The 286,934-nt window shown below is 43.4% G+C and overlaps 3 protein-coding genes across 7 annotated transcripts; 1 reads left to right on the top strand and 2 right to left on the bottom strand.

Annotated features, from left to right (window-relative positions):
* Positions 1 to 86,724: 86,724 nt before the first annotated feature.
* LOC142647501 (uncharacterized) lies at positions 86,725 to 122,194 on the bottom strand. Of its 5 annotated transcripts, XR_012847583.1 has the most exons (10): positions 121,955 to 122,187; positions 120,255 to 120,344; positions 114,911 to 115,205; positions 107,779 to 107,861; positions 106,639 to 106,870; positions 105,435 to 105,530; positions 104,855 to 104,952; positions 103,438 to 103,716; positions 94,096 to 94,197; positions 87,387 to 87,459 (listed from the first exon to the last, which is right to left on the bottom strand). XR_012847583.1 is itself a non-coding variant. In XM_075825369.1 (8 exons), the coding sequence occupies exons 2-8, from the start codon at positions 120,323 to 120,325 to the stop codon at positions 86,982 to 86,984; spliced, it is 1,353 nt and encodes a 450-aa protein (XP_075681484.1). In that variant the 5' UTR covers positions 120,326 to 120,344; positions 121,955 to 122,194; the 3' UTR covers positions 86,725 to 86,981. The 5 variants fall into 5 exon arrangements, 2 of the variants coding, with proteins under 2 accessions (XP_075681484.1, XP_075681485.1); XR_012847584.1 differs by lacking the exon at positions 94,096 to 94,197 and having other exon boundaries at positions 87,410 to 87,459; XR_012847582.1 differs by lacking the exon at positions 87,387 to 87,459 and having other exon boundaries at positions 93,997 to 94,197.
* Positions 122,111 to 146,082, top strand: POLR2E (RNA polymerase II, I and III subunit E). The gene is made up of 7 exons (XM_075825371.1): positions 122,111 to 122,275; positions 123,660 to 123,834; positions 123,924 to 124,039; positions 124,180 to 124,260; positions 133,246 to 133,304; positions 133,448 to 133,526; positions 145,762 to 146,082. The coding sequence occupies exons 1-7, from the start codon at positions 122,219 to 122,221 to the stop codon at positions 145,825 to 145,827; spliced, it is 633 nt and encodes a 210-aa protein (XP_075681486.1). The 5' UTR covers positions 122,111 to 122,218; the 3' UTR covers positions 145,828 to 146,082.
* A 177-nt stretch (positions 146,083 to 146,259) lies between these two features.
* On the bottom strand, positions 146,260 to 262,254 carry ARHGAP45 (Rho GTPase activating protein 45). The gene is made up of 23 exons (XM_075851019.1): positions 262,017 to 262,254; positions 260,255 to 260,555; positions 209,929 to 210,072; positions 208,283 to 208,367; positions 208,104 to 208,176; positions 202,496 to 202,568; positions 201,910 to 202,047; positions 199,585 to 199,649; positions 198,408 to 198,518; positions 198,219 to 198,299; positions 197,902 to 198,069; positions 197,583 to 197,720; positions 197,214 to 197,404; positions 197,001 to 197,104; positions 192,929 to 193,009; positions 192,723 to 192,797; positions 188,421 to 188,590; positions 186,855 to 187,043; positions 186,101 to 186,238; positions 167,195 to 167,418; positions 153,064 to 153,286; positions 150,695 to 150,785; positions 146,260 to 146,725 (listed from the first exon to the last, which is right to left on the bottom strand). The coding sequence occupies exons 1-23, from the start codon at positions 262,098 to 262,100 to the stop codon at positions 146,373 to 146,375; spliced, it is 3,300 nt and encodes a 1,099-aa protein (XP_075707134.1). The 5' UTR covers positions 262,101 to 262,254; the 3' UTR covers positions 146,260 to 146,372.
* Positions 262,255 to 286,934: the final 24,680 nt, after the last annotated feature.

The following is a 286,934-nucleotide window of genomic DNA, read 5'->3' as shown; positions in this document are numbered from 1 at the left end:
GTATTCGTAGTGCCCGTCCCGGGTGTTAAATGCCGTCTTCCATTCATCACCCCGGCGAATCCGGACTAGATTGTAGGCCCCTCGTATGCAATCAAATAGTTCAGAGATGAGTGGCAACGTGTTAGGGATCTGCCAGGTACTACGTCTAGGTATACTCCTGGGATTAATCAATCCACACCTGAGGCCAGACCTGTTCGACTGACACCATCTCCCACCAACCAGGGTGGCAGGCTCAGGAGTGGGAGAGCCTATCGCGGCCTGGTCAGTCGGAGTTAGCTCCGCCCCCTGTCCTTTATTACCTGCCGTGTTCTCCTCCTCAGTGCTTGTAATTCTTCTGGATTCCTGGCCCCACTGCTGCTTGCTCCAGCCTGCTTCTGCCGTGCTTCTGCCTTGCTGCAGTTCCGCTTAACCTGCTTTGCTTTGCCTCTGGCTTGCTTCCTCCTCCGTGCTCACTTGGGTATACTCCACTTCATCCTGGTCCGGACTACTCATTCCCCGATCCGTTTCCTCGCGGCGTTCCGTGGGCTACTGCCCCTTCCCTTGCGTGTTCCCTGTTTGTTCTCCCGTGCACTTAGACAGCGTAGGGACCACCGCCCAGTTGTACCCCGTCGCCTAGGGCGGGTCGTTGCAAGTAGGCAGGGACAGGGCGGTGGGTAGATTAGGGCTCACTTTCCCTTCACCTCCTTCCTGCCATTACATAATTACAAGCCCATACCTAGTCTACCATTTCTCCTACACTGACGCTATCATGGACCCCCTTGAGACCCTGACCCAGCAGATGCAGGGCCTCTCCCTACAGGTCCAGGCCCTGGCCCAGAGGGTCAACCAGGATGACGCTGCCTTAGTAGTTCCCCTCACCTCACCTCTAGAACCCGACCTCAAGTTACCTGACCGGTTCTCAGGGGACCGTAAGACGTTTCTCTCCTTCCGGGAGAGTTGCAGACTGTATTTCCGCCTAAAACCCCACTCCTCAGGTTCCGAGAACCAGCGAGTGGGTATCATCATATCCCGACTCCAGGAAGGGCCCCAAGAGTGGGCCTTCTCCTTGGCTCCTGACGCCCCTGAACTTTCCTCTGTTGATCATTTTTTCTCTGCCCTCAGACTCATTTACGATGAGACTGACAGGACTGCTTTAGCCGAGAGTCAGCTGGTGACCTTACGTCAGGGTAGGAGACCGGTGGAGGAATACTGTTCTGATTTTAGAAAGTGGTGCGTAGCTTCTCGGTGGAACGATCCGGCCCTAAGGTGCCAGTTTAGGCTAGGATTATCTGACGCCCTGAAGGATCTGCTGGTTAGCTACCCCTCTTCTGACTCCCTTGACCAGGTTATGGCCCTAGCAGTACGACTTGACCGACGTCTCAGGGAACGTCAGCTTGAACGCTTCAATGTGCTCCCCTCTGACTTTTCTGCGATCCCCCCCGAGGTTCCGTCTCCTCGCCCCTCCACGGAGGACTCGGAGGTACCTATGCAACTCGGGGCCTCCATGTCCCCTCGACAACGTAGGGAGTTTCGCAGAATGAATGGTCTCTGCTTCTACTGTGGGGACGACAAGCATCTTCTGAACACCTGTCCCAGGCGCAAGAATAAAAAGCCGGAAAACTTCCGCGCCTAAGTGATCATCGGGGAGGTCACTTGGGCGCACAGGTATTTCCCGTTAATGTGAAACGCAATAAAATTTTGCTTCCCTTTCAGGTCTCGTTTGCTGGCCGGTCTGCCACGGGCAGTGCTTTCGTGGATTCTGGCTCATCTGCTAATATCATGTCTGTGGAATTTGCTATGTCTCTAAAGATGCCATTTATTGATTTACCTTATCCTATCCCTGTAGTAGGTATCGACTCAACTCCCCTTGCTAATGGTTATTTTACTCAGCATACTCCTGTTTTTGAACTCCTGGTTGGCTCCATGCATTTGGAGCAGTGCTCTGTACTGGTGATGCAGGGATTATCGTCTGATCTGGTATTAGGTCTTCCCTGGTTGCAGTTGCATAATCCCACGTTTGATTGGAATACTGGGGATCTCACCAAATGGGGTAGTGAATGTCTTATGTCATGTCTTTCTGTTAACTCTATTTCTCCCCGGGAGGAGGTAAACACGCTTCCTGAGTTTGTTCAGGACTTCGCCGATGTGTTTTCTAAGGATGCCTCCGAGGTGTTGCCCCCCCATAGAGATTACGATTGCGCCATCGATTTGGTGCCTGGTGCCAAGCTTCCTAAGGGTAGGATATTTAATCTTTCATGTCCTGAACGTGAAGCTATGAGGGTGTATATCCAAGAATGCTTGGCCAAGGGTTTCATTCGCCCCTCAACTTCTCCTGTAGGTGCTGGTTTCTTCTTCATGGGGAAGAATGATGGTGGTCTTAGGCCGTGCATTGATTATCGTAACCTGAATAAGGTCACCGTAAGGAACCAGTACCCACTTCCTTTGATTCCGGATCTTTTTAATCAGGTTCAGGGAGCCCAATGGTTTTCTAAGTTCGATCTACGGGGGGCATATAACCTTATCCGCATCAAAGAGGGGGATGAGTGGAAAACTGCGTTCAACACACCCGAGGGTCATTTCGAATACCTGGTCATGCCCTTTGGGTTGTGTAATGCCCCTGCTGTCTTCCAGAATTTTATTAATGAAATCCTGAGAGATTACCTGGGTAATTTTCTTGTTGTGTACCTTGATGACATACTGGTGTTTTCCAAGGACTGGTCCTCCCACGTGGAGCATGTCAGGAAGGTGCTCCAGGTCCTTCGGGAGAATAATCTGTTTGCTAAGACTGAAAAATGTGTCTTTGGGGTACAGGAGATACCATTTTTAGGGCAAATCCTCACTCCTCATGAATTCCGTATGGACCCTGCCAAGGTTCAGGCTGTGGCGGAATGGGTCCAACCTGCCTCCCTTAAGGCGTTACAGTGTTTTTTAGGGTTGGCCAACTATTACAGGAGATTTATTGCCAACTTCTCGGTCATCGCTAAGCCTCTTACGGACCTTACTCGCAAGGGTGCTGATGTCCTCCATTGGCCCCCTGAGGCCGTCCAGGCCTTTGAGACCCTCAAGAAGTGCTTTATCTCGGCCCCCGTGCTGATTCAGCCCAACCAAGAGGAGCCATTTATTGTGGAGGTTGACGCATCCGAGGTGGGAGTGGGGGCCGTCTTGTCCCAGGGTACCAGCTCCCTCACCCATCTCCGCCCCTGTGCTTACTTCTCTAGGAAGTTTTCGCCCACGGAGAGTAACTATGATATTGGCAACCGCGAACTTCTAGCCATTAAATGGGCTTTTGAAGAGTGGCGGCACTTCCTGGAGGGGGCCAGACACCAGGTAACGGTCCTTACGGATCACAAGAATCTGGTTTTCCTAGAATCGGCCCGGAGGCTTAATCCTAGACAAGCTCGGTGGGCACTATTCTTTACCAGATTTAATTTCTTGGTTACCTATGGGGCTGGGTCCAAGAATATTAAGGCTGATTCCCTGTCACGTAGTTTCATGGCCAATCCTCCTTCCGAGAAGGATCCTGCTTGTATTTTACCCCCTGGTATAATCGTTTCTGCCACGGATTCTGATTTCGCTTCTGATATCGCGGCTGATCAGGGTGCAGCTCCCGGGAACGTCCCTGGGGACAAACTGTTTGTTCCCCTGCAATACCGGCTAAGGGTACTCAGGGAAAACCATGACTCCGCTCTATCTGGTCATCCTGGCATCTTGGGCAACAAACACCTCATTACCAGAAACTATTGGTGGCCTGGGTTGCCTAAAGACGTTAGGGCTTACGTCGCCGCTTGTGAGGTTTGCGCTAGGTCCAAAACCCCTAGGTCCCGACCTGCGGGCCTACTACGTTCCTTGCCCATTCCCCAGAGACCTTGGACCCATATCTCCATGGATTTTATCACCGATTTGCCTCCATCTCAGGGCAAGTCGGTGGTGTGGGTGGTAGTAGACCGCTTCAGCAAGATGTGCCACTTTGTGCCCCTTAAGAAGCTACCTAACGCCAAGACGTTAGCTTCTTTGTTTGTGAAACACATCCTGCGTCTCCATGGGGCCCCAGTCAATATAGTTTCTGACAGGGGGGTACAATTTGTTTCCTTATTTTGGAGAGCTTTTTGTAAAAAGTTGGAGATTGATCTGTCCTTCTCCTCCGCCTTCCATCCCGAAACTAATGGCCAAACGGAAAGGACTAACCAATCCCTGGAACAATATTTAAGGTGTTTCATCTCTGACTGTCAATTCGATTGGGTCTCATTCCTTCCCCTTGCTGAATTTTCCCTGAATAACCGGGTCAGTAACTCGTCAGGGGTCTCCCCGTTTTTCTGTAATTTCGGGTTTAACCCAAGGTTCTCCTCCGTTTCCCCTGGTTGTTCCAATAATCCTGAGGTAGAGGATGTTCATCGGGAACTGTGCACTGTCTGGGCCCAGGTTCAGAAGAACCTAGAGGCGTCCCAGAGCGCACAAAAGATTCAGGCGGATAGTAGACGTTCTGCTAACCCCCGGTTTGTCGTCGGGGATTTGGTCTGGTTGTCGTCCAGGAACTTGCGCCTTAAGGTCCCGTCCAGGAAGTTTGCTCCCCGATTTATTGGATCTTATAAGATCAGTGAAGTCCTCAACCCTGTATCCTTCCGTCTGGAGCTGCCCCCATCCTTTCGCATACATGACGTCTTCCATGCCTCCCTCCTTAAACGCTGCTCCCCGTCCTGGTTCCCCTCGAGGAAACCTCCTGTTCCCGTTCTCACCCCTGAGGGGGTGGAATTCGAGGTGGCCAAGATTATGGACAGTAGGATGGTCCAGGGCTCCCTCCAGTACCTGGTCCATTGGAGAGGATACGGGCCGGAGGAGAGGACTTGGGTACCTGCCCGTGATGTTCACGCTGGGGTATTGATCAGGAGGTTCCACCTTCTCTTCCCTACTAAACCGGGTCCTCTTAGTAAGGGTCCGGTGGCCCCTCATAAAAGGGGGAGTACTGTTAGGGATCTGCCAGGTACTACGTCTAGGTATACTTCTGGGATTAATCAATCCACACCTGAGGCCAGACCTGTTCGACTGACACCATCTCCCACCAACCAGGGTGGCAGGCTCAGGAGTGGGAGAGCCTATCGCGGCCTGGTCAGTCGGAGTTAGCTCCGCCCCCTGTCCTTTATTACCTGCCGTGTTCTCCTCCTCAGTGCTTGTAATTCTTCTGGATTCCTGGCCCCACTGCTGCTTGCTCCAGCCTGCTTCTGCCATGCTTCTGCCTTGCTGCAGTTCCGCTTAACCTGCTTTGCTTTGCCTCTGGCTTGCTTCCTCCTCCGTGCTCACTTGGGTATACTCCACTTCATCCTGGTCCGGACTACTCATTCCCCGCTCCGTTTCCTCGTGGCGTTCCGTGGGCTACTGCCCCTTCCCTTGCGTGTTCCATGTTTGTTCTCCCGTGCACTTAGACAGCGTAGGGACCGCCGCCCAGTTGTACCCCGTCGCCTAGGGCGGGTCGTTGCAAGTAGGCAGGGACAGGGCGGTGGGTAGATTAGGGCTCACTTTCCCTTCACCTCCTTCCTGCCATTACACAACGGGTATTTGTTCTTGACTGTGATGAGGTTGAGGCCCCGGTAGTCAATGCAGGGACGAAGGGATCCATCCTTCTTTTTAACAAAGAAGAATCCAGCCTCGGTCGTGGAAGAAGATTTTCGTATGAAACCCCTCTCCAGATTCTGCTTGATATAGGCTGACATGGATAGAGACTTAGGCAAGGAGAGAGGATATACCTGTCCACGGGGGAGAGAGGCATTAGGAACCAGTTCATAGGTCCGATGTAGAGGCAGCGTCTCAGCCTCCTTTTTGCTGAAAACATCTGCATACTGAGCAAAATGGGGAGGCAGTCCCGCCAACGACTGAGGCAGAGGAGGCTTGACGGGATGGATCTGCAACAGACAACGACCATGGCACTTGGAGCCCAATTGGAGAACCTCTCCAGAATTCCAGTCCAGGACTGGGGCATATAGTCGAAGCCAAGGCAGGCCCAGCAGAACAGGATTGATGGCCTTGGGCAAAACAAGGAAAGAAATAAATTCAGAATGAAGTACTCCAACCTGGAGCTTCAACGGCTTGGTTTTAGAGATGATGGGATCAGGCAGAGGCAGTCCATTAACTGAGGCAACAGCCAAAGATGTCTCCAGGGGAACTGTGGGCAACTGAAGATGATCCACCAGCTCTTTCTGGATGAAGTTTGCAGCAGAGCCAGAGTCAAGATAGGCAGAAACTTGATGCGTCCTGTCGCCGGATACCAGGGTCACAGGAATAGTCAATTTGGAAGCGAATGCTCTGTTAGCTTCCGTTCCACCTAGGGTTGTCTCTCCAACCAATCCTAGGCAATGGGGTCTCTCCGGCCTCTGGGGACACAGACGCACAATCTGGCCTCCATGGCCGCAATACAGACAAAGTCCAGAAGTGCGTCTTCGTTGTTTCTCCTGGGTAGACAATTTGACATAATTACCTTGCATCGGACCCTCTGGTGGGACGACTGAGGAGGATTGCGAGACAGCAGAATCCAGCCTGGGAAGGCGCATTCGGAAAAGTTGTATCAGTCAGGGAGATGTCACTCAAACATTGAAAGGTGGGTTTGGAGGCAGGACTATGTGACTCTTCAGGATAGCGGCACCGCCCCATGACCCTCTAATGAGTAATTAGCATATAGTGTGCGTCGTTTTAAAAGTGGATTTTAAGGATTTTGCTGCATCTGAATAAAAGATACAAGGGAATGTTTGGAAATATTGACAGGTCATGTATTACCGCATGGTGGCGGTTCAAGGGGTTAAAACTACCAGACAGGTTCCCATGAAATATACAATGAATTGAGAACAATTCCATCTGCAATTTTGTTATTATAAATATATCCTATATAATTACAGATCCAGAACCAAGCTCTGACATATATACAGCACCAGAACCAACCTCAGTACATATATACAGCACTAGAACAAAGCTCAGTACATAAATACAGCACTAGAACCAAGCCCATACATATATACAGCACCAGAACCAACCTCAGTACATAAATACAGCACCAGAACCTACCTCAGTACATAAATACAGCACCAGAACCTACCTCAGTACATAAATACAGCACCAGAACCAACCTCAGTACATATATACATCCCCAGAACCAAACTAATTACATATATACAGCACCAAAACCAATCTCATACGTATATACAGCACCAGAACCAAGCTCAGTTCTTACATACAGCATCAGAACCAAGATCAGTACGTATATGCAACACCAGAACAAATACAGCTCAATTTAGTGCAACCCCTGCCGTATAGGTTTGTACGGCGTAAAACTACAGCTCCCAGCATGGCCCAAATAATGATGAGGATATGCTGGGAGATGCTGTTTCACAAAAAAAATCATATCCTAATTATACCACCATCATCTCACTGCAGATCATACAGTGACTACAGTACTGATTAGAGTCAGAATAAGCATTTGCATTAAGTGACTCACCGGTGACGTCTCAGATTCTAGTTCTTTTCTTTTCCCTCCGGTCCAGACATCTATGATGGATCTCTACCGGTCATGACCCATTTCTGCAGTTTTCCGCTCAGATGTCTTCAGCTTCTCACTTTTAAAACATTTCTGCACCTATAAACGAAGTTAAAATTCTCAACACCTCTAAATATAATAAAGCGCCATACACTGTGTCCCTGATTATAATAGTACTATGCACACACACACACACACACACACACACACACACACACACACACCGTGCCCCCTGTTGATAGTGCCCCCATAGCCCCCTGTAGATAGTGACCCCATAGAGCCTCTGTAGATAGTGACCTACATAGAAGCCCCTGTAGATAGTGTCCCACATACAGCCCTCTGTAGATCGTGCCCACAAATGGACTCCAGAGCTGCAAGGCAATAGTGCTAACCACTGAGCCACCGTGCTGCCCTACATATGGCTTCCCTTATAGCTAGTGCTCCACGTATAGCCCACCTCTGTACATAGTCTCACATATAGCTCCCCCTGTATATAGTGTCCCACATATAGCCCACACCTGTAGACAGTGCCCTACATATAGCCGCCCTGTAGCTAGTGCCCCATAGGTAACCCACCACTGTATATAGTGTACCACATATAGCCCACCCTATAGATAGTGCCCTACCAATAGCTCCCTTATAGATAGTGCCCTACATATAGCCCACCCCTGTATATAGTGTCCCACATATAGCTCCCCCTGTATATAGTGCCCCACATTCCCACATATAGACCCCCCCTCTAGATAGTGCCCCACATCCCCACATATAGACCCCCCTGTATATAGTGCCCCACATATAGACCCGCCCCCTGTATATAGTGACCCACATCCCCACATATGGACCCCCCTGTAAATAGTGGCCCACATCCCCACATATAGACGCCCCCCTGTATATAGTTTCCCCCCCTGTAGATAGAGCCCCCACTGTAGATAACGCCACTCAGTTTTAGTAGAAAAAATATAATAAACTTACATACTCACCCTGATCCCGTTCCCGCGCGGTCCGGTGGCAATTCAGATCTGCCCTCTTCTGAGCAGGTCTGCTGAGGCTGAACGACGCAAGTGGTGCGTCGTTGAAAGGCGCTGATTGGCAGGGCAGAATGACTTGCCCTGTCAATCAGCGCCATTCAAGCATGGAAGCAGCGCGATGACATCATCGAGTCATTGAAAGGCGCTGATTGGTGGGGCAAGTCATTTTGCCCCGCCAATCAGCATCATTGTAAGGCGCTGAATGTTCGGGCACAGAACGTGCCCTACCATTCAGTGCTAATGCATTGATTTGTACCTGCGTGCTATAGACGCAGGTACAATTATTGCAAGAGGGGATGACTGTCGCTAGCATCGGGGCCCCCTCGAGTGCTAGCGACACCCCCGTGTATGAGAGTCGGTGTCGCCCGGCCCATACATGTTAGAGGCTCGGTGGCGCGGCCCCCGTATTAGCGTCGCTACCGCTGTAGCAGCCATAATGGCTGCTAGCGGCGCCACAGTGCATATGGGGGGGGGGGCATGTCGGCTGGCAGGATGTGCCCCCTCAAGCCGCGGGCCCCGTAGCAGGCTGAACCGCGGTAGTTACGCCACTGCACTGCATGTAAACTGTTACTAAAATGTTGCCTTTAAAAAATACGACTTGTCCCGCAATAAACAAGCCCTCATACAGCTACATGGATGGAAAACTAAAAATGGTATGGCTCTTGGAATGTGGATTTTCTTATTTTTTAATATTGTGCAAAAGTAGTAAATTTAAAAAAAAACTATATAAATTTGGTATTGCCGTTTTCGTACTGACCCGCAGAGTAAAGTTAAAGAGAACCTTTCACCTGCCCATACATGTGCAGCATGTAATTAGCAGGGCTGCACAAACCCTGGGGCACTTTACACTTTTTCCCTACCCTCTTCCGTTATTTAGATATCGGTGCTGTTATATTTGGCGCCCGATATTTAAATAACCCCCTGAAATGTCAATGGGGCGTGTAATGGCAAGGGGGCGTGTTACTATGGCTGTGACACTGTCCGATCAGCTATGGACAGTGCCACAGCAAGAGCTGGAGAGAGGAGAGCGTGTGTACGCGCACGCTCTCACTCTTCAGCTTTAGGCAGACAAGGACAAGACTAATCTCTTGCGAGAGATCACACAGTCTTGTACTTGTCTGCCGAACTGGCAAGGGGGCGTGTAACTGCTACAGACAGTGCAAGAGCTTGAGAGAAGGGAGCGTGTGCGCACACGCTCTCACTCACTCTTCAGCTCTCGGCAGACAAGGACAAGAGCAGTGACACGCCCCCTTGCCAGTTCGGCAGACAAGTACAAGACTGTGTGATCTCTCGTGAGAGATCACAGTCTTGTCCTTTTCTGCCGAGAGCTGAAGCGTGAGAGCATGCGCGCGCACACGCTCTCCTCTCTCCAGCTCTTGGTGTGGCACTGTCCGCAGCTGATTGGACAGTGTCACAGCCAGGGGCGTAGCTAAAGGCTCATGGGCCCCGATGCAAAAGTTCTTATTGGGCCCCCCCCCCGCAAACTTCTCATGGCCGATGGTCTACAGCTTTCAGCTGCATCGCTGGGTCTCCTAAATGACCCAACAATGCAGCACTAGCAGCCAGGGGCGTCACTAAGGGGAAATAGCCCCAATACATATACCCCCCCCAAAAAATGTGTGTGTATAGGAGACAGCATATCTATAGCACTACGACCCTATCAACTATGGATAGGATTAGATACATTGGCTAGGCAGACAATATCACACATGATAGGATTAGATACAGTGGCCCAGCAGACCGTATGGGTATGTTCACACGCAAACGTACAATACGTCTGAAATTATGGAGCTGTTTTCAGGTGAAAACAGCTACTGAATTTCAGACGTTTTGTGCAGGCGTTTTTCGCGGCGTCCATTACGGACGTAATTGGAGCTATTTTTCTATGGAGTCAATGGAAAACGGCTCCAATTACGTCCCAAGAAGTCACATGCACTTCTTTGACGCGGACGTCTTTTTTACGCTCCGTCTTTTGACAGCGGCGCGTAAAAAAAAATACCGTCTGCACAGTACATCGTAAAGCCCATTCAAATGGGCAGATGTTTGCCGACGCTTTGGAGCCGTATTTTTGGGCGTAATTCCAGGCGTAAAACGCCTGAATTCGGTCCGTAAATAGGGCGTGTGAACATACCCTAACACACATGATAGGATTAGATACAGTGGCTCAGAAGACAGTATCACACATGATAGGATTAGATACACTGGCTCAGCAGACAGTATCACACATGATAGGATTAGATACAGTAGCTCAGCAGACAGTATCACACATGATAGGATTAGATATAGGGTCCAGCAGACAGTATCACACATGATTGGATTAGATACAGTGGCTCAGCAGACAGTATCACACATGATAGGATTAGATATAGGGCCCAGCAGACAGTATCACACATGATTAGATACATTGGCTCAGCAGACAGTATCACACATGATAGGATTAGATACAGTGGCTCAGCAGACAGTATCACACATGATAGGATTAGATACAGTGGCTCAGCAGACAGTATCACACATAGGATTAGATACAGTGGCTCAGCAGACAGTATCACACATGATTGGATTAGATATAGGGCCCAGCACGCTGACATTGCGGCTCCAGCGCTGGATCCAGGAAAGGTAAGAATAATAATTTTGCTTATTTATGTGTTACTAATTATTTTTGTGTGTTTGTTTTTTTTTTACAAGTTCAGTTGTTGGACGACTTCAATGACAGCGTTTTTTTATTCTCAATAAAATATTTTTTCTATGTGCTTGTATTTTTTTAAACTTTATTATTACCGCCTTAGTAATGGCCGCTGGCTGATTGACAACTTCTATTACTAAGGCGGGGCTTAATGTTAGCAGGTGCAGAGGCGAACACTAACCCCCATTATTACCCCGGTACCCACCGCCACCAGGGGTACTGGGAAGAGCCGGGTACGAACCAGTACCCGACCATCTGTAGTGACGGGCAGGCAACGGGGCGGCCGCAGGCTTGTAGTATTAGGCTGGGGAAGGCCAGAAACAGTGGCCCTTCCCACCCTGGTAATGCTAGGCTGCTGCTGCTATGTTGTATCTGGCTGGTTATGAAAATTGGGGGGGACCCCTCATCGTTCTTTCCAATTATTTTGTATTTTTTTTTTTTTTAAATGACGTGGGGTCCCCCCATTTTTCATAACCAGCCAGATACAATAAAGCAGCAGCAGGCAGCATTACCAGGGTGGGAAGGGCCACTGTTTCTGGCCTGTCCCTGCCTGATAATACCAGCTTGCGGCCGCCCCGGTGGCCGACTATCACTACAGATGGTCAGGTACTGGATCGTACCCGGCTCTTCCCAGCACCCCTGGTGACGGTGGGTACAGGGGTAATAATGGGGGTTAGTGTTAGCCTCTGCACCTGCTAACATTAAGCCCCGTCTTAGCAATGGATGCTGTTAACCCGCCGGTGGCCATTACTAAGGCGGTAGTAATATAGTTTAAAAAAAAAAACCACAAAGACATAGAAAAAATATTTTAGTGAAATAAAAAAAAAACACACAACCCTCATTAACCATTTTATTGATAATAAAAAAAGCCGGCATCGAAGTAGTCCTGGAATCCGACGTAGTCCAACGGCCGAACCTGTAAGAAAACACATAAAAAACGATTAGTAACACATGTGTTAGGCTTAGATACAGGGCCCATGTGTGATACTGTCTGTGGGACCCTGTATCTAAGCCTACCACAAGGTAAGCTTAGATACAGGGTCCAGCAGACAGTAATCTTATACAGTATAAGATTACTGTGTACTGGGGCCCTGTATCTAAACCTACCGTGTGGTAGGCTTATATACAGGGCCCATCAGACAGGATCACACATGGGCCATGTATCTAAGCCTACCATGTGATTGGCTTAGATACAGGGCCCAGCAGACCGCATCACACAATCTGTGATCCTGTCTCATGGGCCCTCTAAGACTGCTACATCGTAAGCTTAAAGGGGTTGTCAAGTCCGTAAACATTGATGGCCTATCCTCAGGATAGGCTATCAATAGCTGATGTGTCAGGGTTCGTCTCCCGGGAGCACGCCAATCAGCTGTTTTCAAGGGGCCGCAGAACTCATACGAGAGCTGCTTCCCCTTCATTTCCCTTACTCACTCACACTGTGAATCGCCGACACGGACTCACAGTGTGAGCAAGTGACCGCAATGAAGGGGAAGCAGCTCTCGTACGAGTGCTGAGGCCCCTTCAAAACAGATGATTGGCCGGCTCCCGGGAGACGGACCCCACCAATCAACTTCAGCAGACAGGGATATTAATCTTACCCTCCTCTTCAGCAGCGGCGGAAGTCCTGTCCTGACTCTATCCAGGATCACGATGTTGTGCGCGGCGCATAGCTTTGTGATGTCATGCGCTGGCACAACGCTGTGACGTCAGGACCTCTGCTGCACTCCGGAACCAGGAAGGTAAGTACTGTCAGTTACTATAGTAAAAGGGGCCCGCGGGTTTCGGGGCCCGGTTGCAATTGCGACCGCTGCGACCCCTATAGCTACGCCACTGGTCACAGACATAGTAACATGCCCCCTTACCATTACATGCCCCATTGACAGTTCAGGGGGTTATTTAAATATCGGGCGCAAAATATAACGGCACTGATATCTAAATGACGGAGGAGGGTAGGGAAAAAATGTAAAGTGCCTCGGGGTTTGTGCTGCCCTCCCCATTACATGCTGCACTCAGCTGCACATGTATGGGGAGGTGAAAGGTTCTCTTTAACATGTACTGCATAGTGAATGAAAAAAAGGAAAAGATAAAATGAAAACCCAAAAAACAACAGCTAATTGCTGTTTTTTTTCTACCCCCAAAAATTTCATAAATGTTATACAATACATTATGTATACCCCAAAATGGTGCAATTAAAAAAAAATAGGATTTTTGTGCTCACCATAAAATCTTTTTCTAATTGAATTAATTTGAGGACACAGCACGATAAGTATAAGCCCTTGCCACTGGGAGGCTGATACTAGGATGGAAAAGTCTTGGCTCCGATCCAGACAGGGCATATCTGTCCCACAGACACTGGCTAAATCAGTTTGTACAGAAGCAGCAGGAGAGACAAAAAAACAAATACCATGTCCATGCTCCTGGGAGAAAAGCAACCAAACATCCAGAACAACAGGTCCTGGGCCTGGAACAATCCAAAATAGAGGGCGGGATCTGTGTCCCCCCCTCCACCCCAATGAATTCAACGAGAAAAATATTTTAATGTCAAAGAATGAATCTGGTAAATCCTTGATGCCTGCCACTCAGGAGGCACCAACAGCCCTTGTAGAATGAGCAGTGACCAAAAGGGGAGGAACTAGGCTTCCGAACTCAAAGAACGCATTCAACGCGCAATGTTAAACTTTGACCATGCCAATCCCTTGCGTGGCCCTTCAGGAAGAACAAAAAGAGATTCAGAGCGCCGAAACAACTCTGTCGCAGCCAGATAGACGCCGACTGCTCTTATCACGTCAAGACAGTGCAAAGCCCACTCCCTTTCATGAGACAGGGAGGGACAAAAAAAGAGGACAAACTTTTTATTAATATGGAAGGCAAAGACCACCTTCGGTAGAGAGGACGGGACAAGTCGGAAAAAAACTACTTTATCCCTATGGATGACCAAAAATGGGGACTTGCAGGACAATGCAGACAGTTCTGAAACCCTTCTGGTGGAGGTGACGACCACCACAAATGCAACCTTCGAAGAAACGAGACAAAATTAAATGTTTCTCAAGGGTTCAAAAGAAGTCACATGTAGAGGCCCAGTGGGATGTCTGAAGACAAGGGACCGCATGAGCCACCCCTTGCAAAAAAGTCTTCATCAGAGAACTAAAGGCCAAAGTTTGCTGAAAGATGAGAGCAGATACCAGACCCCTTACCGCACCAGGACGCACCGGTACGTCCTGTATTGCAGTGCTTTAAGGCACCGGGACGTACCGGTGCGTCCTGGCTAAAAACTGTCACCCTGTCAAAGGACAAGGTGACAGAACTGTGCCGTCAACTGTTTATGACAGTTGATTGGCACAGTAAGACGGCAGGGGACCAATCACAGTGGTCTCCTGCCGGCGATCGCTGTGATTCGTCAGTCAAAGCAGACTGACCAATCACAGCTCCATGACGTGGTGTATGTGATGGCGCTGGCTCAGAAGCTGAGCCAGCGCTATCACCGCTGGTTATCAGCTGTCCGACACCCCTCTGCAACGGCCAGGACCGGAGCTAGGCTCCGATCCGGCCGATTAACTCCTTTGATGCATCGATCAACGCGATCGATGCATCGAAGTGTCTTGTAGCCTGTCGGCAACCACGATGGTTGACGCGGGTGTCAGCTGTTTATCACAGCTGACATCGTGCCCTAACGGCCAGGACCGGAGCTAGGCTCCGATCCGGCCGATTAACCCCTTAGATCATACCCTATGTTCCGATGGTTGCTATGGCAACCATAGCCTAACAATCACTTCCAAGTACGGAAGCCTATTAGGCCCCGCCGAGAGGCGAAACCTAATAGGCTTGCTGTCAGTGAATAAGTGACAGCTCTAATACACTGCACTATGTAGGTAGTGTAGTGTATTAGAATAGCGATCAGGGCTTCATGCCTTCAAGTTCCCTAGTGGGACACAAAAAAAGTTAAAACAAGTTAATAAAAATGTTGTAAAAAAGTTTAAAAAAAATACGTTTCATTTTAAAAAACACTATAACAACCTTTTTTCCTACAATAAGACTTTTAATATAGGAAAAACAAAAAAACATTAAAGAAGTACACATATGTGGTATCCCCGCGTCCGTAACGACCCAATCTATAAAAATATCATGCTATTTTACCCGTACGGTGAACACTGTAAACAAATTAAATAAAAAACTATTCCAGAATCGCTGTTTGTTAGTCACTACCCCTCGCAAAACAGAATAAAAAAAGGGATCTAAAAGTTGCATGTACCCCAAAATTATACCATTACAAACTGCAGCCCGTCCCGCAAAAAACAAGCCCTCCCACAGCTTTTTTACGGAAAAATAAAAAAGTTATGGCTCTCAGAATATGGTGACACAAAAAATAAATTATTTGAAACAAAAGTGATTTTATCGTGCAGACGCTGCAAAGCATAAGAAAAATTATATACATCTGGTATCGCCGTAATCGTACCGACCCGCAGAATAAAGTAAAATTGTCATTCATAGCGCATGGCGAACGCCGTAAAAAAAAATAAATAAAAAACATCAGAATTGCAGGTTTTTGGTCACCTTGCTTGCCAAAAAAATTCAATACAAAGTCATCAAAAAATCGCATGTACCGCAAAATGGTACCAATGAAATCTACAGATTGTCCCGCAACAAATAAGCTCTCACCCAGCTCCGGTGGAGAAATAATAAAGAAGTTTTGGCTCTCAGAATATGGCGATGCAAAATGTGCAGAGCACTGGCGTAGCTATAGGGGTCGCAGCGGTCGCAATTGCGACCGGGCCCCGAAGCCAGGGGGGCCCACGGCCCCCCGCACCACATAAATAAAAAGTTACTATAGTAACTCGGGCCGCGGGCCCCTGTTACTATAGTAACATACTTTACTTACCTTCCTGGTTCCGGATCGCAGCGGAGGTCCTGACGTCAAGCGCTGTGCGCAGCGCATGACGTCACAGCGCTATGCGCCGCGCACAGCATCGAGACGACAGAACTCCCGCCGCGGCCGAAGAGGAAGGTAAGGTTAGTCCTGACTGGCGGGGTCCGACTCCCGGGACCCGCCAATCAGCTGTTTTGAAGGGGCCGCAGCACTCGTACGAGAGCTGCTCCCCTTCATTCCTGTCACTTAATTCCGGTCACACTGTGAATCCGTGTTGGCGATTCACAGTGTGAGCAAGTAGTGAAATGAAGGGGAAGCAGCTCTCGTACGAGTGCTGCGGCCCCTTCAAAACAGCTGATTTGCGGGTCCCGAGAGACACATCAGCTATTGATGGCCTATCCTGAGGATAGGCCATAAATATTTAGGGACTGTACAACCCCTAAGCCTACGATGTAGCAGGCTTAGGGGGCCCATGAGACAGGATCACAGATTGTGTGATCCTGTCTGCTGGGCCCTGTATCTAAGCCAATCACATGGTAGGCTTAGATACATGGCCCATGCGTGATCCTGTCTGCTGGGTCCTGTATCTAAGCCAATCACATGGTAGGCTTAGATACATGGCCCATGCGTGATCCTGTCTGCTGGGCCCTGTATCTAAGCCAATCACATGGTAGGCTTAGATACATGGCCCATGTGTGATCCTGTCTGATGGGCCCTGTATATAAGCCTACCACACTGTAGGTTTAGATACAGGGCCCCAGCACACAGTAATCTTATACTGTATAAGATTACTGTTTGCTGGACCCTGTATATAAGCCTACGTTGTGGTAGGCTTAGATACAGGGTCCCACAGACAGTATCACACATGGGCCCTGTATCTAAGCCTAACACACGTGTTACTAATAATTTTTTGTGTCTTTTCTTACAAGTTCGGTCGTTGGACTACGTCGGATTCCAGGACTACTTCGATGACAGCTTTTTTTTTATTATCAATAAAATGGTTAACGAGGGTTGTGTGGGGGTTTTTTATTTCAATAAAATATTTTTTCTATGTCTTTGTGTTTTTTTTAAAACTATATTACTACCGCCTTAGTAATGGCCGCCGGCTGATTGACAGCATCCATTGCTAAGGCGGAGCTTAGTGTTAGCTGGTGCAGAGGCGAACACTAACCCCCTTTATTACCCCGGTACCCACCGCCACCAGGGGTGCTGGGAAGAGCCGGGTACGATCCAGTACCTGACCATCTGTAGTGATGGTTGGCCACTGGGGTGGCCGCAGGCTGGTATTATCAGGAGGGGAAAGGCCAAAAACAGTGGCCCTTCCTACCCTGGTGATGCTAGGCTGCTGCTGCTTTATTGTATCTGGCTGGTTATGAAAAATGGGGGGGACCCCACGTCATTTACTTAAAAAAAAGAAAAAAAAATAATTGGAAAGAATGATGTGGGGTCCCCCCCAATTTTCATAACCAGCCAGATACAACACAGCAGCAGCAGGCAGCATTACAAGGGTGGGAAGGGCCACTGTTTTTGGCCTTCCCCAGCCTAATACTACCAGCCTGCGGCCGCCCCGGTGCCTGCCCGTCACTACAGATGGACGGGTACTGGTTCGTACCCGGCTCTTCCCAGTACTCCTGGTGGTGGTGGGTACCGGGGTAATAATGGGGGTTAGTGTAGCCTCTGCACCGGCTAACATTAAGCCTCGCCTTAGTAATGGAGGTTTTCAATCAGCCAGTGGCCATTACTAAGGCGGTGATAATAAAGTTTAAAAAGATACAAGCACATAGAAAAAATATTTTATTGAAATAAAAAAACACAACCCTCATTAACCATTTTATTGAGAATAAAAAAAACGCCGTCATTGAAGTCCTCGAATCTGAAGTCCAACAACCGAACCTGTAAAAAGCACAAACACGCAAAAATAAACAGTAACACATAAAAAAGCAAAATTATTATTCTTACCTATCCTGGGTCCAGTTCTGGAGCCGCAATGTCAGCGAGCCGAGTCCTGTATCTAATCCAATCATGTGTGATACTGTCTGCTGAGCTGTGTATCTAATCCAATCATGTGTGATACTGTCTGCTGGGCCCTGTAACTAATCGTATCCTGTGTGATACTGTCTGCTGGGCCCTATATCTAATCCGATCATGTGTGATACTGTCTGCTGAGCCACTGTATCTAATCCTATCATGTGTGATACTGCCTTCTGAGCCACTGTATCTAATCCTATCATGTGTGATACTGCCTTCTGAGCCACTGTATCTAATCCTATCATGTGTGGTACTGTCTGCTGAGCCACTGTATCTAATCCTATCATGTGTGGTACTGTCTGCTGAGCCACTGTATCTAATCCTATCATGTGTGATACTGTCTGCTGAGCCACTGTATCTAATCCTATCATGTGTGATACTGTCTGCTGGGCCACTGTATCTAATCCTATCATGTGTGATACTGCCTTCTGAGCCACTGTATCTAATCCTATCATGTGTGATACTGTCTGCTGAGCCACTGTATCTAATCCTATCATGTGTGATACTGTCTGCTGGGCCACTGTATCTAATCCTATCATGTGTGATACTGCCTTCTGAGCCACTGTATCTAATCCTATCATGTGTGATACTGTCTGCTGAGCCACTGTATCTAATCCTATCCATAGTTTATAGGGTCGTTGTGCTATAGATGTGCTATGCTGTTTCCTATACACACACTTTTTTTTGGGCGGACACATATGTATTGGGGCTATTTCCCTGACATTTTAAGCCCTGAGGGTATGTTCACACAGCAGCGTCTGTTACGGCTGAAATTACGGTGCTAATTTCAGGAGAAAACAGCACCGTAATTTCAGCCGTAATGGCATGTGCAGGCGTCTTTCGCTGCGTCCATTACGGACGTAATTGGAGCTGTTTTTCTATGGAGACCATGGAAAACGGCTCCATTTATGTCTGAAAAAGTGACAGGCACTTCTTTGACGCGGGCGTCTTTTTTACGCGCCGCTGTCAAAAGACAGCGGCGCGTAAAAAAAAAAGACCGTTGGCACAGAACATCGTAAGACCCACTCAAATGAATGGGCAGATGTTTGCCAACACTTTTGAGCCCGATTTTCAGACGTAATTCAATGCTAAAACGCCCGAATTACGTCCGTAAATAGTGTGTGTGAACCCAGCCTTAGTGACGCCCCCTTCTGCTAATGCTCCATTGTTGGGTCACTTAGGAGACCCAGCGATGCAGCTAAAAGCTGCGGACCGTCGGCCATGAGAAGTTTGCGGGGGGGGGGGCCCAGTAAGAATTTTTGCATCGGGGCCCATCAGCCTTTAGCTACGCCCCTGGTGCAGAGTGTCCAAAAGCAGATAGGATCTGGCACCATTTATCAGTGCTACACTGGCCACACATCTGTGGATATTTATTTATTTACCCAATTATTATACCCTCTTATTATACCCTGATGTACTCCGCACAGTTTAGATATGCCCCCACATCATAACTGAAATACCAGCAAAACCCCAAACAAAACAACTAGCGAGCAAAATCCAAGCTCCAAAAGCCAAATGGCGCTCCCTCCCTTCTGAGCCCTGCAGTGTGCCCAAGCAGCAGTGTACGTCCACATATATGGCATCGCCATACCCGGGAGAACCCGCTTAACAGTTTGAGGTATTTGTCTTCAGTGGCACGAACAGTGAAGGAAATAAGTATTTGATCCCTTGTTGATTTTGTAAGTTTGCCCACTGTCAAAGTCATGAACAGTCTAGAATTTTTAGGCTAGGTTAATTTTACCAGTGAGAGATAGATTATATTTAAAAAAAAAAGAAAATCACATAGTCAAAATTATATATATTTATTTGCATTGTGCACAGAGAAATAAGTATCTGATCCCCTACCAACCATTAAGAGTTCAGCCTCCTCCACACCAGTTACACGCTCCAAATCAACTTGGTGCCTGCATTAAAGACAGCTGTCTTAAATGGTCACCTGTATAAAAGACTCCTGTCCACAGACTCAATGAATCAGTCTGACTCTAACCTCTACAACATGGGCAAGACCAAAGAGCTTTCTAAGGATGTCAGGGACAAGATCATAGACCTGCACAAGGCTGGAATGGGCTACAAAACCATAAGTAAGACGCTGGGTGAGAAGGAGACAACTGTTGGTGCAATAGTAAGAAAATGGAAGACATACAAAATGACTGTCAATCGACTTCGATCTGAGGCTCCATGCAAAATCTCACCTCGTGGGGTATCCTTGATCCTGAGGAAGGTGAGAGCTCAGCTGAAAACTACACGGGGGGAACTTGTTAATGATCTCAAGGCAGCTGGGACCACAGTCACCAAGAAAACCATTGGTAACACATTACGCCGTAATGGATTAAAATCCTGCAGTGCCCGCAAGGTCCCCCTGCTCAAGAAGGCACATGTACAGGCCCGTCTGAAGTTTGCAAATTAACATCTGGATGATTCTGAGAGTGATTGGGAGAAGGTGCTGTGGTCAGATGAGACTAAAATTGAGCTCTTTGGCATTAACTCAACTCGCTGTGTTTGGAGGAAGAGAAATGCTGCCTATGATCCAAAGAACACCATCCCCACTGTCAAGCATGGAGGTGGAAACATTATGTTTTGGGGCAGTGGCGGATTAAGAAGACCATGGGCCCTGGGCTGTTACCCAAACTTGGGCCCCCCTTCTCCACCACCACCCTGCCGCGCCGTAACTATTGCTAACACTACCTAAACACTAGTACACAAAGTAGGCACATTATGCACAAAGTACACACAGTACACAAAGTACGCACATTATGCACAAAGTACGCACATTATGCACAAAGTACGCACATTATGCACAAAGTAGGCACATTATGCACAAAGTAGGCACATTATGCACAAAGTAGGCACATTATGCACAAAGTAGGCACATTATGCACAAAGTAGGCACATTATGCACAAAGTAGGCACATTATGCACAAAGTAGGCACATAATGCACAAAGTAGGCACATAATGCACAAAGTAGGCACATTATGCACATTATGCACAAAGTACGCACATTATGCACAAAGTACGCACATTATGCACAAAGTACGCACATTATGCACAAAGTACACAAAGTAGGCACATTATGCACAAAGTACGCACATTATGCACAAAGTACGCACATTATGCACAAAGTACGCACATTATGCACAAAGTACGCACATTATGCACAAAGTACACAAAGTAGGCACATTATGCACAAAGTACGCACATTATGCACAAAGTACACAAAGTAGGCACATTATGCACAAAGTACGCACATTATGCACAAAGTACACACAGTACACAAAGTACGCACATTATGCACAAAGTACGCACATTATGCACAAAGTACGCACATTATGCACAAAGTACGCACATTATGCACAAAGTACGCACATTATGCACAAAGTACACAAAGTAGGCACATTATGCACAAAGTAGGCACATTATGCACAAAGTACGCACATTATGCACAAAGTAGGCACATTATGCACAAAGTATGCACATTATGCACAAAGTACGCACATTATGCACAAAGTACGCACAGTACACAAAGTACGCACATTATGCACAAAGTACGCACATTATGCACAAAGTAGGCACATTATGCACAGTACACAAAGTACGCACATTATGCACAAAGTACACACAGTACACAAAGTACGCACATTATGCACAAAGTACGCACATTATGCACAAAGTACGCACATTATGCACAAAGTACGCACATTATGCACAAAGTACGCACATTATGCACATTATGCACAAAGTACGCACATTATGCACAAAGTACACAAAGTACGCACATTATGCACAAAGTACGCACATTATGCACAAAGTACGCACCTTATGCACATTATGCACAAAGTACGCACATTATGCACAAAGTACACAAAGTACGCACATTATGCACAAAGTAGGCACATTATGCACAAAGTAGGCACATTATGCACAAAGTAGGCACATTATGCACAAAGTAGGCACATTATGCACAAAGTACCACATTATGCACAAAGTACCACATTATGCACAAAGTACCACATTATGCACAAAGTACGCACATTATGCACAAAGTACGCACAGTACACAAAGTACCACATTATGCACAAAGTACGCACAGTACGCACATTATGCACAAAGTACACAAAGTAGGCACATTATACACAAAGTATGCATAGTACATAAAGTACACACGAGTATGCACATTATACACTAAGTAGGCACATTATACACGAGTATGCACATTATACACAAAGTACACCTTGTAAACACATGAATATGGACATTAAACATACATGAATATGGACATTAAACATACATTAATATGGACATTAAACACACATGAATATGGACATTAAACATACATGAATATGGACATTAAACATACATTAATATGGACATTAAACACACATGAATATGGATATTAAACACACATGCACTTACCTTTTATGTCTTCACTGCAGCTCTTCTCCTGCTCACAGCACAGAGCCCGCCGACAGTCTCCCCTCCCCCATGTCCCGACAGCTAGCAGCAGAGATGTTTAGAGCAGGGAAGGGGGGCTGGAGGGGGAGCTTCTAAAGCAGCACAGACCACGGCTGCTAAGTAGAAGCAAAGCTCCCCTCGCCTGACAGGTGCGGTCCTGGCACCGGGGCTCCCTCCGGTGCTAGCGACGCCACTGGGCATGAGGGGGTTCGGGCGGTCATAGGCTCCCTGGGAGCCTTGGGCCCCCTGGCAGTCTTGGGCCCCGGGCGACCGCCCGAAACGCCCTAATGATGATCCGCCACTGTTTTGGGGGTGTTTCTCTGCTAAGGGCACAGGACTACTTCACCGCATCAATGGGAGAATGGATGGAGCCATGTACCGTCAAATCCTGAGTGACAACCTCCTTCCCTCCACCAGGACATTAAAAATGGCTCGTGGCTGGGTCTTCCAGCACGACAATGACCCGAAACATACAGCCAAGGCAACAAAGGAGTGGCTCAAAAAGAAGCACATTAAGGTCATGGAGTGGCCTAGCCAGTCTCCAGACCTTAATCCCATCGAAAACTTATGGAGGGAGCTGAAGATCCGAGTTGCCAAGCGACAGCCTCGAAATCTTAATGATTTACCGATGATCTGCAAAGAGGAGTGGGCCAAAATTCCATCTAACATGTGTGCAAACCTCATCATCAACTACAAAAAACGTCTGACTGCTGTGCTTGCCAACAAGGGTTTTGCCACCAAGTATTAAGTCTTGTTTGCCAAAGGGATCAAATACTTATTTCTCTGTGCACAATGCAAATAAATATATATAATTTTGACAATGTGATTTTCTGTTTTTTTTTTATATAATCTATCTCTCAATGGTAAAATTAAGCTAGCCTAAAAATTCTAGACTGTTCATGTCTTTGACAGTGGGCAAACTTACAAAATCAGCAAGGGATCAAATACTTATTTCCTTCACTGTACCTGTGGAAATTTGCAATTTTCACTTTGCACCATCCACTGAGCATTCATTTCTAATAGAAAAAAAAAACCTGTGTGGTCAAAATGCCTTCAGGGGTGAAGTTTCCAAAATGGGGGTCACTACTTGGGGGTTTGTTTTACTATTTGACCCCAGAGCTCTGCCATTGTGGGCTAATGCTACGAAAATCACCAAAATAGGTCTCACATGCGCCTTTCACTCCTAAGCCCTGTCATATGTCCAGGCAAATGATAAATGCCTTGAAGGGTGTAGTTTACAAAATGGGGTCACTTCTCATGGTTTTACACTCTACTCTGGTACCTAAGGGAGCTCTGCAAATGCGACATGGCGCCCGTACACCTGTCCAGATAAATCTTCGCTCTAAAAAGCCAAATGGCACTCCTTCCATTTTGAGCTCTGCCATGTGCCCAAACAGCCGTTTAGGGCCACACATGGGGTATTGCCGTACTCGGGAGAAATTGGGTAACAAATTATGTGTTGTTTTTTCTCCTATTACCCCTTGTGGGGAAAAAAATTGGGTGCAAAAAGACATATTTTTGGGAAAAAGGTTTTTTTTTTCATTTTCACTGTCTTATTCTAATACAATCTATGAAACACCTGTGGGATCAAAATGCTCAGTACACCCCTAGATGATTACCCTGAGGGGTAAAGTTTCCAAAATTGAGTCACTTCTCAGGGGTTTCTACTGTACGGGTACCTCAGGGGCTCTGCAAATGCGACATGGCGCCCAAAAAACAATCAACCAAAATCTACATGCCAAGTAGCACTCCTGCCATTCTGAGCTCCTCGGTGTATCCAAGCAGCAGTTTATGACCACATATGGGGTATTGCCGTATTTGGGAGAAATTGCTTTACAATTGTTGGGGCGCTTTTTCTCCTTTATTCCTTGTGAAAATGAAAACAATTCAACATTTTAGTGGAAAGAATGTAGATTTTCATTTTGACTGCATAATCCCAATAATTCAGCAAAAAAACTGTAGGGTCAAAATGCTCACTATACCACTAGATAAATTCCACGAGGGGTATAGTTTCCCAAATGGGGTCACTTTTGCCGGGTTTGCACTATTTTGGCCCCTCAGTGGCTTTGCAAATGTGACATGGGGCCACAAACCATTCCACCAAAACTTGAGCTCCAAAAGTCAAATGGCGCTCTGTCCTTTCTAACTTCCGCCATGTGTCCAAACAGCAGTTTATTACCACATATGGGCTATTGCTGTGCTCAGAAGAGTTTGCTTTACAAATATTGGGGTGTTTTTTCTCCTTTATCTGTTGTAAAAATGAAAAAATCTGAGCTAAAACTAAATTTTATTAGAAAAAATTTAGATTTTCAATTTCACGGCATAATTCCCATAAATTCAGAAAAAAACGAGTAGGGTCAAAATGCAAACTATACCCCTAGAAAAATTCCTTGAGGGGTGTAGTTTCCAAAATGGGGTCACTTTTGGGGAGTTTCCACTGTTATGGTCCCTCCAGGGCTTTGCAAACACGACATGGCACCGAAAACCATTCCAGCAAAATCTGCGCTCCAAAATCCAAATGGCCTTCGTTCCCTTCTGAGCCCTGCCGTGGGTCCAAACAGCAGTTTATTACCACATATAGGGTTTTGCCGTAATCGGGAGACATTGCTTTACAAATGTTGGGGTGCTTTTTCTCTTTTATTCCTTGTAAAAACTAAAACATCGTAAGTTTTTTCAGAAAAAAAGTCGATTTTCATTTTCACAGTCCAGTTCCAATAAATTTAGGAAAAAACCTGTGGGCTAAAAATGCTAACTATACCTCTTGAAAAATTCCTTGAGGGGTGTAGTTTCCAAAATGGGTTCACTTTTGGGGGATTTCCACTGTTTTGGTACCACAAGACCTCTTCAAACCTGACATGGTGCCTAAAATATATTCTAATAAAATAGAGGCCCCAAAATCCACCAGTTGCTCCTTTGCTTCTGAGGCCGGTGTTTCAGTCCATTACCACACTAGGGCCACATGTGGGATATTTCTATTAAAACCTTCTTTGTTACAGAAAAAACTGTATTACAAATGTATTTCGTAAAAAAAAATTGAAATTTGTAAATTTCACCTCTACATTGCTTTATTTCCTGTGAAATGCCTAAAGGGTTAAAATAATTTCTGAATGCTGTTTTGAATACTTTGAGGTGTGCAGTTTTTAAAATGGGGTGATTTATAGGGGGTTTCTAATATATAAGGCCCTCAAAGCCACTTCAGCACTAAACTAGCCCCTGAAAAAATAGCCTTTTGAAATCTTCTTGAAAATGCGAGAAATTGCAGCTTAAGTTCTAAGCCTTGCAACATGCTAGAAAAATAAAAGCACGTTCAAAAAACAAAGCAAACATAAAGTAGACATATAGGAAATGTTAACTAGTAAATGTTTTGTGTGGTATTACGATCTGTTTTACAAGCAGATACATTACAATTTAGAAAAATGCAGATTTGTGCAAATTTTCTCTAAATTGTGGTGATTTTTACAAATAAATATTGAATTTAACGACGAAATTTTTTCAGTATCATAAAGTACAACATGTCACGAGAAAACAATCTCAGAATCGCTTGGATAGGCAAAAGCATTCTGGAGTTATTACCACATAAAGTGACACATGTCAGATTTGCAAAAATTGGCTGTGTCCACAAGGCCAAAACAGGCTTAGACACTAAGAGGTTAAAGGGGTACCCTCATTATGATAATTTATTACTTGCCCACCGGATAGTATATAAAGAAAGAAGCAGCACTCAACAGAGAAAGTAGAAAAGCGGGTGCCAGCAAGTCATCTAGATCAAAGGGTTATTTAAATAAAAGAAAAAATATCTCGCAGCACTCCAGATAAAGAAATTAAAAACGTGTTGATTTATTCAGCCGTCATAGTGCAACATTTCAACCCCACACTGGGATCTTTTTCAAGCTTAGTAATACATAGTCATTGGAGGTATATATACCATGTGTCTCATTATAATAATAAACTTCATTATAAAATACATATAAACAAATATGTGTTACAATATATAAAACAGTGTTTCCAATAATCACAATAATGCATAAGTGACAATGATACATATTATCATCAACGTGAGAAAATCTTAAATAGCCATAATAAGTAATTCCACAGATGCGGAGAAGATGGGACTCCAGGAACACTCAACAATCCCAGGTAAGTAGTTGTATGCATATTCAAGAAGTCGGTTTAAACTCAAAAGAGCTTCATCATGCCTGTTTGGCGTCTACATGTCACCAATGCGCATGTCAAAGCCGAAGCCCTACGTGAGCGGAGTAAGGCACGTTGCTTAGCAGCGTGTTAGCATCTACATGTCTCCTAATGCGCATGTCAGAGCCAAAGTGCATAATTACATGGCATGATAACATGTTTAATATGCACTGATGTCATGCACACAGTAAAATTCAGCACTATAATAATGATCACTGCTGTTAGCTCACTATCAGTAAGTCCACAATAGCTCCCTATCAATGTTTAAAAGGCATTGATACGTATATATCTTTGTGCATTGAAATCATCAACTATCGGAACCATTAAGTCCCAGAGAGACAAAAAGTATATATATTAAATTAGCACATATCGGAAGCAAAAGTTTAGGGAACATTACCCTGTGCAAGGGATAAGGAATACTTGGACAAACAACTTTATAGAACAATATATTCATCCACACGTGGTCCATGTATCCCCATCCCACACTTCTGTAGTCAGCGGTATACTAGGTTCACATAGTAGCCCACAGCCCACTTTCGTGTCAATGGGTCACCATGTGTAAACCAACATTCGTGTATCAGACAAAAAAGGGGCCAGCTGTATAGCAGCTCAACTTTATATACATTAATGTTGAAATTCTCATCCTTTTAGTTACTCTTTTGCTTCCCCAATGTGACCACAGAAAAAACGACTTAAGAAGTTACATAAGAGTCTCATATGGTAACCGGACCAGAAGAAATACTGGAGTGCTGTAGAAGTAGACTAATATATAAACACATGATGATGTAGGAAACTTTGTATTTATAATATAGAAAAAAATGTAGAGGACATTTTTTTATCATCTTGGTGGTGTGTGGCCCCGAAGTCCCATCATTTGTATAATCTATAAAAAATTAAATATATGTTACATATCACTAATAATGATTCTGACGAGGACATTGTAAGAACCCAAACAGGAGGGCAAGTACTAACCCAAAGTGCCTCTGGATACATTAATCTCTACATTTAACCCTTGGGTTTCAATAAATCACGAAGAAAAATCCATTTTAATTCACATTTATTTAATAGTGCATGTCTGTCGCCACCCCTTTTTAGAGGGGGGAATATGGTCCAAAATCATGAACCTGAGGTCCCGTTCAAAGTGTCCCAAGTCTAAGAAATGCTTAGAGACTGGCAGATCACGTTTCTTTTTCCGGATCGTGTATCTATGATAATTACACGTAGTCTCACCTATATATAATAGAGAGCATGGACACCATAGTACATAGACTACCCAGTCTGTATCACATGTACGATAATGTTTAAATTCAAGCTCTCAAAATGTCGTAATGTATTGGGGTCTGTTTCTGTAGTATATAATTAAGTTTGCAAGATGTCATTAGAGAGTTTAACAGTCACATCCAAAAATTGGATGCTCTCCTTGAATACACAGTAGTAAATAGTATATCTGGATCTATCAAATTCAAATATTCATGAAACGCAATCAATGAGTGTTCAGTATTTGTCCAGATGAAGGAGATGTCGTCTATGCATCACCGCCACCACCTCAAAACATGAGAGAAGTTGTGATACACATAGACGAACATCTACTCCATCACGGCCACCAAGATATTGGCATTTGTAGGGGCCATGTTTGATCCCATAGCTGTGCCCCTTTTTTGAATAAAATATTTATCTTAATAAAGAAAATAATTTGAGGTCAGAATCAGTTCAAGTAAAGAAATGATAAATGCACAACAGGGCGGTTTATAGTCTGATTTTTCCAACATACTAAGAAGGATCCCTGAGGAGGTGTCACTTGGTTAAATTTATTTAGAAAATCAGTCATATCCCTGATGTATGATTTTGTATCATTTGCAAACTGTCTTTTTGATATCATTTGTGATAAATGTTAGATCGGTAAATGTTAGATCGGTGGGATCCGACCGCTGGGACCCCCACCGATTCAGAGAACGGGGGTCTCAGAATGCCCTATGTAAATAGAGCGCCACTGCGCATGCTCAGCCAACGCTCCATTCACTTTCTAAGAGGCTGCCGTAAATAGCCAGGGATAGCAGAGTTACTGGAGAAAGAACTTAGAGTGACCCTTGGAGTGACCAGGGCGTCAAATGCGATGGCCCTGGGATCCCACGCCCTGGCAACTTAGTTTATAAACTTTTGGTTGAGAAAAGGCACAAAGAAAATAAAAATCAAAACATAAACAAAATTAGATTCGCTGCGTCCATAAAAGTCTGAACTATTACACTATACCATTATTTAACTCGCACGGTGAATACGTTAAAAAATAAAAAATGTTATTGCCAAAATAGCTGGTACCAATAAATCCTACAGCTCGTCTGGCAAAAAATAAGCCCTCACACCGCTCAAGAGAACAAAAAATAAAAAAGCTATGGCTCTCAGAATGTGGAGATCCTAAACAATCTTTTTATTTTAAACAAATAGTTTTAAAAGTAAAAGTTGTAAAAGTCGTAAGATATAAAAAAAAAACTATATATATTTGGTGTCGCCATAATCGTATTGAGCCACAGAATAAAGTTAAGTTGTCGTTTTTACTGCATGGTGAAAGTCGTAAAAACGAAACCCAAAAAACAATGAAGGAATCACAATTTTTTCCAATTTCAGCCCGCAAAGAATTTATTTTCAGTTTCCCAGTAAATTATATGGTACTTTAAATGGTGCCAATAGAAACTACAACTCCTCCTGCAAAAATAAGCCCTCACCCCACTCTATTAACTGAAAATTAAAAAAGTTATGGCTCTTGGAATGCAGGGAGTAAAAAACAAAATTGAAAAAGCAAAAAATGAATCAGTCCTGAAAGGTTTAATTCATTTCTAAAACCCACCTATGGGGTAAAAATGCTCACTACACACCTTATTATTTATATTAGAAAAAACTTAGATTTTCATTTTCGGTGCCTAATTCCACAAAATTCAGCAAAAAACCTGTGGGTTTAAAATGCTCACTATACCCCTCTATAAATTCCTTGAGGGCTGTAGTTTCCCAAATGGGGTCACTTTTGTGTGGTTTCCACTGATTTGGTCCCGCAGGGGCTTCGCAAATGCAACATGACGCCCGAAAACCATTCCAGCTAAATTTAAGTTCCAAAAGCCAAATGGCGCGCCTTCCCTTATGAGCACTGCCGTGTGTCCATACAGCAGTTTATTACCACATATGGGGTATTGCCATAATCGTGAGAAATTTATTTTCAAATGTTGGGGTGCTTTTTCTCCTTTTATGTCCTGTAAAAATTGATTATTTCTATGTTTCATTTTAAAAAATTTAGATTTTCATTTTCACGGTCTAATTCCACTATATTCAGCAAAAATCCGGTGAGGTCAAAATGCGATAAATTCATTGAGAGGTGTGGTTTTCCAAATGGTGTATTTTTGGGGGTGTTTCTGCTGTTTTGGCCTTACAAGACCTCTTCAAACCTGACACGGTACCTAAGTATTTTCTAATAAAAAGGAGGCCCCAAAATTCACTAGGTGCTCCTTTGTTTCAGTCCATTACCACACTAGAGCCACATGTGGGATATTTCTAAAAACTGCAAAATCTGGGCATTTCTCTGGTTAAAAACTACAGTGTTACAGAAAAAAATGGATTACAATGGGTTTTCTAAAAAAAAATAAAAAATAACTTTGCTTTAATTCCTGTGAGAAACCTAAAGGGTTAAGAAACTTTCTAAATACTTTGAGTGGTGCAGTTTTTAAAATAGAGTGACTTATGGGGGGTTTCTAATATATAAGGCCCTCAAAGCCACTTCAGAACTGAACTGGTCCCTAAGGCCCCTTGCACATGACCATAGATTTTATCCATAATTACGGACCCATTCATTTCCATGACCGACGGACACCTTCCCGTATATTTAAGGGTAGGTGTCCGTGCCGTAGAAACCTTCCATAAAAAATACGGACTTTATAATGGGAGCACGGTTTGCAAATGCGGATGTCTGTCGCCGGCCGTGCCTGTAATCACGGACCGTGATTACGGGCAAGGTCGCATGCATGGGGCCTAAAAAAATAGGTTTTGGGAAAAAAAATTAAAATGTGAGAAATTGCTGCTTAAGTTCTAAGCTTCGTAACATCCTAGAAAAATAAAAGGATGATCAAAAAACTATGCCAACGCAAAGTAGACATATGGGAAATGTTAACTAGTAACTCTTTTGTGTGGTATTACTATCTGTTTTACAAGCAGATACATTTAAATTTAGAAAAATGCAAATTGTTGCAAATTTTCTCCAAATTTTGGTGTTTTTCACGAATAAATTCTGAATTTATCGACCAAATTTTTCCACTAACATAAAGTACAATATGTCACGAGAAAACAATCTCAGAATCGCAATGCATAGGTAAAAGCTTTCCAAAGTTATTACCACATAAAGTGACACGTCAGATTTGACCACAAGGTCAAAACAGGCTGTGTCTTGAAGGGGTTAAGTGAACCTGTCAACAGCATTTTGACCACTAAACCCACAGCACTCTCGGGTAGGGCATGAAATATCCTTGTTATCTTTCCCTATTTTATGTTAAAAATAGGTAAAGGGGTGATTTTGAACATAAAAGAGGAAAAGCTAAAAAAAGATATTCCATTCCCTTCCTGAGGGTGCTGTGGGTTTAGTGGTGAAAATGTTGGTGACAGGTTCCCTTTAGAAAAGTCAATCAAGGGAGAGGAGAGACAAGCTGAGACTCCGTGCCTTAGCGGTAACACTTAGAACTATGTATGTCTGCTTCAACCTGCCACTGGTTGGCTGAACTCGTTACACCATGTGACCGCTGCCGCCAATCAGAGAAGAAGTGAGTCACTGGCAACACGACTTGCCTTTTACATATTAGTATGATTTATTGGACTGCGGTGGCCCACCCCTTTTGTTAAGCCACACCCCTTCCCCAAAAGTGCCAAAGCAGCATAAAGTGCCCAAAAGTAAAATTTTGTGCACAAATTGTGACTTTGGGCCTTTTGCGACTTTTTAACTTCAGAAAACAGATGTAGAAAGGTTGATCAACTCCCCCCATAGACTTTATTTTAACCAGGTTACCATCAGTATGATGCTTGTGTGGTCTATACAGAGCACATTGACAAACTACTTGATAAATTTGCTGCCATGAATTTGGAAATGTGTGTAGTTAGAAATTCCTTTATAAGCGCCACTCACACAGGGGACCGTGGTGAATGCGCTTGTTCTAAATAGAGAAGTTTAAAAACACAAAAAAAGGCCAAACTCACAAATTGGGCAGGTATAATCCCAGGAGGACGCAGCCAGGTCAAAAATGCTGCCGAAGGAAAGTGCTCAGGTGTGTTAAATAATAATAGCCAATCCCACTAGCATTGAGGGGAGTGGCGTGTGGTGCATGGGATGTGTAATAAAAAAGAAATGAATTGTGTGTAATGTGCAAGTGTGAAATATGGGGGGCAGTACTGAGTATAGTGCATAAATGAAAATAAATGAATTGTGAATAACATACAAGTGATGAATAACATGTGTAAAATATATAAAATATAGGGGGCAGTACTGAGTATAGTGCACAATTCATTTATTTTTTACTACACATCCCATGCACCACACGCCACTCCCCTCAATGCTAGTGGGAGTGGCTATTATGCTATTATTATTTAACACACCTGAGCACTTTCCTTCAGCAGCATTTTTGACCTGGCTGCGTCCTGCTGGGATTATACCTGCCCAATTTGTGAGTTTGGCCTTTTTTTGTGTTTTTAATCTTATTTTATCTCCCACTTTTTTCTGTGGCGTAGTAAATAGAGAAGTGTAAATGTTTCTATGTAACGGTAATAATTAACACGCGATGCCAATACATTGCTATTTTCTGAATAGATCTCCGCCCTAATCAAAAAGTGTATTACGTGATTTACCCCCAATTATCGCATTAGTGGCGATATAATCAATGTAAAACATCATGGAGTTAGTATATTTCAATACATACCTGGTTTGCGATATGACAATGGCCTTAAAGTGTTATAGTATAAAGAGGCAATACATATTTTTTTAATGTCCGCACACATCATGCATGTCAACGTCTTTTGAGTGGAATTCATAGGTTTGCAGACGCCAATTCCTCGACTGGCGTGTCTCCATATATAATTCTAACATATAAACCTTGGTGAATTGTATGTAAATACAGGAGGTGATAAAGCGCTACATATGGAACATTATGTTAATTATTGTTGACCCTGCTTTCCCTGCAGAGTTTCTGAGCAAGAGCAAATCAATAAGATGAGCCCCAGCAACCTCGGCATCGTTTTTGGGCCTGCACTGATGCGACCACGTCCCACGGATGCCACCGTTTCTCTATAATCTCTTGTGGATTATCCTCATCAAGCACGTATTGTGGAGGCACTAATCGTTTTCTTTGATTATATCTTCCAGGAGCCTCCTTTAGCTATGGATAAGATATCGAGGACCAATGATGTAAGCTTTTTATATAAATCTATCAGATCTATTGCCTCAAAATGTCAGTTCCCCTTTGATGAACTTACAGTTATATATAGTTATATATGTAGATCTGTTATTAGAATCCCACATGGTGTCCGTTTTCCTAACTGTAAAGTGCTGCAGAAGTTGTCGGTACTCTATAAATTATCAGCAGCATATAGGTGACTCTCAGAACTTTTCAATTTTTTTCCCATGAATTTTCCTTTTTTCTTAGCCTGTGCAGTATATGTCTTGTTGGAGCAGTAGTTTGTGCAGATTGTCTTCCTTTTGTCACTGAGGGCAAAAAGAACGGAAACCATATCTGTCGCTAGAGGCTATTGAGAACTGTCTTTGGTCAGCAGCCTGAATTATCATTTATTTGTATAGCGCTAACATATTCCACAGCACTGTACAGAAGTGGTCATCCTTGCTCTCTCCCTCCACCTTTCTTCCCTATATCTGTCATTCTTGTGGATACTTCCATAGAAAGACTTCCGTAATTTAGTTCATTTTTGGATAGTGCACTAAGCAAAGCCACTCCCAGCTTGAGGTATTAATTCACACATGACAACCACCGTCTCTGTGGTACGGAGCTATAGGCACTCTATGCACCGCCATATAGTGCCTCTGTACCTCACTATATTTCTCCCTAAAAGCAATTATCCGTATAGTATAGCTCCGTAAGGGTATGTTCATGGGAGTAACTAGGAAAGACTGGGCCCCATACCATAGCAAACTCTTTACCGGCCCCCCCCCCCCGGGTACCACAAGCAGCCCCCCTTATAAATAGTGTCCCCTGTAGAATGTGCCATACAGCCCCCCTGTAGACAGTGTCTCACCCCATTTGTAGATAGCGTCCCCGCACCTGCCCCTTGTAGATAGTGCCATACAGCCGCCCTCTAGATATCGCCATAAAGCCCCCACTGTATATAGCGCTATACAGCTTACACTGTATATAGTGCCACACAGCCCCCTCCCTTGTATATAGTGCCACACAGTCCCCACTTTGTAGATAGAGCCACAGCCCTCCCCCTTGTAAATCGGGCCATACAGTTCCCCCATGTGTATAGTGCCACACAGCTCCCGCTTGTGTATGGTGCCAAACAGCTCCCCCTTGTGTAAAGTTCCACACAGCCCCCCCTTGTGTATAGTGGCACAAGGCAATGTCGCATCCGAGAAAGTTGTATCAGCCAGGGAGATATCAATGAAACATGGAAAGGTGGGTTTGGAGGCAGGACTATGTGACTCTTCAGGATTGGGGCACCGCCGCATGACCCTTTAATGAGTAATTAGCATATAGTCTTCGCCGTTTTAAAAGTGTTTTTTAACGATTTTGCTGCATGTGAAAAAAACATACAAGGCAATGTTTGGAAATATTGTTGGGTCATGTATTACCGCAGGGTGGCGGTTCAAGGGGTTAAAACTACCAGACAAGTTCTCATGAAATATACAATGAATTGAGAATAATTCCATCTGCCCTGCAATTTTGTTATTATAAATATATCCTATATAATTACAGATCCAGAACAACATATATACAGCACCATAACCAACCTCTGTACATAAATACAGCACTAGAACCAAGCTCAGTACATATATATACATCCCCAGAACCAAGCTCAGTACATATATATAGCACCAAAACCAATCTCATACGTACACTAGCGTTCAAAAGTTTGGGGTCACCCAGACAATTTAGTGTTTTCCATGAAAACTCACACTTATATTGATCAAATGAGTTGCAAAATGACTAGAAAATATAGTCAAGACATTGACAAGGTTAGAAATAATGATTTTTATTTGAAATAATAATTTTCTCCTTCAAACTTTGCTTTCGTCAAAGAATGCTCCATTTGCAGCAATTACAGCATTGCAGACCTTTGGCATTCTAGCTGTTAATTTGCTGAGGTAATCGGGAGAAATTTCACCCCATTCTTCCAGAAGCCCCTCCCACAAGTTGGATTGGCTTAATGGGCACTTCTTGCGTACCATACGGTCAAGCTGCTCCCAAAACAGCTCTATGGGGTTGAGATCTGGTGACTGCGCTGGCCACTCCATTACAGATAGAATACCAGCTGCCTGCTTCTTCCCTAAATAGTTCTTGCATAATTTGGAGGTGTGCTTTGGGTCATTGTCCTGTTGTAGGATGAAATTGGCTCCAATCAAGCGCTGTCCACAGGGTATGGCATGGCGTTGCAAAATGGAGTGATAGCCTTCCTTATTCAAAATCCCTTTTACCTTGTACAAATCTCCCACTTTACCAGCACCAAAGCAACCCCAGACCATCACATTACCTCCACCATGCTTGACAGATGGCGTCAGGCACTCTTCCAGCATCTTTTCAGTTGTTCTGCGTCTCACAAATTGTTCTTCTGTGTGATCCAAACACCTCAAACTTCGATTCGTCTTTCCATAACACTTTTTTCCAATCTTCCTCTGTCCAATGTCTGTGTGCTTTTGCCCATATTAATCTTTTCCTTTTATTAACCAGTCTCAGATATGGCCTTTTCTTTGCCACTCTGCCCTGAAGGCCAGCATCCCGGAGTCGCCTCTTCACTGTAGACGTTGACACTGGCGTTTTGCGAGTACTATTTAATGAAGCTGCCAGTTGAGGACCTGTGAGGCGTCTATTTCTCAAACTAGAGACTCTAATGTACTTGTCTTGTTGCTCAGTTGTGCAGCGGGGCCTCCCACTTCTCTTTCTACTCTGGTTAGAGCCTGTTTGTGCTGTCCTCTGAAGGGAGTAGTACACACCGTTGTAGGAAATCTTCAGTTTCTTGGCAATTTCTCGCATGGAATAGCCTTCATTTCTAAGAACAAGAATAGACTGTCGAGTTTCACATGAAAGCTCTCTTTTTCTAGCCATTTGGAGAGTTTAATCAAACCTACAAATGCTCCAGATTCTCAACTAGCTCAAAGGAAGGTCAGTTTTATAGCTCCTCTAAACAGCAAAACTGTTTACAGCGGTGCTAACATAATTGCACAAGGGTTTTCAAGTGTTTTCTAATCATCCATTAGCCTTCTAACACAGTTAGCAAACACAATGTACCATTAGAACACTGGAGTGATGGTTGCTGGAAATGGGCCTCTATACACCTATGTAGATATTGCATTAACCCCTTCTCGCTCCTGGACGTACTATTAGGTCATGGCAGCTGTATCGTTCGCGCTCCATGACCTAATAGTATGTCTCGGGAATAACGGCCGTTTCGGCCGTCCTCCCGACACATACAGGAGCTGTGACAGCTGCTGTCTCGTACAGCAGCTGTCACAGCTCCTACAGCGGAGACCGATCGCTGTGTCCCCACTGATTAACCCCTTAAAGGAACAGTGTCACCCCAAAAAATTTTTTAATATGTTAAAGATGTTAGTGCTTTATTAACCCCTTCCCGCACCTTGACGTTAATAAACGTCAATGTGTGCAGTAACTTTGCGCACCTTGACGTTCATTAACGTCAGTGCTTTGACAGTTAACCGCCGCGCGGCGCTACACCGCAGCGGCGGTTAACTGTGCAGGGTGTCAGCCCTGCTCTCCCTGTTGCCGATCAGCGGCCTGTCGCCGCTGAAATCGGCAATTAACCCCTTCGATGCGGTGGTCGATTGCGATCCCCACATTGAAGAGGTTTACAGCGGATCGGCAGCCCCCCACATGTATTTGCGGGGGCTGGCGATCCTTCTCACGGCAACCAGAGGCCAGACAATGACCTCCGGGTTGCCATGTACGGAAGCCTCGGAGGATCAGCCTCCGGCCGTTCCTCCTCTGCTTCCTGTCAGTGTGACAGTTACGTCACAATGACAGTTACAACACATTACACTACGTGTGTAGTGTAATGTGTTCCAGCAGCGATCAGAGCTGCAAGTCTAAGTGTCCCCTAGTGGGACAAGTAAAAAAAGTAAAAAAAAGATAATAAAAATGTTTTGAAAAAGTGTAAAAATAAAAGTTAGAAGTGACATAAACAAAGAATGCTTTTTTTCCTATAATAAGTCTTTTATTATAGGAAAAAAATTAACACGATAAAAAAAGTACACATATTTGGTATCACCGCGTTCGTAACGACCCCGACTATAAAACTGTAATATTATTTTTCCCGCACGGTGAACACCGCGAAAAAAATAAACGAAAAACAGTGCCCGAATCACAATTTTTTGGTTACCACCCCTCCCAAAATCTACAATAAAAAGTGATCAAAAAGTCGCATGTACGCCAAAATGGTACCAATACAAACTACAACCCGTCCCGCAAAAAACAAGCCCTTACACCGCATTTTTGACTGAAAAATAAAAAAGTTATCGCTCTCAGAATATGGTGACACAAAAAAGAATTTATTTTATAAATAAGTGATTTTATTGCACAAACGCTGCAAAACATCAAAAAGTTATATACGTATGGTATCGCCGTAATCGTATCGACCCGCAGTATAAAATATAATGGTAATTTATAGCCCAGGGTGAACGCCATAAAAAACAGTTTCAGAATTGATGGTTTTTGGTCACCTTGCTTGCCAAAAAATTTAATAAAACGTGATCAAAAAAATTTCTAGTACCCCAAAATGGTACCAATGAAAACTACAGATTGTCCCGCAAAGAATAAACCCTCACCCAGCTCCGGTGGAAAAAAAATAAAACCGTTCTGGCTCTCAGAATATGGCGATGCAAAATGTGCAGTGTTCCAAAAGCAGATAAGATCGGGCGCCTTTTATCAGTGCGACACCGGCCACATATCTGCCGATTATTATTTATTTACTGCATTATTATACCCTCTTATTATACCCTGATGTACCCCGCACAGATAACATGTACCCTGATGTACTCCGCACAGATAACATGTACCCTGATGTACCCCGCACAGATTACATATGCCCCCACATTATATATTGAGACACCAGTAAAACCCCAAACAGAACTACTACCAAGCTACATCTGCGCCCCAAAAGCCAAATGCTGCTCCCTCCCTTCTGAGCCCTGCAGCGTGCCCAAACACCAGTTTACGCCCATAGATATGGCATCGCCATACCCAGGAGAACCCCCTTAATATTTTATGAGGTATTCGTCTTCAGTGGCACAAACTGGGCATAACATGTAGTGCACTAAAATGGCATATGAGTGGAAAATTGTAATTTTTACTCTGCACCATCCGCTGCACATTAACCCCTGCGCGCACCACAACATAGCATGTCGTAGTGTGGGGGGGGGGGTGATGTATGGAGCGTCTCACGTGAAAAATAAAGCATTTAAAACGGCAAAATCACTGTTTTTTGGTCACCTTGGCTCTACCTAAAAATGTAATAAAAAGTGCTCAAAAAGTTGTATGTACCAAAAAATGGTACCAATAAAAACGACCGCTCGTCCCTCAATAAATAAGCCCTCATACCGCTCTATTGACTGAAAAATAAAAAAGTTGTGGCTCTTGGAACGCGGGGAGGAAAAAACTAAAAAGGAAAAGAAAAAAATGGATCAGTCCAGAAAGGGTTAATTACTTTCTAATGAAAAACCATTTATGACCACACGTGGGGTATTGCCGTACTCGGGAGAAATTGCTTTACAAATGTTGGGCAGCATTTTCTCCTTTATCCTTTGTGAAATTGAAAAAATACAACATTTTAGTGGAAGAAATGTTGATATTCATTTTCACGGCCTAATTCTAATAAATCCTGCAAAAGACTTGTGGGGTCTAAATGCCCACTATATCCCTAGATAGATTCTTTAAGTGGTGTAATTTCCACTTTTGGGGGGTTCCACTGTTTTGGCCTCTCAGGGGCTTTGCAAATGCAACATGGCACCCAAAAACCATTTCAGCTAAATTTGATCTCCAAAAGACAAATAGCGCTCCTTCCCTTCTAAGCTCTGCTGTGGGTCCAAACAGCCGTTTATTACCACATATGGCATATTTCCGTAATCGGGAGAAATTGTTTTACAAATGTTGGGGTGCTTTTTCTCCTTTATTCCTTGTAAAAATTAAAAATGGCTACCTTTTTTCAGAAAAAAAGTAGATTTTTACCTTTACAGAATAATTCCAATGAATTCAGCAAAACAACTGTGGCATCAAAATGCTAACTTTACCCCTAGAAAAATTCCTTGATGAGTGTAGTTTCCAAAATGGGGTCACTTTCTGGGGGTTTCCACTATTTTGTTCCCTCCAGTGCAATTCAAACGCGACACGGCACTGAAAACTATTCCAGCAAAATCAGAATTTCAAAATCCAAATGGTGCTCCTTTCCTTCTGAGTCCTGCTGTGGGTCCAAACTGCAGTTTATTACCACATATGGGGTATTGCTGTAATCGGGAGAAATTGCTTTACATATGTTGGGGTGTTTTTTCTCTTTTATTCCTTGAAAAAATAAAAAAATTCTACGTTTTTTTCAGAAAAAAAGTAGATTTTCATCTTCACATACTAATTCAAATACATTTTGCAAAAAAACTGTGGGTTCAAAATGCTAACTATACCCATAGATAAATTCCTTGAGGGGTGTAGTTTCCAAAATGAGGTCACTTTTGGGGGTTTTTATTGTTTTGGCCCCACAAGACCTCTTCAAACCTGACATGATACCTAAAATATATGCTAAAAAAAAGGAGGCCCCAAAATCCACTAGGTGCTTCTTTGCTTCTGAGGCCTGTATTTCAGTAAATTAGCGCACTAGGGCCACATGTGGGATATTTCTAAAAACTGCAGAATCTGGGCAATAAATAATAAGTTCCATTTCTCGGGTAAAAACTTCTGTGGTATAGAATTTTTTTTATTACAAATGAATTTTGTAAAAAAAAAATGACATTTGTAACTTTCACCTCTACTTTGCTTTAATTCCTGTGAAACGCCTAAAGGGTTAAAACACTTTCTGAATGCTGTTTTGAATACTTTGAGGGGTGCAGTTTTCAAAATGGGGTGATTTATGGGGACTTTCTAATAAATAAGACCCTCAAAGCCACTTCAGAACTGAACTGGCCCCTGTAAAAATCGGCTTTTGAAATTTTCTTCAAAATATGAGAAATCGCTGCTAAAGTTCTAAGTCTTGTAACGTCCTAGAAAAATAAAATAATGTTCAAAAAACGATGCCAAACTAAAGTAGACATATGGGGGATGTTAACTAGTAACTATTTTGTGTGGTATTACTATCTGTTTTACAAGCAGATACATTTAAATTTAGAAAAATGCTAATTTTTGCAAATTTTCTTCAAATTTTGGTGTTCTTTACAAATAAATATTGAATTTATCGACCAAATTTTTTCCGTAACATAAAGTACAATATGTCACGAGAAAACAATCTCAGAATCACTTTGATAGGCAAAAGCATTCCGGAGTTATCACCACATAAAGGGACACATGTCAGATTTGAAAAATCGGCTTCGTCCTGAAGGCCAAAACAGGCTCAGTCCTGAAGGGGTTAAAAACGTTTGGATTAATTTGTGTGTTTGTGTGTTACTTTTTTTGATTTTTACACTTTTTCTTCCCTATGGGGGCTGCCATTTTTTTCCATTTCTGTATGTGTCGATTAATGACACATACAGACATGGAATACGGCAGCTCCAGTCCGATAGGGACTGCAAACGGGGCCCGTTCCATCCACTATCGTGTACGCCGCTGTGTGGGAACGGCGCATGCGCCGCTCCCACACAGTTCAATTTGAAATGCGCGCCGTCCGGCGGCATTTTCCTGTGGACCGGAAGTCGCGGCCGGACAGTAAGATTACTACTTCCGGTCGCGGCTTCCGGACTTGTGCACATGGAGCAGCGACAGCAGACGGAGCGGATGGACCGGAGGGAGCGGCGGCGACTGTAGCAGGTAAGTTATTTCTATGTATGTTCGTGTTTCAGTGTGTTTACTACTGTATGTTAACCTTCTACACTGTGTGTTAGCTCAAAAAATGGCGACACACAGTGTAGGAGGTTAGACCGTTCAAACCCCTCGTTTCTCCCGGCACTAGCCAGGATAAAGGAGGGTGGGATTCTGAGAGCTCACTAGAGCGAGGGATTTTTACCCAATTTTGCAGCATAAAGCAATGTGGTTGCTTTACCACATGCAATGCTGCAATTTTGGGAATGGCTCCATCTAGTGACCAGTGCTGGGAAATATTATAAATTGAATCCAATTTATAATATTTCCTGACTCGTGAAAAAAAAATTAAAAAAATTAGAACAATGTTTAATCACCTATACACTAACTGTTTAACTAACAAAAAAAAAACATGTTTTGCTGGCAACACATGTCCTTTAAAAGCTGCGTTCTATAGAGATCGCGACTTTTTAGGGGTTAAGCTGCCATCGCCGGCCTGCTACACGATAGCGGCCGGCGATGGTGACTATGGCAACCGGACACCAAACAATGGCGTCCGGCTATGCCATAGACGGAAGCCTAGTGGGTCCTGACAACTTCAGGCAGAGGCGTAGCTAGGCTCTCCAGCACCCGGGGCAAAGATTCAGATTGGCGCCCCCCCCCAACTTATTTCCCGACATCTCCTTCCCCCTCGCCATATTTTCTTTCCCTACCAATCAATGAGATGTCATTTTTTGTTCACAATTTTTTTAATATAACTTGAGTATAAAAGCATTTCTACATTTTACAAGTTCTATAATGTAATTAACATAAAAATAAATTAAAAGAAAATAAATTAAAGAGGCCACACAGCCCCCTGTAGATAGAGCCACACAGCCCCCCTCTTGTAGATAGCGCCACACAGCCCCCCTCTTGTAGATAGTGCCACACACAGCCCCATGTAGATAGTGCCACACACAGCCCCCAGTAAATAGTGCCACACAAAGCCCCCAGTAAATAGTGCCACACACAGCCCCCCTCTTGTAGATAGCGCCACACAGCCCCCCTCTTGTAGATAGCGCCACACAGCCCCCCTCTTGTAGATAGTGCCACACACAGCCCCATGTAGATAGTGCCACACACAGCCCCCAGTAAATAGTGCCACACACAGCCCCCCTTGTAGATAGTGCCACATTACAAACAGATAGTGCCCATTTACAAAGGGGCAGCGTCCTGCTGCCTCTTTGTAAATAGCGCCACACTCCCCCCCTTTTAAATAGCGCCACACTGTGAACAGACCGGTGAGCGGTAGCCTACCGATATCACTCTCCGCTCTGCCTGGTGTGACTTACCGGAGGAGCTGAGGAGGTCATTCGGCGCAGGCAGCGGCGGAGTTCCTTCTGACTAGGGTTGGTGACAGCCAGGGCCGGCCTTAGCTTGGATGGCGCCCTGTGCGGGACTCTCTATTGCAGCCCCCTACACAAACCAAAAATTAACCACATATATGGACACGCTGGAACATATATACTGTACATACATAAAGACAGATATTTAGACATACAGGCAACTATACATACACACATTCTGGAATATATACAAACAGGTAAATATATAGACGTACAGACACATATACACACACAGACTGGCAGATAAATACACAGACAGGAACATATGCAAATACATAAAAGGCACAAAGACACATTCACAAACAGACCCATATATACGCACACAGGCACATATGTACACAGCACAGATAATGTAGTAGTGTTACCTGCAGTCCTATGTAACAACACAGATAACACAGTGATATCTCTCTGAGTACAGATAATGTAGTAGATGTTACCTGCAGTCCTATGTAACACCACAGATAACACAGTGATAACTCTCTGAGTACAGATAATGTAGTAGTGTTACCTGCAGTCCTATGTAACACCACAGATAACACAGTGATAACTCTCTGAGTGCAGATAATGTAGTAGCTGTTGCCTGCAGTCCTATGTAACACCACAGATAACACATTGTAGCAGAGCTGAGATTGTAATTTAGCACTATGTGTTATCTGTGGTGTTACATAGGACTGCAGGCAACAGCTACTACATTATCTGCACTCAGAGAGTTATCACTGTGTTATCTGTGCTGTTACATAGGACTGCAGGTAACACTACTACATTATCTGTACTCAAGAGAGTTATCACTGTGTTATCTGTGGAGTTACATAGGACTGCAGGCAACATCTACTACATTATCTGTAATCAGAGTTATCACTGTGTTATCTGTGCTGTTACATAGGACTGCAGGTAACACTACTACATTATCTGTACTCAGAGAGATATGACTGTGTTATCTGTGGTGTTACATAGGACTGCAGGTAACATCTACTACATTATCTGTACTCAGAGAGTTATCACTGTGTTATCTGTGGTGTTACATAGGACTGCAGGTAACATCTACTACATTATCTGTACTGTGTAGCAGAGCTGAGATTGTAATTTAGCACACAGTACAGATAATGTAGTAGATGTTCCCTGCAGTCCTATGTAACATCACAGATAACAGTCATATCTCTCTGAGTACAGATAATGTAGTAGATGTAAGAGACAAACACATGCAGAGACACAGACAGACACACACACACACTGTAACATATACACATACAAACACAGAGACACACATTACACACAGACACTCGCCATGTCTCCTTGCTGACAGGTCAGGACGGGCTGTGTGTGGGCGGAGCTTCCTCTTCTGCTTCTCGGCAGAGCACAGAGCACAGGCAGATGCAGGAAGGCTGCAGCACGGGAGTGGACCTGTCCCCTGACCTGAGTCATCTGACCTCATGTCACTGACGTGAGGTCAGGTGACTGGACTGGTCCACTCCCTGGCCGTCACAGACCCCAGTCAGAACGCCGTAATGTCCTGGCTCTTCCTAAGCTGCTGCAGGTGTCCCACATACGGGGCACCTGTCAGCAGCGATCAGCTGCTCTTCGGCGCCCCCCTATCAGTATCCTCCAGGCTGCGCCCGCCCCGCCTGCCCCCCCCTAGCTACGCCCCTGACTTCAGGACCCACTATGCTTGCTGTCAGTGAGTAGCTGACAGTTCTAAAACACTGCACTACGCATATAGTGCAGTGTATTAGAATAGCGATCAGGGCCTCCTGCCCTCAAGTCCCCTAGTGGGACAAAGTAATAAAGTAAAAAAAAAGTTTAAAAAAGATGGGTAAAAATAAGAAAATAAAAGTTTTAAAAGTATTAAAAGTAAAAATCCCCCTTTTTACCTTATCAGTCATTTATTATTAATAAAAATATATAAACATACAAATAAACTATACATAATTGGTATCGCCATGTCCGTAACGGCCTGAACTACAAAATTATTTCGTTATTTATCCCGCATGGTGAACGCCGTAAAAGAAAATAATAATAAACCGTACCACAATCACAATTGTTTGGTCACTTCACCTCCCAAAAAATGGAATAAAAAGAGATCAAAAAGTCGCATGTACCGAAATATGGTACTGATCGAAACTACAGTTCGTTATGCAAAAAATAAGTCCTCGCACGGCTTTATTGATTCAAAAATAAAAACGTTCTGGCTCTTAGAATAAGGGAACACAAAAAGTGAATGATTTTTTACAAAACGTATTTTATTGTGCAAACGCCATAAGACATAAAAAAAAACTATAAACATCTGGTATCGCCGTGATCGTATCGCCCCGCAGAATAAAGTGAATATGTTATTTATAGCGCACGGTGAACGCTGTAAAAAAAATAGAATAAAAAAACAATAGTAGAATTGCTGTTTTTTAGTCACCACAGCACCTAAAATAGAATAAAAACTGATCAAAAAGCCGCATGCACCCCAAGAAAACTACAATGGATTCCTCAAGGGGTCTAGTTTCCAAATTGGGGTAACTTTTGGGGGGTTTCCAATGTTTTGGCACCACAAGACCTCTTCAAACCGGACATGGTGCCTAATAAAAAAGTGGCTTCAAAATCCACTAGGTGCTCCTTTGCTTCGGAGGCCGGTGCTTCAGTCCATTACCGCACTAGGGCCACATGTGGGATATTTCTCAAAACTGCAGAATCTGGGCAATAAGTACTAAGTTGCAATTCTCTGATAAATCCTTTTGTGTTATCAAAAAAATGGTATAAAGAGGATAAAAAAAATGTAAATTTCACCTCTCCATTGCTCTAAATTTCTGTGAAACACCTAAAGGGTTCATAAACTTTGTAAATGCTGTTGTGAATACTTTGAGGGGTCTAGTTTCTAAAATGGGGTGTTTGATAGGGGTTTCTAATATATGGGCCCCTCAAAGCAACTTCAGAACTGAACTGTAACCTAAAAAAATAAATAAATGAGGCAATACTTCGCTTCTTACATTATACTGATAATGAGGCGTGCCCACCCCGAGATGACCCCAGTTTAGACCCCTAATAGACCGTTTCAGTGCCCAGTTTTCCCAAGCATACACCCCCGAGAAGTGTATTTCTATTGATGAGTCCCTGGTACATTTTAAAGGGAGGGTTCAATTCCGCCAGTACCTGCCGGGTAAGAGGGCAAAGTATGGCGTGAAGATGTATAAGCTGTGCGAGAGTGCATCAGGGTATACCTACAGATTTAGGATATATGAAGGAAAGGCCACCCCCAAACCAGACTGCATCCTGGACTACAATAGGTACATGGGAGGGATAGACTTGTCAGATCAAATCCTGAAGCCCTACAGCGCCATGCGGTGTGGTATAAGAAGCTGCCCGGGCACATCATACAGATGGCTTTGTACAATGCGTACGTGCTACGTCGATGTGCAGGCCAGACGGGAACTTTCCTGGAATTTCAAGAGGTCATTATCAAGAACCTAATCTTTAGGGACCAAGAAGGGGGGGCACCCAGTACTTCTGGAAGCGAGGCCACATGCATCGACCAGGGCGGCAACACTTTCCAGGAGAAGTTCCCCAAACTGGCAAGAAGGGAAAAAGTCAAAAGAGGTGCAAAGTCTGCTATAAGAGGGCGATAAGGGATGACACAATATATCAATGTGACACGTGTCCCGAATAACCAGAGCTCTGTATGAAAGAGTGTTTTAAAATGTATCATACATCCCTTGGTTTATAATTTACTCCAATTTTACTTACCCTGATGCACTCCGCACAGCTTATCCCCCCTCGTCTTTCCCCTCTGAGCCCTGCTGTGTGCCCAGGCAGCTGATAACAGCCACATGTAGGGTATTGCCATACCCGGGAGAACCCACATTACAGTTTATGGGGTGTAGGTCTCCGGTCAAAATGCTCACTACACCTCTAGATGAATGCCTTAAGGGTGTAGTTTTTAAAACGGGGTCACTTCTTGCGGGTTTCAACTGTACTGGTACCTCAGGGGCTTCTGCATACATGACTTCGCACTAGAAAATCCCCAGTAGGCCAAATGGTGGTCCTTTCCTTCTGAGCCCTCCCATGGGCCCAAACGGCAGTTTATCACCACAAATGGGGTATTGCGGCACTCAGAACAAATTGCGCAACAGAATGGGGTATTTTGTTTCTTGTGAAAATAAGAAATTTTCAGCCAAAACTACATATTATTTGAAAAAAATAATAATGTTTTCATTCCCAGCCCAATTCAAATAAGTTCTGTGAAAAAACTATGGGGTCAAAATGGTCACAACACCCATAAATGAATTCCTTGAGGGGTGTAGTTTCCAAAATGGGGTCATTTGTGGTTGGTTTCTATTGCTTTGATACCTCTGGGGCTCTGCAAATGTGACATGGTACCCGAAAACCAATCCAGCAAAATCTGGACTCCAACAAACACATAGCGCTCCTTTCCTTCTGAGCCCTCCCATGAGCCCAAACGGCAGTTTATCACCACAAATGAGGTATTGCCACACTAAGGACAAATTGGGCAACAAAATGGGGTATTTTGTTCCCTGTGAAAATAAGAAATTTTGATCACAAATGACATTTTATTGGAAAAAATGACATTTTTTTCATTTCACAGCCTAATTCAAATACGTGCTGTGAAAAAACTGTGCGGTCAAAATGGTAACAACAACCATAAATGAATTCCTTGAGGGGTGTAGTTTCCAAAATAGGGTCAATATTGGGGGATTCCTACTGTTTTGGCACCTCAAAACCTCTTCAAACCTGTTATGCTGGCAAAAATATATTCTAATAAAAAAAGAGGCCTCAAAATGCACTAGGTGTTTCTTTGCTTCTAGGGCTTGTGTTTTATTCCACGAGCGCAGTAGAGCCACATGTGGGACATTTCTAAAAACTGAAGAATCTGGACAATACATATTTAGTAGTGTTTCTCTGGTAAAACCATCTGTGTTACAGAAAAAAAAAATGAATAAAATTGAAATTCAGCAAGAAAAATTAAATTTGCAAATTTCACCTCCACTTTGCTTTAATTCCTGTGAAATGCCTGAAGGGTTAAAAAACTTTCTAAATGCTGTTTTGAATACTTTGAGGGGTCTAGTTTTTAAAATGGGGTGTTTTATCAGGGTTTCTAATACATAGGCCCCTCAAAGCCACTTCAGAACTCAAGAGGTAAGTAAAAAAAAAGGCTTTTGAAATTTTCTTAAAAATATGAGAAATTGCTGTTTATGTTCTAAGCCTTGTAACGTCCAAGAAAAATAAAAGAATGTTCAAAAAATGATGCAATTCTTAAGTAGACATATGGAAAATGTGAACTAGTAACTATTTTGGGTGGTATAACCGTCTGTTTTACAAGCAGATGCATTTAAATTCTGAAAAATGCTATTTTTTCCAAATTTTCTCTACATTTCGCAATTTTTCACCAATAAACACTGAATATATCGACCAAATTTTACCACGAACATGAAGCCCAATGTGTCACGAGAAAACAATCTCAGAATCGCTTGGGTAGGTTTAAGCATTCCGATGTTATTACCACATAAAGTGAAATATGTCAGATTTGAAAAATGGGCTCTGAGCCTTATGGCCAAAACTAGGCTGCGTCCTTAAGGGGTTAAAAACCAGACGTTTGCAGCTAGAATAGTCATTTAGCACATTAACAATGTATAGAGTGTATTTCTGATTAATTTAATGTTATCTTCATTGAAAAAAACTGTGCTTTTCTTACAAAAATAAGGACATTTCTAAGTGACCCTAAACTTTTGAACGGTAGTGTATATACAGCACCAGAACAAAGCTCAGTACTTAACCCCTTCCCGACATTTGACGTACATGTACGTCATGGAAAGCATTGACTTCCCGCAAAATGCTGTACATGTACGTCAAACGTTTGGCACCGGCTCAGAAGCTGAGTCGGTGCCATCATCGTCGGATCTCAGCTGTATCTTACAGCTGACATCCGACTGTAACGGCGGGGACCGAAATTAGCTTCGATCTCCGCCATTAACCCCTTAAGTGCAGCGCTCAAACGCGATCGCTGCACTTAAGGTGTTTGCAGCTCATCGGAGCCCCAGCAATAAAATTGCCGGGGTTCCGGTGGCTGCAATGGCAACCGGAGGCCTAATACTGGCCTCCCGGTCTGCCTAGCACCGAAGCCGGTCAAGATCTGCCCGGCGGCGGAGCCTGATCGGCTTCCGTAGCTGCCGGCAAGATGGCGCAGGGTCAGGAGCTGATCCGGCGTCATCAGCGGTGGAGGTCAGCTGTACTGTACAGCTGACATCCACCTGTAACGGCAGGAACCGGAGCTAGCTCCGATCCCTGCCATTAACCCCTTCGATGCAGCAATCGAAAGCGATTGCTGCATCGTAGCGGTTACTAGCAGATCGCCAGCCCTGACAGGCAATCGGGACTGGCGACTGCTGTTATGGCAACAGGAGACACAATGGTCTCCTGCTCTGCCATTACGGAAGCCGATTTAGGCCCCGCCGGGAGGCGAAGCCTAAACGGCTTGCTGTCAGTGAATGACTGACAGATCTTATACATTGCACTACATAGGTAGTGCAATGTATTAGAAAAAAAAAAATCTGACCGTTGGACCTTCAAGTCCCCTAGTGGGACTTGAGAAAAAGTGTAAAAAAAAGTGCAAAAAATAAAAGTTTGAAAACAATAAAAGTTTCAAGTAATCAAATAAAACACAATCCCCCTTTTACTCTTATCAAGTCCTTTATTATTGAAAAATAATAATAAACCATATGTATTTGGTATCGCCACGACCGTAACGACCGGAGGTATCAAAATATTATATTATTTATTGCACGCGGTGAACAGCGTAAAAAAAAACCGTAAAAAACGTTACCAGAGTTTCTGTTTTTTGGTCACTTTGCCCTACAAATATTACAATAAAAAGTGATCAAAAAGTCGCACGTATCCAAAAATGGTACCTATAAAAACTATAGCTCGTCCCGCAAAAAACAAGCCCTCATACACCTCCGTCGACAAAAAAATTAAAAAGTTATGGTTCTCACAACTTGGCGACAGAAAAAATACATTCTTTTTACAAAAGTAATTTTATTGTGCAAAAAGTTGTAAAACATAAAAAAGTGCTATAAATTAGGTATCGCCGGAATCGTACTGACCCGCAGAATAAAGTTAACATGTAGTTTATAATGCGTGGTGAACGCTGTATAAAAAAACCGAAAAAAGCTGTGCCAGAATTGCGTTTTTTTGTTTACCTGGCATCCCAAAAAATAGGATAAAAGGTGATCAAAAAGTCGCATGTACCCCAAAATGGTACCAATAATAACTACAGCTCGTCCCGGAACAAACCAGCCCTCATACCGCTACGTCTATGAAAAATAAAATTAGTTATGGCTCCAATAAGTCAGGAAATAAAAAAATATGCAGTTGTGCCCGAGGGGAACATTTCTTCAGTTTCAAGAGGCGATTTATCAAGGACCTAAAATTAGGGAACCAGGAAGGGGAGGGCCCAAACATATCCGCTGGAAGCGACGGTGCCCGTATTATACCAGGATAATACTTTCCCAGCAAAATTCCCCAAACTACAAAGGCGCGGAGTGTGGACCAAAAGGGGGATAAGAAATGACACCATTTATCAGTGCGACACCGGCCTGTGCAGAAAGGATTGCTTCACAGCGTAACACACATCTATGGATTATTTTTATTTTTTTATACCACCTGACTATGCCCCTTATATACTCCGCCCCGCTTACATGTACCCCCACATTATAAAACACCAGCAATACTCAAACAAATATAGTGCCAAGCAAAATCCGCTCTCCAAAAGCCAAATGGTGCTCCCTCGGCCCTGAACCCTGCAGCGTCCCCAAACAGCAGTTTCCTTCAACATATATGGCATAGTCATACCCGGGAGAACCCTTTTAACAATTTTTGGGGTGTGTGTCTCCAGCGTCATAAGCTGGGCATGACATATTTGCCACTGAATGGCATATCTAGGGAAAAATATACATTTTTAATTTGCACCATCCACAGCGCATTCATTTATGGAAAAGACCTGTGGGGTGAAAATGTTCACTACACCCCTTAATAAATGCCTTGAGGGGTGCAGTTCCATAGTGGGGGTCACTTATCAGGGGTTTCTTTTTATTATTTCACATCTGAGCGTCTGCAGTTGTGAACCAATACTTTGTAAATCGCCAAATTAGGCCTCCACTCCGCATGGTACTCTTCACTTCTGAGCCCTGTCATATGTCCAGACAAAAGATTAGTGCCCCATTTAGGGTGTTTCTAAAACCGGGAAACACCGCATAATAATTAGAGAGCTGTCTTGTTATGGTGGCACAAGCCGGGCACCACATATTGTCATATCTATGGAAAAAAATCCCATTTTCACTCTGCAACATTGAGCGCACACTAATTTCTACAAAACACCTGCAGGGTTAAAATGCTTACTACACCCCTTGGTAAATGCATTGAGGGGTGTAGTTTCCAAAATGGGGTCACTTCTGGGGGGTTTCCACTGTTTTGGGCCCACAGGTGCCCAGAAACCAATCCAGCAACATCTGCACTCCAAATGGCGGTCCTTCCCATCTGAGCCCTGCGGTTTGCCCAAACAGCAGTTTATGACCACATATGGGGTATTGCCGTACTCGGGAGAAATAGCTTTACAAATGTTGGGTTCTTTTTTTCCTTTATTTGTTGAGAAAATGAAAAAATTTGCGCTAAAGCTACGTCTTATTGAAGAAAAAGGACTGTTTTTATTTTCACTGCCTAATTCTAATAAATTCTATGAAACATCTGTGGGGTCAAAATGCTCACTACACCCCTAGATGCATTCCTCAAGAGGTGTAGTTTCCTAAATGGAGTCCCTTTTTGGGCGTTTTCATTGTTTTGTCCCCTCAGGGGCTTTGCAAATGTGACCTGGCCTCCGCAAATCATTCCTGCTAAATGTGATCTCAAAAAGCCAAATAGTGCTCTTTCCCTTCAAAGCCCTGCCGTGTGTCTAAACAGCCGTTTATTACCACATGTGGGGTATTGTTTTACTCGGGAGAAATTGCATTACAAATTTTGTGGTGCTTTTTCTCCTTCAGTCCTTCTGGAAATGAGAAAAAATTAGCTAAACCTACATTTTATTTGAAAAAATGTAGATTTTCATTTTCACAGTCTACTTGCAAAAATTTCTGCAAAAAACCTGTGGGGTCAAAATGCTCACTATACCCCTAGATAATTTCCTCAAGGGGTATAGTTTCCAAAATGGGGTCACTTGTTTGGGGTTTCCACTGTTTTGTCACCTCAGGGGCTTTGTAAATGTGACATGGCCTCCGCAAACCATTCCTGCTAAATGTGAACTCCAAAAGCCAAATAGCGCTCTTTCCCTTCTCAGCCACGCCGTGTCTCCAAACAACCATTTATTACCACATGTGAGGTATTGTTTTACTCGGGAGAAATTGCTTTACAAATTTTGCGGTGCTTTTTCTCCTTTAGTCCTTGTGGAAATGAGAAAAAAAATCGCTAAACCTACATTTTCTTTGAAGAAATGTTGATTTTAATTTTCACGGCCTACTTCCAATAATTTCTGTAAAACACCTGTGCGGTCAAAATGCTCACTACACCTCTAGATAATTTCCTTGAGGTGTCTAGTTTCCCAGATGGGGTCACTTTTGGTTGATTTTGACTGTTTTGGCACCGCAAGAGCCCTTCAAACCTGACATGGTGCCTAAAATATATTCTAACAAAAATAAGGCCCCAAAATCCACTAGGTGCTCCTTTGCTTCTGAGGCCGGTGCTTCAGTCCAGTAGCACGCTACGGCCACATGTGGGATATTTCCTAAAACTGCAGAAACTGGGCAACAAATATTGAGTTGCATTTCTCTGGTAAAACCTTCTGTTTTATAAAAAAAATTGTATTAAAAATGTATTTCTGCAGAAAAATATGAAATTTGTAAATTTCACCTCTACTTTGCTTTAATTCCTGTGAAATGTGTAAAGAGTTAAGACATTTTCTAAATGCTGTTTTGAATACTTTGAGGGGTGAAGTTTTTAAAATGGGGTGACTTTTTTGGGGTTTCTAATATATAAGGCCCTCAAAACCACTTCACAACTGAACTGGCCCCTGTAAAAATAGCCTTTTGACATTTTCTTGAAAATGTGAGAAATTGCTGCTAAAGTTCTAAGCCTTGTGAGGTCATAGAAAAATAAAAGGATGTTCAAAAAACGATGCCAATCTAAAGTAGACATATGGGTGATGTTAATTAGCAACAATTTTGTGTGGTATAACTGCCTGTCTTACAAGCAGATACATTTAAATTGAGAAAAATGCTAATTTTTGCAATTTTTCGCTAATTTTTGGTGTTTTTCACAATTAAATACTGAACATATCGAGCAAATTTTGCCAGTAACATAAAGTCCAATGTGTCACGAGAAAACAATCTCAGAATCGCTTGGATAGGTGAAAGCATTCCGGAGTTATTACCACATAAAGTGACACATATCAGATTTGAAAAATGAGGCTCTGTCAGGAAGGTCAAAAGTGGCTAAAGAGGGAAGGGGTTAAATACAGCACCAGAACAAAGCTCAGTACTTAAATACAGCACTAGAACAAAGCCCATACATAAATACAGCACCAGAACCAACCTCAGTACATATATACATCCCCAGAACCAAACTAATTACATATATACACCACCAGAACCAAGCTCAGTACTTACATACAGCATCAGAACCAAGATCAGTACATACAGTGAAGGAAATAAGTATTTGATCCCTTGCAGATTTTGTAAGTTTGCCCAATGTCAAAGACATGAACAGTCTAGAATTTTTAGGCTAGGTTAATTTTACCAGTGAGAGATAGATTATATATAAAAAAAAACAGAAAATCACATTGTCAAAATTATATATATTTATTTGCATTGTGCACAGAGAAATAAGTATTTGATCCCTTTGGCAAACAAGACTTAATACTTGGTGGCAAAACCCTTGTTGGTAAGCACAGCAGTCAGACGTTTTTTTGGAGTTGATGATGAGGTTTGCACACATGTTAGATGGAATTTTGGCCCACTCCTCTTTGGAGATCATCTGTAAATCATTAAGATTTCGAGGCGGTCGCTTGGCAACTCGGATCTTCAGCTCCCTCCATAAGTTTTCGATGGGATTAAGGTCTGGAGACTGGCTAGGCCACTCCATGACCTTAATGTGCTTCTTTTTGAGTCACTCCTTTGTTGCCTTGGCTGTATGTTTCGGGTCATTGTTGTGCTGGAAGACCCAGCCACGAGCCATTTTTAATGTCCTGGTGGAGGGAAGGAGGCTGTCACTCAGGATTTGACGGTACATGGCTCCATCCATTCTCCCATTGATGCGGGGAAGTAGTCTTGTGCCCTTAGCAGAGAAACACCCCCAAAACATAATGTTTCCACCTCCATGCTTGACAGTGGGGACAGTGTTCTTTGGGTCATAGGCAGCATTTCTCTTCCTCCAAACACGGCGAGTTGAGTTAATACCAAAGAGCTCAATTTTAGTCTCATCTGACCACAGCACCTTCTCCCAATCACTCTCAGAATCATCCAGATGTTCATTTGCAAACTTCAGACGGGCCTGTACATGTGCCTTCTTGAGCAGGGGGACCTTGCGGGCACTGCAGGATTTTAATCCATTACGGCGTAATGTGTTACCAATGGTTTTCTTGGTGACTGTGGTCCCAGCTGCCTTGAGAACATTAACAAGTTCCCCCCGTGTAGTTTTCGGCTGAGCTCTCACCTTCCTCAGGATAAAGGATACCCCACGAGGTGAGATTTTGCATGGAGCCCCAGATCGATGTCGATTGACAGTCATTTTGTATGTCTTCCATTTTCTTACTATTGCACCAACAGTTGTCTCCTTCTCACCCAGCATCTTACTTATGGTTTTGTAGCCCATTCCAGCCTTGTGCAGGTCTATGATCTTGTCCCTGACATCCTTAGAAAGCTCTTTGGTCTTGCCCATGTTGTAGAGGTTAGAGTCAGACTGATTAATTGAGTCTGTGGACAGGAGTCTTTTATACAGGTGACCATTTAAGACAGCTGTCTTTAATGCAGGCACCAAGTTGATTTGGAGCATGTAACTGGTCTGGAGGAGGCTGAACTCTTAATGGTTGGTAGGGGATCAAATACTTATTTCCCTGTGCACAATGCAAATAAATATATATAATTTTGACTATGTGATTTTTTTTATTTTTTTTAATATATAATGTATCTCTCACTGGTAAAATTAACCTAGCCTAAAAATTCTAGACTGTTCATGACTTTGACAGTGGGCAAACTTACAAAATCAGCAAGGGATCAAATACTTATTTCCTTCACTGTATATACAACACCAGAACAAATTCAGCTCAATTTAGTGCAACCCCTGCCATATAGGTTTGTATGGCGTAAAACTACAGCTCCCCGCATGGCCCGAACGATAGTAAGGATATGCTGGGAGATGCTGTTTTACAAAAAAAAAAATCATACCACCATCATCTCACTGCAGATCACACAGTGACTACAATACTGATTAGAGGCAGAATAAACATTTACATTAAGTGACGCATCGGTGACGTCTCAGATTCTAGTTTGTTTCTTCTCCCTCCGGTCCAGACCTCTATGATGGATTTCTACCGGCCATGACCCATTTCTGTAGTTTTCCGCTCAGATGTCTTCAGCTTCTCACTTTTAAAACATTTCTGCACCTATAAACAAAGTTAAAATTCTCAACACCTCTAAATATAATAAAGCACCATACACTGCACCTCTAACTATAATAGCGCCATACACTGTGTCCCTGATTATAATAGTGCATACACTGTCACACACACACACACACACACACACACACACACACACACACACACACCGTGCCCCCTGTAGATAGTGCCCCCATAGCCCCCAGTAGATAGTGACCCCATAGAGCCTCTGTAGATAGTGACCTACATAGAAGCCCCTGTAGATAGTGCCCACAGATGGACTCCAGAGCTGCAAGGCAATAGTGCTAACCACTGAGCCACCGTGCTGCCCTTCATATAGCTTCCCCTATAGATAGTGCTCCACGTATAGCCCACCTCTGTAGATAGTGTCTCACATATAGCTACCTCTGTATATAGTGTCCCAAATATAGCCCACCCCTGTAGACTGTGCACTACATATAGCCACCCTGTTGCTAGTGTCCCACAGGTAACCCACCCCTGTATATAGTGTCCCACATATAGCCCACCCCTATAGAAAGTACCCTAAAAAATAGCTCCCCTATAGATAGTGCTCTACATATAGCCCACCCCTGTATAGTGTCTCACATATAGTGCCCCACATATATACACATATAGACTCCCCTGTAGATAGTGCCCCACATATAGACCCCCTGTAGATAGTGGCCCACATATAGACCCCCCTGTATATAATGGCCCACATATAGAGGCCCCTGTATATAGTTGCCAATATCCCCACATATAGACCCCCCTGTAGATTGTGCCCCACATCCCCACATACAGACCTCCCCTGTAGCTAGTGCCCCACATATAGACCCCCCCCTGAATATAATGGCCCACATATAGACCCCCTGTATATAATGGTCCACATAAAGACAACCCCCGCTGTAGATAGACCCCCCACTATAGATAATGCCACTCACATTTTTATGAGAAAAATATATATAAACTTGACATACTCACATGATCCCGTTCCCACGATGTTCACTGGTGATGCAGACATGCTCTCTTCTGAGCATGTCTGCTGGAGCTGAACGAGCGTCGTCCAATGCCGCTGATTGGCGGGGCAGAATGACTTGCCCCGTCAATCAGCACCTTCCAAGCATGGAAGCGGCGCGATTATGTCATCGCGCCGCTAGCCAATCAGTGTCATTGTAAGGCACTGGATGGTTGGGCATGGAACATGCCCGGCCATTCAATCATATATTTGGCTTCCGCTAGCACCGGGGCCCCCTCCGGTGCTAGCGACACCGACAGGCATGAGAGGGCCTGTGTCGCCCAGCCCATACTTGGAGGCTCGGCGCCGCGGGCCCCATAGTAGCAGTGCTACCGCTGTAGCAGCCATAACGGAGCATCTGAGGGGTTTTTACCCGACTAGCAACCCAGCAAATAATGGCCTTAGTGTCTGCCTCTGGCGGGTCCTCATAGGCTTGCTGTCAGTTAACTGACAGCTCTAATACACTGCACTACGTATGTAGTGCAGTCTATTAGAGTAGCAATCGGAGCATCAGGCCTTTAAGTCCCCTAGTGGGATAAGTAAAAAAAAAAAAGTTTATAAAAAGTGTTGTCAAAAAACTAAAAACACACAAGTTTCAAGTTAAAAAAAAAAAGCCACAATGCCTTTTTCCCCATAATAAGTCTTTTATTATTGGAAAAAACATTAAAAAACCTATACATGGGGGGCGTGGCTGGACGAGCTGGAGAGCAGACGTGCTTGAGAGAGCTCTCCTCAGGCCTGTGCTAGAAAGGGACAGTTCGGGCACCTAAATGGGGAAAACCCGATCAAAAAATGCCCCACGGGGTACCCAGACACAAGGGGGTGCAGATACCCCCATTTCAAAATTTTTTTGCCGCTGGCAGCCGGGGTTTCAAGCTCTGAAGGAGCCGCGACGCCGCCATTGATGGAGCCGCCGGCGGGAAACGTGGAGTGCAACCCCACACGGGTAGCTCTCAGCCTGGAAGAGCTGCTGTCCCCGGAGGCAGAGCGAGCAGAGTCACAGGCCCCGGGTACCCTGACAGGGGGTGACGGCCGGGAGAGGAGGTCGGTTACCCGAGTTTGTAGGGGCCTCGAGGAGGATCCAAGATGGCGGCGGCCAGGACCGGGGTGAGCCACCGCACGAGAGGGCGGATGCCGAGTCTTCCCTCAGGCGCGGACAGGCCCAGGCTGCGGTGAGGCAGAGGAGGACGCTGACACAGGAGTCGGTGGAGCAAGATGAGAGGGGCCCGGGAGAGGAAAGCAACGGCAGGGGATGTCGCTTAGCCACATCTGCCGACACCTCGTGGCGGAGCCAAGATGGCGGCCGGGACCGGAACTTTGCAGTGGCGCAGGAGAAGGTCTCTGGGGAGGTGAGAAGCAGTGCGTCAGCCGGCTCTCATGTGCAGGACCCCGGGAGGGATCTGGGAGCAGTGGCCCTGATGGCAGACTCGGAGACTATGTCGGACCAGAGGTCTGACCGGGCTCAGGCCGAGCCCGGGGAAGAGGAGGAAGAGGAGTACTCCTCGGTAGAAGGGGGGATAACCCCAGAAACCTGCAGGCGGCAGAGACGAAAGGGGACTGTGGGAGAGAGGTCCTCCCCACTTTCCTCTGGTGGTGGGAGTCTGATGGGTGATCTACCGCCGCCGGACCGGGCGGTCCAGACGCTCAGGGGCCACCGGAATTACAAGCCCTGCTGGCGCTTCTCCCCTCTAAGAGGGACATGGAGGTGATGGCTGCCGATCTGAAAGTAGCATGGCGCCGGGATTTACACGTGGTCCAATCTGTAGTATCTGCCCTGCGAGCTAAAGTGGGTGCATTGGACTCATGGAAGGACTCTGTGTCTGCAACTATACAACAGCTTACTGAGGCGCAGAGAGTTTCAGGCTCACGGCAGCGACAACTGCAAGGGCAGCTGGACGACCTGGAAAACAGGAACAGGAGGAATAATATACGTCTGAGAGGTCTGCTGGAAGAAACTAGAACCACTGACTTAATGCCGACGTTGACGGGTATCTTCAACACCTTACTGAATCGCCCCGTGGATACCTATATTCAAATAGATAGAGCTCACAGGTCATTGCGTCCGAAAAGTGCCGATGCTGCTAGACCATGTGATGTCATTTGCCGTATCCACTATTATGGTCTAAAAGTGAAGATTCTGCAGAAGGCGAGATTGAAGGCCGAGATTGATTTAGATGGGGCAAAACTGCTCCTGTTTCCGGATCTGGCGAGACGCACCTTGAGGCAGCGTGGGCTGATGCGCCCTTTGCTTTCCGTGTTGCAACAACGGGGGATATCGTATCGATGGGGATTCCCCTTTGCCCTGCATGCGCGACTGGAGGACAGGACTGTCTCATTGTATACACACACGCGGAACTTCCGGTTTTTCTGAGGGCCCTTGGATTGCCTGTCATCTCCTTGCCAGACTGGGAGACTTTCCATCTGGATACTTTGCAGGGGCCGGGAGACCCGCCGCTTGGGATGCCCGCGTCTGGGAGGTGGGAGAGATCTGGATCACCGTTACCGCAGAGACCGAGATGGCGTCAGAGAGCGTCCCCGTCAAGATTTCGGGAGTGTTGATGTGATTTATATGCTTTCTCTTTTACCCCGTTGCCTTACAGGTGTTTACCCATGCAGGGAAGCCTGAGCCCGTCATTTTCGTGAGTCTGTGAAAAGCAATGTTATTATTCCCTGTTGGGCGGATGTAGGGCTCTGATTTAGATATATTATGCGAAGTTAGGCTCTTGGGCGGATAGACACGTCCTGTCGTGGGCTTATGTCAGGCATTTTCAATCCCTATATGTTGTTTGCATTAGCATAAGAGAGGTCTGTCCCTTTAATAATAATAATAATAATAATAATAATAATCTTTATTTATATAGCGCCAACATATTACGCAGCACTTTACAATTTAGAGGGAACATGAAACAAACAATATCAGACATTACATAGTGACAAAGTTCATTTACAATTCAAACCTGGGGAGTGAGGACCCTGCTCGCAAGAGCTTACAATCTATGAGGACATAAGGGAGACACAAAGTGTAATAGTGTTTGTTCTGTACAATGGTCCGGCCATTTTTATACACATGCGGTGGTAACATAAAGCTGCATGAGCCGGTCACCAGCCAGTATCCGTGTATGACGGACATGAAGAGAAGGAGTGTGAGGGAATCTTATTCTGATGACTAATCTAAATGGAGGGCCATGGAAAGGAGTCAGATTAGGGAATGTTATAGGCCTGTCTAAATAGATGTGTTTTAAGGGCACGTTTAAAACTGTGGATATTGGGAATTAATCTGATTGTCTGGGGTAGCACATTCCAGAGGACGGGTGCAGCACAAGAGAAATCCTGGAGACGGTAGTGGGAGGTTCGGATTATGGAGGATTTTAATCTAAGGTCGTTGGCAGAACGTAGAGCCTGAGTAGGGTGGTAGACAGAGATGAGGGAGGAGATGTAAGGAGGTGCAGCACTGTGGAGAGCTTTGTGGGTGAGAGTAATAAGTTTGAATTTTATTCGGAGGGGATGGGCAACCAGTGCAGTGACTGGCACAGATTAGAGGCGTTGGTGTAGCGGTTGGTCATAAAGATGAGCCTGGCTGCTGCATTGAGGATAGATTGGAGAGGGGAGAGTTTAGTGAGGGGAAGACCGACTAGTAATGAGTTACAGTAGTCAAGACGAGAGTGAATCAGAGCAACAATGAGAGTTTTGGCAGTTTCCTCCGTAAGAAAAGAGCGGATTCTGGAGATGTTTTTGAGGTGAAAATGACAGGAGCGTGAAAGTGATTGTATGTGAGGAGTAAAGGAAAGATCTGAGTCAAAAATAACCCAGAGACAGCGGGCGTGCTGCTTAGGAGTTATGATAGTGCCACACACAGAGATGGAGACATCAGGTTTAGGGAGGTTGGTAGATGGTGGGAACACAAGGAGCTCAGTTTTAGAAAGATTCAGTTTCAGATAGAGAGAGGACATGATGTTAGAGACAGCGGACAGACAATCACTGGTGTTCTGTATTAGAGCAGGGGTGATGTCACGGGAAGAGGTATATAATTGGGTGTCATCAGCGTAGAGATGGTACTGGAAGCCAAATCTGCTGATGGTTTGTCCAATAGGAGCTGTGTAGAGAGAAAAGAGGAGTGGACCTAGGACTGATCCCTGAGGAACCCCGATATCAAGGGGAAGAGGAGAAGAAGTGGAACCAGCAAATGACACACTGAATGAGCGGTCAGAGAGATAGGAGGAAAACCAAGAGAGAGCCGCGTCCTTGAGGCCAATAGAGTGGAGCATGTTAAGTAGGAGTTTGTGGTCTACAGTGTCAAAGGCTGCAGAGAGATCCAAAAGAATCAGGAGAGAGGATTTACCGTCCGATTTAGCCGCCAAGAGATCATTTGAGACTTTAGTAAGGGCAGTTTCTGTGGAGTGTAGAGTGCGGAAACCAGATTGTAAGGGGTCAAGAATGGAGTTAGCAGAGAGATAGCGGATAAGGCGAGAGTAGACCAAGCGTTCCAGGAGTTTGGAGATGAAGGGCAGATTAGAGACTGGTTGGCAGCGCTGGATGGGTCAAGTGTTGGTTTTTTCAATAATGGGTTTATAATGGCATGTTTAAAAGCGGAGGGAAAGATACCAGAGGAAAGAGAGAGGTTAAATATTTTAGTGAGGTGACTAGTGACAGCTGGGGAGAGGGACTGGAGGAGGTGTGAGGGGACAGGATCACTAGGGCAGGTAGTAGGACGAGAAGAAGAGAGGAGCCTCGAGACTTCTTCTTCAGTTATTGGGTCAAATGCTGAGAGTGAAGAAGAGGGAGTGCGGGGGGGAAGGGGATCGATGTTACTAGGGGACTGGGAGATAATATCATGTCGGATGTTGTCAATTTTAACTTTAAAATAATTGGCCAGGTCTTCAGCACTGAGATCTGTGATTGGTGTCTGCACTTTAGGACTAAGGAGGGAGTGAAAAGTATCAAAGAGGCGTTTTGGATTATTAGATAGTGTGGAGATGAGAGAAGTGAAGTAGACTTGTTTGGCGCGGTGAAGGGCAGAGTTGTAAGTTTTGAGCATACATTTGTAATGGAGGAAATCTGCATCCAAATGCGATTTTCTCCACAGTCGTTCGGCACATCTCAAGCACCGCTAAAGAAAGCGGGATTGAGGCGTGTGCCAGGGTTGTCGTCGTCTTTGTCGGGTGGTTCGGAGTGTAGTGGGGGCTGCTTCATCCAATGCATTTTTGAGAGTGTTATTATAAAGTTTGGCAGCCAGATTGGGACAGGAGAGGGAAGAGATAGGGGACAATGAGGACTGTAGACTGTCTATGAGTTTCACAGTGTTAATGGCATGTAGATTTCTGTATGTCTGATACGTAGGGATGACCTGAGGAGGCAGAGAATATTTGATAGTAAAGCAGAGAAGATTGTGGTCAGAAAGTGGGAGAGGAGAGTTAATAAAGTCAGAAACTGAGCACAGCCGGAAGAAGACCAGGTCAAGTGAATGCCCGTCTTCATGTGTAGGAGAGTTAGTAAGTTGTGACAGACCGAGGGACGAGGTTAAAGATAGAAACTGGGAGGCAGATGAGGAGATTGGGTTATCAATGGGGATGTTGAAGTCACCCATGATGAGAGTGGGTGTTTCAGAGGATAGAAATTGTGGAAGCCAGGCAGCAAAATGGTCCAGGAATTGGCGGGGTGAGCCCGGTGGGCGGTAGACAACTGCCACTCGGAGGGGAAAAGGGTGAAAGAGTCTGAGGGTGTGGACTTCAAAAGAGGGAAATGTGAGTGAGGGGACCGGGGGAATGACCTGGAAAGTGCAGTGTGGGGAAAGAAGTATACCTACTCCTCCACCCTGCCTGTTCTCAGGTCTGGGGGCATGAGAGAACTGGAGACCACCATAAGATAGAGCAGCAGGGGAAGCAGTGTCAGACAGGTGTAGCCATGTTTCTGTAAGAGCCAGAAGGTTGAGAGAGTTAGAAAGGAATAAGTCATGAATAAAGGTGAGTTTGTTGCACACGGACCGAGAGTTCCAGAGAGCACAGTTAAAAGAGACAGGAGAATACATACAAGGAATGGCAAGAAGATTTGCAGGGTTTCTATGTGTGGCAGGTAAGTGGTTGAGCTTGGCAGAAGAAAAGGGAGGCCCAGGGTTGGGAGAGATGTCCCCTGCAGCTAATAGCAGGAGAATGGAGAGAGACAGCAGATGGTTCTGTGATTTATGAGAGCGTTTTTTATGTTGGGCAGTGGGATGAGATGGGTTAAGTTGACTGAGGAAAGTGAATAGTGAATGGGAGCTGTACATGGGTGAGGCCAGGAGAGAAGGACTGATGCGGACTGTTTTTGGGCAAGTCTTAAATGGGCGATAGGATTGCAAACCAAGAGCAGCTATAATGATGAGAGCGGTGGCAAACATGTTTGTTTACAGATAGTTAGAAATCTAATATTGAGAGCGTGGGCTAGTTTGTCTGGTTTGGTAATGCAGCTTACCTGTCACTGACCCTGTGCAACTGCCATGTATAACTGCCAGGACACTTTGACAGTATGACACTTAGACAGAGATGACTTCTGCCGTCGTGCCCCCCTGCACGAGTGCCTTCCCCATATACTACATCTAAATTTATAGGGAAGTAGATGCTCAGATCTAGGCCTAATTAACTGGTTCAGAAGACGTTGATATTAGAGGCTGTGGAGTTTAGGTTGGTATATATACTTTCTGTTATCAGGAAGCAGTGTACTGTTTGAAGATAGTTCTCTGTGACCCCCACATAGGAATATCGCTGTGACTGGACTGGTTCTAACCAGTGATACAGGTGCTGAGTGGCACAAAGTAGTATATTGTTGTGACAGGATGTTTCACTTGTCATCTGTTTGTTTTTTCTTTCCTCTTATTATCCATTTTATGCTCTTTATGCTATGCTTTGGTAATGCAATGTATACATGGCAGGTTCGTAATGTACTTGATGTCTTTGACGGGATGGTGGGCATGGCGGAAGTGTCTGGCGAACACAGGTCTTTTGTGACTAGATGCATCTTGGTTCTCATTGAATTCATGGATAATGGCCGATTTCACCATCTCATCCCTGAACGTGAAGGGATTTAATGTTCCGGAGAAGAGGTCTCAGATCTTGTATGCTTCACATAAACAGAGGATCCAGCTACTTTGTGTTCAGGAAACCCACTTCAGGGCGGATCAGGTTCCAATCATTCGTAATAAATATTACCCGGTGGGATACCACTGCAGTAATCCGAATGGCAAGACTAGGGGGTGTCTATTTTCCTGCACAAGTCTTTTCAGGGTAGGGTGATGGATACCTATGTGGACTCTGAGGCACGATTTATTTTTCTGAAATGTGAGGTAGGGGTCTGCACGGTCACGATAGCCAATATTTATGCCCCTAACACTAACCAAGTTCCTTTTTTCCTGAAGATGTTGGAAGAGTTGAGTACTTTTTCTTCGGGCGCGCCTATCCTATGTGGGGACTTTAATCTGGCCATTAATCCTTTGCTTGACACGTCCTCTGGGCGGACTTCCCTGGCATATAATAAATTGAACAAATTGAGGAAGAGGCTCAGAGATATGCGGCTTTGTGATGCGTGGAGGTTGACCCATCCAGACGATAGGGACTTCACTTTCTATTTGTTTGCCCATAACTCTTACAGCAGGATAGATTACGTTATGGTTCACCATAGTCTATTGTCTTTTGTGAAAGAGACTTCTATTGGCAGTATGCTTCTCTCTGACCACGCTCCGGTGTCTTGTGTACTGCACTTTTCAAGGCAGCGTCGCAGAGATTTTACCTGGCGCCTCAATGAATCTTTGCTGAAAGACCCATTGTGTATGACAGAGTTGAAACAAACGGTGGAGAATTTTAGGGGGGATCATGCTAGAGATGACACAGCCCCGGGTGTGAAATGGGAGGCTCTTAAATGTGTGCTTCGGGGAGTACTCATCAAGCATGGAGCTCGCCTCAAGAGGGAGAGGAGGGCGAAGCTGCAGGCGCTTTTAGTTAGGGTACAGTCCCTAGAATCCCAGCATAAACAGACGTTGCAAGAACACACTCTTAGGGAACTAACTAAGACTCACCATGAGATTCAACTTCTGCTGGACAAGCATAATGCCAGGCTCCGTCAGGTGTGCTCCCGCTATTATTATGAGTGGGGAATTAAGGCGGGGGTAGGCGTTGGCGAGGGCACTGCGGGTGCGGGGGGTGTCTTCCTTTATACCCTCGATACGAACTGTGGCGGGGGATTTGGCGTTTATGACGGAAGATATAGCATCGGCCTTCTGCGAGTACTATTCCTTGCTTTATAACCTGCCCTCCCCCACTCTGGGTAATGCTCCTCCCGAAACACTGCTCTCTTTATGTGAGTATATTAGGGAAACGGCGTTGCCTCAGTTGTCTTCAGAAGAGGCTGTGGGCCTGGATTTACCGTTCACCAGAGAGGAATTACTTCAGGTTATTAAAGCGTTACCGGCGGGGAAGAGCCCGGGGGCCCGATGAGTATACGGCGGGATTTTACAAATCCCTGGCAGAGGACTTGGTAACGCCTTTGCAAGAGTCGTTTAATTCCATTTCGGAACAGGTGAAGTTCCCTGATTCGTTTTTGAAGGCACGGTCATCCCAAAAGGGGGTAGGGATCCGCAACATTGTGCAAACTATAGGCCAATCTCTCTCATTAACACAGACGCTAAGATGTATGCTAAGTTGATAGCGAATAGATTGGCCGGGTTTCTGGGATCCCTGATTCACCCGGATCAAGTGGGATTTGTCCGAAGGCGCGAAGCCAGAGATAATACGCTGAAGACCTTCTCTCTGATTCATCACGTGACGAAGAGTAGCGTTCCATGTATGCTTTTGTCGCTGGATGCGGAGAAGGCCTTTGACCGGGTGGATTGGGGGTTTCTGGAGGCGGCTCTGAGCCAGATGGGAGTAGGTTGTCTAATGTTGACGAGTATAATGTCCCTTTACAATCATCCCCAGGCGAGTATTAGGGTCAATGGATCTCTATCTGCTCCATTTAGAATTGGTAATGGGACTAGACAGGGCTGCCCACTGTCTCCCCTGCTGTTTGCGGTGGTGATGGAACATCTTTTGATAGCAGTTCGGAATAATGCTGACATTCGGGGGGTGCAGGTTGGGGAGATGCATTTTAAGGTGTCGGCGTTTGCTGACGATTTATTGTTTTATATTACAAGCCCACACCTCACATTGCCGCCTTTGATGAAAGCCATCCGAACGTATAGCTATTATAGTAACTACAAGATGAATATGTCTAAGAGCGAGGCTATGAACATATCTTTGTCAGGGGAGGAAGCCCAGCAGGTGCGTAGTAACTATCCTTTTTCATGGCAGACGTTGAAATATTTAGGGGTGCGGATACCTGTGGCTCTTGCGGACTCCTACTCTCTTAATTTTCTGCCTATTCTTCAGACTCTCAGAGCTGATCTAGACAAATGGGGTACCAAGGATTTTTCGTGGTTGGGTAGAATAAACGTGATAAAGATGAATATCCTGTCCCATTTAATGTATATTTATCAGACGGTCCCGTGTGTCTTGGCTAGGGGTTTTTTTCTTCAGTTAAACAAAGCTCTGGCTAAGTTTGTTTGGCGGGGCAGACCGCCGCGAATAGTGAAAACTACCCTGTTCAAGAGTAAGCGGAGTGGGGGGCTAGGGTTGCCTGACTGTCTGGCCTATTACTTTGCGGCGGTGAGCGCTAGGATCTTGGATTGGTTCCATCATGCAGACTCTAAATTGTGGGTGAGATTGGAAAATCTTTTCGCGCCGGTCTCTCTCACTGTCCTTCCATGTTTCCGGGTGAGGTACTTGAAAGGGCGGGAGAATGCTTTATTCCCTTTGGTTGCGGGACAGGTGGTACTCATATATAAACCCCTCCCGATGGACCATTGGTGGCGATATCTCATAATGTGGACTTCCCGTCTGGGAAGCAGCCCACCTTCTTGACCTTTGCGTCCAGACCTTCGCCACTGACCTTTCGTCATGTTTTGACGGGTCGGGGCTTGAAGTCCTTTGAGGCACTTGTTTGTCCCGGAGCCAGAGAGATCATCGGTTGGACGTTGGGACTTTTTAAGGCTACAACATTTCTATACTGCTAATAGGGTGAGGCTGTCTTTGACCAAGGATCTAACACCAATAGAACAGCTATGTGTTGCTGCTTCCCCTCCGGAGAGAACTATTTCCCTAATCTATAAGTGTTTGCAGGAGTTATATAGCGAGGTTCCACCTTCCTTTGTGAAAGGGTGGGAGAGGGAGCTTACGTCGCCTCCATCGTCTGCGGACTGGTCAAAAGCTTTTGCCCTGTGCCATAGCTTCTCCATCTCCTGCAAGGCCCAGGAAACAAACTATAAGATCTTGTCACGCTGGTATAGGGTTCCCGCATTGCTTCACTCCTTCTACCCGGCGGTACCAGATGAATGTTGGCGGTGTGGCAGAGCTGGTGGTACAATGCTGCACATTTGGTGGGAGTGCCCGTTACTCCACTCATTCTGGGCGACAGTGGTGGACCTTATGCAGAAAATCACGGGCCAAGTGCTTCCCAATACCCCGGAGGTGTTGCTCCTCTCCATGCTCCCTGAAGCAATCAAAAAATACTCGAAAACCCTGATTAGTGATCTGTTGATAGCAGCCCGCACAGTTATTCCACGGTTGTGGAAGACCAGTAGCGTGCCAACCATCACTGAATGGTTCCAGGAGATTTTACATCTGCAGAGAATGGAGGAGGCAACACAGGCCCAGCAAGTATCTCCAAGATCGGGGAGATTGGTCTGGCAGGCGTGGCAAGAGTTCAGTGAGTCGGACGAATACTTACTTTATGCGTAGACCTCATAGGACATAGCAGGGGGAGATGTTGGCCTGATCTGCCTTGTTGTTGATAGTGGGAGTCCGGGATCTCTGGTTCTGTCTGCTTGCTTTATCCTCTATCCGATGCGGAGTATGACATTGATGCCTTATCACATGTAATGGTACTGATGCAGCCTGCCGTGGTGCCCACTGTCCTGGATGCATTGTCAGTATCGCCTGTAATGTATTACTATGTATCCTTGATATCCATGAATCTGGTCCATCGTATTAATCTCGCCTCTGCTGGTACAGAGGACTGTGTTGCATTATATGGAAGTGTCATATGCATAATACGGTCTGTTTATTTTCTTTTGACTTGTTTTTTGCTCTCTTTATGCTTTTTCTGGCCTACTATGTAAAATGGATGCGTATGTTTTTTGTATTGCTGTGCATTTCTGGCTTGTTTTGATTTCTATGTGTTGAAAAATACCCGAAAATAAAGAATGTTAATAAAAAAACCTATACATAATTGGTATCGCCGCATCCGTAACTACCCAACCCTTAGAACTATTATGTCATTTATCCCACACGGTGAAGGCTATGAAAAAAAACAAAAAAAAAACAAACGCCAGAATCTTTGTTTTTAGGTCACATCCCCTCCCAGAAAAAAGGTATAAAAAGTGATCAAAAAGTCACATTTACTCCTAAATAAGCAACCCGTCCCGTAAAAAATAATCCCTGATACAGCTTTGTCCACGCAAATATAAAAAAGTTATGGGTCTTAGAATATGGCGACGCAGAAAATAAATGATTTAAAAAAAAAAAAAAGTTTTTCATTTTCATGGCCTACTTCCAATAATTTCTGCAAAACACCTGTGGGGTCAAAATGCTCACTATATCCCTAGATAATTTCTTTCAGGGGTGTAGTTTCCCAAACGGGGTAACTTTTGGGGGATTTCCACTGTTTCGGCACCGCAAGAGCTCTATGATGCTAGGAGCCCGGCTCCCTGCAGTGTGTTCGGTCCGGGACTTGAGGCCGAAATACGTTCTGTCCTTTACGGACCGAACATGCTTGTGTGAATCAAGCCTTATAAATAAGGCCCTCAAAGCCACTTCGCAACTGAACTCTTCTAAGCCTTGTAACGTCCAAGAAAAATAGGATGTTCAAAAAACGATGCCAATCTAAAGTGGACATATGGGGGATGTTAACTAGCACTTATTTTGTGTGGTATAACTACCTCTCTTACAAGCAGATACATTTAAATTTAGAAAAACGGTGAAGTTTTTCACAATTACATACTGAATGTATCGAGCAAATTTTGCCAGTAACATAAAGTCCAATGTGTCACGAGAAAACAATCTCAGAATCACTTGGATAAGTAAAAGCCTTCTGAAGTTATTACTCCATAAAGTGAAACATGTCAGATTTGAAAAATGGGGCTCTGTCAGGAAGGTCAAAAGTGGCCACAACGGGAAGGGGTTAAGAACCCACAGGGGTTAAGAACCCACAGAAGATAACATGTAATTTATACCGCACAGGGAACGCAGTAAACACAAAACCCAAATAAACAATGACAGTTTGTTTCTTTTCTATGTCACCCAAAAATATAGTTTTTCAATACAATGAGGGGGAACAATATTTCTACGCCAGAAAGTGTCACAAAAATCTGCCACATCTTACTCCAGCGGAGCACATGTCTACGAGACTGGTGTATGAAAAAAGTCTGAGTAAATCTGCCCCTACATCTAATTCACGTGGCATTATAAAAAAAAATACTTGTCCTGCAAAAAAACAAGCCCTTATGAGGCTACGTCGACGGAAAAATAAAATAACATTATGGCTCTTGGCTCAAGGCTCTAAATAGTGTCCTTGAGGGGTTAAAGTGAAGCATCACATTAGAGTAAACTCGGTCATAGAAAGGCTTTAAAAAAAATAAATTCATATGGACTTTATTTTTTCACATGGTGTTTTTTTTTATTAATACTTTTTTCCTTTACTGGGGGCTGCCATGTTTTATTTAATCTGTGTATGTGTCTCTTAACGACAAATACAGATGGAATATGGCAGCTATAGGGCATTAGACACAATGAACGGGACCCGCTCGTTACAGCCTCTGCCGTCTCGCTCTGTATTGTATGTCTCTGTGTGTGGTGCGGTTGCAAGTTTAGGAAGGGGTTTGTGTGTGCGGGGGGGGGGGGGGGGAGGCACTCGCGGGAGCAGCGCTGCTTTCCCCTGCACATTTGGGAGGGGGGGTCAACGGAGCAGCGGTTATCGCCGCTGTTCCTTCAAAACAGCCGATTGGCTGCTAAGAAGGATCAACGGCACACGGGCACCACTGATCCTTCACAGCCGCTTATCAGTTGTTTTGAAGCATCAGTGGCGAGCACCGCTGCTCTATCGACCTCCCCCCCACACATAAACATCCCCAAACATGCAGGTAAGTTGTGTGTGTGTGGGGGGGGGGGGGGGGTTTGTGTGTGTGGGGGTCTGTGTGTGGCACTGTTGCATGTTTGGGGAGCACTCACCGCTGCTCGATGGAGCAGCGGTGCTCGCCGCTGTTCCTTCAAAACAGCTGATTGGCGGCTATGAAGGATCTGAGGCACACAAGCCTCTAATTAGCGGCGAGCACCGCTGCTTCGTCTAGTGCCCCCCACACACACACAAAGCCCCCCAAACGTGCAGGTAAGATGTGTGCGTGCATGGTTTTGTGTGTGGAGGTCTGTGTGTGGCGCGGTTGCATATTTGGGGGAGTTAGTGTGTGGGAGGACCGAGCAGCGGTACTCGCCTCTGTTCCTTCAAAACAGCTGATTGGTGGCTGTTTTGAACTACATGGCGATTCACAGTAGGAGCAAGGAATGAAGAAGCAGTGGCATATTAATAACTTTCCCATTATTACCCCGGTACCCACCGCCACCAGGGGTATCGGGGAGAGCCAGGTACGATCCAGTACACGACCATCTGTAGTGATGGACGGGCATTGGGGCGGCCACAAGCTGGTATTATTAGGCTGGGAAGGGACAAAAACTGGTAATGCTAGGCTGCTTCTGTTTTATTGTATCTGGCTGGTTATGAAAATGTGGGGGACCCCACGTCGTTTTTTTAAAAAAAAATGAATAAACTGACGAAAACGACATGGGGTCCCCATTTTCATAACCAGCCAGACACAATAAAACAGCCACATCCTAGCATTAAAAGGGTGGGAAGGGGCACCGTTTTTGGCTCTTCCCAGCCTGCAGCTGCCCCAGTGCCCGACCATCGCTACAGATGGTGAGGTACTGGATCGTACCCGGCTCTTCCCCGATACCCCTGGTGGCGGTGGATACCGGGGTAATAATGGGGGGCTAGTTGCAGCCTTTTTACTGGCTAGCACTAAGCCCCACCTTAGTAATGGATGTGGTCAAATAGACAACTGCCATTACTAAGGCGCTAATAAAGTATTTAAAAACAGAGAAATAACTCCCTGTCCACACAGAGCTAGCTGGCGCTGATTTTGATGCGGAAATCAGGTCGGAATCACCCCCATAAAACTCACGAAATCTCCCCGAATTGATTTCAACGAGAGGCAGGGGCGTTCTTTTCCTGGGTGGCTTTTGGCCTCTCACAGGGAAAAAATGCGGCGTTTCCTTTCTTGCGGCTTCTGCCTCTGATCTCCTATAGAAATCTTTTCGGAGGCGTTTTTTGTGGCATTTTTGCCCATGGTTCTTGCATTAGCTTCAATGGCCGCGGACAAAAACAGCGGAAAAAAAGTGCAGGCAGTTTAAAATGGTCTAATTTTTTTTTCTGCTTGCCAAAAACTCTCCGTGAACAGGGCCTGTATTCACACAATGCAGTTTTGCCGTGTCTTTCTCGTGCGACCGAAAACCACATCGAATAGCGCATGCGTTTTTTACCACAATTTTTTCGATGTGGTTTTTCGGCTGGGTGGCGAAACCGTGGCAAAACTGCACTGTTTGAATACACACTAAGAATTTTTTTATTCAAATAAAAACTCCCTCGCATAACCCTTGTTAACTATGTTTTTTTAAAAAAACGTAGATCATCTAAGTAGTCCAGCGTATCTACGACATAGTCCAAATGGTCGAGCAGAACCTGCAAAATAAAAAAATAAAGTTAGTAATATAAAAAATAAAAATCTTCTCACCTACAGCGACTTCTGTCTTCTCCCTGCACCGCAATATAAACTACAGGCCGATGAAAAATAATTCCCTTAGGGCATGTTCACACGATGCTCAAAAAAAATAAAAACAACGTGTAGAGGTGTAAAATACACCGGCATTTCTTGTGAAGCACCTTTTAAAATATAGGCGGTTTTTACGTGTTTGACGCATTTTGCGTTATTAGGAGTCCCATTGACTATAGGAACATTTGGCGCGCTTTACGTGCCAAAGAATTGACAAGAGGCTTGTTTCTTTCCGCAACGAGTATTTTACAACGCTCACGTAAAAAAATATAGTGTTGTATGTACTAACGGCGCACTTTCCCAATGATATAATGGGAAGCTTAATCAAGCGTTTGACGCGTTTCTCGGCACGTAAAATGCGGCGAAAACAGTCAAATACACGCCGTGTGAACCCGTGAACTGAAAAGTCATTCACCACAGGGGCTTCCTCTTGACTCATCATTCTTAGCCTTTTGGCGTGTCCTATAGCTTCTGCCAGATGCCATTGTAGAATCACTCCCAAAATGGGAGCCGGACAACGCGTAGCAATTTGAAGACACCTTTTCCTGGCTTGTAACCAAAAATAGGTAGGGGGTGAGTCTCCCTCCCACATTTACAGCAGCTACTGTAGGTCAGGCTGATCTACCTGATTCACCTTGCTCTAATTTTGGGAAGTGCTCCCTCTGGTGACCAACATAGGAAAATATGTAAAATTATCATTTAATTCTTAATACTTTCCACCATGTGGAAAAAAAAAAATATACAGCAAAAAAACGTAAAAAAATAATAAAAATAAGTAACTTACTTAAAAAAATTATTATTTGGCGACACATTGCCTTTAAGGGGTGTCCACACCAGTCTGGCCCAGGTACCACAGGGAATTGCAGCCAAAAACTGCACCAAATCGTGTTTAATATGATGCAGACTTTTGGCCAGAAAGGGGTTGCAAACTCCAAGATCCTCCTCACTGCTGAACCGCAGTTAGGAGGACAGATTTCAGTACTCGGCTGTTTCCATCACTCCCATAGACTTTGAATGGAGCGGCAGTACACATTCTCGACCACCGCTCCATTCAATGTCCTCCTAATTGCGGTCCAGCAGTGAGGAGTATCTGGAAGTTTGCGAGCCCGTTTTGACAATCGGTGGGTATCCCAGCGATCAGAAAATTATGACCTATCCTGTGGATAATTTATGATCGTTGGAAAAAACCCTTTTAGGCCCTGTTCACACAGAGTATTTTGACAAGCTTTTTGGCGCGGAAACCGCTCCGCAAAACTCGTCAAAAGCTAGCCGAAATGCCTCCCATTGATTTCAAAAGAAGGGTCATGCCCTATCTTCGCGCGTTTACACCTCTCACCTCCCATTGACTTCAATGGGAGACAGAGAGAGCGTATTTCGCTGAGTTTTTTGCCCGTAGCACTCAATGGGCGCAAGCAAAAAACGCGGCGAAAATCATGGCAAACGACGTGCAGGAAGAACAAAATCTGTCTCAAAATCCCAAACGGAATTTTGAGGCAGAATTTTCCTCCTGCAAAAAACTCTGTGTGAACAAGCCCTTAAGTTTCAGCGGCTCTGGGGGCCCTCGACCCTTACAGTACATAGACGACTATTTATTTTAATATTACATTGTAGTATGTTTGTACACAACTTTTTCCGCCGGGGGTTTCTGAAGCTGGACCTGTGGCAAACCTTGGATACAGCAGCACTCATCTGATCCCATATATCACTAGACTTGACATATGCATATATACATTGAACACACAAACACACACACACACTACATATACACACTGTACACATAATACATGTACACACTGCACACATACTACATACGCACACACTGCACACATATACACACACTAGACACATTTTACATATACACTGCACACGGACTACACATACACTGCACACGGACTACACATACACTGCACACGGACTACATATACACTGCACACAGACTACACATACACTGCACACAGACTACACATACACTGCACACAGATTAGATATACACTGCACAGACTACATATACACTGCAGACTATAACTAGATGACTTTCTTCTGGTAGCAGATAACCCCGTACATCTTAAAGAACCATCAAACCCAGGTCCATCTTAAAGAACCATCAAACCCAAGTCCTTTCCTTTGTTACAAGATTTGAGTTGGATAATAAACTTCGAAAAATCAAATCTTCCTCCCCAAAAGCAAAAGATCTTCCTAGAAATACTATTAGACTCCTCCCTTCAATATTCCTTCATACCAAGGGAAAAACAACTTCACCTACAGACCGAGGTGAGAAAATTTTTGGGGAAAGGGAGCTGTTTGCTAAGAGATGGGAAGCGGATTTTAGGATTAATGATGTCCTGCATCCAGTCCATTTCGGGGAGTCAATTCCACTCTCGACCTTTACAGAATCTAATCCTATCCCAGTGGGATCGCAAACAAGATTCCTTAAATTCAAAAATGTTGATTCCCGAAACAGTAAAAACATCTCTTCTCTGGTGGCTTTCCCCCAAACAACCTAAACAAAGGAGTCCCATGGAAACCTTCTCCATTACTACATATTACTACATAATTACCACAGGTGCAAGCAAGCAAGGTTGGGGGTCTGTAGTTCAAGACAAACATTTCCAAGGCACCTGGCCTCCTCAGATGAAGAGAATGTCTTCAAACTACAGGGGACAGAGAGCTGTATGGGAAACTTTCAGAGAAGCTCTTCCCCCCAAAAGGGATGCATCTAAGAATCCTGTCCGACAACACCACAGCAGCGTCCTTTCTTCGCCATCAAGGGGGAACAAGACATACTCCTCTTCAAGTCCTTTCCGCTCAAATCTTCGGTTGGGCAGAAGAAAATATTCGGTCAATATCAGCAGTCCACTTAAAAAGGCACAGAGAATATATCAGCTGACTTTCTGAGCTGGAAGAAGATGGATCCAGAGGAATGGACCCTGAACAAAGAAGTTTCTCAGTCCCTAACCAAAAAAAGGGGTTATCCTGAAGTAGATCTATGTGCCACAAAACAAAACTCCCAAGTGAATGCATTCTTTTCCTTAAATTTCAGGGACAATCCAATCAGAGTATATGCATTGTCCTAAAATTGGGGCATGAATCTGGCCTATGCGTTGCCGCCATTCCCACTAATTCCTGTGGTGCTAAGGAAAGTTCAGGAAGAGAGATAACAAAGGTGATCATAATCCTACTTTCCTTGACGTCCTCAGCAACAGCACCCATGGGGATATTCTATCCTCGTAGAAGATAGGACAGGTAGTATCAATTTACTTGAATTAATTGGCTACCTTATAAGAGCTAGTCTCACAGTGGTCACATCGTGGTTTTTTTCCGTCCTTTCTCCGAAAGGACAGGTGGTGTCTGCAGGGTTGGGAAGTATATCTTAACTTATCTAAATGGGTCCATGTGTGAGTGAGGTATTTTCGTTCTAGGTCCCTAAAAGACAAAAAGGTAAATCTCTCTAGATTATTTACCTTCTGTTAGCCGGGCGCAGTCTTCCACTGTGTCCCGTGTCAAGAGAACATGTACGCATGCGAGTTTTCGCGGCCGCTGATTGGGCAGGCGTAACAAGGAGTCTAGGAGGGAATATTTAAATCGGCCAGCGACGTTCCTCTATGACCTCTCATCCAGGTTGATTGAGAGATTCTACATTTATAAAGGTACATGTGTCCTGTCTTGTCTAACTACTGTATGCTGGAAACTTTCCTATAGGCTACCCTGAATTCTTTATCCACAGATGTCTAGCCACGGCTCTGGGGATAGAGCATCTGCAAAGAAGTCTGCTGGGAAACATCTCTCATGCAGTTCTTGTGATATTACGCTGCCAGATGGTAGCGAATATTTTTTCTGCACTAATTGTAGATCCAACGAATTTCCCATAGAAGACCAAACTATGTCCAATAGAGAAATGTTACTATGGATGAAAGATTTTGTTCATGACTCCATAGGTCGATGGTGTCAAGGTTATCGATGAGGTTGATACTTCCCCATCTGAAAGTAATAATGACCAGGAGATTAATCTGTTTCTCATAGAGAAAATGCCCAGACTCCTTAAAGCACTCCGTTCAGATGAACGTGTGCAATATGATGGGATCGGGGTAGATGGATTGCCCAAAAAATTTAGGACATTCAAGGTCGACACCATCACTAAGAAACTAATGACTAATGAATGGAATTCTCCAGACAAGGGGCCCATTCTAAATAAAAGGTTCAAGACGATGTTCGTCATTGATGACGAACAAGATAAAGAATGAGGCAAACCCCCTAAAGTTGATGTTGCTATTGCAAAACTCTTTGGGCGTACAGTGGTTCCCAGTGGGGACGGTTCAAATTTTCATGATTCTATGGACCCTAGAATTGATAGCGCACTGCGTAGAGGGTACCTAACAGCCGCAGCTCAAGCAAAGACGGCATTGGCCTCTTCTACTGTCGCAATGAATTTAAGATCATAGCTCCTCCAGATGGAGGAGGAAATAGATAATGGAATTTCAAGAGATGACATTCTAAAAATTTTTAGACAGGTCTCGTTAGCCTCGGATTTTCTTTGTGACGCCATGGTCCAGCAGGCCAGATTGGCAGCCCGAGCAATGGCCCTATCGTTAGCTGGGAGAAGATCCATCTGGATAAAGCCATGGGGGGCAGATGTGCACTCTAAGAACGCACTCTGCACCATGGAGTTTCAGCCTGGTAGACTGGGGCAGAATTGGATTCCCTAATGGAGGATCTATCCAACAAAAAAAGGTAAATCTCTCCCTCAGTCAGGAAAACGTAAATGGAAATCTTCCTTTCGTGGCCAGCCTAGGAGGTCAGACCCGGCCTGGGAGACAAGATAGAGGGGAGAATACCTCCTCAACCGGTATACAAGGATCCCAGCGAGGCAGCTATAGACGCCAAAGAGATAGAGGAAGAAACCATCTAGCCCCTGGCAGGAAGATGGACTTCTGACGCCAGAGAAATACCAGTGGGAGGAAAATTTTCTTTTTTCTACCCCAGATGGGAAGAATCTATAAAAGCCCTTTGGGTGTTACACATAGTAAAACATGGCTACAAAATAGAATTCATGTCGTACCCCCCAGACTAATTCCTTCCCACTTAAAAATTCGCCAAAACAATCTCTCCTAGAAAAGGCTATTCTAGAATTCATAGACATGAAAGTTCTAGAAAATGTTCCCATTGCGGAAGTCCAGACAGGAGTCTATTCAAGAGTGTTCTTAGTCCCCAAACCAGGGGGAAAATGGAGAACAAGAATAGATCTCCGATATCTAAACATATTTATATGCAAGATAAAATTCCGCATGGATATGATTAGTTCCGTACTCTCTCTACTGCACGAAAAAGATTTTCTCGCCACGATAGATCTAAAAGATGCGTACCTCCACATACCAATTCATCCATGATACAGGAAATTCCTGAGAATTGCTATCTGAATACAGAGAGAATTGATACATCTGCAGTTCACATCTCTGCCTTTCGGGATATAGTCGCGGTCGCAGTAATAGCCAGTCTCAGGAAAAAAGGGATCACCATAATACCCTATCTGGATGACTGGCTTATAAAAGCCAATTCAGCGGAAAACCTCAATACCCATCTACAGGTAGTGATGACAGAAATTCAAGCATTGGGATAACTTATCAATTGGGAAAAATCCCATATTCAGCCGTCACAAGAAAAACAGTTCCTGGGGTTTCTCTTCAATAGACAACAGAGGATGATTTACCTTCCACCAGGAAAACGGTGTCATATACAGGAGGCCGCACGGTATCTCAGCCAGATCAGGCCAGTATCAATTGGTCTAATGATGAAAGTACTGGACCTGATGACATCGGCCAGCGAGGCATTTCCAGAGACAGAAGAGCCTCCCTAAGATGGTGGTTTAATCTAAAAAACGGCAGGTCCTTTACCCTACAGTCATGGGTCGACATATCGACAGACGCATCGAACTCAGTTTGGGGAGCGCATATGGCAGGACAAATGGTGAAGAGCACCTGGTCTCCGACCGAGAGAATTTTATCTTCAAATAGCAGAGAGATGCGAGAAGTAATGAGAGCCCTTACATATTTTCACCAAGCTGTTCAGGGAAAAACTATCAGAATTCGCTAAGACAATACGACTACAGTGTCTTACTTGAACCGCCAGGGAGACACCAGATCCATAGCCCTTCTTATAGAAGTGGAACCGATCTTATCATGGGCGGAAGCATATACACATCAGCTGACCGCGGTGCATATAAAAGGGACCCTCGACACTATAGCGGACAGGCTGAGGCACGACCTTCCACTACCAGGAGAAATGGTCTCTAAACCAACAAATCTACAACCAGATAGTGGAATACTGGGGTCAACCTCAAGTGGACCTGATGGCCACACGAGAGAACCCGAAGGTGGACCTATTTTGCTCCCTGTTCAGGGCAGACAGGCCATGGGTCATAGACACTCTATCCATTCCATGGAAGTTCCACCTGGCGTACATATTCCCGCCTATCCCTATGAGCCCAAAGATCTTACAGAAGATCAAACATACTGGATTTCCTACAAGAGGGCTTTGAGAAGGGGCTCAAGCCAGGCACAATAAAAGTACAAATATCAGCCTTCTTAGGCAGTAAACTATCATCTGAACCCCTCATTCAGAGATTCGTAAAAGCAGTCCAGAAGATCAGACCAACGGTGACGGATCCAGTCCCTAAGTGGGATTTATGTGTGGTGCTCAACCACCTTTGCGAACCCCCATTTGAACTCTTACAGTCGGTGACATTAAAGTATCTATCACTAAAAGTCTGTTTTCTAGGAGCTATAACAACAGCCAAGAGGGTCAGTGACATACATGCTCTTGGGTCAGCCGAACCTTATCTACTTTTTCTGCAGGATCATGTCCTGATAAGGACATTACCTTATTTTACCCCAAAAGTTCCCTCATTCCAGAACATTAACCAACAGATTGAGTTACCCATGTTCTGTCCAGAGCCATCATCAGAAGAATGGAAACTGCACTCATTAGATGCCGGTAGGGCCTTAAGAACATATATTTATCGAACCAAGGAATTTAGGAAGTCCGATCATCTTTTCCTATCATTTCAAGGCCAGAATAAGGGCCAAAAATCCTCAAAATCATCCCTGTCCAGATGGATAAGGGAGGTAATTACTATCTGCTACACGCAGGCTGGCTTACAAACTCCACATAGCCTCAAAGCTCACTCTACTAGAGCCGTATTCACATCATGGGCAGAGAAAAACTGCATTCCAATCAATCAAATTTGCAGAAGAGCCTCGTGGACCTCTTCACATACGTTTGTAAAAATTATAAGCTAGACATCAGAAGAGATGGAGAAATGGCTTTTGGTCAAGCGGTCATTATGTCCGCAATTCAAAATGACCCACCCTAAAATGGTTATGTGCTACATCCCCATGGGTGCTGCTGCTGAGGACATCAAGGAAAGTGTAATTTCTACTCACCTTAAATTCTCTTTCCTTTAGTCCTAGCAGCAGCACTGCTTTTCCCCCCAATAAAATATCTATGTTTGATTCAGCAGACTTGAGTCTGTGTAAGGTTTTTTTTTTCTTTACTGTTATAAATACACGATGTGACCACTGTGAGACTAGCTCTTATAAGGTAGCCAATTAATTCAAGTAAATTGATACCACCTGTCCTATCTTCCAAGATAGAATATCCCCACGGGTGCTGCGGCTAGGACTAAAGGAAAGAGAATTTATGGTAAGTAGAAATTACACTATATTTGCCAAAGAGAAACTGGTTTCCAATCCTAAAATATCTGGCATTGGAAGACCCTATCATGCCCCCAGTAAAAAAGGTCCTTCACTCCCAAGGTCCCCTATTTTAACAGGGAGTGGAGACTCTGAAATGGTCAGCATGGATCCTGAAAGGCAGATCCTGAGAAACTATGGTCTTTCAGAGTGGGTCATTTCAACCAGGATCTCCTCTGTCTACGTGGTAGCGTATTTGGATGACATCCTGATTTACTCACCAGATCTGACAACGCATCGCAAGCATGTCTACCAAGTCCTGTTGCGGGTAAGGGAGAATGTATGCTAAACTAGAAACGTGCATATTTGAGAAGAATTCTCTGTCTTTCCTGGGCTTCATTGTCTCCGATCGTGGACTCAAGATGGATGCCGAGAAGGTAAAGTCTGTCTTAGATTAGCCACATCCTCAGGGTCTTCGGGCCATACATCGATTTCTGGGATTCACTAATCTCTACCAGCAGTTTATCCCAAACTTCTCGTCGCTGAATGCTCCAAACTATGCCCTTACTAAGAAGGGGGTAAACGACAAAGTGTTGGACCCCGGAGGCAGAGTCGGCATTTATCAGTCTTAAGAGTGCCTTCACTTCAGCCTCAATTCGTCGTCATCTTATCTCGACAGTTCTCTTCAGAGGTTGACGCTTCTTCTGTTGGTGCAGGTGCACTTCTATTTCAGAAAAACTCCATGGGTAAGGCACTGGTGTGTGGCTACTACTCGAAACTATTCTCTCCTGCAGAGCGCAAATACTCCATTGGGGATCGGGAGTTACTGGCTATCAAGTTGGTCTTGGGGGAATGGAGAAATTTGCTGGAGGGCGTCATACATCCTATTGTCATCTTTACGGACCACAAGAATCTTACCTATCTCCAGTCAGCTCAACGATTAAATCCTCGTCAAGCCAGGTGGTCGCTGTTCTTTGCCCGATTCCAGTTTGTGCTTCACTTCCGTCCCGATGACGAGAATGTGGGGGCCGATGCTCTGTCTCGGTCGTTTGAGACAGAGGACTCTGTAGCGACTCCTCAATACATTATAGAGTTATTTCCGTCAATCCTCTTCAAATTAGAGACATTCCCCTTGGGAAGACCTTTGTTCGTCTTGCAGACAGGAAAAAGATTCTCCGCTGGGGAAATTGTTCCAAACTGGCTGGGCACTCTGGCATCCGTAAAACTCGGGACCTAATTGCACGCCAATACTGGTGGCACTCGCTGCCTAAGGATGCTGCAGACTTTGTCTCCTCCTGTACTATCTGTGCCTCTGTTAAATCTGCTCATTCCAGACCTGCTTGTCTGCTCCAACCCCTGCCAGTACCCGATGCCCCCTGGCAACATATTGCAATGCACTTTATTACTGACCTTCCTCCTTTGGCTGGATGCACTACTGTCTGGGTGGTGGTAGACCGTTTTTCCAAGATGGCACATTTCATCCCCCTAACTGGTCTCCCCTCATCTAGCTAATCTTTTCATACAACTTATCTTCCGTCTGCACGGATTGCCTCTCAATATAGTGTCTGAAAGGGGTGTACAATTTTTATACGAAATTCTGGAGAGCCCTCTGTAAACTCCTTGATGTAAAATTTAACTTTTCCTCTGCCTATCATCCTCAGTCTAACGGCCTAGTCAAGAGAATTACCTTTGTAATTTCATTTCTGTTCAGCATGACAACTGGGTGCAGCTTCTTCCTTGGGCCACGCAAGTGAATCTACTGCCTCTACTCCATTCATTGTTTACAGCCAACATCCATGTGTTCCTCTTCCAGTTTCTGCTATGTCTCAAGTACCCGCAGCTAACTCTGCATTTGGAGGCTTTCTTCACATCTGGCAGCAGACCAGGTCCTCTATCCTATTGGCGGTCGACCGCGTGAAGAGGAATGCTGATAGGAGAAGAAGAGAACCTCCTCCGTTTCCCCCTGGAACCAAAGTCTGGTTATCTTCTAAAAACATACGCTTAAACATTCCTTCTTACAAATTTGCTCCTAGGTTCCTCGTTCCTTTCGAAGTCTTGCAACAAATAAACCCTGTGTCCTATAAATTCGTCTGCCTCCTATCCTCCGAATCCCCAACTCATTTCATGTATCCCTCCTGAAACCTGTGGTTCTGAACCGCTACATTAAGTCTCCTCATTCTGCAGTTGCTCCCAGCGGTTCTTCTGACATCTTTGAGGAGAAAGAGGTTCTGGACTACAAGAGGGTAGCAGGAAAGACATTCTATCTGGTGGACTGGAAAGGGTTTGGTCCTGAGAGGTCCTGGGAGTCGGAGAACATCAATGCCCCAGCTCTCATCCAAAAGTTCCTCTTACGCTCTGCACTTAAGAGGAGGAGGCGTCAGGGGGGTACAGTTATGCCCGCGGTCGCTGACCGCCGGCACCTCCCACATACCGGCAGCCGTGACGCAGGACTGGATCTTCATGCCCTCGTCTCCTTCCTCAGAGACGTCGACACACACGGCAGCAGAGCTCTCCTGTGTCCTGTAGGGTGTGCGCGCGCTCACTCCCGGCCTTAAGGGGCCAGCGCAAGCACCTGTCTAAATTTTCCCAATCAACCCAGTAACACCCTGGACTTTAAAAAGGACTCTGCCCTTCCTCTTCTTGCCTGAGAGTTCTTATTATTCCTGTGTTTGTCTATGCAAATGGTCCCTTAGTTGTATCCTATTCCCAGTGTTCCCGTATCCTGTACTGCATTTGTTCCTGAGCCTAAGCCTATTGTGGTAGTCATGTGTGCCTCATCTGCCACGTCTATTGCCATCTGCCACGTCCAGTGTCATCTGCTATGCCAAGCATTATCTGTGCCTGTGCCTGCTTCACCACATGTCTGCTACTCCGAGTACCTGACTGATCTTCTACCCAGGCACCCATATCCGAGAGACTGTTATTAACCGTTGTTGTCCTAGTGGGTCCACATACCCCACAGCCATGACATGGATCAAGAGATTTACTCAGGCAATTTCTAAATTAAAACCATCCCTAAAGAAATTAATGTCTTCCTGAGACTTAAATGTAGTTCTAACAGCTCTTTGTTATCCCCCCCCCCCCTGAGCTCATCGATTCTATTGGTATAATAACTCTAAAAACAGCTTTTTTAATCGCTATCACAACAGCAAGAAGGATTGGAGAGATCCAATCACTTTCAATGATAGAACCTTACCTAAACATTCTAGAAGACAAAATCATCCTAAAGCTAGAGCCTTCTTTTATTCTAAAAGTGGCTACAGCCTTTCATAGAGACCAATAAATAATTCTGCCTTCTTTTTATCTAGATCCAAAAGGTCAGCAAGAACAAAGACACCACTCCTTGAATGTTGGACGTACGGTACTTTACCTTGAAAATACATCCCCTTGGAGACGAGATCTAAACATATTCGTCTTACATGGGGGAAAGAACAAAGGAAAGAAAGCTTCAAAGAGCTCCTTAGCAACATCAGTAAAACTTACCATACAGGACGCCTACAGCACCCAAGGACTCTGTCCTCCCCCCGGCATAATAGCTCATTCAACAAGAGCAGTTTCTTCATCTTTGGCAGAAAGAGGAGAAGCCTCTATAAACCAAATCTGCAGAGCTGCCACATAGTCAAACTACCATACCTTTTGCAGACATTACAGATTAGATGTTCTGTCGAATACGGATTTAAGTTTTGGACGCAAAATTCTCCAATCCGTAATCCCACCCTGAACATTATAATTTGGTACTGCTCCTGTGGTGCTGGCATGAGGCACGTCCTGGAAAGTAGGAATTAGACCTACCAGGAGTCCATCATGATAGCACCCTTACATTCCCTCCCATTATTTAAATTTCTGATTAGTGCAGTTAACATGTCAGTTATTATCCCTAAAATCACGCACGTCACACGGACCTATGTAAGTCAATGGGGCCATTCAGACATTCCTTCATTTAATTTTGCATACGTCAAAACCACGTGACATAAGTATGCCATACGCGCAAAAATAATGCAGACACGCACCAAACACGCATGACACACGGAACTGCAACGCGCGCAAAACGCTGCGTTTTTTATACGTGCAAAATGTACACGTTCGTGTGAATTAGGCCAGAAGTTCATAACTTAGATGTGATCGATAACAGGTGGATCCTGTGTGTCAGAGACATGCAGGACCCGCTTTCACTGAACCCGTCAGTATCTCAAAAAGTAAAAATTATTTTTAATAAAAAGTATTTAGAAAGTTGCACAAAACGCACATTTTCATAAAACAAAAAAAAAAACAACAACACGATTTCAAAAGGTGCACATAGCCTTTAATGACATTGGCTGTATGTTTGGGGTCATTGTCCTGCTGCAAAATAAATTTGGAGCCAATCAGATGCCTCCCTGATTGTATTGCATGATGGATAATTATCCCCAACTCCATTTTCTGAAATGCAGCCCCAAATTTGCAATGAACCTCCACCATGCTTCACTTTTGCCTGCAGACACTCATTATTGTACCGCTCTCAAGTCCTTCAGCGAACAAACTGCCTTCTGTTACTGCCAAATATTTACAATTTTCACTCATCAATCCAGAGCACTTGCTGCCATTTTTCTGCACCCCAGTTCCTATGTTTTCGTATATAGTTGAGTCGCTTGGCCTTGTGTCCCTGTCGAAGGTTTGGCTTTTTAGCCGCAATTCTTCCATGAAGACAACTTCTGGCCAGACTTCTCCAAACAGTAGATCGGTGTATCTGGGTCCAACGGGTTCCTGCCAGTTCTGAGTTGATGGCACTGCTGGGCATTTTCAGATTTCAAAGGGAAGTAAGCATGATGTGTCTTTGATCTGCTGCACTAAGTTTCCTTGACCGACCACTACGTCTATAGTCCTGAACGTTGGCTGTTTTTTTGCTTCTTTAAAAGAGTTTGAACGGCACATCCTGAAACCCCAGTCTGCTTTGAAATCTTTGCCTGGGAGAGACCTTGCTCGTGCAGTATAACTACCTTGTGTCTTGTTGAGGTGCTCAGGCTTGCCATGGTGGACCTGTCACATGAAACTGTCTTCCACAAACTCACCTTTGTAGCAGAGTTTGGCTGTTCCTCAACCGGTTTTAAGCCTCCTACGCAGCTGTTAGTTATGACTGTGTTTCAACCTACATATGAAAATGATTACCATTGCCACCTGTTTAGTATAATTGGTTAATCATACAACGGACTATAATCCTGTTACAGCTTGCCAGCGTCTCCCTCCTAGGAGACGCCAGCTCTTGCGGTCATCCTGTCCTGCACTGTCTATTAGGGTGCGTGCGCTCGTCCCTGGCCTTAAAAGGACCAGCGCGCCCGTGTTTACTAAAAATTCCCTATCCAATCCCCAGATCACCCTGGACTATAAAAAGGGCTCCGCCCTTTCATTCCTTGCCTGCTATGGTCTACCCCTGTTCATATTGGAAATGGTGTCTTAGTTGTATCCTGCTCCCAGTGTTCCCATATCCTGTTGCTGTATTATCTCCTGTACGTATGCCTTCAGTTGGAGTCATGTGTATCAGCTGCCAAAACTGCTGTCGTCGGCCATGTCTGCTGTCGTTGGCCACGTCTGCTGTCGTCGACCACGTCGAGTTCTACCCGTGCCTAAGACTCTGCTACTGTCTGGACTCATACAGGTACTCTCGTGCTAAAGGACTTTTGCATAAAAAAAATGGGTAAACTGTTTGGCCAGCTGCCAATCCGCTACGGCAATTGGGTCCACATACCCCTAGATCGTGACACATCCTACAAAATTCATGACTTTGTACAAGTGTACCTAGAAGAATTTATACTGTTTTGAAGGCAAAGTGTGGTCACACCCAATATTGATTTGATTTAGATTTCTGTTCTGTTCATTCACTTTGCATTTTGGTAATTAATAAAAAAAAAAACTATTGACACTTCTAGTTTTGAAATCATCCTTACTTTGCAGCATTTTTCCAAAACTGCCTAAAACTTTTGCACAGTACTGTACATATGGATATATGGTAAATATGAAGCAAAACATGCATAAGGAACTCCAAAAATAATCTTAAATAAAATCATTACTAGTAACCTAGCATGTAAATACTATATAGGTTAAGCCCATAAATAATAGCAGTTATAAATAAAACCTATGAACTCACAAAGATCGAGGTTGCAAATCTCTGCACCAGTGAGCCTAATTTGGCAGGCTAACCATAAATTTCACAGTATATAAAGATTTGATAACCTTTAATGAAGAGCATACTTTTCTGCACATTTTTCTTTTTGCTTTCGCTGCCCGGTTCCAGGCTGAATTCATAGATTCCCTGTGATGGATTAGTGCAGTCAAGTGTCTACTGGCAACAGCAGATTTTCTTTAATATAGCAGTCTGGCCATGTACTGTATATTTATAAATATATGCATTCATTGACATCCAGTGAATTTTAATTGCTTAATGCTAAAATAAGGAAGAATTAAAGAAAATAATATATTTTAGCAAAATATTTATTTCATTGTGGTCAATCATCAATGCAAATTAATAGACCCCCAAAAAAAGGTTTCAGTTACACTTGCTCATACAGTATGAAACCGAATAGTTTTTTTTTTTAACAACTCTGTTAGTATATCTGTGTAATGCATTAACATTCACCCTATTCTCTTGTATTTACATTTGTCTAAAGTACAGAATCTGCACAAATTTACGACACTTAAGGGCATGTTCACACAGCCTATTTACAGACGTAATTCGGGCGTTTTACGCCTTGAATTATGCCTGAAAAAACATCTCTAATACGCCTACAAACATCTGTCCATTGCCTGCAATGGGTTTTACGATGTTCTGTTCCCACGAGCCTTTATTTTACGCGTCGCTGTCAAAATACGGCGCGTAAAATGACGGCTCGTCAAAAGAAGTGCAGGACACTTCTTGGGACGTTTTTGGAGGCTATTTCATTGACTCCATTAAAAAACAGCTCCAAAAACGGCTGTAAAAACCGCTGCGAAAAACGAGAGTTGCTACAAAAACGTCTGAAAATCAGGGGCGGTTTTCGCCTGAAACCAGCTCCGTATTTTCAGCCGTTTTTGGCCACTACGTGTGAACATGGCCTAAAAGCGCAGCAACCTGACATGGTGACAGTCCCCTTTTAAATTAGGGCATTAATATATGCTGTAATAAAAGGGGTTATCCCACAACAACTTATCACCTATCCACATAATAGGTGATAAGTGTTTGATCACTGAGGGATCCCCCGCTATCAAGAAAACAGGGGTCTCGAGATGTGCGCCGCCGCTCATTCATCCACGGGACTGCCGGAGATAGCCGCGCATTCTACCCGGCTATCCCGGATTGTCCCATAGAGAATAAATGGAGCAGGAAACACTTATCACCTATCCTGTGGATAGGTGATAAGTTGACGTGGTGGGATAACCCCTTTAAAGCAAGCCGCAGACCCTAGATGCAAGAGATTGCATTAGCCAAGAGGAATGGTCGCATCCACTGCACCTTTTTTTGTCAAGGTGCCATGGATGTTTTTCACATTATCCCTTTCACAGCTTGAATGGCAATCAGTCAAGTGGACATGTTCTCTTGCTGCACCACAAACATTAGTTTGAGGGGACATTTAGTGTGTCTGCTAGCACCTGCTGGCTTGTGATTAAGGTGTTTAAAGGGGTATTAAAGGCTCCAGTTTTTTCACCCATCTACAGTATAGGAGAAAAACGCTAGATCTGTGGGGGTCTGACTACTGGGTCCCCCGCCGATCACCGGAACAGGGGCCCATGGTCCCCCATTCCCTCTAGCCACAACTGATGCATGAATTTGCAGCTGCGCAACCGACACATCCATAATCATTAATTCAGTTGCGCTATTTGTGGCTCTTGATACATTTACAACAGGAAGATGACAGAAGTTGCAATTCTTTCGGAACAGGACATTTTTGCTTGAGATTCACAACAATTGACTAGTGTTACGCGGCTTAAGCTGTAGTAAGCCCTTAGCTTAAAGGCATATTTCCAGATTGGACCATTTTCACTTATCCACAGGATAGATGATCAATGTCTGATCACTACGGGCCCAGCCGCTGGGATCCCCACCGATCGCAAGAACGGAGGTCCCAAACCCCGTTTCTCCTTACTGCTCGACTGCAGTAAAAAGGACATTGAACGGAGCGGTGTTGAAGCATGCGCGCTGCCACTTTATTATAAGTCTATGGGAATGACGGAAATAGCCAAGTACATCATTCAGCTGTTTTTGACTGTCACATATACATTGTTCTTGGGATAGGTAGGGGTTCCAGCGATCAGACAAGTATTACCTATCCTGTTGATAGGTGATAATTGTCCGTTCTGGTACAACTTTTTTAATGTTTAAATGTATATAGGCTAGAAAAACTACACAGAACTATTCATGTCTTGATGTCATCGCTCTACTTTAGATGAAGCTGAGCAGTAATGTTTTTTAACTGTGCAATTCTTTCAGATAACTTTGTTATTGCGTGTCTCTGTCGCTGAATCTGTCGTTGCAGGGTTCTCAGTTTCTTTTTAAGTTTCACAGTATCTGGATTGAAACGAGGGAGGTCTTTTTCATTGTGCACTGCTGAATATGTGTGGTCACAAGGTCGATGTATTTCGGTTTCTTGGAATCCACCTACAACTTCCATGGACCCACAGTTTCCAAAGTTTTGGTCTGTTGTGGTTATCTGTTTTCTTCTTCTTTTCCGAGCTTTGCAGACAGAAGGCACAGCATTTAAGCGCAGTCGGGGTACCAGTGTCCCTGGCTGTAAAATGTAATCCTTCTCTTTAAAATGGTCACTGCAGATTCTGCTGGAGGCTGACGGTTTCCAACCAGGACTTTGAAGAGCTTTAAGCCATTTGAAAAGATGCTGAGGATTTTTCATAGGAAACCTGTTAAAGAGGAAATGATGAAGATTATTTACATTTTCCTTTTTTGCGGAAAATATCAAAGCACACACACATTGAGCCAGATCTATGGTGTGGCACACAGCATGTACATTTATTTACTGTTTTAGACACATTTTTTTGACACGCTCAACAAGGGGGTGTTGTTTTGCTGCAATAAAATTGGCGGAAACGAAGTCAACCAATAGGTGGTATATGGAAGAGATGCGGTTATAGGGTGTGCCCCGCGCCCACTTATGTATATGTTAAGCACCTAATTTTATGTTATGCAACTGTATTTGTATTAGGAGAACAGGTTTTCTTCCATAGAGCACTATATATTTTGTATGGACGAGACTGTAAAGGCACATTAGTATCAGAGGTCAATTGTGGCATGTGGCCCCTTTAAAAAAAATGGGAGGAGCCTAGTCTTTAACCCCTTAACGCAAAATCACGTAACTGTACGTGATGAGGGTTAAGGGGAAGTATGGAGCGAGCTCACGGGCTGAGCTCGCTCCAAACACAGCGGGTGACGGATGTTACACGCAGCCGACACCTCACTGCAATGGGCGGAATCAAAGTTCACTTTGATTACGCCCGTTTAACACCTTAAAAGTAGCAGTCAATCGCTACAGCGGCATTTAAAGTGTTAGAATCAGGGGGGCACCCCCTCAAACATGCCATCGCGCCCCGCAGCGCGATCAGCCGGTAACAACAGTTGCAACGGCAGCCTGGGGGCCTATCAAAGGCCCCCAGGTCTGCCATCTTTGTACTCCTTTGAAGATCTGCCTCCGGCAGGGCTTCAAAGGAGACTGTCAGAATCACAATATACTGCAATATATTAGTATTGCAGTATATCATGCAAGCGATCCAACGATCGCTGCTTCCAGTCTCCTAGGGAGACTAATAAAAAAAGTTTTTTGTTATGTTCCAACAAAAATAAAGCATTAAAAGTTCAACAAAAACACCTTTTTACATTTTCTTTCCTAAATCAATCTTAAAAAAAAAAAAAAGTTAACCTAACTGGTATCGCCACGTCCCTAAAAGTCCGAACTATCACAATATAGCATTGTTTAACCCGCTCGGTGAATGCCGTAAAAAATATATATATATAAAACACGCAAATTGCTGGTTTTTGGTCACCATAACGCTAAATAAAAATGAAATAAAAAGTGATCAAAAAGTCGCATATACCCCAAAATGGTATCTGTGAAAACTACAGCTCACCTTGCAAAGTTTAAGCCCTCACATCGCTAAATTGATGGAAAAATAAAAAAGTTAAAGATAATTTGTTTTTTTTTTGAAAGTGGTAAAACATAAAACAAAACATAAATCTGGTATCGCCGTAATCGTATCAACCTGTAGAATAAGGTGAAAATGTAGTTTTTACCGCCTGATGGATGCCGTAAAAACAAAACCCCAAAAAATATGGCGTAACCACTGTTTTTTCCCCACGAACAATTTTTTTTACAGCTTCCCAGTACATTATGCGGTAGAAGAAATGGTGCCATGAAAAACTACAACTTGTCCCGCAAAAAACATGCCCTTGTATGGCCATATAGACGGAAAGATAAAAAAATTATAGCTTTTGGAAGGTGGGGAGGAAAAATCAAAAGCGAAAATCTGAAAAATGGCGGGAAGGAGGAGGGAGGGGGTTAAAAAAAAAAAATATTATATATAATTATTTATATATATATATATATAGAAGAAGAAACTTTGCAGCACTCCAACATGAAGTAGGATTGAAACGTTGCTGTTGTTTTGGATTGAATAAACCACCATCTTTTTCATGTTGGAGTGCTGCAAAGTTTCTTCTTCTATATATTATAATACGTCCGAGGATCGGGACGTTTTGCTGGGCACCTGGTCGATTATTCTTGTGTGAGTGCTGCTGCCTTCTTGTTTGCTATATATATATATATATATATATATATATATATATACACACACACACACACACACACACACACACACACACACTACCGTTCAAAAATTTGGGGTCACCCAGACAATTTTGTGTTTTCCATGAAAACTCACACTTATATTTATCAAATGAGTTGCAAAATGACTAGAAAATATAGTCAAGACATTGACAAGGTTACAAATAATGATTTTTATTTGAAATAATAATTTTTCGTCGAAGAATGCTCCATTTGCAGCAATTACAGCATTGCAGACCTTTGGCATTCTAGCTGTTAATTTGCTGAGGTAATCGGGAGAAATTTCACCCCATGCTTCCAGAAGCCCCTCCCACAAGTTGGATTGGATTGATGGGCACTTCTTGCGTACCATACGGTCAAGCTGCTCCCACAACAGCTCTATGGGGTTGAGATCTGGTGACTGCGCTGGCCACTCCATTACAGATAGAATACCAGCTGCCTGCTTCTTCCCTAAATAGTTCTTGCATAATTTGGAGGTGTGCTTTGGGTCATTGTCCTGTTGTAGGATGAAATTGGCTCCAATCAAGCGCTGTCCACAGGGTATGGCATGGCGGTGCAAAATGGAGTGATAGCCTTCCTTATTCAAAATCCCTTTTACCTTGTACAAATCTCCCACTTTACCAGCACCAAAGCAACCCCAGACCATCACATTACCTCCACCATGCTTGACAGATGCCGTCAGGCACTCTTCCAGCATCTTTTCAGTTGTTCTGCGTCTCACAAATGTTCTTCTGTGTGATCCAAACACCTCAAACTTCGATTCGTTTGTCCATAACACTTTTTTCCAATCTTCCTCTGTCCAATGTCTGTGTGCTTTTGCCCATATTAATCTTTTCCTATTATTAGCCAGTCTCCGATATGGCTTTTTCTTTGCCATTCTGCCCTGAAGGCCAACATCCCGGAGTCACCTCTTCACTGTAGACGTTGACACTGGCGTTTTGCGGGTACTATTTAATGAAGCTGCTAGTTGACGACCTGTGAGGCGTCTATTTCTCAAACTAGAGATTCTAATGTACTTGTCTGGTTGCTCATTTGTGTAGCGGGGCCTCCCACTTCTCTTTCTACTCTGGTTAGAGCCCGTTTGTGCTGTCCTCTGAAGGGAGTAGTACACACCGTTGTAGGAAATCTTCAGTTTCTTGGCAATTTCTCGCATGGAATAGCCTTCATTTCTAGCAACAAGAATACACTGTCGAGTTTCACATGAAAGCTCCCTTTTTCTAGCCATTTGGAGAGTTTAATCGAACCCACAAATGTAATGCTCCAGATTCTCAACTAGATCAAAGGAAGGTCAGTTTTATAGCTCCTCTAAACAGCAAAACTGTTTACAGCGGTGCTAACATAATTGCACAAGGGTTTTCAAGTGTTTTCTAATCATCCATTAGCCTTCTAACACAGTTAGCAAACACAATGTACCATTAGAACACTGGAGTGATGGTTGCTGGAAATGGGCCTCTATACACCTATGTAGATATTGCATTCAAAACCAGACGTTTGCAGCTAGAATAGTCATTTAGCACATTAACAATGTATAGAGTGTATTTCTGATTAATTTAATGTTATCTTCATTGAAAAAAACTGTGCTTTTCTTTCAAAAATAAGGAAATTTCGAAGTGACCCTAAACTTTTGAACGGTAGTGTATATATTTTTTTTGATAGGGACAGTTGGTGAGTGATGGAGGAGAGAGACAGAAAGAGTGATGCGTGTGGGATAAGCAGGAGGGAGAGAAAGAAGTCCGTACAGAGTGGGTGGATTCGCCAGGCGGGGCATGAGCCGCTGTTGGACAGACGGGCGGGGCGAGAGCTGCCAGATTGTATAGCCGGGCAGGGCGAGAGCTGCCAGATTTGATAGCAGGGCGAGAGCTGCCAGTTCAGATTGCTAGGTGGGGTGCAAGCTACCAAGTGACTGATCCACCAAAAAGACTTTATATTGCTAGGCTGAATGATGTATCGCTAGCTCAGCTCTTCATAGGAGAACAAAGATCCCCTGCACCACAAGTTTAACATGAGACTGAGCCATAGCCAACACGATGACCCATTCTCACCAGTTAAATCAGAAACTGCCTATTATAATGCCTATATATTAGGGAAACCGTCGAGCTTATGTACCAAATATTGTAACCATGAAGATTGTGTCTCTGTTGGAAGTTCTGTTCAGAATCTTATACCTGTGTCGTCTGAAGTTCTTGATGTGCAATTTCCTCTTCGGGGCAGTAACCATCCTAAACCCCTCCCAACCGTTACACACCAAAATTATCATACAGCATGCACCAATATTTTTTGACAGCATTATTTAAATCTGCCCCAATGTATTCCTCTACCAAAGTTTAGAGAACAGGGACAGTTAAACAGAGTTACCAAACGCTCTAGTAAGCGATTACATGAACAAAAAGTTAGATTGGCAGTGTATGGGAATGGGAAGAAGTACTCCATGTTATTTGCCCTAAATGTCTGATCAGTGGTGGTGATTTGGTGGAAAGCTGGCCAAACATGAACAGTTTCTCTTTATTATCTTTAACACATTCCTAACTTTTCAGAATAAGCGGTTGTGTGGGTTTGTATGTGTGTGTAAACGAGGAATAACACTATTTCTGGCCATTTTATGATTTGCATTCTGCGTTTCGCACTTTTCCCCTCTGCAGGCTCTATTTCTGTTTACTTTGAGCTAGGGGGCGGAGCCTAACGTCTATCATGTCTTCTATACACTGTACACATAGAACGAACAGGATAATCCTGCTCTCCTATCTTATATATAGAAGCTGGAGCAGCATGGAGGAGGATATACAGCAGTAATGAAAAGTGTAGTAGAATCCAGCACTGGGGTGACAAAGAAATCTTACCAACAGCCTATGTCTTTCTCACTCTGCTACTGCTCACACCCCCCTCTCCATAGACTTGTATGCAGCGTTGCTGGCTGACTTTCTCTCTCTCTACTCCCCCTCATGGACTTGTATAGGCAGGAAGTAAAGAGAAACACCCACCCCCAACCTTCTGCAGCCCGTCAATTCTGCTCTGTAACCAGGGACGGACTTTGCTTGACAACAGAGGATAGATAGCAGATTACAGGAAGGAAGAAACCTAGCGGCAGTAACTTTATGCAGAATTTGCATGGATAAAACAATTAAATTTTAACAGTATATCAGGTATACTATTAAATTAACATAAGTTGTTTGAAAAAAATTGCGTGCATTTAAAAGGTGTTGTCTCATAAACACAATGCTTTCTATATGCCATATCAGGGAATATGAACGTCATAGAGGGGTACCCACTCTGGCAGACCTGGCCTATTCATGTATTACCGTATATGGTTAGCCATACATTCGAACGATTGGCATGTAATACTACATTTAGCACGCAGAGGCCACTGCAGGGGAAATGTATGGAGAAACTGCAGGGGTTTTCTAAAGCCACACTGGTGGCAATCGGCTAATCCCTAGCTTCAATCTGAATAGGGGTTGTCTTCATGAGACAACCCCTTTCTATTATGAGAGATATGAAAACAGCCAAGTAAATGGAAAATAAATTGAAATTTTAAACAATTTACAATATTCCAGTTAAAATTTAAATAAAATGTAAGTAACTCTTTTCTAATAATTTGTTTTACTTATCTTGTAGTGATTTTGAGTTACATTATGTTTTCTGCACTATTCACTACTCTATTCACATTGAATTTGAGCCATATGTCAGAAGCAAACATTTAAAGTAGAAAAGCGCAAATATATTCGAAGATTCCCATAGATTTATTTGGGCCAGTTATATGCCAGAAACCTAAGCTAGAGGTATACAAAGGAATAGATGTACAGGTAATAAATTGCAAATGTGTTTACTTGTTTTGTAGGATGTGCTGTCTAGAGCGTAAAAAAAAGAAAAACCCTCACAATGCTCTTAGATTGTCATCTATTACCTTTGTGGAGACTTTCCCTGCAATTCTCAGCAGTGTGCTGTAGAGCTTTTCTTCCTGATTTGCTAACAGGATATTGCTATCATTGTCTGCTATGTTACAGATAGAGTGGAACTGCAGCCCGGAACCTTGTCACTGTTCCTACAAGTCTGCTAACTCACTTGGCGCTCCTCTCCCCTGTTAGGGTATGTTCACACGCTTATGCAAAAAATGTCTGACATTTTCAGACGTTTTTTAATCAAACTCGCGGTTTTTGTAGTTTTTTTTTTACGGCCGTTTTTCATAGAGTCAATGAAAAATGGCTAAAAAAAACTACTCAAGAAGTGACATGCGTTTTTTTACATGGCTAGGGGTTGCTTGTGACCCGAGGACGCACTCTTAATAAAATAGAGTGCAGAAACGCGTAGGGACGCGTAGTTTGCACCATTACTATATTGTTGTACAAGAGGGGCTGTTAGATACTTGTGAACTGAGCTGATGCTCCTTGTCACTAGCACTCTCCCATTCACCCTGGTGCCAAGTGCTTATGCCTGTTACCTGAGTTTTTTGGCTATTAGCCCATTTTAAAATATATATTCAATAAAATGCTAGTTGTTTTTTCTTAATCGTTCTTGCAGGTAGTAATATATTATATCAAATTGAACGTTTATCACATATCAGCAATAGGTGGAATTACTTATTTTATAATAAAGACTAATTACAAAGTTACACTAAACACACTGACTAATCTTTTATTTTTTTTTAAATGACCTCAAAAGGAGTCTATAGCCTTTAAGAAAAGCAATTTAAGAAGGAGAACTGTACTTTTGGGTAATAGCTTGATATGCTTCCTTCAAATAGGTGACAGTGCAAAAGGGGTTTGAAGTGCTTCCATCCTGGAAATCAGAGGTATCGGATCAATGTGATCTGTAACATATTAAAAGATAATTTTCACTGGATGTCACCTTTTAAATTCCCTAGGTTTGTCTATTATATAGAATACAGTGATTTGATTATCAATGGTTCACAAATTGTGTTAGCATTCCCTGAGCACGAGCCAATAATCATTGGCTTCCCGATCATTGTCCTGTGTAAACAGGGTAACGATCAGCCGAGGAACTAACTAATTCGTCGGCTCATCGTTTTGTCTATGCAGCACAAAATATTATCTTTGTTGGCAGCTCATCTCCCTGTGCAAACAGGGAGATGTTGTGCCGACGTGATCGAAATGCATGCGGATGGGTGATCGTAGTAACGATCGCTCGTCACCATAGATTACTGATCACAGCACCTTGTGAAAGGAGCAAACTAGCGCCGATCAGTGAGCTGTCTTGTTGATTGGTGCTAGTTTTTTACGGCCAAATTTGGCCTGTGTAAAAGGACCCATATAGTTGGGCAAGTCAATTTGACACATTTGAAGATTCAAATTTGGGGACTTAGAGAATAATAGGCAAATCAATTTGCTATTGTATTTTATTGGTAGTTGAATCAATTGTCTTATCTCGATCTATAGGGTACGGTTAGCAAAAGCATGCAGTCTCCTGACAGGTTCACGGAGCTATGTGCAAGGGGATTTTAAACGCCTTTCATGTGGATTGCTCCTGTGGCTATAAAGTGCTATTCTGATATTACTATTATTATGCTATATAAGGGATTTGAGCACTTAATATATTGGTAAAAGGAACATAGCATTCCACAACAAGAGCAAAATATGAGTAGTCAAATATAGTGGCGGTTATATAATGGTGTGGGAATGGTGTGCCGCTTCAGGACCAGGACAAATTTCCATTACTGAAGATACCATCTCTGTACCAGCAGAAAATAGTTAAAAAAGGACACTATGGTCCCTCAACAAAGTCATCAGTTAAAATGAACACCTCTTCTATGGGGGACCACCAAAAAGGTTTTGTTAGGGTAGAAATAATCAGGCTGGCTCACTAATTCTTTCTATATCATAGAGGATATGGAGAGCAAGGCTCTAAGTGCCATATGTAGTAAGGTTTGCAGATTCCTAATTTTACTGACATCACTTACAAGGCAGCACATTATAAGGAGAGGTCCCCTTTGTCATTGCGCCAAATTATGCTGTTTCCCCCACATGGATGCCGACTGTAGGTGTACACCGCCGAACAGCAGTAGGCTCAGATGGACCCAGTAGGGAAATGATCAGCCATACCAGGAGATAATGGACAGCTGCAAATATAAGTGGAGCCTCGAGCCAGCGATAAGGTGCAGCCACGCTGTTTGGGAACAGAGGTGCAAGCTCGGAAGGAAGCAAGCTTTGGCTCTGTTAGACAAACCCTTTATATTTCTACACCTCTACTTGCTGTAAGGTCATCCCCAATCCTCTCTCCCTTGCATTTATGCTGATCAGAAAGAAATCTTTCAGTATAAACCAACTGTGATTATGACAAAAATAGAACTGTGGAGGGTCGTGACTTATCTGTGGAAAGATTCCTATGGTCTGCTACACTAAGGCTGGGTTCACACACACTATTTACGGACGTAATTCGGGCGTTTTAGCCCCGAATTACGTCCGAAAATGCGGCTCAATAGCGTCGGCAAACATCTGCCCATTCATTTGAATGGGTTTTATGATGTTCTGTTCCGACGGTCATTTTTTTTACGCCCTGCTGTCAAAAGGCGGGGCGTAAAAAAGACGCCCGTGTCAAAGAAGTACCTGTCACTTCTTCAGACGTAAATGGAGCCGTTTTCCAATGACTCAATGGAAAAACAGCTCCATTTACATCCGTAATGGACGCAGCGAAAGACGCCTCAACATGCCATTACGGCTGAAATTACGGTGCTGTTTTCTCCTGAAAACAGCACTGTAATTTCAGCCGTAACGGACGCTGCCGTGTGAACATACCCTAACTGTTTGTGGAGTCTGAAAGAACTGCTGTGACTTGCTACACTAACTGATCATAGAGGTTATTATACTAGCTGATTTGTGCAGTGCTGCTACACTAACCGTATACAGAAGTGCTGTGGCTGACAAAACCAAGTGTAGTGCTGTGACCATCAATCTAACTTGATGAAGGCTAAATTAACTGAATCCTGGAGTGCCGTAAATACCACGATTGCTTCATTATTGATGCAGTGTTTGCTATGTAGATATCAGGAAACTGTCATTGCTATGTTAAAGGGGTAAACTGGGAAACAAAAATTGCTTGGGATTTATATTGTTATGTATAAATAAGTCACTTACTAATGTACCTTCATTTTTAACTTTGTCCTCAATCGTGTGTTTAGACAGGAAACAATTGTGACCCTAGGTAGTCAGCAGGTATAATATATATGGACAATAGGAGGAATGCCTGCAGGCAAACAAAACCCTTTTTCCTGACTACCCAATGATAGCAAAGAACAAATTCAAAATATATTAAGCTACTTGTAGCAAGAACAGACCACATATATAACGATTTAAAACTGTCACTGCCTAAAACTGAAGTGAAGGTAATTCACTGGAGAAACCAGCAGAGTATAGAAATAAGTGCTGGCCGACATGCAGCGAGTCAATTACAGCCAGTAAACACCATGTGGCCTAGGGGGAAGTAAATTCAGCTAAGGCAGGAGATTAAAACAAACTGAGCCCCCCCGACATGTTTCGCTACCTAGTAGCGTCCTCAGGGGTACACGGGGCTAATGGCGACGCGGCGAAAAAACAAATCCTCTTATGGGGATGTAGGATGACGTGGGTGGAGGGAGGGTGTGAGGGCAGGCCGCCAATGAAATAAGATAAGACGCAGCAGCTGTCAGAGAGAGCGATCCAACCAATGGGGATCGCTATAGCAGAAGACCAATGAGAGGCAACGGGCCGCGCAGGCGCACTGTCAATACGGCCAAATTAGTTCAGAGGATACGCGCATGCGCAATAAGACACAGAAGGGACTTGGAAAAATAATGAGGGAAAGGAGATGTGACAGGTCGGCGCAAGCGCCGTAGCTGTCAGTTAGGACTCAGTGCAGGCGCACCGCCGATACTGACAGATCAGTGCAGAGGCGACGCGCATGCGCAATGACGCATCATAGGGACTTAGAAAAATAATGAAAAAAACAAACAGAATTTGACAGGTCGGCGCAAGCGCCGTACCTGCCAGTTAGAACTTAGTGCAGGGACCCATAATATCCCCCATCATAGAATAGCAGTGAGTGTACGGTCAGGACTGCAGAGACAGTCCAGGTCGGCATAACTGCGCCAATAGTAAGGAAGAGACCAGTCAGACAGGATATTAGAAATAGATATCAAGGATGCCCCTCGGAACCACAGACAATGGTGATAACTACCCCCCACTAAGGTATCTCAGCATGTCTCTATAGAGATACAATTATTAATGACAGGCACACCCAAACCCCCATCAGAACAAGTAGGGTTCAGAGGAATTAATGAATATTAAATACATAAATAAATTTTTGAATATAGAACAATACATATAAAATACCGGTCGCACATTATAAAACATATATGGTCATAATTAGTAATTTAATAGTCAAATTAAGCCATGATAAATCAAATTACAGCCGCTCTATTAGGGGAGGCTGTAATAGACATAAATGAGGCGAGCTATATAGTCCAAGAAACCAACTGATCGTATAGAAATATAAACGATACAGGCAACATAGACATCCCTACAGAGCGCAGAGGGAAGTGACAGACGAATCAAAGGAAAGCACTATAGGTGAAACCTTCATTAAGGCCCTGAGGGGTCATAGTCCCAAGACGGTGGATCCAACGTGCCTCCTCCTGTAGGAGTTTGCGGTCTAGATTGCCGGCCCTGGGTCCCAATTTTAGTTGTTCAATGCCCCAAAATTGGAGTAACTTGGGGTTATCGGGGTGAAACCTGTGCATATGTCTAGAGAGAGTGGTATCCTCCTTAAGATTGATGGTACTAAGATGTCTAGATACTCTCCTTCTCAGTTCCTGCAGAGTCTTACCGACATATAATTTCGGACAGGGGCACTTGGCTAAATAAATAATCCCACTGCTTTGGCAATTAAGAAACTGCTTAATATGATAAAGTCTATCATCCAAGGGGTTGGTAAAACTCCTAACCCTAGGCATTAAGGGACAGAAGGAACATCTGCCACAGGGATGGAAGCCAGTGACAGGTGATTTCAGCCAAGTAAATGATGCATTGGACGAGGTGGGGGAATAATGGCTATGTACCAAAAAATCACGTAGATTTTTTCCCCTACGATAGGTAATGGCAGGAATGACTTCCACTAAATCAGGGTCAGCAGTGAGGATAGACCAATGTTTCTTTAAAACCCCAACAACCTGGGAGGAGCATACGTTGAAAGTGCCAATACAGCGATTGACATTGGACGATGATGGCAATGCGGATACAGTACTTCTATCAGAAAGTAGATCAGATCTATGAGACGCCCTAGCCCTAGCATAAGCCCTATGAAGCCACTTCTTGGGATACCCCCGTGCCAGGAATTTATGATAAAGACCATTGCATTCTCTCTGAAAGGAGGACTCATCAGAACAGTTGCGTTTGGCTCGTAGATATTGACCGATAGGTATCCCTCTCTTGAGGGCAGGGGGATGATGGCTATTCCAATGCAGAAAACTGTTGGTGGCCGTAGCTTTACGGAATATATCAGTTTGGACACCGCCAACAGGGTCCAGAGAGATCTTAAGGTCAAGAAAGTCAATCACCCGATCATTTATATCAAAGGTGAATTTCATACCAATAGAATTATTGTTGAGTATAGACATGAAGTCAGTAAAAGTGTTGACATCCCCATCCCACAGGATGAGAATGTCATCAATATATCTTCCCCAGAAGGAGATATGTGACGTAAAGAAAAGTAGATCGTCTGAGAAAACTATGGTGTCTTCCCACCAACCCAAAAAAAGGTTGGCGTAAGAGGGTGCACAAACAGTGCCCATGGCCGTGCCTTTTATCTGATGATAATATTTGGCATCAAAGTGAAAAAATTATGAGTGAGCAAAAAGCGTAATAATGACAAAACGAAATTATTATGTCGATGAAATTGAGTGCCTTTAGTGCTCAAAAAATATTTTACTGCAGTGAGACCTAGGTCGTGCTGAATGTTAGTATATAATGACTCCACGTCTATGCTTGCCAACAGGGTGGTAGAGGTAACATTGATCTCCTGGTGACGGTGTCCTTAGTGTCCCTAAGGTGGGATGACAGAGCAGAAACAAAGGGGGACAGAATCTCGTCCACATAAAGGCTTATGCCCTGTGTGAGACTGTCATTTCCCGACACTATAGGTCTGCCAGGGATAGGGCTTTTGTTTTTGTGAACCTTTGGTAGAGCATAAAAGGTTGCAAGAGTGGGCGTAGGATTATATAGACGTTTAAATTCATCCAAGGTGATAAGGTTATTTCTCTTAGCATCGGTGAGAAGATCATACAGTTCTGACAAGTAACTAGTGGTAGGGTTGCTTTTTAAGATAACGTAAGTTGTATGGTCACCTAGCAGCCTATGGACCATATCTGTGTAATCCACCCCGATAACCCCAAGTTACTCCAATTTTGGGGCATTGAACAACTAAAATTGGGACCCAGGGCCGGCAATCTAGACCGCAAACTCCTACAGGAGGAGGCACGTTGGATCCACCGTCTTGGGACTATGACCCCTCAGGGCCTTAATGAAGGTTTCACCTATAGTGCTTTCCTTTGATTCGTCTGTCACTTCCCTCTGCGCTCTGTAGGGATGTCTATGTTGCCTGTATCGTTTATATTTCTATACGATCAGTTGGTTTCTTGGACTATATAGCTCGCCTCATTTATGTCTATTACAGCCTCCCCTAATAGAGCGGCTGTAATTTGATTTATCATGGCTTAATTTGACTATTAAATTACTAATTATGACCATATATGTTTTATAATGTGCGACCGGTATTTTATATGTATTGTTCTATATTCAAAAATTTATTTATGTATTTAATATTCATTAATTCCTCTGAACCCTACTTGTTCTGATGGGGGTTTGGGTGTGCCTGTCATTAATAATTGTATCTCTATAGAGACATGCTGAGATACCTTAGTGGGGGGTAGTTATCACCATTGTCTGTGGTTCCGAGGGGCATCCTTGATATCTATTTCTAATATCCTGTCTGACTGGTCTCTTCCTTACTATTGGCGCAGTTATGCCGACCTGGACTGTCTCTGCAGTCCTGACCGTACACTCACTGCTATTCTATGATGGGGGATATTATGGGTCCCTGCACTAAGTTCTAACTGACAGGTACGGCGCTTGCGCCGACCTGTCAAATTCTGTTTGTTTTTTTCATTATTTTTCTAAGTCCCTATGATGCGTCATTGCGCATGCGCGTCGCCTCTGCACTGATCTGTCAGTATCGGCGGTGCGCCTGCACTGAGTCCTAACTGACAGCTACGGCGCTTGCGCCGACCTGTCACATCTCCTTTCCCTCATTATTTTTCCAAGTCCCTTCTGTGTCTTATTGCGCATGCGCGTATCCTCTGAACTAATTTGGCCGTATTGACAGTGCGCCTGCGCGGCCCGTTGCCTCTCATTGGTCTTCTGCTATAGCGATCCCCATTGGTTGGATCGCTCTCTCTGACAGCTGCTGCGTCTTATCTTATTTCATTGGCGGCCTGCCCTCACACCCTCCCTCCACCCACGTCATCCTACATCCCCATAAGAGGATTTGTTTTTTCGCCGCGTCGCCATTAGCCCCGTGTACCCCTGAGGACGCTACTAGGTAGCGAAACATGTCGGGGGTGCTCAGTTTGTTTTAATCTCCTGCCTTAGCTGAATTTACTTCCCCCTAGGCCACATGGTGTTTACTGGCTGTAATTGACTCGCTGCATGTCGGCCAGCACTTATTTCTATACTCTGCTGGTTTCTCCAGTGAATTACCTTCACTTCAGTTTTAGGCAGTGACAGTTTTAAATCGTTATATATGTGGTCTGTTCTTGCTACAAGTAGCTTAATAAAATTAGAATTTGTTCTTTGCTATCATTGGGTAGTCAGGAAAAAGGGTTTTGTTTGCCTGCAGGCATTCCTCCTATTGTCCAATCGTGTGTTTAGGCCCGGGCAAGTGGTGCTGGAGGTCCTGTAGTTTTCGGAATACTGATGACGCGCTGACACAGCCTCACGTGACTGAGGGCTTGCGTCCTCTGGACATTGATGTCAGAAATTTCCTATCGCTGGAATTCCCAAGCAGAGCAACAGCTAGCGCTCTGCCTGGGAAATCCAGCACTGCTCCCGACGTCACTGTCCAAATGACAGTGACGTCCATATATAAATCCCAAGCAATTTTTGGTCCCTGGAAAACCCCTTTAAGTGACTGGGAAGCGCACGGATTGCTATATTATTTGTATTGGGGAGTACGGCAAACTTTGTATTAACTGAACTACGGAACTTCGTGTCTGCTACAGCATTTGAAATGTTGAGAGGTGTGTAACACTAATATAATTGCAGAGTGCGTTGACTTTCACATTAATGGAACTGTGAAGTATGAGAAGTCCATACTAATTGCATAGTGGGGAGTTAAAAGTGCTATACTTAATGAATGGAGGAGTGCTGCGATGATCGCACTAAATGATGAGTGTCGAGAGTGCTAAATTAACTGAATGATGGAGAGTCCTGTTTGTGAAATTAACAATACAGTATTTATATAGTAATGGTGATAACTACACGTATCAAATTGTGGAACGCAGAGATTGTAACATTATCTTAACGGTGAAGATCAATTGAATTGTAGAGAACTGTGATTGTTATACGAATTGAAATAAGGCAAAACTTAGCTTGATCCTCAAACCCATTTTGGAGAAGAGAAATGTTAACGCGTGATATGCAGAAGTTTAGGGAGAGGGTGGAGGAGAAGGTGGAGAGCCAAGTAAGGGAGATTGAAGACAAAAAAAAATTAAATTGTAAAACAAGTTGAAGATCTGAAACATCAAGAAAAGGCATTCAAACTAAAAATGACTAATTTGGGGAACAGATCCCGTCACTATAATAAAAGGCTGATCGGTTTCCCAGAGAAGAGCAAGAGTGAAGATCTAATCTTCCACATAGAACATACGCACTGGATTCTAACAAATAAAGTTATTCCTGGAAGTCGACCAAGACCAATTATTGCTAAGGGCCTGTTCACATCAGCGTTGGCTTTCTGTTGAGGGGTTCAGTCTGGAGGTTTCCGTCGGGAGAACCCCTCAACGGAATGGCAAACTGAAATCTTAGCTTCCGTTTGAATCACCATTGATATCAATAGTGACGGAAACATTGCTAATGGTTTCCGTTTGCCATCATTCCATCAGGTTTCATTTTTTTTTTACTGAATCAATAGCGAAGTCGACTGCGCCATTGATTCCGTAAAAAAAAAACAGAAACCTGACGCGCGCACGCTCTCCTCTTCTCCCGCTCTTGCTGTGGCACATTATATATATATACATACACACACATACATACATACACACACAGTGGATATAATAAGTCTACACACCCCTGTGAAGATGCCAGGTTTTTGTCGTGTTACAAAATCAGCCCAAGATTAATCATTTCATAACTCTTTACACCTTTAATGTCCCCTATAATCTGTACAATTGTATTGAAAAACAAACTGAAATCTTTTAGGGTGGAAAAATAAAGAACAAAGATAATGTGGTTGCATAAATATGCACACTCTTAAACTAATAATTTGTTGAATTACGCTTTGACTTTATGACAGCATTCAGTCTTTTTGGGTAGAAGTCTATCAGCATGGCACATCTTGACTTGGCAATTGTTGCCCACGCTTCCTTGCAAAAGCGCTCCAAATCTGTTAGATTGTGAGGGCATCTCCTGTAACTTGCAACTGTTCATCATTCCCCCCACCGTGACTAAAGCCCCAGTTCCAGCTGCAGAAAAACAGCTCCAAAGCATAATGCTGCCTCCACCATGCTTCACTGTAGGTATGGTGTTCTTTTGGTGATGTGCAGTGTTGGCTTTGCGCCAAACATACCTTTTGGAATTATGGCCAAAAAGTTCAACCTTGGTCTCATCAGACCATAACACGTTTTCCCACATGATTTTGGCAGACTTGATGTAGGTCTTTGCAAAACATAGACGGGCTTGGATGTTTTTCTTTGTTAGAAAAGGCTTCCGTCTTGCCACCCCCCCTCACAGCCCAGACATATGAAGAATACAGGAGATTGTGGTCATATGTACTACACAACCAGTACCTGCCAGAAAGTCCTATAGCTCCTTTAATGTTGCTGTAGGCCTCTTGGTAGCCTCCTGGACCGATTTTCGTCTTGTCTTTTTATCAAGTTTTGAGGGACGTCAAGTTCTTGGTAATGTCACTGTTGTGCCAAATGTAATCCACTACATGATGACCGTCTTCCCTGTGTTCCACGGTATATCTAATACCTTGGAAATTCTTTGGTACCCTTCTCCTGGCTGATGCCTTTCAACAATCAGATCCCTTTGATGTGTTAGCTCTTTACGGACGATGGCTATTGCTGTCACATGCAACAAAGAAAATGTCAGGAAAATACTAATAGAACAGCTGAACTTTATATGGGGTTACTCGGAATCACTTTAAATAATGGCAGCTCTGTACGGACTACTATTTAACATGAGTTTAAATGTGATTGGCTAATTCAGAACACAACCACATCCCCAATTATAAGAGGGTGTTCACACTTATGCAACCACACAATTGTAGTTTTGTTATTTTTATTTTTCCCCTCTAAATAATTTCAGTTTGTTTTTCAATGGAATTGTACAGATTTTGGGTCACATTAAAGGTGGAAAAAGTTCTGAAATTACTGATCTTGTAGTGATTTTTTGACATGACAAAAACCTGGCCTTTTAACAGGGGTGTGTAGACTTTTTATATCCACTGTATGTATGTGTAATATATATATATATAACAGAAGCTGCAGCAGCATGGGTGACATTATACACTGGTAATGAACAGTGTAACTGACAATCTAGCACGGAGATGTAACTTACCAGGAAGCTGCAGCACGTCTGTCTGTGTCTTTCTCACTCTGTTCACCCTCCCCTTTCCAAAGATTTGTATGGGCAGCGTGTCTGTCTCTCACTCTACTCCCTCCTCCTGCCCCCTCCCCTCTCCATAGACTTCTATGGGTAGGGTATCTGTGTCTCTCTCTGCCAAACAAGTCTATGGAGAGGGGAGCAGGAGCACAGTGAATAGACACACCACCTTCTACAGTCCGTCTGTAACTAGGGATAGATTATGAATGACAACAAGGGAATGGACAGCATATTACAGGAAGGGTGACGCCTAGTGGCAGTAACTTTACACTGAATTTGCATGGATAAAACTACATTTTAAAAGTAAGTACCTTATAAAATTTGTCTAATCTAATAGTATGCCTGATATAGCATAAGTTGTTTGAAAAGTTATTATCTATTTACAGTCTTCAGTGAGTATTTATAAGGAGAGCACTACCTCAGTATGGCAGCTCTGCGGAAAGAAGGTGACAGCACTATTCTAATGAATACAGCAGACTCATAAGCCTATTCCCTGTCCTGCGAGAATGGAGTTCTTCTTTGCTTATTATACAGGACACAATGCCCTGTATGCAAAGCCCCCTTTATGTTTACAAGTAAAGTAGTAAAATTGGTTACCTGAAAAACCTTTTACCACATCCTTTAACAAAAATGGTACTGCAATCATTTACCACACAGGTCACTGCACGACTCCTCTCTGAAGGTCCGTGTTTCACCTAGAAAACAATGTATAATCTATATTATATGTAACACTGGACAGTAATATCTGTCGTTAGAATCATTAAGGGCCTTTTCCCATCAGCGTTGCCCTTCGGTTGAGGAGTTCCGTCGGAGGTTTCCGTCGTGTTAACGCCTCATGGAAAGTCAAACTGAAACCTTAGCTTCGGTTTCCCTTACCATTGATCTCAATAATGACGAAAACGTTGCTAATGGTTTCTGTTTGCCACCGTTGTGACAGGGTTCCACTGTTCTTGACGGAACCAATAGCGCAGTCGACTGAGACCCCCAACGGAAACCCCTGATGGAACCCCTCAACGGAAGGGCAATGCTGATGTGAACACTGCCTAAGAAACAGTTGTTTCCACTAAAAGAAACAACTGCCTTCAGTAGAACGGTTGATCAGTAACTAGACGGTCAATATAAAGACATGAAACAATTGCCATGAGTTTGAAGATGTATGTATTTTGAAGTACAATACCTGCTGCGTTTGCGGTGATAAACTCTGCTTGTTACTGATTTCATGTAGTTTGGTTTTAATGATTTCAGATTGTACAGTGTTCTTTGTAGGGTCTGCCTGCAATAAAAAATAGATACTACATAATTCTGTAGTTGGTTATTATGTATAGAATAAACACATTATGGCCAATAGACATATTAAAGGTGTTGAAAGGAACAAAGCAAAATTAGTAACCCACAAAAAAAAAAGTATATAGCATACTGCAAACTTCCACAGTAGTCTAAGCAACAAATTCTTGAGAAAGCAGGTTTAAATAATTCACCGGCCAATGACATGTAGGTTATGTCTACATCTAAATAGTAAAATGGTGGGGGGGGAGGGGGGGGGGTATGGCGAACTGCCGGGATGTGTAAGTGCACAACTCCAGAACTGCTGTCTAACACTCCCTAGTCACTATTATCCTGCAAATTTCAACTTGTAAAACGTACCCCAACTCGTCAGTCTGGGTACCTCAATAAGAAAAGCAAACACTATAAATACAAATAGAGCGCCTGCGGAAAGGCTAGAAGATTTTGTCCATGTTGCTGCACAAGATGGCGCTGAGGCCTCTGCATCTTCTTCCCGCGCTGTGCACTCTGTCTTACGCTCAGGACGGAGAACGGGTTCGGAGCGGTAACCCACTCTCCCGCTGGTATCAGATCAACTCCAATAACTATCTGCCGCACTTGTTTAACCAACAAACTAGAAGAGTTCAGGATTGATGTGGGCCTAATTCGGCAGGATATGCAGGCCTTGCGGGAGCGAGTGCATCAGACTGAACAACATATTCCTCAACTGGAATATCATACTCAATTGATGCCTGCTGATCTTACCTACTTTAATAAGAAAGCCGACTTATGGCACCAGAAGGCCAATGATTTCGAAAACCGAATACAATGGAACAATTCTTGCTTTCCATAGAATTGGATACTAGGCTTACCCAAACGACCGAACGCCAACACCTTGATTCTTTTGTGGAGAACTGGATCAAGCGGCCTCAATTCGCTGAAGCCCCCAATATACTTTTTCTTCATGGTTCATTAAAGGCAGAGCATTGTTTTGTTTGTTTTTTAAAGTTTTCTAAAGTTATAAACTATAAATTTTGCTTACCTCATTGTCCCGGATTTAAGGAACTGAAACAACATTTTTGCACATATCGGGAGGCATCGCATTGTTTTGTTATTACCTGTTGTGTATTCTGAGGTTCCACTACTGCTTGAATCTCTGTCGGTAAACCAGGGAAAAGAGAAGGTACTGCATCTGGTCCTAGTTGAGGAACTGTTGCTCCTGGATATACGATGTAGTCGTTTTCAGTAAAATGATCGCTACAAATGCTGTTGGATGTTAAAGATGTGCAGTTTCCATGGTGTATTGCCACAAGCCACTTGGACAACATTTCTGAATCATTCGTTGGAAACCTGTGTAGTTTACAGTATATCCCATTTTATTATCACAGAGAAGGACATACAGGTCAGAAGAAATGCATTACATATAATCCATATGACAGCACTGATGAAACCAGCCAACTGGAGAAAGAAAAGTACACATATTGGCAGCTCATTGGGAATCCGAACAAATACAGTATTCTGTGGTACTGCTAAATGCTTTTATACTTATATCAAAGTTATCATTTGAATGGAAAGTCCTGCAACTTTCTAATATACTATGGGGGAGATTCATTAAGATTGGCGACTCATACCCCAGACTTATTCTGAATTGCGTTGGAGTAAAATGCGCCAAATTTATTAAGAGGCGCACGCCTCCGAATCAAAAAGGTGCATGTGGGACAATGCTAAAGACAGAAAATGAAATCTACCCCTGCTATGAGCAGGAAGACATTTGCGCTACAATGTGTCCCATTTTCTGTTTTTAGGAACAATAAATTTGTCGGACCCTTACTTACATCCAGACTAGGCAATCCTCTGTGAGCTACACTGATACATTGTAGGGGATTAAAGGCCGTTTTACACCGGTCAAGGCAGCGAGTGCCGATCAACGAGACATCATTGATCGTCGCTCGTTTGCTTCTGTCACAAGGAGCTATGGATGGGGATGAGTGGTCGTTACTCCGATCGCTCGTCCCCATACAGGGTGATGAGCTGCCGACAACGATAATCTTTTACTTTTTTAAAACGATACGACCAGCAGATGATCCAGCGCTTGCTCATTCATCTGCTGATCGCTGCCCTTTTTACACAGGGCAACGAGCGTTATATTAACATCCTGTGTAATACCCCCTTTAGGTAACAGCCAAATACAATGCTGAAATGAGAACAGAGGCTAACAAAGATGATCCAATCACTAATGTTAACTCTATAGCAGTTACCTGAAAAACCGTTGCTGGCATCCTTCATAACAAGTGTTATTGCACCCATAGACTGCACATGTCTTCATTTTGTCCACCTCATTCTAGGAAGAAAAGAAGAGGCTAGAGTACAGTGGTTCTCAGTAAAATCCTTAACCCCTTAGCGCACCAGGACGTACCGGTACGTCCTGCATTGAAGTGCTTTAAGGCACAGGGACGTACCGGTGCGTCCTGGCTAAAAACTGTCACCCTGTCAATGGACAAGGTGACAGAACTGTGCCGTCAACAGTTTATGACAGTTGACCGGCACAGTAAGACGGCAGAGGACCATTCACAGCGGTCCCCTGCCGTCGATCGCTGTGATTGGTCAGTCAAAGCAGACTGACCAATCACAGCTCTATGACGTGTGTATGTGATGACGCTGGCTCAGAAGCTGGCTCAGAAGCTGAGCCAGCGTTATCACCGCCGGGAAATCACTGTCCGACGCCCCTCTGCAATGGCCAGGACCGGAGCTAGGCTCCGATCCGGCCGATTAACCCCTTCGATGCATCGATCAACATGATCGATGCATCGAAGTGGCTTGTAGCCTGTCGGCAACCACGATGGTTGCCACGGGCGCGGGTGTCAGCTGTTTGTCAAGGCTCCGATCCGGCCGATTAACCCCTTAGATGCAGCTATCGCTGCATCTAAGTGATTAGATCGTACCCTATGGTTGCTAATAACAACCATCGGCACCCGCGAGTGTTCCGATGGTTGCTATGGCAACCATAGCCTAACAATCGCTTCCTAGTACGGAAGCCTATTAGGCCCCGCCGGGAGGCGAAGCCTAATAGGCTTGCTGTCAGTGAATAGCTGACAGCTCTAATACACTGCACTATGTAGGTAGTGCAGTGTATTAGAATAGCGATCAGGGCTTCATGCCTTCAAGTTCCCTAGTGGGACAAAAAAAAAAGTTAAAACAAGTTAATAAAACTGTTGTAAAAAAGTAAAAAAAAATACGTTTCATGTTAAAAAACACTATAACAGCCTTTTTTCCTATAATAAGTCTTTTATTATAGGAAAAACCAAAAAACATAAAAAAAGTACACATATGTCATATCCCCGTGTCCGTAACGACCCAAACTATAAAAATATCATGCTATTTTACCCGTACGGTGAACACCGTAAAAATTTTTAATAAAAAACTATTCCAGAATCGCTGTTTGTTAGTCACTACCCCTCGCAAAACAGAATAAAAAAAAAGGGATCTAAAACTTGCATGTACCCCAAAATTATACCATTAAAAAACGCAGCCCGTCCCGCAAAAAACAAGCTCTCCCACCGCTTTTTTGACGGAAAAATAAAAAAGTTATGGCTCTCAGAATCTGGTGACACCAAAAATAAATTATTTGAAACAAAAGTGATTTTATCGTGCAGACGCTTCAAAGCATAAGAGAAACTATATACATCTGGTATCGCCGTAATCGTACCGACCCGCAGAATAAAGTAAAATTGTCATTCATAGAGCATGGCGAACGCCGTAAAAAACATAAATAATAAAAAACATCAGAATTGCAGGTTTTTGGTCACATTGCTTGCCAAAAAAATGAAATACAAAGTGATCAAAAAATTGCATGTACCCCAAAATGGTACCAATGAAATCTACAGATTGTCCCGCAACAAATAAGCCCTCACACAGCTCCGGGGGAGAAAAAATAAAGACGTTTTGGCTCTTAGAATATGGCGACGCAAAATGTGCGAAGTGTCCAAAAGCGGATAAGATCGGGCCCCATTTATCAGTGTGACACTGGCCACACATCTGTGGATAATTATTTATTTACCCCATTATTCTACTCTCTTATTATACCCCTGATGTTCTCCGCACAGATAACATATGCCCCCACATTATAACTGAAATACCAGCAAAACAACTAGCGAGCAAAATCCACGCTCCAAAAGCCAAATGGTGCGCCCTGCAGCGTGCCCAACCAGCAGTGTACGTCCACATATATGGCATCGCCATACCCGGGAGAACCCGCTTAACAGTTTGAGGTATTTGTCTTCAGTGGCACGAACTGAGCACAAAATATTGTGCACTAAAATGGCACATACCTGTGGAAATTTGCAATTTTCACTTTGCACCATCCACTGAGCATTCATTTCTAATAGAAAAAAAAACCTGTGTGGTCAAAATGCCTTGAGGGGTGCGGTTTCCAAAATGGGGGTCACTACTTGGGGGTTTGTTTTACTATTTGACCTCCGAGCCCTGCCGTTGTGGGCTAATGCTGCGAAAATCACCAAAATAGGTCTCACATGCGCCTGTCACTCCTAAGCTCTGTCATATGTCCAGGCAAATTATAAATGCCTTGAGGGGTGTAGTTTACAAAATGGGGTCACTTCTCATGGTTTTACACACTACTCTGGTACCTAAGAATGCTCTGCAAATGCGACATGGCGCCCCTACACCAGTCCAGCAAAATCTGTGCTCTAAAAGCCACATGGCACTCCTTCCATTTTGAGCTCTGCCATGTGCCCAAACAGCAGTTTAGGGCCACACATGGGGTATTGCCGTACTCGGGAGAAATTGGGTAACAAATTATGTGTTGTTTTTTCTCCTATTACCCCTTGTGGGAAAAAAAATTGGGTGCAAAACTACATATTTTTGGGGAAAAAAATAATTTTTCATTTTTACTGCCTCATTCTAATACAATCTATGAAACACCTGTGGGATCAAAATGCTCAGTACACCCCTAGATGATTACCCTGAGGGGTAAAGTTTCCAAAATGGAGTCACTTCAGGGGTTTCTACTGTACGGGTACCTCAGGGGCTCTGCAAATGCGACATGGCGCCCAAAAAACTATCAACCAAAATCTACATGCCAAGTAGCACTCCTACCATTCTGAGCCCTGCGGTGTATCCAGGCAGCAGTTTATAACCACATATGGGGTATTGCCGTACTCGGGAGAAATTGCTTTACAATTGTTGGGGCGCTTTTTCTCCTTTATTCCTTGTGAAAATGAAAACAATTCAACATTTTAGTGGAAAGAATGTAATTTTTCATTTTCACTGCATAATCCCAATAATTCAGCAAAAAAACTGTGGGGTCAAAATACTCACTATACCGCTAGATAAATTCCACGAGGGGTATAGTTTCCCAAATGGGGTCACTTTTGCCGGGTTTGCACTATTTTGGCCCCTCAGTGGCTTTGCAAATGTGACATGGTGCTGCAAACCATTCCAGCAAAACTTGAGCTCCAAAAGTCAAATGGCGCTCCGTCCTTTCTAACTTCCGCCATGTGTCCAAACAGCAGTTTATTACCACATATGGGGTATTGCTGTGCTCAGAAGAGTTTGCTTTACAAATAATGGGGTGTTTTTTCTCCTTTATCTGTTGTAAAAATTAAAAAATCTGAGCTAAAACTACATTTTATTAGAAAAAAATTAGATTTTCAATTTTACGGCATAATTCCCATAAATTCAGCAAAAACCGTGTAGGGTCAAAATGCACACTATACCCCTAGAAAAATTCCTTGAGGGGTGTAGTTTCCAAAATGGGAGTTGGGGAGTTTCAACTGTTATGGTCCCTCCAGGGCTTTGCAAACACGACATGGCACCGAAAACCAATGCAGCAAAATCTGCGCTCCAAAATCCAAATGGCCCTCGTTCCCTTCTGAGCCCTGCCGTGGGTCCAAACAGCAGTTTATTACCACATATGGGGTATTGCCGTAATCGGGAGACATTGCTTTACAAATGTTGGTGTGCTTTTTCTCCTTTATTCCTTGTAAAATCTAAAACATCGTATGTTTTTTCAGAAAAAAAGTAGATTTTCATTTTCACAGACCAGTTCCAATAAATTTAGCAAAAAACCTGTGGGCTAAAAATGCTAACTATACCTCTTGAAAAATTCCTTGAGGGGTGTAGTTTCCAAAATGGGGTCACTTTTGGGGAGTTTCCACTGTTATGGTCCCTCCAGGGCTTTGCAAACACGACATGGCACCGAAAACCATTCCAGCAAAATCTGCGCTCCAAAATCCAAATGGCCCTCGTTCCCTTCTGAGCCCTGCCGTGGGTGCAAACAGCAGTTTATTACCACATATGGGGTATTGCCTTAATCGGGAGACATTGCTTTACAAATGTTGGGGTGCTTTTTCTCCTTTATTCCTTGTAAAAACTAAAACATCGTATGTTTTTTCAGAAAAAAAGTAGATTTTCATTTTCACAGACCAGTTCCAATAAATTTAGCAAAAAACCTGTGGGCTAAAAATGCTAACTATTCCTCTTGAAAAATTCCTTGAGGGGTGTAGTTTCCAAAATGGGGTCACTTTTGGTGGATTTCCACTGTTTTGGCAGCACAAGACCTCTTCAAACCTGACATGGTGCCTAAAATATATTCTAATAAAATAGAGGCCCCAAAATCCACCAGGTGCTCCTTTGCTTCTGAGGCCGGTGTTTCAGTCCATTTTCACACTAGGGCCACATGTGGGATATTTCTAAAAATTGCAGAATCTGGGCAATAAATATTGAGTGCATTTCTCTGGTAAAACCTTCTGTGTTACAAAAAAAATGTATTACAAATGAATTTAGTAAAAAAAAATTGAAATTTGTAAATTTCACTTCTACTTTGCTTTATTTCCTGTGAAACGCCTAAAGGGTTAAAATAATTTCTGAATGCTGTTTTGAATACTTTGAGGTGTGCAGTTTTTAAAATGGGGTGTTTTATAGGGGGTTTCTAATATATAAGGCCCTCAAAGCCACTTCACAACTGAACTGGTCCCTGAAAAAATAGCCTTTTGAAATTTTCTTGAAAATGCGAGAAATTGCTGCTAAAGTTCTAAGCCTCGTAACGTCCTAGAAAAATAAAAGCACGTTCAAAAAACGATGCAAACATAAAGTAGACATATGGGAAATGTTAACTAGTAAATATTTTGTGTGGTATTACTATCTGTTTTACAAGCAGATACATTACAATTTAGAAAAATGCAGATTTTTGCAAATTTTCTCAAAATTTTGGAGTTTTTTACAAATAAATATTGAATTTAACGACAAAATTTTTTCAGTATCATAAAGTACAACATGTCACGAGAAAACAATCTCAGAATCGCTTGGATAGGCAAAAGCATTCTGGAGTTATTACCACATAAAGTGACACATGTCAGATTTGCAAAAATAGGCTGTGTCCTTAAGGCCAAAACAGGCTGTGTCCTTAAGGGGTTAAACACCTGCCCTCTCACTTTCATCACCTTTTCATCTTGGTCTTCTGTTTCTTGTTTTATTTATGGAAGTGAGGATTTTTGGACCTGAATTGAATTGCGCTCAGAGTTTTGACACAATGTGCTTGCGTCCTTTGGTTCTACGGAGTTAAATAGCGGCTGCCAAACATGCAGCTTTATAAAGGCTATGGACACCTTTGGGATCTATTTTTATTGCATTTCATTTACGTGGGGGGAAAAAAAAACCTGTAATTGATTTTTATTTAAAAGTGTTTTACTTCCGCAGCTTCGTTGTATCACACACACAGCTGCTCTAAAGGCTCGGCTGACAAGCTCCTGAGCAATTTCTTAAGCTCAGTTCTGGTCAAGTCAAAGTGGATCCACTTGGATGTATGGTGAAACAGTGCATTTTTATTTATTTTTTTAATAAACGTGAATTACAAATGTTGCTTTTCCCCCCCCAAATAAATGCATTTCAATAAAAATAAAAAAAAGATTCCCAATGGGAAGCACTCTGGCCGGGCACTCTGACTCTGGAGAAGCCCCTAAATTCACTGTCCATATATGGACAGTGATGTTAGGAGCTACGATGCCGGAGTCCCCTGGCAAAGCGTTGGAAACTCCTTTCCATATATAAATAGTGATGTCAGGAGCTTCCGCAGGGTTAAAGTCTGCGGTCAGTGCGCTTCTGATGCTCTGTCCTTGGACTCCGGCATTGGGAAGCTCCTGACAACACTGTGCATATATGGACAGTGATGTCTGGAGCTTCCCGACATAAACATTTAACGTGTACCTGTGGCGCATGACATACAGTGGAGTTCATCACCCATGGGCTCCCATGTTATAAAAAAACAAAACAAAAAAACATATACCAGCCCAACGGAGACCAGAAGGACACTCTTTGGGCCTCTGTCGGGCTAATTGGAACCCTATGGACACGTTTTATCGTGTATGTCGGCTTTCGCAACGTATGCCATAAACGTAGGGCACAAACATGCTGTAAAGAAGTCCTTAGCCTACAGTGGGTCTGAAATCCAGCTGTCTCATCAAAGGCTCAGGCTGCTTCTCTGTGCCCCTATGCTTTACACTGAAGCTCTTCCTGGTCGGACTGTACATAAGCACAAACTAACCACAAGCTCAAAAGGAAAAGTGCATCACTGCATCTCCTCCGCTGAATTGTGATACAAACTGGGCATTCCTGTTCTCCCTGGTGTATGATTTAATGTCTATGGCTAGAATAACCCTTTAATAGATTTGTTTCCCATTGGTTATACAACTGAAGCACATTACAAAGCGCTTATAAGGGTAGGTTCACATGCAGTGTTTTCAGGCGTATTTCGGGGCGTTTACGCCTCGAAAAATGCCTGAAAAAAAACGGAAGCTGAATGCCTACTAACATCTGCCCATTGAAATCAATGGGAAAAACAGCATTTAGTTCATACGGGGCGTCTTTTTACACCGCTGTTTTAAAAAACGGAGAGTAAAAACACGCTCCGTAAAAATAAGTTGCATGTCACTTCTTGAGGAGTTTTTTGGAGCTGATTTTCCATTGAACACTATTAAAAACACCTCAAAAAACACCTAAAGGCCCTGTTCACACTGAGTTTTTTGGCACGGAAACCGCTCCGCAAAACTCGTCAAAAAACGCCCGAAAATGCCTCCCATTGATTTCAATTTGAGGCGGTTTTTTACCACGAGTGGAAAAACCGCCTCGCGGTAAAAAGCGAGATGACCTATCTTGAGGCGGTTTCCGCCTTCAAAACCCCATTTCAATCAGTCAGAAACAGGAAAAAAAAACGCCTCGACGAGTGTTTTGACGAGTTTTTGTCAAACCACTGTGCAAAGAACGTCTGGAGCAGTTTTTGCAGGAGGAATTTTCCTCCTGCAAAAAACTCAGTGTGAACACAGCCTAAGAATAATCTTACAACTGCAAAGAAAATAACAATGACTTTATATCTGGTACCTGAACAGCATCTCGAGTTCCATGTTGATCATCCATTACAATAATTTGTTCATTTATCTTCTTTTTCGATGTTTTTTTCTTTTTAAGCCGCTCTTTTAAGTAACTTGGGAATCCGTTAAACACGGAAGGCACTGCATCTAATCGTAGTCTTGGGACCATCGCTCCTGGACGTAACATGTAGTCACTTTCGGTAAAATGATCACTGCAGATTCTGCTAGATGCAGAAGGTTTCCAGTTTTTACGTCGTATATCCATGACCCATTTTGACAAACGGTCAGGATCCTTCATTGGAAACCTACAAGAGTTTTATATGTTTGGATTAAAAAAAAAAAGATTTAGGTTGTAAATTAAGAGCTACAATTAACAGCAGATTTGACATTGTTCAAGACGGAAATGCTGCGGATTTATCCTGGATACATAGCAGCTGTATCGTGCGCTGAAACCTTAATCCATCAGCTCAGCGGGTCTGACGGGTTCAGTGACAGCGGGTCATGGGTGATCACATCTAAGTTATGAAAAAATCATCTTCAAAGGTGTACATAGCCTTTAAAGAGGACCGGTCACCTCTCCTGACATTTCTATTTTAGTAAATGCTTTTATTCCCCATGAAATAACAATTATGTCAAATATTTTCTTAGAACTCTGAGTTGTGCCGTTCCTCTGTTATTCCTCATAGAAATTTCTGAACTAATTGACAACTGGATGTTACCATTCCCCTTGTCAAAATGGGTGTGTCCCTACACAGTCTCACTCTGTTAGCACTGAATGGACAGTGTTAAACTGTGTAGGGATCCCCCCCCCCCCCCCCCGCCCAACTGGAAAAAAAAAAAACTGTTGTGAATATATTTATAAACTTCTGGGAGGAATAACACAGGAGCGGAACAACATAGAGTATTAAGAAAAGATGTTCCGGAATTCCTATTTCATGGGAAATACAATTATTTACTAAGGTCCTCTTTAAGTGAAGCCGTTTGAGAACTTTGCAGAGCCTGGGCAGCACCACCAGATATAGGAGTCTGACGTATCTATGAGCTGCCACTAGTTCTGCCAACTCTCCACTGATTGACAGATATCTCTCTATGCACCGTAATAAGACATCTGTCAATCAGTGGAAAGTGGGCGGAGCTAGTAGCAGCTCATGAATATGCCGAACTCATCTATGATTTTTTAAATTCCGCGTGTCACAAGGATGGCATATGCGTGAAAATCACGCAGCCAGGCACAAAAAAAACACTGATGCCACACGGAACTGCAACGTGCGCAAAATTTCGCCTTACGCCTCCAAACATCTGCCCACTGCTTGCAATGGGATTTACGGTGTTCTGTTACCACGAGGCGTAATTTTACACGTCGTCAAAATACGGCGCGTAAAATGACGCCGCGTAAAAAGAAGTGCAGGTCATTTCTTGGGACGTTTTTGGAGCCGTTTTTCATTGACTCCATTGAAAAACAGCTCCAAAAACGGCCGCAAAAAACGCGAGTTGCTACAAAAACGTCTGAAAATCAGGAGCTGTTTTCGCTTGAAAACAGCTCTGTATTTTCAGACGTTTTTTGCTAAGCGTGTGAACATACCCTAAGGCCTTATTTACACGAACGTGTATTACGCGCATAATTTTCACACGCGTCGCACGGACCTATGTTAGTGAATGGGGCCGTTCAGACCGTCGGTGATTTTCACGCAGCGTATGTGCGCTGCATAAAACTCACGACATGTCCTATACTTGCCCGTGTTTCGCGCAGCACGCACCCATTGAAGTCAATGGGTGCGTGCAAATCGCGCACGGCACATGGAAGCACTTCCGGGTGACGCTCGTGATTCGCGCTACAGCTGGTAAAGAAGAGAAGGGAAACATAAAATCCCCTCCTTCTTTACTGTGTCGTCACATAAAAAGGGAGTGTCATAATGATGTCGGCTGCGCAAAAATCACGCAGCCACGCACCATATACACGTCACACTGAACTTTTGCGCGCACATAACGGACACATTCGTGTGAATAAGGCCTAAGGGTGATATCCACTGTGAAATCAGCAGCAAAATCTGCACGCTACCCATGTGGATTTTGCAGCAGACTTTTCCACCTTGTGCGCATTTACCCTTAGTCTGGGTTCACACGAGCATGTTACGTCCGTAATGGACGGAACGTATTTCGGCCGCAGGTCCCGGACCGAACACAGTGCAGGGAGCCGGGCTCCTAGCATCATAGTTATATACGATGCTAGGAGTCCCTGCCTCACAACTGTCCCGTACTGTAATCATGTTTTCAGTACGGGACAGTAGTTCCACGGAGAGGCAGGGACTCCTAGCATCGTACATAAGTATGCTGCTAGGAGCCCGGCTCCCTGCACTGTGTTCGGTCCGGAACCTGCGGCCGAAATACGTTCCGGGACCTGCGGCCGAAATACGTTCCGTCCTTTACGGACGTAATGTGCTCGTGTGAACCCAGCCTTAAAGAACACCTGGGATTTGCCTTTTCCTCTCATAAGTTTCTAATGGCCCCCTATGCCTTGGAATTATGTTACACCTGTAAGAGTACTTCACTATTAGGCCCTGTTCACACTGAGTTTTTTTACGCAGAAACCGTGTCGGAAAAAGCACCAAAAACCGGCCGAAAATGCCTCCCTTTGATTTCAATGGGAGGCGGACGCGTTTTTTTACCGTGAGCGGTAAAAAGAAGCGACATGCCCTATCTTCGGGGGTTTACGCCTCTGATCTCCCATTGACATCAATGGGAGGCAGAGAAAGCGTATTTTGCTGCGTTTTTGCCCGTGGTGGCACTCAATAGGCGCGAAAAACGCGGCAAACGGCGTGCAGGCAGATGAAAATCTGCCTCAAAATTCCAAACTGAATTTTGAGGCATAATTTTCTGCCTGCAAAAAACTCAGCCCCCGGGTATGTTCACACACAGTGTTTTCAGACGTATTTTGTGGTGTTTACGCCTCGAAAAACGCCTGAAAAAACGGAAGTTGAACGCCTACCAACATTTGCCCTTTGAAATCAATGAGAAAAACAGCATTTAGTTCATACTGGGTGTATTTGTACGCCGCGGTTTTAAAAAACGGAGCGTAAAAAGACACTGTAAGGCCCTGTTCACACTGAGTTTTTTTTACACATTTTTTGACGCGGAAACAGCATCGGAAAACGCGCCAGAAAACGGCCGAAAATGCCTCCCATTGATTTCAATGGGAGGCGGACGTGTTTTTTTTTTACTGCGAGCGGTAAAAAACTCTTGCGGTAAAAAGAAGCGACATGTCCTATCTTCGGGCGTTTACGCCTCTAACCTCCCATTGACATCAATGGGAGGCAGAGAAAGCGTATTTCGCTGTGTTTTTGCCTGTGGTGGCACTTAATGGGTGCCAGCGGAAAACACGCCAAACTGCGAATTTTCTGCCTGCAAAAAACTCCTAAAAAGTAGCATGTCACTTCTTGAGGCGTTTTTTTGGAGCTGATTTTCCATTGAACACTATGAAAAACGCCGCAAAAAATGCCTGAAAAGAAGCTCCAAATTAAAAGAAGCTTCATTTTCAGCTTCAAAAGCGCCTGAAAATCAGAGGCTGTTTTTTCTGAAAACAGCTCCGTATTTTCAGACGTTTTTTAGTAAGCGTGTGAACATACCCTTACGGACGCCAGTCATTCCTTTCTGAGATGTAAGTTTTAACAATGTACATGTTGTGTATGAGGGGATTCCCAAGCTCCTATGGCACAACATTTGCCTTTTCTGTACTTTGTAGTTATATGTTGAAAGGGGAGGGATGGATTAGAAATAAATGGGTTCTTAAAGAGGCTCTGTCACCACATAAGTGGCCTATCTTGTACATAATGTGATCGGCGCTGTAATGTAGATTACAGTAGTGTTTTTTATTTAGAAATACGATCATTTTTGACTGAGTTATGACCTATATTAGCTTTATGCTAATGATTTCTCAATGGACAACTGGGCGTGTTTTACTATATGACCAAGTGGGCGTTGTACAGAGGAGTGTATGACGCTGACCAATCAGCGTCATACACTTCTCCCCATTCATTTACACTGCAGATAGCGATATAGCTATATCACTATGTGCAGCCTCATACACAAACACTAACATTACTGCAGTGTCCTGACAATGAATATATATTACCTCCAGCCAGGACGTGATGTGTATTCAGAATCCTGTTACTACAGCACAGGAAGCGTAATCTCGCGCGATTATGCTGTAAACTGTCATTTCAACTGTCATTACTGTCAGGATTCTGAATGCACATCGCGTCCTGGCTGGAGGTAATGTATATTCACTGGCAGGACACTTGAGTAGCGTTATACTGTGTTTATGTGGCTGCACATAGTGATATAGCTATATCGCTATGTGCTGTATAAATTAATGGAGAGAAGTGTATGACGCGAATTGGTCACTGATTGGTCAGCCTCATACACTCCTCTGTACAACGCCCACTTGTCCATATAGTAAAACACGCCCAGTTGTCCATTGAGAAACTCATTAGCATAAAGCTAAAATAGTTCATAACTCCATCAAAAATGATAGTTTTTCTAAATAAAAAACACTGCTGTGATTTACATTACAGCGCCGATCACATCATGTACAAGATAGGCCACTTATAATGTGGTGACAGAGCCTCTTTAACTACGGGCAAATTCTACGGTCATGTGCATGGGGCCTTATTGGGAGAACAGGGGTCCTACGTTCTGTCCATAGTCATGTGATCATTATAGCCGTGCACCTGTGTGTCCATCACATGACCAGGACAGATTTTTATCCCCTGGAAGTAAAAAATGAAAGTTACTATTGAATGACTGCAAGCAGAGATCCTGGAAACCATGAGGAATTTATACAATACAGAAAGTATATTGTATAATGTTTCATTATACAGAAATTAACATTTATTTGCTGAAACTGGAAAACTCCTTTAGGGCCAGTTCACACTGAGTTTTTTCACGCTTTTTTTACGGAAAACGCGCCAAAAAACTGCCGAAAATGCCTCCCATTGATTTCAATGGGAGGTGGAGGCGTTTTTTCCCACGAGCGGAAAAACCGTCTTGCGGGAAAAAGAAGCGACTTGCCCTATCTTCAGGCGTTTACGTCTCGGACCTCTCATTGACATCAATGGGAGGCAGAGAAAGCGCATTTCATTGCATTTTTTGTCCATGGCGCTCAATGGCCGCGGGCGAAAAACGCAGTGAAAAATTCAGCAAACGGCGTGCAGGCAGGATAAAATCTGCCTCAAAATTCCAGACGGAATTTTGGGGCAGAATTTTCTGCCTGCAAAAAAACTCTGTGTGAACACAGCCTTAAGTGTCATGCAACACTTTTGATACATGATGTCCAGAATATAAATGAAAGTGGTTACCTGAAAAACTGTTTCCCACATCCCTTGACAAAATGGTTATTGCAGCCATATGCCACACATGTCATTGGCATACTGGTCTTAACTGCAAACCTAGGGAGGAGGAAAGAAATGTACTTCTATATTAAACATTATGGATTAAAAACAAACAACATAGCAGCATTGTTTTCACATGTACCTCCATCCGATTAAAACACGACCTTATGCGCAGTCATTGCTTGCACTCCAGATTCTGGGACAGGAAGAAGCTGCCGGACAGCTTCTTTTGTCAGTCATATTCGCTATAATGTGGCTGTTTCTTTGGTCTCCATGGTTGCAGACTACAAACAAACCCTGTGTAGTCAGACGCTGCATTTATGTGTTAAAGCACTTTTACACCGACTCATTTTGGCCGGTACAACGAGCGCCGATCAACGAGACAGCTCGTTTGCTTATGTTATGCCGATCGCTCGTCCCCATACATTTTTATCATGTAGGATTTAAAACACTACAATCAGCTGATGAACGAGCGTTTACTCATTCCTCTGCTGATCACTGCCCTGCTTAGTTTGTCCAATAATTGGCCTGTATAAAAGGGCGCTTCCATATGCCCTTCTTCTATGTAAACGTATGACAATTTAGGCCCCCTGCACATGGTTGTAGCCGCGATCCCGGTCCGTGATTAGGGCTATGGCCAGCCTGGGACAGTCATCTGCATTTGCGGGCCGAGCTCCCATTATGAAACATGAGCACGGTCAGTAAACTAAAAAAAAATAGGACATGTCCGATTTGTTTCGGAGCCTTTCTACGGCCCGGAGACCTTCTCGCAAATATACGGCAAGGTGTCCATGGGCCATGGAAATGAATGGGTCCGTAATTTGATCCGGTCGTGTGAATGAGGCCTAGGGTATGTTCACACGAGGGCGTCCGTAACGTCTGAAATGACGGGGATGTTTCAGCCTGAAAACATCCCCGTAATATCAGCCGTAACGGCATATGCAGGCGCTTGAACACCGCGTCAATTACGGACGTAATTGGCGCTGCTATTCATTGGAGTCAATGAATAACGGCTCCAATTACGGCCAAAGAAGTGACAGGTCACTTCTTTGACGCGGGCGTCAATTTACGCGCCGTCATTTGACAGCGGCGCGTAAATTACGCCTCGTGTGAACAGACAAACGTCTGCCCATTGCTTTCAATGGGCAGATGTTTGTCAGCGCTATTGAGGCGCTATTTTCGGACGTAATTCGGGGCAAAAACGCCCGATTTACGTCCGTAAATAGGCCGTGTGAACATACCCCTAAGAAGGCAATTTTAGCTTTGATAAACCTAAACTTATGTATTAGAGAGTTGCATATGTTCTCCTTTCATAACCCGGATAGATTTCTTAGCAGGGCAGCTGCAGGGAAATAAGGGAGAAGCAGCTGCAAGTTTGATTTCTGTGGACAATGAGTTGGATGAAAGGAATGTCCGGCTCATAAATAATATCGCTTCAATTTAGGCGATTGCTCGTTATGCAAGTGTAATTATTTGAGTGCAATACAAAGTTTTCAGTGAGGTATTTCACCACAAACTCCGGGCAGACATTACGGCAGGTTAGCTGCGTACGTTTATTTACAGTCCTACATAGTAAAGACGTACGTACACTGCGGACGTGCCTACCAGGAAGATGGCAGACCATGACCGGCGACATTTCCTACATAGAAGGTCAGCGTCATACTCACCCTCCTCACAAGTGCAATGTTGTATCACAGGAGCCAGTTACACGGCTCCACGCTGGGGGCTTCTTAGTATTGCAAGACCGCTCATTTACAGTTGAAGCGTAGCAAAAACAGGCAACTTCTGGGACAGCTATACTTTCAGAATGGGTCCTTCGCGGCCAACAGGCAGTTTGCTGGACACCTAGAACAGGAAAGGCCTCGTGGTGTCAGAGCCGGCAGTGGTTTTCGGGACTGGTGTTGGGAGTTTGTCGCCACTGTTTGTCGGACATGGATGATGAGGAGGAGACTTACCGGCTATGGAAGATTCGGAAGACCATTATGCAGGTATGAGTGTCTCTAGTCAGGACATGTCCTCAGCGATAGACACTAATGGTTTTATTAGTTGTAACTTAAGAACTACAGCTCCGTCACCACAAATCCTACAGCCAGTTTATATGAGCAGCTGCTAACATCAGTCCCACGTGTATATGCGTCCTTTTCCTGTAATGCTATTGAGGAACACGATGGTAAGCCTGAATGGCTGATAACAGGGGACAATAGATGGCTTTCACCTGCACAGTTGATCCAGATAGAAGGGGTCCAGTATTAATACCTGTTGGCTATGTCCTAACGGATGCCCGTGCATTAGAAATGATCGCGTCTCTTAGAGGGCTTTATAATTACTACTCTTATCTCGGGGCTGGAGGGAGTGGTGATGGAAAAGCCCCTTATTCTTGAGGAAGACGAGAACTGAATACTATAAACAAAACAATGGTGGAATTGCTTGTTCCCCAAAATGATACAGCTACTCCCTCCATAAGGCTATGTTCACATCTGCGTCAGGGCTCCGTTCCGTCAGAACAGAGCCCTGACTGACGTAGGTATTTATTCGGTCAAAACGACGGAACCCTTGCATAACGAAACGGAAACCGTTGGCATCGGGTCCGTCACCGTTGATATCAATGGTAATTGAAACCTACGGTTTCAGTTTGTGTCAGTCAGGGCTCCATTCCGACGGAACGGAGCATAAGAAGGGCTCAAACAGTTCTGTAGCATTAAAAAATGTATCGCTGACGATATGCGGGGTGGCAAAATTGAGAAATGCTTGTGGTCCTTAAAGGGTTAATCTGCTCATTAATGTAGTGTAGCAAGCACGGAAATATATATAATATATACTAACAAGTACTTGTGTATTTCTTCTCACTAAGCCACGCCATTGATAAATGGAGACCTTTCTCCTCGCTGTCACGCCGCCCTCGTCCATCACAGAGCGTGACCTGGAGGGGCATGTGACCTACCTCGTCCATGCCAGAACGAGTGTCAATTTCTGTCTGTTCAAGTGCACACGTGCCTCTTTCCCAATTATCTGGGAACAGCGCATGCACAGTTGCCTTTTGTTTAATGCCTCGTCGTAGGTGGAATAAATATGTGCGTGCGCTATCTTTCTGGCAGTCTTGCGCTGGCGCAACTTGAAGTTCTGAGGTTCATGTCCTCCCAGCATGCTACTCCCCCCCCCCCCCCCTCATTGAGCCATAGCGTTGGCCCGAATGCAATAAGGAAGCTTCCTTCATTCGGGCCCCATTGCAGAACGCAGTGCTCACTTTGGATTTTTTTTGGGTACTATTTAAAAGGAGTTGCACTTTTGTGCAATTATGGCCCCTGTTACTATCTTTAAACTGAACCTGTATATTTTAATTTGTTCCTTTTTTTTATATATTTTAATTCTCAGTTGTGCCATGACCGAGGTTACCTTGTGACACAAGATGAGTTGGACCAGACATTGGATGAATTCAAGGCACAGTTTGGTGACAAACCAAGTGAGGGCAGACCCCGGCGAACTGATCTTACTGTGTTGGTCGCTCACAATGATGATCCCACTGATCAGATGTTTGTGTTTTTCCCTGGTAAGTGCTAATGTCATTGTGTGTGTGTGTGTGTGTGTGTGTGTGTGTTATGAATATTATTTTTGTACTAAACTCCTGTGAATTTTCAGAGGAACCAAAGGTTGGAATAAAGACCATCAAAATGTACTGTCAGAGGATGCAGGAAGAAAACATCACCAGAGCCATCATTGTGGTGCAGCAGGGAATGACGCCATCTGCTAAGCAGGTACTTCGGATTTACTAGAACAACAGTGAGAAGCTCTATAGGTTTTAATAGCGTTGTGAAATACTTTTTAACATATGGATTAGGAGGGCTGACTTTAACTTGACCTATGTTGACTTCTTACTACTGTTTTATGTATTTAGTCACTGGTGGACATGGCTCCTAAATACATCCTAGAGCAGTTTCTGCAGCAGGAGCTTCTGATTAACATCACAGAACATGAGGTAAGGTCAGACCGCTCCAGAAAAACTGTTGATTGATGTTAACCGCTTGGCACTGCAGCCGTTTTTTGTTTTTTTTTGTTTTTATCTTTTGTATTTTTCATAAGACATAACTTATTTTTTTCTATTGTCTAAGGCCCCATGCACACGACAGTAAGACCACGGACCGTACCGCGGTCTGTGGTTTTTTACGGACCCATTCGGTTCAATTGGTTGTGAACACCTTTCCGTAGGGCATTCTGGTGCATGTCCTGTTTTACGCGCCTTGCTCCTATACCTTGTATGGGAGCACAGCCTGTAAATGTAGCCGGCTGTGCCCGCAATCGTGGGCTGTGATTACGGGCACGGTCGTGTGCATGGGGCCTTAGCCGTACAAGGGCCTGTTTTTTGGCGGGATGAGTTGTAGTTTTTAATGGCACCATTTAACGTACCATAGACTATACTGGGGAACTTAAAGAGGCTCTGTCACCAGATTCTCAAATCCCTATCTCCTATTGCATGTGATCTTACTAGAACGATGTGCAGCCACATACACAAGTGTCCTGATAATGAATACACATGACCTCCAGCCTGAACGTCATGTGTATTCAGAATCCTGACACTTCTGAATCTTTTCTGTGAGATTCCAGTAAGACGTGCGTAATCTCGCGAGATTACGAGGTAAACGAGATTTCATTTTCTTTGCTGGAAATCTCACAGAAAAGATTCAGATGTGTCAGGATTCTGAGTACACATGACGTGCAGGCTGGATGTCATGTGTATTCATTATCAGGACACTTGTGTATGTGGCAGCACATCGTTCTAGTAAGAACACTATGTGCTGTGTAAATGAATGGAGAGGAGTGTATGATGCTGATTGGTCACTGATTCGTCCGCATCATACACTTCTATTTGCAACGCCCAGTTAGTAAAACAACTAAACACGCCCAGTTAAAAACAATACACGCCCAGTTGGACATACGAAAAAAAACACGCCCAGTTGTCCATTTAAAACCTCATTTGCATATATATAAAATAGCTCATAACTTGGCCAAAAATGAAAGTTTTTCCCCCAAAAAAATTGTTACTGTTATCTACATTGCAGCGCCGATCACATGCAATAGGGATTTGAGAATCTGGTGACGGAGCCTCTTTAAAAAAAAAACATTTTCTGGGGTGGAATAGGAAAAAAACTGATTCCTCCATTGTTTTTTATCTAGATTTGACATCGTTTACTTGCGGTAAAAATGACATGTTGACTTTATTCTGTGGGTCAATACGAATATGGTGATACCAAATTTATATGGTTTTTCTTATGTACTACTATTACAAAGAGAAAAATATTTGTTAAGATCACTGAGGGCCCCTCTCCTTTCTAATGGCTTAGATGCCACAGTCCTATTGATTGTGGCATCTAAATGGTTAAATGTCCTTGATCTCTGTCTGTTGACATGGCTGCAGTGATGTGGCATATACGGGCTGCTTTCACTCTGCCTGTGTGAAGACTTCACAACTTCTGCCGACGTCACTGTCCATATATGGACAATGACGTCGGCAGCACTACTGGAGTCCCCCGAGCAAAGAATCAGCTGATGCTCTGCCTGGGGGCTTCACAACTTCTGTCCATATATGGACAATGACGTCGGCACTGGAGTGCCTGAGCAAAGCATCAGCTGATGACTTTCTCCGGGACTCCAGTACTGCTGCCGACGGTCATTGTCCATATATGGAGAGTGTCAGTGATGTGGGCAGAAGTTGTGGAGTCCCCAGGCAGAGCATCAGCTGATTCTTTGCTCAGGGGACTCCAGCAATAGGAAACCCCTGAATTGACCAGAACTGCTCCAGACGTCCATATTTGGAGTCCTAAGCAAAGCGCTAGCTGATGCTCTGCTCGGGACTCAAGCAATAGGCAAATGTGACAGCCCCTTGCGGTCATGTTCATGAACAGCACATGAAGCAAGAGCTCAGTCACGTGAGGCCGTGTCGGAGCGTCATCATTATTAGAAAAGCTCCAGCACTTCCTGAATAATTCATGAGGTTTGAACTGCACCATTTAGTACAGAATTTTTAATTAAAGTACATTAGTAAGTTACTTAGTTTCACATAAATATATTATTGCAATGCAATTTTTGGTCCCCGGATAACCCCTTTTAAGTTTTTAGTAGTGAAAAAAATAAAAGTGAAAAAATTCAACCTTTTCCCTCTAAAGTAATGTAAAAAGTAAACAAAATTGGTATCGCTGGGTCCATAAGTCTGAACTATACAATATTACAATATAGCGTTATTTAAGGTGCACGGTAAACGCCATAAACAATTTTTTTTTTTAATTAACCCGGCAGAATCGCTGTTTTTTTAGGTCGACTTCGCTCTCAAAAAAGAAACTTAAGTGATAAAATAGTTGTATGTCCGAAAAAATGGTACCGATATAAACTACAGCTCGTTTTGCAAAAATAAGCTCTCACGCCACTCAATTGACACACAATTATTTTTTTTTTTTTTACAAAGTTTTTTTTTTTCTTTAAAAGTGGTAAAAGAATTTCAGTTTTTTCCAATTTCATCCTGCAAAGATTTTATTTCCCAGTACATTATATGGTACTTTAAATGCTACCAATAGAAACTACAACTCTTCCCGCCAAAAACAAGCCCTCACACCACTCAACATTCCAATTCATCAGAAAGGTATCCATTGGGGTTGATGTCCGGGCTCTAGGGCCAGTCTAGTTCCTCCACAGCAAACTTCTCACACCTTCTTCTCTTTTATGGATGTTACTTTGCGCACAGTTATTTTGAAACAGGAAAGGGCCTTTCCCCGTGCTGTTGCCACAAATTTGTCTTTACATGCTGTAGTATTAAAAGGAAAGTGTTGCTAGAAAAAAATGTTGTTTTTTTTTAGTTAAACAATTAGTGTGTAGGTGATTAAACATTGTTCTAATTTTTTTAATTTTTTTCACGAGTCAGGAAATATTATAAATTAGATTCTAATTTATAATATTTCCCAGCGCTGGTCACTAGATGGAGCAATTCCCAAAATTGCAGCATTGCATGTGGTAAAGCAACCACATTGGTTTATGCTGCAAAATTTGAGAAAACTCACTCGCTCTAGTGAGCTCTCAGAATCCCCCCTCCTTTATCCTGGCTAGTGCCGGGAGAAACGAGGGGATTGAACGGTCAAACCTCCTACACTGTGTCGCCGTTTTTTGAGCGAACACAGTGTAGTAGGTTAACATACAGTAGTAAACACACACTAAAACACGAACATACATAGAAATAACTTACCTGCTCCTGCCGCCGCCGCTCCCTCCGGTCCGTCCGCTCCGTCTGCTACCTCTGCTCCAAGTGCACAAGTCCGGAAGCAGCGACCGGAAGTAGTAATCTTACTGTCCGGCCGCGACTTCCGGTCCACAGGAAAATGGCGCCGGACGTCGCACAGTTCAACTTGGACTGTGTGGGAGCGGCGCATGCGCCGTTCCCACACAGGCGGCGTACAGCATAGTGGATGGAACGGGCCCCGTTCGCATTCACTATGGGACTGTATGTGCCGTATTCCATGTATGTATGTGTCGTTAATCGACACATACAGAGATGGAAAAAAAAATGGCAGCCCCCATAGGGAAGAAAAAGTGAAAAAATAAAAAAAAGTAAAACACAAACACACAAATAAATATAAAAATGTTTAATAAAACACTAAAATCAAATTGATCTAAAAAATGTTTTTCCCGTGACACTGGTCCTTTAACCTTCCCTTCCACTGGTAATAAGAGACCTAGCCCGAACCCCGAGAAACGACCCCAGACCATTATCTCTCCTCCGTCAAATTTTCCAGCAGGCTTGGCATTTGCCAAACCAAGATTACTCCGTCAGAGTGTCAGATAGTGGAACCTCATTCATTACTCTAGAGAACACTGCCAAAAAGCATGCCGCTGAACTCTGGAGCAATGTCTGAATTGACCCTTACACCCTTCTTGAAGGGATTGCAGACTTGGTACTTAATTGCACCCTTCTGATAGTAAAAGACCAGGCTTGTACTGGTGGAGCTCATGCCCACCCTTCTCTGCTCACTCCAGTAACCAGACGCTTGTTCCAGGTATTCCAGAAGACCAACACTGGGGAAATGGCCTGTTCCCTGGTCAACACATTCTGGCTGCTGTAAAAGGAAAAACATTCCATTCTTGTCCTAGGTGTAGCGGCTGCCTGTGGGGTGCTTGTTACTATCAGCCGGTGATAATTGTTATGTTAAATAATTAGACCGGGTCCACATGGCTAGTTGTGCCTAGTGTAAGAGGTGCTTGACTTTTTCTGGGGTTCATCTGCTGCAGAGGACTGTCATGCAACACAAAAGTATTATTCAGCTCCGACCTTCTGTCCGCTGCAACGCAGGGTGCCACGCATTTTTAAGCCCACTGCAGGCTTGCGATCAGGTCACTATTATTGGTGTATGAGCCATATCCCTCAGTGGTGTCTGTCTGCACAGGATTAAGGTGTACGCTACTGCATTGTAACGAAACCCTTCACAAGTCAGCTGCACTTGGTAAACCCTTTACAGACACAAAAAAGAAATGTTGTTTGAGGTGGCAAAATTCCAGACCAGCTTTTATAAATCTGGAGCTAGAAACAATTTCACGCAGTTACACCTGCAAACTGTCATAATCACATTAGCAAATCTGCTTATTGCCCAGCATGATGGGGTTTAGACTAGGTCTAAAGGTAGGCCCTGGACCATGTAAATGAGCGCCGATCAACGAGAGAGCTTGTTGATCGGCGCTCGTTGCTCCTTTCACAAGAAGCTAGTTGGAGACGAGCGGTCGTTACTCGGAGCGTTCGTCCCCATACATTTGTATCATGTCGGCAGCACGGCTCCATGTTTACACAGGGAGATGCGCTGCCGACAAGGATAATATTTTAAACGATACAATCGGCCGATAAACGAGTGTTTGCTTGTTCATCGGCTGATCGTTCATACAGGGCAATTATTGGTTCTGTGAACGCTTGTTTGCCTGATAATTGGCCCGTGTGAAAGGGCCCTAAGTCTTCAATGTGAGTGTCACTGATTTGACAGACAGAGGTGAATGGGAGATCTAAAAACGGACAAACGTGGTCACTAAGCTGTTTGCTTATCTTCCCTAGATTCTAACAGTGCCTGCCCGTGAACCACTACTTCTCCACTGGTAAAAGTGTACTGGGCACTCCTGCTTTTGGGGGAGCGGCATGTCCAGTAGATATGCTATAAAAGTTCTCTGTAAGAGATATATCATAACTTACTGATCGGTTATCAGTAAAACAAAGGACCTGGAGTGCTAGTCCAGTACAGCGTCCTCTTGTGACCGAAATTTGGCCTCATTAACGTCAACTGTGTTACAGTTCTCTGCTGTGTGTCTGGTGGAGAGCGATGCTTTGCAAATAAAATGCCTAAGGACCCGTGGCACTTTTGTTGCTGCTTTTAACACAATTTCTTCACCAGGGGGTTCCATTTTAGATACTGCTATGGGTCCAAGAGCTGGGACCGCATCTATCAGGCATTGTTGGCATATCCTGTGGATAGGGAAGATGGAATTACATTTTAAGGCTACAGCTACTCTTAGGCCGGGTTCCTACAGGTCGGATATGCTGCGGAATAAACTTGTTTATAACTACGTCATCCCAGGAAGAAGGGGAGGTTCTGGGTAAGTGTTTTTTTTTTTTTCCTAAGTTCCGATTCTGCGATTCTGCCGCAAAAGTCGCAACACATGGCATTCTGTTGCGGGTTTTGCATCCCCATTAATTTCAATGGGGAAAACCCGCAACACAAACGCAGCATAAATTGACATGCTGCGGATTTAAATTCCGCACCGCAGATCAATTTATTATCATTTACGCTACGTTTTTCCGCAGCGTGGGCATAAGATTTTCTAAATCTCATCCACTTTGCTGCTACTGTAAATGCTGCGGAATTTCTGCACAGAATTCAATCGAGCTGCAGTCTAGGAGTACATTGAGTTTTATGGAGTCTTGTGGACTGCAGCTGTCACTCGGTAGCGCTTCAAAAAGTCTCAGTTTAGACTTTACAAGTGAGGGTTCCCACGTAGCATAAACACTGCAGAGTTTCTGCAACAGAATTGTGTGCGGAGATTCCGCAGCGTTTACAGTCGCAGCAAAGTGGATGAGATTCAGAAAATCTCACGCCCACGCTGCAGAGAAACGCTTGGTAAACGTTAATTGATCTGCGGTACGAAATTTAATTGCTGCATTTTTGTTTTTTCTGTTGCGGGTTTTCCACATTGAATCCATTGGGGATGCAAAACCCACAACAAAGTCAAGCATTGTGACTTTTACAGCGTAATCGCAGCAAAAATCGCAACGCTGGAAGAAAAAAATAAATACTGCTTACCCAGAATGCCCTACTCCTTCCTGCAGTCCGGCCTCCTGGGGTGACGTTGCACCCCATGTACTGCTGCAGCCAATCACAGGCTGAAGCGTCACATGGCCGGCAACGTCATGCAGGGAGGCCGGAGCGTTCGCCAGAGGAATGGGTAAGTATGAACGTCTTTCTTCTGCAGCAAAATATCCGTCCGGTGCGACTTTTCGGGCGGAGAGTCCTGCGGGTACCAGGCCGGACACGCGTGATTTTTACGCAGCTTTTCCGTCCCATGGGAACCTGGCCTTAAGGTACAATTCTAAAAATGTTGTATATATTAAGGAATTGCTGTGCATGCTAACTTGTTTAGAAAAAAAAACCACAAGAACCTTCAAGTTTTGAAAAATTGGAGTTTTCCGTTTTAGGCCACATCACCCAGCCCTACTTGGAACAGTGGCAAACCTTTTGTAGCTGCTAGCCTACAAAAATTTTACCATGAGCACGTCAGCGACTCATGAAGGGGGTCACAAAAGAACCCAGACAAACATCTAAGGAACTGCAGGTCTCACTTGCCTCAGTTAAATGGGTTCTCCACTTTTGGACAATTCCTACCTAGAAGGGTCCCTTGACAAAAAGGAGATCACTAGATATAAACATAAGTACTACACCTTCAGGAGCTTTTATCACATCCAGGCATTAGTATGGAGTTGCCGATAAAACGGCTTTCTACAAGATTTTGAAGGGTGTCTTTGGACATTTTTGCCCATTCATCCAGAAGAATGTTTGTGAGGTCAGACAATGATTTTGGACGGGAGGGCCTGGCTCACAATCGCCAACCATGCCTTTATGGACCCTGCTTTGTACACTGGGGCACAGTCATTCTGGAACACTAAAGGGCCTTCCCCAAACTGTTCCCACAAAGTTAGGAGCAGTTGCTCAGCCATGGAAACTCATGCCATGTAGATCTCTTGCTGATATTAATGCCAGAGGAGGTTTGGAACTCTGCAGGTTTTGAGTCAGCAGAACGTTGGTGACTTTTATGCATTATTCCCCACAGCACTTAGCGACCCGACTCTGTAACCTTACATGGTCTCCACTTCGTGGCTGAGTTGTTGTGGTTTCTAAGAGCTTCCACTTTGCTATAATATTACTCACAGTTGATCGAAGAGGGTAGAAATTTCACGAGTTGACTTGTGGCAACAGTAGCATCCTATCACAGTACCACATGTGAATTCAGTGAGCTCTTTAGAACGACCCATTCTTTTAAAAATGTTTTTATAGACTGCATGGCTAGGTGCTTGATCTTATACAAATTTGGCAATGGGACTGAATGTAACATACACATATATATATATATATATATATATATATATTCACACAAGAAAATGGCGACAGCACTCTGCGAACTCCAATGGCACCTAAACACTATAAATATGCATTGCTGCTGAATCTACTTACAATGGAGAGGTTCTTAGCACACATTTTGATCAAATTGTGTGAGCTTACCTGCCACGACAAGTTGACTTCTATAAGGTGGGTCCCTACACTGCACATCCACCCAGAATTGGGACTAATGCCTCATGCACACGACCGAGTGTGCCGTCCAAGTCCCGTCAGTAATCCGAGGAAAGATAGGACGTATTCCATCTTTCCTCGGATCGGAGACTCTGACCATTTTTCATGGACCCGATTCACCCGCTAAAGAGAATGGGTCCGTGAAGACGGGGTGCCACTCTGATGCCGTCAAACGGCCCGAGTGGCACAACGGTCGTGTGCATGAGGCATAAGCCTACATATTCTTGGGGATTTTAGAAACCTGCTTTAAAGTAAGAAATATCACCCAGGGCAGAATGCGAGGAGTGCAAGATCAAAAAATCGAGGCAGTCACTAACCCCACAAATATGTAATACATAAGAGACCCGAATGTTTGATCAGTACATTAAAAAAAAATGAAACAAAACATGTATACAGCTGCAAGAACACCTGTGAATGCAAAGTTCTACAGCACACAAGAAAATGGCAACCGCATACTGTTTTTTTTTTTTTGTTTTGTTTTGTTTTAAATGCTAGGTGCTTGAAGCTGCCACTAGGGGAAGTCTCACTGCAGCAGCATTGTCGTGAATGATTGTGTATGTAACTATTTTTTGTGTTCGCTTTATATCTCTTCTTTATGTACAGTATGTTACATAAACTGGTTTTAAATGGGCAGATATCGGCCATGTTTACCACCTTTTAATCGAGCGCTGTTTGACAGAACAGCTTGTGTCGATCGGCGTTGGTTTGCTCCCTTCAAACGGACCAATGATCGTTTTGTGTGGGTACGAATGATGGTTACTACGATCTCTCGTCCCTATGCATTTTCATCTTGTCGGCAGCACCTCTCCCTGTCTACACAGGGAGAGGCGCTGCCAACTAGTTTACCATTCGTTTGGCCGCATAAAATGCTGATCTATGAACACTTGTTCACCAGAACATAGTCCCGTGTAAAAGGGCCTTTAGTAAACAATTGATAAGAATTTACCTAGGTCTGTGGAGGGGCTGCAAGACAAATGTTCTAAACATTACATACTTTTATATGAACAGCTGCTTTCAGGGCCATTCTGCATATAATTTTATATCGCTGCTATGTATGCTTTGTGCCACCATCACTTCTGCTCTGCTTTTCGCTTTTTTTTTAGTTGGTTCCTGAACATGTGGTCATGACAAAGGATGAAGTCACAGAGTTACTAGCAAGATAGTATCCTTATTAATGCGATTGCGTCCAATAACCTTTAGCTCTAATCGTATTTTAGGATGCTTAATCAACCTAGCATGATGTTCAAAATTCATGGTGTTATGCTTGATTTTTTTTTTTTTTTAATTCCTTAACCACTTATTCAGTAAACTCCGAGAGTCGCAGCTCCCTCGTATACAGGCTGGAGATCCAGTTGCAAGATATTTTGGGCTAAAAAGAGGTCAGGTAAGGAATACAGCCGTTTTTATCATCTTGCCATAATGTGTGCACTGTTGGAATCCTCCTGTGGGTTAGAATATAAACTGTTGTTATGGTGAGGATGAACTCTTACCAATTGAGTATGATCCCAATTAGGCTCTGCTCACATCTGCGTTGGAGCCGCCATCATAGATCCGCTCAGATTTGACGGGAAGAATAGCGCAGCATGCAGTGCTATTCTTCCTACTGAAACGATGTACACCACAACAGAACCCATTGTAAGTGATTCGGGTCTGCCGTGTGACTGATCCAGCACTCCGTCAATTTAATTGGTGATGCAGGTGTGAACTAAGCCTAACAATGTTTAAAGGGAATGTGTCGCCAATTTTTATTTTATTTTTTTTAAGTGGGTTACTTTTATTATTATTTTTTTAAGTTTTTTTTTTTACTCTAGTTGTTTGTTTTTTTTCTTCCCCAAAGTGGAAAGTATTAAAAATTAAATAATAATTTAACATGTTTTCCTATGTTGCCCACCAGAGGGAGCACTTCCCAGAATTACAGCAAGGTGAATCAGGCAGAGCAGCCTGACCTACAGTAGCTGCTGTAAATGTGGAAGGGAATCTCACCCCCCCCCCCTCCCTATTTTTGGCTACAAGCCAGGAAAAGGTGTCTTCAAATTGCTTACCATTGCCCAGCTCTCATTTTGGGAGTGATTCTACAATGGCAGCTGGCAGAAGCTATAGAACACACCAAAAGGCTAAGAATGATGAAAGTCAAGAGGGAAGCCCCCGTGGTGAATGACTTTTCAGTTGACTGGTTCACACGGCGTGTATTTGACTGTTTTTGCTGCATTTTACGCGCCAAAAAACGCGTCAAACGCTTGATTAAGCTTCCCATTGTATCATTGGGAAAGTGCGCCGTTAGTACATACAACACGATTTTTTACGCGAGTATTTTAAAAGAACGGCGTGTGAACATGCCCTAAGGGAATTATTTTTTTTATTGGCTTGTAGTTTTTTGCGGTGCAGGGAGAAGACCGAAGTCGCTGTACGTGAGAAGATTTTTATTTTTCATATTACTAACTTTATTTTTTTGTTTTGCAGGTTCTGCTCGACCGTTTGGACTATGTCGTAAATACGCTGGACTACTTCGATTTATGTTTTTAAAACAAAAAATGGTTAACGAGGGTTGTGCGGGGGAGTTTCTATCTGAATAAAAAAATATTTTCTTAGGGTGTATTCAAACCGTGCAGTCTTGCCACGTTTTCGGCCACTCTGGAAAGATGCGGCAAAACTGCACTGTGGATACACGCTTTTTTTCCCTGTCAGTGGTCAAAAGCCACCCGGGAAAAGAATGCCTCTGCCTCACGTTGAAATCAATGTGGGGAGATTTCGGGGGTTTTATGGTGCTGATTCTGACGTGATTTCCACATCAAAATCAGCGCCAGCTAGCTCTGTGTGGACAGGGAGTTATTTCTCATTTTTTTAATACTTTATTAGCGCCTTAATAATGGCAGTTGTCCATTTGACGACATCCATTACTAAGGTGGGGTTTAGTGCTAGCCAGTAAAAAGGCTGCAACTAACCCCCCATTATTACCCCTGGTGGCGGTGGATACAGGGGTATCTGGAAGAGCCGGGTACGATCCAGTACCTGACCATCTGTAGCGATGGCTGGGCACTAGAGCAGCCGCAGGCTGGGAAGGGCTGAAAATGGTGGCCTTTCCCACCCTGGTAAAGTTAGGCTGCGGCTGTTTTATTGTGTCTGCTGGTTATAAAAATGGGTACCCCCATGTTGTTTTCGTCAGTTTATTTTTTTATTTAAAAAATAACGCGGGGTCCCCCCACATTTTCGTAACCAGCCAAATACAATAAAACAGCCGCAGCCTAGCATTACTAGAGTGGGAAGAGCCACTGTTTTTAGCCCTTCCCAGCCTAATACCAACCTGCGACCGCCCCAATGCCCGTCCATCACTACAGATGGTCAGGTACAGGATCGTACCCGGCTCTTCCCGATACACCTGGTGGCGGTGGGTACAGGGGTAATAATGGGGGGGTTTGTGCTAGCTCTTTTACTGGCTAACACTAAGCCTCGTCTTCATAATGGACGTCATCAAACAGACAACTGCCATTACTAAGGCGCTAATAAAGTATTTAAAAAAAATGAAGACCTAAGAAAATAATTTTTTATTTAAACAAAAACTCCCCCATACAACCCTCCTTCACTATTTTATTTAAAATAAAAAAAAAGTAGATCATCGACGTAATCCAACGAATCTACGACATACTCCAAACGGTCTAGTGGAACCTGCAAAAAAAAAAAAAAGTTAGTAACATGCCGCTGCTTCTTCATTCCTTGCACCTACTGTGAATCGCCATGTAGTTACACGGTGGTTCACAGTAGGCGCAAGGAACGACGGAGCAGCGGTGCTCGCCGCTAATCCTTCAAAACAGCTGCCAACCAGCTGTTCTGTAGGAACCGCAGTGAGTACCGCTGCTTGGTGGAGCCCCCCCCCCCCCAAAGACCCACACAAAGACCCACGCACACACCTTACCTGCATGCTTGGGGGGGGGTGTGTGTGTGTGTGTGTGTCTGTGGGGGGCACTCCACGCAGCAGTGCTCGCCGATAATTATAGGCTGAAGGATAAGCGGCATTTGTGTGCTGCTGATCCTTTGTACCCGTCAATCAGCTGTTTTGAAGGAACAGCGGCGAGCACCGCACCCCTCACACGAACCCCCGCTCGACAGAGCAGCAGTCCTCGCTGCTAATGCTTCAGAACAGCTGGTAAGCGGCTGGTAAGCATCAGCAGTGCCTGTGTGCCGCTGATCCTTAGCTGCCAATCAGCTGTTTTGAAGGAACAGCGGCGAGCACCACTGCTCCGTTGAGCCACCCCCTCCTCCCAAACGTGCAGCGGCAAGCACCGCTCCTCCAGCGAGCACACTCACTCACACTAAGCCCCCCCCTACCCCAATATGCAACCGCGCCACACACAGACACAGTACAGAGCGAGACAGCAGAGGTGAAGGATGTAACGAGCGGGTCCCGTTCATTGTGTCCTATGCACTGTAGCTGCCATATTCCATCTTAGTAGGTGTCGTTAAGAGAAACATACATGGATGAAATAAAACATGGCAGCCCCCAGTAAAGGAAAAAAGTATTTAAAAAAAAACAAAAACATTTCATGTGAAAAAATAAAGTACATATGATATTTTTTTATTAATTTGTGTTTTTTATTTAATAAAATATTATGACCACTTTCCTTTAACCCCTTAATGACCAGCCTATTTTAGAACTTAATGACAAGCCATTTTTTACGTTTTTCCATCGTTTCATTCAAAGGGCTATAACTTTTTTATTTTTGTGTCGACATAGCTGTATAAGGTCTTGTTTTTTGAGGGACAAGTTGTATTTTTTTATTAGCACCATTTTGGGGTACATAGAATTTATTGATTTAACTTTTAACTTTTTTTGGGGGGGGGGGGGGGGGAATAGAAAAAAACCTGCAATTTCGCCACACTTTTTTGCGTCCTAAATTTACGCCTTTTACCGTGTGGTATAAATAACACTAACTTTATTCAGTGGGTTGTTGCGATTGCAACGATACCAAATTTGTATAGATTTTTCATGTTTTACTACTTTTACACAGTAAAAACACTGTTTTTTTCAGAATTATTTGTTTTTGTGTGTCCATATTTGAAGAGCCATAACTCTTATTTTTTCGGTGATGCGGTTGTATGAGGGCTTTTTTTTGCGGGACGACTTGTAGTTTTTATCGGTACCATTTTGGAGTAGATGCGACTTTTTGATCACTTTTTATCACAGTTTTTTTAAGGCTGGATTCAAAGAAAACAGCAATTTTTGCATGGTTTTTTATTTAATTTTTTACGACGTTCACCGTGCGGGTTAAATGATGTAATAAGTTTATAGTTTGGGTCGTTACGGACGCGGCGATACCAAATATGTGTAACTTTTTAACTTTATTTTGTTTGTTAATAATAAAGCCGTTTGTAAGGTGGAAAACTGTTTTTTTTTTTTTTTTTGTTTTTTTTTTAACTAGCCCCATTAGGGGACTTCACTATGCGATTATCCGATCGCTTTTATAATACACTGCAATACTTTTGTCAGAGGCATGACTTAGCAGGCATTCACTACAGGCAGACCTGGGGGCCTTAGTGGTTAAGCGGGTGGGGTCGCTGTGTGTGTGTGTGTGTGTGTGTGTGTTCGCCGCTGATTCTTCAAAAGAGCTGATAAGCGGCTATGAAGTATCAGCGGCACCCGTGCACACGCCGCTCTGACACGCGCACGGGAAAAGTCTTAAAGGGGTCGTCCAGGAAAACATGGTGCCGCACCTGTCCTCAGGTCGTGTGTTGTATTACAGCTCTGTCCTATTCACTTACTGCAATACCAGACACAACCTGAGGACAGGTGCGGCGCTGTGTCTCCAATCCGGACACTCCTTCTGTCCTGAGATGACCCGACGGGGGAGGCGGTTGTCAGAGCCACCCACCGCCATCACTGCAGACAGAACCACACAACTACGGCATGAGGGCAGGGCTTGTCCTGAGTGCACTGTCTCTTGTTATGGACAGATTTAGTCACATGAACCCCATCTGATGAACCGGTAACCTAGGTCCGATCACATGACAGAGGGGGGTCACCAAAAACCCTGTGCACCCTCAGCCCGTCCATCCAGCCCTTTCCTGGTTATATCTGCTTCTGGGAAAGCTGGGTGACCACCATTACCACCTCCAGTAGGAGGGGTAATGGTGGTCACCCAGCTTTCCCAGACCCCTGAACGATAAGTCACTCTAGTTGTGCTGAGACTGAGAGGTTCATTAGCCACATCCCCAAACAGTCTCAGCATAACTAGAGAGATTTACCGTTCAGGGGTCTGGGAAACCTGGGTGACCACCATTACCACTCCTACTGGAGTGTGAGAGGTTCATTAGTCACATCCCCAAACACACTCCAGTAGGAGGAGTAATGGTGGTCACCCAGCTTTCCCAGACCCCTGAATGGTAAATCTCTAGTTGTGCTGAGACTGTTTGGGGATGTGGCTAATGAACCTCTCAGTCTCAGCACAACTAGAGATATTTATCGTTCAGGGGTCTGGGAAAGCTGGGTACCACACTAACAGCGGGCATATTGTTTATCACCCAGCTTTCCCAGGACAGTTACATCATGTGTCCTTTATACAGAGTCCTGCCCGACTGCCGTCTGTGATAGAAGAGGGACAGACAGAGACACACACCTTACCTACAGTGCAGCTGGTCTTCGTGATGGCGCCTGCTTTCTCCCTGCAAACAGCTGCTCTGCTGTGTGACTGACCTGCGTCTGCGCAGTACAGAGCCGGAGAGCAGATACAATAGACGGCTCCCGTTCATTGACTCCTATGCCCTGTAGCTGCCGTATTCCATCTCTGTATGTGTCGTTAATCAACACATACAGAGATGAAAAAAAAAATGCCAGCCCCCATAGTGAAGTAAAATAAAATACAACACAAAAACACAAATAAATAAAATTTATTTTAATGACATACTAAAAGCAATATTATATATAAAAAAAATATTTTGCGACACCTTGTCTTTAAACCCCCTTTTGTAACACTCTCTGCACCTTTTGGGGACTTTTTCTCCTTTGTGGTTTGGGAAATGCTGCTGGGAAAGTCTTGCGCTGGTATAATACGGGCATCCTCACTTCTAGTGGATGTGCCATGTCCTTTCCCTTCCTAGATCCTAAATACTAGGGCCCTGAAACTGAAGGAATTTTCCCTTCCCGCCTCCACATGGAAATGTTTTTTCATCATCGCATTACTAGTGGCATAACTTTATTTTATTTTTTGGTTGATGGAGCGATGAGTGGGCTCGTTTATTGCGAGACAAGCTGTAGATTTTATTGGTATCATTTTGGGACACATACGACCCTTCTTTTTTTTTTCGGCATTCACTGTGCGCTGTAAATTACATGTTAACTTTATTCTGCGGGTCGATACGATTATGGCGATACCAAATTTATATCGTTTTTTTTTTTTTATGTATTGCAGATTCTGCACATTTAATAACACATTTAAAAAAAATAATATTTTTAATCATTTACTTTCCGTGTCACCGTATTCTAAGACCCATAACTTTTTTTATCTTTGCGTGCACAAATCTGTGTCGGATTATTTTTTGCGGGACGGGTCGTTGTTTTTATTGCTACTATTGTGGAGTAAATGTGACTTTTTGATCACCTTTTTAGGGTAATGCCACACGGTGCGTTTATGTTGCATTTTTAAACTGCAACAAGTCATTTTTCAATGCTATTATATTACAAAGTGTTATTTGTGCGGTTGACTGCATCTTCATAATGTCCGTCCGCATGCAGTTACTGACCGCGCTGCCAAAGTTGCTGAACTGCTTGCATTTTTGCGAACAGTTCTACAATGCCTTGTAATGAACTATATACAGAAAGCGCCTAACAAACTTCAACACGGGGGAAAACTATGTCCATCAATTATTTCCTTTAAAAACGCAACAGAACTGCAGCATTACAGAGACAAAAAACGCATGCAGTTGGCTGCATGTGGTTTTCAAACGCAAAAAAAACGAGTCAACGACGCACCGTGTGGCCTTAGCCCTATATCTCTTTTTGGGAGGAGGTGTGGCCTAAAAACAAAGATTATGGCGTCTTTGTTTCATTGTTTTTTTTTTTATTTTTACAGTGTTCAGCGTGCCGGTTAAATTACACAATAGTTCTAAAGTTTGGGGAGTTACGGATGCGGCGATACCAATTATTATGTATCGTGGGTTTTTTTGTTTTTTTTTTCGTTTTTTCCAATAATAAAAGACTTATGGGAAAAAAGGCAGTTTGGCTTTTTTTACACCATTTTTTTTTTTACTTGAAACTTGTTTTTATTTTTTTACAACATTTTTTATTAACTTGTTCCACTAGGGGACTTGAGGGCCTGATGCTCCGATTGCTACTCTAATACAGGGTGGGCCATTTATATGGATACACCTAAATAAAATGAGAATGGTTGGTGATATTAACTTCCTGTTTGTGGCACATTAGTATATGGGAGGGGGGAAACTTTTGAAGCTGGGTGTTGACCATGGCAGCCATTTTGAAGTCTGCCATTTTGTATCCAACTTTAGTTTTTCAATGGGAAGCGGGTCATGTGACACATCAAACTTATTGAGAATTTCACAAGAAAAACAGTGGTGTGCTTGGTTTTAACGTTACTTTATTCTTTCATGAGTTATTTACAAGTTTCTGACCACTTATAAAATGTGTTCAAAGTGCTGCCCATTGTGTTGGATTGTCAATGCAACCCTCTTCTCCCACTCTTCACACCCTGATAGCAACACCGCAGAAGAAATGCTAGCACAGGCTTCCAGTATCCGTAGTTTCAGTTGCTGCACATCTCGTATCTTTACAGCATAGACAATTGCCGTCAGATGACCCCAAAGATAAAAGTCTAAGGGGGTCAGATCGGGAGACCTAGGGGGCCATTCAACTGGCCCACGACGACCAATCCACTTTCCAGGAAACTGTTCATCTAGGAATGCTCGGACCTGACACCCATAATGTGGTGGTGCACCATCTTGCTGGAAAAACTCTGGGAACGTGCCAGCTTCAGTGCATAAAGAGGGAAACACATCATCATCATGTAGCAATTTCAGATATCCCGTGGCCTTGAGGTTTCCATTGATGAAGAATGGCCCCACTATCTTTGTACCCCATATACCACACCATACCATCAATTTTTGTGTTCCAACAGTCTTGGAGGGATCTATCCAATGTGGGTTAGTGTCAGACCAATAGCGGTGGTTTTGTTTGTTAACTTCACCATTCACATAAAAGTTTGCCTCATCACTGAACAAAATGTTCTGTGTAAACTGAGGGTCCTGTTCCAATTTTTGTTTTGCCCATTCTGCAAATTCAGCGCGCCGATCTGGGTGATCCTCGTTGAGATGCTGCAGCAGCTGGAGTTTTTAAGGGTGCCATTTGTGAGTAGCTAATACACGCCGAAGGGATGTTCGACTGATGCCACTCTCCAGTGACATGCGGCGAGTGCTACGCTGTGGGCTCTTGCTGAATGAAGCTAGGACAGCCACTGATGTTTCTTCATTAGTGACAGTTTTCATGTGTCCACATTTGGGCAAATACAACACTGAACCAGTTTCACGAAACTTGGCAAGCAGTTTGCAAACTGTAGCATTGGAGATGGGTGGTCTCGTAGGGTGTCTTGCATTGAAATCTGCTGCAATGACCCGGGTACTGCGTTCACCAGACATCAACATAATTTCTATCCGCTCCTCATGTGTTAACCTCTGCGACATGTCAATGGCTGTAAACAAAGAGAAGCTTGTAAATAACTCATGAAAGAATAAAGTAACGTTAAAACCAAGCACACCATTGTTTTTCTTGTGAAATTCTCAATAAGTTTGTGTCCCATGACCCTCTTCCCATTGAAAAAACTAAAGTTGGATACAAAATGGCCGCCATGGTCAACACCCAGCTTGAAAAGTTTTCCCCCTCCCATATACTAATGTGCCACAAACAGGAAGTTAATATCACCAACCATTCCCATTTTATTTAGGTGTATCCATATAAATGGCCCACCCTGTACACTGCACTACATACGTAGTGCAGTGTATTAGAGCTGTCGGTTATTTATTGACAGCAAGCCTATGTGGACCCGCCGGAGACCACACCATCACTGCGACGTAACTGTACTGTGGTTTGCGGGAACACCTTCCCAACAGCGCCGTGTGTATATATGTGGCGGATATCGGGAAGAGGTTAAGATTACCGCGATACCAAATTTATATTGGGTTTTGTTTTTTTATGTTTACTATTTTTGTACCCAAAAAAATTGTTTTTTTTAGGAAAAAATCATTTGTCTCACTGCATTCTGAGAGCCATAACTTCTATTTTTTTTTTTTTTCCCCCCTTTCCAGCGACGTAGCTTTATGGGGTTTGTTTTTGCCAGATGAGCTGTAGTTGTTATTGGTACCGTTTTGGGTACATAGGACTAATTATTTTTTATTTATTTTTTTGAGGGGTGATCGTAAAAGAAAAAAACGAAAACCCACTTCTCCGCCATTTTATTTTTGCACAGTGTTTACTGTGTGGGATAAGTAACTCGTTGGTTTTATATATTTTTTTTTGTATATTTTCATTTTTTTTTTTTATAATATAGCATAGTGTATTTTTTGTAAGCTAAAAGGTTTTTGAGTCGTGGGCTTTTTTTCTCTCAGAACTTTTTTTTTTTTTTTTAGTCACTAGGGGACTTGACCATGCGATCGCTTCAACAATACACTTTATAACTTCTGTCTTTGTAAAACTGACATGCGGACGCAGGGCCTAATAGGCATACACAGATGGAAGACCTAGGGGCCTTCTTCAGGCGTCGTGGAAACCCATATTCACCCTGTGATTGTGCCGATGAGGCAACAGAGGGAACCCCTTTCCTCTAACCACTTAGATACTGCGGTTGCTATTGACTCCCGCACATTAGGGGTTTTGTGGCCGGGATTGGATTATATTATGCAGCAGCATTACAAAAAACATATACAGTGCTGTAAAAAGTATTTGCCCCCTTCCCAACTTTTTTTATTTTTGCGTATTTGTCACACTTGAATTTTTCAGATCATCAAACTACTTTTAATATTAGACAAAGATAACCCAAGTAAAGACAAAATGCTGGTTATAAATGATTTAATTTATGAAGGAATAATACTGTTCAGCCCAGTCTGGCCATATGTGAAAAAGTAATTGCCCCCTTAGCTACTAAATCAACCCATCCAAGTGCAATTAGGAACTGGGTTTAATTTCACTATCCACATCCAGGCATGATTACTGCCAGACCTGCTGAATCTAAACATCACTTAAATAGAAGTTGTCTGGCACGTGAAGAAGACTAGAAGGTCTTACAAAAGTATCACATAATGCCACGTTCTATAAAGATTCAATTACAGATGCCAAATAAAAATATAGTAGAGATTAGGAAAAATTAAAAGTACAGAATAAAGTGCAGAATACCTCTGTTGGGATGGGCGCACTTTTGGACATATAGTCCCTTTCTCTGCTTATTTTCTAGCTTTATTTTTGTCCTTTGTATTTATTGCACGGATATTAGCCTTCTATTGTTATTATGCTACATACACCGATCTGGGTGACACTCTTACTGGTGTGATCTTAAAAATGTATCTGGTTTAACCCCTGAGTGACAGCTGCATGAGGGCTTTTTTTGCGGGACGACTTGTAGTTTTTATTGGTCCCATTTTGGAGTACTAAAAAGTGATCAAAATTCGCATGAAGGCAGGATGAACAGAAAACCGCAATTCTGGCATGTTTTTTTTTTTATTTCTTTTACGGCGTTTGCCCTGCAGGTTAAATGTAATTGTTTTATAGTTGGGGTTTTTTCATAAAGCATTTTGTAAGGGGAAAAGTGAAGTGTGTTTTTAATTTATATTTTTTATATATATATATATATATATATATATATATATATATATATTTTTTTTTTACTTGGGATTTTTATTAACGTTAAACCCTTTTTTTTTTTTTTTCCTTAGTCCCACTAGGGGACTTCACCATGCGATCATTTGATCGCTCTTATAATGCACTGCAATACTTCTGTAAAACTGCCAGGCATTCACTAGAGGCAGACCTTGGGGGCCTTTGTTAGGCCCCCTGCTACGATAGAAACTATCGGCACCCCGCGATCGCACCGATGGGGTGAGAGACGGAGCCTCCTCCCTCTAAAACCACTGAGATGCGGTTATCGCTATTGACTGCTGCATCTGAGGGGTTAAACTGGCGAGACCGATGTTGATTTCGATCCCGCCCGCTCTAGCAGGTCTGCTGCAAGCCCTCTGTAAGAAGGCTACTGGATCAGAATAAAGCCCGTTAGTGACCAGCAAGAAAAGGCGTATTGGCGGTCACTAACGGGTTTACTATCTTGCTGTGTGTCATTTTGCATCAGAAATATACTACCGTGTTTCCCCGAAAGTAAGACAGTGTCTTACTTTCTTTTTATCACCAAAAGCTCCACTATGTCTTACTTTCGGGGTATGTCTTATATTGGAAAAAAATTGTCGAATTATTTTATTTTATTTTTTTCACAAACTTTATTTAACTGTTTTACATTTTTTTTTTTAGTCCCACCAGGGGACTTCACTATGCGATGTGCCGATCGCATATATAATGCTTTGGTATACTTAGTATACCGAAGCATTATTGCCTGTCAGTGTAAAACTGACAGGCAACCTATTAGGTCATGCCTCCGGCATCGCCTAACAGGCAGATGCTGAAGGCAGACCTGGGGGTCTTTGTTAGACCCCCGGCTGTCATGGAAACCCGACGGCGACCCGCGATTTGTTTGCGGGGGCGCCGATCGGGTGACAGAGGGAGCTCCCCCCTCTGTCAAACACATTAAATGCCGCTGTCACTATTGACAGCGGCATTTAATGGGTTAAACTGCCGGAATCGGCGCGCGCTTCGATTCCGGCAGTTGCAGCAGGAGCCAGGCTGTGTATAACAGCCGGGCTCCTGCCGCTGATCGCGTGGGTACAGTGGCAGTACCCGCGCCATCACAGGACGGATATATCCGTCCTCCTGCGCGAACTAGCAGCTGCTGAGGACTGATATATCCGGCGCGGTGACGTATGGAGAGGGGGGCGGCGCGGAAGTGGGCAGGAGGCGGCAATACCCCCGTGTTTCCCCGAAAGTAAGACATATGTCTTTTTTTGTATAAATTTTTCGCACCTTTTCATGGTGTTTGCTGCAGTTGGCCCTGTATTATATTGCACTTGGACAGGTTCCTTGTCTGGTTTTAGATGTTCTCATTCTTTTTGCATCGCTTTAAGAAATATTGTATTTCATTCATGGGGTTCTCCTGGTCATAATCTGTTTCTCGACACTTAGTAGAGTTTGTGCTTTTCTAGCACATCTGTAGCACCCAAACCTTTGTTATTGGTTCTTGGTGGTGCCGTACCCGTCCCGTCTTTCAAATTGCATTTTGTCTTTACTCGTGTTTTTATCTTATATCAAAATTAGTTGGATGATTCGAAACATTTGAATGTGACCAATTAGCAAAAATTGATGAAATCCGGTGAGGGGCAAATACTTTTTCACAGCACCATAATATCTATTACGTGGTTTCCTATAGAGGCACCTCTAGGTACATTTTAAATTCTGGCAAGAACCACATGTCATTACACTGCTTTGTGCTGCAGCATCATCCGTACTAAATAAAAGTCTTGTCTTTCAGGTGGTGAAGATTATTCGTCCCAGTGAGACTGCTGGCCGTTACATCACATATCGCTTAGTGCAATGAGGTTTCCTGCGACAGCCTGGAGTATATAATGCAGAGCATTTCAGGGAGTCCTCAAGGACATATTCCATCGTATTGGGTTCTGCACTTTTGTTTTAATTATTAAAAGCTATTAGGAGTATATTTTGTTATCTGCATTCTATTGTACATGCATTTCTTTAGATGGCACAGGTGCGGTATGTTTAGCTTTTATAAAGTGATTTATTTTTTTATTTTTTTTGCCCTGTACCTTAAGTAAATAAATGCATTTTGACAAAACAGTTTTTTTTTGTTTTTGTTTTCAAGAAAAAGTTTTTATTTTAAGCATTTACATACATTACCAAACTTATAATCTCCACACACAAACGCACCATCCCTTTCAGTCTCTGCACAACTGTTGTTCTATAGCTGATGTCCGATCCCTTGTACCGTCACTAGTGAGGATACGTGGAGTCTGATTCCTACATTTCCAGTACACACAAAGCTGAAAGTTGCTTCTCTTATTAAGACATCTATCACTTTAAATAATGAATATTTGCTTTTGCTTTCCATAGTACGGTTGCAGTCACTTATACAAATTGCGGGTAATGGTCAGTTGAAGAGCTCAATGCAATTCTTCCTTGTAGCACACGGACGACGGGAAGAGCACGATGACAGCGCAGAGGGGTCCTCAGAAATCTAGTGGTCAATAGTACATTGTTAGATTGGTTTGTGTTATTTTCAGCTAGATTTCCTTGACTTGTAACACAATCTTCCTCAGACCCAGATTCTGCATCTGCTCCAATATAAGGGATGTCATCTGTGCTGGTCTCACTGGGCTGTTTTGAAAATGGAGCAGATGGGGCTTTGCTTTTCCATGCATTGCGTATGTCTTCTCCACCATCTGACTCGGATTCTGAATCTACAGATGATCCAACGGATGCTGAACGTAATAAAAAAATAAAAAAAGAGACTGTAAAACTGCAAACTAACCAGGTATATGGTTGTCTTGTATGTCTGTACAGCAGGTGAAGGGGTGAATACTGAACCAGTAAAGGTATAGACAAATGTTTTGTGATTGTAGCGCTCAGAAGAAGGAAAAAAGATATATCTGTGTTCTGCGAAACATGGCAGAGGTTACATGGGATGGATTGTAATTGCTCCACCACCCAATACAGGACTGATGTAATAGCCAAGCGTTTTCCAATGGATGTAATGCGGCTGCAAGACTTTATTAAAGCAATAGAGTTCAATAAGAAAATTGTGGTTGCCTGTAGCGGACACTGCTGGTACTCCGCTGCCACTGTAACTGGTGCACTTGGGTTGTACAGTGTGCCCTTTCTTGCCTAATCAGGCTAAACATGGGTTAACAGCTTGACTATGCCTACTTTGACGCCAAAAGAGAGAACGGGTGATAAGGCAATTGTTGCAAATTTTTTGTGTGCTATATTTAGCCTCAATCTTAGATGCAACTTTTTGACCTGTATAATTTCTGACAAAACCAGATCTTAACCGAGTAATTTGGGTCCGTATGTAATTGTTGTTTCATAAAACTTGTAGCATGTCCTATGTTTTGACCGGTGGTGGTCTGGGTGCGGGGACCCCCACGATCACTGAAACGAGGAGCAAAAGCGCCCAGCTGAGCACATTGCCACTTCGGCTGGGAGGGGATAGAGTCGGCTCTTCCCTGAGTGGTGGGGGTTATCTGCAGACCTACTCATAGAAGTCTGAGCCTGTCTTCAGCTAACTCAGTCATTCCAAAAAGAGCCGATGTTATCCATTCACAGCCAAAAGGGGCACTGCATTTGGGCACTTCTGCCTCTTCGTTTCAGCGATCGGTGGGGGTCTCGGCTCCCCAACCCTTACCGCTCAAAACTTGACATGTTTACTATGACATTAATGGATAGAATGGCAAATTTTGTTACAGAAAATCTCTTTAATCCATTTGAATGGAACTTGCATGTGCGTGCTGCAGAGACCACCCCATTCAGAGGAATGGAACAGATTTTCAGTTGCAGAAATCTGCCCAGTGTATATCCACCCTTAGGCCTTGTTCACAGTGCAGATTTTGCATGCATTTATTTTTTCTAGCCAACCCCAGAATTGGATTCAGGAGAAAAATACCTGTTTTTATATATTCTGTGTGTTCCAATCCTGTTTTTGGCTTAAATACTTGCAAAAATCTACATAAAACTTGCACTGTGTTAGCAAGGTTTAAGGATTCACATGTGTATTTGGTGTAGATTTTGGTGCAGTCAGAAATGGATCCAGGAAGGAGAAATATGGTTAACTCCTTTCCCCCCCCCATTCTATTTGGAACCACTTTTGGCTTTGGCTCAAATCTGCAACAAATACACGATGTGTAAATCCAGTTTATGGCCTAGTTCACGAGTCAATCCAGCTTAAAGAGGCTCTGTCACCAGATTATAAGTGGCCTATATTGTACATGATGTGATCGGCGCTGTAATGTAGATTACAGCAGTGTTTTTTATTTATAAAAACGATCATTTTTTTATGGAGTTATGACCTATATTCGCTTTATGCTAATGAGTTTCTTAATGGACAACTGGGCGTGTTTTACTTTTTGACCAAGTGGGCGTTGTGGAGAGGAGTGTATGACGCTGACCAATCAGTGACCAATCGGCGTCATACACTTCTCTCCATTCATTTATACAGCACATAGCGATATAGCTATATCGCTATGTGCAGCCACATAAACACACTATAACGCTACGAAAGTGTCCTGCCAGTGAATATACATGACCTCCAGCCGGGACGTGATGTCTGTTCAGAATCCTGACATTTCTTTAGCGTCTCTGTGATATTTACAGCAAGGCAAGCGTAATCTCGTGAGATTACAATGTAACCTGTCATTTAAAACGAGATTACACTTTCCTTGCTGTAAATCTCACACAGACGCGACAGAAGTGTCAGGATTCTGACTAGACATGCCGTCCTGGCTGGAGTTGTCCATTAAGAAAGTCATTAGCATAAAGCTAATATAGATAACTCTGTCAAAAATGATCGTTTTTCTGAATAAAAAAAACTTCTGTGATCTACATTACAGCGCCAATCATATCATGTACAATATAGGGCACTTACAATGTCATGACAGAGCCTCTTTAAGGTCTAGTTTTATGGCACTGTTTCTGATGCGGAAAACATGCTAAACAGCTGAAATCGCCTCCCATTGATTTCAATGGGAGGCGGAGGCATTTTTTTCCAGCGGGAAAAAAAAGCTGTGCCCTTTCTTTTGGCGTTTCCATATCTGGACGTCAATGGGAGGCAGAGAAACGGTTTCCGTGTTTTTTTTTTTAGCAGTGTTCAATGGCCAAAAAGCGCTGCAAAGAACGTGCAGGCAGGTCAAAATCTGCCTGCATAAAACTGTGTGAACATACCCTTCGGGTTACCCACACGATTTTTTTTTATTTTTTTTTTCACAGCACAATCTGCACGTGTTTTACTGCAGATTTTACCCTTTCTACATTGGAACGGGTGAAATCCGCAATAAACATGCAGAACTAGCGTTCTGCGGATTAGAAAATACAGGACATGCTCTTATTTCTGTGTGGAAAAAGTTCTGCAGCATGTAAATGGGGTTTTAAATGTCATCCACCTGCCTGCAAGAGTCTTCCATTGCAGATTTTCCATTTGAAAATCCACTACTTGTGATCAGGGGACCTTATCTTGACTTGTCACCTCTGCAGCCAATCAACGGCTGTAGCGTTTCAACCCCACGGACGTCCGTGCCGCAGCCAGTCATTGATGCGGTCACATGTCGAGACGTCACTGCTGGAGCTGGGTAAACCAGCGGGGGACCGGGGAAGCGTTGGTGCGAAATCAGTGAGAGAGGGTTAAAGTGAGTGCCACTCTTCTTCCTTTTTTTGTTTTGTTTGTTTTATACCATTGTCAGTCATTTACAAAAAAAACTTCATGGGGTTGGATATTTTTTTTTATTGGGTGCTCACATGCGTTCAAATCTCATCCACATGGCTGGGACTTTAATCTGCTGCAGATTGTCCAAGCTTAATTCTGCGCAGAAAATCTGCACCATTTCCGTTCTGTGTGCAGCTGGTCTTTAGGCAGTGATCCCACTTAGCGTAAACGCTGTGGAATTTCCGCAATAGAATTCTGTGCGGAAATTCCGCAGCATTTACAGTAGAAGCAAGGTGGATGAGATTTAGAAAATCTCATGGCCACGCTGCAGAGAAATGCAGCAAAGCATTCATAAATTGACCTGCGGTGCGGATTTTAAATCTGCAAGCATTGCAATTTATGCTGCGTTTTCGTTGCTTTCCTGTTGCAGGTTTTACATCCCCATTGAATTCAATGGGGAAAACCTGCAACAGATAGCCAAGTGCATCGCAGAGATTCTGCTGCAAAAATCGTAAAACAGAAAAAAACAACCTTTATACTTACAACCTGGGTGTTGTCATAATGACGCTTTCTTCTGTTCTTCTTCCAGGCCAGCCTTCTGGGATGACATTTCTTCCCATGTGACTGCTGCAGCGGTTACATGGGCTGCAGCGTCATCCCGGGAGGCTGGACTGCACATCAGTGGAGGGATGTGTTGCCATGACTAAGGCCGGGGTAAGTATAAACTTTTTTTTTTTTCCCTAGCATGGCTTTCCGAAGCGGAAATTCCACCTGAAATACTGCACCACTAGGTCATGTGGTTTTTAGAGTGGAATGTGCAGCGTATCCCAGTCGTGGGAACCCGGCCTTTTGGTTGGTTTTGGTTGAAGCAATCTTTTTTGTGGGGAAGGCTTTCCTGTTTACACATGACAGGTTGTGATCTTATTTTTTGATTTTGAATGTACAGCCTTCATGGGTGACTGAATGCAGTCTGATACTGTAATGTCAGGAAGCCCCAGTTTGTTCTCTGGATTATTACAGCATTGATGGAACTCACCTCTGAACACGGTAGACTGGTAATCCAGTTCAGGCACCTCCTCTTCAGCGGTGACTTGAAGTTTGGGAACACTTTCCTGTGAAGAGGCGTCCTGCACAGAACACATGTAAAGAACCAAGTCAGCAAAGTGTATTTATAGATTATTCTTTATATTGTATTGTAGCCCATTAAAATACTATAGACCTCATGGATCAGAGCTAGCGCAGAGAAAAATGTGAAGATGAACATTATTATAGCTGTGTGTTACTGACTGCTTAGTCCATTTAGAGGAAAACGTTAGAGCACTGTACTGTATTTGAACATATTGGTTAAACTAACCCTGAAGGATCAGACATGATTTCATACAAAGCCGTCTCACCTATGGATATGATGATTAATATTTCAATGTGGGAGTACACTGAAAAATTTTGTACTACCATCTCATATAAAGGTTGGTGCCAAGGTTCTGCTTACTTTGGAAAAGCTCCTAGATTTTCTTTCTACTCACATCCTTGTCCCGTTTTTATTTTCAGATGTTCGTTTTTTTTGTGGGTTTTTTCTTATTCCTGATTAGTTTTGATATTTGCATGCGTGTAGTGTGCTTATTTTGTTTGTTTGTTTGTTGGTTGTGGTATTGTTACACATGCAGATCTCTAGTTTAGTGCTGCAATCCTGCTCTTTAAAATGCAAAGGTCTTACATTTTGCGGGTAATCCAAAAATTGAGTAGAAATTGAATATTGTCCTTCTTATATTTATACAATAAAAAAAATCTGATTAAGGAAAAAAGGTAGCGACAGCCACCCCGTCTTGCAGTCTATAGCACTCAGGTACAAATACATGCATTAGCGCTGACCGACCAATGACGCTGATTGTCGGGGCAAAATGACTTGCCGCGCCTTTCAACTATGCTAGCGGCGCGATGACGTCATCGCGCTTCTTCCGTGCTTGAAAGGCGCCGATTGATGGGGCAAGTCATTCTGCCCTGCCAATCAGCGCCTTTGAACGACGCGTTGTTCAGCTCCAGCAGACCTGCATTGAAGAGAGTAGATCTGCATTGCCATCAGGCGGCGTGGGAACAGGATCATGTGAGTATGTAAAGTTTTTTTTGTTTTTTTTCTAATAAAACTGTGTGGCATTATCTACAGGGGGGGGTCGTCTATATGTGGAGATGCGGGCCACTATACAGGGGGGGGTCTATATGTGGGCCACTATATACAGGGGGGGTCTATATGTGGGCCACTATATACAGGGGGGGTCTATATGTGGGGCACTATATACAGGTGGGGGTCTATATGTGGGGCACTATATACAGAGGGGTCTATATGTGGGGCACTATATACAGGGGGAGCTATATTTGAGACAATATCTACAGAGGTGGGCTATACATGGAGCACTATCTATAGGGGAAGCTATAAGTAGAGCAGCACTGTGGCTCAGTGGTTAGCACTATTTCCTTGCAGCTCGAGTCCATATGTGGGCATTATCTACAGAGGGCTGTATGTGGGACACAATCTACAGGGGCTTCTATGTAGGGCACTGTTTACAGAGGCTCTATGGAGGTCACTATCTACAGGGGGCACTGTGTGTGTGTGTGTGTGTGTGTGTGTGTGTGTGTGTGTGTGTGTGTGACACAGTGTATGGTACTATTATAATCAGGGACATAGTGTATGGCGCTATTATAGTTAGAGGTGCAGTGGATGGCGCTTTATTATATTTAGAGGTGTTAAGGATTTTAACTTAGATTATAGGTGTAGAAATGCTTTAAAAGTGAGAAGCTGAAGACATCTGAGCGGAAAACTGCAGAAATGGGTCATGGCCGGGAGAAATCCATCATAGATGTCTGGACCAGAGGGAGAAAAGAACTAGAATCTGAGATGTCACCAGTCAGTCACTTAATGTAAATGTTTATTCTGCCTCTAATCAGCACTGTAGTCACTGTATGATCTGCATTGAGTTGATTTTGGTATGATTTTTTTTTGTGAAACCGCATCTCCCAGCGTATCCTTAGTATCGTTCGGGCCATGCTAGGAGCTGTAGTTTTGCGCCATACAAACCTATACGGCAGGGGTTGCACTAAATTTAGCTGAATTTGTTCTGGTGTTGTATATATGTACTGAGCTTGGTTCGTGTGTGTGTGTATTTACAAGGGGAAGGTGGGGGCGCTTTAAAGGAAACTTCATGGGAAAAAAATGAAAAAGTTTAGAGATTCACTTATATGCTGCTGATAATAATTTATAGAGTACCGACAACTTCTGCAGCACTTTACAGTTAGGAAAACGGACGCCGTGTGGAATTCTAATAACATATATAACTATATATAACTAGGTTCATCAAAGGGGAACTGACATTTTGAGGCAATAGATCTGATAGATTTATATAAAAAGCTTACATCATTGGTCCTCGATATCTTATCCATAGCTAAAGGAGGCTCCTGGAAGATATTATCAAAGAAAACGATTAGTGCCTCCACAATACGTGCTTGATGAGGATAATCCACAAGAGATGATAGAGAAACGGTGGCATCCGTGGGACGTGGTCGCATCAGTGCAGGCCCAAAAACTATGCCGAGGTTGCTGGGGCTCATCTTATTGATTTGCTCTTGCTCAGAAACTCTGCAGGGAAAGCAGGGTCAACAATAATTAACATAATGTTCCATATGTAGCCATTTATCGCCTCCTGTATTTACATACAATTCACCAAGGTTTATATGTTAGAATTATATATGGAGACACGCCAGTCGAGGAATTGGCGTCTGCAAACCTATGAATTCCACTCAAAAGACGTTGACATGCATGATGTGTGCGGACATTAAAAAAATATGTATTGCCTCTTTATACTATGAGGGTATGTTCACACAAAGTGTTTTCGGACGTTTTTCGAGCCGTAAACGCCTCCAGACATCTGACCATTGATTTCAATGGGAAAAACGGCGTTCTGTACCGATGGGCTGTTTTTCAAAACGGCCGCGAAAAAGAAGTGCAGGACACTTCTTGGGACGTTTTTGGAGCTGTTTTTCATTGACTCTATAGAAAACAGCTCCAAAAACAGCCGTAAAAAACGTCTGAAAATCAGGAGCTGTTTTCCCTTGAAAACCGCTCCGAATTTTCAGACGTTTTTGAGTTTGCGTGTGATCATACCCTAACACTTTAAGGCCATTGCCATATCGCAAACCAGGTATGTATTGAAATATACTAACTCCATGATGTTTTACACTGATTATATCGCCACTAATGCGATAATTGGGGGTAAATCATGTAATACACTTTTTGATTAGGGCGGAGATCTATTCAGAAAATAGCAATGTATTAGCATCGCGTGATAATTATTACCGTTACATAGAAACTTTTACACTTATCTATTTAGAACAAGCGCATTCACCACGGTCCCCTGTGTGAGTGACGCTTATAAAGGAATTTCTAAATACACACTTCCAATTTCATTGAAGCAAATTTATCAAGTAGTTTGTCAATGTGCTCTGAATAGACCACACAAGCATCATGCTGATGGTAACCTGGTTAAAATAAAGTCTATGGGGGAGTTTATTAACTTTTCTACGTCTGTTTTCTGAAGTTAAAAAGTCGCAAAAGGCCCAAAGTCACAATTTGCGCACAAAATTTTACTTTTGGGCATTTTATGCTACCTCGGCACTTTTGGGTAAGGGGTGTGGCTTAACAAAAGGGGTGGGCCACCGCAGTCCAATAAATCATACTAATATGTAATAGGCAAGCCGTGTTGCCAGTGACTCACTTCTTCTCTAATTGGCTACAGCGGTCACATGGTGTAACCAGTTCAGCCAACCAGTGGCAGGTTGAAGCAGACATACATAGTGCTAAGTGTTACCGCTAAGGTACGGAGTCTCAGCCTGCCTCTCCTCTCCCTTCATTGACTTTTCTAAAGGGAACCCGTCACCAGCATTTTCACCACTAAGGCTGGGTTCACACGAGCATGTTATGTCCGTAATGGACGGAACATATTTCGGCCGCAAGTCCCGCACCGAACACACTGCAGGGAGCCGGGCTCCTAGCATCATAGTTATGTACAACGCTAGGAGTCCCTGCCTCTCCATGGAACTACTGTCCCATACTGAAAACATGATTACAGTTGTCCGGCAGCGAGGCAGGGACTCCTAGCATCGTACATAACTATGATGCTAGGAGCCCGGCTCCCTGCAATGTGTTCGGTCCGGGACTTGCGGTTGAAATACGTTCTGTCCATTACGGATGTAACATGCTCGTGTGAACCCAGCCTAAACCCACAGCACCCTCAGGAAGGGAATAGAATATCCTTTTTAGCTTTCCCTCTTTTATGTTAAAAATCACCCGTTTACCTATTAATAACATAACGTGGGAAAGATAAGAAGGATATTTCATGCCCTACCCGAGAGTGCTGTGAGTTTAGTGGTGAAAATGCTGTTGACAGGTTCACTTAACCCCTTCAAGACACAGCCTGTTTTGGCCTTGTGGACACTTGACGATTTTTTTCAAATGTGACGTGTCACTTTATGTGGTAATAACTTCGGAATGCTTTTACCTATTCAAGCGATTCTGAGATTGTTTTCACGTGACACATTGTACTTTGTTAGTGGAAAAATTTTGTTGATAAATTCTGTGTTTATTTGTGAAAAACACCAGAATTTAGAGAAAATGTGCAAAAATTAGCATTTTTCTCAATTTAAATGTATCTGCTTGTAAAACAGATAGTAATACCACTCAAAATAGTTACTAGTTAACGTTTCCCATATGTCTACTTTGCGTTGGCATAATTTTTTGTACATCCTTTTATTTTCTAGGTTGTTAGGAAGCTTAGAACTTCAGCAGCAATTTCTCACATTTAAAAAAAATAATTCCAAAACCAATTTTTTTTAGGCCCCATGCACACGACCGTGCCCGTAATTACGGTCCGTTATTACAGGCACCCCCGGCCGTGGACAGTCATCCGCATTTGTGAACCGTGCTCCCATTATAAAGTCCGTATTTTTTACAGAAGGTTTTTACTGCACGGACACCTTCCCTTAAATATACGGGAAGGTGTCCGTCGAGTCATGGAAATTAATGGGTCCGTAATTATGGATAACATCTACGGTCATGTGCAAGGGGCCTTAGGGACCAGTTCAGAAGTGGCTTTGAAGGCCTTATATATTAGAAACCCCCCATAAGTCACACAATTTTAACCCTTTCACGCCGCAGCCCTTTTTCAGATTTTCATTTTCGTTTTTTCCTCCCCACATTCCAAAAGCCATAACGCCTTTATTTTTCCGTCGATATAGTACTATAAGGGCTTGATTTTTGCGGGACGAGTTGTAGTTTTTCGTAGCACCATGCCAACCAACGGCTCCCCCCGATCTCGCCGCGGGGGGGCCGTTGGGATCTTACAGGGGGTCGCCCCCCTGTTTTTAGTCATTTAAATGCCGCGATCTCTATTGAAAGCGGCATTTAACGGCTAAAACGCGATCCCGCTCGTAACCCGGAAGTGTCGTCTGTAACACACAGCCGACACACTCGCTCTATGGAGCGGACTCAGCCCGTGAGCCCGCTCAATATTTCCCCACCCGGCGTGCGCCGTATATATACGGCGGATGTCGGGAAGGGGTTAAAAACTGCACCCCCTTAAAGTATTTAGAAAGTTTCTTAACTCTTTAGGTGTCTCACAGGAATTAAAGCAAAGTTATTTTTTTTTTAGAAAACCCATTGTGATCCATTTTTTTCTATAACACAGAAGTTTTTAACCAGACAAACGCAACGTAATATTTATTTCCCAGATTCTGCCGTTTTTAGACATTTTCCACATGTGTCCCTAGTGTCCTAATGGACTGAAACACTGGCCTCAGCAACAAAGGGGCACCTAGTGGATTTTGGGGCCTCCTTTTTATTAGAAAATACTTTAGGCACCGTGTCAGGTTTGAAAAGGTCTTGTAAGGCTAAAACAGCGGAAACACCCCCAAAAATACACCATTTGGCAAACTACACCCCTCAATGAATTTATCGAGGGGTATAGTGAGCATTTTAATCCCACAGGTTTTTTGCTGAATTTAGTGGAATTGGACCGTGAAAATGAAAATGTAAGTTTTTTTCTAATGTAAATAATTAGTTGTGTAGTGATCATTTTTACCCCAAAGGTGGGTTTTTAGACATTAATTAAACCTTTCAGGACTGATCCATTTTTTGCTTTTTCAATTTCGTTTTTCAGTCCCCGCCTTCCAAGAGTCATAACTTTTTTAATTTTCCGTCAATAGAGTGGTGTGAGGGCTTAGTTTTGTGGGAGGAGTTGTAGTTTCTATTGGCACCATTTAAAGTGCCATATAATGTACTGGGAAACGGAAAATAAATACTTTGCGGGCTGAAATTGGAAAAAACTGTGATTCCTTCATTGTTTTTTTGGGTTTTGTTTTTACGGCTTTCATCATGCGGTAAAAACTACAACTTAACTTTATTCTGTGGCTTAATACGATTATGGTAATACCAAATTGATATAGTTTTTTTAATATCTTACTACTTTTACAAAGAAAAAACTATTTGTTTAAAATAAAAAGATTGTTTAGGATCTCCACATTCCGAGAGCCATAACTTTTTTTATTTTTTGTTCGCTTGTGTGGTGTGAGGTATTTTTTTGGCCAGACGAGCTGTAGGATTTATTGGTAACATTTTTTGGTACATACAACTTTAGGATCATTTTTTATTACATATTTTTTGAGCGCTAAGGTGAACAAAAAAACGGCGATTGCAATTTTTTATTTTTTAGTGTGTTCACCGTGCGAGTTAAATAATGGTATAGTGTAATAGTTTGGACTTTTATGGACGCAGCGATACCAATTTTGTTTATTTTTTTAATTTTTATAAAAAAGAAAATAATCACAGACGTTAATCTCTTTGCGTCTTGTCTCAACCAAAAGTATACAAACTAAGTTGCCAGGGTGTGGGATCCCAGGGCCATCGCAGTTGACGCCCTGGTCACTCCAAGGGATAAGTTCTTCCTCCTGTAACTCTGCTATCCCTGGCTATTTACAGCAGTCTCTTAGAAAGTAAATGGAGCGTTGGCTGAGCATGCGCAGTGCCGCTCTATTCACATAGGGCATTCGGAGACCCCCGTTCTCTGAATCGGTGGGAGTCCCAGCCGTCAGACCCCACCAATCTAACATTGATCACAAATGATATCAAAAAGACAGTTTGCAAATAATACAAAATCATACATCAGGGATACGACTGATTTTCTAAATAAATTTAACCAAGTGACACCTCCTCAGGGATCCTTCTTAGTATGTTGGAAAAATCAGACTATATACCGCCCTGTTGTGCATTTATAATTTCTTTACTTGAACTGATTCTGACCTCAAATTATTTTCTTTTTTAAGATAAATATTTTATTCAACAAAGGGGCACAGCTATGGGGTCAAACATGGCCCTTACAAATGGCAATATCTTGGTGGCCGTGATGGAGTAAATGTTCGTCTATGTGTACCACAACTTCTCTCATGTTTTGAGGTGGTGGCGGTAATGCATAGACGACATCTTCTTCATCTGGACAAATACTGAACCCTCATTGAGGGCGTTTCATGAATATTTGAATTTGATAGATCCAGATATACTATTTACTACTGTGTGTTCAAGGAGAGCATCCAATTTTTGGATGTGACTGTTAAACTCTCTAATGACATCTTACAAACTTAATTATATACTACAGAAACAGACCCCAATACATTACTCCACTTTGAGAACTTAAATTTAAACATTATCGGACATGTGATATGGACTGGGTAGTCTATGTACTATGGTGTCCGTGCTCTCTATTATATGTAGGTGAGACTACGTGTGACGTTAAAACTCGCCTTAATTATCATAGATACACGATCCGGAAAAAGAAACGTAATCTGCCAGTCTCTAAGCATTTCTTAGACGTTGAAAGGGACCTCAGGTTCATGATTTTGGACCATATTCCCCCATCTAAAAGGGGTGGCGACAGACATGCGCTATTAAATAAACGTGAATTAAAATGGATATTTCTTCTTGATTTATTGAAACCCAAAGGGTTAAATGTAGAGTTTAATGTATCCAGAGGCACTTTGGGTTAGTACTTGCCCTCCTGTTTGGGTTCTTACAAAGTCCTCGTCAGAATCATTATTAGTTGTATGTTACATATACTTTATTTTATTTTTTTATAGATTATACAAATGATGGGACTTCGGGGCCACACACCACCAAGATGATAAAAAAAATTCCTCTACATTTTTATTTTTTTTATAAATAGAAAGTTTCATACATCAACGTGTTTATATATTAGTCTACTTCTACAGCACTCCAGTATTTCTTCTGGTCCGGTTACCATATGAGACTCTTATGTAACTTCTTAAGTCGTTTTTTCTGTGGTCACATTGGGGAAGCAAAAGAGTAACTAAAAGGATGGGAATTTCAACATTAATGTATATAAAGTTGAGCTGCTATACAGCTGGCCCCTTTTTTGTCCGATACACGGATGTTGATTTACACATGGTGACCCACTGACACGAAAGTGGGCTGTGGGTTACTATGTGAACCTGGAGCTAGTATACCACGGACTACAGAAGTGTGGGATGGGGATACATGCTCCACGTGTGGATGACTATATTGTTCTATAAAGTCGTTTGTCCAAGTACTCCTTATCCCTTGCACAGGGTAATATTCCCTAAACTTTTGCTTCCGATATGTGCTAATTTAATATATATACTTTTGTCTCTCTGGGACTTAATGGTTCCGATAGTTGATGATTTCAATGCACAAAGATATGTACGTATTAATGCCTTTTAAACATTGATAGGGAGCTATTGTGGACTTACTGATAGTGAGATAATAGCAGCGATCATTAGTGCTGAATTTTACTGTGTGCATGACATCAGTGCATATTAAACATGTTATCATACATGTAATAACGCGCTTTGGCTCTGACATGCGCCTTAGGAGACATGTAGACGCTAACACGCTGCTAAACAACGTGCCTTACTCCGCTGACATAGGGCTTCGGCTCTGACATGCGCATTGGTGACATGTAGACGCCAAACAGGCATGATGAAGATCTTTTGAGTTTAAACCGACTTCTTGAATATGCATACAACTACTTACCTGGGATTGTTGAGTGTTCCCGGAGTCCCAACTTCTCCGCATCTGTGGAATTACTTATGGCTATTTAAGATTTTCTCACGTTGATGATAATATGTATCACTGTCACTTATGCATTAGGGTATGTTCACACGGCCTATTAAACGCCCGAAAAACGGATGAAAAATCGGAAGCAGAACGCCTCCAAACATCTGCCCATTGATTTCAATGGGAAAATGGAGTTCTGTTCCAACGGAGCGTTTTTCGCTGCGTTTTTTTACGCGGAAAAAACGGCCGCGAAAAAAGTGCAGGGCACTTCTTGGGACATTTTTGGAGGCGGTTTTCATTGACTCCATTCAAAAACAGCCATAAAAAACGCTGCAAAAAATGCAAGTTGCTACAAAAACTTCTGAAAATCAGGAGCGGTTTTCGCCTGAAAACAGCTCCGTATTTTCAGACGTTTTTGCTCACTGCGTGTGAACATACCCTAATTGTGATCCTCTTGGAAACACTGTTTTAAATATTGCTAGGGTATGTTCACACGCTTAACCAAAAACGTCTGAAAATACGGAGCTGTTTTCAAGGGAAAACAGCTCCTGATTTACAGCAGTTTTTTAAGCCACTCGCTATTTTCGCTGCGTTTTTTACGGCTGTTTTTGGAGCTGTTTTCAATAGTCAATGAAAAACGTTCCAAGAAGTGTCCTGCACTTCTTTTGGCGAGCTGTCATTTTACGCGCTGTATTTTGACAGCGACGCGTAAAATAAAGGCTCGTGGGAACCGAACATCGTAATTCCCATTGAAAGCAATGGGCAGATGTTTGTAGGCGTATTAGGGGCGTTTTTTCAGGCGTAATTCGAGGCGTAACATGCCCGAATTACGTCTGAAAACAGTGCATGTGAACATACCCTCACACGTATTTGTTTATATGTATTTTATAGTGAAGTTTATTATTATTATTATGAGACACATGGTATATATACCTCCAATAACTATGTATCACTAAGCTTGAAAAAGATCCCAGTGTGGGGTTGCAATGTTGCACTATGACGGCTGAATAAATCAAATTACTACTTTATCTGGAGTGCTGCGAGATATTTTTTCTTTTATCTAAATAACCCTTGGATCAGGATTACTTGCTGGCACCCGCTTTTCCTTTTTTTCTGTTGAGTGCTGCTGCTTTCTTTATATACTATCCTGTGGACAAGTAATAAATTATCATAATGAGGGTACCCCTTTAAGGGTATGGTCTCTGCTCTGTGCATCCTCTTTCAGCAAACCTTTTCCTTTAGTTCTCAGATGAAGACTTTTTTTGTAAGGGGTGGCTCATGCGGTCCCTTCTCTTCAGACATCCCACTGAGACTTTGGATCTTGATCCGTGGGCCCCTACATGTGACTTCTTTTGAACCCTTGAGAAACATTTCATTTTGTCTAGTTTCATCAAAGGTTGCATTCGTGGTGGTCGTCACCTCCACCCGAACGGTTTCAGAACTGTCTTCATTATCCTGCAACTCCCCCTGTTTGGTCATATATATTGACAAAGTAGTGTTCTGACTTGTCCTGTCCTATCTACCGAAGGTGGTCTTTGCCTTCCATATTAATAAAAAGTTTGTCCTCCTTTTTTTTTTTTTTTTTTTTTGGCCCTCCCTGTCTCATGAGAGAGAGTGGGCTTTACACTGTCCTGACGTGGTAAGAACAGTCGGCGTCTATCTGGCTGCGACAGTTGTTTCGGCGCTCTGATTTTCATTTGGTCTTCCTGAAGGGCCACGCAAGACATTGGCATGGTCAAAGGTTAACATTGCGCGTTGAATGTGTTCTTTGAGTTCGGAAGCCTAGTCCCTCCCGTTTCGGTCACTGCTCATTCTACAAGGGCTGTTGGTGCCTCCTGAGCGGCAGGCATCAAGGATTTACCAGATTCATTCTTTGACCATAAAATCTTTTTCTCGTTGAATTCATTGGGGGGGGGGGGGGGACGACGACGACACAGATCCCGCCCTCTATTTTGGATTGTTCCAGGCCCAGGACCTGTTCTGGAGCGTGGACATGGTATTTGTTTTTTGTCCCTCCTCCTGCTTCTGTACAAACTGATTTAGCCAGTGTCTGTGGGACAGATATGGCCTGTCTGGGTCGGAGCCAAGACTTTTCCTTCCTAGTATCAGCCTCCCAGTGGCAAGGGCTTATTCTTATCGTGTTGTGTCCTCAAATTACTTCAATTACAAAAAGATTTTATGGTGAGCACAAAAATCCTATTTTCCTGTGATCTCTCACGAGCACACGCTCTCCTCTCTCCAGCTCCTGCTGTGGCACTGTCCATAGCTGATTGGAAAGTGTCACAGCCATAGTAACACGCCCCCTTGCCATTACACGCCCCATTGACCGTTCAGGGGGTCATTTAAATATCGGGCGCCAAATATAACAGCAGCAATATCTAAATAACGGAGGAGGGCAGGGAAAAAGTGTAAAGTGCCCCAGGGTTTGTGCAGCCCTGCCAATTACATGCTGCACTCAGCTGTACATGTATGGGCAGGTGAAAGGTTCTCTTTACCTTTACTCTGCGGGTCAGTATGAAAACGGCAATACTAAATTCAAATTGTTTTTTTTAAGATTTACTACTTTTGCACAATATTAACAAATAAGAAAATCATTTGATTTTTGTGTTGCCACATTCCAAGAGCCATACCATTTTTTTATTTTTCCATCCATGTAGCTGTATCAGGGCTTGTCTATTGCGGGACAAGTTGTATTTTTTAAAGGCAACATTTTAAGTTTACATGTAGCGCAGTGGCGTAACTACCGCGGTAGCAGCCATAGTGGCTGCTATGGGGCCCGCGGCTTGAGGGGGCCCGTGCCATATGCCCAGTGGCGCCGCTAGCATCCGCTACAGCGGTAGCAACACTACTACGGGGCCCACGCCTCCGAGCCTCTAACATATATGGGCCGGGCAACACAGGCCCTCTCATGCCCGGGGGCTTCGCTAGCACTGGAGGAAGCCCCAGTGCTAGCGACAGTCACCCCCTCTTGCAGTAATTGTACCTGCGTCTCTAGCATGCAGGTACAAATACATGCATTAGCGCTGAATGGCCGGGCCTTACAATGACGCTGATTGGCGGGGCAAAATGACTTGCCCCGCCAATCAGCACCTTTCAACGACGCGATGATGTCATCGCGCCACTTCCGTGCTTGAAACGCGCTGATTGACGGGGCAAGCGGCGCGTCGTTCAGCTCCAGCAGACCTGCTCAGAAGTGAGCAGATCTGCATTGCTACCAGACAGCGCGGGAACGGGATCAGGGCGAGTATGTAACTTTTTTTTTCTACTAAAACTGAGTGGCGTTATCTACAGTGGGGACTCTATCTACGGGGGGGGGGTCTATATGTGGGGATGTGGGCCACAATATACGTGGCGATGTTTATATGTGGGACACTATACAGGGGGAGCTATATGCGGGACACTATATACAGGGGTGGGCTATATGTAGAGCACTATCTATAGGTGAGGTATTTGTAGGGCACTATCTATAGGGGTGGGCTATATGTGGGACACTATATACAGGGATGGGTTACCTGTGGGGCACTAGATACAGGGGGCTATATGTAGGGCACTGTCTACAGAGGTGGGCTATATGTGAAGCACTATCTATATGGAAAGCTATATGTAGGGCACGGTGGCTCAGTGGTTAGCACTATTGCGTTGCAGCTCTGGAGTCCATATGTGGGCACTATCGACAGAGGCTCTATGGCGGTCACTATCTACAGGGGGCACGGTGTGTGTGTGTGGGACACAGTGTATGATATTATTATAATCAGGGACACAGTGTATGGCGCTATTGTAGTTAGTGGTGCAGTGTATGGTGCTTTATTATATTTAGAGGTGTTGAGAGTTTTAACTTCGTGTATAGGTGCAGAAATGTTTTAAAAGTGAGAAGCTGAAGACATCTGAGCAGAAAACTGCAGCAATGGGTCATAGCCAGGAGAAATCCTGGACCGGGGGGAGAAGAAAATAACTAGAATCTGAGACATCACCGGTGAGTCACTTAATATAAATGTTTATTCTGCCTCTAATCCAGGGGTCTCAAACTCGGCCGGGTAAGTGGGCCGCATATAGAAAAAATGGGAAGTTGATGGGCCGCATTACTTTCAAATTTGATACAATACAAAATTATTGTTAATCAATTAGTTATTTGAACTACTATGACACTATTACTATAATACTAATACTACATTACTATAATAATACCGCTAGGTTTAAAATTTGAGAGAATTCTCCACGTGCTTATTTCAACAATCCAGTTTTCCAGTTTAAGTGTCGCTAAATGCAGTCTGGCGGCTCAATTGGCAGCGTTTGGCAGACACACATGTCAAGATTGGGCAGCCCCTTTTTAGATAGTGCCCTCCGTAGATGCTGCCACAGTGCCCTCCGTAGATGCTGCCACAGTGCCCTCCGTAGGTGCTGCCACAGTGCCCTCCGTAGGTGCTGCCACAGTGCCCTCGGCAGGTGCTGCCACAGAGCCCTCGGCAGGTGCTGCCACAGAGCCCTCGGCAGGTGCTGCCACAGAGCCCTCGGCAGGTGCTGCCACAGAGCCCTCGGCAGGTGCTGCCACAGAGCCCTCGGCAGGTTTTGCCTCAGAGCCCTCGGCAGGTGCTGCCACAGAGCCCTCTACTGTTGGAACCCCTGATGTCACTGTCCATACACTGTGACGTCAGGGGATCCTCCTAGATGGGAATGTGATATCAGGGGCAACCCCAGAGCCGGTGTCCCGGAGCAGGGCACTAGTATAGGCTCTGCGCCGGAACACTGGGGAAGCCACTGACATCAGTATCCATATATGGACAGTGGTGTCAGGGGCTTGCCCAGAGCTGGAGTCCCGGAGCAAAGCCACTTCTAGCACTCTGCCTGGGATTCCAGCTCTGCTCCTGACATCACTGTCCATATATGGACATGGATGTCAGGGGCAACTCCAGAGCTGGAGTCCCAGGCAGAGCGCTAGTAGGCTCTTCCTGGGACTCCAGCTGTGCTCCTGACATCACTGGGACTCCTGCTCTGGGGAAGCCCCTGACATCACTGTCGATGTATGGACAGCGATGTCAGGGAATTCCACAGAGTCCCGGAGCAGAGCCTGTATTAGCGTCTCTGTGTCCCGCGGGCCGCAGATGTCTGCCCCAGGGGCCTTATGCGGGCCACGTTCTTGAGACCCCTGGTCTAATCAGTACTGTAGTCACTGAATGATCTGCAGCGAGATGATGGGTGGTATGATTTTTTTTGTGAAACAGCATCTCCCAGCATATCCTTACTATTGTTCGGGCTATGGTGGCCACTGTAGTTTTATGCCGTACAAACCTATACGGCAGGGGTTGCATTAAATTGAGCTGTATTTGTTCTGGTGTTGTATATATGTACTGAGCTTGGTTGTGGTGCTGTATATATGTACTGAGCTTTGTTCTGGGGATGTATATATGTACTGAACTTGGTTCTGGGGCTGTATTTATGTACTGATCTTTCTTCTGGTATTGTATATATGTACTGAGGTTGGTTCTGGTGCTGTATATATGTATGAGCTTGGTTATAGTGCTGTATTTATGTATGAGCTTGGTTCTAGTGCTGTATTTATGTACTGAGGTTGGCTCTGGTGCTGTATATATGTACTGAGCTTTGTTCTGGTGCTGTATATATGTACTGAGCTTTGTTCTGGTGCTGTATATATGTCAGAGCTTTGTTCTAGTGCTATATTTAGGCACTGAGCTTGGTTGGGGTACTGTATATATGTATGAGCTTGGTTCTGGAACTGTAATTATATAGGATATATTTATAATCAAATTGCAGGGAAGATGGAATTGTTCTCAATTCATTGTATATTTCATGGGAACCTGTCCGGTAGTTTTAACCCCTTGAACCGCCACTATGACCTGACAATATTTCTAAATGTATGTTTTTTTCAGATGCAGCAAAATCTTTAAAATCCACTTTTAAAACGGTGCACACTATATGCTAATTACTCTTTAAAGATTCATGGGGTGTGGCTGCTATCCTGAAGACACATAGTCCTGCCTCCAATCTCACCTTTCAATGTCTCATTGACATCCCCCTGGCTGATACAACTTTCTCGGATGCGCAATTGCCTTGTGGCACTATATACAAAAGGGGGCTGTGTGGCACTATACACAAGGGGGAGCTGTGTGGCACTATACACATGGGGAGCTGTGTGGCACTATACACATGGGGGAGCTGTGTGGCACTATATACAAGGGGCTGTGTGTCACTACTAAGGGGGCGGGGCTTTGTGGCACTACTAGGCCCAGTCTTTCCTAGTTACGCCCCTGATGTAGTGTATTAGCTTAACGATGACAGGAACCCTTTTATGTGTCACAGGGTGGCAGACCTGGAGCCCCCAAAAAGATGTATGTGTAGCCCTAAAAATAAGCTTCGTAATAATTTGCTAACCCCTCACTAGATCATTATTATACAGTACATGCCTAGAAATGCAGACTTAGGCCTTATTTACACGAGCGTAGTTCACGTCCGTGACACGCGCGTGAAAATCACGCACGTCGAACGGACCTATGCTAGTCAATGTGGCCGTTCAGACATTCCATGTTTTTCACGTAGCGTGTCCGCTGCGTGAAACTCACAGGATGTCCTATACTTTAGCATTTTTCGCGCATCACGCACGCATTGAAGTCAATGGGTGCGTGAAAACCACGCACGGCACACTGACGCACTTCCATGTGCCGCGCGCGATTCACACTACAGTTGTTGAAGAAATGAAGGGAATAATAAAACTACCTCCTTCATTTCTGTTTATAAACATCAAAACCACGTGACATAACGATGCCATACGCGCAAAAAACACGCAGCCACGCACCAAACAATGATGCCACACGGAACTGAAACGCGCAAAAAAATGCAGCGTTTTTTGCGAGCGCAAAACGCACGCATTCATGTCAATTTCGCCTTACTTTGCTGGCTTCTATACGAAATGCTAACAAATCCCTAAATGTAATCTGAAGGCAACCCAAACACTTATGTGCACGGAATGATTATCCTATAAAATGTTGCCAAATTAGAAACAAATCATGCCCTTAACTGCTCATGGGGAATTGTTTTATGGTCTTCGGATTAGTTCAAAGAGAACTCTACCCAAAACAAACTCTGATTCATCCTTGGTTTACCTCTGCTTTTTTTCCTACTGATCATTTAGTCATCAAAACTTGTATCATAATATCTATCTCATCCATTGAAGAGGTGTACCATCTCATAAAGTGATGGCATATTGCTAGGTTATGCCATCACTTTATGATTGGTCGGGATCCGACCTCTAGGACCTCCATAATCCTGAGAATGAAGGGGCTGCAGCGCTACTGACCAAACGTTTCAGGATTTTACCGCTTACTTTTTACTACTTTGACTCTTTCAGAGAAACAACGGTTTCCTTATTATCTTACTCCTGTACAGTAAACATACCTGCACAAATGCTTTATCAAATACTGAAGTGTGACCCTGTTTTCAAAGGGCAGGTCCTGTAGCAGTTCTTTAAGTCTCTCCGCCATGGCCAGGACCTCTGGCTCTGTTTCTGTCCCTTTGTCCTCAAGTCTGGAGGCTTTGCCAGTTTCACAATCACGAAGACTTTCTTTTGCAAGACCCATCAAACCGTTATAAAGCCGGAATGGCATCAGAGGCTCAGGGAGCTGAAGAAGTAAACGTATTAGGGTTATCTATAGTTAGTGAATCCACGGGTCATGAACATTGCTATGCAGTAGGGCAATTTGTCTACAGAATTAATAATAATGGAAATTAAACAGAGAATTTCTAATCCACAATAATATATATATTTTTTTTAAACTCGTTTTATTAATTAAAGTTTGGTACAATACAACAAACTACAAAGATTTTTTTTTTATTAATGAAATTAAAAAATCACAAGCATTTCGAACATTTCTGCGCATGTAATAGTCATAGCAAAAAGATATAAGTAATCACAATAAAATGAGACCGTTAAAACCTGAAACAGGAATGTATATAGATTTTCCAAAGAATTTAAATAGAACGGATTGTTACAACGTATATACATATCAAAATATACCTGCAGCCTATGCATTTAGCTAAAAGAGAGTCCAGCTCTCAAATATTCAGAGGAGAAGAGAGTCATCGGCGATTCGCACCACACACCCCAGATTTTCATGAATTTCTCGGGACAGCCTCTGTTCTTATACACCACTTTCTCTAATGGAATTGCAGTGTTGACTTGTTTTTTCCACAGATGGACAGAAGGAGAATGATCCCCCATTCATCTAATTGCTATTACTGTCCTAGCAAAAAATAGTGATTCTCGTATGAAAATGCGCATATGATGACACCATGATGATTCATCAAGGATACCCAATAGGCATACATGGGGAGTGTGTGGTACTGGAATCATAAGAATACTGGATAATAAAGAGATCACATCAAACCAAAAGGAACTAATGTAGGAGCAGTCCCACGCCATGTGCCAGAAGTCAGCATGAGGTCTGTCGCATCAGTGACACCTATCATGAGGAAGTCGTCCCATTTTGTGGATACGGACTGGGAATAGATAGCATTGGTGGACGAAGTACAACTGTGTCATACGGTTATTTATTGCCGAAGAGACATGCATCGCGGATTCTAAAGCATCTATCCAGTCTTCTGTGGACAGACCAGGAATTTGTGATTTCCATTTGTCCTCTACTGCTAGTTGTGTGGATTCGAGATTGGTTCCTAGAAGGTGGGTATATAAGGCTGAAATAAGGCCACGTGGACCTTGTGAGGTAAAAATGCCAATCAAAGGGTAGTCTAAAATAGGACATGTATTATTTGGAAATTGATTCTGAAGTGCGTGGCACAATTGCAGGTACCTGTAAAACGATGTGCGGGGCAGGGTAAAAACTTCTTGCAACTGTGTAAAAGATCTAAGAGTGTCATTTGCATATACAGTTAGGTCCAGAATTATTTGGACAGTGACACAATCTTCATGATTTGGGCTCTGCATGCCCCCCACATTGGATTTGAAATGAAACAACGGAGATGCAATTGAAGTGTAGACTTTCAGTTTAAATTCAAGGGGTTGAACAAAAATATCCTGTGAAACGTTTAGGAATTGCAACCATTTTTCTACACAGCCTCCTCATTTCAGGGGCTCAAAAGTAATTGGACAAATTAACATTACCATGAATAAAAATATATTTTTTAATACTTTGTAGAGAATGCTTTGCAGGAAATGACTGCATGAAGTCTGGAACCCATGGACATCACCAAATGCTGGGTTTCCTCCTTTGTGATCTTTTACCAGGCCTTTACTACTGCTGTCTTCAGTTGCTTGTTTGTGGGTCTTTCTGCCTTTGTCTTAAAGAGGCTCTGTCTCCACATGATAAGTGCCCTATCTCTTACATAATGTGATCGGCGCTGTAATGTGGATCACAGCAATGGTTTTTATTTAGAAAAACGATAAATTTTGACGGAGTTATGACCTATTTGAGATTTATGCTAATTACTTGCTTAATCACCAATCAGCGTCATACACTTGTCTTCATTCATGTACTCACACACAGCGTGATCTTGCTGTCACTTACTCACACATTAAAGTTACTGAAGTGTCTTGAGAGTGAATTGACATCGCTTCCAGCCAGGACGTGATGTCTATTCACAATCCCGACACTTCGGTAACGTTTGACGCTGTGCTGTCATTTACAGAGTGATCTCGCGAGATCACGCTTGCTGTCATTAAGTCCTACACAAACGTTACCGAAGTGTCGGGATTGTGAATAGACATCGCGTCCTGGCTGGAAGCGAAGTCTATTCACTCTCAAGGCACTTCAGTAAAGTTAATGTGTGAGTAAGTGACAGCAAGCGTGATCTCGCGAGATCATGCTGTGTGTGAGTACATGAATGGAGAGAAGTGTATGATGCTGATTGGTCAGCGTCATACACTTCTCTTTACAATGCCCACTTGGTCAAAAAGTAAAAACACGCCCAGTTGTCTATTAAGAAAGTCATTAGCATAAATCTCAAATAGGTCATAACTCTGTCAAAATTGATAGTTTTTCTAAATAAAAAACACTGCTGTGATCTACATTACAGCGCCTATCACATTATGTAGGAGATATGGAACTTAAAATGTGGTGGCAGAGCCTCTTTAAGCAAGTGAAATGCATGCTCGATCAGGTTGAGATCTGGTGATTGACTTGGCCATTGCAGAATATTCCACTTCTTTGCCTTAAAAAAAACTCCTGGAAACTGTTTCCAGGTAGTTCTGACACTTGTTTTAGAAACTGTGGAGAGAGGGGCACTATGGCTCATATTTGGTGGTCCTGTCCAGTAGTACAGGCTCATTGGAAAAGAATTGAACGCCTAATTAATTCTAAATTACATTTACAAATAAAGTTATCCCCTTGGTCGGCGTTACTGAACGCAGACATTCCTGATATACCCAAACAAAATAGAAAATTAATCTCGCCTATTTTATCAGCAGCCAAATGGACAGTAGCAATTAGCTGGAAATCCCTAACTATTAGATTTCTGAGAACACTGAACAAAATTAAAGAGATACATCAATTTGAGAAAATAATTAGTATTCTTGAAAACAGACTGCCAAAATGTGAAGCCCAGTGGATCGGTTGGTCCTCGTACAAATCGCTTAGAGACTTTTGTTAGCTTCTAGGACTCATTTGTCTATGACAGAACTAGAATCTTTACTATGGATAGCTGCACCAAGTTTTGGCTGTTTTAGTTTTATTGTTGGTTCTTCCTTGCTAGCTTCTACAACCTCGGGCATGATATTCCAACTTCACCTAGAGACAAACATTTACTGAGTTGTACTTCATAATAATCTAGGAAGAGGTTATGTGTTTTTCCCTAACACCGTACTCCTAAATATCTTTTAATGTATTGATATATCAATATCATCATATGGATAATTTTTTGGTATTCCTGCAACATATGTTTATGTATTAATCTCTATCACAATGTTTCCTACTAAGAATGTTATCATAGCTCTGCGAAGCTATATATGCTCCTGACTTGTGGGAATTTCTACTGATTTGTTATGTCTTCTTTGCCAAATAAAGAGTTTGAAAAAGAAAAACTCCTGGGTTGCTTTCGCAGTATGTTTTGGGTCATTTTCCATCTGTAATGTGAAGCCATGTCCAATCAACCTTGCTGCATTTGCTTGATTCTGAGCAGAAAGTATATCCTTGAACACTTCAGAATTCATCCGGCTGCTTCTGTCTTCAATCACATCATCAATAAACACGAGTGACCCAGTGCCTTTGGCAGCCATGCATGCCCATGCCATCACACTGCCTCCACCATGTTTTACAGAGGATGGGGTGTGCTTTGGATCATGAGCCGTTTCAAGCCTCTTCCATACTTTCGTCCTCCCATCATTCTGGTAAAGGTTCATCTTAATTTCATCTGTCCAAAGAATGCTGTTCCAGAACTGGGCTGGCTTCTTTAGATGTTGTTTGGCAAAGTCTAATCTGGCCTTTCTATTTTTGAGGCTGATTAATGGTTTGCACCTTGTGGTGAACACTCTGTATTTGCTCTCATGAAGTCTTCTCTTTATGGTAGAGTTAGATACGGATACACCTACTTCCAGGAGAGTGTTCTTTACTTGGGTAGATGTTGTAAATGGCTTTTTCTTGACCATGGAAAGGATTCTGCAATCATCCACCATTGTTGTCTTCCGTGGACGTCCAGGCCTTTTGGAGTTCACGAGATCACCAGTGCGCTCTTTTTTATTTTTTTCAAGAATGTACCAAACTGTTTATTTGGTCATTTGTGCTATCTCTCTGAAATATTTCTTAATTGTTTTCAGCCTAACGATGGTCTGTTTCACTTGCATTGAGAGCTCCTTTGACCTTATGTTGTGGGTTCAAGGCAACAGCTTCTAAATGCAAATGGCACACCTGGAATCAACTCCAGACCTTTTACCTGCTTAATTAATGATGGCTTAACGAGGGAATAGCCCATGCAGCCCATTAAATAGCTTTTGAGATAATTGTCCAATTACCTTTGGTCCCTTGAAAAATAGGCAGCTACATATTAAAGAGCTGTTATTCCTTAACCCTTCCTCAAATTAGGATGTGAATACCCTCAAATTAAAACTGACAGTCTGCACTTTAAGCCCATATTGATTATATAACTGTATATTCAATATGTTTTAGTAAACCGCTAAAACCACAAAACTTTTGTCACTGTCCAAATAATTCTGGACATAACTGTACATCTCCCAACACCGTAACACTATGTGATACCTAGAAGGTAATTTGCCCCAATGCATGGAGATGCGGAAACAATGAGTTATGCCACAACGGTACTATGGAGGGTAGGGCAGTATACTGGTTTACAGCCTTAGCTGCTTGCCACACCTGAGTTGCCAACTTCTGTAGAAGGAACATGCGACATGGAAAGAGTGTTGGCTGCTCTAATACTGGCCACAACATAGCAGTATCTAAGTGGAAGGCTAGGTAGTATTCCACAGAGGATGGTATAAGGGTTTGTGTCCAGGATCGTAGATAATGAAATTGCCCTGCCAGATAATATAAGTAAAAGTCTGGAAGGGCCATCCCCCCCCCCCCCCGAAGTTTAGGCCTCTGTAAAGTGGCTATGCTCAGTTTGTGCCTAGAATTTTCTCACACAAAAGAGGTAAGAGCAGATTCTAGTTTAGTGAAGAAAGATTTAGTGATAGGACAAGTGGCATGTTCCAATAGTTCGAAGTGTTTAGGGAGCAAAATCAACTTAAAAAGATGTATGCGACCCGACACAGACAAAGGAAGTGTTCCATACATCTTGCATTTAGAGTCGACATATTTAAGAAAGGGCCAGATATTTTTCTCATGAGACTGGGTAGCTAGTCTGGTCATGATAATACCTAGATATTTGAATTCCGTTACCACCGGTAGGTTGTGGTATATATATCTGGCCATCTGGAATCCCACAATGTCACGAGAGCTGATTTGCTCCCAATTAATTTGAAGGCCTGAGAGCGATCCAAAGTCCTCTAACATATGAATAGCCCTTGGCAACAATACATTAGAATCCGCCATAAATAGTACTAAATCATGTGCGTATAGGCCTACACTGTCCTCCCTAGCTACCCAAAGAGATACCTTGAGATATGGAGTCCTGTCTGCTACTTAGGGCCCAGCGTTCAATTGCTATAGCAAATAAGAGAGGTGATCATGGACAAACTTGACGAGTGTCCCTGCCCAAAGCAAAGAAGCTCGAGCATTGACCATTTAATATTGTCCCTAGGCTTCTTATATAGTATACCCACTAAATAAATCGAGGGCCTAGGCCAAAGCAGCTTAGTATCTCCAGCAGGCAGGTATGGCCACTCCACTGAGTCAAAGGCTTTCGCAGCATCGAGCCAAGCTAGTGCCCATCTTTTCCCCCCTGGCCACACCCACTTGGGAAACTACCTGAACTTTCCATATTTTGTCTGTGGTGCTTTTGCCTGGCATAAATCCAGACTGATCTGAATTGATTATGTTAAGAATAATGGAGTCTAGGCGATTAGCCAGGATTTTTGTCAGAATCTTATAGTCAAGATTTAGTAGTGATATGGGTCGATGTGACCCACATTCCACAGGATCCTTAGCTGGTTTCAAGAGCACCACAACAGTAGCATCATATAGGGAATCAGGGAGTGTATTAGTGTCCAGGGCATGTTGAAACAGCTTAAGTAGGGGTGGGCCCAAATTCTCACTACTTCTACAGGGATGCCATCAGGGCCTGATGACTTCCCCTTGGCCATATCAGAAATTGCCTTTTCTATTTCTACCAAAGTGAGATCCGCTTCCAGTAGTTGTCGGTCCTCGATCGTTAAATGTGGGAAGTTAATAGTGTCCAGATATGTTGTCATATCAACTTGACTTTTAGCAAATTGAGTCGAGTATAGTTGTTGGTAGAATTCTTTGTATCTTTTTAAAATTTTAGCATTTTCGACAAGGATGTCCCCCTGATCAGAAGCTATCTTAAGGACAGCCGGTGAAGAGGTGTTTTGGTGGACAATGTGGGCTAGGAGCTTACTCGATTGGTTACCTAACTCAAAATTAGTTTGTTTAGTAAAAAAAACTATTTCCTCTGGGCCTTTTCATGTAAATGCGTGCAGGGGAGGGATCCGGCCGGTTCGCCCCGGTTCTCCCGAACCGGTTGTTAAATTGATAGCCGGTTTGCAGAACTGGACCGGTCCCCTGCACTCAATTGTATCCACATCCTTAGGACGCGGATACAATTGAGTTGACTAACGCTGCCCTGGCGAGGCACATGATGCCTCGCCATTCGGCGCTTTAGCGATGATGCAGTCGGCGCGATGGCGATTATGTCATTGCGTCGCTCATTCCGGTGCAGGAGGACTGACGTCACTGGAGGATGGCGCGGCAACGGGACAGGTAAGAAAATGTGTTTTTTTCCTTCTACTGCGGGCATTATAGGGCACTACATAGGGGACTATACAGGGAACAAGAACTACAGAAGACTTTATAGGGAACAGTAACTACAGGAGACTATATAGGGAACAGTAACTATAGGGGACAGTAACTACAGGGGACTATATAGGGAACACTAACTACATGGGACTATATAGGAGCCCTTATCTACAGAGAACGCCTCAGGGGGCCCTTATCTACAGGGAACGCCACAGGGGGCCCTATCTACAGGGTAACACCACATAGGGCCCCATGTGGTATTCCCTGTAGATAGGGCTCCTTGTGGCATTCCCTGTAGATAGAGCCCCCCTGTGCCCCTGTGGAGGTCCCTGTAGATAGAGCCCCATCTACATATAATGCCACATGGGGCCCTATCTACAGGGAACGGCACATGGGGCCCTATCTACAGGGACCGCCACAGGGGGCTCTATCTACAGGAAACGCCACAGGGGGCCCTATCTACAGGGACTGCAACATGGGGACCTATCTACAGGGACCTCCACAGGGGGCTCTATCTAGAGGGACCGCCACAGGGGGCTCTATCTACAGGGACCGCCACAGGGGGCTCAATCTAGAGGGAATGCCACAGAGGGGCCTATCTACAGGGGGCACTATACAGGGAACGCTACAGGGGGCACTATACAGGAAACGCTACAGTGAATGCCACAGGGGGCACTATCTACAGGGAACACTACAGGGGCCCTGTCTGCAGGGAACGCTACAGGGGGCACTATCTACAGGGGATACGTAACTACCTACAGAGAGCTCTATGGGGAGAACTATCTACAGAGGGTTCTACTGGGAGCACTATCTACAGAGGGCTCTACTGGGAGCACTATCTACAGAGGGCTCTGAGGGGCACTATCTACAGGGGGCACTGTGTGTGGTGCATTACTTTACAGTGTTTGACACAATTTTATTCAAGGGCACAGTGTATGTTACTATTATATTGAGGGGCACAGAGTGTAGCGCTATTATATTCGGGGACACAGTGTATGATACTATTATATTTGGGAGCATAGAGTGTGGTACCATAAGAATTTGCTCTTCGTTTATAGGTGCAGAAATGTTGAAAAAGTGAGCTTCCGAAGATATCTGAGCAGAAAATTTACCCATTTCCGCAGAAATCGGTCATGGCCAGGAAGCATCATAGAGTTCTGGACCTGTAATGACGGAGAAAGGAGACAGACAGGTGAGCCCTAATCTACCCGCGACTCAGTCCCTGCCTACTTGCAACGGCCAGTCCTAGGCGACGGCGTACAACTGGGCGACGGTCCCTACGCTCAATAAGTGCACGACAGACAAACAGACAAGGGTACACAGACGCTAAGGGAAATGGGGCAGTTGCCCATGGCAACACCATGAGCAAAAAGAGTAGTGAACGAGCCGAGTCAAACCAGGAGTGTACGAGGTACCAAACGCAGAGCAGGAGAGTAGTGAACGAGCCGAGACAAACCAGGAGTGTACGAGGTACCAAACGCAGAGCAGGAGAGTAGTCAGTAAGCCAGGGTCAATATGAAGCAGGGATAAATAGTTCAAGCAGCAGCAGAGCCAGGAAACAGGCAGAATCACAGGCGAAGGAGAAGCAGAAAATGCAGGTATAAATAGACAGAGGGTGGGAGCTAGCTCCGTCTGGCCAGGCTGTGATAGGCTCTCCCACTCCTAAGCCTGCCAGCCTGAGTGGTAGAAGATGGAGTCACTCTCTCAGACTTAGGAGCAGGTGCAGACAAATTACCCACGGGCGTCGACACAGAAGTTGTGTCTGGCAGATCCTTTACAGTACCCCCCCTTTTAGGAGGGGTCCCTGGACCCTTTCTAGGTGGACCTGGCTTATTGGGGAACCGAAAATGGAACCTACTGAGCAATACTCCAGCGTGAACATCCCGGGCGGGTACCCAAGTCCTCTCCTCAGGCTCGTATCCTCTCCAATGGACCATGTACTGGAGGGAGCCTTGGACCATCCTGCTGTCCACAATCTTAGCCACCTCGAATTCTAAACCTTCAGGGGTGAGAACAGGGACCGGAGGTTTCCTGGAGGGAGCCAAGTACGGGGAGCAGCGTTTAAGGAGGGAGGCATGAAACACGTCGTGTATTCGAAAAGACGGGGGTAACTCCAGTCGGAAGGAGAAAGGGTTAAGGACTTCAATGACCTTGTACGGCCCTATATACCGGGGAGCAAATTTTTTTGACAGGACTTTAAGGCGCAAATTTTTTGAAGATAGCCACACCAGATCCCCGACCACAAACACCAGAACGTCTTCTATCTGCCTGAGTTTTTTTGTATGCTCTGGGACGCCTCTAGGTTCTTCTGAACCTGGGCCCAGACTGTTCACAGTTCCCGATGAACGACATCTACCTCGGGATTGTTGGAACCACCAGGTGAAAAGGAGGAGAATCGTGGATTAAACCCAAAATTGCAGAAAAAGAGGGAGACCCCTGACGAGGTACTGACCTGGTTATTAAGGGAAAATTCGGCGAGGGAAATTAAGGAGACCCAATCATATTGACAGTCAGAGATAAAACACCTTAAATATTGTTCTAGAGACTGATTAGTCCTCTCCGTTTGGCCATTAGTTTCAGGATGGAAGACTGAGGAGAAGGACAGATCAATCTTCAACTATTTACAGAAGGCTCTCCAAAACAATGAAACAAATTGTACCCCTCTGTCAGAAACAATATTGACAGGAATCCCATGGAGACGCAGGATGTGTTTGACAAACAAGGTAGCTAACGTCTTAGCATTGGGTAGTTTCTTGAGGGGCACAAAATGGCACATCTTACTGAAGCGGTCTACTACAACCCACACCACCGACTTGCCTTGAGATGGAGGCAAATCGGTGATAAAATCCATGGAGATATGAGTCCAAGGTCTCTGAGGAATAGGCAAAGAACATAGTAAGCCCGCTGGTCGGGACCTGGGAGTCTTGGACCTAGCACAAATTTCACAAGCGGCAACGTAGGCCTTAACGTCTCTAAGCAACCCAGGCCACCAATAGTTTCTGGCAATGAGTTGCTTGGTACCCAGGATGCCTGGATGGCCAGATAGTGCAGAGTCATGATTTTCCCTGAGTACCCTTAGCCGGAATTGCAGGGGAACAAACAGCTTTTTCTCAGGAAGGTTCCCGGGAGCTGAACCTTGATCAGCCGCAATTTCGGAGACTAAGTCAGAATCAACAGAGGAAATGATTATACCTGTGGGCAAAACACAAGCAGGATGTTCCTTCGAAGGAGGGCTGGCCATGAAGCTACGCGACAGTGCATCAGCCTTAATATTTTTAGACCCAGCCCTATAGGTGACCAAAAAGTTGAATCTAGTAAAAATATAACGCCCATCGAGCTTGTCTCGGGTTAAGCCTCCGGGCAGATTTTAGGAAAACCAGATTCTTGTGGTCGGTAAGGACCGTTACCTGGTGCCTAGCCCCCTCCAGGAAGTGGCGCCACTCTTCAAATGCCCATTTAATGGCTAAGAGTTCGCGGTTGCCAATATCACAGTTACTCTCAGTGGGCGAGAACTTCCTGGAGAAGTAGGCACAGGGACAGAGATGGGTGAGGGACCTGGTACCCTGGGACAAAACAGCACCCACTCCCACCTCGGAGGCGTTAACCTCCACGATGAATGGCTCCATTTGGTTAGGCTGAATCAGCACTGGGGCTGAGATAAAGCACTTCTTAAGGCCCTCAAAAGCCTCTACCGCCTCTGGAAGCCAGGGAGGAGATCAGCACCTTTGCGAGTAAGATCCGTAAGAGGCTTAGCGATGGCCGAGAAGCAAGCAATAAATCTCCTGTAATAATTAGCAAACCCCAGGAAGCACTGTAACGCCTTCAGGGAGGCAGGTTGGACCCATTCAGCCACAGCCTGAACCTTGGCTGGGTCCATGCGGAATTCATGAGGAGTGAGGATTTGACCCAAAAATGGTATCTCCTGCACCCCAAACACACATTTTTCGGTTTTAGCAAACAGTTTGTTTTCCCGAAGGGCCTGGAGCACCTTCCTGACATGCTCAATGTGGGAGGACCGGTCCTTGGAAAACACAAGTATGTCATCAAGGTACACTACAAGAAATACCCCCAGGTAGTCTCTTAAAATCTCATTTATAAAATTCTGGAAGACCGCGGGAGCATTACACAACCCAAGGGGCATGACGAGGTATTCGAAATGACCTTCGGGCGTGTTAAACGCAGTCTTCCACTCATCCCCCTCTTTGATGCGGATAAGGTTATAAGCCCCCCGTAAATCAAACTTAGAGAACCATTGGGCCCCCTGAACCTGATTGAAGAGATCAGGAATCAAAGGAAGGGGACACTGGTTCCTTACAGTGACCTTATACAAGTTTCGGTAGTCAATGCACGGCCTAAGACCACCATCATTCTTCCCTACGAAGAAGAAGCCAACACCTACCGGAGAAGTAGAGGGGCGAATTTAACCCTTGGCCAGGCATTCCTGGATATACTCTCTCATGGCTTCACGTTCGGGACAAGAGAGATTAAATATCCTACCATTAGGGAGCTTAGCTCCTGGTACCAAATCGATTGCACAATCGTATTCTCTATGAGGAGGTAACACTTCGGTGGCCTTTTTAGAAAAAACATCAGCGAAGTCCTGAATAAACTCAGGTAGAGTGTTCACCTCCTCAGGGAGAGAAATTAAATTAACAGAAAAACATGTCGTCATGCATTCATTACCCCATTTGGTAAGATCCCCAGTATTCCAGTTAAATGTGGGATTATGCATCTGCAACCAGGGAAGGCCTAAAACCAAATCGGATGATAACCCCTGCATCACCAGTACAGAGCACTGCTCCAAATGCATGGAGCCAACAAGGAGTTCAAAAACAGGGGTATGCTGCGTAAAATAACCATTAGCAAGAGGAGTGGAGTCGATACCCACTACCGGGACAGGTTTAGGCAAGTCAATCAATGGCATAGCTAGAGACATAGCAAATTCCACAGACATAATATTAGCAGAAGACCCTGAATCCACGAAGGCACTGCCGGTAGCAGACCTACCACCAAAAGAGACCTGAAAGGGAAGCAAGATTTTATTAGGTTTCATATTTACGGGAAATACCTGTGCGCCCAAGTGACCTCCCCGATGATCACTTAGGCGCGGAAGTTTTCCGGCTGCTTATTCTTACGCCTAGGACAGTTGTTCACTTGATGCTTGTCATCTCCACGGTAGAAGCAGAGACCATTCTTCCTGTGGAACTCTCTACGTTGTTTGGGAGACACGGAGGCCCCGAGTTGCATAGGTTCATCCGAGTTTTTCATGGAAGAACGAAGCAACGGAACCTCTGGAGCCATCATGGGGGGGGGGGGGGGTCAGAGGAGAAGGCACCAAAACGTTCAAGTTGTCATTCCCTGAGACGTCGGTCAAGACGTACCGCTAAAGCCATAACCTGATCTAGGGAGTCAGAAGAGGGATAGCTAACTAACAGGTCTTTCAGGGCGTTCGACAGACCCAATCTAAACTGGCACCTCAAGGCAGGGTCATTCCACCGAGAAGCTACACACCACTTCCTAAAATCAGAACAGTACTCCTCAACGGGTCTCTTGCCCTGACGTAAGGTCACCAGCTGACTCTCGGCAAAGGCAGTCTTGTCAGTCTCGTCATATATGAGCCCGAGAGCATAAAAAAAAAGATCAACAGAGGAAAGTTCAGGTGCGTCAGGAGCCAAGGAGAAGGCCCATTCTTGGGGCCCGTCCTGGAGCCGGGACATAATTATACCCACTCGCTGGCTCTCAGAACCTGAGGAGTGGGGCTTTAAACGGAAATGGAGTCTACAACTCTCCCAAAAGGAGAAAAAGGTCTTCCGGTCCCCTGAGAACCGGTCAGGCAAATTGAGGTGGGGTTCAAGAGATGAGGTGGGGGGCACTACCAGGGTAGCATCATGCTGGTTGCCCCTCTGAGCCAGGGCTTGGACCTGTAGGGAGAGGCCCTGCATTTGCTGAGCCAGGGTCTCAAGGGGGTCCATAGTTGTGTCAGGGACCAGGGTAGAAAAGGTATATGGGCCTGTGATTATGTAATGACGGGGAAGGGAGACAGACAGGTGAGCCCTAATCTGCCCGCCACTCAGTCCCTGCCTACTTGCAACGGCCCGTCCTAGGCAACGGCGTACAACTGGGCGACGGTCCCTACGCTCAATAAGTGCACGACAGACAAACAGACAAGGGTACACAGACGCTAAGGGAAATGGTGCAGTTGCCCACGGCAACACCGTGAGCAAAAAGAGTAGTGAACGAGCCGAGTCAAACCAGGAGTGTACGAGGTACCAAACGCAGAGCAGGAGAGTAGTGAACGAGCCGAGACAAACCAGGAGTGTACGAGGTATCAAACGCAGAGCAGGAGAGTAGTCAGTAAGCCAGGGTCAATATGAAGCAGGGATAAATAGTTCAAGCAGCAGAGCCAGGAAACAGGCAGAATCACACGAAGGAGGAGCAGGAAATGCAGGTATAAATAGACAGAGGGCGGCAGCTAGCTCCGTCTGGCCAGGCTGTGATAGGCTTTCCCACTCCTAAGCCTGCCAGCCTGAGTGGTAGAAGATGGAGTCACTCTCTCAGACTTAGGAGCAGGTGCAGACAAATTACCCACGGGCGTCGACACAGAAGCGGTGTCTGGCAGATCCTTTACAGGACCAGATGCAAATGTAAAGAGAATGACTAGAACCTGAGAAGTCGTCACCGGTGAGTCAATAAATATTAATGTTTATTCTCCCTGTGACTGCTCAGTACTGTAGTCACTGTATGATCTGCAGAGAGATGATGTGTGTTTCGTTCTTTTTTGTGAAACCGCAACTCCCAGCATATCCTTACCATCATTCTGGCTATATTGGGAGCTGTAGTTTTATGCCGTACAAACTTGTATCGTAGGGGTTAAACTAAATTTGTAAATTATCTCTGTACTGAGCTGTACTTGTACTGGTGCTGTATATATGTACTGATCTTGGTTCTGGTGCTGTATATATATGTACTGAAGTTCTGAAGTTATATTCATCATAACAACCAAGCTCAATACATATATACAGAACCAAAGAGAAGCTCAAAACATATATACAACTCCAGAACTAGGCTCTGCATATAAATACAGCACCAGGACCAGGCTGACTACATATATACAGCACCTCAACAAAGCTTAGTACATATATACAGAACCAGAACAAAGCTTAGTACATATATACAACACCAGAACAAAGCTCAGAACATATATACAACCGCAGAACTAAGCTCCACATATAAATACAGCACCAGAACAAAGCTCAGTACATAAATACAGCCCCAGAACCAAGCTCCGTACATATATACAGCACCAAAACAAAGCTCAGTACATATATACAGCACCAGAACAAAGCTGAGTACATATATCAGAACAACCAAGCTCAAAACATATATATATATATATATATATATATATATATGTACTGAGCTTGGTTCTGGTGCTGTATTTATGTACTGAGCTTGGTTCTGGTGTTGTACTTATGTACTGAGCTTTGTTCTGGTGCTGTATATTTGTACTGAGCTTGGTTCTGGTGCTGTATATATGTACTGAGCTTTGTTCTGGTGCTGTATATATGTACTGAGCTTTCTCCTAGCACCATATCTGTACATTAGCCAGGAGAGTTGTCGTGGCTTACTGCACACGCCGCACTGTCCTCCACCCTTCTCATGTGCACAGCCTAACTAAATGGGCTGAGCACGCTTAGGATATTGAATGTGCGCTTATAGGCATATACGTAATGGGTGAGTTTAATATAATGTGTGGGTAGGTCTTTACGCTTATGTAATTATATAAATAGTGTGGCAATCCACACTAAAACATTCTGGACAGGGAATTTCATTATTTAGAGTCCACTTTAATGTAGGGGGTATTTGGAATATCATTATTATTTTATTATTAGAATAATTTTCAATGGCGTGATACACCACAAAATACTGTGTACCCATCCCCCCGCATGTCTTCGTCCGAAAAACAGGGAACATGTTAAAAAATTTTTAATCCCACCCCTGAATGCGTGAGATATTGGCGTCCTGCCTGAAGCCATGCCTGTATGTTGGTCAATGTGGGAAGTGCAATGAATTCCCTTTCTTTATTTGTACAATCCCTGGCCAAGCTCTCTTCATGTCTAGCAGATTCCGTCCTAATGAAGGATATTGTGGACCTTATTCATCCTCGCAAATATGTTTTCAATGTGTCCCAAAGCAAGACAGAACTAGTGTTGACCAAGTGAAGGTCGAGGAAAGTATTAAGCTGGTCAGGTATCCTGTCCTGCTCTCCAATAAGTTTGAGGCAGAAGGGATGAACCCTCCAGCTAGACACAGATCCAGTGCTGGATAATTTTAGTTCTATACACAACGGTGAATGGTCGGATAACCCCCTCACAACATAATAAATATCTATGACCGCTGTGGAAACTGAGGCCGTACCAAAGCATAATCTATGCGGGAAAGAGAAGCTGAATGACAAGAATACACTCTATCGGTAATGTGTCTGTGTGTCTGTGCCTCCAGAGATCCATCCATCCCACCTCATCAAGGAACTTTTGCTAAATTGTTAGGTTTAAGGGAATATCCCTGGGGACAGGATTGAATTGCAATCTGTCCAACATTGGGTCTAAAATCATATTTCAGTCACCCATACATAGAACCCTCGTCTCAGGGTGTTGAACAGCAAAGAGGGCAGCCTGGTGGAGGAGGGACATGCTGCAAGTGGGGGGCATTTATATACCCATAATAACATATGGGATACAGTTGATGAATGCATTGGAAAATACATTTCTACCATCAGGATCTATTTGAAGTTGAGTAGTTTCCCATCTCTATAGACCAGCAGTAATACCCCTTTAGAGAAAGAAGTATGAGTGGAGTGACCAGACCACTGCACCCACAGTTTGGACAGATAGTAGTATCAGAAGTCAAATGAGTCTCTTGAAAACACAGTATCTGTGGTGCAATTCTTCTCACATAGGAGATTAGAGCAATCCTTTTTTTTTTTTTGATTACCCATAACTCTACCATTCCAGCTCAGTAGTTTTAAATTAGCCATGAAAATAGAAATCGATATGTTTAAACGGATAAGACATTTGGCACATCGACCCCGGCAGGCCACCCCTTCGCCCCTGTAAAGTGACGCATCAGTTTGTGACCAGTCTCCAGAGCAGGGATACTATATATTCTAAAAAGGAGAAAATAAAATCGTATACATTTGCAGTAACAACAGAAAGCAACATTTTAAAACAGAAAACAATCATAGAATTGTGAAAACAAGTCGTGGTCAGGTATAGGATTGCCTGTGTTGCAAAGAGAAGAGGAAGGAAATGCAACACAAACCTATAACAGCTTTCTCGTGACTGAAGGAAAATAAATATGGCATTATAGTATAATGACCGGCTGGCGTTGATGTGTCAGCGAAGTCTCAACACAAAAAAGCGTTGACGTGGGAGGGAAACACAGGCTGACAATAAAAGCGAGGGGCGTACTCACTATGCCCTAGCACATCAGAATAAAAGGTCCACATCAGTCATTGAGCATAGAGAAGCCTATATCAGTTCCAGCTTGATCTGTAAATTAGAAGTGTAACGGATTGAAACCACAAAAGATGAAGCTGAATGCAAGTAGTTAAAAAAAATGCAGTGCGGAATGTAAATTTGTTTGTAAATATGTCTTTGTGTAGAGCAGAATAAAAACAAAGTCACGGATCAAGTCATACAGAATGCAATATTGGCATGTTCAATCTTTCTACATCACCAGCTCAGTGCCTAGCACGGGCAAGGTGTCTCATGATCCAGTCCTCCGCCTCCGAGGGAGCCGTGAAAAACAGGACTCTCTCATCATCCACTACTCGAAGGCAGGCCGGATAAGCCTTTAGACGACGTTTGACGGAAACAAAAGTGGCTCTTTTCTTTTTGAGTTCCGCAGAGAAATAAGGGAAATAGGGATCTGTTGGCATTCGCATATCTGATGTCTTGTTTCCTACGGGCAAGTTGGAGAAGATGACCTCGGTCTTTCCAATTAAGCAGCCTGGCCAATAGTGGTTGAGGAGGTGCTCCGGGTGCCGGCATCCAGGCCGGAACTCGGTGTGCCCTCTCAACTACAAAGGCCATAGAGAATGTTGCATCTGGGAACATATCTTGAAACCAGAGTTCCAGGAATTCAGCTGGGTTAGAGCCTTCCGCTCTCTCTGGGAACCCCAGGATTCTCACATTATTGCGACGGAGCCTGTTCTCAAGGTCGTCACACTTCTGGTGCCATAGATCTACTTTACATTCAAGAGTAGTGACCCATTCTGGGAGGGGTGCAAAGGTATCTTCCAGCGTGGAAATGCGGGTTTCAGCCTCTTTGACCCGGTCAAGGACATTGTAAAGATCTTGGCGGAGCAAGCCTAGATCAACTTTAACCTCATTGATTTTCCCCATGAGGTTAGTATTACTGGACTTTATGGCACTCAACAGTTGCTCAGACACCTGTCGTAGATTGGGTTCAGATTCATCAGCGGCACTCACAGGTGAGCGTTACGGAGGTTGCGCGAGGAAGAAGAGCTGGCCCCTTTATCTGTAGTCTCTAGCAAAGGTTTTAAGCTTGGCAGCAGCAGTTGAAGCAGGCGGTTTAGTCATGGTCTTCGGGTATTTGTCGGACGTTGTCTGAACTAGTACGTTGAAATCTTGGCGGTTATGAATTTTTGAGGATTTTGAAGTCAAGAGCGCTGCTTAGCTATTTTCAACAGAGCGGACGCATCATACTGGTGGAGTGTAGATGGTAGCATCATTTGGCCGCTGATGAAGAATCGTTATAGCAAGCCATAGGAGAGAGCCATAAGGTATGGAGATAGCTTTACAGTGACAGTAAATTTAAGCGAGTCCAGTAGCTGTCCACGGTGTCGTTTGAGCTGCCTAGGACCGCCAATGCACAATTCTGAGCATAATCTTCATAAATGATATATACGGCCCTTTAGCCCAGTCCATAAGGATCAATTACAAGTGGAGCGTTTCTGGACTCCTCAGCAAGAGCATAGCACTGTAGTTTCAGGGAGGCCGCCATTTAGGCTGCGGCTTCAAGATGTAAACATGGGCGCAATTTTTTTTAACAAAATTTGTTGTAGCGACTGCAACAAATGTAGGTGCAGCTGGGTACCTCTCAGGAACAGGTTCACCAGTGATATGTGTCCTAATTAGCAATAGGGTGGCAGCGGGAGGCTCCTGTTCCGGTAGCCGCCTTCAATTTAGGCCCCCGGCTTCTGGTCATGGACTAGGCTGCAAGCGACTGCTTAAATGTGCAGGAGCAGTCAAGGATGTCCCTGGGTCCCTGTCGCTAGGTGTCAGAATCCTGATAGGAAGGCGGCGAGAGGCTCCGGTTCTGGCGGCCGCTGAAAATTTAGGCCGCGGCTTCAGAGCATGTAGTAGGCCACACCAGCCAGCAAGCTCACCTACGGACAATATGGGTGTCTGCCGATTCCGGACAATCCACTGATGTCCCCTGTTTATATTTAGAGGGGTTTGGGAGGGTGCAGCGGTGGAGATGGATCTGGATTCCCCAGGTTCAGCAGAGCTCCCCAGAAATGCGGCCAGTCAGTTTGATGCATAGGCCATGCCCCCCACCCAAATCCTTTTCAGGAACTGGGACTTTTCCCTGCTGATTTTCCTTTTGAGATTTTGAGGCGGGTCACACTGAGGCAGCCATCAGTTGTTGGTGAGACACAGCCAGGGAGGAAGTTTTGACAGAAGTGATAAGCTGAAAAGGAATTTCTCTGGCTGCACAAATCTATGGTTTAGCAACATAACTGACTGCTTTTTGTGCTTATTTTAATGTTCTGTCAGGAGACATTTTTGGCATGTTCTGGATGATGACGCCCCAGTTACAAAAGATTCAGAAAAAAATTGGGAGGAAAAAAGGATCATTCTAGAATTATGGAAACCTATGTCTAAATATACATTACCTGGCGAAGATAGAGTTTCAGAACATTGCTTAGATCATGTGGTGATGCCTGAGAAAGTTCAACTAACTCCTTCCCATTTTCAAATGCCTGGCACAGCTTCTCCACCCGAGTCTTTACCCCATTTACACGATATATACCCTATAAGACAATCAAGAATAGATATTACTTATCCGCAAATATGAGTGTGTTTGTCTTAGGCTACATTCACACGAGCGTGTCCCATTTACTTGTGTAAATGTTGCAGCTTATTTCTTGCATTTCATGTCTGTGTGCCATCAGTGTGCGTTGCGTATGGCATCAGTGTGCTTTGCGTGTGGCATGCGGTTTTTCACGTCCGTGCAAGCACTTCTTTTTTTTAAACATTTTTAATTCTCTGCATTTCTTTGCAACTGATGGGTGAAAGACGGACAGCACACGGATGTCATCCGTGTTTTTCACGCACCTATAGACTTCAATGGGCGACAAGGTGCGCAAAAACGCAGCAATATGACATTTAGTGAGTTTCACAAAACAGACACTCGCTGCGTGAAAGTTCATGCATTACTGAATCCCATTGAAATGCATGGGTCCGTGTGCTGTCAGTTATTTCAACGGACAGCACACGAACGTGGATTACGCTCGTCTGAATGAGCCCTTAAGAGCAACATATGGAAACACATAAATTGATATGCTAATATACAGTAACTACAGTGAAGGAACGTTTTTGACTATTAGCTAAAAATTGGAAAACTGTAATCCTCAGGTTAATCATCACCTTCATGGTTAATGCACGTGCTTCTATCTCCGAGACACACTTGTGAATAAGGAAAGGCACGTGATCTGGAGATCTCATCGCTGCCTCGGAGAAGTTCCTGCCGAACAAAAGTAATCGACCTTGCAATTTTTTGTGACCACACTGTATTGCCAGAGTTTCCAAACATTTCTTGTGACAAGCAAGGGAACACTGAGAAGAATAAAGAGAGACATGTGGAAATATTAAGAATCCAGGAAAGCAGTGAAACATGGGATGTATTACAAGTATTTATCATTTGCACTTATCCCGCATTTCTTTATGCACACATTTGAGTGGGATTTAGACACTACACGCAACTTTTCTAAGATTCCTCTATTGATGAGGTAATAAAAGGGATGTGTCAACTGTGGACAACCCCTTTTTATTGAGCAGGTCCTCTGCCTACTAGATGAGCACGAGGGGGTCCACCCATAATCAGCTGTTATTGCTGGCGGAACTGCTTGGCAAGTGAATGCAGTGAACGTAAAGCATTACACAGTGCTTATTGAAACCAATGGGTGCCTGTGTAATGCATGGACAGCAGTCGTCCTCCAGAGAGACCGAGATACTTTTTGAACGGACACTCTGTTCTGGCCAATAGAGGGAGGGACAAGGGACAACACCTTTAATGTTCATTCCCTCATCAGCTCTGTACTGCTCACCTAAATGGAGAAATGTTCTTATCCCATGTTTAAAGAGGCTCTGTCACCAGATTTTGCAACCCCTATCTGCTATTGCAGCAGATCGGCGCTGCAATGTAGATTACAGTAACGTTTTTATTTTTAAAAAACGAGCATTTTTGGCCAAGTTATGACCATTTTTGTATTTATGCAAATGAGGCTTGCAAAAGTACAACTGGGCGTGTTTAAAAGTAAAAGTACAACTGGGCATGTATTATGTGCGTACATCGGGGCGTTTTTACTTCTTTTACTAGCTGGGCGTTCTGACGAGAAGTATCATCCACTTCTCTTCAGAACGCCCAGCTTCTGGCAGATCACGCTGTGACGTCACTTCCCCAGGTCCTGTATCGTGTCAGACGAGCGAGGACACATCGGCACCAGAGGCTACAGTTGATTCTGCAGCAGCATCAGCGTTTGCAGGTAAGTAGCTACATTGACTTACCTGCAAACGCCGATGCTGCTGCAGAATCAACTGAAGCCTCTGGTGCCGATGTGTCCTCGCTCGTCCGACACGATGCAGGACCTGTGAGTGACGTCACAGCGTGATCTCTCGAGAACACGCTGTGTGTCTGTGCACTGCCAGAAGCTGGGCGTTCTGAAGAGAAGTGGATGATACTTCTCGTCAGAACGCCCAGCTAGTAAAAGAAGTAAAAACGCCCCGATGTACGCACATAATACACGCCCAGTTGTACTTTTGCAAGCCTCATTTGCATAAATACAAAAATGGTCATAACTTGGCCAAAAATGCTCGTTTTTTAAAAATAAAAACGTTACTGTAATCTACATTGCAGCGCCTATCTGCTGCAATAGCAGATAGGGGTTGCAAAATCTGGTGACAGAGCCTCTTTAAACTTATCACCTCTCTCACCTCCTCACATTCAGCTCCTTGGAAGTACACATAACTGTTACACTCCCGGCATTTGCTTGGTGTCCGCAATTTACGTAGCCTGTGAGTCCGAGCTGCCCGAGACAAGCCAACATTACGGAATGGACCACTGGAGTGCGGGACCTCCAAGGAAGAAGGCAGTCCATTAATGTCTAGAAAAGAAAAAAAAAGTAGCAACAAAATATTATTATATATTTCTTGTTAACCCCTTAGTAACCAGCCAATTTTAGGCCCTAATGACCAAGCTATTTTATTCGATTTTCTAGTCGCATTCAAAGAGCTATAACTTTTTTATTTTTCCGTCGACATAGCTGTATGAGAACTTGTTTTTTGCGGGATACATATAATTTTTTATTAACTTTTTTTGGGGGGGGATTAGAAAAAAACCCTGAAATTCCACCATTGTTCTATGCGTTTTAAATTGACGCCGTTCACTGTGTGGCGTAAATAACACGTTACCTTTATTCTATGGGTCAATACGATTACGACGATACCACATATGTAGAGGTTTTTTATGGTTTACGACTTTTGCACAATAAAAACATTTTTGAACTAAAATTATTTGTTTTTGCATCCTCAATAGTGATTTTTTGGGCTTGTTTTTTGCGGGTCGAGATGTAGTTTTGATTGGTACTGTTTTGGGGTACATGGGACTTATTGATTAATTTGTATTATGACTTTTTTGGGGGGCAATGGAAAAAATAGCAATTTCGCCATTGTTTTTTGCGTTTTATTTTTTATAGTGTTCACCTTGCGGTTTAAATTACATATTAACCATATATGTGTACTTTTATTTATTTTTTTACACTTTTACTAAATAAAACCACTTTTTATGAAAAAAAATGGTTTTATTTATTATTTTACTGTCATTTTTATTAATAATCTTTATTTCACATTAATTACCTATTTTATTAGTCCCACTAGGGGACTTTACTATGTGATTTTCAGATCGCTGCTATAATGCTTTGGTATACTTAGTATACCAGAGCATTATTGCCTGTCAGTGTAAATCTGACAGGCAATCTATTAGGACATGCCTCCAACACGTCCTAATAGGCATATGCCCAGGGCAGACCTGGGGGCCTTTATCAGGCCCCCGGCTGCCATGACACCCCATCGGAGACCCGCGATTGCAGTTGCGGGCCGCCGATGGGTGACAGAGGGAGCTCACTCCCTCTGTAAACAAGTTAAATGCCGCGGTCGCTATTGACGGCAGCATTTAACGGGTTAAACGACCGCACTCAAAGTAAACTTCAATTGCGGGCGTTGGAGCAGGAGCCCAGCTGTCAGACAGCAGAGCCCCGGCTCCAGCCTGCACGGGACACCCGTGCAGGACTTAAACTGGGCCGCCGTGAAAAGGCGACGGCCTAGCCTAAGGCCCCTTAGTGACTGCCGTGAAAAGGCGTATTGGTGGTCACTAAGGGGTTAAAGCCCATATTTAATTGACTGCCAATTCTTTTCATTTTGAAGCTAAATTTGGAATTCTTGCATTTCCTATTACAAATGAGCAGGGCATACTGGCAGCTCAAATGACAGTTAAAGGGAATGTATGACCTATATTTTGGTACATAGGTGTTACCGTTCATTGTAATCCTGCCTGCGATGATAATGAGATTACTGCTGAGAAGTGATCTTTACAGAACAGGAAGTGTCAGGATTTATTTTAATTTTTTAAATATAGTTAATGACATTGAAAATTAGAAAATACATCAACAAAATTCTTACAAAATATGTTTAACATAAAAACTTGATTTAAACAATAAGTTATTTTCTGATGATATATTCCCTTTAAGCTGCATTTGGACAGACTGTTAATCGTAATATATATTATTTTGCTGTCGTATAAAGATTGCTAAGATGTCCATTTACACTTTATGAGCATTCTAAAACATTTGAATGATTGTTATGATTAAGAAACCATCAGAATGCCCACACTACTTTCTATTTGCTTTGGTAACCAATCATTAGACAAAGACCCAGGACAATAATACATTTTCAAGCAGCAATGATTCTATTATCAATTTTTTCACAGTTACAAATCATTAATACCCATGTACCTGGGAAAATTCTCATTAGACACCTTGGTATTCATAATTGCAAACAGTCCGATTTTTTCAGGACTGTCCTGTGAACCGATGCACATAAGATACATGACTTAAGTGAATTTGCTTGTTTTTAAAAAAAAAAAAAAAAAGAAGTGTCATACTTTTAGGGGTGTTCCAATGCAGAACCGGGGCAGGGCTTAAAATGTCCTGTGATTTGGAATTTACAGGTTAATAAGTAGGCATATCTTATCATAATTGTTTGTCTAAATCTAGGGTTCAGGGTACTAGCAATGGCGGATCATCATAGGGCGTTTTGGGTGGACGCCCGAGGCTCCCGGGGGGCCCATGGCTGCCCAAAGTACAATGTTGTTTTGTCGCCTTTTTGCCGCGAATCATGGCAAAAACCGCGATGAAACGGCATTGTATATGTCCTGAAAAAGGACCTTTAGACATAAGGTCACATGACCTCATCTCTGAAGTTCTTACTACTGTTTAGAGACCTGCTGGTCACATGATCGCAGGTCCATGAGCAGCAGCAAGACTCCACAGAGAAGACTGAGGTGAGCTGCTATGTAAGTATAATGGGATGGATTTGTTTAAGCGGGTCTGGTTTGGGGATAGTATTTAGGGGTCTGGTCTGTATTTAGGAGGTTTGGTGTCTGTAGTAGTTTAAGGGGTCTGTATCAGTTTAAGGGGTTTAGGGTCTATATTTAGGGGTCTGTGTAAGGGGACTGGGGGTCTGTACTTAGGGGGTCTGTATTTAGGGGGTCAGATCTGGGGTCTGTATTAGTTTATGGGGTCTATTTAGGGGGCCTGTTCTACGGTCTGTATTATCATTATTAGTGTAGGGGGTCAGGTAGGGGGTCTGTATTTAAGGGTCTGGGGTCTGTATTTGTTTATGGGGTCTGTATTAGTATAGGGGTCTTTATTTAGGGGTCTGTATTAGTTTAGGGGGTCTGGTCTGGGGTCTGTATTAAGGGAGTCAGGTCTGGGGTCATTATTAGTGTAGGGGGTCAGGTCTGGGGTCTGGTCTGAGGTATGTATTTAGGCTGCGTGTACTGGGGTCTGTATTTGTTTAGTGGGGTCTGGTCTGGGGACTGCAATAGTTTAGAAGGTCTGGTAGTCTGTATATATTCTTTGATCTAGTTTGGGGTCCAAATTTATTAGTCTGAGTAAAAGGGGTTGTCCAGGCACATCGATGGGTCATCAGTATAAAAAGCGGTCCATGCCCGGACAACCCCTTTAATGTATGGTCCTGGGCCTTGGTGTCTAAATTTGTGTGTTTCTATAGAGGCTAGAAATGGCTGCAGAAGTGATGGGCAAAGATGTCTCATCAGGAGAAGTCGCCATAACGGTCTGTATTAGATGGAGAAGAAAAGAAAACGACTCCCATCAGAGAAGACATCATTTGTGAGTCACTGGATCTATAGGGGATCTGTCCCCTCTCCTGACATGTCTGCTGTAGGAAATCCTTGTATTCTGCATATCTTTGTGTACACAGGACTAATAGACAAATGCGTGTTACCATTCCCATTGTCAAGAGGATGTGTCCCAACACAGTGTGATACTATCAGCGATGGTTGGAGACTGTCAGTATGTAGGGACACAGCCCTTTGACAAGAGGAATCGTAACAACCATTTGTCAATGCTCACACAAAAAGGTGATGTTCACTATAGATACAGCAGAGCGGCGGTGGGGAAGGGGGGCCCAAGTTTGTGGAACAGCCCAGGGCCTATGGTCTACTTAATCTGCCACTGGGTACTAGGATGCAGTTTTGACAGTGAAGAGCAGCTAAACAGCTATTTCTAGCAGCAACACATATGAATTCAAAGGTGACAACCAATATGGCTGCACTTCATGTTGTCACTGTTGCAAAAATGCCTGCCGCAATGAAACAGAAAAGTGCAAATACCTCTAAGTAAAGCAAATGTTTACTACATTTTTGGCGGCTGTTCTAAAATAAGTAAGTAACTAAAATTAGGCAATTTGTACACTTTGGATGAAAACCTTTAATTATTATTCAATACTTTTCAACGGATATTCATAATTTTACTATTAAAAGAAGTATGTACAGACTGTAAGCTAGGAAAGGTGTTCAAATGATATTGAACAGTGCACGGCTACCATGCATAAATCACATTCATTCCTTATAGAAACAGCATGAAATGTACGTAATTGTTTGTATGAAATCACTGGGGAATCTAATTTACAGTTTACAGGCTCATAAGTGTTGACAACCTTGCTCTAGTGAAGCCAGCCGTTTGTTATCATCTCCTGTGGGTGAAATGGGTTGGATCAGCTTTTCTGGGAAACCTTTACAAATAAAACACAAACGTCACTTGACAAAAACATTTTTTTGTGGTGGAACGGATTGTATGAAATAGTTGTATGTCTATATAACTTGATTATATTTTAGGATATGCTTTGGTGTAATTGTTCAGTACCTGCTGATTCCTTGCTTCCAGTCAGATCTTCTTCAGTCAGATAACTAGGCCACGACTTATGCACTTGATGGCCTTTGCCTCCTAATAAAATAATAAATTGTTCAAATTAATTCACTTAAATAGGCAATGCACTTTGAAAAAACTTTGCATATATCAATAGTGGAAAACACTGAGAACAAAGGAGTCATAAACTATTGGAATAAATTTGCCAATGGCATAGAAAAATAAACTTTATTAGGACAGTACAAATTACATACAATTTAAAATTAGACTACAAAATCCAAGACCTGTACACCTCCCAAGTGGCATAAACGAACACAGAGGAAACACCTCTTATAAATGCAGCTCCGGGAAGAAGAAGGTCGTTATACCAAGTAAGCTAGGGCTCAAGCAACACATTATCAATTCAATGTGATTGAATATCAATAAAGGCAAAACAAAGCCAGAATATAAGATGTAAATGAAAGTATCATACATTCATCCAGACTCATAGTAGCATTGTAAGTAAATGGTTATATGCTGGACTCAAAAAAAATGACAACAAATTGTTTACATAAGCCCACATCAAGCAAGACATATCTTCCCAGCAAGTAAAGCCACAAGAGGAAAGGCAGGTAGAAAAGGTATAAGGTACAACCTATAGTGCTACTAACCCATATAGTTCCTGTAGTTCAGTGACTTCCCGAGTACGGAGGGGTTAGTAGCACTATAGGTTGTACCTTATACCTTTTCTACCTGCCTTTCCTCTTGTGGCTTTACTTGCTGGGAAGATATGTCTTGCTTGATGTGGGCTTATGTAAACAATTCGTTGTCATTTTTTTTGAGTCCAGCATATAACCATTTACTTACAATGCTACTATGAGTCTGGATGAATGTATGATACTTTCATTTACATCTTATATTCTGGCTTTGTTTTGCCTTTATTGATATTCAATCACATTGAATTTATAATTTGTTGCTTGAGCCCTAGCTTATCTGGTATAACGACCTTCTTCTTCCCGGAGCTGCATTTATAAGAGGTGTTTCCTCTGTGTTCGTTTATGCCACTTGGGAGGTGTACAGGTCTTGGATTTTGTAGTCTAATTTTAAATTGTATGTAATTTGTACTGTCCTAATAAAGTTTATTTTTCTATGCCATTGGCAAATTTATTCCAATAGTTTATGACTCCTTTGTTCTCAGTGTTTTCCATAGTTAGTTTGGAGTTTCTATTTCCACAGTAGGGAGGCCTGAATCCGCACTTGCTGGTGGTCTAACCCTGATAACTACTTCCCTGTTGAGACATATGTTGATATATATCAATAGTGTAAGCAAATATAAGAAACTGTAATATATCTTATTAAATGAAAAATGCCTCTTTTTCCACTTATCGTGCTCCTTCCCCCCTCCTCCTAACTACTCACTCTGAATTTACTGCATTATCTGTCTCCTTAAGACGAATCAGCTCAATGAGGGATTAAGTTACAGCTGCCTATAGAAGACTATGGAGAGCGGCGGGGGAAGGAGGGTGCAGTAGCAGAGCGAGAAACAGGCAGAGAAAAACACACAGTTGTTGTAGCAACTTCCTAGTAAGTGTTATATCTCAACACAGTGCTGGATTCACAGCTACACTGTATAACTGTATAATGTCCTCCATGCTGCTGCTCACTAATAGTTAGAGATAGGAGATCAGGATTCTCCTTCTCTATGTCTGCTGTGTATAGAAGACATGATCGCAGTCAGGCTCCACCCACTAGCCCAGAGAAAACTGAGAATTAGAGAGAGAGCCAGCGAAAGAAGAAAATTGATAAATAATGCCATATACAAGTCATATAATGGCCAGAAATAGCATTATTCTTAATGTAAACGCGACAGCTTATTCTGAAAAGTCACCTGAGACGACAGGTACTCTTTAAAGTCACATTAAATCATACATTTATACTCATGAATATATAAAAGATGTGCGAATACAGCAGCACTTCTATAGACAAAGGCAAATTATCTGTCCAATTGTTTAAAAGACAAATTACCTTCTTTAAAATTAAAAAAAATTCTGAAGCAAAACATTTATTGCCTTTTTGTGGATAGGCCATCAATATTTTAGCAGTAGGGGTCTGACCCCTCTGAGACCCCCGGCGATCATCTGAACGAAGGGGTAGTGCGGCTGTGTCTGGTACTGCAGCTCAGCTCACATGTTCTCCTGTGCCTGGATGACGGAGCTGCGGTGCCCACTGGAGCACTATGGCCACTTTGCTCTAATGAACAGCGAGGGTCCTGAAGGTTGGACCCCTTTGATCAAACATTGATAGTCTATCCTAAAGATAGTCCATCAATGTATATTCCCAGGAAACCCTCTTAACAGTTTAATATGAACCCTTTTTAACAGTTCATATTAAATTCAAGGCGTGCGCCTTTTAAAAAATTTAGCAAAAAGCTGCCAGTCTTAGGAAATGTGGGTCAAAGGCTGTAATCCAGCCATTCTTCCATACATCCTAGTCTCGCAGTATTACACCAAGGTATTCACTGGCTTGTTTGACACATGGTCACCTAACAGAATGTATTATTAGATCCAAAAATCAGTAATAACATATGGTCAATTGGGCGTTCTTGGGATTCACTCCAAAATTAAAGGTGGTCCGTTATACAGACAAATCTATACTGTGAAACACATAGGCTCAACTATAGTTAAAAACATGAAAAAAAACACTGTCAGTGTAAAAAAGTCCTGGTGTTGGCCTCGACCCTTTAAATTAATTTAAATCTTTAAAAGCGTAAAATGTGATTTAAAGGCTTTGCACACCGTTGAAATTGTTTTATTTTTTTTTTAAATAAAAATGTGCATCAGTGTGTTTGGTGCAACTTGCTGATTACATTTTATTAAAAATTATTTTTACTTTTTGCGATACAGCTGCTTTGTATCCTGTATACAGAGCAGCTGTATCTAGCACGCTGAGACCTGTATCCGTCAGGTCAGCGGCACTTACAGGTTCAGTGTCAGCGGTGACGGCTCTATCCTGCGTGTCAGAGACACGCAAGACCCGCTGTCCCTTAACCCGTCAGTCCTGCGGACCTGACGGATACAGGTTTTAGCGCTAGATACAGCTGCTCAGTATACAGGATACAAAGAAGCTTTATCACAAAAAGTAAAAATTCTTTTTAATAAAATGTAATTATAAAGTTGCACCAAACACACTGATACATATTTTTATTTAAAAAAAAAAACAACAAAAAACAAGTTTTTAAAGGTGTACATAGCCTTTAAGAATGAATGGTTGTAAAGTTTCAACAGCTGTATTTGTGTGACACTGCACATTTTAGGTCTTTTTTTCAGGCATAGTATTTATGAACTATACAATGCCTATTAAACAGTATCTAACTTCTTGCTTTGTTTCATGTATTATTATATAATAATACTAATTGTCTCTTTGTCTCCCATACAGCTGCAAATGTGGTAAATAGTTATTATTATTGTTTGTTTAATAACTGCAAAGAATTTGACTATGTGGAGCCTATGTCATTCTACTGTGACTACATTTTAATACAAAATGAAATACAAAGGGGGTGTGATTTACAGCACAGCACAGCGAGATCTCGCTGTGAATGACAGTTTACAGCGTAATCTCGCGAGACTACGACTGCTGTGTTGTAAATCACAGAGACGCTACAGAAGTGGTCAGGAGAATGAATACACGTCACGTCCTGGCTGGAGGTAATGTATATTCATTGTCATGACACATGAGTAGCGTTTTAGTCTGTTTATGTGACTGCAAATAGCGATATAGATATATCGCTATCTGCAGTGTAAATGAATGGAGAGAAGTGTATGACGCTGATTGGTCAGCGTCATACACTCCTCTGTACAATGCCCACTTGGCCATATAGTAAAACACGCCCAGTTGTCCATTGAGAAACTCATTAGCATAAAGCTAATATAGGTCATAACTAAAAAATGATAGTTTTTCTAAATAAAAAAAACACTGCTGTAATCTACATTACAGCGCCGATCATATCATGTACAATATAGGCCACTTATAATCAGGTGACAAAGCCTCTTTAACATTAGGTCAGCCTGCTCATTTAAAATAAATTTCTCACCTCTCCTCTCTACAGTCTGTTCCTCTCCTGTAAAGTCTTTATTTTCTGCAGATGGAAAATCCTTTGAGCTCAAACTTGACTTTCGGTTTCGAATGCATGGTGACCTAGACACACAAAAATAGTTTTAGAAAAAATGCTGACATTTACATATTTATCTGGAACCAAAATGGTGAAATAATGTGCAGTAAGAGAAGAAACTATAGAATATCATACACTGATAACTGTGGTGTGTATGGCTGGAAGTCGTAGGAAACTTCATGCTCTGCTCCAGCTCCAAGTTGTCTAACATACGATGCATACTGTTGTCCTAGGTCATACAGTTTACTACTCTCGCATAATGTCTGGAACCCAACTGGTAACGGTGCTGTTTCCATGTGCATGCTCTGATAATAGGAGATAGTCGCCTGGAGAGATACAGGACACTTGAGTTAGTGGAATATCCATAAAAATAATGATCTAGCTATAGTAGAAAGTACAAACAGGAGGCCTGTGTAGTAACTAGTGCATATTACTATGAATGAGTTCAGAGTGCTAGAGTTCTATTGCGGTAAAGAGAAATAAATATTTGTGAGTTTTCCGTACCGAGCGCAAGATTTGGTCGGTCTGTTTGATCATTTCTTGCAGTTGCCGAAGAACATTTACTTTTACATCTTCTAGTTCCTGTTTCTGTGTCTTGGCATCTGCTATACATGTCCGATAAGTTGCCATTGCTTCCTCAGCCTGTAAGGAAAAAAAATGGAGTGTTTTTCAAGTTAAAGGGTCTTAGTATAGTATCCAGTATTAAGATCTACTCTGGTGTTGAATAATTTGTAACCTGGACACCATGCTATACCATGCAATTTCATAGAACCGACTACACAGGACTCTTCAGCTCCTTTTGTTACCTTTATCCCATACTTACCCTGTTCTTTGCTTCTTCCTCAGCTCTTCTTTTCTTGTCAATGGATTTGGTTGCAATGTGACTCTGCTCCTCTTCAGCACGTGCTGCGTTGTACTGCGCTTTCTCATGCTCTTCACCGCGCTGCATGTATGTCTGCTTTGCTTTCCGCAAGTTGGTTTCTGCCTCCAACTAAGGAGTTAAAAAAAAAAACATCAGAAATGTTGTAAACAGTGTTTGACAAAGATATCAAACACCAACTGACAGATTTTATATATATATATATATATATATATATATATATATATATATATATATAGTTGGCAGAGAAATATCCCTACCAATTTGCGTTGGGCTCTCTGCCACTGCTCTTTCAACTCCTTTCTACGTTTCTCATGTTCCGAACGCCGCATGTTCACTGGCTTTGGAGAGAGTAGAATATTTTATGTGTAAATTATATAATTTATAGTAATATGAGCGCAAGAGTTTTTTAATGGAGTTATTACTTTTTTATTACTTCAATTATATACCTGCAGAAAAGTTTGCTGCTGCAATGTGAATGCTGTGTGTAGAACACCATGTGCATGGTCCTGATCCTGCTCCAAAGCTACAGAATAGATGGACTGGAAAGGCATGTATGGCTGAGAAAAAAAGCAAATATTGTAACCATGGAAAGAGGAACACAGATTTTGGATATGGGTCTTTCATCATATTGGTTGTAAGGCAACCAATTTGTCAGTTCTATTTTTCAGGTTTAGTGTCATGAGTTCACAATTATAGTAGACATGCTTATGAAATAAAGGTTTTTAATTTAGTTTATTAGGCCAGTGTTTGAGTGGGTTAAAAAAAAAGTGACATCATGTTTTCTGCCTCAGATTAAGGCCTGATTCACACGAACGCTGCGCATTTCGGACGTGAAAAACTGGAGTTTTTCACGTCCCAGGTGCATCCGTGCTCAGTGCTGCGGGATGAGATGTCACGCATCCCCCATAGTTGAGAGTCTTTGGAGGGATGCGTGATGATGTCCTATTTTCCCACAGACTCTTCACACGGTCCGTTGAAACAACGGCTGTGTGAACGACCACATTTAATAACGTAGGTCCGTGGGACGGCCGCTGTTTCAACGGCCGTCCCACGGACGTTTAACGCGTTCGTGTGAATCAGGCCTAAAGCAGATCTCACTTCCCTTCTGCGCTCCTCCAGCATACAAGGTGTATTAAAGGATACAAAAGGAAACATGAGTAAAAGCCTTCCTTAGAAAAATAATTTATAATAGGTGTAGAAATGAGCGATTTTATCCACCTGATTTGATGACCTGCAATCTCATAGAATACTATAGATCAGGGGTGCACAACCTTTTCTGGTTTAAGGGCCACAGTATCAGATTGTATCACTCCCAAGGGCCACAATACAACTTAAAGAGGTATCTCCATCTGGGACATTTATGGCATATCAACAGTATATGCCATAAATGTCTGACAGGTGGGGGTTCTACTTTGGGACTCTCACCTTTCCAGAAAACCGAAAACCATCTGAGACTGTCATACACTATAAAGGAAAGAGTAGCATGCATGGGCAGCCACCTCATCTCCTCCCTGAAGTGGCAAACGGGATCAGGGAACATTTGGACTATTGTAAAACCACTCCAAATAAGACTTCTCTATACACTGTAATATTTTAGGTTCGATAATAATATACATCTCATACCTCTTGAGACAGGGCCACTTTTGATGTGTTAACCAGTTTCTGGAGCCCCTTGGCATATTCCATCTCTACGGTAAACAAGAGACATACAAATTTCAGCAGATGGAAAAACAAATAAGGATGACAACACTGTTACAGGTATTAAGAACTATATTGTGAACCTGAGGAAATACCAGTGTTTAAATAAAGGAAGAGTCAGACAAATGACAAAACACAAAGACATGGTAGAGGAGACTGCACGGAAAAGATGAGTTGTGAAGCAAGAAAAGGTGAGGGAATGGCGGCGCTCCTCCGAGACTATATAGGAGTGGTGAAGTCTAGATATCTAGACTGCAGGGAAAAGAGACCTTTAAACTGGATTTCACACACATCGTCTTATCGCATCTTTAGTGGCCCTTTTTCACTGCATTCTTTAGCATTCTTTGTTTGCCCAAAAATGCTACGGCCAGATGTTACTTCTAAGTCTTTCGTAAAATATGAGAAAGCTTACACAACGTTTTGGTTTGTGGTTTTTAAAGAGGCTCTGTCACCAGATTTTGCAACCCCTATCTGCTATTGCAGCAGATAGGCGCTGCAATGTAGATTACAGTAACGTTTTTATTTTTAAAAAACGAGCATTTTTGGCCAAGTTATGACCATTTTTGTAGTTATGCAAATGAGGCTTGCAAAAGTCCAAGTGGGTGTGTTTAAAAGTAAAAGTCCAAGTGGGCGTGTATTAGGTGCGTACATCGGGGCGTTTTTAATACTTTTACTAGCTGGGCGCTCTGATGAGAAGTATCATCCACTTCTCTTCACAACGCCCAGCTTCTGGCAGTGCAGACACAGCCGTGTTCTCGAGAGATCACGCTGTGACGTCACTCACAGGTCCTGCATCGTGTCAGACGAGCGAGGACACCGGCACCAGAGGCTACATTTGATTCTGCAGCAGCATCAGCGTTTGCAGGTAAGTAGCTACATCGACTTACCTGCTAACGCCGATACTGCTGCAGAATCAACTGAAGCCTCTGGTGCCGGTGTCCTCGCTCGTCTGACACGATGCAGGACCTGTGAGTGACGTCACAGCGTGATCTCTTGAGAACACGGCTGTGTCTGCACTGCCAGAAGCTGGGCGTTCTGAAGAGAAGTGGATGATACTTCTCATCAGAGCGCCCAGCTAGTAAAAGTATTAAAAACGCCCCGATGTACGCACCTAATACACGCCCACTTGGACTTTTACTTTTAAACACACCCACTTGGACTTTTGCAAGCCTCATTTGCATAACTACAAAAATGGTCATAACTTGGCCAAAAATGCTCGTTTTTTAAAAATAAAAACATTACTGTAATCTACATTGCAGCGCCTATCTGCTGCAATAGCAGATAGGGGTTGCAAAATCTGGTGACAGAGCCTCTTTAAGTGTTTTTAGCATATCAAAACACAGCATGCTCTATGCGTGGCGTTTTTCCATAGGCTTTTGTATATGACTTCAAGAACACCATATACAAAATGTAGGCCTTAAAGCGTCCTTACAAGTAGCACGGAACACATATTCTTTCACCTGGTCAGCATCTATATTCCACAATGAACACACGAGAGACAGTTTTACACAGAACAATTTGTCATTTTTCTATGATCTGTAGAGTAGAGCATATGGTGATAGTCCCTACAGTCCCAATTCATCTAACATCATAAATATTGCTGCCTCTAAACACATCTAGAGGGCTTCCCCTAACTTATGATAAATTTCACCTTGATAACATAGTTAACAAAAATGTTCTACGCTTTTTTTTCATTTCTACTCAACAATAAAGGTCTATTGGGTTACTAAATGCATGACCCAATGCAGCAGCGTTCTGCAGCCAGTAGCTTGGCAGCCACATGAGGCTCTCAGGTCCGCTGCATGTGGATGCCTACCTGGTGGTAACTCTATATACTATTTTGTGGGAACAGGGAGGTCATAGCATTACTAAAACTTGGTACAAGTGTCAAAACCTTATTACTGGCAGCTAACAGTAGGGTTAATACTTGGTTATATATTTAATAGGCTTTTTCCCTTGTAAGAGTCAGTGTTGCTCAACACCACATGCTATATTTAAAAGTCACTCGCAACCTACAAAAGGTTGGGTACCTCAGGAATATAGGGGACTTCTCCATGCTTCCTCCTTCTCAATCCCAAGGATATGCTATCACTTTGTGATCAGTGGAGTTTCATCCTTTGGGACTCTCAGTTATATTAAGAATGAAGGGGCTGCAGTGATGGTTTAGCAATGCGTCCCCTTCACTATTTTTCTCTTTTTCACTTAAAGAGAGGACCCTTCAAGAAATATACATTTAATTAAAAAACTTACCCAAAATCGTTCTTTTCTCTATGTAGCTTGTCAGATCTTTCATGTATTTTGTTAAGTTTTTTGCATAAATAAACGCATCCCGTACACCTCCTTCACTCCTCTGTAGGATTACATCCACATCGTGACCTAATGGGCTTCCTAAATTAACGTAAATGTAACAATGAGTCAATTTACACAGTCGATAAGTCGTGTGTTCATCAGGTCTTAAGCTGGCCATAGACGTAAAGATGTTCCCATGATGACAAGCATTTTTGGTCTATTTGCAATCAAAATGATAATTGGGAAATGGGCACACTTGAAAAGAAATATATATTTTCCCCATGTAAAATTGTTCAAATCATGAGAAACATTCGAATTGTTTCACATATATTTTTTCGGGGACGTTAGTAAATTTAATGGTACAATTATAGCATTTTACCACTTACATCCTAGAAATATTTAGAAGCAAGTTCTGTCCAATGAAGCAGATATCCATCTCCCTGAACTGTTCTGCTAAGATTATCGTCATCGTAACGTGTATGGCCAGAATTTGCAACTCTCTCTCATCATCTATATATAAAATATTCCCAATAGTATTTTCTCTTACCAGTATCCACATACTCTGCACTAGAGAGTGCACTGTCGCTACCAGACAGACCACCATATAAGCTTTCCATGGACTGTTGGAAGAAAAAGGATGAGAATAAAATGAATATTCATCATGATATTTACAAATAAAATGCAGGCTGTCTACATATATCCTGGATTCCAAATGTAAAAAATTTAGAACAAGGTGCGACACACAAACAAGTTAAACATGGAGTTACATAAACAACCTTCTCGCTGCTAAAATCTAGTAGCATGGTAACAAAATATATTTACATCTGACTAGAGACCCGGATCATTTAGATTCTAAACAACATTTATGACAATAATCGGTCTCTAATATTATTATAAAACGATTGTTCCCAACCGATTGAAACCATTTCTGTCTGAAATTTAGATGTTGTTAAAAAAAAATTCACTTAACTCACTTAAGGAGAGCAAAACTCCTGACCTATATGTTGAATGTAAATTTCCCTCAACGCACACTGCATGAACGGTTCTGGCGAGTGCCATACGGGCTTGTGCTCAGTGCGCAGGTTGGCTCCGCCCCCCCACGCAGTTCTTATTAAAGGGGTTATCCGGGATCAAGAAAAAAACAGGCCACGTGGGTGGGGGTGGCATTTAATAATAAAAGAAGCATTACTTACCTTTTGAATCCAGCGCCGTTGCTTTCTTGATCCCAGACAACTCCTTTACTTATAGCTACAAACCAAATCACTTGGTGGCTAATCAAGCTTATCTGAAGGCAGCCGCTGATACCACGCCAATGAACACCATTGAAAGTCAATGCCCTAGGTGTACAGCATGTGTTCTAGGTGTGAGTGCCACATGTGTGGCATGTGTCCCAGGTTATACATGTGTTCAGGGTATGTGGCAACATTATGCATGTGTATAATATATAGTGGCGTTATTCATGTGTACAGTATACATGGTGGCATTATTGTGTACAGTATATATGGTGGCATTATTAATGTATACAATATATAGTTGCCTGATTCACGTGTACAGTATACAGCGGCATTATTGTATACAGTAAATATGGTGGGAATTATTGTGTACAGTGTATATGGTGCCATTTTTAATGGTGTGTATATACAATTGAGTCGGGCACTGTTTGCTCACCGTGCGCAAGCATTGAGGGTAAACAGAAAGTAAATAGGGCGGGCACTCAGGACAATACGATGCCTGAAACTCCGGTATATGCCAGAAGTTCAGCACAGACAGGTGCGAGGCAGGGACACCATCGCGCCTGTCTGAGCTGAGCCTCGAGCTGCAGGCGTTACTCACTGAAACTGACGGCTCGCTGCTCTACTATAGGATTATTTGCACTGAATTTCGGTTTAGTTTTTTTACGATTTATTTCCCAGCCCTAGTATATAGAGCAGCATTATTCATATGTACAGTATATAGTGGTGATATTCATGTGTACAGTATATGTGGCTACAGTATACAGTGGCATTAGAAAGAAATTATGAATTCGGGTAGTAAGGATATCTAATGTATCCTTACTGCCCATAAATAAATTAGGAACACACGTTATATATCCTCGTGGTGTATGATGTATTATATTTATCGCACACAAATGTTAATATTTATGTCATATTTTATTACTAGAAATGTAATTATTACTGGGGAGTATCCATTTCCGGGTATCATCATTGACACATTTGCATCGGGTCCCCATTCCTGCTGTCTTCCTTCTGTGTTGCTCTAAAATGTTATAATAGGTAATCAGACACCATTCCTGTACGAGAGTTGTGGCCGGTGTATACATTCAGCCCATCACATGCTGCTCCCATTTAGCTTTTTTCTGGGATATACTGATTTATGAAATATCTGAGTAGCACAAAAGGATGGCAACATTTAAGAAATAATGTTCAATGTTTTTGTATAGCTTAAGGATGGGCCCCCAAACACATTTAATGGACCGCAGGTGGGCCTGTGTGCTTTAAAATGCCAGGGTTGATTTTATGTCTCAGTCCGGCCCTGGCTGTACATATGCCAATAGAACACTCTTTTAGCCTTGGGACAAGTTACGCATATACATTGGGGGCACTCCTAGGGTATATGGCAAATGTACACCACAAACATGGCATAAACATAGTATATTATTATTACTACAATGACCGGAGACATTGAAGAATTTGTTGAATCAGGGGTTAACAAATGTGCCTATGTGTAGAGTAAAAGGGCTTGTTTGTGTTTCTACCACTAAAGTTAAGTGAAAGTACAGATGAAATTGGTGAAATCCAGTCTCTAAGTTCTATGTACATATTTCTTGTCAGTGAATGTGCTGGATGTCAACATATACCACTATTGACATGGTCTTGAAGATCTGCTATTAGGGAATAAACGGCTACAGACATGTATGTATGTATGTATGTATGTATGTATGTATGTATGTATGTATCTATCTATCTATCTATCTATCTATCTATCTATCTATCTATCTATCTATCTATCTATCTACTAGTCCTTCTCAATGAATTAGAATATCACCAAAAAGCGAATTTATTTCAGCAATTCAAGTCAAAAAGTGAAACTCATATATTGTATAGATTCATTACACACAGAGTGATCTATTTCCAGCATTTTTTTTTCTTTTAATGTTAATGATTATGGCTAATCGTTAATGAAAACCCAAAATTTTGTGTCTCAGAAAATTAGACTATTAAATAAGCCCATCTTCAAAAAAAAATTTTAATACCGAAATGTAGGCCTACTGAAAAGTATGTACAGTATATGCACTCAATACTTGGTCGGGGCTCCTTTTGCATGAATTACTGCATCAATGCAGCGTGGCATGGAGGCGATCAGGCTGTGGCACTGCTGAGGTGTTATGGAAGCCCAGATTGCTTTCATAGCGGCCTTCAGCTCGTCTGCATTGTTGGGTCTGGTGTCTCATCTTCCTCTTGACAATACTTCATAGATTCTCTATGGGGGTTTAGATCTGGCGAATTTGCTGGCCAATCAAGAACAGTGATACTGTGGTTATTAAACCAGGTATTGGTACATTTGGCAGTGTGGACAGGTGCCAAGTCCTGCTGGAAAATGAAATCAGCATCTCCATAAAGCTTGTCAGCAGAGGGAAGCATGAAGTGCTCGAAAATTTCCTGGTAGACGGCGGCGTTGACTCTGGACTTGATATAACACTGTGGACCAACACTGTTGCTCAGTGGTCCAAAGTCCTGTATGCAGATGAAAGTAAATTTTGCATTTCATTTGGAAATCAAGGTCCCAGAGTCTGGAGGAAGAGTGGAGAGGCGTCAATCCAAGTTGCTTGCTGTCCAGTGTGAAGTTTCCACAGTCAGTGATGGTTTGGGGAGCCAAGTCATCTGCTTGTGTTGGTCCACTGTGTTATATCCAGTCCAGAGTCAGCGCAGCCGTCTACCAGGAAATTTTAGAGCACTTCATGCTTCCCTCTGCTGACAAGCTATATGGACAAGCTGATTTCATTTTCCAGCAGGACTTGGCACCTGTCCACACTGCCAAAAGTACCAATACCTGGTTTAATAACCCCAGTATCACTGCGCTTGATTGGCCAGTAAACTCGCCTGACCTAAACTCCATAGAGAATCTATGGAGTATTGTCAAGAGGAAGATGAGAGACACCAGACCCAACACTGCAGACGAGCTGTAGGCCGCTATCAAAGCAACCTGGGCGTCCATAACACCTCAGAAGTGCCACAGGCTGATCGCCTCCATGCCACTCCGCATTGATGCAGTAATTCATGTAAAAGGAGCCCCGACCAAGTATTGAGTGCATATACTGTACATGCTTTTCAGTAGGACAACATTTTGGTATTAAAAATCATTTTTGAAATTGGGTTTATATAATATTCTAATTTTCTGAGACACTAAATTTTGGGTTTTCATTAACGGTTACCATAATCATTAACATTAAAAGAAAAAAATGCTGGAAATAGATCACTCTGTGTGTAATGAATCTTATATACACTACCGTTCAAAAGTTTAGGGTCACTTAGAAATGTCCTTATTTTTGAAAGAAAAGCACAGTTTTTTTCAATGAAGATAACATTAAATTAATCAGAAATACACTCTATACATTGTTAATGTGCTAAATGACTATTCTAGCTGCAAACGTCTGGTTTTTAATGCAATATCTACATAGGTGTATAGAGGCCCATTTCCAGCAACCATCACTCCAATGTTCTAATGGTACATTGTGTTTAATAACTGTGTTAGGAGGCTAATGGATGATTAGAAAACACTTGAAAACCCTTGTGCAATTATGTTAGCACCGCTATAAACAGTTTTGCTGTTTAGAGGAGCTATAAAACTGACCTTCCTTTGAGCTAGTTGAGAGTCTGGAGCATTACATTTGTGGGTTCGATGAAACTCTCAAAATGGCTAGAAAAAGAGAGCTTTCATGTGAAACTCTACAGTCTATTCTTGTTCTTAGAAATGAAGGCTATTCCATGCGAGAAATTGCCAAGAAACTGAAGATTTCCTACAACGGTGTGTACTACTCCCTTCAGAGGACAGCACACACAGGCTCTAACCAGAGTAGAAAGAGAAGTGGGAGGCCCCGCTGCACAACTGAGCAACAAGACAAGTATATTAGAGTCTCTAGTTTGAGAAATAGACGCCTCACAGGTTCTCAACTGGCAGCTTCATTAAATAGTACCCGCAAAACGCCAGTGTCAACGTCTACAGTGAAGAGGCTACTCCGGGATGCTGGCCTTCAGGGCAGAGTGGCAAAGAAAAAGCCATATCTGAGAGTGGCTAATAAAAGGAAAAGATTAATATGGGCAAAAGCATACAGACATTGGACAGAGGAAGATTGGAAAAAAGTGTTATGGACAGACGAATCTGTGGACAGCGCTTGATTGGAGCAAATTTTATCCTACAACAGGACAATGACCCAAAGCACACCTCCATATTATGCAAGAACTATTTAGGGAAGAAGCAGGCAGCTGGTATTCCATCTGTAATGGAGTGGCCAGCGCAGACACCAGATCTCAACCCCATAGAGCTGTTGTGGGAGCAGCTTGACCGTATGGTACGCAAGAAGTGCCCATCAAGCCAATCCAACTTGTGGGAGGGGCTTCTGGAAGCATGGGGTGACATTTCTCCCGATTACCTCACCAAATTAACAGCTAGTATGCCAAAGGTCTGCAATGCTGTAATTGCTGCAAATGGAGCATTCTTTGACGAAAGCAAAGTTTGAAGGAGAAAATTATTAATTCAAATAAAAATCATTATTTCTAACCTTGTCAATGTCTTGACTATATTTTCTAGTCATTTTGCAACTCATTTGATAAATATAAGTGTGAGTTTTCATGGAAAACACAAAATTGTCTTGGTGACCCCAAACTTTTGAACTGGAGTGTAAAATATGAGTTTCACTTTTTAAATTGAATTACTGAAATAAATTAACTTTTTGATGATATTCTAATTCATTGAGGAGGACTAGTATATAAACAGGACTTCAAACACATCCTACACTAAGGCCATGTTCACACGGCACGGATTTGTGATAGATGAATAGAAAATCTGAGGCTGAAACTGAACATGCTGTGGATTTTTACCAAATTGAATAGCGTTACAATAATTGCTGTAGTAGCTACTAGGCCACGATGTCTCACCTGGCTCTGGTCACCGGGTGGTAGTGATAACAATGTGCTGCTGTCCACTTCCCCCATAAGAAATTCTGAGATTCTGAGAATAGAAAAAAATAAATGTACACCATAGGTTACAATTAAATGTCTAATGTACTGAGCCCAAAGTTAGCCATTTCCTTCATTATTTTGTCAATGTTACTCACGTGCTGCTGAAGCAGACGGCCATGCTCTCCAAAGCCTTCTCAAAATCTCGCTTCTCATTTTCAATACTTGCTTCATAGTGGAAACCTGGGAATACACAAAAAAGGCAACACTCTCATAAAGCAAAATGTAGAAGAATCACGCATAAAGGCCCTATTAGATGAAACAATTATTGTAGGAATTTTCATATAAGCGTTCGAACGCAAGTGATAATCGCCGCGTGTAATAGCATGCAATGAACGAACGAATGAACGAACGACGAACAATAAATCGTTGGGTTTCCGTGGATGGGCCACATCTACCTGAGTGGAAGATTATCGTTCGCCGCTGCCACATCTCCTCGTCTAATCAGAAATCTTCCAGTCGTTAGCAGATCAGAGATGAGGTGTGATTGTTGTTTTTGTTGGAGGTTGGTTTTGTTGCAAGCAACAATGTAACGACTGAACGTGAAAATCTTCAGCGATTATTCTTTTGTGTAATAGTTTGTCTTTTGAACGCAAACAACTCACGAAATAATCGCTCGTCGATTAAAAAATATCTGCCCGTTTTTTTTTTATAGAACCCTAAGGCCTCATTTACACGAGCGTAATATACGCGCGTGCTTTTCACGCGTGTCGTACGCACCTATATTACTCTATGGGGCAGTTTAGACGATGCGTGAATTTTGCGCAGCGTGAGTGCGTTGCGTAAAACTCACGACATGTTCTATAATCGTGCGTTTTTCACGCATCACGCACCCATTGAAGTCAATGGGTGCGTGAAAACCACACATGCCGCACGGAAGCACTTCCGTGCGAACTGCGTGATTCGCGCAAGAGCTGTCAAAAGGATGAATGTAAACAGAAAAGCACCACGTGCTTTTCTGTTTACAAACATCCAAACGGAGTGTCAAATTAGAGATGAGCGCACCGAACTTCACCGGGTTCGGCCGAACTCGTTTTGACCGAACCCGGCAAAAAATGTTCGGGTACGCGACGTCAGGAGACAGTCACTGCCCACGGTGCTGAAAGACTTAAACTGTTTCAGCACCATGGACAGTGACTTTCGATCACAATATACATATACGTGTAAAAAAAAACAGAAGTTCGGACTTACCGATAAGTCCCGGCTTCTTCCTCCAGTCCGACCTCCCGGGATGACAATTAAGTCCAAGTGACAGCTGCAGCCAATCACAGGCCAAGCACAGGCTGCAGCCAATCACAGGCTGCAGCGGTCTCATGGACTGCCGCGTAATCCTGGGAGGTGGGGCCGGATGACAAGAGAGGGACGCGTCACCAAGGCAACGGCCGGGAGACCGGACTGGAGGAAGCAGGCAGTTCATGGTAAGTTTGAAAGTCTTTTTTGATTCACAGGTTGGTGTATATTGTGATCGGCATTCACTGTCGAGGGTGCTGAAAGAGTTACTGCCGATCAGTTAGCTCTTTCAGCACCTTGGACAGTGACGGGCGTCGACTAGCCTCATCTCTATGATGGCGGCTGCGCGAAAATCACGCAGCCGCGCATCATACACGGATGACACACGGAGCTGTCAATTGCCTTTTGCGCACGCAAAACGCAGCGTTTTTTGCGCGCGCAAAACGCACACGCTCGTGTAAATCAGGCCTAAGACATATATTCTATTGTAGCCATTTATTGAACCATTACTGACCTTTAACCTTGGAGATGAGAGTCCCAGCTGCAGTCAAAGTCTCCACAGTATTGAGCAAGGGATATTTGTTGATCACCTGGCGGAGTAGTCTTAGTGCCTCTCCAAGGCATTCATGAGCCAGTGGACGCCGGGTCTCCTTCACCTCTGTGGATCACAAGGCAGAGAATACATAATGGTATACACAGCTAAATAGACATAATAGCTAATAACACTAGTTCTCTGACTAGTCAGTAATGCACTGGATAAAATGGTATGGCTACAAGGTAGAGCTCAGGATTCTAAAATTGGTGTGTCCTAACCCCCGAGATGTCGCTGTCGCTATTGACCGCGGCATCTAAGGGGTTATCGGAGAATATCAGAGCAAGCTTAGTTACAGCAGAATCACAGCTGACAACCTCTGGTGATGGCGCCGTCTCAGCTTCTGAGCTCAAAGCATCACCACAACGTACAATTACGTTGTAATACTCTAAGACATTAGCTGCAGCGACGTAACTGTATGTGGCTTTGCGCCAAGGCAAGTCCAGCACTGGAATGCAGCATTATTATAATTCAAACTGCCGCTTCTTAAAACCTGTAAAGCTTGGCACTCCTCCACAATGTAGCAGGGTTGCCAACCACCTGTAAATTCAGGGAAAGTCTTTAAAAATAGGGTACCATTAAAACCAGCAGCTTCCTCCTGTCACTGGCATCCTGTATTCTATACAAGTGCACTCAATAAATGCTGTACGTATGGTATATAAGAGAAGGCAGATATGGTAGTGAACCAATTCTGTCTTTTCTCATGGGCGACAGTAGTTTCTGACAGCAGGACATTCTCATGTTATCAGTGCTTGAAGTTACAGGCCCTATTCCTGCAGTTCCTTCTGGTGTCCCTATGACAGCACTTCCTGTCTTGTGCTGTACTCTAAAGCACTGGCGCAGATTTATCAATAGTGCTGCAGGGTCTTGGCACTATATCAAAACTACTACTACTTTGAGCAATGTCTGTTAAATAATTAACATTTAACACTACTGGAAGTTCTCTTTTATGCAATACTTTTATTTTTGAGAACCATATTATGGACAGGGTATACTATATCTGTTAATACTACTGGGCGTTTAGATACAAAAAAAAAAACAAAAACTGCCACCAATTGTTGCAAATATTGAGGTATGTCAATTTATTTTCAGTGTTTGTAAGCTTTTTGTCTAGGTGGATTTGAAAATTGACCTGCTCCTATAGTGTGGTCTGTTGATTTTCCTGCAACTCTGCATTGGAATGTCAAGTTTCTCCTAAACAATACATGACAAGGGATAATAGAGTGCGGTCCTGTCTTACCTTACATCACGCTACTGTACCAATTCACACCCCCTTATATCTCCCACTTACTATAACCAAACTAGTCCAATAAAACACAGAGACTTTGCTTGGAATGAATTGGCCACAGCAGCCATTTTATTAACAAACAATTCCACAAATCAATATACAGGAAATAAATAACCGCAATTGACATAAAATTGGGGAGGGAGGTCCTTGAAGCTCAGGAAGGAGGATCTGGCGCCACTCTGCCCATACAACTGTAATTTTACCCCCAGCCGTCTAAAACACAGGCTCAGGGGCACCGTGACCAACCGCAGATGGCTAACCATCACATGTATTTACTCCTCGGGACACCACCCAGCAGGAGCCCAAATCAACAAGATCCCCCATAACATAACTTTGCGAGGGACCATCCCTACTATAAGTCCCTCCCCCACCAAATTTGACCAACTCCAAGGACCCCCAACCTTGCTAAACTGCTGTGGCACCATACTAGAATAACAGTACAATAAAATGAAAAGAAAATTGAACAAACCCCCCCTAAGCTAACAGAAAAAACATGAAAAACAACCCCAAATAGAAAGGCAGGGCGGATAGGACAACTGCTCCGTCGGTGCTTCCGATTAGACTGGCGCTCAGAACAGAGCGCCGTCTAACCTAGCTTCGTGTCCCTCGGCTCCTCCCCTTCCTCTTCCCCTTGTCATGGGGCCTCCCCCTAGGCCTGTGGCTCAGTCCGGCCAGTCCTTACCATCTGCTAAGCAACCCTGAGCTGTAGGATTCGATTACTCACAAATACAAGGGCATAAAATAGCATATTATGGCGTGTTATCAGGGCTCGTGGTGACATTTTTCATGTCACCTTAAACTTAAAAAAAACCAAAACACAAATCACTGCTAAATAAAGGTCAATTACATCTCACACAAATACACAACTCAAACATTGGCCACTGGTAAATCTGTTTTAATGTCAGATTCTCTTTAGTGGAGAGAATGAAAGTCATACCATTCGTATACATCCATTACAACAGCAGTAGACAATGGTGGGGATGGTCAACCATCACCATCTGCAACAAATCTCCTGTGTGTCAACATACCCTATGAGGCAACAGTTTCCAATAAGAATATATTTGTTCAGTATATATTTGTTTACGATGTTCAGTAAATCTGATGTTACATTTAATTCTATAGTGCTACAATACAAAAAATTGCTTCTTAAAGTGCATGTCCACCATTTTACAGCTTACATAAAGAATGAATCTGTCTGTGCTGATCCTGATATAGGCTTTAAAGGGGTTCTCCACTACCGGACAACTGATAACCTATCCACCGGATAGGTCATCAGTATATGATCTATGGGGGTCTGACACCTGGACCCCGCACCGTTATGCACTGTTCATGTAAATCAACCAGATAAGATAAATTGCTTCTGGACCACCTAAAAATGTTAGCCACCAAAGGAATCATTGACCACTGATGATAGCAGTGGTCAATGATCATGTACCTGGTGACCCGCCATCCAATATCATTGTGGCTGTAACAGGGATTAGAGATTTCTATGGCAGGTAAATCTTCTTTATTGAACACCTAAATTACACAATAAAGCAATGTACATTCAGCAGATTTTTTTTATCTGGTCACAGTATAAATTTTGTAGAGAAGCAGGAAAATGTAGTTTGTTTCGACTGAACAGTTATAGTATGAGGTTTTCTGTACTTTTATCCATATACCTATTATAAGCACCATGCACTACATGTATTGATATCTAGTTATGGTGCCTAATATTGATCTATTTTATAACACTGTAGATACAGGTCTATAATGTTATAAAATATAAAAAAAAAAAAAGCCTACATTTCAGCTAGTTCCAACACATGTGGGCAGATTTCCTAATCCAAATGCGACAGAATTCTGACTGAAATTAAGTAAGAATTTTGGTGCACATGTTGTGCGCCACATTTGTAAGGTTTTTTCACTTTTTGTGATTCACTCGACAAGGGGCCTGGCTTAAGCTGCACATAATTGCCCCAAAATTTGGGCATAAAAAATAGTCTAAGGCCTCATGCACACGATTGTAGTTGTGTGCACGGCCGTGATTTGCGGTACGGATGGCCGCATGGTGTCACCCGCGAGCCGCTCGAAAATCGCGGGCCACGCACATGGCCGCATGCATTAATTTTTATGAGCCTGGACCGCAAAACACTGCCGTAATAAGACATGTCCGTTCCTTTTGCGGTCCAGGCTCCTGGGCCATGCACGGACTGGGGAAACCACAGTCGTGTGCATGGGCCCATTGAAATGAAGGGGGCCGCAATTCACCCGCAGATTTGCGGGTGAATTGCGGCCGCAAAAATAAGTTTGTGTGCATGGGGCCTAAAGTAAGCCAACAAACAGGTGGTATAATTCTAAGCTGTCTAAATTTAGGACAGTGTGGTTAAATCCTGGGAAACTTATTTTTCAGATGCTACATTATTGAATTTTTTTAGGAGGAGGCCACAATATACAACAGGTAAAATACCCATGCACATGTTCTGTCTTTGGGTAAATCAGCAGCCATACGAAACGTAAATATGATCCCATAGTTATATTGCGATTTAGAGATTTTCTTTTTCCCACTAAGCTCCTATGTGCTCTTAGTTCTGCATACTTCTGATAGAAACATGAACACCTGATAACTGTATACCTGGTATAAGAGAACAGGTTTCTTCATGTATTGTTCTCTTCTCAAAACCAGATCATGGTGATTCCCTTTTGTAAGGAAAACATACATTCCTCTGTGGGTGATTTAAGATAAATTCAGCTATGTGTACTTTCCTTCAGAAAGGAGAAATTAACTCAGTCACCCAACTTGTTTAACTGGTTAGATGATCATTACGTATGGTGTTTATGGAGAAGGAAAAGTTGGGGCTCCCAAGTTTGACGTTCTTATCTTCTTTCCCAAAATGTAACCATCAGACTTCTAGTTAAGAGCTACACACTAAATAATAGTTTCTTGGAGCTTCTACAAGCAACAGCTCATCACTTCACTGCCACTCTGTTCTGCACAGATCATGAACGTATGGCTTAGGGCCTGTTCACATCACCGTTGCCCTTCCGTTGAGGGGTTCTGTCTGAGGTTTCCATCGGGTTAACCCCTCAGAGGAAAGGCAAACGGAAACCTCAGCTTCCGTTTCCCTCACCATTGAACTCAATGGTGACGGAAACCTAGCTGAAGGCTTCCATTTGTCACCGTTGTGACAGGGTTTAGTTGTTCTTGACGGAACCAATAGCACAGTCGACTGCGATATTGATTCCGTCAAAACGACGGAAACCTGTCACAACAGTGACAGACGGAAATCATTAGCTAGGTTTCTGTCACCATTGAGTTCAATGGTGAGGGAAACGGAAGCTGAGGTTTCAGTTTGCCTTTCCGCTGAGGGGTTAACCCAACGGAAACCTCCGATGTTACCCCTCAGCGGAAAGTGACAGTGATGTAAACACAGCCTTATAAGAAGGCCGGTTTACTTAACATAAGTGATTGTGTTTGCCCAACGTGATGAACGATAGACAATGCATGTATGAGAAATGGTTTATAATTTTATGTATGAATGATCGGTTTCACTAATTATTTTCATTTATCATTAAATTTTAATCAAAATGGTTATGCAACTTTTATTATTACGGTGTATTTAAACAAAATCATGGCATAAATGGCGCCACAAAACTGGAAGATGTAAATGCTGCAAACTGTAGCGTGATATAAATTTTCACAACAGCAGTATACATAAATCTTTACCCAAGTAACATGGCATTTCTATTATCTGGAATTTTCCTGCACTGAGATTGTAAAAGAACGAAAGTTTATGTTTTAGGAAGCAACAAAACAAAGCCTGAATATAAAAATGTAAGAAAAAGCTAAGCATTTGTTTCAGACAATTACATTTACAATTAAATTTACCTCACAAAGTAAAGCTTTGTAGTGTAACACAACGTATAAATTAAAGATGTATGCTGAGAACAACTGCAACAGTAACTTCACAATGCTATTGTTTAATGAACACTCTACACTTTCTGACACACGGTGACAATAGAAATGTGACAAAGAAGCGTTAGATATGGTAAAATTCACAGCAGGTGCGGACACAGATGGCAGAGGGCCGATGTGCAAGAACAGTATTTTGGCCCCTTGATCTCTAATAAATCATCATGGAACAACCCCTCAATGGAGGAGATATATCAAAACTGGTGCCAAGAAAAAGTAGAGTAGTTGGCCATACAACCAACCAGATTCCACCTCTTATTTTCAGAGGCCCTTTGGAAAATGAAAGCAGCAACCTGATTAGTTGCCATGGACAACTATTTAAAGTGTAGCTAAACGTTTGACAAACTTCTGACATGTCATAGTGACATGTCAGAAGTTTGGATTGGTGGGGGTCCGAGCACTGAGACCCCCACCAATCGCTAGAACAAAGCAGCTGAAGTCCCCTGAGGGACCAAAACAGTGAAAACGCCCAAAAAGTGACTCCATTTAGGAAACTACACCCCTTGAGGAATTCATCTAGGGGTGTAGTGAGCATTTTGACCCCACGGGTGTTTCATAGATTTTATTAGGATTGGGCAGTGAAAATACAAAAAAAAAAAATTTTTCTTCAATAAGACATAGCTTTAGCTCAACATTTTAAATTTTCTCAACAAATAGAGGAAAAAAAGATCCCCAACATTTGTAAAGCAATTTCTCCCGAGTACGGCAATACCCCATTTGTGGTCATAAACTGCTGTTTGGGCGCACGGCGGGGCTCAGAAGGGAAGAAGCTTCATTTGGCTTTTGGAGTGCAGATTTTGCTGGATTGGTTTCTGGGCGCTATGTTGCATTTGCAAAGCCTCTGTGGGACCAAAACAGTGGAAACCCCCCAGAAGTGACCCGATTTTAGAAACTTCACCCTCAAGGTATTCACCTAAGGGTGTAGTGAGCATGTTAACCCAACAGGTGTTTTGCAGAAATTAGTGTGCACTCGATGTTGCGGAGTGAAAATGGGATTTTTTTGCATAGATATGTCAATATGTGATGCCCAGCTTGTGCCACCATAACAAGACAGCTCTCTTATTATTATGCTGTGTTTCCCGGTTTTAGAAACACCCTAAATGTGGCCCTAATCTTTTGCCTGGACATTGAACCAGGCTCAGGAGTGAAAGAGTACCATGTGAAGTTGATGCCTAATTTGGCGATTTACAAAATATTGGTTCACAATTGCAGAGGCTCTGATGTGAAATAATAAAAGAAACCCTTGAGAAGTGACCCCATTTTGGAAACTACACCCCTCAAGGCATTTATTAAGGCATGTAGTAAGCATCTTCACCACACAGGTCTTTTCCATAAATTATTGCGCTGCGGATGGGGCAAAGTAAAAATTACAAATTTTCCCTAGATATGCCATTTCAGTGGCAAATATGTCGTGCCCAGCTTGTGCCACTGGAGACACACAACCCAAGAATTGTTAAAAGGGTTCTCCCGGGCATGGAGATGCCCTATATGTGGAAGTAAACCGCTGTTTAGGCGCACTGTAGGGCTCAGAATTGAGGGAGCACCATTTGGCTTCCTGAGCGTGGATTTTGCTCGGTGGTAGTTTTGTTTGGAGTTTTACTGGTATTTCAGTGGGGGCAAATGTAAGCTGTGCGTAGTACATCAGGGGCATAGTCAGGTGGTATAATAATGGGGTCAAATAATCCATAGATGCGTGTTACGCTGTGTGTCGCACTGATAAACAATGTCCTTTCTTATCCCCCTTTTGGTCCACACTCCGCACCTTTGCAGTTTGGGGGATTTTGCTGGGAAGTGTTGTCCTGGTATAATACGGGCACCCTCGCTTCCAGCAGATATGTTTGGGCCCTAACCATCCTGGTTCCCTAATTTTAGGGCCTTGATAATTCGCCTCTTGAAACAGAAGAAATGTTCCCCGCGGGCCTGCACAACTGCATATTTTTTATTTCCTGACTTGTTGGAGCCTTAACTAATTTATTTTTTTATCATAGACGTAGTGGCATGAGGGCTGTTTTTTTGCGGGACGCGCTGTAGTTATTATTGGTGCCATTTTGGGGTACATGCGACTTGTTGATCACTTTTTATCCTATTTTTTGTGAGGCAAGGTGACCAAAAACCAGCAATTCTGGCATAGTTTTTTACGGGGTTTTTTTATGCCGTTCTCATGCGTTATAAATTACATGTTAACTTTTTTCCGCGGGCCAGTACGTTGCCGGCGATACCAAATTTATAGCACTTTTTTATATTTTACAACTTTTTGCACAATAAAATTACTTTTGTAAAAATAATGTATTTTTTCTGTCGCCATGTTGTGAGAGCCATACATTTTTTATTTTTTTCGTCGATGGAGCTATACGAGGGCTTGTTTTTTGCGAGATGAGCTACAGTTTTTATAGGTACCATTTTTGGATGCATGCGACTTTTTGATCACTTTTTATTCAAATTTTCGTACGGCAAAGTGACCAAAAAAGCGAAATTCCGGCATTGTTTTTTTTTTACACAGTTCACCGCATGGAATAAATAAAATTACATTTTTATAGTCCAGGCCGTTACGGACGTGGCAATACCAAATATGTATGGTTTATTTCTTTTTTTCAGTAATAAAGGGCTTGATAATGGAAAACGGCTAATTGTGTTTTATTTTATTACTTGAAACTTTTATTATATTTTTTACAACTTTTTTGAAAGTTTTTTTTACACTTTTCTTTTGTCCCTCCAGGAGACTTGAAGGTCCAACTGTCAGATTCTTTTTCTAATACATTGCACTACCTATGTAGTGCAATGTATTAGATCTGTCAGTCATTCACTGACAGCAAGCCGATTAGTATTTGCCTCTGGGCGGGGCCTAATCGGCTTCCGTAATGGCAGAGCAGGAGGCCATTGTTAGGCCTCCTGTTGCCATAGCAGCAACCGGCAGCCTTGCTATAGCATGGCAGGGCTGCCGATCTGCTACCAACCACAAAGATGCAGCGATCGCTTTCGATCGCTGCATCTAAGGGGTTAGAGGCAGGAATCGGAGCGAGCTCTGGCTCCTGCTATTACAGGTTGATGTCAGCTGTAACATACAACTGACATTCACCGCTGATGACGCTGGCTCAGCTCCTGAGCCGGCGCCATCTTGCCGGCGGCTACGGAAGCCTTTTAGGCCCCACCTCCAGTCGGGGCCTGAAAGTCCTCCGTACTAGGCATACCAGGAGGCCAGTGTTAGGCCTCCGGTTGCATTTGCAGCCACCGGCACCCCGGCAATTTCTGGGGTGCCGATGAGCTGCAAACACCTTAAATGCAGCGATCGCTTTTGACCTCTGCATTTAAGGGGTTAATAACACGGATCGGAGCAAACTTTGGTCCTCGCCATTACCCTAGGGTGTCAGCTATAACATGGAGCCAACACCCGGGGATGGTGGCACCGACTCAGCTTCTGAGCCGGTGTCCACCATTTGTCATATGGATACGGCAAAATGCGGGAAGCACTAGCTTTCCATGACGTATCCATACGACAAATGTCGGGAAGGTGCTAATGGCCAGCTCCATTCTTCCGTTTTTGCCTCTCTGCGTTTCAGCAGCCATAACTTTTTTATTTTTTCATTGACGTGGCTGTATGAGGCCTTGTTTTATGCGGGAGAAATTGTATTTTGTTTTTGCGTGGTTTGGAAGTTAAAAAAAAATAATTCACTTGGTAAGTTATATAATTTATTTTTACGGCATGAATATAGGAAAAAGTGATTCTCTGCATTGATTTCTTTATTTTTTATCCTTTTCATGTTCTAAGCTAAATAACCTGTTAAATTAATTCTTCCGATCTTTACAGTCGTGTAGATACCTAATATTTGTAGGTTTTTTGTTTTTATGTAACGTATGGGCAATAAAATATATTTTATCTTAACCCCTTAGTGACCACTAATACGTGTTTTAACGTGATTCACTACTGGGCTTTAGGCTAGGCTGACGCCTTTTCACGTCAGCCTAGTCTAAGTCCTGCACGGGTCTCACGTGCAGGCAGGAGCCGGGGCTCTGCTGTCTGATGACAGCTGAGCTCCTGCTCCAACGCCCGCGATCGAAGTTTACTTCGATAGCGGCCGTTTAACCCGTTAAATGCCGCCGTCAATAGCGACCGCGGCATTTAACTTTGTTTACAGAGGGAGTGCGCTCCCTCTGTCACCCATCGGCGGCCCGCGAATGAAATCGCGGGTCTCCGATGGGGTGTCATGGCAGCCGGGGGACTGATAAAAGCCCCCAGGTCTGCCCTGGACATATGCCTGTTAGGACGCGCCGGAGGCACGTCCTAACAGATTGCCTGTCAGATTTACACTGACAGGCAATAATGCTCTGGTATACGAAGTATACCAGAGTATTATAGCAGCGATCGGAATATCGCACAGTAAAGTCCCCTAGTGGGACTAATAAAATCAGTCATCAAAGTGAATTAAAGATTATTAATAAAAAGTACAGTAAAAAAATAAATAAAACCATTTTTTTCCATAAAAAGTGGTTTTATTTAGTAAAAGTGTAAAAAAAAAAAAAAAGTACACATATATGGTATCGCCGCGACCGTAATGACTCCATTAATAAAGTTAATATGTAATTTAAACCGCAAAGTGAACACCGTAAAAAAAAAACGCCAAAAACTATGGCGAAATTGCAATTTTTTTCCATTGCCCCCCAAAAAAGTCATAATAAAAATGAATCAATAAGTCCCATCTACCCCAAAACAGTACCATTCAAAACTACGTCTTGTCCCGCAGAAAACAAGCCCAAAAAATCACTACATTGATGGAAAAATAAAAAAATTACGGCTCTTGGAAAGCGACGATGCAAAAACAAATAATTTTTGTTCAAAAGTGTTTTTATTGTGCAAAAGTCGTAAAACATAAAAAAACCTCCACATATGTGGTATCGCCGTAATCGTACCGACCCATAGAATAAAGGTCACATGTTAATTACGTCGCACAGTGAACGGCGTCAATTTAAAAACGCATAGAACAATGGCGGAATTTCAGTTTTTTTTTATAATCCCCCCCAAAAAGGTTAATAAAAGTTAATATAAAAATTATATGTACCCAAAAATGGTGCCATTAAAAAGCACAACTAATCCCGCAAAAAACAAGTCCTCATACAGCTATGTAGATGAAAAAATAAAAACGTTATAGCTCTTTGAATGCGACTATAGAAAAACGAATAAAATAGCTTGGTCATTAAAGGGAATGTGTTGCCAGAAAAACATGTTTTTTTTTTAAAAATTAAACATTTAGTGTGTGGGTGATTAAACATTGTTCAAATTTTTTTTTTTTTTTTCGCGAGTCAGGAAATATTATAAATTATTTCTAATTTATAATACTACCCATTTTTGGTCACTAGATGGAGCTAGTTCCCAAAATTGCAGCATTGCAACATTGGGTTAAAAGCCCTCGCTCTAGTGAGCTCTCAGCATCCCCCCCTCCTTTATCCTGGCTAGTGCCGGGATAAACGAGGGGTTTGAACGGTGTAACCTCCTACACTGTGTGTCGCCATTTTTTGAGCTAACACACAGCGTAGTAGGTTTACATACAGTAGTAAACACACACAAACACGAACATACATTGAAATCTCTTACCTGCTCCTGCCGCCGCGGCTCCCTCCGGCCCGTCCGCTCCGTTTGCTGCCGCTGGTCCAAGTGCACAAATCCGGAATCCGCGAGCGGAAGTAGTAATATTACTGTCCGGCCGCGACTTCCGGTCCACAGGAAAATGGCGCCGGACGGCGCCAATTTCGAATTGGACTGTGTGGGAGCGGCGCATGCGCAGTTCCCACACAGACGCCGTACACGGAAGTCAATGGGACGGGAGCCGTTCACAGTCCCTATGGGACTGTGGCTGCCGTATTCCATGTCTGTATGTGTCGTTAATCGACACAGACAGAAATGGAACAAAAAATGGCAGCCCCCATAGGGAAGAAAAAGTGTAAAAATAAGAAAAAGTAAAACACAAACACACAAATGAATATAAACGTTTTTAATAAAGCACTAACATCTTTAACATATAAAAAAATAATTTGTGATGACACTGTTCCTTTAAGGCCTAAAATGGGCTGGTCACTAAGGGGTTAAACAAAAATTACTTTATTTACAACTTTATTTCTTACTTATACTACAGGGTGGGCCATTTATATGGATACACCTAAATAAAATGGGAATGGTTGGTGATATTAACTTCCTGTTTGTGGCACATTAGTATATGGGAGGGGGGAAACTTTTCAAGCTCGGTGTTGACCATGGCGGCCATTTTTAAGTCGGCCATTTTGTATCCAACTTTAGTTTTTTCAATGGGAAGAGGGTCATGTGACACATCAAACTTATCGAGAATTTCACAAGAAAAACAATGGTGTGCTTGGTTTTAACATTACTTTATTCTTTCATGAGTTATTTACAGGTTTCTGACCACTTATAAAATGTGTTCAAAGTGCTGCCCATTGTGTTGGATTGTCAATGCAACCCTCTTCTCCCACTCTTCACACACTGATAGCAACACCGCAGAAGAAATGCCTCCCGATCTGACCCCCTTAGACTTTTATCTTTGGGGTCATCTGAAGGCAATTGTCTATGCTGTGAAGATACGAGATGTGCAGCAACTGAAACTACGGATACTGGTAGCCTGTGCTAGCATTTCTTCTGCGGTGTTGCTATCAGTGTGTAAAGAGTGGGAGAAGAGGGTTGCATTGACAATCCAACACAATGGGCAGCACTTTGAACACATTTTATAAGTGGTCAGAAACTTGTAAATAACTCATGAAAGAATAAAGTAACGTTAAAACCAAGCACACCATTGTTTTTCTTGTGAAATTCTCGATAAGTTTGTCACATGACCCTCTTCCCATTGAAAAAACTAAAGTTGGATACAAAATGGCCGACTTCAAAATGGCCGCCATGGTCAACACCCAGCTTGAAAAGTTTCCCCCCTTCCATATACTAATGTGCCACAAACAGGAAGTTAATATCACCAACCATTCCCATTTTATTTAGGTGTATCCATATAAATGGCCCACCCTGTATATTAGCATACTCCTGTATACTAATGCATTACACTGTGTCACTATGACACAGGCTGCTGTTAGGGCAGCTCATGCATACCTCACAACTTCCAAGTATCACAAAGAGGGACAAACGATGCGACATATGCAGCGCGTCGTGACAATTTTTTCTTTTAAGCCATGCCTCTAATCCCACCCAATCCCCGCCCATATACACCCAATTCAGCCCACACAGTATCATGCTTCCACACTGCCTCCCACAGAGTATTATACCAAATAGTTGACCTCACACAGTATAATGCCCTCTAGCTGCCACCATACAGTATAATGCCCCCATAGCTGCCACCATTCAGTATACTGCCCCATAAATGCACCCACACAGTAAAAAGCCAACACAGATGCCCCATGCAGTATAATGCCCACACAGATTCACCCATGCAGTATAAAGCCCAATCAAATCCCCCCATACCGCATAATGCCCCCATAGCTGCCCTCATACAGTATAATGCCCGCTTAGCTGCCCCTAGTGCCAGTGCCCATGTAGATAGTGCCCATGTACATAGCGCCACAGTGTCCTCTGTAGATAGTGCCCCTATATAGTGCCCCTATGTAGTGCCACAGTGTCCATGTAGACAGTGCCACACCCCCCTTGAAGATAGCGCCACCCCCCATTGGGACTCCCCCTAGGAGCGGAATCCCCAGCCAGAGCATAGGCCTGGGATTCCGTTCCTAGAGGGTATCCCTGATGTCACTGTCCATATATGGACAGTGACGTCAGTGGCTACTCCTTGAGCAGAATCCCCGTTGCAGACACTGGCCGTGGATTCCGCTCCAGGAGGAGCCACTGACGTCAATGTCCATATATGGACAGTAACCTCAGGGATTTCCTCTAGGAGCGGAATCCCCGGCTAGATCATCGGCAACGGGGATTCCACTCAAGGAGTAGCCACTAATTCTGAAGCATGGAACTATCAGCTTCCTGCTTCAGAAATAGTTCAGAGCGGAGGAGCAGAGGGAGCTCTTCCGCTCGCCCAGGATTCCCCAGGCACAGCGCTAATTTAAGCGCTGTGCTCGGTGAAGCCCTTGACGTTACTGTCTATATATGGACAGTGATATCAGTGGCTCCTCCTTGAGCGGAATCCCCGTTGCCGACTCTGGTCGGGGATTCTGCTCCAGGAGGAGCCACTGACGTCAATGTCCATATATGGACAGTGACCTCAGGTTTTTTTTTCTAGGAGCGGAATCCCCGGCCAGATCATAAGCAACAGGGATTCCGCTCAAGGAGTAGCCACTAATTCTGAAGTAGGGAACCATCAGCTTCCTTCATCAGAATTAGTTCAGAGCGGAGGAGCAGAGGGAGCTCTTCCGCTCGCCGAGGACTCCCTCTGGCACAGCGCTTTTAAGCGCTGTGCTCGGGGAAGCCCTTGACGGTACTGTGCATATATGTATAGTGACGTCAGTGGCTACACTTCAGCGGAATCCCCATTGCCAACACTGTCTGGGGATTCCGCTCCAGGAGTAGCAACTGACGTCACTGTCCATATATGGACAGTAACGTCAAGGGCTTCCCCGAACACATTGCTTAAAGTTGCGCTGTGCTCGGCGAGTGGATAGTTTGATAGCGGGATATACCACCGGCCGCCCGGGACAGCGGGACACTGCCCGGAATCCGGGACTGTCCCGCTGAATCCGGGACAGTTGGGAGGTATGCACATGGTGTGCCCTACTAGCAGGCAAACTGAACAGACAGCCCTGGAGTCCTTTCTAGGTCCCCAGGGATGATTGTAGAGAGATCCCACTGTCTTCAATTGCGTCACCGGGTTTCCAGTGACACGATCAAAGAGAGGAGTTCCCATTTGATCATGCTGCGGTCACACACAGCTGCGATCAAGGGGTTAAACAGCTGGGGTCAGAATGTTTTCCAATCCCAGCTGTGTTCAGCAGGCTGCTCTAAGTTCAGGAGCTGTAAGTTACAGCTCCTGCTTAGAGGATGAGCGCTCATTAGCCTCTTCTACAGCTACGTCAAAAGACGTCACTTTAGATGACGCACCTGCACCGCCTGCCGTCAAAAGACGGTGGGCAGTCTTTAGGGGGTTACAATTGCAAAGGGCCCCTGTGCAGCTGTGCAGTTTGCACATATGTTATGTCCTAATTCCAAGACATGTACAACTACAACAAACACTGTTTGATTTTTTTTTAACAATAGACAAATAAAAAATAGCAAATAGTAATGCTAAACTAAAAGGTGGTCACACAAGTTAATACCCCAAACGACAGTTTTACCTTTTTAAGGTAGCTTTATATTCAGCCATTTTCTGTATGATATCACAATTTTTTTTATTGCATCTTACAATCATCATATCAGTGTATAGGGAGGGAGATGGAGACATTGGAAACATGTCCCTGAGCATTGCACAGACCACTACCCAGAGTAATAAAAAACGTAAAAGCAAAAGTAGTAAAACATCTAAAAAAAATAAATATATAAATTTGGTATCGCCGTAATCGTGACGACCAAGAGTTATTATGCCATTTGTGCCACATCGTAAACGGCATACATTTAAGGCGCAAAAAATGTCAGAATTTCTGGGGTTTTTTCCACAACCCCTAAAAAAAGTTAATCAATAAAATATATGTACCACAAAATGGTGCCATTAAAAAATACAACTTGTCCTGCAAAAAACAAGCCCTCACACGTCTAATCTACGGAAAAATAAAAAATGGATGACTTTGCCTCTATATACTTGAACTTTGTACACAAGATCAGCAACATATTCTGCTATAACATCGCTCGTAGATACTGAAACAATTGTCTTATTGCTTTGTTGTTTTTGTTCAACTGTAAAATAATTTTTTATTGTGACAATTTGCAATAAAAAAATTTTGTAAAAAAATTTTTACAAAAATGTATGACTGGCAAATAAAAAAATGGAAAATAATTGCTTCGTCATTAAGGCCCAAAATAGGCTGGTCACTAAGGCTACATTCACACGAGCGTGGGCAACCTCGGACGTGAAAGCCTGCAGTTTTTCACGTCCGAGGTGCACCCGTGCGGAACGAGTTATCACAGAGGGATGCGTGAAACGCTAGAAAATAGGACGTGTCCTATCTCTTCATGGACCATTCACACGCTCCATTGAAATGGTCGTGTGAATGGCCCCATTGAAATACATGTGTTTATGTGACGGCCGTTGTTTTAACGGCCGTCACACGGACAACTTATACGCTCGTCTAAATGAGCCGTAAAGGGTTGACTCCATGTTAGCAGTTGTTAGGAAGTGTCCGGGCCAGTAGAGCTGGATTATAGGTAATTACTGCTTATTAGCAAACCCCTCCCTTAGATCACAGGACCCCTGCAGCTAGAGTTCCTTTCATCAACTCCTGACACCATAAACCAGTATTGGTCAGTCAATGCAGGGTCACACGTACATGACATGTGGTAAGAGCAGGTACCTACACAGTAGTACAACCGATCTAGAGAAAATACACTACGACAATAGAAAATATAGTTCACTTTACAGTACTATCAATTTCCTCTGCACTTACTTTATTAACTAGCCAAATAAAAAAAATAACAAAAGGTCGCTTACCACAGTTCAACTACTAATTTCTCAAAGTTCGGAAAAGTACTGATACCAAGAAAGAAAGCTTACCACCCAAAGAAGACAATAACCAAGGATCCCCATTGCTGGACTCCTCAAGAATGGACTGGATTTTGGAACACAAGCACATTTCAGTATCAGGTAAAAAGGTACTTTCAAACAGATCATAACGTCAGGGCAACTCCTGACCCAGGTTCAACTGAAGATGTAGAAAGTGTAAGTGTCCACTATCCCAGGATAATCCTAGCTATTGACTGGCCAGAGTAAAGAGCCATCTGGTGACGCCACAAATATAAGTGACTTTCTTTCCTAGTACTAACCCCTGTCGTGTACTCTACCTCCCCTTCCAACCTTACTCCTTTCTCCTCTCATACACTTCCCCCTCACCCTGGGGGCTGTAGTCTGATTTAAAAATGGGGGAGGTGTAGATGCCTTGTTTCATCTATTCAAAGCACATGGGCAAGCTGTATAAATACTACATACAGCCCACTGAGGGGAAATATGCAAGGGTATTGATGAGAGAAAAATTCCCAACATAACTGCACCTCACATACAGAAAGCCAAATCCCCAATTCAGAATGACAAAAAGTGACAGCTCGAAAACCTGCTCTCCTTATTGTCTGTACCTTTCCCTCAGAGGCAAATGGAAACCAAAATATATTATGAAGTAAAGCATAGTTATTTTTTAACATTTTTTTGGTTTAAAAAAAAAACAAAAAACTGCCACATAAAAGGTGGAAAATGTTGTCTGTGTGCTTAGTATACTTACCAGTGATGGAATGCAGGCTTGGCACCATCACCAACAATATTTGATCAAATGATTATTAAATTATTAGAAAATAGTCAACTGAAATATTAGAGCTTATGCACATGGACCCTGTACCGCGTCAAACGGAGTATCTAGAGGTCCATATTATGGATTCATAGACACTTTGTGTGCTGCTGTATGGTGCCACGGTGAGGCAATGCTTTTAAGGGTAAATACCTCTGTAGTATGGCATACAGTGAAGGAAATAAGTATTTGATCCCTTGCTGATTTTGTAAGTTTGCCCACTGTCAAAGTCATGAACAGTCTAGAATTTTTAGGCTAGGTTAATTTTACCAGTGAGAGATAGATTATATTTAAAAAAAAACAGAAAATTACATAGTCAAAATTATATATATTTATTTGCATTGTGCACAGAGAAATAAGTATTTGATCCCCTATCAACCATTAAGAGTTCAGCCTCCTCCAGACCAGTTACACGCTCCAAATCAACTTGGTGCCTGCATTAAAGACAGCTGTCTTACATGGTCACCTGTATAAAAGACTCCTGTCCACAGACTCAATGAATCAGTCTGACTCTAACCTCTACAACATGGGCAAGACCAAAGAGCTTTCTAAGGATGTCAGGGACAAGATCATAGACCTGCACAAGGCTGGAATGGGCTACAAAACCATAATTAAGACGCTGGGTGAGAAGGAGACAACTGTTGGTGCAATAGTAAGAAAATGGAAGACATACAAAATGACTGTCAATCAACATCGATCTGGGGCTCCATGCAAAATCTCACCTCGTGGGGTATCCTTGATCCTGAGGAAGGTGAGAGCTCAGCCGAAAACTACACGGGGGGAACTTGTTAATGATCTCAAGGCAGCTGGGACCACAGTCACCAAGAAAACCATTGGTAACACATTACGCCGTAATGGATTAAAATTCTGCAGTGCCCGCAAGGTCCCCCTGCTCAAGAAGGCCCGTCTGAAGTTTGCAAATGAACATCTGGATGATTATGAGAGTGATTGGGAGAAGGTGCTGTGGTCAGATGAGACTAAAATTGAGCTCTTTGGCATTAGCTCAACTCGCCGTGTTTGGAGGAAGAGAAATGCTGCCTATGACCCAAAGAACACCGTCCCCACTGTCAAGCATGGAGGTGGAAACATTATGTTTTGGGGGTATTTCTCTGCTAAGGGCACAGGACTACTTCACCACATCAATGGGAGAATGGATGGAGCCATGTACCGTCAAATCCTGAGTGACAACCTCCTTCCCTCCACCAGGACATAAAAAATGGCTCGTGGCTGGGTCTTCCAGCACGACAATGACCCGAAACATACAGCCAAGGCAACAAAGGAGTGGCTCAAAAAGAAGCACATTAAGGTCATGGAGTGGCCTAGCCAGTCTCCAGACCTTAATCCCATCGAAAACTTATGGAGGGAGCTGAAGATCCGAGTTGCCAAGCGACAGCCTCGAAATCTTAATGATTTACAGATGATCTGCAAAGAGGAGTGGGCCAAAATTCCATCTAACATGTGTGCAAACCTCATCATCAACTACAAAAAACGTGTGACTGCTGTGCTTGCCAACAAGGGTTTTGCCACCAAGTATTAAGTCTTGTTTGCCAAAGGAATCAAATACTTATTTCTCTGTGCACAATGCAAATAAATATATATAATTTTGACTATGTGATTTTCGTTTTTTTTTTTTATATAATCTATCTCTCACTGGTAAAATTAACCTAGCCTAAAAATTCTAGACTGGTCATGTCTTTGACAGTGGGCAAACTTACAAAATCAGCAAGGGATCAAATACTTATTTCCTTCACTGTATGTTGGGGCACGCCACACTTTATTTTCTTACAGATTTCATATAAGGCCGGATTCACACGAGCGTGTTCGGTCCGTGATATACGGTCCGTATGCCGGCAGTATCTCCCAGACCGAACACACTGCAGGGAGCCGGGCTCCTAGCGTCATATTTATCTATAACGCTAGGTGTCACTGCCTCGTTGAGGGGAAAACTGTCCCGTACTGTAATCATGTTTTCAGTACGGGACAGTTTTCCGCAGAGAGGCAGGGTCTCCTAGCGTCATAGATAACTATGATGATAAGAGCCCGGCTCCCTGCAGTGTGTTTGGTCTGGGAAATACTGCCGGCATTCGATCCATATATCACGCACCGATCAGGCTCGCGTGAATCCAGCCAAAGACTGTGACATTTGCTTCTGTATAAAATTGGTGGCACATGTAGTAAAAAGTAGAGTATGGGCCCATAGATGGCTAAAGGTACTGAATTACCGATCTGTACAGCATGGATCTGTAATACGGAAGTATGCATGAAGCTATATAATATAGTACCAAAATTTCTGAGAGAAGAGTTCTGAGTAATGGTGAAAATGCAGTTTCATGTTGTGACCACAATGCAATAAGGTTGTGTAGGTGAACCATATTATTATTGTGAACATGATGAAAGTCTCAGTACATGAAAAATGTACGTGGAAAAGCGAGTTCATGCGGACATTCTGACAATTGAACACAATAGGTGTTGACACAATAATCTAATATCTAATGACCAAAATTCCAGTCTTCATTATGGAATTCTCATTCAATGACCCCAACATGTCAATATTCGAAAGCTCCTGGCCTTAGGGTATGAAAAAGTTTAGTCCACAAAGGGCACTCCATCCACACTCATAAATCTAAGACAAGGGATTTGCTGACATCTGGCTCATTTTAGTAAAACATAATGACTTTGCTAACAAGTTTGGTCCTGCAGCTGAAGCATCCGAGTACAAGCCTGCCAAGCTTCATTTGTATTACCAGAGGTGGTCACCAACACATGACCATGGGATTACAGAGCTCGCCCCATTTCGAACCCTTTTGCTTAACCTTCCCTCCATACTGTCAACCCCCTTTCTTGCTTCCAGGCCTTTTTCCCCTCCCCCATGTCACTCTCCCATCCCCAGTGAGACACACGAGACAGTGGGTTGGAAAATTTCGGCCACAGCAGCCATTTTATTAACAAATTTTCATGAACATAAAACATAACTATATAAATAACATTACTAGGAAAGGGGAAGTCCTTGGAGCTCCAAAACTTTGGCGCCTAACTGCCCCCTGTATAGCCACTTACCCCCAGCCGTCTCCCTACAGGCTCAGAGGCACCTTTCTGCTCCGCAGTTGGCTTGCCAAGTATGTAAAACCACTCCCCGGGACACCACCCAGCAGGAGTCCAAAATACGCCCATATCCATGAGCAATTATGTATTTGTTAGGGACCATACCTCTGATGAATCCCCCACTTCAAATTACCACCAACTCCAAGGACCCCCCAATCCGCCACACGAGCATACTTAGACCACCTTTATGTATGCGAGCCCCCACCATCCATCATTGCGTGCTCGATCCCTTCCTGAATCCCCAAAGCCCAAAGGTCAATGCCCACCGCATTCAGATGCACTCCATCACCTAGCCAATACTTCCCTTGGCCATCCTCGAAATCGTAGTGCCGCACAAAAAAAACCCCGTTTTTCACCACAAAGCTGGAAACCGCCTGATTAACTTTCACCCGGGCCTTGTTTAAGCGCTCTACCGAACGCGCATTTCGCCATACACTCCGCGGCACAATTTCCGACCAAATCACCTTCACCTTCGGAAAACAGGACCAAAGCCGGAGAAGGTCGTACTTAACATCCCGAATTAGTTCTCTAAACGGACGAGTACCTAAGTCGTTTCCCCCCACATGAAGGACCAACAAATCAGGAACCCGATCCAACTGCGCATACCGATGGAAATCCGGCAAAACTTGACTCCACACCATGCCGCGCGTGCCCAGCCACCGTATCACCACCGACGACCTTTGGAACCCCGGTTGGCGCCCATCTGGCCGCACATCAGCCCTTAACGCCCCCCAGTGCACATATGAGTGCCCAAGAATCCACACCAGTGCAGGTAAACAATCTGAAATAGAAGAATAACAACGATGACACCAACCGGAAACAGCATGCTGAGACGAGACAAACAAATCACATAAAGTGGAGACGCACGTAGGACTTATACCTCCCAGAATCCCAACGACCTATGCGCTTCACCACATCAGGCCCCAAACCCCATGACGCAGCCTCCGTGGCTGCCCCAATACGAAAGGAGTGTGGTGAATAAATACCCTTATCCAAACCCAACACCTCCAAACATCTACGGAAGACAGCTGTAAACTGGCATCTTGACAAGAAGGCACCATCCTTATGACATAACAGCGGCCCCCCACTACACCCTCGTAGCGCGGCGTATCGCTCATAGCATCTTACCGGGTACATCCCCGCCCTCGCCACAGCCCCCAGAACCACCCGTTTACCTTTTCCACTTTGATCCGATTTTGACCGCCTTACCCAGAATTCCACTCTCTCCCCCCCTCCTGTTACATCTTCCGCTTGCAAACCCCCCGCTCTCTTCTTGCTAGGGGAAATTAACTCACCCACTCTTAAAGCTCCAAAAAACGCCCATGAAAAGGTCAACTGAAACAATGCTACCTCATAGCCCGAGAAACACACCCTACCCAATACTTCACCGAACTGCTCTAAAAGCGCGAAAGAAACCGGGCGACGGCCGTCCGGCCGCCCCGCCCCCTTTTTTCGAAACCCCTTCAACGCCTGGACAATCAAGAAATCCTTAGTCACGTCCCCCAACCCCCTTAGTTTAAAACCAAAGGCCAAAGCTGACACGAAACGATTCACTTTAGACACCGACCAGCCTTCCACTGATACCCATCCCAAAAACCCCAGCAAAGCTACCACCTGTTCCTCCATCGACCCTACTTCGGGCGAACTTGTTAACCACGACACCCAGTCCTTCCACGCCGCGTCGTACGCCAACCATGTACCAGGCGCTAGAGAGGACTTGATCAAACCTCCTGCTGCTCGCAAACCACGTCCCAAAGCCATCCCGGGAACGCGACCCCTTCCAGATCCGCCTCCGGTGCCAACAGACGAAACCGCTCCCACTGTAGGCGAGAGAGAGAATCCGCGATGTCATTCTGTACCCCCGGAACGTGAACCGCAACAATCCACGCATTGAGTGACAAACAACGCAACACCAGACGCCGTAACAACCTCACCACCGGGGGGAAAAAGCCGTTACATTATTGATTGCCAACACCACCCCCATATTATCACAGTGGAACCGCACCTTGCTATTACGAAAACGCTCCCCCCAAATCTCCACCGCCACCACAATCGGGAAGAGTTCCAGAAGTACAAGATTACGAACCAGTCCCAAAGATACCCATTCCTCCGGCCATTGCCCCACGCACCACTGTCCTTTACAATAAATACCGAAACCCACACTACCTGCAGCATCCGTAAACAATTCCCATCGCACATTATCCACCACCGGCGAGATCAGTAATGAGTTCCCATTATACAAATTCAAAAACTCTCTCCATACTGCCAAGTCATCCCGATGCTCCCGTGTCAACCGCACAAAATGATGTGGGGCTCTAACCCCCGCCGTTGCTGACGCCAACCTCCTGCAAAAAACTCTGCCCATGGGCATTATCCGTCAAGCAAAATTAAGTTTCCCTAACAACGACTGCAAATCCCGCAGCTGAATCTTATGAAGCCGACCCGTCCTGCTCACTTCCAATCGCAGCGCATCCCGCTTGTCCCTAGGAAGTCGACACTCCATCGCCACCGAATCCAGGGTAATGCCAAGAAAAACTATACAAGTACTGGGACCAACAGTTTTCTCCGGGGATAACGGAACCCCAAACCGCTGAGCGACCCACTGTATTGCCCCCAGCAAATTGGCGCACACCTCCGAACCCGCTGGGCCCACACACAGGAAGTCATCTAGATAATGTATGACCGACTCTAACCCTGCCACTTCACGGATTACCCACTCTAGGAACGAACTGAACGCCTCGAAGTACGCGCAAGACACCGAACAACCCATCGGGAGACACCGATCCATATAATAAGCCCCCTCCCAGTAACACCCTAACAGCCGCTGGCTGTCCGGATGAACCGGGAGAAGCCGGAAAGCCGATTCCAAATCGGTCTTTGCCATAAGGGCCCCCGCCCCGTACCTTCGCACCCACTCAACCGCCGTGTCAAACGACGTATATACCACCGAGCACAGCTCAGGAGCAATGCCATAATTTACAGACAACCCCCGCGGATGCGACAAATGATGGATAAGCCGGAATTTATTTGGCTCCTTTTTTGGAACAACCCCTAACGGTGACACAACCATGTCCTGAACGGGCCGAAACGGGAACGGCCCCGCCATGCGCCCTAACCCCACCTCTTTACGCAACTTGTCTGACACTACCTCCGGATACTCCATTGCCGACTTTAAATTCCGTAGGGAAAGGGGGACCGCATGAACCGGGGAAGGGATCACAAAACCAAACTGAAAACCACGCAACAATAACTCCCCTTTCTCCCTATCCGGGAACCTATTTAGGTACGGCTCCATCTCTTCCCACCTCACCGGAGTCAGCCCCATGGCCCCCACCACTTCCCCCTTTTCCTTTTCCTTTTTTGAAACACTTGGCGGACCCGTGCAAAGTCCCGCCGCAAGAGGAGCAAGAGTGCTTAAACTTACATCCCGCCCCAAACTTTATTGACCGTCGTTAAACTGCCAGCACAAGCCCGCCCTTCCTCCTGTCCCTCTCCCCGATTTCCCCGATTGTCCTGAGGGGCCGGCAACCTCAGCCCCCCCCCTTGAAAGGACTGCCCGAACTTAGCCGGGGCCATTACTTTTAACCAAAGCCCAATGTCTTTATTATCCCATCTAATGTTGGGACGAACCGCTTTTCTCTGACGAAACTGTTCGTCATACCGCAGCCAAGTCTGACCCCCATACGACCGATGCGCCTCACCTATCGCATCCATGTACCCGAAAAGGGCGGAACAACTTTCCGGCGCCTTTTCCCCTATAACACTGGCCAGACTGGCAAACGCCTGTAACCAATTCACAAACGTCTGCGGCTTACTTTGCCACCTTTTACCCTTGTCTAAATTAAATTTTTCCAGCGGAAGAAGCGAGAAGATTTCTACGTACTCATCCCTCCAAATTTTTTCTTTCACTTCAGTCTTCAAATGTGACCCCAACAACCCCTCAAAACAAACGTACACTTCGCCTTTAGCTTTATCATCTAACCTCACCCTATCCACATCCTTATCCTTATCAGTCTGAACCGCAACCGTCACTCCCCCGACCTCCACCTCGGGGACCGTCCTCAGGGGTTGCACCGATTCTCCGCCCCCCCCCCCCCGCTGCCAACCGGGGATGTAGCAGGCAACCTACCCCCCTCACAACGCGCTAGCAACGCCTTCACACAGCCAAGCAATTCCTGAACATCTCCCCCTCCCCTAACAGTAGACATCAACCCACTATTTTCAACATCCCTAACTGCCTCCCCTTGGGAACCCTTCCCAATCCCTGGGATCTAAATATCGCTGGAAATGTATGTAATGGTGATATTGACTCACCAGACTGCATGGGCGCTGAGTTCCCACCAGCCGGGGCGACAGGACCTCCACGACGACCATCCTCCATCGGCACACCTCCGTTTTCACCCGCCTCCGGACATCTGGGGCCTGAAGCCGCGCCGCAGGCTCTGCAGCCGTATGCACCGTCCTGGACCTCATAAGTATCGAATGACGTCAGGGGCCGTTCCGGCCTCCGCTCTCCCTCCACCGCTGCCCCCTCCCTTCGCCTCTGCAGCACCACCGATTGTGGCCTGCGTGACCGTCCGGGGACATCATCCTGCTGACAGGCGGGCCACCCGACTGGTGCATCGCCAGATCGGCCCGCCGCAAATCCACGTGGCGCTGACCTGGAGACGGGAGGCTGTCCCTCTGACCTGGGACCCTGCCCTCCACTCTCCGGAGGGCCCGACCGGCGACCGGGATTCCTCCCAGACCGGGACCTCCGCCCCCTAGCGGTGGAAGCGGAAACCCGGCCCGGAGGGTCCCTCGAGGGGCTCCCAAGCCTGCGTCGAGCCCTAGGCAAATCGTCCGGGCTAAGGCGCTCTGGCGGCCGCACCCGCCGTAACCGCCGGAGGGGGGATGTCATCACCTCTGGCGCTGCCTGCGTCCCGGCTGCACTTGTACCTGCTGCCTCCTCAAGTCCTGCCGACAACTCCGGCACCGATGCCGCCGGACCCGTCCTCCCGAGCTCCTCCTCAAGCCAGGCCATGCCCCGTTCCGCCACGGCCTGCCGCACTTGCTCCATCAGGGCCTGCATCACGCCTCAGGTCAGTACAAGGTCTAAACTGTTTTTCCTGGGGCGTGAATGGCGCGAACTTGTCCCTCACCCTTCCTATATGCCCTCTGTTAACCTCGCCCCCTTCTCCTCCACCTTCCTCCCCCTCCTCCATTTGAACTTTTCACCTCACTCCTTCCCTCCTGCAACCCTGGTCATGTCTGCCTCCCCCAATCACTTCCTGATGTGTCCGGCTGTTTCTGGAGCTTCTCTGTCAGAAGGCGTAAAAGAATACAGTCTAGTAGCCAAATGGTAAACCACTTAGGGCTTATTCATACGAACGTATAATACGTCCGTGCAACGCGCGTGATTTTCACGTGCCTTGCGCGGACCTATGTTAGTCAATGGGGCCGTTCAGACAGTCCGTGATTTTCACGCAGCGCGTGTCCGCTGCGTAAAACTCACGACATGTCCTATATTTGTGCGTTTTTCGCGCATCACACACCCATTGAAGTCAATGGGTTCGTGAAAATCACGCGCAGCACACGGAAGCACTTCCGTGTGACGCGCGTGATTCGCGCAACAGCAGTAAAAACTATGAATGAAAACAGAAAAGCACCACGTGCTTTTCTGTTTACAAACATACAAACAGAGGGTCATAATGATGGCGGCTGAGAGAAACTCACGCAGCCACGCATCATATGCTGCTGACACACGGAACTGTTATGTACCTTTTGCGCGTGCAAAACGCACACGCTCGTGTGAAGCCGGCCTTAGAGCAAGATTTTTCACTGAAACATTTATAGTAATATAAGTTTATACAGATGACTGCTAAAGGGGTCTTCACCTCTATTTGTGGGACAGATTTTTCCAGTGGGTTCACACTGCTTACGATGTGCAAAAAAAAACAACGTGTCAGAATCAGTGTGAAAATTCCATTCAGTGAACACAGCCTAAAGTGGCCTTCACACGTCAGTATTCTGGTCAGTATTTTGCTTCAGTATTTGGAAGCCAAAACCAGGAGTGGGCCCTAAACACAGAAGAGGTGCAAATCTTTCCATTTTCTGTTTTACGTTCCACCCCTGGTTTGGGCTCCCAAGTACTGAAACAAAATACTGACCTTTAACCCCTTCAGGACTGAGCCTGTTTTGGCCTTCAGGACGAAGCCGATTTTTCAAATCTGACATGTGTCAATTTATGTGGCAATAACTCCGGAATGCTTTTACCTATCCAAGCTGTTCTGAGACTGTTTTCTCGTGACATATTGTACTTTATGTTAGTGAAAAAATTTGGTTGATAAATTAAATATTTATTTGTAAAAAACACCAAGATTTGGAGAATATTTGCAAAAATTTGCATTTTTCTAAATTTAAATGTATCTGCTTGTAAAACAGATAGTAATACCACACAAAATAGTTACTAGTTAACATCCCCCATATGTCTACTTTATGTTGGCATCGTTTTTTGAACATTCTTTTATTTTTCTAGGACGTTACAAGACTTAGAACTTTAGCAGCAATTTCTCATATTCTCAAGAAAATTTCAAAAGGCGATTTTTACAAGGACCAGTTCAGTTCTGAAGTGGCTTTGATGGCCTTATATATTAGAAAGTCCCCATAAATCACCCCATTTTGAAAACTGCACCCCTCAAAGTATTCAAAACAGCATTCAGAAAGTGTATTAACCCTTTAGGCGTTTCACAGGAATTAAAGCAAAGTAGAGGTGAAAGTTACAAATTTCATTTTTTTTTTTACAAAATTCATTTGTAATACATTTTTTTCTATACCACAGACGCTTTTACCTGAGAAATGTAACTTACTATTTATTGCCCAGATTCTGCAGTTTTTAGAAATACCCCACATGTGGCCCTAGTGTGGTAATGGACTGAAATACAGGCCTCAGAAGCAAAGGAGCACCTAGTGGATTTTGGGGCCTCCTTTTTTTTAGCATATATTTTAGGTACCATGTCAGGTTTGAAGAGGTCTTGTGGGGCCAAAACAATAAAGACCCCCAAAAGTGACCTCATTTTGGAAACTACAGCCCTCAGGGAATTTATCTAGGGGTATAGTTAGCATTTTGAACCCACAGTTTTTTTGCTAAATTTATTTGAATTAGTTTGTGAAGATGAAAATCTACTTTTTTCTGAAAAAACTTAGAAATTTTTAATTTTTTCAAGGCATTAAAGAGAAAAAACACCCCAACATATGTAAAGCAATTTCTCCTGATTATAGCAATACCCCATATGTGGTAATAAACTGCTGTTTGGACCCACAGCAGGACTCAGAAGGGAAGGAGCACCATTTGGATTTTGAAATTCTGATTTTGCTGGAATAGTTTTCAGTGCCATGTCGCGTTTGAAAATGCACTGGAGGGAACAAAATAGTGGAAACCCCCGGAAAGTGACCCCATTTTGGAAACTACACTCATCAAGGAATTTTTCTAGGGGTAAAGTTAGCATTTTGACCCCACGGTTGTTTTGCTGAATTCATTGGAATTATTCTGTAAAGGTAAAAAAGTAGCCATTTTTAATTTTTACAAGGAATAAAGGAGAAAAAGCACCCCAACATTTGTAAAACAATTTCTCCCGATTACGGAAATATGCCATATGCGGTAATAAACTGCTGTTTGGACTCACAGCAAGGCTTAGAAGGGAAGGAGCGCTATTTGGCTTTTGGAGCTCAAATTTAGCTGAAATGGTTTTTGGGTGCCATGCCGTATTTGCAAAGCCCCTGAGAGACCGAAACAGTGGAAACCCCCCAAAAGTGGAAATTACACCACTTACAGAATCTATCTAGGGATATAGTGAGCATTTAGACCCCACAAGTCTTTTGCAGGATTTATTAGAATTAGGCCGTGAAAATGAATATCAACATTTCTTCCACTAAAATGTTGCATTTTTTCAATTTCACAAAGGATAAAGGGGGAAAAAGCTGCCCAACATTTTTAAAGCAATTTCTCCCGAGTACGGCAATACCCCACGTGTGGTCATAAATGGTTTTTCATTAGAAAGTAATTAACCCTTTCTGGACTGATCCATTTTTTTCTTTTCCTTTTTAGTTTTTTCCTCCCCGCGTTCCAAGAGCCACAACTTTTTTATTTTTCAGTCAATAGAGCGGTATGAGCGCTTATTTATTGAGGGACGAGCGTTCGTTTTTATTGGTACCATTTTTTTGTACATACAACTTTTTGAGCACTTTTTATTACATTTTTAGGTAGAGCCAAGGTGACCAAAAAAACTGAGATTTTGCAGTTTTAAATTCTTTATTTTTCACGTGAGACGCTCCATAAATCACCCCCCCCCCCCACACTAAGACAAGCTATGTCATGGTGCGCGAAGGGGTTAATGCGCAGCTCATGGTGCGGAGTGAAAATTACAATTTTCCATTCATATGCCATTTTAGTGCACTATATGTTATGCCCAGTTTGTGCCACTGAAGACAAATACCTCATAAAATATTAACCGGGTTCTCCCGGGTATGGCGATGCCATATCTGTGGACGTAAATTGGTGTTTAGGCACGTTGCAGGGCTCAGAAGGGAGGGACACCATTTGGCTTTTGGGGCGCAGATGTAGCTTGGTAGTTGTTCTGTTTGGGGTTTTACTGGTGTTTCAGTTTATAATGTGGGGGGCATATGTTATCTGTGCGGGGTACATCAGGGCATAATAAGAGGGTATAATAATGCAGTAAATAAATAATAATCCGCAGATATGTGGCCGGTATCGCACTTTTAAATGGCGCCCGATCTTATCCGCTTTTGGACACTCTGCACATTTTGCATCGCCATATTCTGAGAGCCAGAACTTTTTTATTTTTTCTCCACCGGAGCTGTGTGAGGGTTTATTCTTTGCAGGACAATCTGTAGTTTTCATTGGTACCACTTTGGGATACCAGAAATTTTTTTGATCACGTTTTTTGATCATTTTACTTTATTCTGCGGGTCGATACGATTACGGCGATACCAGATGTATATTATTTTTTTATGTTTTGCAGCATTTGTGCAATAAAATCACTTATTTATAAAATAATTTATTTTTTGTGTCACCATATTCTGAGAGCCATAACTTTTTTTATTTTTCAGTCAAAAAAGCGGTGTAAGGCCTTGTTTTTTGCGGGATGGGATGTAGTTTGTATTGGTACCATTTTGGACTTATTATAGGAAAAAAAGCACTTTTTAAAAACATTTTTATTATCTTTTTTTTACTTTTTTTACTTGTCCCACTAGGGGACACTTAGACTTGCAGCTCTGATCGCTGCTGGAATACATTACACTACACACGTAGTGTAATGTGTTCTTTCTGTCATTGTGACGTAACCGTCACACTGACAGGAAGCATCGGAGGACCGGCCAGAGGCTGCTCCTCCGAGGCTTTCGTACATGGCAACCTGGAGGTCATTGTCTGGCCTCTGGTTGCCATGATAAGGATCGCCAGCCCCCGCAAATGCATGTGGGGGCTGCCGATCCGCTGTAAACCTTTTCGATGTGGTGATCGCAATCGACCACCGCATGGAAGGGGTTAATTGACGATTTCAGCGGCGACAGGCCGCTGATCGGCAACGGGGAGAGCAGGGCAGACGCCCTGCACAGTTAACCGCCGCTGTGGTGTAGAGCCGCGCGGCGGTTAACTGTTAAAGCGCAGACGTAACTGCACGCCCAGGTGCGCAAAGTTACTGCTCACCTGGACGTGCATTTACGCCAAGGTGCGGGAAGGGGTTAATACTGCTGCGTGAAAGTGGCCTAAACTTCACAGGGTTTTTTTTCCCTGCAAATTGTGAATGGGATTTTGAAATATCTTATTCCCTTAAGGCCTAAGGGCATGTTCACACGGCAGCGTCAATTACGGCTGAAATCACGGAGCTGTTTTCAGGAGAAAACAGCTCCTGAATTTCAGACGTAATGGCATGTTGTCGGCGTTTTTCGCTGCATCCATTACGGACGTAATGTGCTCGTGTGAATCCAGCCTATGGGCTGATTCAGACGAATGTGCCGTTTTTGCGCACGCAAAAACCACGGCGTTTTGCATGCGCAAATGGCACTTGACAGCTCCGTGTGCCCTGTTCATATGGATGCGCGGCTGGGTGCCAGGCACCGAATGTTATGCTTGGACGGTGTCGGAAGCAGATGGCTCCAGACACTTAAATCGGAGCTGCAATACTGCAGCACAACCGCTATCCATCTATCTTTTTTTCTATCTATCTACCTTTCTATCTTTTATTCTATTAGAATAGGCAGGTAGGGAGTATATAATTATATATATATCCACATATATATAATATATATAGCAATAGTGGTTTATTTTTTTGTTAGCGGTAGTGTAGATATATATAGCAGTTAGTTTGTGTGTTTTATATAAAAAAAAAAAAAAAAAAATTGTTTAGTTAGTGTTAGTGTTAGTTACGTTATGGCGAGGAAGTTGTTTAGCGCCGAGGAGGCATACGCCATGCTGTGGTCTGAGTCGGAGACCGCATCAGAGATGGCGTCCGAGATGGAACCTGTTTTAGGTAGTGACGATGACAGCGTCACTTCAGGTTCATCTTCAGGGGACGTTGTCCCTGATGCAGTTGAAACTGCAGAACTTGAAAGCGCAGGGCCAAGTAGCGCTGTAGCACGGGACAGCCTGGTCCCTTCAGTCCAGGCTCTTGTATGGGCACCTGCCCCATCTTTTGGGCCTAGAATCCACGGATTTACTGCCACTCCTGGCATAACCGTGGACAATACAAATTTTGTCCAAATGGATTACTTCCATTTATTTATAACGGACGACATCCTAAATCAGATTGTCCACGAAACAAATTTATATGCCACTCAATATATAAGGCAGAAACCTTCATCCACCCATGCCAGAGATTGGACGCCCACCAATTTGCTGGAATTAAAAAAATTTTTGGGGCTCACCCTAAATATGGGTATTGTCAAAAAGCCCTCCATTAGGTCTTACTGGTCAACAAGACCCGCCCAAGCCACCCCAGTATATTCTGCAGTAATGCTCAGGTCTCGTTATGAGACAATAATGAGGTTCCTCCACTTCAATGACAACGCACAGGCCCCCCCAAGTACCGATGCAAACCGGGATCGGTTGTTCAAAATAAGACCGCTAATAAATTCCCTGAATAATTTATTTCTGCAACTCTACACCCCTGAGCAGAATGTAAGTGTGGACGAATCCCTCCTCAACTTTCATGGCAGACTTAGCTTTCGCCAATATCTACCTTCAAAAAGGGCAAGATATGGCGTTAAGCTCTACAAATTGTGTGAAAGCGGGTCAGGATATACCACCGCCTTCAGGATTTATGAAGGGCGGGACCGCACAATAAATGTTCCTGGATGCCCCCCTGATCTTTCCACCAGCAGTAAGATCGTGTGGGAGATAATGCAGCCTCTGCTTCACAAGGGGTACCACCTGTACTGTGATAATTTTTATTCCAGTGTGCCCCTGTTTAGGCATTTGCATGCTGCAAGGACTGGGGCATGTGGTACCATGCGCAAAAACAGAATTGGTTTTCCACAGCAATTAGTGGGGAAGCGCATGGTAAAGGGGGACTCCTGTGCTTATGCATCTGAAGAATTGCTGGCGGTCAAGTTCAGGGATCGCAAAGATGTGTATGTGCTAAGCACGATTCATACCGCAGGAACAGTGGCAGTGAGGGAAAGAGGGGCAACATCGGACAAGCACAAACCAGTGAGCGTGTCCGAATATAACAAGTACATGGGGGGGGTGGATTTAAGCGACCAGGTTTTACAGCCCTATTTAGTAAAACGCAAAACTAAAACCTGGTACAAAAAAGTGGCCATTTATTTGTTACAGGTGGCAATCCACAACTCATTTGTGCTCTATGAAAAAAACAGAGGCAGAGACACATACCTGGATTTCCAGGAAAAAATTATTGAAGGCCTCATTTTTGATGTTCAGGACACCCGAGAATGCCCCCAGTCTGAGGATGTCACGCGACTGACTGAAAGACACTTCATCAGTCGGATTCCCCCAACACCAACCAGAAGCAACCCTCAGAAAAAGTGCCGCGTCTGCAGAAAAGACGGGCACCGCAAAGATTCCCGATATTTCTGTCCCTCATGTCCCTCACAACCAGGCCTGTGCATTGAGCCATGTTTTAAAAAATACCACACTGTTCTGAATTATTAGATTTTAGTTAATTTGTTGAAAATATATTTGCCCTACATTACGTTTTTATTTTTCCCCTGATTTTACTCCAAGGGTGAGGGAGGGAATGGGTGGGTGGGGGGTGGATGTCATGTTTGCATATTCTCTAAAGTTCATCTGCTGGAGAGCTCCATTTGCATAAACCTGCAATTTCTTATTTTAGAAAACCCAAAAAAATAAATTCCCATTATACCCCTAGATGAATATTTTGGGATTTCTGCTTCAAGAGCAGATATTTTGGAAGTGTTATAGAAACTCTGTTGAGTTTTGTAAAACCAGCTTTGAAAAAAAGCGATTTGTGAAATAATCTTCTTCTATCCTCCGCCCTCCTACATCTCTATGTGATAAATAAGGCCACATATTTGGTATCCCCATGCACAGGAGAAGTGGAAGAATGTGAAAGGAGATGAATTTTGGCCGTGGTCTATGCCGTGTGTGAAAAATGCTGCTATAAACTGACGCATTTGCTAAAAAATTGCTAATTTTATTTTGATCCATCTTATTCAAGAAACTTTCAGAAGAAAACTGGACTGTCTAAAAATATGATAAACCCCTTGAAGAAAACCTTGTGGGGTCTACTTGCGTGAATGAAGTAATTTATGGGGTGATTCTAATCTTTCAGCAGCATTAGGCCCCCCAGAAAACAGTATGCGGCTATAAAATCAAGTGCAGAATTCCTGGACCGAAAAGGCCAAAAAGCCTCCTTTTATGCCAAGCCCTGGCACATGCCCGTGAATAAAGCACACATATTTGGTATCCCCATGCACAGGAGAAGTGGAAGAATGTGAAATGCGATGAATTTTGTCCGTGGTCCATTTTGTGTGTGAAAAAGCTAGCATAAACTGACGCATTTGCTAAAAAAGTGCTGATTTTATTTTGTTCCATCTTATTCAAGAAACTTTCAGAAGAAAACTGGACTTGCTAAAAATATGATAAACCCCTTGAAGGAAACCTTGCGGGGTCTACTTGTGTGAATGAAGTCATTTATGGGGTGTTTCTAATGTTTCAGCAGCATTAGGCCCCCAGAAAACAGTATGCGGCTATAAAATCAAATGCAGAATTCCTGGACCGAAAAGGCCGAAAAGCCTCCTTTTATGCCAAGCCCTGGCACATGCCCGCACAGTGAATAAGGCACACATATTTGGTATCCCCATGCACGGGAGAAGTGGAAGAATGTGAAAGGAGATTAATTTTGTCCGTGGTCCATACCGTGTGTGAAAAATGCTAGCATAAACTGGCGCAATTGCTAAATTCTTGCATTTTTTTCCAATTTTGCCCACTTTAGAGAAAAAAATAAAAATGATATATACTGACAAATGCCACTAAAACAAAGCCCTATCTGTCCTTTAAAAAGAGTGTAAAATTCAAAGATGAACTTTATTCACCTGCTGAGTTATAGTCATCTAAAGAAGCGCATAGCAAAATTGTGAAATTTGCTCTGGTCATTTAGCTGTAAAACAGCCTAGTCCTTAACCGGTTAAAGAATTAAATTGATTTGTGTTGCCAAATCTTTTATTTTTTTATTTAAAAAGCCATCACTTTTTTTTATTTTTCCATCGAATCAGTGGTATGAGGGCATGATAAATAATGTTATGTCCTTCAGGAATTCTGAGGCTGATTTTCACCTGCCTGCAGTTTCTTGGTTTTCACTGCATTTTTGCTTTTTCTGCCTCCCATTGATTCCAATGGGAGGTCAAAGACGGAACCGAGGGAGGAAAAAGCATGTAGCTTTTTTTCCGTGTGAGTGGCTAAAACCGTGAGCGGGAAAAAAACGCCTCAGCATCCCATTTAAATCGATGGGAGGCGGTTTCATTTTTTTTTTTATTTTGAAGTGGAAACTGTATCAGAATCAGCGCCAAAGAAATCTGTGTGAACAGGGCCTTAGGGGGGAAATGGGAACAGGTTTTGTTTTTTTACTCAATTTTTTTTGTACATAAAAAAACCTTTATTTAACTGATTTTTATGCTTTCACTACTCACGTTTTCCAGCATTTTGTGTTTCTGACAGGATCCTACTTAATAGAAATACAAAGATGGCAGACCTGGGGGCCTTCATTAGGGCCCCAGGCTGCCATGCCGACCACGTCGCGGGAGGGATGGATTCTTAGAGGGGGTCGCTCCCTCTTTCTACGCATTATATGCTGCGGCATCTAAGGGGTTAAACAAGCGGGATCACACTCAGGCTTTATTCAGACGAACGGGAAAAACGTCCGTGCAACGCGTGTGATACACAGCTGACATGCTGCTGCAATGGCTGCGATGGCTGTTACCGCCGATCGCAGCCATTTAACCCCTTCAATGTGGCTGTCAATGACGTCCGCCGCATTGAAGTGGTTTACAGAGGGAGGGAGCTCCCTCTGTACTCCCCGCGATGGATCGCGGGTGGCGATTGTTGCTATGGCAACCAGGAAGCCGTTACTAGGCTTCCTGGTTGCCAAGGCACGGAAGCCTATTAGGTCCTGCCCGAGGCAGGACCTAATCGGCTAACTGTCAAATGAAAAATGACAGTTACGATGCACTGCACTACATAAGTAGTGCAGTGCATCGTACCGGGGATCAGAAGACCAGATCTTCAAGTCCCCAGGTCAGTGTAAAAGAAAAAGTGAAAAATGTAAAAAAAAATGTGAAAGAAAAATAAATAAATAAAAGTTAATAAATAATAAATAAATAATAAAAACAACCCTGTTTCCCTGATCAACTCCTTTATTATTAGAAAAAAAATGAAAACATGAAAAAAAAACTATACATAATAGGTATCGCCGCGTTCAGGACGGCCTGATCTATAAAAATATCACATTATTTTTACCGCACGGTGAACACCGTCAAAATTTTTAATAAAAAACAATGACAGTATTTTCGTTTTTGGTCATCTTGTCTCAAATAAAATTGAATAAAAAGTGATCAAAAAGTTGCAAGTAACGCAAAATGGTACCAATAGAAACTACAGTTTGTCACGCATAAAACAAGCCCTCCCGCAGCGATATCAACGAAAAAATAAAAAAGTTATGGCTGTCAGAAAATGGCGACACTAAAACATGATTTTTTTTAGAAAAGAGTATTTTTATTGTGGGAACGCAGTGAATCGTAAAAAAACGATATAAATTTGGTGTCGCTGTAATCGTATCGCCCCGCAGAATAAAGTTAACATGTTGTTTATACTGCACGGTGAACACTGTAAAAAAAAAACAAAAAAAAAAAAAAACGTGCTAGCATTGCTGTTTTTTGGTTTCCTCATCTCCCAAAAAATGATATAAATAGTGATAAAAAAATCGCATGTACCCCAAAATGGAACCAATAAAAATTACAGCTCGTTCCACAAAAAACAAGCCCTCACACAGCTCCGTCAACGGAAAAATAACACGTTATGACTCTCAAAACGCAATGATGCAAAATGATTCTAAATGACGGCCCAGACTCATTTTTAGGTCCAGTAGAATTTCACTAAATACCCCACATCGTCATTTGCTGGACCCTCCAGCTGGACCCCATGGACGCAGCGGTGATGAGGAAACTTTAGGGCCTTGTGCGGCTTATAGGGCTAGTGAAGAAGTCAAAGATTAGGCAATACTGGAGCGCAGATATTTTGTATAATACCCAATAAACCCGGCCTGTGCATAAAGGATTGGTTCAAAGCGAACCACACCAATCCACGGATTATTCATTCACCCCATTATTACATCATACTATTATGACCTGATGTACTCAGCACAGTGTACATATACCCTGATGTACTCCACCCAGTTTACATATAGCCTGATGTACTCTGCCCAGCTTACATATGTACTCCGCCCAGTTTACATATAGCCTGATGTACTCTGCCCAGCTTACATATACGCTGATGTACTCCGCACAGATTACATATACCCTGATGTACTCCGCACAGATTACATATACCCTGATGTACTCCGCAGTTTACATATACCCTGATGTACTCCACACAGCTTACATATACCCTGATGTACTCCGCCCAGCTTACATATACCCTGATGTACTCCGCCCAGCTTACATATACCCTGATGGATGTACTCCGCCCAGTTTACATATACCCTGATGTACTCCGCCCAGCTTACATATACCCTGATGTACTCCGCCCAGCTTACATATACCCTGATGTACTCCGCCCAGATTACATATGCCCCCACATTATAAGATAAAATACCACTAAAACACCAAGCAAAATCTGCGCTTCAAAAGCCAAATGGTGGTCCAACTGAGCCTGGCCGTATACCCAAACGGCAATTTATGACCACATATGGGGTATTACTGTATTCTGGAGAACCCGCTTAACAATTTATGGGATGTGTGTCTACGGTGGTACAAGCTGGGCACAACACATTGGGAACTGAAATGGCATATCTGTGGAAAACAGCAATTTTTAATCTGCAACATCTATTGTTTACTCATTTTTGCAAAACACTTGTGCGGTCAAAATGCTCACTACACCCCTAGATCAATTCTTTGAGAGATCTAGTTTCCAAAACGGGGTAATTTTTCGGGGGGTACCACTGTACTGGTACTATAGCTCAATGCAACATGGGGTCAAAAAACGAATCTTTTAAAATCTCCACAGACGCACAACATGGCCTCCATGGCCGCAATACAGGACGTGGCGGATTCCTCCGGACGTGGCAGATTCCTCTGTACGTGGCAGATGACACAGGACGTGGCAGATTCCTCTGGACGTGGCACGACTAGATACTAGGGCAAAGCACGGAAACAGGAACGGGGAACAAGGTACGGGTAACAACAGGAACGGGAAACACTAAGGGACCATTTGCAAGACAGACTGGGAAAACTAACAGCGCTCAGGCATCGAACTAGGGGGCTGGACCCCTCTTATAGCCCAGGGTACTCACGGGTCAAAGGTCGTTCAAGATGTCCGGTGTGCGCGCTGCCCCTTTAAGAGCGGGGACGAGCGTGTGCGCGCACCCTGCGGGCTCCGGCGAAGGTGAGTGGATGCAAGCGCTGGCGTCTCCTGAGGAGGAGGCTGGGGCCAGTGCTTGCCGACTCATGGCTGCGTCTGTCAGCGGGAGGCTGGAGCTGACAGCCCGCAGCCACGGACGTTACACTAACCACTTGTTTGTGGTCGGGGATCTGGATTTGCGCCTTAAGGTTCCATCCAAAAAATTTGCTCCCCGGTTTATAGGGCCATACAAGGTCATTGAGGTACTTAACCCTGTCTCCTTTCGGCTGGAGTTACCCCCGTCTTTTCAAATACACGACGTGTTTCATGCCTCCCTCCTGAAACGCTGCTCCCCGTCCTTGGTTACCTTGAGGAAACCTCCGGTCCCTGTTCTCACCCCTGAAGGGGTAGAATTCGAGGTGGCCAAGATTGTGGACAGCAGGATGGTCCAAGGTCCCTCCAGTACCTGGTGCATTGGAGAGGATACGGGCCTGAGGAGAGGACTTGGGTACCTGCCCGGGATGTTCACGCTGGGGTATTGCTCAGGAGGTTCCATCTTCGGTTCCCCAATAAGCCAGGTCCATTTAGGAAGGGTCCAGTGGCCCCTCATAAAAGGGGGGGTACTGTAAAGGATCTGCCAGACACAGCTTCTGTGTCGAGGCCCGTGGTTAATCAGTCTGCATCTGCTCCTAGGTCTGTTAGAGTGACTCGATCTGCTACCACTCAGGCTGGTAGGCTGAAGAGTGGGAGAACCTATCACAGCCTGGCCAGACGGTTCTAGCTCCCGCCCTTGGTCTATGTATACCTTCATTTGCTTCTTGTCTTTGCCTGTGATTCTCTCTTGTTTCCTGGCTCTGCTGTTCCAGCTATTACTATTGACCTCAGTTTCATTTTGATCCTGGCTTTACTGACTACGCTCCTGCTCTGCGTTTCGTACCTCGTACACTCCTGGTTTGACTCGGCTCGTTCACTACTCTTGTTGCTCACGGTGTTGCCGTGGGCAACTGCCCCATTTCCCTTAGCTTCTGTGTACCCTTGTCTGTTTGTCTCTCGTGCATCTATTGAGCGTAGGGACCGTCGCCCAGTTGTACGCCGTCGCCTAGGACGGGTCGTGCAAGTAGGCAGGGACTGAGTGGCGGGTAGATTAGGGCTCACCTATGTGTTTCCTTCCCCCGTCATTACAGTAGTGTGGCATTTTGTCATTGATGCAAATTAGCTTCTAGGCATAGCGACCATGGAGCGTTGCAGTATACAAGCACTCATCCAGATACAAGCATCATGCATGTGGGGGCATAAGGTAACTGTTGGACGAATAAGAATTCAATCAACTGCTATCTGAGTTGTATTTCCTAAAGTTTGTTATAGGAGTTTTAGTTTGTAATTCTTAGTTTGGTAGGGTCAGAGATTACAGGTCTGTGGTAAACGTACCATTATAAATTCCCCAAATCCTAGCTCAGTGACTAGGGGTGCTCATTTTTTGTGCAAAATACCTAAACTTCACGACTGCAAAATTAACCAACACTTCACCCAACTCAATAGTGGTGAGCACGGAGCTCAGGCTGTGTTACTGACACATGCTTTTGCTAATAACTCAGACAGTTGATGCTTTTCTCTCACTACTGGCCACCTTGTACCCTTGCAGAAGAAGCATGGTGATAGAGCTAGGGATGATGAAACAGGGAGAAAACTGCTAGTCACTAAGTGAGGACATCATAGATGCAGGGATACAGCAGTGTTTCAGCAAATAACAAGCGGACTGGTTATATCGATTAGCTGGATCAAGTTTTAAATAATATATTAGGGAACTTAGCAATCCCCAGTTATAGAATGCAAGAATCCGAAACAAACCCTTTAGCCAAAAAGTACAATCAGAAAGGTATCTTAAACTTAAAAAAAATATGAAAGCAGAAATCTAGTCCATTGACAACCTACAGGGTGCTATTAGTCTGCAGAGCGACTGAAGGCTACTAGCAAAATACTTCCGTGGCTTAACGGTTTCAATAATAAATGTATCTTGCTGTTGATACCATATACTGCTTCATTCCTCCAAATGTTCTGTTTTTAGCAGCATAGTACCTTGTCCGGAGTGGTTTGTTCTAGATCATGAAAACTCCTTGCAACACTTTTTACAATTTTCATGAAGTATACACGACTTGCCAGTCATGGTCTGCCCCTTGGTCCATTAGTTGTTGTGACATCATTGTGCCTGACGTGCCACTCAGCATCCGCACATGTGGATGTGGTATGATTCCAGCCTGCTTAAGAGGTAAGTGCACTTATGACACCATCTTCGGCAGGCAATTAGGGGTACTCTCGTTTCACGAAGGGGTCATCTGAGGCACTTATTGGGGCACACATGTGACTAGCACACACTATAAGTCTGGGCTCAGAACCCCACCATAACTGTAGAGTGAGAAATGCTGCGAAAGTTGCATGTTCCCACATTGCAGTACCTAATTTAAAAAACATGATCACGGATTTCACATGCAGTTTTTCACATTGACGTCAATGGGGGTCATGCATAGAGACTGGTGCACTGGGTGGTACAAGTTTAACTGTCTGAGAAGGGGCAGAGTGTGAGCTATATTCCCCAACACAAACAGAAATGAAAAGGTTGTATGAGACAGAAAGGGTCAGTTCACACGTTGCGTAAATACTTCAGATTTTCTGCAATTGAATTCGTTGCGGAAAATCAGCAGCAATTAGGGTATGTGCACATGCTAGCTTCCTTTTACGTCTGAAATGACAGACTGTTTTCAGGAGAAAACAGCTGCGTCGTTTCAGACGTAAAAGCTCCTCCTCGCATTTTGCGAGGCGTCTTTGACGCCCGTAATCTTGAGCTGTTCTTCATTGAATTCAATGAAAAACGGCTCAAATTAAGCTTCAAAGAAGTGTCCTGCACTTCTTTGCCGAGGCAGTCATTTTACGCGTCGTTGTTTGACAGCTGTCAAACGACAACGCGTAAATTACTGGTCGTCGGCACAATACGTTGGCAAACCCATTCAAATGAATGGGCAGATGTTTGCCGACGTATTGTAGCCGTATTTTCAGGCGTAAATTGAGGCATAATACGCCTCGTTTACGCCGGAAAATAGGTCGTGTGAACCCAGCCTTACAGTAGCAGTAAAGTGGATGAGATAAAACAAATCTCATACACACGCTGCGTAAATACTGAGTGGAAAAAACGCTCAGAAATTGACCTGCGGTGCAGAATTTTATTCCGCAAGCATGTCAATTGTATTTGTGTAAATGCTGCTTATTTGTTCCGGGTTTTCCCCATTGAATTCAATGGGGAGGTAAAATTCGCCACAAATAGCAGTTTTTCAAGGTGGCTTTGCAGCGAATCCGATGTAAAAAACGCAACTCTGAAAAAAAAAACACCTCATACTTACCCAGAAGTTTGTGTTCCTCCCTCCAGCGCGGCCACTTGGGATGACATTTCATCCCATGTGACTGCTGCAGCCAATTAAAGGCTGTAGCGGCGGTGACATGGGATGAAACATCATCCCAGGAGTCTGGTCTGGATGAGGTCAGAGAGCTGGCCTCCTGAGATGACGCTTCATCCCATCTGACCGCCGCTGCAGCCAATCACAGGCTGCAGCAGTCTCCTGGTATGAAACGTCATCCCAGGAGGCCGGCTTGCTAGCAGGCCGGCTAAGTGCTGAAGTTTTCTGCAGTGGACATTCCGGGAGAAAAACAGCACCATAGTTTGGTTCACTTTTTCGCCCGGAATTCCCTTTGGTGCACAGGGCGGATCCGCCCCATGTGAACTCAGCCAAAAAGTGGTGAAGGACCTTCATGTCTATGGTGGCCAGAAAACTGGTGTAATTGTATTGGTACATAGGTACCCCCAGTGTGCTGTCCATGATTATCACACCTGTAAGAAACTGACTATCATTCTGCAGGTTACAGTACACGCAGAAAACAACATAGGAGCTACTAGGACTCCTTCTATCATATACAGTTCGCAGCCGTAGAAGAACATCTTAGCATTAGCCATCTCTGTACAATACAGGCTAACCCATGCAGATGGTCACACGGTTATGGAAATAAGGGGGATGGGGTGGGGGTAAAAAAATAAAATGATGTTCGCATGAGATCTCCCACAAATCCAACAACCCAAGGGCTTTGAGCTTTCTATAGACCCCAATTCATTCTGGTAATCAGTGGTCGTCTCCACTCAGACTTTTTGATATGTTTGATAAAGTAGTGTCGGGAGTGTGAATAGACATGCCGTCCTGGCTGGAGATGATGTCTATTTACTGTCAAGACACTGCAGTAACGCTAATCTGTGTGTATGTGCTGTACATAGTGAACAACGTAGGATCACTATGTGCAGAGTAAATGAATGGGGAGAAGTGTATTACGCTAATTTGTCAATGATTGGTCAGCGTCATACACTTCTCTCCACAACGCCCACTTGGTCAAAAGTAAAAACACTCCCAGTTGGGTATTACGAAAGTCATTAGCATAAAGCTAAAATCACTCATAACTTGGTGAAAATAGATCGTTTTTCTAAATAAAAAACACTGCTGTTACCTACATTACAGCGCTGATCTCCTTATGTAGGAGATAGGGCACTTATAATGTGGTGATAGAGCCTCTTTAGGAAAAAAAAAAAGGGCCTTGTTTTCGGCAGGAGTTGTCTATGATAGACCACACTTGCCAACTACCCTGTCTTGGGGCAGTGTTTCTGTTAACAGGGCCACCTAGAGGCAAAGCCTTCTTTTAGCTATAGGAAAATGCTGTCATGTATACACAGATCAGCCATAACATTAAAACCACCTGCCTATAATTGTGTAGGACCCCATTGTGCTTACAAAACAGCTCTGACTCATCGAGGCATCAACTCAAACTGAGAGCTAAAGATGTCACGTGGTATCTGGTGCCAAGACATTAACAGCAAATCCTTTAACCGCTTGGAGATGCAGCCATTTTTTTTATTTTCATTTTAGTTTTTTCCTTCCTGCTTTCCAAAAGCCATAACTTTTTTATTTTTCCATTGAATAAGCCGTATGAGGGCTTATTTTTTTGGGATTAGTGTTTGGGATTTTCATGGGATGAAATGGGCAAAAAACAGCGATTCCACATTTGTTTTTTTGGTTTCATATTTACGAGGTACATCATGCGGTAAAAACGACATGTTAACTTTATTCTACGGTTCGACACATTTACAGAGATACCAAATTTATAGAGTTGTTTTTTTCATGTTACCATTTTTATAAAGAAATAACTATTTGTTAAAAAAAAAAGTTTTGTGTCGCCACGTTCTACGTCTGAAAATAGGGCTACAATACGTCGGCAAACATCTGCCCATTCATTTGAATGGGCTTGCCGACGTACTGTGCAGACGACCTGTAATTTACGCGTCGCCGTTTGACAGCTGTCAAACGACGACACGTAAATTGACTGCCTCGGCAAAGAAGTGCAGGACACTTCTTTGCCACGTAATTTGAGCCGTTCTTCATTGAACTCAATGAAGAGCAGCTCAAGATATACGAGCGTCACAGACGCCTCGTATATTTCGAGGAGGAGCATTTACGGCTGAAACGACGCAGCTGTTTTCTTCTGAAAACAGGCTGTCATTTCAGCCGTAAAAGCCAGCTAGCGTGTGAACATACCATTAATATCGTAATACTGTGTCAGTTAAAGGCACGTGATTCCTGATGAGCATTGGCCACAATTACGCACAGACAATATTTCGTAAAATAGTAAATCAACAAAAAAAGTTACTAATTTCCAAAGACCTATAATGTTACTTATTCACTGCCACAAAGCTCCAAAATTGCTCACCTCCCCAGTCAGTTGAAAACTGAGTAAACAGGAAACGAGTCAGATGAGAATCTGTCTTCCTCAGGAAGCTGCCCCCCTTCTGCCATGTAAAACAAACCTGCCCATCTTAGTTTATGTCTTCACCTTCCAATGTCATGCTGCTGCTTACTTGCTGTGCTGCTAAAATCTACCAGTGCACTCTGTGTGTGGTCCTATTTGTCCAAATCTGTAACAGACACAGCATGTATCACCAAATGTATGTTGTTTATGTATATATTTATTGTAGTGTTTTAGGGGCTAAACTAAGGTACAGCTAAATCTGCAGCAGAATACAGTCTGCTGTGGATTTTAAATGTTTCCATTTTGCGTAAATTATGTTTTTATACTCCGTTCACATGCATTGTATGTTTTTTGTGGACTTTCACAACAAATAACCCACGTGTGTACATGGTCAACGTATAAACTTTTCACACATAAGCCTCATATTCAGACCACACTGTTCCTAAACAGAGCCTCCATAACAACCACCGTCATTTCCCTATAAAAGTTAAAATATATCTCATCTACTCAACAATTACAGGTTTTTCAAACACTTAGGGTATGTTCACACGGCTTTTACCGTCCATTTTTCGTGCCGTAAACGGCTGAAAAACGGCAGAGAAAATCAGAAGCAGAATGCCTCCGAACATCTGCCCATTGATTGCAATGGAAAACCGGCGTTCTGTTCCGATGTGCCGTTTTTTTACGCTGCCGTTTTGAAAAACGGCCGCAAAAAAGAAGTGCAGGACACTTCTTGGGACGTTTTTGGAGCCGTTTTTCATTGACTCTATTGAAAATAGCTCAATAAACGGCAGTAAAAAAGGCGAGTGGCTTAAAAAACGTCTGAAAATCAGGAGCTGTTTTCCCTTATTCGTTTTTAGTCTAGCGTGTGAACATACCGTTACTTTGTGTTTTCTCAAAGTCAAACTGAAGTGGAGAACTCTGTTGCTATGTGGTGTTCTTGCTGCAAGATAGTATTACCTAGATATGGGCACCCATGTTAAACAAGTAAATTACTAAAAAGTGAAGTAGTTGTTCCAATAGCCATAACTGTCACCAGTCCTGTTTTTTATGGGACTGTCTACTATTAGTCCTATTCAATAAGTCCATGGAGGCATCATGTGCATTAGTCTGCCAGCATACAAATAGTTTTATGACACACTATATCACCACTGGAAGAAAATGGCATCCTGTCCTCCTGTTCAAATCCCTTCTGCTCATAAAAGAATCTATACCGATAAATGGTGCATATAAGCCACTTCTTAAAACGTGAATGAAAGCTATACTTCTGAATCACTTATAGTCCGTTTATTATACAAAAAATGTAAACATTTAAAAAAAAATATTTGTATTATATTATTTGTTAATTAATACCATGAGGAATAAAAGGAGTTGTCCACTTTAGAAAACCTATTTTCATATACCCTTTCAGGGAATTCTGAGTTAATAGAGGGGGGTCCCCTCTTCAGGATGCTCATCTATTGGTCCAAGTGGAGTGCGATTACTAAAACCATCTCGAGTTCTGGAGGACCTGTCCTGCATTACACAGACAGCCCATTGATTTAAATAGTAATTGTGTAATGCTTAATTTCCGCTGTGGTGGCGCTGAAGGGAAATTAAGCACTTACTGGCAGGTTTCCCCACAGATTACCGCTAATCGCTGGGGGTCCCATTGTGATCAGCTTATTGTCACGGGACCTTTCTAACAAGTAGGGATAGTCCAAAGCGAAGAACCCCTTAAAAAAAGAAGTCTGTCACCAGGACAAACCATGGAAAATATAATGCATCCCCTTAAAGGGAATGTGTCGCTAGAATTTTTTTTTTTTTCAGTTAAACAGTTAGTATTTAAGTGATTAAACATTGTTTTAATTTTTTTAATTTTTTCACAAGTCAGGAAATATTATAAATTAGATTCTAATTTATAACATTTCCATGTGTTGGTCACTAGAGAGAGCAATTCCCAAAATTGCAGCATTGCAATGTGGTAAAGCAACCTCATTGATTTTTGCTGCAAATTTGGTGTAGACACACACGCTCTAGTGAGCTCACACAATCCCCCTTCCCTTATCCTGGCTAGTGCCAGGAGAAGGAGGTGGTTGAATCTTCTAATCCTCCTACACTGTGCATTCACTCAGAAAATGGCGGCACACAGTGTAGAAGGATTAGATACAGTGGTAATCATACAGTATAACATGAACATAATACACACATCACATGCACAAACATAGCTTACCTGCTCCTGCCGCCGCTGCTGCCTCCGATCCTACTCCTCGCGTCTTCGCTGCCTGGAACATATATCCGGAAGCCGCGACCGGAAGAAGTCATCTTACTGTCCGGCCGCGGCTTTCGGTCCACATGAAAATGGCGCCGGATGTCGCTCTGCCGAAGACCTTCCTTTTGGATTGTGTGGGAGCGGCGCATGCGCCGTTCCCACACAGACGGCGTACACTATAGTGAATGGAACGGCTCCCGTTCGCATTCTCTATGGGGATGTATGTGCCATATTCCATCTCTGTATGTGTCGTTAATCGACACAGACAGAGAAGAAAAACAAAATGGCAGCCCCCATAGTGAAGTAAAAGTAAGAAAAAAGAAAAAAGTAAAACACAAAAACACAAATAAATAAAATGTATTTTAATAACACACTAAAAGCAAATGTATAAAAAAAATATTTTTTTTGCGAGACCTGTCCTTTAAGCACGCCTCAAATCCTTATTCAGTAAGCCGATTTAACATGCAAGCTATATGTAAATAAATCTGTCCCTCTGCCTTAATGGATGATAAGCATGAAGAGTCACCTGCCATGACCACATGACAGTTCACGGCCAACTAGGCAGCGAGGCACCTTCATTTACATAGAGCATACACTGATAACTGGCGGTATGTACAAATATTCAGGGTCGTTCAGCAGGTGCAAAATCATTTGATGCTCTAACAACAATTTTCCTTTTTTTAAGTGGGAGCACTCAAACAATGCAAGTAAGCCCCAGTAAATTCAAATACAGAGCTGCTTCCCCAGAGGTGTAGCTAGGTTCTCCAGCACCCGGGGAAAAGATTCAGTTTGGCGCACCTCCCCCCCCCCCTGAACCTCTTTCCCGACATCTCCCTCCCCTCGCCATGTTTGTTTTCTCTACCAATCAATTAGGTGTCATCTTTTTTCCACATTTTTTTTATGTAACTCGAGCATGAAGCCATTTATACATTTTACAAGCAATATAGTTCTATATACAACATCAGCTCATTACATATATACAGCACCAGAATCAAGCTCATTACATATATACAGCACCAGAACATAGCTCATTACATATATACAGCACCAGAACAAAGCTCAGTACATACATACAGCACGAGAACCAAGCTCAGTGCATATATACAGCATCAGAACAAAGATCAGTACATATATACAGTGCCAGAACCAAGCTCAGCACATATATACAGTGCCGGAACCAAGCTCCGTACATATATACAGTGCCGGAACCAAGCTCAGTACATATATACAGTGCCGGAACCAAGATCAGTACATATATACAGCACCAGAACCAAGCTCAGTGCATATATACAGCATCAGGACAAAGCTCACTACATATATACAGTACCAGAACCAAGCTCAGTACATATATACAGCACCAGAACAAAGATCAGTACATATATACAGCACCAGAACAAAGCTCAGTGCATATATACAACACCAGAACAAAGCTCAGTACATAAATACAACACCAGCACAAATACAGCTCTATTTAGTGCAATCTCTGCCATAAAGGTTTGCACTAAATTGTATACAGCTCCCAGTATGGCCCAAACAATGGTAAGGATATGCTGGGAGATGCGGTTTCACAAAAAAAACATCATACCACCCATCATCTCGCTGCAGATCATACTATGACTTGCCCTGTTAATCAGTGCTTTTCAACGACGCAAACAGCGCAAAGAAGTAATCGCGCCACTTGAGGCATTGAAAGGCGCTGAATGGCAGGGCACGAAATGTACCCAGCCATTCATCGCCTATAGTTCAGGAGGGGGTGCCGGCAGGGGTGGGCCCCCTCAGAGAGGCAGCAGGCCGACTGTCATGGACGGTGCAGCGCTGGTGCCCCCCACCTTCCCTCTTAGTTGCGCCCGGGGCACATGCCCTGCCTGTCCCCTCTAGCTATGCCCCTGCGCTTCCCTGTTAGTCTATCAGCAGAAACAGTATGTTGAGCAGGACAGGGACAAGCACTCTTTGTGCTTAAGGCAAACCTGCCACAGTGCCCCTAATAGTGTCAGCCACAGTTACCTCACTTAAGTTCTAGCCACATAGCCCAATGTCCAAGAGTGTCAACTACAATGCCTCCATAACAGTGCAATGCACCCTTAAGGACCATAAAAAACACCCTTAATAGAATTCTAGCCACAATGCCCCCCAGCAATGCCAGTAACAGGGCTCAAATAGCCATACTATGCCAAAATGCTCTCATAACAGTACCAGGCCAAAGTCCACCCATATCAATACAATACCAATAAGTGCAAGTCTTATTGCTCCCACCATGATTAGCAGTTACAGTATCCTTATGGGTACTACCCCCAGTGCAAAATGAAGGGCCCTAATGGCCATAGTACCCCCATTAGTGCCAACTACAATGCCCCTTTCAGCGCCAGCAACAATATCCCTACCAGCGCAAGTCACAGTAACCTCATTAGTGCCAGCCAGGAAAGAGAAAACTGGGCTGCCGTCAATTAATGACACTCCATTCTCTGCTTAAGAAATATACATCTGTCAATAGACAGCCAGATCATGCTGTATGATTCAAGTTTGGGGGGATTAGGGCATTATGTTGCGCCACCGTTTGAGGAGGAAGCACTTGAACCCCAGGCTGCTGCCCATCCTGCCTACCTCTTGTCCTGCTATTGTTGTAATTACCATAGTTTCTCATGTGAATTTACACCTGAAATAATAATGTCACTACTGTCTTTTGTAGGTTGTCTTAATAATAAAATATCAGGCACAATGTGTCTGGGCTATGGCATAGCAACGATACAAGAATGCTGTGTGTCACAACTGCAATGCTTGTAGCACCGAGTATTCTGCTGTTGTCACTGAATCTCCTTCTGTGTGCCTCCTTTAGATGATGTTAGGCTATTGCCAACCAGTCAACTCCGTAGGCTCCCTGCAGTGGCCTGGAATTTGTACACCGTCTCTGACATAAATGCTGATGCATAGGTAAAGTTCTGCATCAAGGGCTCTCCATCATTCTTCTCACAATTTATAATTTATATAACTACAGGTTCTGATAGATGTGATCTGTCCACATCTCCCTATGTGATGCCTGGGCAAGGCATCATGGGTCATGTAGTTACCAGAGCTAATTCATGCAGATACATTCATATCTACAATAAATATGGTGGAGAAGAGCTGGATGATTCTTTTGTAAACAGCAAGGTATAGCTGACATGGGGGAAAGAGAAAAAATAGAACCCCTTGGGGTAAGAGAGGACTGGAGTGATTTCATGTGTCTAATGGAATTTCTCTTTAACAACTGTAAATGTTTGATAAAACTCAAAAATTTGAGCAACCACATACCTTTCCTGTAGTCAATCTTTAAAGCAAATATCCACTTTTGAATACCATTTTGCTGTGTTTTTTTTATTTGAGTATGTTAATTTCTTCATATATATTTACACACACACACACACACACACACACACTGCACAACATTGAAATGGCAACACCAAGAAGGACAAGCCATAAGGTTATGCAAATCCAAGAAGTAGCAGGTGCTGCTAAGATCTGCAAATGATCAAATTTGTGGTATTTGGGAGCCATAAAAGCCAGATTGAATGCAACATTTTTTAGCCACATGAAACGTCAAAATTTGGATCATGTGGTGTGGGATGATTGTGCGATGTCTCCTGTTCCTCAACGTCCCAGTTATTGCCACTTGTCACAAACTGAGAAGGACAGAATCCTTGAAAGGAGAGACCTTGGTTTATCACTCCAGAAGATCACTATGTGCCTAAGCCAAGATGTCAGCACTGTTCGATGTTGCGTGTCCCGGAGGTTGGGAAAAAAACAAAAAACAGGAATGACAGCAAGAGGTACGCGGAGTCAAACCTCTACACGAACGGATCATCTGATTGGAAAAAAGGCGCGTAGTGATCCATTCTGTACTGCAAGTGAAATTGGACGTCACATCCCAAACCTTGGGCGTCAACAGGTGTCGACACAATCATCAGAAGGGTTTACACGACATTGGGCTATGAGCCAGACGTCCAGCTACAGGTGTTCCATTGACGACATGCCACCGCTTTCAAAGGCCATCATGGTGCACAACAAGAAGGCAATGGAGACTGGAATGGAGGTATATCCTCTTCAGCGATGAGTCCCGCATTCTCGGACGCAATGATAAGCGGAGATTGGTCTGAAGACCACGTGGGCCATGCCATGAAGAGGTCTTCACAAGGGAACGTCACACTGGTCCTACTCCTGGTATTAGGGTGTGGGGTGGTATAATGTACGGTAGCTGGACCCCTCTAGTCTTCATTTCAGGTACACTAACAGCTTGGCATTACTTTGATTTGGTCATGGAACCAGTGGTATGGCCATTTCCTCAAAGTGTTTCAAAATCAGTTTTTTAACAGGACAACGCCAGGCCGCATGTTGCTCGTGCTACTTTGAGCAGCCTGTGTGGCCTAAACTTGCTACCATGGCCTGTAGGGTCTCCAGACTTGTCTCCCATCGAGCACATCTGGGACATCATTGGTCGGCAATTGCAAAGGGAGCTGCCAACAACCAATCTTGATGATTTGCGTGCCCAAGTGCATTCAGCATTGCATAACATTCCTCAGACAACCATTAATATCCTCATTGATCGCATGCCAAGGCGTGTAAGTGCATGTATTTCTGCGCGTGGCACTCCTACTCGATACTGAATAAATCAAGATGTTTGGAATATTTAGCATTTGCATATCATTAATATGTCTATCGTTCCTGTGATTTCCACATTTCCAAAATGTTTCCTTCTTGGTGTTGCAATTTCAATATTGAGGAGTATATATATATTATATTAAGAAATTAATCAGCACACAATTTAGGACCTAAAAACAACATGATGATAAAAGATGTAGATTCACTTTAAGCATTCAAGAAAAGATTAGTACTAAGAAGTTAGGCAGGATTGGTCGACAATGGAATGTGTATGGGGGCCACCCAACTCTCTCCTGATGGCAGATGTCGGGGGGGGGGGGTTGGGGGGAAGAATAATCGACCATTTTGAATTACAATATGCCCGATCCTTTGTTCCCAGAGGAGATACACCTCTGGCAGCAGCTTATTCCTCTCTCCTCTTTCAAATAAACATGCACACTCGACCTATAGTTATTTAATGTGTATGGCCACCTAAATTCACTGCAGAATTTGTGTTATGTATGAAGTGTCCCTCATTCATCTTTTTTCAAATTCGCTAATAACCCTTAATCATGTATGGGTTGCAAAAAAACATAATCACATACTTTTTCGGCAGGGCACTTTTTTCTTTTTGTGAATCATACTATTGTCAAATGTGATACTTTTGTAATCGACCACAACAGCACTTACCGTCTGTCAGTACCACATCCCGTAGCTTTTCAAGCCGTTCAGCAAATCTTGCTACACCTCCAAGAAGCTGTGAGATGTCCTCCACTTCAATGAAGGTTCCTTCTCCACTTTCAGGAGGACTTGGGGCTCCTGCTGGTTTACTTGTTTTGCTTCTTGGGGAAGACAAGGGGATTCCTGCAGCACTAGCATGACGACTCAAACTTGTTGGTCTTTTTAGGGTACCGCCAGGGAGAGGGCTGCTGAGTGAAGGGTTACTGGAACCTTCAGTGGAGGACTCAATGATATCCTTTCGTGGAGCCTCCTACATTAATAAATAGGCAAAATTAAACCATGCTGTGTTAGTTTATGACAGGACATAGTCGTAAGGATTTTCTATTTACTGTAGCATGAAAATAAACATTTCCTAAACAATGTATGGAATAATAAAAAAAATAATTGTATAGTAAACATGGTAGCAGAACAATAGCAAAATTCTGCTCTTTAGTGCAATGCTCAAGACTTCCTCTACACTTTACCCAGATGTTGTGAAATGAAATTTCCACAACAACTAGAAAGCAACAAGATAACTATATACTATTCATATAAAACTATATATACCAAGAGATTACTTGCATTACATACAGAGATATCTAAAGTTGATCCCTTTAATAAGTCAGGGCATATGCAGGAGGACTGACTCAATAAATTGCTTTAAAACAAAAGAGTTTTTGTAATATACACTTCTGAACTTTTTGACATTTTATGCTTACCCTATGTAGCCTGATTAAAAATTAGACAGCATCATATTTACAACATAGTTTACCCGGTATCACAGGCTCCCAAAATACGCATTGATATACATTGTCAGGTGTTATTGGCTGCTATGACACAATTTGTTAGTAACTTGTTTACTGGTTAAAGCAGGCCATACACTTAAGATTAAGATCAGCCACAATGCGGCCGATTAATTATACATCAGATTTTTAGTATCAACATGCCAGACTAAACTGGCAGATCAGGGACAGTTAAAAAGAAAAACGGTGTAAAAAAACAGACTGTGCTTGCGCAAAGTGGTGAACGATCGGTTGTACTTGGACAATCATGCCATACACGCATAGATGGTGATCGTTCTCGTAAAGTTTTTAAATAATGGTCGAAAATGCCCATTTTGGCAGACCTTCATCTTATGTGTATGGCCAGCTAATCCGTAGTACTATTTAGTGACCATTACCAGCAATTATTTCAGGGATACCATGTACTGTTGAATTGTTTATGTACACAGATCTTACAGTGAATAAGAAACAAATATGTGACTGGACGTCTTCAACAGGTTTTTACAGGGAGTCCTGATAATTCACAAAGTATATAACGGTCTTTTGGTGGATGAAGACATTGAACTGAAATACACTGTCCATTATTATCTAAGGCAGAAATAGATAGTCTTATAAAGCAGACAATGCAATAAAGTGAGTCAAATCAAGCAACTATGAAGGTACCCAAGAAGTAGAGCAGTAGTATGCGTAAAGAGTGTGCTAGTAAAACCTATAGTGTCTACTATAGGTATATATAATAGAAAATGATAATATTTACCAAAGTGATATATATCATCTATACAATGGGCAGAAAGCTAATGAAATATGTGACATACTTAAGTATTCCAAACCATGCTTTATAATAGAATTTGTGATAATAACTTGAAAGCCATACTAGGTACGGTAGGCATAATGAAACACACTGTTAGTACATTACAACCAGTACTGAGAAGATGTGTATGGAGACTTACGCTTTGTGGTGCTGGACTTCCTGCTCTGCTTTTCTTTGATAAGGATGGAGTTTTCATCAGCTCCCGCTTCTTCCTTGAAAACATCCTGAGTATGGGTCGCTCCTGCCCCTTGTGATAATGGTGTTGCCACCTCTGTTAAGCACCTTAACAGACCTGATGTTGTGCTCACCCCTGCGACCCCACCTGGGGGGCAGATTCTAGGGGTGCTCAAAAAGCTGGTGCTGTGTGCCCAACACAACTCCTGTCATATGCCATGTGATGTTGAGCCGTTTCCTGATTGGACGATTGTAGTCCCAAAACTGACATAGACAGGAAGAGGTAAAGGGCGTTAACCCTGTAAGTGCTGGGACCACAGCAGCATCCTGTCCCCTCCCAAAGCTTTGTGTGCATGTCATGTGTCTCTATGTAAAGACTTTGTGTTTGTATGTGAGAGTGGAACAATAGAGGAAGTTATAGGGAGAGGTTATATGGAGTTACAGAACATCTGAAAAAAACTACAAAATACAAAGTAAAACACAAAGCTCGGACCGAAGCATGATCAGACAGGGTGGTTGTATATAGGAGAATGAAAAAACACAGGTTCTTAATGTTTTGTTTTTTTTTACTTTTGGAATATCAGTTCACTATGGACTGTTTCTATACATCTTATATTAAACCAAGAGCTCCCTGGGATACTGATTGGCCCAGCACCCAGAGAGGCCTTAAGAGGATCTGTGACAAGCCTTGCAGCGCCTACTTGACAAAATCAATGAGTAGGTGGAAGCGTTGTGCAGCATCCCCAAACTGCAGTTATAGTGACCGTACCAAGGACCCACTACTTCAATCCTTTAAGGACAATTTACAGATGTCAGTATTTAAGGTGAAACGGTTTCATGACAGATGCAATTTAAGGTGAATAGCAGTACTAGGTGGCCCTAATGTTTTAGTTATTGTGACTAAAAACAGAAAAGATAATGGGAGAGATGTACTAACATGACAGAATTATGTCACAAATTGCGCCACAAAATGGAAATACATTGCATGTGTAATGATGGGGGTAGGGAAACAGACAAGTGAGCCCTAATCTACCCGCCACTCAGTCCCTGCCTACTTGCAACGACCCGCCCTAGGCGACGGGGTACAACTGGGCGACGGTCCCTACGCTCAATAAGTGCACGACAGACAAACAGACAAGGGTACACAGCAGCTTAGGGAAATGGGGCAGTTGCCCACGGCAACACCGTGAGCAACAAGAGTGGTGAACGAGCCGAGTAAAACCAGGAGTGTACGAGGTACCAAACGCAGAGCAGGAGAGTAGAGAACAAGCCGAGTCAAACCAGGAGTGTACGAGGTACCAAACGCAGAGCAGGAGAGTAGTCAGTAAGCCAGGGTCAATATGAAGCAGGGTCAAATAGTTCAGAAGCTGCAGCAGGGCCAGGAAACCAAACGAGAAGAATCACAAGCAAGGAGGAACAGGAAAGGCAGGTATAAATAGACAGAGGGTGGGAGCTAGCTCCGTCTGGCCAGGCTGTGATAGGCTCTCCCACTCCTAAGCCTGCCATCCTGAGTGGTGGAAGATGGAGTCAGTCTCACAGACATAGAAGCAGGTGCAGACTGATTACCTATGGGCGTTGACACAGAAGCTGTACCTGGCAGATCCTTTACAGCATGTGACAAATGTAATTTTTTTAAACAATTTTTAAACCTACCTCAACAATTTTGAAAATGAAAAAACAGAGACATGGGTAAAACGTTTTGGTGAACCCCATTATTTAGTTGTCTGATGGAAGAACAAACACATGATTCCTTATTTCACGCTGGATAAAACTGTAAACATATACAAATACTGACAAGTGATCTAAAAATCAAATTACCGGCGCTCAAGCACCACACAAAAATGGTATTTGAATGTATTTATATAAAAATGTAGATTAAGACAAACAGAAAAAATATACTGTATCAAATATATACTACAATATTTATCAATAAAAACAAAATATGTATCACAATAGATATAGAATATGGGATGGCAATGGTTTGTGACATAGGTGTATAAATCTAATTGCACTAGAGCTCTACTTGAATTGTATAGCTTTATAATTCCACACTTGTGATGTGCTATAGATGAAATGCGCTATGTATGGCCGTCGCAGGGCCCTTGCCATGCAGTATTTTAGATTTTTTTGGGATATTAAAATCACCAATGTCACTCGCATACGCAACCGTCACGAGGCTAATAGTGAGTCACCCTTCATTTGGCAATATATACAAATACTGCTCTCTTAATACTGGTGTCAGGGATTGCATTTGGCTCTATGGTATACTAGTCCTTCTCAATGAATTAGAATATCATCAAAAAGTAAATTTATTTCAATAATTCAATTCAAAAAGTGAAACTCATATATTCTATAGATTCATTACACACAGAGTGATCTATTTCCAGCATTTTTTTCTTTTAATGTTGATGATTATGGCTAACAGTTAATGAAAACCCAAAATTTAGTGTCTCAGAAAATTAGAATATTATATAAGCCCAATTTCAAATATGATTTTTAATACCGAAATGTCGTCCTACTGAAAAGTATGTACAGTATATGCACTCAATACTTGGGCTCCTTTTGTGTGAATTACTGCATCAATGCGGCGTGGCATGGAGGCGATCAGCCTGTGGCACTGCTGAGGTGTTATGGAAGCCCAGGTTGCTTTGATAGCGGCCTTCAGCTCGTCTGCATTGTTGGGCCTGGTGTCTCATCTTCCTCTTGACAATACTTCATAGATTCTCTATGGGGTTTAGGTCAGGCAAGTTTACTCGCCAATCAAGCGCAGCGATACTGTGGTTATTAAACCAGGTATTGGTACTTTTGGCAGTGTGGGCAGGTGCCACGTCCTGCTGGAAAATGAAATTAGCATCTCCATAAAGCTTGTTAGCAGAGGGAAGCATGAAGTGCTCGAAAATTTCCTGGTAGACGGCTGCGCTGACTCTGGACTTGATATCACACAGTGGACCAACACCAGCAGATGACATGTCTCCCCAAACCATCACTGACTGTGGAAACTTCACACGGTACCGCAAGCAGCTTGGATTGACGCCTCTCCACTCTTCCTCCAGACTCTGGGACCTTGATTTCCAAATTAAATGCTAAATTTACTTTCATCTGAAAACAAGACTTTGGACAACTGAGCAACAGACCAGTCCTAGTAAAGGCTTAGGTGTCCTTTGCAGGTGGTTTGTGTTGATTGGCTGATTAGAGTGTCACATAACGAGACTACAATCTTCAACAAAATTTTGGGTTTTCATTAACTGTTAGCCATCATAATAATAATATCACGTAATAATCATCAACATTAAAAGAAAAAAAACTCTGGAAATAGATCACTCTGTGTGTAATGAATCTATATAATATATGAGTTTCACTTATTGAATTGAATTACTAAAAAAAATTAACTTTTTGATGATATTCTAATTCATTTATGAACGTCCGGCACCCGGCCGGGAAACCCTGCCGTGTGAATGAGGCCTTAGTAAACGGATTAGAACGGATCATGATGGACCCTGACAGATCTGTTATATCGGTCGTTGATCTTGTAAAAATAAAAGCCATGATGCCAGTGTGAACAGAGTCTAAAGTAGTTTTCCGCATCACGCTGCACTATGCTGTCCAGTAAAAGAAAAATGTCATCCTGCTGGACCCATTATAAGTCAATAGGGAGGAATAATCATAACAGATTGTAACAGGAGACAGATCCCTCAAATAGATTATAATGTTTTTTTATCATGCATCCTGTAAAAACAAAAGTCATGACTACTGTGTTAACAAGGTCAAATATATACATGTCTTACGCTTTTTACCTTGTGTGAGACATTGCGAAGTAAAAAAATAACTTCAAAACTTAACCCTTTATAGTACAGCATTTCACATGTTAAATATTACTGTTATTTTTCTGTAAAAAAAAACAAAAAAACATGTTTATTAAAATGTAGCATACTGCATCTTGTAATCTTTAGAAGTAACTGTTTGAAACCACCCAGAGATACAAATAAATGAACCGCTCGGAGTAGTATCTGCAGTGCCAGAAGACAGCCCTCTATGGCACTTCAGTTGCTGTGTAATGACACAAAAGGTAATACATGTCATGTCAAAGGTCACCAAGAGCACAAAAATGACTGGGAGTGCCCAACAAGCTACTCAGTGTAACTAGAAGAGATTTTCCTTTAAGCAAAATGTGTTTATTGATCTCTACAGACATTTTAAGAAAGACCAATTTTGTATATTTTCAAGAGATTGTACTCAACAAGCAATGTAAGTAAAATAATAGAAACTAATCTCTGCAATTATAGCAGGGAATTTCACATAAAACAAGTCTTTATGGAACTTTGACTAAGGCCTCATGCACACGACCGTAGCCATGTGCACAGCCGTGATTTTCATGTCGGCCGGCCACGGAGTGACAGCCGCGAGCCGCCCGTAAATCGCGGGCCGTGCACATGGCCGCGGGGATTATTTTCAATGAGCCCGGACCGCAGAACACGGCTGTAATAAGGCTTGCCTGTTCTTTCTACGGTCCGGGCTCCGGGGCCATGCACGGACCGTGAAAACCAAGGTCGTGTGCATGGCCCCATAGGAATGAATGGGGCCGCAATTCTCCCGTGGATTTTCTGGGGAATTGCGGCAGCAAAAGCACGTTCGTGTGCATGGGGCCTTATAGTAATAGAAAAATGTTCCTGTAATCTGAGTTTACATTCCTTTTTTCCCCCATATTGCATATCCCCAGCCAGTGAAGTCAACTCCCTAGAAAGACGGCAAAAGACTAACTTCACATATGCAGTTTTTAATACAGTTTTTTTTTAACCAAACACAGGGTGAATGCAAGAGAAGAGACATGTAAGGCTTTCCTTTAGGCTACATTCACACTAGAGTGACAGATTTACGTGCGTAAAACTCTCTGTGTGCGTTGCGGCTTTACATCAGTGTGCTTTGTGTGTGGCATGTGTTTTTCACGCACTTGCAAGCACTTTTTTTCTTTTTCAAATGTAATTGATGCGTGAAACACGGACAGCACATGGATGTGCGTCCGTGTGCTGTCTGTGGTTTTCACGCACCCATTGACTTCAATGGGCGACTAGGTGCGTGAAAACGCACCAATATAGGACATGCAGTGAGTTTCACGCAACGGACACGCTGCGTGAAAATTCACGCATGTGTGAATAGTCCCATTGAAATCAATGGGTCCGTGTGGTGTGATTTGTTTCAACGCACAGCACACAGACGAGATTCATGCTCGTCTGAATGAGCCCTTATTCTTTTACTTGCCCTTGGATCCATACCTGGCTTTGGCTCAAATAATTGAATTAAAAACTGCATCAAAGATGGTATGGCTGGGTTCACATGACCTATTTTCAGGCGTAAACGAGGCGTTTTACGCCTCGAATTACGCCTGAAAACACGGCTCCAATACGTCGGCAAACATCTGCCCATTCATTTCAATGGGTTTGCCGATGTACTGTGCCGACGACCTGTAATTTTACGCGTCGCTGTTAAAAAATGGCGCATAAAATAACAGCCTCGTCAAAGAAGTGCAGGACACTTCTTGGGACGTAATTTGAGCCGTTTTCATTGACTTCAATGAAGAACAGCTCCAAATTACGTCCGTAATGGACGTCTCGCAAAACACGAGTACGAGCAATTACGTCTGAAATGCAGGAGCTGTTTTCTCCTGAAAACAGCTCCGTAATTTCAGCCGTAATTGACGTTATCGTGTGCACATACCCTATGTGTGAATCCAGCCTCAGGCAATGTCCACAAATAGCCTTGTCTGAGAATTTTTGTTAAAAAAAATGCACCATCCAAGTAAATATGAACTTCTATTCACACAATGTTGTTTTGTTTGTAGCTTTTCATATATAAGCATACTGAAGGTATGGCTATTTTCAACCACAATAATGACAAAAATGCAGCAAAAAATGGCAACATATGTTTTGTGTTCTTTTTCTCGTGTAGTTTTTGAAATTTCTTTAAACCTTAAACCGCTATATGAATCAATGTGTAAACTAGCCCTAACAGAAAACTGGGGCTGGAATAATACTGGAAATTCAAGAAATGCAAATGACCAGTTCACTTTAACCCCTTAATGACCGGGCCATTTTGCACGTTAATGACCAAGGATTATTTTTTGTTTTTTCACGGTCGCATTCCAAGAGTCGTAACTCTTTTTTTATTCCGTCGACATAGCCGTATAAGGGCTTGTTTTTTGCGGGACGAGTTGTATTTTGTAATTGCACCATTTTTAGATGCTTATAACATATTGATTAACTTTTATTAACTTTATTTTAGGAGAGAATTGAAAATAAGCAGCTATTCCAGCATTAATTTTCACGTTATAAATTTACGCCGTTTACTATGCAGCGTAAATAACATGTTAACTTTATTCTATGGGTCGGCACGATTATGGGGATACCAAATATGTAAAGGTTTTATATGTTTTTTCTACGTTTGCACAATAAAAAGCCTTTTAGAAAAAAATTACTTGTTTTTGCATCGCCGCGTTCCAAGAGGCGTAACGTTTTTATTTTTCCGTCGATGTGGCCGTACGTGGGCTTGATTTTTGCGGGACAATGTGTAGTTTTTATTAGTACTATTTTGGGGTACATAGGACTTATAGATTAACTTTTATTTTATTTTTTATGGGGGGAATGGGAGAAAAGAGAGAATTTTGACGTTGTTTTTTGCGTTTTCTTTGGACGCCGTTCATCCGGCGGTTTAATTAATATGTTCATTTTAGTGGTCAAGTTGTTACGAATGCGGGGATACCATATATGTGTATGTGTGATTTGTTTTGACAGTTTTACTAAATAAAACCACTTTTTGGGCCAAAAAAGTAGTTTTATTTGACTTTGACTGTAATTATTTATTTATTTTTTTCACAAACTTTATTTAACTGTTTTACTTTTTTTTTTTTAGTCCCACCAGGGGACTTCACTATGCGATGTGCCGATCGCATATATAATGCTTTGGTATACTTCGTATACCAAAGCATTATTGCCTGTCAGTGTAAAACTGACAGGCAACCTGTTTGGTCATGCCTCCGGCATCGCCTAACAGGCAGATGTTGAAGGCAGACCTGGGGGTCTTTGTTAGACCCCCGGCTGTCATGGAAACCCGACGGCGACCCGCGATTTGTTTGCGGGGGCGCCGATCGGGTGACAGAGGGAGCTCCCCCCTCTGTCAAACACATTAAATGCCGCTGTCACTATTGACAGCAGCATTTAATGGGTTAAACTGCCGGAATCGGCGCGCGCTTCGATTCCGGCAGTTGCAGCGGGAGCCAGGCTGTGTATAACAGCCGTGCTCCTGCCGCTGATCGCGTGGGTACAGTGGCAGTACCCGCGCCATCACAGGACGGATATATCCGTCCTCCTGCGCGAACTAGCAGCTGCTGAGGACGGATATATCCGTCCTTCGGCGTTAAGGAGTTAAAGCATAACAAACTTTTTAGGTGACTTTTCAGAATAAGATGTCATATGTGTCTACATGAGGAATAACACTATTTCTGGCCATTATATGACTTGTATCCGCCATTTTTTTTAGCAATTTTCCGCTCTGCATGCGCTATATCTAATTCTCAGTTGTCTCTCAGCTAGGGGTGGAGCCTAACTGCTATCAAGTCTTGTATACACTGCACACATTGAAGAGGAGAAACCTGCTTTTCTATCTCTATCACATATATAGATGCTGCAGCAAAATGGAGAGGAGATAATACAGCAGTAATAAGTAGTGTAGCTGAGAATTCAGCACTAGGGTGAGATAACTTACCAAGAAGATGCAGTAGCAGCGTCTGCCGGTGTCTTTTTCACTTTGCTCTTGCTCCCCCTCTCCTCTCCATAGATTTGTATTGGCAGGCAGTGAAGAGACACACTTCCACTTTCTACAGTCCATAAATTTTGCTCTGCAATTAGGGATGGATTTTGCTTGACAACAGGGGGTGGACAGCAGATTACAGGAAGGAAGACACCTAGTGGCAGTAACTTCACTACAACTGAGATGCTTTTTCTAACTGGTTAAATGATTGGGAACCCTGCCCACTATTGTCTCTATCCCACCCAAGTAGGGCATTTGAAAAGGAGTTTTCTAAACCAGACAATCCATTTAAGACACAAAGCTATCCAACATCTCTATCACCCATGTGAAAAAGTAACTCCCCTTTAGTTAATCAATTTTAAGCTTAATTATAGCCAACCCTGTTAAATATAAATACATCAAGACAAGAAGGTTATGTGTAATGCGGGGTAACTGGAGTGGTTCCCATTTAAATAGTGGTTCCTATTTAATCCCATTTACTTGAATAGAAGCAGAGCTACAGTAACCAGCACGGCCGCTATACAGAGGTCAAAGACTTCTGCATCCGGCACCGACCCTGCATAGCTTCTGGTGCCCAGAGGCAGCCGGATCAACTGTTTGTGCGGGGTCCGGGTGTCACCGATCATATACTGACGACCTATCCTGTGGATAGGTCATCAGCATAAAAAAACAGCCCCCAACCTGGACAACCACTTTTAAGTGGCACAGTCTCTTAAACATCGCAAGTATAAACACTTTAATAAAGAGAATTATCTCCTGCTCCCGGTCTCTACTTGTCTCCTTGAGACCACACCCACACCCAACAGGCAGCTCCACCAGGAGGTCTCCAGACCTTACGAAAGGTCTTCTCCTATACTCCCATTCAACACAGGATTACTCTAACCTTTTCACTAGAACCCTGGCTCTCAAAGGTACTAACCACTACATTTCCTAATGACTATTCCAATAGTTCAGACTTTCCTGAGAACTACAATCACTAGGCCAAGTCTCAGGCCTACAGAGCAACCAGCCCCCCACTGTAATTTTCTCAAAGGCCCACCAATTCAGGGATTTCTTTATCCCCCACTAAGCCCAACTACAAATTTACCCCAGGTTTGAGCACAGTAATGCTCACCTGCACACTGGCCCCCACTCCCGGGTTGACTATCTCCACAACCTCTGCAGAATTCTCAGAGATACTGCTCTGGCTGACAATAATATGCCACCGGGACCGCTTCAGTGATGGCCCACAAAGAACTCTGTCAAGCCATCCTCCCCCTTGGCCTGCCTCTGTCATCCCCAGACTCAACACTCCTCACACTGTTCACCCTCACGACTCTCTTCATTGCAAAAACACTAACTTATATGTACTCCCCTCTGTATCTCCTATCAGCATGGTGGCACAGCATATCAGTGTCACCATGCTTTTCCTCTTGCCAGCAGCAGGGTCTTCCTGGGCCTGCCAGTGCTCCACACCTCCCCCGTCATCGTCTTCATTAAGTCCTCACTCCATCCCACGATGAAAGCACTGCTCAAGCGGCAGCGCCGCAGGGCATTGTGGCCTGACCTCCTCTAGGAGCCTGCAAAATAAAAGCGACTTATCCATATCATTAGGTGTCTAAACAGTCTCAGCAGCTTTACAGTCCTACTTAAAGCACCAGGTAACTATATACAAAGAAAGGATACATATAAACAGTCCATAGGCTGCAAATGGTGGGTGTATTTAGTTCTGTAGCTCGGCCGCTATTCCGTGAACGGAGCCATCTGCTTCCAGCTCCAACTACTGCGTAACGTTCAAAACATCTGATATACTGATGACCTATACTGAGGGCTCCATTCTGACGGAAATTCTGACGGAAAGCACAGAATAGAGCCCTGATGCATATGTGAACGAAGCCTAACATCAATTTAGAGATCATAAAACTTTCACATTGCGAACCTGATAACTAAATAAGGACTAAGGCCCCATGCACACGACTGTGCCCGTAATCACAAAAAAGCATTTGCTGGCCGCTCTCCCATATAAAGTATGGGAGCATGGTTCGTAAAAAGCAAAAAATAGGACATGTCCTATATATATCTCAAATACATAAATATATAATCAGGTAAATATAAGTTACAGATCGTTATATCAGTAATGTAAGCAAAAAGGAAAATGCATTAAAGAGAGAATTGGCTTGTTCATATAGGTGTTGGAGTCTCCGTTGCTGTGCTATTTTGTCCAGCAAAATTACAGATACCATGGTGGAAAGCCAACAGAACCTAATAAAGTCAATAGGTTCCATTGGGCACCATTGGTGTCCGTCATGCAACTGATCAGACGGCTCAGGTTTTTCATTGTTCTGCTCCTATGGGAGCAGAGCAAAGGAAAGCCCTAACACAGATGTGAACACAGCCTAAGACTTCAAATATCTTAGCTAAAAAAGTGGCAATATGGCAAGGTGAAAACTAGATATACATATAATAAATATTCTTGTTTTAAAGAGGCTCTGTCACCAGATTATAAGTGCCCTATCCCCTACCTAATCTGATAGGTGCTGTAATGTAGATAACAGTGGTTTTTATATTGAAAAACTATCATTTTTGAGCAAGTTATGAACAATTTTAGATTTATGCTAATTCGTTTCTTAATGCCCAACTGGGCATTTTTTAACTTTTGACCAAGTGGGTGTTGTAAAGAGAAGTGTATGACGCTGACCAATCAGCGTAATCCACTTCTCTCCATTCATGTCTCTCTGTACTCACAGCACAGCGTGATCTCGCGAGATCACGCTGTGCTGTCACATACACCCACAGTGACTTTATAGAAGTGTCTTGAAAGTGAATAGACATTGCCTCCAGCCAAGATGCGATGTCTATTCACACTCCCGACACTTCAGTAAAGTTTCTGTGGGACTTACTCACACAGCACAGCGTGAACTCACGAGATCACGCTGTGCTGTGTGAGTAAGTACCATAGAAACTTTACCGAAGTGTCGGGAGTGTGAATAGACATTGCATCCTGGCTGGAGGCAATATCGCTATTAAAGAGGGAGGCTAAGGTACTAACCAGGCTTAAATGCTCAGGCAATAGGGGGTCATAGAAAGGAGAATACATCAAACAGGCTACATATAGAGTCCAAAAACTCCATCTCTTGTAGAATGGTTCAGCGTTATTAATAAGACTACTGAATATGAAAAAATGTCTTAACAAAAAACAAAAGAAAGAGAATCCTTAGAAAATGTCTCATCATGTGGAATAATGACTTTTTTAATAAAAAGTTAATAGGGATTGATTTTGTGCCCTTTTTTTCCCCTCTTCTCTCTGCTCGGGAGGGGGGGGGGATTATAATGGATAATAACTTTTTCCCTTCTGTATTTTTGTAATTTGTATTATAAAATTATATTATAAGTTAATTCCCACATAGAACTCTGGAATATCAAAGGGGTGGCACAACAGATGTATCATGAAATCAGCAATGACTTGTAGAGCGAAGCGAAAATCCTGCATGTTAGAGATACGTCTCTCTTGCAGCTGGGACAGACTTCAAAGAGAAGTGGAGTTGCAGAGTTAGTCGGGGAATGTCTGTGTAGAGTGTCATTGGAGAACCCTCGAACTGGATTGGCCCATGAAAACAATGTCTCTTGGTCAGTTGGGATCTGCTGACCAGGCACGGGCCATTCTGAAAACAGACCCTATTGCAGGTGGTGGAGCAGCGGATTCCCCCAACAGCGAGCCACGTATAGCGGTGAGAGAAAAACGTAAGGGGGGGGGGGGGCGCAGACCTCTTTAGATTTACACGAGCGTGTGCGTTTTGCGCGCGCAAAAAATGCTGCGTTTTGCACGCGCAAAAGGCACTTAACAGTTCCGTGTGTCATCACCATATGATGCGCGGCTGCGTGATTTTCGCGCAGCCGCCATCATTATGACACTTTGTTTGTATGTTTGTAAACAGAAAAGCACGTGGTGCTTTTCTGTTTTCAATCATACTTCTTACTGCTGTTGCGCGAATCACGCGCGTCCCACGGAAGTGCTTCCGTGTGGTGTGCATGATTTTCACGCACCCATTGACTTCAATGGGTGCGTGATGCGCGAACAGCGCAGAAATATAGGACATGTCGTGCGTTTCACGCAGCGGACACACACTGCGTGAAAATCACGGACTGTCTGCACGGCCCCATAGGCTAACATAGGTACGTGCGACGCGCGTGAAAATCACGCGCGTTGCACGGACGTATTACACGCTCATGTAAATCCTCCCTTACTTGAACATTCTTAGTATGAAGCTTTGAGTCAAAGTCTTTAAGGAAATAAGACATAGCCAAAAGAGAGTGAGATTGTGTGTGAACAACTCCCTGCAAAGACTGCAATACCAGATTAGTAGATTTTTTGAAGGCAGACCTTTGGGCCTGCAGGGCGCAGACTAAGGCCTAAACATTTGCCAGGTCCTGTTTCGATGGGTTATAGAGTCCAAGGCTTTGGTGGGAAACTATGTTAAAAGATTTCTAATGAGGCCGTTCTACACTTCAATTGCCAAGTTTTATGATTAGGTAAACTGAAGCATGGTGAACTCTGGGGAGAGAGGGTCAACTGAAGTGTGCAACTCCCATAAAGTGTGGGGTGAAGGTGGGGTAGGTGCTTCCAGGTCTTGCAAGTGAAGCACCCGAATCAGCAGAAGATACCATCGGCAGAATGATTGTTAGTCCTTCGCCAGATCGCCCCAGAGCAAGGTGACAGAGAGATGGGGTGTGGATCACCTTCGATGTAAGGTCTCCATGCGCCGTCCTGGATGTTGTGTGCAGTGAGATAAGAAAGGAGAACACTAACAGCGGTATCAACACTACCTATCTTTGGGAGAGAAGACACAGCTACGGAGCCTATCTGAGAAGTGGGTTCTACTGGAGAAGCAGCGCAAGGCAAGTATGTGAGCCTAGAAGAGAAACAGCATGATGAATCCGAGAGGTGACAAGGCCTCAGGCTGGTCGTAACAGTTGTGGGCCTCACCCCATGAATTGGGTCCATGGAAGAAAGCATCTAGGGTACTGGGAAGTCTAAACATCGTGCCGCTTTGATTATCCTGGTTTTGTGTCTCTTGCCCATCGTAGAAGCAGGGTTTAACCCCTTCAGGCCCTAGCCTGTTTTCGCCTTCATGACACAGCCGATTTTTTCAAATTTGACATGTGTTCCTTTATGTGGTAATAACGTTGGAATGTCCAAATATCCAAGCGATTCTGAGATTCTTTTCTCGTGACATATTGTACTTTATGTTAGTGAAAAAATTTGGTCGATAATTTTGGTATTTATTTCTGAAAAACACCAACATTTTAAAAAATTAGCAATAATTAGCATTTTTCTAAATTTAAACGTATCTGCTTGTAAAATAGATAGTAATACCACACAAAATAGTTACTAGTTAACATTTCCCATATGTCTACTTTATGTTTGCATCATTTTTTGAACGTCTTTTTATTTTTCTAGGACGTTAGAAGGCTTAGAACTTTAGCAGCAATTTCTCATATTTTAAAGAAAATTTAAAAAGGCAATTTTTTCAGGGACCAGTTCAGTTCTGAAGTGGGATTGAGGGCCTTATACATTAGAAAATCCCCAGAAGTCACCCCATTTTTAAAACTGCACCCCTCAAGGTAGTCGAATCAGCATTCACAAAGTGTTTTAACCCTTTAGGAAGTAAAGCAAAGTAGAGGTGAAATTGACAAATTTTATTTTTTTTGCCGAAATTCATTTCTAATTAAAAACAAATTTGTAACACAGAAGGTTTTACCAGAGAATTGCAACTCAATATTTCTTGCCCAGATTCAGCAGTTTTTAGAAATATCCCACATGTGGCCCTAGTGTGGTAATGGACTGAAAGGCTGGGTTCACACGTGGCGGAATTTCACTGGAATTCCGCTGCGGACACTCCGCAGCGTTAATCCGCAGCGGAGCCGTTTCTCCATTGACTTCCACTTCTATTTAGAAGTGTTCGTTTAGACGAGGGTAAAATTCCGCTGCGGAGCATAGGCTGCGGAGCGGAATTTGGTGTCCGCAGCATGCTCTGTCTGTTGCGGACCAGTGGCGGACTCATGGCGGAATTTCTCCATTGACTTCAATGGAGATTCTAAATTCCGCAATGAAGTCCGCAGCTGTCATGCACATGTTATGTGTGCTGCGGATGCGTCTTGCTTTTTTGACATGACATTTCTTCATTCTGGCTGGACCTATGTATTTCTAGGTCTACAGCCAGACTGAGGAAGTCAATGGGGCTCCCGTAATTATGGGAGCGTTGCTAGGAGACGTCAGTAAATAGTCACTGTCCAGGGTGCTGAAAGAGTTAAGCGATCGGCAGTAACTGTTTCTGCACCCTGGACAGTGACTACCGATCCCAATATACAGCAACCTGTCAAAAAAATAGAAGTTCATACTAACCGAGAACTCCCTGCTTCTGTCTCCAGTCCGGCTTCCCAGGATGACGTTTCAGTCTAAGTGACGGCTGCAGCCAATCACAGGCTGCAGCGGTCACATGGACTGCCGCGTCATCCAGGGAGGTCGGGCTGGATGCCGAAAGAGGGACGCGTCACCAAGACAACGGCCGGTAAGTATGAAAGTCGTTTACTTTCACTAGGGAAAGTGCTGGCCCTTCTCTCTATCCTGCACTGATAGAGAGAAGGGAAGCACTTTTACCGCAGTCCGCAGCAGCTAGTCCGCATCAATTTACTGCACATTTTGGGCAGATCCGCCGCAGAATCTGCAACGCGGATTCTGTGTGGCATTGATGCGGACAGTTGCGGAGGAAATACGCCACGTGTGGGCATGCCCAAACACAGGTCTCAGAAGCAAAGTAGCACCTAGTGGATTTTGGACCTCCTGTTTTTTAGAATATATTTTAGGCACCAGGTCAGGTTTGAAGAGGTCTTGTGGTGCCAAAACAGTAAAAACACCCCAAAATGTACCCCATTTTGGAAACTACACCGCCAAAGGAATTTATCTAGTGGTATAGTTAGCATTTTGACCACACAGGTTTTTCGCTAAATTTATTAGCATTAGTCTGTAAAAATGAAAATCTACTTTTATTCTGAAAAAACATAGAAATTGTAAATATTTACAAGGAATAATAAAGAAAATGCACCCCAACATTTGTAAAGCAACGTCTCCCGATTATGGCAATATCCCATATGTGGTAATAAACTGCTGATTGGACCCACAGCAGGGCTCAGAAGGGAAGAAGCCCCATTTGGATTTTGGAGCACGGATTTGGCTGGATTGGTTTTCGGTGCCATGTCGCGTTTGCAATACCCTGGAGGGACCAAAGCAGGGGAAACCCCCCAAAAGTGACCCCATTTTGGAAACTACACCGCCCAAGGAATTTATCTAGTGGTATAGTTAGCATTTTGACCACACAGGTTTTTCGCTAAATTTATTAGAATTAGTCTGTAAAAATGAAAATCTACTTTTTTTCTGAAAAAACATAGAAATGTTTAATATTTACAAGGAATAATGAAGAAAATGCACCCCAACATTTGTAAAGCAATGTCTCCCGATTACAGCAATATTCCATATGTGGTAGTAAACTGCTGATTGGACCCACAGCAGGGCTTAGAAGGGAAGGAGCGCCATTTGGATTTTGGAGAGCGGATTTTGCTGGATTGGTTTTTAGGTGCCATGTCGCGTTTCCAATGCCCTGGAGGGACCAAAACAGGGGAAACCCCCCAAAAGTGACCCCATTTTGGATCTACAGCTCTCAAGGAATTTAACTAGGGGTATAGTTAGCATTTTGACCACACAGGTTTTTTGCAGAATTTAGTGGAATTAGGCAGTGAAAATGAGAATAGATTTTTTTCTGAAAAAGCATAGAAATTTTACATTTTTACAAGGAATAAAGGAAAAAAAAGAACCACAACATTTGTAAAGCATTTTCTCCTGATTACGGCATTACCCCATATGTGGTAATAAACTGCTGATTGGACCCATGGCAGCGCTCAAAAGGGAAGGAGCGCCATTTGGATTTTGAAGCACGGATTTTGCTGGATTGTTTTTCGGTGCCATGCCGCTTTTGCAACGCCCTGGAGGGACCAAAACAGTGGAAACCCCCCAAGTTACCCCATTTTGGAAACACCACTCAAGGAATTTTTCTAGGGGTATAGTGAGCATTTAGACCCCACGGGTCTTTTGCAGAATTTATTAGAATTAGGCCATGAAAATGAATATCACAAATTTTTTCCACTAAAATGTTGAATTTTCTCATTTTCACAAGGGATAAAGGAGAAAAATACAACCAATTTTTGTAAAGCAATTTCTCCCGAGTACGGAAGTACCCCACATGTGGTCAAAAGTTTTTTTTCATTAGAAATGAATTAACCCTTTCAGGACTGATCCATTTTTTGCTTTCTTATTTTCGTTTTTCACTCCCCGCCTTCCAAGAACCATAACTTTTTTCTTTTTCCATCAGTAGAGTGATGTGAGGGCTTATTTCTTGTGGGAGGAATTGTAGTTTCTATTGATACCATTTAAAGTGCCATAAAAAGTACTGGGAAACTGAAAAAAAAATAGGAAAATATAGGAATATAGGAAAAAAATCTGATTCCATTTTTTGGGGTTTTCGTTTTTACAGCTTTCGCCGTGCGGTAAAAACGAAAACGACAGCGATTTTGGCGGTTTAAATTATTTACGTTTTTTACCGTGTTCACAGTGCAAGTTAAATATCGGTATATTGTAATAGTTCGGCCTTTTACGGACGAAGCGATACCAATTTTGTTTATTTTTTTACATTACTTTAGAAGAAAAATGGGAAAAGGTTTTTTTTTTTTTAACGTTTAACCTTTTTCTTTCTCACTACTAATAACTAATTCTTCTACACATTTTATTAGTCCCTTAGGGGACTTGTACCAGCGATCATTGGATCGCTGGTACAATATACTGCAATACTACTGTATTGCGTTATATTGTTATTTTTACAGGCTTCTGTAACCACACGATCGCTGTTCCTGTTTGTTAGTCCTGGGTGTCAGCTGTAATACACAGCCGACACCCGCAGCGTATGGAGCGGGCACGCTGCAGGGCTCAGAAGGGAGGGACGCCATTTTGCTTTTGGAGCGCAGATTTTGCTTGGCAGTTGTTCTGTTTGGGGTTTTGCTGGTATTTCAGTTTATAATGTGGGGGCATGTGTAAGCTGGGTAGAGTACATCAGGGCATAATAAGAGGGTATAATAATGGGGTAAATAAAAAATAATTAATAGATATGTGGCCAGTGTCGCACTGATAAATGGCGCCCGATCTTATCCGATTTTGGAACACTGCACATTTTGTATCGCCATATTCAGAGAGCCAGAACTTTTTTATTTTTTCACCACCGGAGCTGTGAGAGGGCTTATTTGTTGCGGGACAATCTGTAGTTTTCATTGTTACCATTTTGGGGTACATGCGTTTTTTTTATCACTTTTATTCAATTTTTTTGCAAGTCGTGTGACCATAAACAGGCAATTCTGACAATGTTTTTTTAGTTTATTTTTTCAGCGTTCACCATGTGCTATAAATGACAATTTTACTTTATTCTGCGGGTCGATATGATTACAGCGATACCAGATTCGTATATAGGTTTTTTTTATGTTTTGCAGCGTTTGCGCAATAAAATCACTTTTTTTTATAAAATAATTCATTTTCTGTGTAACCATATTCTGACAGCCGTAACTTTTTTATTTTTCAGTCAAACGGGACGGGTTGAAGTTTTTATTGGTACTATTTTCGGGTACATGCAACCTTTTGATCACTTTTTATTCTCTATTTTGTGAGGGGTGGTGACCAAAAAATAGCGATTCTGGTGTAGTTTGTTTATATATATTTTTTGGGCCGTTCATCGTGCAGGAAAAATAACATTATATTTTTATAGTTAGGGTCGTTACGAACGCAGCGATACCAAATATGTGCACTTTTTTTAACGTGTTCATTTTTTTTCTATAATGAAAGACTTATTATAGGGAAAAAAATGCAGTGTTTGTTTATATACAGTAACTTATAACTTTTATTTTTACACTTTTTTTAAAACTTTTTTTATTACTTTTTTTTACTTTCTTCACTTGTCCCACCCACTAGGGGACACTTAGACTTGCAGCTTTGATCGCTGCTAGAGTACATTACACTACACACGTAGTGTAATGGACTTTAAAGGGATCCTGTCATCAACATCTTACCTGTTAAACTCGCCTGACCCCTCAATGGCCGCAGCTGTCCAGAGTTCGTTCCTGTTCTCTTCTTTCCTGAAGTCCTCCTCTGTCTGTAAATATCGTCGTTTAAACTCTTCCCGCCTTTTATGGTAATTATTTTTCCCTCTGGGATGCAGCTTCTTAACCCCGCCCACCGTTGCCACCTGTCTGGCCCTGACTGGCTAAGGAGCTGTCAATCAAAAAGAAGGAGGTGGAGTCCACTCTGAGAAGCTGGAGGAATGAAAATCTGACTCTTTTCAGATGAAGATTTGACTCTTTTCTGCTCATTTGCATACGGCGTGGGACCACTGAAAAACGGAATACTAAAGGTACAGAGCTTACTTAGAACATATTTATAGCTTAGATGACAATGATTTTTCACCCACTTTCACCAGGTATTGCTGGCTTTATAGCTAAAATGCTGGTGACAGGTTCCCTTTAACTGTCATTGTGACATAACTGTCACACTGACAGGAAGCCTTGCAGGACCGGCCGGAGGCTGTTCCTCCGAGGCTTCTGTACATGGCAACCCGGAGGTCATTGTCTGGCCTCCGATTGCCACGACAAGCATGGGCAGCTCCCACAATCACTTCGTGGGGGCTGCCGATGTGCTTCAAACCCCTTAAATGTGGCGAACGCAATCTGTCGCCGCATTTATGGGGTTAATTGCCTAAATCAGCGGCGATGGTCCGTTGACCGGCAAGACTGGAGTGTCAGCTGTCGGGGACAGCTGACCCCCGGTTCCCGGACACTGTCCGTTAGGAAAGTGTGCGCCGGGAACTACTCCGCAACTGTACGTCCTGATGCGGGAAGCAAGCCAGTTGGGGAGTAGCGTGTGAAGAGGTTAAAGCTGAAAAACTAGGCCAGATAGAAGAGCTTACACGTGTGTGACTGCTTCCATTGAGCACATGGCCACGCCCTTCAGAATATTTAATTTTACAAAAAAAAAAAAACGAAAAAACTCCAACCTACATTAGCCAATGTAGCGTCCATGGCCGCGAGCTGTCAGGTTCACTCACCTCCCGACGCCCACAGCCATGGATCTGTGAGCGCTGGTCCCCATCTCCTTCCTAGGAGACGCCAGCGCTCACTTCCACTCTGGTCTGCTGTGTCCCGTAGGGTGCCCGCTCTTAAACGGCCAGCGTACATGAAAATAATCATCATCATCATCAACCCACATGATTTCCTGGTCTATAAGAGGGCCCCAGCCCTTCTGATCCTTGCCTGAGTCTTGTTAGTTTATCCCAAGTCTGTCTTGCAAATGGTCCCTTAGTGTTTCCCGTTCCAGTTGTTACCCGTGCCCCGTTACCTGTTCCTGTATCCCGTGCTGTTCTTGTTCCTGTGCCTACTAGTGTTGGGGTCATGTCCTACTGCACCTGCTGTCGTTTGCCACGTCCAGTGTCTTCTGGCACGTCCAGTGTCTTCTGCCACGTCTTGTACTGCCCGACACGTCTGGCGCAACCTGCTGCACCGACCTCCATCCGTGCTGAAGCCACAGCCACTGTCTGGACTAGTTCAGGTACCCGGGTGTTACGAACTGCTGTAGACTTTCGTATAGACTGAAACCTGGTCAGCTGCCTCTCCGCTACGGCGGAGCGGCCTAGTGGGTCCACATACCCTGTGACCGTGACAGCCAAGATATTATATAAAAACTAATTCCCACACAGTAAAAAAAAAAATTTATTCTAACTTTAAAATTATACATGTTTGTGTAGAGTAAACTAATATATGATTTCACAAATAGCAATTAGGCAGTTTATAATATATTTATATAAATATTTTCTGCTTGTTTATTTAATTTTATAGAAGGACAATGCAGTTCAAGGACCACAACCAGTTTTGCAAGTCTGTATTTGTGTGTGACCACAAAACTATATTGTATTCGGTCAGTGGAGCCATTTTTCTGCAGTCATTAGTCTGTTTTGTCATAAAGAACTCAAATGTAATTCTTATAATGTTCTGCATAGAGACAGTGAGCAGAGAGACTGACATAGCCGTAACTGTGCTATAGCTCTGTTTGAAAAACGTAGTGTGCAGAAACCGGAACTGAATGCTATGAGGCTTTGCGAACAGGAAAAGCCTTGTACATATGTTGCGGTGTCTGAAATAAGGAAATTAGACCCCAGTATTCATATCTATGATGCACAAAGTACATATTTACACTTTATATGGTACTTCACCTGCAGTATTAGGGCTAGTCCACACGTGGCGTAAATCCGCAGCATGCATACAGTAGCAGAGGAGTGGATGAGATTTAGGGTAATCTCATCCACACGCTGCGTACGTGATATGCAAAGATTCCGCACACATATTTACTTGCGGTGTGGTTTATTAAGCCGCATGTCAATTGTGGTTGTGAAATCGTAGTTTGTTGCAGGTTTTCCCCATTGAATTCAATGAGGATCTAAAACCACCAACAAACTGTCAAGTGTTGCGACTTTTAGGGCAGAATCGCAGTGATTACGCCACAAAAATCGAAAGTTAGGAAAAAAACAAAAAACCTTATACTAACCTCTGAAAATCTGCAGATCGGCCTAATGGAATAACCTTTCATCCCAAGTGACCGCTGCAGCCAATCACAGGCTGTAGCAGCGGTCACATGGGATAAAGCCTCATCCCAGGAGGCTGCCCCGGATGACGTCAGAGGACCAGCCCCCTGGGATGACGTTAAATCCCACGTGACCACAGCTGCAGCCAATGACAGGCTGCAGTGGTCTCCTGGGATGAGACGTTATCCCAGGAGGCCAGCCTGCCAGCAAGCCAGCCAAACGCTGCAGTTTTCTGCAGCGGACATCCTGGCCAAAAAACTGCACCACAATTTGGTGCGGTTATTCGCTCAGAATTCTCTGCGACCACTGGGGCGAATACGCTGTGTACCTTTACGCAGCGTATCCTCCCAGTGTGAACTTAGCCTTAATATGGATGACTTGACTAAACACACAACAAGGGTTGTAAAATAGGTGTAAACTATTTCTGTGATAATGCAGCTGCAGACATAAAAACAGTGGACAAAAAAAAGACACATTTCTTGTTTAGATAAAATACTTTAGGTTGTGGGTTTAGGGGGAAAAAAACAAAACAGGCTGGTGTTAGTTGTGCATGGGTTTATTTTGGAAGACAAAAGGATCACTCAAATGAACTACACGTCCGTGTTCCACTACATCTAAGGATCAATTATAGACAAACAAGTTTTGTTACGTATAGAAACCAACCAAAGTCTGTCATTTTAATCAATGCACTTTACAAAATAAGAGTGAGCATCTGTTACTAGCAACAACAAACGAGAATAAAAAATAAGTCCTCAAGACCACAACGTTTCCTGTATCAAAGAGGGTCATATAGCACCTGCCCATAATAAGTTGTCACTTGAAAAATTTCATGTCAATGATATTCACCTTCACAGGAACTATAGAATGTCAAATGTATATTTCAACCCATTTCTAGAAGATTGCAAATAGCCTTTATGAATAAACACATTTTTATTTTTTACTGGGGATATGATTTGTATAGGAATTACAGCAAGACCTAGAATGCAAACTTCTAAAAGCCTACATCAAGTCCTTAACCCCTTCACGATTGCCATACGACCATATACATTCCAACTGCCGATGCCCCGTGCAGTTGTCACATATATAAAGTTGGCAGCCTGGAACGGGGTTTAATGAGTGCAGTGCTGCTTCAGTGTGAGCAGCGCTGCACTGTCATGCCTGTCGGGACTTTGGGAGCGCCGGAATGGAATACACCCCCCACTGTAGATACCGCCATACACAACCCACTGTAGATGGCGCAAAACCCTCTGTAGATAGCGCCACCTAAGCTCCCTCTAGGAACGGAATCCCCGGCCAGCGCCCTGGCCGGGGATTCCGCCGTCTCTCCATCCCTGCTGTAAATATTGCTACCCACCCTGCAGATAGCAACCCTCCCGCTGTAGATAGCAACCCCCCGCTGTAGATAGCATCGCACCCCCCCCCCCCCACTGTAGATAGCGCCACCTAAACTCCCTCTACGAGCGTAATCCCCGGTGCCAGATTGCACTGGCCGGGGATTCCGCTTCTAGAGATAGTCCCTGACGTCACTGTCCATATATAGACAGAGACATCAGGGGCTCCCTGTAGGAGCGGAATCCCCGGCCAGAGGGATTCTGCTCCTACAGGGAGCTACAACGGTGTTATTTACAGGAAGGGCTGCCATTTACAGAAGGGGGCGGCGTTATCTGCAGGGGGGGTTTTGCTATTTACAGGGGGATGGCGCTATTTGCAGGGGGTGGCACTATCTACATGGGCAATGTGGCATATGGGCAGTACCTACAGGGGACACTGTGGCGATATCTACATGGGCACTATGTGTGGCACTATACAGTGGGAAATGTGGGACTATGTGGGCGCTGTGGCACAATTACTGTGGGCACTGTGGCACAATTACTGTGGGTAGTTAAGATACATTGATGCAAAACAGCCATAAAATTCTGACAGTTGATCCGTTGTTAGCTGTCCTTTTTTTCACTGTGGTGTGTGTGTGTATATATTCACTCTCCCCTCACAGCAATCTAGGGAGAATGAGAGAGAAGACTAATTGTTACAGAGCTGTACAGTATATATATACACTACCGTTCAAAAGTTTAGGGTCACTTAGAAATTTCCTTATTTTTTAAAGAAAAGCACAGTTTTTTTCAATGAAGATAACATTAAATTAATCAGAAATACACTCTATACATTGTTAACGCGCTAAATGACTATTCTAGCTGCAAACGTCTGGTTTTTAATGCAATATCTACATAGGTGTATAGAGGCCCATTTCCAGCAACCATCACTCCAGTGTTCTAATGGTACATTGTGTTTGCTAACTGTGTTAGAAGGCTAATGGAGGATTAGAAAACACTTGAAAACCCTTGTGCAATTATGTTAGCACCGCTGTAAACAGTTTTGCTGTTTAGAGGAGCTATAAAACTGACCTTCCTTTGAGCTAGTTGAGAATCTGGAGCATTACATTTGTGGGTTTGATTAAACTCTCAAAAAGACTAGAAAAAGAGAGCTTTCATGTGAAACTCGACAGTCTATTCTTGTTCTTAGAAATTAAGGCTATTCCATGCGAGAAATTGCCAAGAAACTGAAGATTTCCTACAACGGTGTGTACTACTCCCTTCAGAGGACAGCACAAACAGGCTCTAACCCGAGTAGAAAGAGAAGTTGAAGGCCCCGCTGTACAACTGAGCAACAAGAAAAGTACATTAGAGTCTCTAGTGTGAGAAATAGACGCCTCACAGGTCCTCAACTGGCAGCTTCATTAAATAGTACCCGCAAAACGCCAGTGTCAACGTCTACAGTGAAGAGGCGACTCCAGGATGCTGGCCTTCAGGGCAGAGTGGCAAAGAAAAAGCCATATCTGAGACTGGCTAATAAAAGGAAAAGATTAATATGGGCAAAAGCACACAGACATTGGACAGAGGAAGATTGGAAAAAAGTGTTATGGACAAATAAATCTAAGTTTGAGGTGTTTGGATCACACAGAAGAACATTTGTGAGACGCAGAACAACTGAATGCCTGACGCCATCTGTCAAGCATGGTGGAGGTAATGTGATGGTCTGGGGTTGCTTTGGTGCTGGTGATGTGGGAGATTTGTACAAGGTAAAAGGGATTTTGAATAAGGAAGGCTATCACTCCATTTTGCAACGCCATGCCATACCCTGTGGACAGCGGTTGATTGGAGCCAATTTCATCCTACAACAGGACAATGACCCAAAGCACACCTCCAAATTATGCAAGAACTATTTAGGGAAGAAGCAGGCAGCTGGTATTCTATCTGTAATGGAGTGGCTAGCGCAGTCACCAGACCTCAACCCCATAGAGCTGTTGTGGGAGCAGCTTGACCGTATGTTACGCAAGAAGTGCCCATCAAGCCAATCCAACTTGTGGGAGGGGCTTCTGGAAGCATGGGGTGAAATTTCTCCCAATTACTTCAGCAAATTAACAGCTAGAATGGCAAAGGTCTGCAATGCTGCAAATGGAGCATTCTTTGACGAAAGCAAAGTTTGAAGGAGAAAATTATTATTTCAAATAAAAATCATTATTTCTAACCTTGTCAATGTCTTGACTATATTTTCTAGTCATTTTGCAACTCATTTGATAAATATAAGTGTGAGTTTTCATGGAAAACACAAAATTGTATGGTTAGTGTATATATATATATATATATATATATATATATATATATATATATAGATGGACCTCTGAGGCCCCATCTCAGAGGTCGCTTTGTCGTGGCAGGTGGGACCACACAATTTGATTAAAATGTGCGCTAAGAACCTCACTATTCTAGGTAGATAAGGCAGTAATGCAGATTTATTTATATTTAGTGGCTTAGGTGGCATTAGTGTTTGCAGTGTGCTGTCGTCATTTTTTGTGTGCTGTATAATATAGATAAATGTATATAAAATAAAAATACCCAAAAGTTTTTTTTTTGACATTTTTTGTGATTTGTCTGCTTATAATAAAAATAAAAACCACGGAAATAATTAAACTCATCTAGAAAATGAAAGCCTCATAAGTCTTGTACAAAAAAACTAAGTAAAAATAGTTGTAGTATTCAAAGCGGTTGCAAAGATATTATCGTTTAAAGAAGTGAATATCAAAAATTGAAAAGTTGACCTGGACACAGGGGCATCAATGACCCTTGGTCATGAAAGGGTTAATTAAAGGAATTGTCTCAAAAAGACACCTCAAGTGATCGCCGCAGGTCCAGCTTCTCACGTCCCTGACAAAAAGCTGAAAGGTTTCCTCTGCAGCAGCCACCCCTGCTGCCAGTCCCCAAAAAAAATTTTCATAAATTAAATGTCAGAAGAAGATATTCAAACATTTATTTTAGGATTGCTTTATGTGATTAAAAAAATGAGTTATTTTAATTTAACGCAAATACCCAGTCATTACCGTGGGC

This window comes from Rhinoderma darwinii, chromosome 1 (assembly GCF_050947455.1).
Source record: "Rhinoderma darwinii isolate aRhiDar2 chromosome 1, aRhiDar2.hap1, whole genome shotgun sequence".
NCBI classification, from domain to species: domain Eukaryota; kingdom Metazoa; phylum Chordata; class Amphibia; order Anura; family Rhinodermatidae; genus Rhinoderma; species Rhinoderma darwinii.
The sequence above is the reverse complement of the archived record's forward strand: the minus strand, read 5'-3'. Positions and strand labels throughout refer to the sequence as shown.

Coding starts and splice junctions, on each gene's coding strand:
- LOC142647501 (XM_075825369.1), bottom strand. CDS start 120,325: ATGCCAATGACATGTGTGGCATATGGCTGCAATAACCATTTTGTCAAG. Junction 107,862..114,910: donor GAACTCGAGATGCTGTTCAG/GTACCAGATATA, acceptor TTTTCTTCCTAG/AATGAGGTGGACAAAATGAA. Junction 106,871..107,778: donor TGCCAGCAACGGTTTTTCAG/GTAACTGCTATA, acceptor TAAACTACACAG/GTTTCCAACGAATGATTCAG.
- POLR2E (XM_075825371.1), top strand. CDS start 122,219: ATGGATGATGAGGAGGAGACTTACCGGCTATGGAAGATTCGGAAGACC. Junction 123,835..123,923: donor GATGTTTGTGTTTTTCCCTG/GTAAGTGCTAAT, acceptor GTGAATTTTCAG/AGGAACCAAAGGTTGGAATA. Junction 133,527..145,761: donor TTGGGCTAAAAAGAGGTCAG/GTAAGGAATACA, acceptor CTTGTCTTTCAG/GTGGTGAAGATTATTCGTCC.
- ARHGAP45 (XM_075851019.1), bottom strand. CDS start 262,100: ATGTTTTCAAGGAAGAAGCGGGAGCTGATGAAAACTCCATCCTTATCA. Junction 187,044..188,420: donor AAGGAGCTGAATGTGAGGAG/GTGAGAGAGGTG, acceptor TATTCTTCTCAG/TGTTCCCTTGCTTGTCACAA. Junction 150,786..153,063: donor AGATATCGAGGACCAATGAT/GTAAGCTTTTTA, acceptor TGTTCTGTGCAG/GACGCCTCTTCACAGGAAAG.